At 41.2% G+C, this 288,358-nt stretch overlaps 3 protein-coding genes and 1 long non-coding RNA gene across 9 annotated transcripts; 3 read left to right on the top strand and 1 right to left on the bottom strand.

Moving 5' to 3' along the window:
• Nucleotides 1-526: 526 nt before the first annotated feature.
• Nucleotides 527-45,209, top strand: LOC128141170 (uncharacterized). Its single transcript, XR_008234931.1, has 4 exons — nucleotides 527-607; nucleotides 19,552-19,671; nucleotides 43,162-43,287; nucleotides 44,543-45,209. It is a non-coding gene; the product is annotated as an uncharacterized LOC128141170 (long non-coding RNA).
• An 11,817-nt stretch (nucleotides 45,210-57,026) lies between these two features.
• Nucleotides 57,027-121,450, top strand: CNKSR3 (CNKSR family member 3). 2 transcript variants are annotated; one of them, XM_052784676.1, is made up of 13 exons: nucleotides 57,027-57,227; nucleotides 88,013-88,176; nucleotides 95,744-95,946; nucleotides 97,288-97,375; nucleotides 100,233-100,274; nucleotides 102,117-102,236; nucleotides 109,404-109,463; nucleotides 112,243-112,311; nucleotides 113,060-113,206; nucleotides 115,038-115,162; nucleotides 117,630-117,838; nucleotides 118,318-118,413; nucleotides 119,930-121,450. In XM_052784676.1, the coding sequence occupies exons 1-13, from the start codon at nucleotides 57,176-57,178 to the stop codon at nucleotides 120,220-120,222; spliced, it is 1,668 nt and encodes a 555-aa protein (XP_052640636.1). In that variant the 5' UTR covers nucleotides 57,027-57,175; the 3' UTR covers nucleotides 120,223-121,450. The 2 variants fall into 2 exon arrangements, with proteins under 2 accessions (XP_052640636.1, XP_052640638.1); XM_052784678.1 differs by lacking the exon at nucleotides 57,027-57,227 and adding an exon at nucleotides 87,680-87,714.
• Nucleotides 121,451-134,224: 12,774 nt separating this feature from the next.
• IPCEF1 (interaction protein for cytohesin exchange factors 1) lies at nucleotides 134,225-222,272 on the top strand. 5 transcript variants are annotated; one of them, XM_052784679.1, is made up of 12 exons: nucleotides 157,110-157,184; nucleotides 167,917-168,158; nucleotides 172,726-172,776; nucleotides 178,817-178,853; nucleotides 179,522-179,691; nucleotides 188,380-188,453; nucleotides 190,107-190,178; nucleotides 193,740-193,801; nucleotides 198,115-198,203; nucleotides 203,613-203,982; nucleotides 213,095-213,285; nucleotides 216,774-222,272. In XM_052784679.1, the coding sequence occupies exons 3-12, from the start codon at nucleotides 172,753-172,755 to the stop codon at nucleotides 216,972-216,974; spliced, it is 1,290 nt and encodes a 429-aa protein (XP_052640639.1). In that variant the 5' UTR covers nucleotides 157,110-157,184; nucleotides 167,917-168,158; nucleotides 172,726-172,752; the 3' UTR covers nucleotides 216,975-222,272. The 5 variants fall into 5 exon arrangements, with proteins under 5 accessions (XP_052640641.1, XP_052640639.1, XP_052640642.1 ...); XM_052784682.1 differs by having other exon boundaries at nucleotides 203,616-203,982; XM_052784681.1 differs by lacking the exons at nucleotides 157,110-157,184; nucleotides 167,917-168,158 and adding an exon at nucleotides 134,225-134,444.
• Nucleotides 222,273-238,125: 15,853 nt separating this feature from the next.
• OPRM1 (opioid receptor mu 1) lies at nucleotides 238,126-263,906 on the bottom strand. Its single transcript, XM_052784684.1, has 4 exons — nucleotides 263,491-263,906; nucleotides 248,218-248,570; nucleotides 246,764-247,284; nucleotides 238,126-240,563 (listed from the first exon to the last, which is right to left on the bottom strand). Exons 1-4 carry the CDS (start codon nucleotides 263,817-263,819, stop codon nucleotides 240,525-240,527), a joined length of 1,242 nt encoding a protein of 413 aa, XP_052640644.1. The 5' UTR covers nucleotides 263,820-263,906; the 3' UTR covers nucleotides 238,126-240,524.
• Nucleotides 263,907-288,358: the final 24,452 nt, after the last annotated feature.

Below are 288,358 nucleotides of genomic sequence, written 5' to 3' on the forward strand. Positions count from 1 at the left end.
AGGCCTTGGCTCTGTGTAAGCACTGCTCAGCAGTAATGAAAACATCCCTGTGTTATCAACACTGTTTTCAGCACAGATCCAAAACATAGCCCCATACCAGCTACTATGAAGAAAATTAACTCTATCCCAGCCAAAACCAGCACAATTATTAAGTTGCCTCCTGAGATTTGTTCCTGACTACTGTGTCCCACCCCAGAGTTGATATAATTCAACTCTCAGACACTTTTGCATGCTTTCTTGGTGGACGTTTTGGTTTGTGTGTTTGTTTGTTTGTTTTTAAATAAAACCACTTTGGTACACATTATGATGCTGCCCCCAAAGCTGAGTAATCTGCCCCATTTGATGCATTCCCATCAGTACCAAAGGTCGAGTCCCACTTTTAAGACCATTCCCTCTAAGGGTTGCAGGAGATGCAGAAGCAGCTTCCAATTGCTTTGCACTACCTTGTGCATGTGCAGGGATGTGTCTACAGCCCATGTCCTTGCATGCGTGCAGCAGCAGTATTAGTCCTTCTGCTTCTGAGCAAGCTGTTTGCAAGCACAAGAGGAGACATGTTCTGCCTGGAGAGCTGCTCACCTTCTGCTCAGGGGAAAACGTGATGGCTGAGGTAGGAACAATCCATATTCTGGATGTAAGACAGAGGCTATTATTCCTGAATAAAAGTAAATTTAATTTTAAAAGTACATTTCATTCTTTGTAAAGGTTAAATGCCTTTTACATGTTATTGATATCACATAGGATTTCAAGATTCAAATGCTTTTAAACAGTTGTGAGTGAATTATGTGCTATGCTTTATGCCATGTATTATATAACAGCTAATTCAAGGTGTCCCACAATTTCTCAGGACCAGACAAATGGATGTGAGGCCTTGTATATAAATCTCCTTACACCAGGTGCAGAGTGTTGTTTGGGTTTTTGTTTTGCCTTTTTTTTTTTTTTAAACAAGTAGGGGATCTGCCCTTTTTATATTATACTGTTGCATGCAGCTTGTGTTAAGTGTACCTTCTTTGGTTTCATTAAGGTGTCCTTCCTTGCATAATTTATATCAGTATTCAGCCCTCTACATTACCAAAATGCTGCAAAACAGCCTTAAAGTGAATGAAGACCAAAGAAAGACTATTTTTGCTGGACTGTACAGCTTTTCCTGCTTTGCATGTTACCACTGATTATAACAAATTTAAGTGCACTCAAATCCATATGGAGTCTAAGTGCCAAAGCTGTGGATTTAATTGTAGGATATATCCCTACAATTTATAGTAGAAGTTTAGTTAATTGTAGAATTAAATGACTTTGTTTTCCACTGCTGTGGATCTCTTGAATTTGGCACAAGTTCAAACGGCCTTGTAGCATGCAGCCTTTGCTGGATCATAAAGCAAAGACCCTCCCTAGGAACACAAATGGAATTTCTTTCCTCCACTACAGTGAGATTAATGACAGTGTTAGTAGGGTTTTTTCTCCCCCTTTTTCCTGTAAATCTGAGCTCTATTTGACTACACTGCCTTTTAAAGAAAACAAATTAAAACTCAGGCTGCCTAAATTCTCCTGAGGCACCATTCAAGGGGCAGTATTTTGTTCATACCACAAAGCTTTCATGGCACTGGATTTTGGGCAGGAGATGTATACAGGATCAGGCATGCTGGCAGAGACTACTGGGGTTTGCAGTTGTAGGAGAAAGGGGCCACACATCAGCTGATGCTGCTGATGTGGTGATGGATTAGTGAACAGAGAAAGGTTTGCATTGTGCTAAAAATGGAAGGATTAGCAGCTGCCCTTGTTGAGTCAGGCTAGAGGGAGGAGGATGAAGAGGACAGCAACATGCTGTGGCACTGGTCTGTACTAAATTTGCTGTCAGCATCCTTTTTTACTGCTAATCTCCCTCCCCTTTCTTCAGCGAGAAAAATACTCCTGGATACCTTCCTTCATACCAGAGAAGGAGAACTTTATTTTTATTCCTTTCCTTTTGCTTATGCTTTTTTATTATTACTCTGCTGATTGCATTTCTGACTTTTCAAATATTTCTAATCCAAAGTAATTTCCAGATAGAAAAGAGCTAGAGGTGCTATCCTAACTGCAAAGGCAGATCCCAGCCTGAAGTAACAACCAGAGATGGTTGTGCATATGGATTTATTAAACACTATGGCTGTGTGGCTGGACAGCATGTCCTCATCGAGGTCTGCTCTTGTGATGTGAGGTTTGAATTCAGATCCACCTCTAAAATTAATAAGCCATGGTGTTTTCTTTTCATCTCCTCAAAAAAGAGTAAATTGATTACTTATGTTGATTTTTAGCACTTAGTTCCTTAGGGCCCCTATTTCACTATTTTGATATAGTTCAGGAATCAAGACTCTTATGTTGGGCACAAGACCTGTTTTAGTAATGCCAACAGTTAGCATCATTGCTGATGGACTCTGGTAAAAGTTGAGAAGCTTGCTCAGATGCTTGCTGCCTCTTGCTGTCTGCTCTCCCTTCTGCTGGGGGCTGCCACCCACAGAGACTCATCGGGAGGGAAGGTGTTTCCATACCTGCTGATGGCTGTGTCGGAAAGGGCTGGAGTCAAAGTTTCAGCACTTCTGAGTATGACTCTGAGCTCACTTATTGGCATGTGAATGGGAGCAGCTGTGTTACCATGTAAATCCCACCTGCCAGCTCTGCCACTGGCCCGCAGCCACTGAGCGGGTGGTGGGGTATGCATTGTGGTATGTGCTCCCCAAACCTGAAGCAGCTCCTGGAGCTGTGCTTAGGTGTTTTGCTGAATTAGGCTGCTGCCTCTTCAAGGTTCCCCAATGCTTTTAAATGCCATTTGGCCAAATGAAATTGTGTTCCTCAAGGAAACAGATTTGCATCAGCCAGATACCTTTGATTTTAGCAGAGAACTCAGTCTAATAGTTGGAGGTGAGTGAAACCCCCCTTTTCAGAGTTGCATTGCAATCAGTGAAGCTTCTCCCTGCATGATGAATCTAGAGGTAAGAATTCCTCTGTAAAAAAAGAGGAATAAAACAGGGGGCTTAAATTACCTGACAGTCAGGTGGTGAGACAATGCAGTGGTCGGAGCACGTGCAGGGCTCACCATTTCTAACCACTGCAACTTCCCACTAGGTCAGCTGCACGTGTAGCGTTCATGGGGGCAGCAGCTTTTTACGCAACCCAGAACTTGTACTATGGGCAGCAAAACTGGGCTCATACTAATACAGGATAATGATTTGTGGTATTTTTTAAATACCTGCAAAGATCTTTGTGGATTAATATTGGTATTTTAGATCTAATTATAGGTAGCTTTTAACAAAGAAAAACCACAGGACTGCTAAAAAGTGTCATAGTATGGTAGAAAAGGACAAGTTGTTCTGGACCACTTTCCATCAGCCAGTGTGCAACATCTCTTGGCATTTCAGATTTCTTTTAATTTAAGGAAAAATACAACCCCAAACTTCAGAGCCCAAATTCTGAAAATGGAGCACTTAAATAAAAAGCTCTGTTCCATGGATTTCTTTTGTCCTATATGGTTTAAGCTCCTGCCTGCTCTTCAGAAAACAGGGTGATTTGCTTCAATGTCTCACTGCAAATTAAATGCTTAATTTGGGTTTACCATTTGAAAAACATTGTCTCTGTAAGACAGTTTGCTCATGTGAAGAACTTTGTTTAACATGATGGTCAAAGAAAGTAAAAGAAGCCTTTTGAAAATAGCTTGATTAAAAAAACTGCAGAGGAGAATTAACAAACATAAGTGCTGTTTAAAACAGATGATCCTTCTTGTTTGAGAGCAGACAAGTCTCCTCACAGTGCCTGGGAGTGCTTGCCATGTGGGGTCTGCTCAGCCATATCACTTGTGAACAAGGACAGAAAAACATTTGAAGACGAATACTCCTGCTCACTTGTCAGAATTGTGATTTGCTGCCTTATCTTCTGTCACATAATAACCTAGAATATTTGAGATCTCCACCTGAAAGGAGAGGAAGAGGCATTGTGGGTACATGCAGGAGCACTGCTTAGGGAAAATGATGAGAAGAACTTGCCAAGTGAGAAAGCATTTCACTGTTTGTCCTCTCAAAGTTCCTTGGGAAGTTAGGACAGAAGGAGGCTAGGAAGAATTTGGCTATGTCTCGCTTCCAGATTTTTCTTCTCCTTCAGGGAAACAAATCCATTTTAAAAGCAGAAGTTGGAAAGAAGGGAGGAGTTCATTCAATGTCATGTCTTATCTTGCTGTCTTTAGACTGCAAGAATGAGTTTTTCCCCATCTCTAAGCATTATTGTTGCATGAGGCTTTCATTGTGATGGGCACCTGTCATAGCTGTAATGGGCACACCTCAGGGACAGCTGAAATTAATACTGCGAAAACAGTAAATCTTAAAGACTTGGAAGGGGTCTCTGATACTCCCTAGTTCAACCTTTCGTGCAAAGACTAGGTCATAACATTACACCACAACAGCTGAGGCTACTTCTGGCAGAGTCTTGGACACCTCCTGCATGGAGATTGCCCAGCTGCTCTGGGTGCCTGTGCCAGACCTCCAACCCCTTTCTTGAGAGGAAAGTAAGGAACTTCTACAACACTTCTTCTCATAGCAAACATGCACCTGATGCACAAGTATGTGCCAGCAGTCTTTATCTGCAGAGAGACAAGATGATGGAGGAGATGACAACCTTTTTTATTTTAAATCTGTAAAAACACAGGAAGGTTTTGTAGCCTCAACAAAAGGGGGAAGTTTATTTGGAAAACTTATTAACCTGTTCTCATCGGAATATTTATACCATGTACTTGAAAATGTAACTTATTTACATGGATAATATTACTGTGTTAGTTAAATGTGTGAGGTCAAAGAATATGACTAGAGTGTGAGTTTTTTGACATATTGTTGAAGAATCGGATGGCTCTTACTGGAGACAAGCAATAAAACTCACTCTCACCTATATTAGATAAATATACCATCAAGACCAAAGTCCATGGAGCTTGTTGAGGTACTTGGATGGATATGAAATTAGGGCTACAAGACTCTGTGTTCAGTGATACATTTAAATTCATCCTCTTAGAAACCAAAAACAAAATCAGAGGTTGTGATTTCCTCAGAGAGAGGGGACAATGACTGAGATCCTGAAGAGGTATCCAGAAACCTTATTACATCCTGTTATATGTGATTTTCAGGATGGTGACTTAAAGAATAAATTTGACAGACAACAACAAAAAAAGTCCTTCAGCTTGTGGTCAGTAATCTGAGTTGTTTGGGAGATGGATGTGGGCCAACATAAGTCTTTTCAGGAGTTGCCCATGGGATCTCAAATTCATTCCTTCCTGTTACAACTGGAGCTGTTCTATATAGTACCCCTGCTTTTTCTTTTTTTTTCTTTTTTTTTTTTTTAAAAAAAAAAAGGCTCATGGAGGCCGAGAGGCTGAGAGTGTGAGGTATTTAGCAACCCTCTTTCCCTTCCAAGGTCCTGTGGAGAAATAGCAAAGGAAAGCAGCACTTCAGCGTATGCTCCTGATTTGCGCAAGGTCCTCTGCATGCTCTGACAGACCAGGCTGTGGGAGCAGCTGTTGCCAGCCTGCATGCAGATGGCTGCATCCAGCCAGTGTCTGAGTATGCTTATGCTAAGATTAATCCCATTCTAACGTTAATCACTTTCTACCCCTTTCAGACCCTATGGTGAATTGTGGTGAATCCTGCTTCCCCAACAACCAGTGGAAGCTCTTTCATGCGTGGGCCCAAGGTGGCCTTGAGATGGGCTGGTAGAACACTGGTTTCTCTAGGGCAGGCAGGGCCCTGGACACCTGAGTACTTGTGGTGCTTTGCCAACTGTGTCTCCTGCTTGTTTTGGCTACCAGTGCCTTTCATGCTGCTCAGGTGCCTATGCTGCACTGCTGAATATGCTCATCACATCTTGCATTTCTGCTGACTTCAATGCAAATCTGGCCTTTTAGCAAGTGCAGTTAAAGACTATGTTAAAGTTGAAATAAAATTTAGATGTTCTGTCCTGTATTATTTTAAGAAGAGTTTGAATTATTTTGACATGGCCCGAGACGTACCTGCTGCAAGGAATGCTGAAGATTTGCTGATGACATTTTTTAAGTCCTCACAGTCACCTGAGAAAATGTGTAACATTTCTGTGTGCTACAAGGTTTGGATATGATTTTTTTTGAAGAATTGTACTTATGCACAGCCCAGGCACCAAAACTGCTGGGATTTTATGACATTTTCTTTCACCTTCAGAACTATAATTTTGAACAACCTTCTTCAGTAGATTGATAGCAACAGATGAAATTTTCAGCTATGGATCTCAATTCCTTCTTTTGCATACAGGTGGTATCTGTTAGGATTGGTAGGACATTATGAACACAAAAGGCCAATTTCTTTGTCAGGAAACAACTTTTCCTGAATAATTTATAACTAAACACTTCTCATAGCTGAACAAAGTATTAACACATGTATGAATCTTCTGTTTAGTTTCAGTGATAGTGAGTCACTTCCCTTGTTTTTGTCGGTCATTCAACAGCAAAAGAGAAGAAGATATCTCAAACTCTGTGATGTTTCCATTTTTCATTAAATGGCCTTCTGGTTGCCAGTCCTCCTTCAGCATTAACACTGGAAGTGACTCCCCTCTCATGCCACTCTTGAATAGTTTCTCATTTTAAATAAATTATCTCCTATACATAATAAACAATGTCATTTGAGAATAAATACATTACTTTTAAAAAAAATTTAAATCTCATGCTGTCCAAAAGACTTGCTTTGGCTCCAGGAGCTGATAAACCTACAGCGGTGATGCAGGTGCATAAGTTTTCCCTATGAGATAGATACACAAGTGTAAGTGCAGTTTGTGCACCTGTAGGGAGGATCACCATAGTATGTTTGAAAACCTGTCTCCCCCTTCAGGTAAATGTATTCTGAAGTTACTAACTTTCAAGTATGTTACTCACAGGCAAATGGAAACAAGGGGAAAAGAAGCACAAACTATTTTGGAAAAACCTCACAATCTGTTGAGAGTTGAGCAGACTCATAGACACCATTCTCATACCCCGCTCTGTCAACTGCCACAGTACAGTGCCACAAAGGTGGTGAATTTTTAAAGTGAGGTTACAAAATCTTCAGGAGAATGGCAGAAGATCCTGCAAGTCTGATGATAACACTGAGTCTTCATTTTACTGACTTTTGACAGCCAGGCCTGATGGCCTTTGAAACTCCCAGCTCTGAACAGCCTGTTTTGAAACATAAACCAAAATCCTTAACTGTCTAATGCAAACACCATCTACGAAGCTCCTGTCGGCATACTTGTCCTTGCCTTGCATTGCCTTTCACTTGTAAGTCTTTCAGAAAGCTTTGGACAAACCCAGATCTAGCTGAATGCCTGCTTCCAGCCTCCTGCATTTGCCACGCCACTTTCCCAGGCTCTGCAGGGTTTTCTCGTGTTGTGCTTGTACAACAAAGATCACACCAAGCATGGTGGGTTCTCTGCCCTGTAAAAGAGTTTCCTCTTGAAAAAATGTCCTACTCATACCTATGGCATAGGCACACCTTGAAAAGTTTTTTCTAGCTTGGGACTGTAGAAGGAGTGCAAACAAATTTCCCCCTGGCTATCTGAGGTATGCAATAAGTGTACTTCAAATAGAGTCTTTGAGGAAAAAGGGGAAAAGAACAGTGGAGGAAGGAAATGCAGCAAATACGCTAGGGACCTGATAGAGCTTGTGATCCCTTCCAAGTGTAACAAAAGCAATCATCCTCTATTTCTGTGCTTCTGTGGTTAGAATTAAAGGAGTCTTTGATATACAGGCTAAACTGAAACTAGACAGATGATTTAGTAGAAAAGCCAGGTACTTCATCAAAAGGCAGCATGTTAATGCTTTTCATTTATCAAAATATGTGCCATTGATACATGGAGTAGGACAAAGTATATTAAAAACAAGTGTGGCTGTGCTACAGACAAGAAGTGTGCAGCCTTATTATCTGTTAACAAAGATTCAAAAGTTGGAGATTGTTCACCACTATTTGGACTAATGATGTATCTCAACACTGACATTCTTTCAAGAGAGCTTAGTTCAAATGCTCTTTGGGATCTAGAGATGGTAGCTAGCTCTAGCGAGCAATGCTACTGCAGGAATCTGGCTCGGATTCAGGTATGCAGGAACTTAAGACTGTTTATCCAAAAGCTTGAATCACCCTTGCTTGCATCTGAGCAGTCTTGGCTGGCAATCAATCAGGAAAGCAGAATTCTTCCCCAGCAGAATGCTAGGGGCAGGGATGTGTTTTACAGACAGGGAGGATGCGAGATGCCATTGCCAGGCTGCAAGGAAAGCAAGCTGTTGCTACGATGAAGGAATACAAACAATCAAGTTACTTCGTCTTTGAAGATAACAGCACGACTGTGAACCTAGACATATCTCCAACCTAGGAAATGCTGTAGTTGTCCCTCTGGCAGTTTTAATAGTTTTACTGCTTACTTGTGCTCTTGAGAGTCTGTTCTTCCTACCATTGCTTGTCTCCCAGCAAGTCTACAGACAAAATAAAATTGTTGCTAAGGGGATAGAATTTGTATGAATCTAAATACCAGTATGGGATATGGCAATAGAAACTAACATCTGATGTCTGCTGGGATTAAAGTTACTTTGAACTATAGTGACTGCAAAACTCTAAAGCTCTGGGTTCTGCAAAGCTCCTTGGCAGCCCAGGACTGGACTTGCAAGGCAGAGGTGTCAAAGGGCTTCGGTAACATTTTTTTTCATGTTCTTCAGTAAAAGGAGGGATTTGAGTAGTAGTCACAGTGTGGAAAGAGAGGTGAGGTATAAAAAAGGAGAGAAACATTTGGGCTTCAGGACTGGAATTCAAGCATTGAAAGTCTATCTTGGCTCAGCTATTGACTTGTTGTGTGGCCTTGGACAGGCTGGTTTATAAAACGGGGAGGGGAAACTGGCACAGGAATATCTGAGGATTAAAAGATGTTTACAGAGTGCTTTGTACTTGCATAATTTTATCTTTTCAAAGTGTTTATTAATTTTAAGCTAGTCTCTTACACCACTGTAACAGCACTGAACTTTCCTCAACTGTATCTGTTTCTTCACAAAAAATTCACATGTATATAAATAACACACAATGCTCCACACAAGTGCCAACCAGTTATAAAAGTCTTAATATCATCTCATAGGTATTCAGTGTTGAAAAAGATTGGAATCCCAAGGAAGAGGGGAAGTCTTTATGGGATAGCTGTCTCATGAAGGCTTTCTTATGACTGCATTTGTTAACTGCTCAGTTAAGGAAATATTTATTTGACTGAGAAATATACTTTATGTTTTCTAAGTCTCTGTCATTTTAGTACATATTAACTTAGTGACATCTTCTGTGGCATGAAGTCCCAAGAATATTTTGCAACAGATGTTTCTGAGCATCCAAGCCCTGCTTCTCTGTATGAGAATAGAGTGAAAGTAGGTGCTAGTAGATTGTACTGCCTGCAGGCGTTGCTGTGCCTGTTTCGAGACAAGAAGCCAGGTGTTAATCATCATTACAATATGAAACTACTAGCTGCAGTCAATTTCAGAGTTTGTGCAGGGTGATTCCCCCAAACCCACTTGTCTGCATGGCCTGGCTGTGTTCCCTGGGAGACACTGGCTCCCTTGAGCCACTCTGGTAAGATAGGCTGTGAAGAACACATGAAAGGGAGGAAGAAAACAACCTGAAGTAATGCTGATTATTGATATTATGGTGAACAAAATGCAATAGTTCAAGGGGCTGAAAAGATGCAGAAAGAGATGTATGTTATCATAAATATGTGCTACAAAAATCCTGAAAAACAGGATTCAGTCATAAAGGAAAACCTTTGAACAGAATGAAGACTTTGTGAGCAGTTGCACAAACATAGTCTGTGACAGAGACGATACTATGGATGCAGGAGATCACAGTTGTTGCATGCATACACTGAAAGCCTGGAGTTCTTCTATATACAGTAGCTGTAAAGGAAATGTTTCTGTGCTTATTTAAATGGCTGATGAAGTTCAGGAGCTCTGGGGGCCATCTACTCTCAAAGTCTGAGAGTGGTAGCTAATACCTTCCATTGTTAATTACAATGTATTACTGTTTGCTTTTGCAAAGCAGCTCTGAATATTCAAGCACTCATGTGGCATGTGTTTTGGATGGCTGGAGCCCTTGGTAGGTTTGTGGCACCTTCTTTACATTTCACTAACTATGGAACTGCAGGTCCATTTTTAATAAGCTTGGGGAGCAAACTAGCAAGGTCAGGGAATGAACATACCTGTGGAGGAGAAAGGTACACCTGGTTCCCATCCTTGGATTTTTCAGGTATGAAGTCATGAGAAAAACCCCTTCAGACTCACGTGCCTTGGGTGAGAGACCCACATTCAACGCTGATGTATACAGATAAGCAGTCTGATTTCCAGGAATGGCAGGAGGCATAGCAGACTACAGACACAGGTGAGGTTTGTATGACAATCAGCAGCTCTGAAAACCAGGCCCCTGGTATTAAGGTTTTACCATCAGGCACCTAATCTTGAAAATGTTGGCCAAATGCCACAAAACTGTGCTTCTTTTAGAAAATGGAACCTGTTTTTTTTAAAACTCTAATCTGTAGTGCTGGAGCTTTGTAAACAATCTCAGATATTTCCACTATAACATTAATGAGTAAGTCATTTACCAATGGAGAAATAGATTGGCTTGATTTTTCACTCATTGCCCTTTCTTCTGTGGTCAAGGTTGAAAGATTAGAGCTGAAATGATTACTAGAGGAAGAACGCTCTCTGCTTCTGCCTTTCCAGCCAAAACCCTTGTAAGAAAAAGTGCTTCTCGTTCCTGGCTCTCATTCCTGGGGGTTAGGCTGTTCTCACCCCAAGCTATTTGTCAATTTGCTTTAAGTGCTCCCCTTATGCATTTTTATTTAGTGTCTGTGTACAACTGGGATGAAATGTGTTCTTAAGTTGTTAATGCAGATTGCTGTGGGCATGAGGGGTATGAAATCATCATGGTCTAATGGTGCTCAAACACAGACTGAGTGAGATTATTATGAAGGAAACATGGCACTTGTATTCCAGAGCGCTGTTCAGTCCCTGTGTCTGTTAGTGTTGTGGTATCTCAAACCACCCCTAAACTTCTAATGCCTTTTCCCCACTCTCAAAACATTTATTCAGGAGTAAGATGAAATGAGACTGGGATGGAGCATAACATTCCCAATGGATATACATGTTGTGTTTCTCTAAATTGCTTTGTCTTTGGACTGTTTCTTCCTGTTCAACAGGCTCTAGTAAAGTTTAAAATTCTGCATCAAAACATTCTGCCAGTTCCAGGTGCCTTGGTATTTTTCAGTAGCACAATTACTTCATTATTCATTGAAATGATTAGTTACAGAAGATTAATTTTAAAGATTCATTAACTAAAGATTGACAGCAATGACGGTGGATCTGTGGGAGAACTACGGGATCTCATGTGACAGAATTTAGACATGGAAATTGAGGATTTTCATTTATTCACTTTCTCGATGTGTCCCATGAAGACCTTCTGAACCTTGATCTTGCCTGCAAACTGCTGAAATGCTTGCCTATTGCTTTCTGCCACTGCTGCAGGCCTGATCAGCATTCACACTGCTGCAGAAGAAGAGATCCAGCCGGTGTCTTTGCAGGAGAAATATTCTAACAACAATAACAATTATTTTCTGTTGCATAACCAGTGGTATTAGATGCTCTAATAGCTGGGCTTAATGATCCAGTAAGACTTAAAACCTAACTGGGTGTGCATATGTTTGGCTTAGCACATGGCACTAAAAGCACTCTGCAAAGCTAATTGCCACTCTTTCTTTGTAGTTATGAGCGTAAAAGCTCTAGCTTGATGAGAAATTTGCAGTATGCATAGGTGATATTTACCACCAGCTCAGTAATATCAGCAAAACCTTTGTCTTAGCAAAGCTCTCGGGAAGACATTCTGGGTGTGCTGTTGTTAGGGACCTCAGCTTTCTTTGCCCACAAATGTCTGTCCAGCACTTGGCAGGGCAGGTCAGTTATTGAAGAAAAAGGAATGAGGAAAACTGTCCTGGCCAAGAAAAGAGGGAAACCTGCAAACGGAAGCCTCAAGGTCAGCCACAAAAGGGTAACATGAGCATTACTTCTTTGGGCTCTCCTGTGAAAGTAAAAGGGCTCAAGGAAGGCACTGCCCTAATGACTGGAATGGCAGAGGGAAGAAAGTCCCCAGAGCGTTTCCCTTTCTTGCCTTACATTTATCTCATGTTGACCATCACAGGAGAAGGCTTTCGAGGGCAAGGGTGTCTTAGTGTAACAAAAAAGAAATGCATAAGCAAACCCTTGCCTGGACACTGCTCCTTTCAGAGCTGGTATTGCCCAAACAAGGCTGAGTGTAGCTTCTGACTTGCCAGCATACTAGAAGTTAGTACATACTAGTATATAACCAGAAGCTATTTTTCTCAACTGTCTCCTTTCCCTGAAGCATATACCTCAGGGGGCCCTACTTCGCTTCAACATGCAGACTATATGTGATGAAGTGAGCCATTATCCCCACATTCCTGTGGCTACCATTAACTGTTTTTTTTCTCAGACAGATCCTCCTTTTCTATCCTTTATGTCCCATTGGGGTAAATAATTAATGTTTGAGTCCCTGCCTGCTATTTATTTATTATATCTTGCCAGCCTGACCCAGGCAAAGCAAGTTTGGGAGTACCAGTCTGTTCTCAGATAGATAGGAGGTAGGAGGCAGGTGCTGATGGCTAGGGGTAATATAACAGGTTGAAGATGAACACCTCATCCATGTACAGCAGATGTAGATGCTCCAACTGGGAGCCTTACAACAGGACAGAAAGACCTAGGGATTGAGAGAAATAGGAATGCCTCAGGTTGTGGGGGGAGAAGGTGTTGCAGATGAGAGGTGCTTTGAGGCAGGATCGAGGATAGCAGGTCAGAGAAAAAGCAGAACAGAAGCAGGAGTTGGGGAGCTGAAAAGTGGGAGGGCATTAGAGCAGCAAGGAGAATAGGGGCCTGAAATAAAATGTATGGGGTCCATAGTGAGCTTAGAGTGGGGTGGGTTCAAGAAGGGAGTTAAGAAGAGCAAAGAGTTTTGATAATGGCAAGGTTGTGTATGGGAGGAACATTGAGAAAAAGGTGTGGGAGGCTGGATATTCAGCTTGGGAAATACTGGGAGGTTCTGAAGAAAGAGCAATGGGGATATTTGATCTCTTGGGCACTCTGGGACACAAGAAGCTGGAGGCAGAGTCTGTGAGACAGGAGAATTGGGACTGGGCTCTCTGGAATGTGAGGGGCTTGCAGTCAGGAGAGGACTAAGGTTACTCTGCCAAATTTTCCCTCAGCCTCTGCTGTGGCCTGATGGTAGGGATATCCACTGAACTGCTCTCCACATGCTTTCTCAGCTGCAGGACACTGTCCCCCTGAGCATTTCCTACCTTCATTAGTGTGGCAGCCCAACTCATTTTCAATCATGTAACATCCCTATGGCTAAATGAGTGGTGGCTTCCCTGTAAAGAGTTAGAGATACATTTTAGTTCTTAATATATGAAAGTAATATAATATAATATGATGTAATATAGTATGTGCTATAACATAAATGTAGTTTAGCTATATGATTTAGCAACTAGAAATAAAAAGAGCCAGCAAAATATCCCTCACGTAGTGGAACAGGAGCCCTTCTTCTCCTTCCCCAGTCTGTCTACAGGCAATGTAAGAAAATTACAGAAGTTAATCTCTGTTTCACTGGAAATAAAATTGCAGGCAAATGCCCTTCAGTAATGCATTAGACAGATTCCTACAGATAAAACTCAGCCCCTGGAAGCAGCAAGTCCATTTTACAGGCATTTGCAACACTGTATTGAGGTCACCTCCTCCCCTGTGGAGAGACCAGCTACTACCCAGTGGCGCTACCTGAGAACATAATGTCAGTTAATAGAAAACCTGGTTAGTTTGCAGCAAATTTTACTGGTTTTGATGAAGCCAGTGTTGCTTAGAGAAGAAAGTTTTGTAGCACTGTCAATTGCCATTTTTCTTGAGAACATTTCCTTTCCCAAAGACTGAGAGCCCATCTCCGTACAAAAGTGGCAATGCTGTCTCTCTGTACTGGGAAGAATGAAGCTCACCCTGAAGGTGCAGTCTGCAACCCGGTTTCTGAACTCTGCTGGTGGTGGAAGAGAACTGCTGAGACAAATGCTCTGGCGAACACATAGGCGAGCACATCATCTTACGGCTGGTACTCAGCCTGTAACCAGTGTGTGCTTCTCTTTTTTGCCTAATTTGTAGTCTGTTCACCTCAAGTTTGTTTATACCTAGCAAGTAGGTTTCTTACTTGTTTGTACTTCGCTTACAGTCTGTTTGCATCCAGATTACAGTAGGTTCACTGGCAAATTATACCCAATTTGCAATCTTCATATAATTAACTGATTTGTTAATACCTCGTTTGCTATCTGTTTACAAAATTTGACAAGAGAGGCATTTTTTTGATATTATGCAGGTCTTGATGAAGAGGAGGGGAGCATTATACAGGTTCAAAATGTACATGAAATAGGGCTTATTTGGTTAAGCTCTTGAATAGACTGCCATGTTAGTGGAATAAAGAAGTGGGCCATATATTTTAAGTGGGGAGACAATGAATAATTCAACAGTAAGGGTCAAATCGTCCTGCCAAGAAAAACCTACTGAAGAGGAAGTACACTGAGTTATAATTATTTGCATTGTAGATAATAATATCAATTATAGTTCCCAGCTGGAATCAAGCCTCCATATTTTGGCTTCTGTACAACTACAGAGTAACAGTTCCAGTCACAACAAGTTTCAGCCAAGTAAAGACAAAGCTCAATTAACAAAACAATGCAAATTTGCAGAAGCATAGGTTTGGACAATTAGAGACTGATGTTTGGATATAGTTACATATGGCAGTTCAGTGACAATTAGCAGCACTAATCGACATTTATAATTAATGTCATTTTGCAAACAAAAAGTTTTAACCCTTCCCAAAAGCTGGATCAAAGAAAATCTCTTGTTGGGCCCACTAGGAACCATCTGCATAGGATTAAGTCTATGGTCTAAGTGAAATTGCCAACATACTAGGCTTTGTTGTAAATGTCATGCTATCATCTTCTAAAAGCTCCAGCTTCTGAAATCTAGTTATTATGGGAGAATCACATTTTCCTTAAAAAAAAAGGAAAATCAGCAGCAAGGAACATGCTGGCAGGTGCTGCGGTAAAAGGGGGTCGGACTGGTTTGAGGCAAAGGCAAATGAGGCAGCTGCATTTGTGCACTGCTGGGGTACTGTGCCTGGCACAGAGTCCTGAAAGCCAGGCTGGCACTGCCACTGTCCAGGCAAAATATCAGGGGGTCTAGTAAAGCAATAATGCCAAAAGGGCTAACCCCAATCCAGCCCCTCCAAAACTTCTGTGACAGCAGGGGCAGCAATCCTGGCTTTCTGAGGTTCTCCCCTAGTTTCCTTTCCCTAGTTTCCCTCTAGTTCCCCTGTGTTTTCTGTGTCTTTCCCCACCCCTCTTCTCTTCCCACAAAAGTAGCTTTGGTCCCTCCCACTTGGGGTTGCCAAATTGAATTTTGCCTACACAACTGAAAAGCTTCATGCGGTTTCTGTCCCAGATGAGGGGACTAAATTTTCCATGGGATTGAGCAGTGAGGCCCTCACAGAATTTAGGAGGCACAGAGCTGGCTGAAAACCACCAGCATCCTTTCTGTAAATGAAGATGTTGAAGCGGGGGCATCAGCCTCCTTGGGAGAGATGTCAAGCATTCATGCATGTCACTGATCTCCATGGAGATGGCAAAGGTCTTGGCACTCCTTGTACCACTACTTGGAAGAATTAATCTGCATATACTTTGAAGGGCTCCAATGGTCCAACCATCCTGTACAGAGTTCTCAGGTCCTGGGAAAACCCAAGTATGTCTCATGAATGGGACAGAAAAAGGTACCAGGATAAGATGAAGAGAGAAATAATGTGACTTGTCCCTGTGGACCACATACAACAAAATGTGCTCTCTGGAGTAGTCAGTCTTGACTTCATCTTTGCAAGACTTTTTTTTTTTATTTCAAGGCAAACCCAGCAAATTCTAAGAGGTGGTAGCAGTGGAGCCAGCCAGAGGCTTTCCGCCTTCTTGTGCCACCTGGCCCTGCCCATTGTGTAGTGTGTTGGTTCGCACCATGCTGATTCCTCCTCATGCTCCCTGTGTCACTGACAACTGCAAAAGCTTCTTTTCTAGGACAATAATCCATGATGTAATCACAATGGATTGTCATTTTAATAACCAAGTGCCAGATGAACACCTCTTCATGACTTCCTTTTCTAGCTGATAGGAAAAGACATAGCCTTCTCTTCAACTTCCCACCTTTTAGGAAGAGGAAACATTTTTTTTCTTCTCCTGCCTAAAGATATAGCAAGAGGTGTCTCCTCTTTTCCCTAGTGCAGTTGTGGTCATCCAGAAAGGTGACTGTTTTTGTCTCCCATTACCGCACCCTTTGGGAGACAGATGAGTCTGGCTACCTCGTCCCTCTCGGGGTTATCATGCATGCTCCCACTTTCAGATTACATCTCAAGGCTTCAGCTTGCTTGTTTACCAGTAGGGTTAACTCGACAGGCCTAACTGGATTTGGCACATACACACCCTTTATCTCTGTTGTGACAGCAGTTAATTAAAGTGACTCAGAAAACAGCTTCTCCAAAACAAAGTCATCTTTACTTGCCAAAGGACCATCCGAAGAAGTGGCCTAAACGGCAAAGAGCCATAGATTAGCTTGACCTGCTTGTAGGTCTGGCTCTGCCCCAGCTTGGTGGGGAAGCCTGCTACCTGCTACGCTGCCTGATTGCCCAGAGCTCCTCTCTGCTCACTATTAGTGGCAGCTCATCCCTCCTCCTTGCCAAGCCAGCATCTTTAATGTGTAAAATCCACCTTGACCTCAGGTCTTGGCCTGAAGAAGCAGCAGCGCTGTCTGCCTGAGAGTAGCAAGCCTGGAGGAGACTCTTTTCTTCAGAGGCACTCACATTGCCCCTTCTTTCTTACTTACATTCTATTAACAGTTTCACTGCATTTTAGCTTCTGGTGCTTATCAAGAATAAGATATCTCAGACAAAATGAGACCTACATGATACACGCAAAACAGTACACATTTTTCTTATTCAACCCAGCTATGTAAGAAAAAAGAGGAAGCTTCTCTTACTTTTAAGAGTAGGTGGAAAAGCTTATCTTAGTGTAAAAACCACCATGTAAACACCAAAACTTCCTGAAACTGAGTCTCTTTCCACTTACATCCACTTAAATGAAACAGAGCCAGCTGAACTCTGTCTTTGTACAGTCCTTTAGGTCTGTGAAAGGTCTGTGCAAGTTTGCTACCGCAGCTGTGCCTGGGAAATCCTTAGTGAGTAGTATTTCTACTCATGCAGCACTGACACCAGTAGGACCACAGTAAGAACAGCAGTACTGAATCACAGTCACCAAGGAGCATGGAATTACTCACAGGTGTTTACAAGATAAAAATCAGCCTTCTGTATTTAAGGTTTCTCTAAAAGACATTCACATTAGTGATAGGCATAGCCTCTAATTCTGGGTATTTGACTGCCACACTTTTGCCCATCACTGGTAAGTACAGGAACTGAAAAGAAAAATCCCCTCTTTGATTAGGAAGATAGCGTGCCATCCCTAATCACTGCATAAATTGTAGTACAAAAAATGCACTTGCTAGAAGAAAACATACCATTTCTTCCATGTGAAGAAATTAGGTCTGGAAACTCATGCAGGTATTGCTGAAACTGCTTTGATGATTGTAACTTCCACACATTGCGAAGCAAACAGGTCAGAGGCTGTGGCTTAAAATAAACAGGCCTGAACTGAAGAAAAGGAAGGTTCATTAAATTTTTCTTACAACGCCTACCTAGTCCTGTGAAGCTTTGGGACAGAAATCTGGAGGAACAAAGTTTAGAAATGTTTCTGAATTTATAAAAGGAAACAGTAAGACATGTATTTTCTGCCCTGTTTATTCGGTATGATAACCAAACATGATGTGTGAAGGAAGTAGAAACAGAGAGTCCACAGCTAAACCAAGATACTTTACGTCACTGAGAAACACTATGGGCATATAGCATATTACTCGTGAGATACTACATTTGAGGTCCCACGACTAGTTTTATGTTTAACAGATGATTAAGGATCTGTTTACTTTGTCCTTCTCTTACATAGTTTCCTTGGATATTTGGCTCATAAATTTGTGGAGGGAATGCTTCACCCATACTAAAAACCTTACTTCAGTTATTAAAAGGAAAAGCAGGATTCATTTTTTTCAACATTTGCCTTTTCATTCTTTTTATTTTTTTTATTGTTCTTGGTGTATTTTCATTGCTTACACTTTTGGTTTTCAAGTGTTAATGCCAGGTTATGAAAACAAATATTCTTTTTATATTCCAGTAGTAAATGAATGCAGTATATTTACTTCCTTTTCATTATTATTTTTTTCATTGTTCAGTTTTGGGCACAGAGTATATGAAAACTGTTATTTGAGAATCTCAGGCATTTTAGTGTTCCTTATATAGTTGTTAATTCTCTATGCATACTATTAAAAAACAGTTGGGTTTTGTGACATTCACAGTCACTACTCTCCTCAAGTTGTGACACCGGGAATGCTTGAAACATGATTTTTATTGTCATACTTCCATCCTTGGACCTTTGAAAGTCTGAAAACGCCTACTTTATTGAGGTGTTAGGGGATGCTCAGAATCTCCTTGAGCCCCAGTGGCAATTAAGGCCCATTGGGTACATAGTAACACTCTAAGAACAAGTAAGTTTAAGAAGAAAAAACCATCAGAATAACAATTTTTGGCTGAGAGAAACGATTGCATACATTGACTTGCAGACAACAATTGCTCTATGCCAAAGTTAATGTGCCTGATTGATTGGAACCTCAGAGCAGTGTTTGGGCATGGGGGAATGGAGGGCATTGCAGGACCATGGGCTTATTTCAGGTTCAGTTTCTGAAGGAAGGCTTTAAGTAATCAGCTTCTTCGAGCTGAAATTTGTAGGTGTTGGAATATGATGTTTTAATCTATTTTTTACAGCTTGCTTTCCTACTAAAATGTAACTAAAATTTGTACCCTAAGGTAACACTGTTGAATATTAGCTCTTGGTTGCCCTCTGGTTCTAAAGAAATACCTTCTAATACTACTTTTTTTTGCTGTTGCTCAGGAATCTGCTTGCATTTAAAATCTTTTATAAGGTGATGTAATTTGTCTGAGGAGAAAATAATTCTTACCAGAAAAGTGACAGGGAAAGTGCTGGTCCTAGAAAACCATAATTTTTATGTATGGACATTATTTTCATGTTGATTTAAAAAAAAGAAGAAAATAATGACAGAAATAACAAATAACAACATTATTTATATTATCATTTCTAAGAAATAGCTTTTCTAGAAACTGAACATGGAATTGAAAGCTACTCTATATGGTGATCAGGAAAGGCTGATTCTTAAAGGATCCCCCCTCAGGAAAAAAAAAAAAGGACAGAGCAGGGATTTTTTTAAATGCTATCATCTAACAATGTATCTTCAAATGATCAAAATTCAGTTTATCTTTCCAACAGAGAAAGAAGACGCCCTTCCTCAGTATCTTGTGATGCACACACGTTTCATGTCAGGACAGCTTCCCTGTGCAGGTCAGCATACAGCTTACGTATTATGCTGAGCATGTATTTAAGATTCAGGTAAGTTAACAGACTTGCTATTTTTTAAAAGCACCTAAAAGTAAAATAAGGAATACATTTCTTGAAGAGCTGAGATATCCTGATCTCCATTTTTTGCTTCCCTGCTTCTGAGCAACTGCACAATCATTTTGGCTTCCTGATTGCCCAAACATTATCTACCACCCTGTAGCAAAGCTGTAGTGATTTAAGCACTTTGGACGAGTCACTTCTATGCAATTCCACTCTCATACAGGGGTCTCATGCTTATATAAGAGAATCTCATGTGGCATAAGACTGGAGACATGCAGTGGTGAATCAAGCTCTTTTCAAATATTCTTCCCAGTTATTAGTGATGAGAGGTACTCGGTATGTGTGCATGTGAATGTGCATGTATGTTCACGTGTTTGTATATATTTATGCATTAGATATTATTTATATATTAAATGTTTCTCACTTTACAATTTATAATGTATAGTCCCAAATCAGTGCAGTACAGAATTTTTCTTTCAGAATTTATTGATGCTCTGAAACCATTATTGGTAATTGGAGGAAGATACCATTCTCCCATTCTTTGTAGATGTCCTTTACAGACTGCAGTGGATTGAATTTGTTGTGGTTATGGCCTGATAGCTAAATGATAGACTTAATTATTTAATATTAATTTTATGGCAGACGGTAACAGTTTTTAAAAGGCTTCCTTCCCTCCTTGTGTCAGAAAACTTCTCTGTCAATCATTTTAAAAACCATTTCTGAAATAAAATGTAAACAAAACATTATGTATGCAATAGTAGACCTAACAGTTAATCTGAGCAGATGCTTCTAATGAAAGTTTTCTGTTTGCCAATTTCAAATTCTCTTTCTATCAGATACCACTGGGAGAACCATCTCAGTGACATTTCATTTTTTGGTATTTATTTATTTATTTCATTTCTCTGTACAGAAAAAAATACAGCAAAATCTGGGTTGCAGGAATATAATTTAAAGCAAATACTTATATATATATTTAATTTTTTTCCTTGTCACTTTGGAGGTAAACCAATTTTAATTTTTTATTATTATTTATAAGGTACACTAGTAATCAGAAGATAAATCTTCAGGAATTAGTTATTCTATGTGAGAAAGTTCCCAGAAAACTGATTAGGTTTACTGGTCTTACCACAACGGTATGTCAGAACTGGCATATAAGAGCTGCTGTTCATTGTCTTACAAGGGTTATGAGAAATAGTATTTTTCTAGCAAATTAAATTCACTCCTAGACTAAGGATTATGCCAGCAATAGCTTTTTTCCCCCCTGGAAGCTCCCCACCATAATGCCAGCTAATATTCCAGTTGTGTTAGCACTGGAATCAGTAACATAGACCAAGTTCAGATGGTTTCCAGCGCTTGGCTTAAAATACTGCCAATACTTTGTCTAGATGGGCAGGTCACCACTTGAACACAGTTCTTCTTTCATGCCTGCTAAGTAACAGAATTGTATGTTGTAAGTATATCCACGTTGTAATGATCTAAGTCTGGTTATGCTTCACTATGACATTTTCAGTGACAGAATCTACAGCATTTTAGATATTAATCCAACCTCGTTAGAAAACAGTCTCCTGCAGTGAGATTTTGCATCTTCAGTTTGTGCCTGGCCTGTGCATCTGTCATAAGGATGATCTCCAAAGCCCCATTTATGTCACTCGCTGATGTAGGGGTTTTGACTAGTATGGGAAAAATTCAGGACATACTACAAATATTGCAATATATTAAACCTATTGCTGATCCTGTAGTGTTTTTAAATATAGATTAATGAGATTACTGCATATTAACTGCAATAATCCTTTACCATAAGATTAGGTAACTAACAAAGGTGTAAGAAAGCATCTGCAAGGCAGGGAGAGTGGTTGGGCTGTCTCTGGGAGGCTCTAATGAAAGTGCCTTCCTACAACTCCAGCTCTAAGGCACAGAGGTTCTCCTGGTCTTCAAGCATCTATCACATCACAGAGGAAAGAATTCCATTTCCAGGGAACTGACATGCCCCATTCTTTCTGTCAGCAGATGTGACATTGGTGGGATTTAGCCATGTGCTACAGGATGGTTTGCTCTATAAATGTTTTGTTTCTAGGGTTCAATGTTAATGGCGAAGCATGTTTATGCCCTGCTGTCTTTATGGAAGCTTGAAAATATATTACAAAAGACATGTCACAACCTTTACGAAATACTCAAGTGTATTATTATTGCACTAGCACTGTCCCTGTCCCTGCCTGAACTTGAACTGCACCAACATTAGTGACGGTGGGAAGCGCCAAGAGCCTGAGAAGACTCAGAAAGCTTTCACCTATAGGGTGGCTCCAAGCTGTCCCCCAGAAGGAGGGACCCTGCCTTTGCACTGATGGTAGGACTTAACTGTGCTGCCAGGAGAAACTTGGTTGCTGAAAGCATTTTTTAATAAAATCTATTGTAATTTGTGACTCCCTGGTTTACCATGGAGATTCAGGGATGGTAGAATGGGCCAACAGCCTCACCCCACAATTTGTACTGCACCTTCATCTACAAGGACGTATTGGGGAGCACGTACAGACACCTGCAAATCCTAGAGGGACAATGCAAACTGCAGTGAGTCAAACGTACTTGTGCTATAGTGAAATGTGGAGACTCCAGGCAATGGGAATTGCCAATTTTATGATATTCACTGCTGTCCTCCATGTACCAGTGCACAAAGAAATATTTCCCACGGTTGAGTGAGATATTAAGTTCACTGAGGAAGAGCAAGACATTGTGGGAAATATGTGTCATGTCACATACCTAATACTTGGCAAGTCTGAGGTAAGAGTTACGCCTAAGATAACAGCAGCTAGCACAGTGGAAGTAGGTTGGGCATGCAAAATATTCACTATACCCTGAGGTCCTCATACACGCCTGTGATTAGATATGCCCACCCTCAGATCAAGTAAGGATTATACGAAAGGTGTAGCTGGCACATGTATCAAAAAGGAAAAAAAAAAAAAAGAGTCCTTAACCTACTGAGTTCACAAGCATAGGGAAATAAAAACAGCAAACTGAAACTCTTCCAAAAAAGACAGGTGTGCGAATAGTTCCTGCTGAAGGGAGGTATAATGCTGTTTACATTGCTGCTCTTAAGCAAGACTTCACTTCGCCACCTCCCAGAGCATAAATATTGAGATTTTTAATGAAAGCAGCTGCAGGAGATCTAAGAGCAAGGAGCTTTGGATCAGAATATATTGACACGGGCTATGTTAACCCTGCAAGTTAGGAACAAGTAATTTACTTTTTCTGGTTCTATACTCAGTAACAGACATTAACAAGGCAGAAACATTTTAGACTTTTTTTTCTATGTGTAATTCCCTCTACATTTTGATAGCTTAAGATAGACACAAATTACATAGTAACTGTTGTGGGTCAAAATGCCCAGCTGAATAATTTGGCAAAGCTTGTTTTTAATTAGATCCTCTATTCCTCCAAAAGGAGCAAATTTGGGAGAATCTTCTGGAGAGAATAATGGCAACAAACTGGGTGTTGTAAGCTCAGTAAGGACTCCAGCTAATCAAGCATGGAGAACTTCTTGAAAAGAAACCTGTTATGAAAACTGACTCTGTGGTAAGAAGCTGGAGGTTTTATGCAGTGAATGCTACAGGAGACTGCATTTGTAAATGGACAAATATGGTGAACTTGTAAAAGCAGAAAAATGTATTTCTGTGCATCTTCATCCACTATTTGCAAGGTGTAAGATAATAATAATAAATAATATTAATAATTATTATAATTAATAATAATAATAATATAGAAAACAGTTCATACATTAAGCCATTTGGCAGAGTTACCAATATTGCAGTTGAATTCTACCAAATTGCTCACAGAACCTGCTGTCCCGTCTGGTCTCAGCCCAACCCCATTCCCGTGGAGGTGCCTGATGCCCAGAGCTGGGGCTGCCCTGGTGCCCCTGGGTGCTTGCTCCTGGCTGGGGCAATGGGATGGGTCCTGGCTGTCAGGCCCTGCCTGGCTGCCCCCATGGGGAACCCCTACAGTCCTGGACACCCAGCTCCTGGGAAACCCACTGGTGCTGGAGTAGTACTACATTCACTCTGTAAGAAAAGAACAAATACAATAACGTAGCACAAGGTACCAGAAGTGTTCAGGAGAGACAAAAATCTGGTGCGTTCCCAGACCCATGCCAGCTAGACAGCCGCCTCCATTATTTGTAGCCTAACAGCCATTCCCTGCTCCAGTGGCAATAACGACGACGCTGTATCAGATGCTTCCAGTTATCCTCTAGTGCTAAATGTGGAAATCTTTTAAATAAAATATAGTCCTTGAGAAGGTATGAAAATAAACCTGAGAATTTTATTCAATTATCTTTATCAAGTCTTGAGAGAATGAAATGCTCGAGCTGACCCTTTTGGATGTCAAATCAGTCATCAGTGATGGACAGGGAATGAGTGCTCCCTTGCTTACACACATCACTGCACTTCTGGCATTAGCAGGGCAGAAGAGGACTTGACTTCATCTAAAGCAGATCACGCTAGAGATTGACAAATGCAAATTATTAGGCAAGAAGGGTGAGTGACTTCACCCACAACAGCATGGCCCATTTTTTTTATTTAATGTGCATACCTACCTCACAGAAAAAAATAGACTATATCAGTTAAACTAACATTGAAATCAAACAGCACTACTGCTTGGTTATGTGTCCTGAAGGCATGGCATAGGCATTGTGTTATGGTGTAGCTGCCTGGGACTCGTGAAGAGCATGGACTACATTTCAGTAAAAAAGTGATGTAACTGAATTTTGTTTTTCTTAAGAACTACATGTTAATATATTTTTTAAACTAAGGTCATGGACTGGGTGGGAAATTTAAACTCAAGGCTTCCAAATTCAATACAATTATTTCCTTTTTTTTTTTTTTTTCCTGTATTTGTCAGTGGCCTTCTAAAACTTTTGAACCATTTCAGTTTCTTTGGAAAAAGACATAAAGATCTTAGAGATATGAAGCTCCTGCATATTTCAGGAAAATCAGTGCTTGGAGAGTGGAATAAGACCCAGAGGGGTGTCCCCACTGAGGAAAAGGCTGCAGCATAAGGGTGTCCATTGACTAATGGCAATGTGAGTAGTGGCTGGCTGGCCAGCACAGAGCCAGCTCAGAGCCAGCTCAGAGCCAGCCACGGTACCTCCTGCCCCTCCACATTTATTAGAGAGAGCACAGCGTGGAACCAGGGGTCTTTTCAAGGTGGGGGAAGTTAAGTGTTGATGGAAATGGTAAGGTGTAAAAAGATTCCTGGGAAAAAATGCAAATTCAAAAGGAAAAAAATTATTTGGCAGTTTTCTCTTCATGCAATAACTCACCTTTTTTTGGTATTTTAAAACATCACAGTACAGGAATTATTAAAAAATTCTCTCTCTGATAGTATAGCACATTATCATGCTAAGTCACCATGCTGCCTTAGTGACCAAAAAAGTATTTTTCGAATTACTGGAGGTTTCAGATAACCATAATTCACACTGCCTGAAATACAGCTCAATTTCTTTTTGAAAGGAGCCTTTCTCACAAGATTCCTGGCACCTCTTGGGTCCAGCTGGATCAGAAATAAAATACAAATAGCCTCTCTTTGAATTCACTGTTTCTTCTCTGGCCACAACGTCAATTAGGAAGTCAGCAAGGGTGTGTATGTGTGTGGGTAGATAAATGAATACGGGAGATTACTTCAGTTATTCCCATAGATTTAGCTGCCACCTTTGTGACGATGACTCTAAAAATCTACTTCCAACCTCTCCCACTTTCATATATAATACTAGACGTGTCATTGATGTCTTCCTCAATCAAATCTTCTCTATCTCAGTTCCTCCCTCACCCCACCTGGGCCCCTGCCAGGTCACATAGCTTCATAAAAGCCCTGAAATCCATTCCCACAGCCACCAATCTGGTTCATCCTATGACTCGTTTTTATCGTGGGTATTGCAGGTTCTTTGTTTCTATTTGCACAGTCCATAAAGCCTGCGCTTGCACAAGTAGTTGTGTTAGTTATAGGAACTAGTGACGTCCTGTCCTTTCACTGACAGATGAGAAGGGGATTGAGTGCAGTGAAATTACCAGTTCATTATTTGTTCACCTTTGAGAATCTAGTCAGTTTTATTGACTCTGATTTTCTTAATGCAGCTTAGAGGGGCAGAACATGAACAAGCTGAGGTAGCCTCTTCATATTTTCATAATATTGAGTTAGTTGTGGGAGGCTCCATTTTACTTCCCGTCTAGTGGCAGTGGCCTGTGCCACTCTAGATACCTCTTTGAGTGACAGAAGGTGGAAGACAGGATTCAAGGTTGCTATTCTTGATATTATGTTTCTATTAGGAAGAAAAGGATTTTCTTTTATTCCCACCCTCCAGCTACCTAATAATTCTCTTTTTTTCCTTGCTGGACCCCCAGAAAAGGAATGCAAAAAGCATATTCACTCAGATCATCCTAACTGAAGCGATATACTCTTATATCCAATAGAGGGTCTTCTGTCTGTTTCTTTAGGTGGGATTTGGGAACTGCTATCAAAAGAATTACTATGTATTTTACAGTATTTCCTGAAGATGCTAGTGAAGACCGTATTATGTTCAATGGTGTTCATACTTACAATATCTCCAACAAACTTGCCATCTGAATAACCAAATCAAACAGAAACGCGAGGAGCTGAAGGGCACTGCTGAGTCAGACACACCCCATGGTTGGCAGTTCTGATGAGGAAAACTATGATCATCCAAATCTCAGTTCCTGGCTTCTTCCATTGGCCCATTATCATTGACAGATGACATGGTTTACAAATCCCTTTAAAAAAAAGAGAAACACAGATGGAAATTCATTTAAGAACAAGACTATAATAGCATTTTCTGAGCTTATCCTTCTAATTGTGCTGTGACACTTGCAGGGTTAAAAGACAAGAAAAATTAATTAATATAGAAAGAGACAAATCCTAGTATTTACATTCAGCTGAGGATTTTGGCTAGGGCTGAGGAAATAGGCCTCGACTGCCAGGTTGTGAATGGACCCATTTTTTCTCACCTGTTCCCTGCAGCAGAACACAGGGAATGGGACAGCAAACTCTGCAGGGTGTGCAGAGACCTTGGGCTCAAGCATGGCACTCCCAAGTTAAGGTGCTCTCCTTTTTTACCTGGAAGTGCCTCATTGCTTTGAAACGGTTGTAGTCCTCTGCGGTCACTGAACCCGAAGACTTGGCTTGGCCATGGATCAAGTGTGTGAAGAACCTGTGACCTTCTCAACACGGAAAACCTTTGTTGTGCAACAAACTCGAGTAGCAACACGAGAAAGTTGTACTGGGAATAACTAGAGCTTCTCTGCTCCTCCCATGAAGGGATATATAATTCAGCCAGTGTTTGGAAGTGGGAAAAGAAGCTCATATCACAGACAACTGTTACTTTTTTAACCTAAATTTTCCGGGCTCTTCCTGAGTCCTTGGGCTGAACAGTTTCACTGTATAATGAGAGGACACTCAATTGTTCTCACACATAGAGCCAAGGGAGGAATTTACTGTTTCTTATTGCTTCCTTTGCTTCCACAGGCAGGCTTTCCCCTCAGTGAGCGAGACAAGGAACAATGCTGTAGCATCATAATTTGAAAGGGCAAGGGCAAAAACCTTCCTGTTTGTATCATCCTCTCGCGCCTCCAACGTGACTGTAAACATCTGGATGTCATTTTTTGCCTGTCTACTGATTAGACAGGTTCTGCAAAGGAGAATTACTCTGATGCTGTAATAATATTGACCTGCAAAATTGGTCTATAGAATTTCTGTATGAAATTCTAAAACCTTCTTACAAACATTAATGAAAAGCATTTCACAACTTTCTTGTCAGACAGGTACTTCTTATTGTCATGATTTGATGCCTGCAAGAACTGGGACAGTGACTTTGTGAGTTGCTCAAAATCAAGTGACAGAGCTGAGAACAGCATCCAGCTCCCTGTGCCACAAATATATAAAATGTGGCAGCTTCCCAATCCATTTAATTTCACTAACAAAACAGATTAATGTAATGATGAGGAATATAAAAATCAATTTTAATCTGTGTGGTGACACAGATAACATTTTTTTTCAGTGGGAATTGTATAAGAATGCTTCAGAGAAGCCACAGCAGATACAATGGGTGATGTGTCAGTGCAGTACCCCTTTGTAAGGGGGGACGTAGAGACACTGGGCTTCTGTTTCTGCATCCTGTGTTGATCTGGTGAAAGCCAGTGCTTATCTGTGCAGGGTGCAGTAGCCTAACTATTGCTTGATCCTTACAATTGCTAGAAAAGTCTTAAAAAGAAGTCTGTGTTCAGGGTTTGGCTACTGACAAACCTGCTTGCACTGGCACTGTCCTTTTTGCTGTATGTAGGAAAAGATAGCAAGAGGTGGTTGGTTCATCCATGCCTGAATTTTCTTGCAGCAGAAGTAAGCAGTGATTCCATTCCCATGTGACAGTCACTAGATTTTGTTTCACCTAGAAAGAAATGGTGAAATTTATTCAGATACTAGGCAGGTTGCATCACAGTGGATTAAAATGACATTAATCCTTAAGGATTAAGGACATTTATTTCTAAACATTAAATTCCAGCAAAAGGACAGGAAGAGTTTGGTTTTGGCTTGGAGGAATATCACAGCTCATAGCAGAGACACTGAATAAGAATATAGTCATTAAGGTTAGGAAAAGGTATAAAAGCAGAATTAGATTCCATTATTTTTACTTTCTTTTGTTCACTAGGTTATTGCATTGCCATATGTTTAAAGTAAAGAGTACAAACTAAGGTTATACTTTTATTTTTATTTCAAATATAGTTTATATTCTCTTTTGAGTTAATGAATTAGAAGTATATAAGTGTATAAGTGGAAATAATTACCCTCACTCATTGGCCATTCTACTCATAGGCATTCTACCTACAACAACTAAATTCCTGCTGAATTTTGGATGCTTACCAGTTTGAGCTATTCCATGTAAAAACAATGAAAATGCATTTTTCCTGAGTTGCAGTGCTGTAAACTTAAAACCAGATGGTGGATTATCTTTAAAATAACCTTTTTAGAAAGTTCCCTTTATGATCTTGTCTTATTCTAATTCATTGTATACCTAAGAGTCTTCTTTTCCCATGAACTCTTAACAAATACCAGGGAAGTAAGATGTGTGTATTTGAGGGGGGCAGGATATTGTATTGTCCTCATTGAACTGGACTCACTCAGGACCAAACAGGTGTCAAAGTTTTACAGGGCTTACGAAGAGGTCAACTGTCAATTGCACTGAGCAAACACCAGTATGTGCTACTGTATGTCTACATCAGATGTCTACGTTGATGAAGGTCCCTAGATGTAAGAACAATTTTTTAATCTAGCTAAACTTTTGGGGCTTGAATTTTAGGCTATAATGTATTTGCTCTGTATTTCCTCCAGTATGGTTGACCTGGCCTTTTAGTTTTTTTGAGAAAGGTGTGATGGCTCGGAATCTTCCAGGTAAGGTTCAGGTTTAAAATCCAGTTTGGTTTATATGTAAGGATTCAAATAAATAGTTTTAGGGAGAAAAAAACTATAATAATGTCTTATGTTCCTTCCCACCTTTTCTCTTGTTTTGTTTGGTATGTGCTGATGCTGCCTTACAATCTCAGGGCAACTACATTTCAATGGTGTTTTGTTTGTTTTGGAACCCTTTGGGGATGAAAAGATATATTCCCCTCAAATGGTAATATGTGTCCTAGTAAATGAGAAAGAATGCCAGTACTTGCTATGGTCTTCCAATGCACAATAAGAAGTTTTAGCATCTGTCTAAATATTGCATCTACCTGATCTGTATTTTATTGTCATCCAGTACTCGTATTTCAAGAAAATCTGATATGTTAAGAAATTACTCACCAGCCAGGAGAGAAAGAACAATGAAATCTAGTTGTGGAAACTTCTGGCTCTGCACAGACTGTCAGTGTGTCTGTAGCAGAGGTCCTCCTCCGTGGCAGTGTTACATGGCTTAGAAGCTGCAGCCCCCTCTAGATGTGCAACACTTATCCACAGCATTTCATCTGGGAGATTGCCTGCAAGCACTCTGACATGATAGGGAAGGAATTCAAACTGAAATATCTCAAGCTGATGAGCTTCTCGGGTAAGTATGTTGCTGTTTCAGCTTATTTGATTTCTGAAGATTTTAATGCAACTCTACAGCCTCTTTGGGGACAAAATCTTTGACAACACTAGTGTAAAGAATAGGACTGAATCTTCTGTATGTCCTTACGTGGTTGTGACAGCATCAGTAAAACATGGAAGCAGATATTCCACAGTTAGCAGCTACTGTAAGAACCATGTGTTGGCAGAGCAGACATTACAACATTCATGGATATTTTTGAAAACCGTATGTATCCCCAAACCTGCCCTGTCACTGTCCTGGGGTTCTCATGGTTCTCCTGCTACATTTTACTTGGGAAAGGGGTAGCAGGAGGTAAAAGCTTGGCAGTGATTGGTTTGCCAGTGTGGTGGTTTTGGGTATTGAAGAACTGTTGCTCTCTCCCTTTGACTGTCAACACTGAACTACTTTAACAAGATTCTTGCACTTTGACAATTCGCTTCTGAGATTCAAAGCTTTTCCAAATGATCAAGATCATGCCTAGACTGTGAGAGAGATGCATTCATGGCACCCCAACATCCTGGGTTTTTGACTGTCCCAATTGTCCATCACTCTGTTTTGGCATTAATACCATGGAGATTATTACTACAGACAAAGTTCAGTTGTAAGTATGAAATAGGCCATTGTAGTAAATTTTATATTCTCACTCTACACAGTCAGACCTCTCTGTATCAGGTGGCTCCAGGGGGGTATAGTCCCTCCTCCGACTCTGCTTGTGCCTGTCCTGTGCAGTTGCTGCTGTGCAGCTGTATCACTCCTACTGTAAACAGATTAGCTGGTCCTCCTTGCAGAAATAATACTGCATCATCAAATTATCTTTGCTAAATGATCTCTGCTTTGATATTTCTTATGGAGACGATTGAAAATCTCCAAGAACATATAAAGGAATAATAGGGATGAAGGCAGTAGAATGCTGTAACTCAGTTTGATTCTCTGACAGAAATGTAACCTTTGAGAATGAAGAAAGAATTAATGTTTTCTTTGCCATATTTGATTAGCACGTATGTCTATTGTATATATCTAACATAAGTCACACAGATGGGTTGCACTGGATTTTCTTGGTGCATAAAATAAATATTTTTTTTAATAAGAGATATTATTCCTATTAAATATTACACAGCTCTTCTATGATGACTTCTTCCAGGTGGAAGTATCATTCATGATAGTAATATCAGATGCATAACTTCTACTTGTTAGGCTGGGGGAAGCTTTTATTTAAAGATTCAGGCCCATGAAGTGCTGTGTGCCTTGGACCACCACTGACTCCAGAAAAAATCTGAGCATCTGAAATAAATATTTAGCACTTTTTAGAACTGAACTCTGTTTCCATTAATGGGATTGTGGGCTGAGGAGTAGGTGATAGTGTTACAAGTCTCACACACCCCGTACGCAGTTAAAAACTGGGGACTCTGCTGATTGGTTGTCTAATTTCAATGTCTGACTACCAGATGAAGCTGAATTTTTGCTCTGCTGTGTGTGTCACACACTGAAACAGAAGAATTCCTTTTCCATTCACTTTTTGGGTTTAGCATCCCTGTGCCTAGAGCCCAAGAAACATTTGTTCCAAAACCTAGTTTCTTTGTATTAGACTCTGGAGTAAGTGTTCTCCCTTCAAATACAGTCTTGGGAACTCAGATGTTTAATACAACCGAAACGCTGTTACCCCAAAGTGAGTTTTCACTGACTCAAATTTACAGAGGATGTGTAAATGCTGTACAACTGATGCAAAAAGAATTGGACTGTATAATTACCATTCTTTCTATATCCTTTCTGGATCAAAACTGTCTAGGCCAATGATAGAAAAAACATCTTGCTGCAAATTATTTGCCTTTTCTAAGAGCTTATTATTTCTTTTTTTTTTTTTTCTGTAAAATAGAGGTGGAACTTTGCTGCACAGAATTACCTTTCTGGCCTTCAAAGTCAAAGAAACATTGCATAGTAATTACTGGACTAGATGTTCCTCTCTGTCTTCCTGTACATCAGCATGTTGACCTTTCATCAGTGACATGAATTTTCCATGTGACTTTTATTTAGTTTTTAAAACCTGCCTGCATATAACTGTTTCAAAGTTATCTACTGTCAGAATCATTATTATGCTTTAAAATGCTTGCAACTGTGAAAACCCATAGACAGATGTTTCCTAATGAACAGTGTGTGCCATGGCTGGTTGCATGTGAGCAGCAGAAATATGAACTTTTCAAAACAATACACATTTTGTGGTCAAGTTTCTCCAAACTAGTGAGTGTCCCCACCAAAAGCAGTTTCCTGGCAGAACATAAGGTTTCAGCAGCTGTTTGTACAACCACCCTGTTGCTGGGGTGGTTTTGTATATCCTTAATAGATTTTTTTTTTAAACCCACCCAAATTTGCACTGGGAATTCACAAAGTGACGTGCAGAAAAGGATCCTTCGTATGCACTAGGTAGGGGACATCACTGTATTTGTGGTGTCATTAATTCTGTATGACAGGCTTCTTGTTTGGGAAGCTGAGTGAAAAGTTACTTGTCTAGGAGTCAGGCACATTTATCAGGAGGGAAAGATGCTCTTCTGAGTCCATACTTCCTTAGCAGAGTAAGCCTGACTTTCAGAGGACTGCACATATTCGGATCCCATTATAATCAACTAGAAATATTCTTGTTCAGCATCTCAGTTAATTCTTTCTAAAAAAGCAAAACAATCAGAAGTGATAATTTCAGTTTAGGGGGTATATTTTGTTAAGAAACAATTTGTGTTTGGGTGTTTTTAGGTACATAAATGTATTATTATTATTACAGAAAAGATCTTTAAAATCCATTTCACCCATCATTAATTACAGCCTTTGTTTATGTGTTTGTCTTAGTTTCTGTATTTATCACAAAAGATTAACAAAGTCAGTATATTACATGGGGTGCTTCACTGACCATCAGTATTTTTCTGTTATTCATTATTTATTATTATGGGAAAGAGGAGAAGGCATACACCATGTTGGTACTATGATGTTCTAAAATGCTCTAAAATGCTAGCTGAAGGCATTCGCTTACATATATCAGAACTTTACATATTTCTTTGGGATCTGCCTAGAACAGAGAAGCTTTGGAAATGTTGGGGGTTTTTTTTCAGAAGTGAAAGACGTATTTTTTTGTTGTCTTATTCCAGGCAGCATGTAATAAGGAAAACAGATTTAAAGAATAATCATTATGCTTCCAAACATATTTAATATGTATTTATTTGGATACATATTATTCACTTTTGTATTTTATTACTTGCTTCCTAGAACAAAGAAGGCAAAGAAGCTCTTGAAAATACAAGCCAAAGAAATAGCGTGTGAGAGCATCTGTGTCTGCATGCAATAATTTATATACTAACTTCATTACATAGTAATACGAACCATCTAGCCAGCAATGTTCCCCTGCTTCATTACACTGTGCACAGAAAATTTGGGCTTTATGTTAGAGATCTTGTTGTATTCATTGCCATCTGAATCTTTTGCCTCTTTCATTGTTCTGCTCATCTCAATTTAAAACGCAGTTCCGATTTTGATCTCAAAGTACTATAAAACCAAAATAAGTCTAACAACTTCAAAGAAATTTATTTCTGCTTTACATAGTTATAACTAAGATACAAATCTGGCCCATAGGCACATTCATTTTATAGCGAGTTAAAACATGCACCCTTACTATTGGCAAATCCTTAAGGTTAACAGACATACATGTGCTGTTAGAATAGCAGCTATTCTGCTGCTTTTCTTTTTCTTTTTCTTTTTTTTTTTTTTTTTCATCCAGAGCTATTTTTGGTTCCTTCCCCTTTGACATACATTCCTGGTAACATTTAAAAGTGGCTCTTAGCACAAAATTAAAGCTGATAGCTGAGCACTTTATGTATCAAATACATTTTCTGTTTAGATTATGATTATTGTACATGAAATAGAAATGTGAGGTCTGACTGTCCTTTTACTTACAGTGGTGTAAACCAGCAGAGATGGGGTGAAAGATGGATAGGAAAATGATTCTGAGGATCCATTCATATTTGATGCTTAGCTATCAAAAGAAGAAAGTGTTGCAGAAACAGGGACTGCTTGTGCCTTTTTGGGCTCTGAATGATCCCTGTCGCTGCTCGTGGAAAGTCTGTTTGGAAAGAACAGCAATGCAAAAGGTCATTCACAGCTTTCCCCTCCTGAAGGAGCCAGAGCTGGCCCTGCAGCACATTGCACTAATGGGGTTTGCCTTGACCTAGAGGGGGATGTAAGACTTGCTGGAAGGGGCTGCTATCATTGCCCCTGCAGACTGTCACAGTGGAGTTACAGGTCCCATGTCGCCTTTGACACAGCTGTTGCCCCTGCAGTTTGAGATGGACTTGGCATCAGTGCTCTGTCTGTGGACAGACTCTACCCCAAAGGTGAAAGAAGTGGATGACCTTGTCCATCACAAATTCCTGCAGTGGGCCTTTAATCTGCATTAATCCTCAGGTGCTCTTACTGATGTAAACTACTGAGTGCCCCTGTGTCTAACTGATTTCCTCCAGGAAAGGTGTTTCAACCTTTTTTTGGGGTCAGTCTCAGGGACTCAGGGCTCTCCTTTTCATATGACCTGGGCTAGCCAGTAATATTTCCTGGGATGATTTTAGGCTTACTCCCCAGATTTGAATTTCCAGGTGCCAGCAACAGAAGGTTCTTAGTGGAAAGTCCCTGGGATGTTGACTCATTTCCTCTTTTTTTCCCATTAGGGTCCAGATTTTCTGATTTTCAGTGTGCACAACCAGGAATACTTATTTAATTTGGCATTCCTGAGTCTAGGCAGAATGCCAAGAATTTATTTTATCAGTGGGTGGGGTAGGCAGATGGTGGCATGGCTTTGGGCATTTGCCAGCGGTTGGCAATTTCATTTGTTTATTTTTCTTTAACTTTGCACTCTGCCTACACATGGTATTATGATAATGGGGGCAAATACCCATGAATAGTGATGAAGGAGATCACCTTCTAAGATCTTCTTTATGGTGAAAGGGTGTTAAACTCACAGCCTACAGTCATCTGCATGGACTCCATGCAGCCTATTAACCCAGTTCAACAATGTAAGTTGGTTAAAGTATCAAACCCCTGCTCAGGAAAAGTTTCCCTTCAAGGGTAATATGAAGGCTTTAAGTTTAAGTCAGTGGAATTTAAGCACATACTTGTTTCCTGAAGCAGGACTTCACTAAGTTTCACTCTTTCTAGCTAAGCTGCAGCAATGCTGACTGTTCTTCAGAAAGAAAATGCAACTGGAAAATGTATTTTCACTGAGATTACCTCTTGCAGCCAGAGCCACTGGGTTTCCAAGCAGACTGCAACTGCATTTGGAAATGGCCAAAAATAGGAGGGTGTTGCCAGCAACTAATCACCATGCAGCCGCTCACTTACTCCCCCCCATCCAGTGGGATGGGGGAGAGAATTGGGAAAAAAAAAAGGTAAAACTCATGGGTTGAGATAAGAACAGTTTAGTAGAACAGAAAGGAAGAAACTAATAATTATAACAACAATAATAAAATGACAGTAATAATAAAAGGATTGGAATATACAAAACAAGTGATGCACACTGCAATTTCTTGCCACCCGCCGACCGGTTCCCACTTAGTTCCTGAGCTCCCCCGGCCAGGCCAGCTCCCCCCAGTTTATATACTGGGCATGACATCACATGGTATGGAATAACCCTTTGGCCAGTCTGGGTCAGCTGCCCTGGCTGTGTCCCCTCCCAACTTCTTGTGCCCCTCCAGCCTTCTTGCTGGCTGGGCATGAGAAGCTGAAAAATCCTTGACTAAGTCTAAACGCGACTCAGCAACAACTGAAAAGATCAGTGTGTTATCAACATTCTTCTCATACTGAATCCAAAACACAGCACTATACCAGCTACTAGAAAGGAAATTAACTCTATCCCAGCTGAAATCAGGACATGGGGAAAGGATCCTGTTTCCAGGGTGGTTGCCGGAAAAAGTGCTGACAGTGTGGTCACCAATGGATGAAGAAGACTTGCTGTCATCTTGTGATGTTTTGCCAAACACACACTTCAATGTAAGAGCAGAGGAACAGTATGGTAAAGAATGTAAGAATAATGAATATGTTCCTACAATAAAGACTAGACTGGTTGTAGGCAGGGCATGATATGCAAAGGAAAGTCTCTTTCCGTGTCAGTAAATATCACACAGCTGGGCCTTAAAAGCAGTATCTGGAAGAGAGGAAATGCCATCTGTATCACACACTCCGTGTGTGTTACTTATCCTGTTGTGACATTGCCTGAAATTGCTCCAGTGTTTGTAAGCTTATGACACTCCAGGAGACTAGGGTGCATACAGCAGCACTTCTGGGATCCAGCATTGCCCAGAACGTGGTGTGGCAGTTGCCTGGGATGCAAAAGGCTGCAACTGATGTTCATTAAAATGCCATCAATGCTTTTATCAGGGCCACAGATAAGTAGTTAGCTGCTTCTATGTATCTTTTTAGGATTACACTTTCTCGTGTAAAGTTGATTACTAGAAAAACTTGCAAGAGAGAAGCTTCAACCCAGCCTTGAAAGGGCAGACTTATGTGAGCGTTACCATCATATGTGACAGCCTGCGTTTGAATCTCAGAAACTTTATGCGGCTTTTTTTCTGAGTGTTGCAGGTGCTCTGATCATAGTTCCTGTAATACTCCAGCCCACAAACACTCAGTACAGTACGTAACCAACACTGTCTGGTGCAGCTGAACCTAGTGTTTGCCTCATGGTAGTCAACATTCATTCTATTTTAAAGGCCAAGCTTTCTGGTTAAGTTATACCTCTCATTACAAATTCTGTTCAAGTGAATCCTATGATGCACCATGTCACAGAATCAGGTGATGGCTGTTTTGCATCACTGGGTATGTTGTAAAACCACAATGCCCAGCCCATCCCTAAGACAGCAAGGTGCTTTGTCTAGAGCTCATATGAGGCAATTGGCCATAGAAAGGAAAAACAATTTAGCTGACTTAATATGAAACATCTCGAGTCAATTCAACAACTCAAAATACTGTTTTTCCCAGAAAATGATATTTAAATATAAATTTCCTCTGGAAACCAACAGCTTTATGGGAACTGCATTTTCTGTAGGAAAGGCATAACAGTGAGAGAACCTTAATCAGCTCTAATAATTTCAGCACTGTAGCTCTATGGGGTACTATTATTGACTGGCAAATAAACAAATGTGTCCTTTGCTCCTTTTTTTTTTACCTACAGTGCCCTTCTTTCCCTTTCTCTGCTTCCATTGCATTGGCCCTAAAACACTGAGTAGACAAACGGATCATCTAACCTCACCCATCTAGTAATTTTTCAGCTAATTACTTTGTGCTCCCAACCGCCAAGCAATTTTCATGTAAACATGTTTCAGGAAATATGTTTCATTGTGGATAATTCCCTTGCCACCCTCAAGTTCAGGCAGGTGTTTTGTTTGTTTTTGTACAGGTTCTTATTCTCTATCATTAGTCTTTGTAAGTCATTATTTTTGTTTTAACTGCTTTGATCTATTCACTAACTTCAAACTAGCCTAAGTAAAAGTTGACTCCTGTATGTTTTCATTGATTGATTTTCATGTTACATTAATGTTCCTAAACACAGCTTAGCTTCATTCAGCTTTTCATCTGGGCTCAAATAAATGAGAATTCTGCCACAAATAGGACGCACAGACCTTTCTTTCCCACAAGAAGAAATACAGATCATCACATGGCAACAGCTGTCAGGTAAAACCCCAGCCTGCATCTCACTGGGGATGCGTGTGCTGCATAGTGATCCATGGGAAAGCTCCTGTGGCTCCATAGGATGCTCGGCTGCGGCAGGTCATGCTGCGGAGGTCCAGGTTTTTCAGAAGAACACCAAAGATGTCCAGAGCAGCAGCCCCACTCCATATGCCAACCTTCAGCTTGTTCAAGGGGAGAAATGAGCTCAGGTGAAGCAAATTTATGCCCTGAAATCTTCTTTCTTACCTCCAACTTTTACCTTTCCCATCTCTCATCTCCAGCTGTGACTAAGCTTGGCTTACCCTTAAAATAGGTGATGTTGCTTGATGATTATACTGATGTATGTAATTATCGTTCAGTATTCTCCAGCAGATGCAGTAGGTCATGCTCCTGTTTTCTTGTAAGTAGTTCAGAAAATTACACAATCCTAGAGGAGAAGCAGGGCCTCTTGGTATACACATCTTATGAAGAAGAGCAGGTAAATATGCTGCCTAAAAATGTGAGTTTTCAGAGATCAAATCATGTGACAAAACAGACTACAGGGCAGTAGTTTGTTGAGGTGGCCAGTGAACATCGAGTCTTCTCTCTCAACATGCTGAAAGCTGAGATGACATGTCAGACCACTTCTAAATTAATTGGAATTTTGTGTTTGATTTAGCCAAAGTCCCTTTAAAAACAGAAACCCCCCCCCCCCCAACTTTGTTTCTTTAAAACTGCTGAAGGGAAGGTGTTAAGCTAAAATATTGCCAAGTTTTATTGTATTTAGTGAAGAACATAAAGAAAGGATGCAAAATCACTGAGGGAAATAATAGTATCTATCTAAAGCCTTTCATCTCTACACCTGGTCTGGTCAGGTATACATGAACCTGTATCAATGCCATTATGCTCTTTCTTCTTGAAATAAGCTAGGTGGTTTTTCTTCTGTTTGTAAAAGAGAAACAAAGGAGAATGCTTTGGATAAGAATTCTCCATCATAACTGGTATTAGTAACATCTTCATTGGCCGCAGTTAGAAATCCATTGAATCCTTTGTAGAAATCCTGTCGGCTTCAGCTGGGAGAGCAGCAGAGACACTGCAAGTTTCCAAGACCCAGCTGTCAAATACAGCGTGTAGAAAGCTATGATTTAGAATTTCCTCTCTAGGGTTTCCTGGTAGAGAGTCTAAATGCAGAGTGTGGCTTAGGGAACCCACATTCTCCCCAGGGAGATAAAACAAACACACTCAACAGTCAGAAAAGAATCTGTTCTCATAATATTTCCAGCTTGCTTTCAAACCAGCTGGGATTTCCATGCTGTGAAACTTGGATCGATATGGGAATGACTGTATACTACTCTGACCCTAATTTTACTTTCAAGCTTTAGAGTTTTGTCCACCTAAGGGAATAATGCAAAATGGAATCAAGATGGACCTGGAAGAATAAACATATTTGTGGAACACATTTGGCTTCACAGTTAGGCTTTCTTGCTGCTAAAGTCAGTCAGCTAGTCATTCATGGCTTTCATGGGAATTTTTGCCTCTTAGTGCAAAGATAAATAAATGCAAATATTTCTTCCTTCCCAGAAACAGAAGTTATATGGGCATGATTTGACTTGACAGTAAAAACAGTGCTGACCTGGCTGTACCATCAGGGTCTAATGGGCTAAAGCTTTTAATTCACTAAGCTACTATGTCAGTGTGGCTTTCCCTTTCCAGCTGTTGTGAAGAGAGAACTACTCTTCTCCTAATTTCTTATGCCAGCCTGGTCGATGTGCCCTTCGTATGAACATAGCAGACCCGAAGGTAGATCAGTATATATTTTGTTATCGCTGTCTTCAGGTTAGTTCAAAGATGGATGCATTTACCTTGTCTTCTATTCCTGTGTCTTGATGCTTTATAGGGTATGTCGGGGTATGTTCTGACTTCCTTGCTATAGGGTGCAGGCAGGTCTTTTCCAGGTAAGCATAATAACTGCCTTTTCAAGGCATAATAGAATGTATTGCCAACACTGTTAGTACAGGAGTAGTACCAATAACATTACTATAGCTATGATGATTGCAGATATGAGTGGGTACTTTCTTGAGCACTTGGAATCTTTCCTGTGTCTTCTACCTACATCACACAAATGAAACATTTTCTGCAATGCTTACTCCTGTTTGTTAGTAACCTTAGAGAAAATGTCCACAATTCATCCATAGCTAGGATTTTAGTTTACTCCCTTGCCTAGGCTTCTGAAACTAATTAGGACTTAACTAATTATTAAATAAAGGATCCTTTTACTTTCCCCTCAACTTGCAGATCTAGAAGCAGAGTGGAAACAGACTTGGCTCAGTGTAATCTGTAATATTATTTACTTTCATTATCTCTTTTTTCCCCTTGAAATCTAGTTCCCTAAGGCTTACAAATCCAGAACAAATTGGCTGATGAAATTTTTCAATTATTTGTTGATGGAAAAGGGTGCAAACTGATCCATGTAATCAAATAAGTTTTAAAGTAAGTCTTCTATGACATGCAAAGCCCTGCTTTGTCTTCACAAAATTAGCTTGTTCTTGTAAATAGGCAGTGCTTAACAGAACACAGAGAATTTTTTTTTAAATGTGTTTTATTAGAATTATAGTGCAGTGTTTTAAGGTCATAGGAGCAGAGAGTTGCTTGAATTTACTCCAGATGTTGCTTAGAAAAAACCAAAGCTATTTTTGGCAGATCTTTGAAAATAAAATAGAGACCAAGACAACTAAGAACTTTTGAAAATGCAACTCTATGTTGTAAACTTCTCATCAAGGTGCAACAGCTTATTGAAGTTATTTGGTGCAGTAGAGGAAAATTTGTGCCCCTATTGAGGTCAGTTTCTATAAATGAGCTCGATTGTAATACCAGTCACTAGAAAATGCCACATGGGAGACAGACGATGGCAATTCCGAAACACTCTGATCAGACACTGCACTTTTTGGTACAGAAGGAAATAAATCACATGTCATACAGAGACATAAGAAACTGATCTCCACAGGTTCCACTGCCAACTAGTCTCTTTGATTTGAATGAACCATGTGGCATATATCACTGTTGAAGTATTATTTTGATAAAAACAAAACAAAAGTAGAAGGTTTAGACTGAAGTTTAAAACAAGACAGTTTTATAGGATGCTAGAAATCTGTAACACTATTTATTCCATCTAATATTGATTTTTTTAATTGTATGAGACCTATAGAGCACCTTGGGCTGGGCACTTCTGGTATTGACACTATCACTAGTTTCCAAGCTTCCAGTCATCACTTGAGGCTCTGACATGTGCCTTGCACCGAATCAGTCTGTTTCCCCACCTTGTCCCCTCACCTGCTGTGCACTGCACCTTTCTATTGGAGCTTATCTTCTCTGCTGCCAAGTTGCCATGCAGCCTGAGTGCTTGTGCCTGGGCTGCTCCAGTGCACACAAACAAATAAGGCTTGAGCTAGGGCTAAGATGCATTTCAACATCCTAATTTAGACCATCTTTACCTATATTCATCTGCAGATGGTGGCCACTCTCATGAAATAAAGATTATTTCTCTTCTTCGATCTCTTGCAGTGATTGCTGTGTTTGGATGTGGCAAGCCAGAGCCTGAAGCTTTTTTGTTTGCTGAGTGAATGGGTACAGAAGTCAGATGTAGGGCAAGCTTCACCAAGCTGCCTAGCAAACAAAGTTAGATCATGATTCAGAAATGTGCCTAGGTGTGTTCTCTGCTTTGAGCACCTGAGTAGTGCTCAGATGCTCAAAATGAACCTGCATGCTTAAGCCAGGCATGATCTTAAGTGTGCTACTGAATCAGCAGCATGGCTGTTGCTGCAGCCAGAAGATGTGAGCTCTGGGCCTTTCTCTGCTATGGATTTTTGAATGACTGTGTGCAAATCAGCCAATGTTTATCACTTTTTCTACTCTCTGAGACTCGCTTAGTTATTTGTGAACTTCCTTGAGCTCCTCAGATGAAAGTCTATGCAAAGACAATTCAAAATACAGTATCACGATGTAATCCAGTGAAAGGAAAATATTCCTCCTGCTTAGCTTTTCCTGATAAGGTCAACATTATATTTTTAACTTTCCTTGTGAAACCAGACTTCCATTAATGTCAGTGAGACCTCAAAGTGTCTTTTGCAATAATGCATTTGAAAAATATTTTAGTAACAAAAATAAAGTTGCTGTTCGGCTAAAAGGATTGGTTTCCGCAGATGGTCTTCATGTTTGTAACGTCATGATAAAACAGATGAACAAGAGTCCTCTTTCTTCTCCGCTAAAACACACGTGACACTGTGATATACATGAGTCTTCTTTCTTCTCTGCTAATATACATGTGATACAGATGTCCATCTCAACTTGTTGCATGAGAATTTGGCTGCTCAGTTTCCACTAGCATGAGGAATTCCATGTATTTATTTGGCAGCACAGATTTTGATCTATGACAACACTGCTGAAGCATTTTGGGAGAAAAAAATGGATAAAAGCCATTATCTTTCCGTTTAAACTTGGACCACATTCTGTCTTACATCAAATGACAGAGTTAATTATATTTCACAGGATTGCTGAGCCCAGTATGACAAAATGACCTTTGAGAAAGAACTGAATATAGACAAATAGCCAAAGATCATGACAAATATCTAATTTGTATTATCTGCTTTATCAAAAAGCAAACTCTCCTTTTGCTTCTTCTCCTTTCTTTCTCTGTAGAATTTTTTCCACACATTTCCAGAAATATGGGATGTAATCCAAATGGCTATCTTGCTCACTCCTTATATACATGAGTCTTATGTACATGAGTTGAGTCTTTCTGGGGACTAACTTTTACATTATCTCATTCCTTGGGATTTGAGGGACAAAGGGTGGCTATTGGGAGACATGGAAGTTTAAGTTGCCAAAAAGTAGGCATTGCAGGCTAACTGCCCGGGTACCCTGTTGCGTATTATTACTTTCCTATGCAGTATCATCTGTGGTTTTAATTATGCTATTTGCTTTTCTACTCTTTGACATGTTGGGCCTGCCAGCTCCTTTGCCTCGAGTTTCTCCATTCCTCTACCACGCTGTCCCTGGCAGTCAGAATACCCTCCTACAGCGAGGGCCGCTCCCTTGAGCCTTCAGTTCCTTCTCTAAAACACAAGTGTTGCAAGGCCAGTACCAGCTCCAGTGTACTGCTAACTGAAACTAAACAATCCTGCCTTCTTCTCTGGACACCTCCACTCGCAGGAAAACGTGATTTCTCCGCCGCAGTGCTAGGCAGGTGCTTGCAGTTTGGTGGTTACCTCAGTCTGGCTAGAAGATGAGCTCCTTGAGGTGCAGGTTAACCTTAGGCTATTGTCTGTATCAGCTCGAGTACACCGCTGGCACATAGCTCAGAGTAATAAATGTAACACCAGCCCACAAAAATCAGGAACGGTTATGCTGTTAAAATCTTTCCAAGCTGCAGGTTTCGAAAGTAAAACGCTTAAGGAATTGTGAGTCATATTGAAGGAAGAGGAATAAGTCAAGTTTAATGGGTTATTAACGTGTATGGAGAAAATATTTTAAAAATTAAAGTAAGTTCATCTGGCTCCTCAAAGCTGAGTACAGATCGAATATGTATTGCTTGCCCTGACTGACTCATTGGAACATTTTGGCTGCCTCAAGTTCTTTCTTTTTCCTTCCCACAAGTGTGTAAAAAGGCAGATATTCGGACAAATAAAAACAGATCAATCCTTTTGCAGACTTCTGGACAAGCTGAATGTATCAGGACTGAAAGAGAACTGCCTGGTTAGAGATGCCAGTCACTTACATAAACCTCCTAAAAAAGATCTGCCAAGTCACTGCTGAAGCCACCAATAAGACTTCAGGTAATTATTGCCACCTCCTGTTTTAAGCAAACTCTGTAGCACAGTTAAACCACAAAAGCAATACATCACTTGCAAAATGAAACCAAAATCTCAATAGATTTGGAAGCCTTTAATGTCAGCTATTAGCCAGTTATCAGAAGACTAAGAAGTTAAATGGGGAACATAAATAAGTGGGAAATCCGTAAAGATAATTAACCAATAACAGCTGAAGAGGGATGTTTCCCGAAAGATTCAGAGACTCCATTTAGTTCAAATGATAAACTCTTAATAACTTGGTTATTTATCTATAACTACCTTTTGAAGTGCAAAATGCTGAATCTAATTTTATTTGTACTGAAGTCAGTGAGAGATCTTTCACTGATTTCCTATACAAAACATTCTTCTGTGTCAACAGAGACTACTATGAAACATCCTTACTTCAGCATTTGAAGAACGGAGATGTACACAATGTCACAAATTGTGACAGCAAATGTCACAGTCAGTACTTACAACTTTGACTAAGTTTCAACAGACTTTGGAAAAGAATAAGATCAAAATGGGATATCTGAGATTAGCACTAAATGTGGCTTAGTTAATTTTAAAAGATCCAAATAAGACCATTGATCTTTAGAAATAGTAATTGCTTAGTATTTTAACAAGGGTCTGTATACCCAGCAGAGTCTTAACAGGGGTCTGTATACCCCAAAGAGTCTACACAGAAGTTGCCATAAACCACGCATGTGATATCTCAAAACTGTCTGTATAAGCCCAAGAGCACTGCATGTTTTAAGAGACTATGGGAAAATTGAATGTAGTAGTATGTATCCAGGGGAAGACTCATCTGAGGCCTAATCTTATTTCTGTTGGATTGAACAGTTAAATATGGCAACAAGAAGTTATTGAAAGGTTCCAAATATCCTAAAGACCTCATTCCTTCATTTATAAGCAAATCTTCTGAAGCATGATTTTAAAAGGTAAAAAAAGTATAAAGAACTCATGATGGGAAAAAAGAAATAAAGTCTTATTGTTCTGCTGCCATAAGAAAAATTGATAAATGAAATGCAAAATCCCACTAGCTCCATGAATGCATTTCTGTACTTTTTTTTACAGAGATCTGTGAAAAATAGCTCCAAATTGCAGCCATTAGAGACTTTGGTTTACTTGGCAGAGGAAGACAGTATTACTTAAACACGGAATTTTTTTTGTTGTTGTTTTTGGTTTTGTTTTTTTTGTTGGTGTTGTTGCTGTTGTTCATCTGCACTTTTTGTTCCTGCAGCTACAAAGTTTGGAAGAGCTACGTGTTGTAAATGGCATTCATGAAAAAACCATATGGAATCAGAAGGAGCTGAGGATGCACTACTTGGTTTTGTTTCTGACATATTTTGTGTAGAAAAACAAATATGAAAAGTAAAATGCCCACTTGAGCCTTACCAATTTTGTAAACATTCTCAAATACAGTTCTAAGAATTGTTTACACAAGTTGTGCCAGCTGCTTAACGGTTAAAGACTTTACTTTTCTTCACATTGAAGCAGCAGGGAAGGAGAGGCATAGAGGAGGAACTTGCAATTAGGAGCAACATAACCGATGATCCAAAGACCATCTGGAAAATTTGCCTGCCGATGGACAAACTGCTGATGAAGGTTTCAGGATGCTTAACACTTAACACCCAACACTGCACTATGCTCACAAAATTTATGGACGTAGGGGCAAACTATCTGGCACCAGTACTCTCTGCTTGGCCTTCTGCATTACTTAAAACCATGAACCTACATTTTCAGAATTGTTTCTTTACTTGAAGTTCGCTAAATGCATTGATCAGCTCTGTTTTGCATTAGAGGGATTTTCCTTAAGAAGCTAACAAAGTATCTCCTATTTACACGACTATTTTTTATTGCCGCTTATGGGGTTGAATCCTCTTAAATCACATGTTAATGATATTACTGAGGTTTGTGCTTCCTGACTTACAATGGTATAGTCAACTAAGAGAAGCTCATCTTTGGAATTTTAATAAAAGCAGCTATTTGATGACTTATCAGGAAGTGGGAATATTTTTTCACATACATGATTTTTTTCCCTTAAATGAGTCATCTCAGCTTAGCCCACAGCATTAAGGTTTGATTCCACAAAGTACTTAAACACAAGTGTAACTTTAAACATATGACTAGTGGTACTGTTTCAAAAATAGCCCCATTGGTCACACCCCTAAATTTACAAATGTTGAAAGACCTTATTGAATCAGCAGCTTCAGCAAAATTGGCAAACTTGCATTGCTCTGGATCACACTTAGTTGCCTTTTTCTTTTTTTTAAAGCATAGGTCTTCCAAACAAGAAAACCAGTGGGAAAAATCTGTGATTCAACTGACAGTAAACAGAGGACATAGTGATAACAGCCAAATATACAGCACTGTAAAACTGTGCCTATTAGTAGATAATTACACACAAAGATAGAAAAAAGACTCAGGCCTCACCAGGCAAGTAGTCCATTTCTAAACCCATTTTGTTCTAATGTATACCAGCAGCCTCAACTACAGCTTGAGTTACCAAACATATAGTACTGCAATAAAACCCCTGCAACTGATCATAATAAAGCTAGAATTTTGTCAAAAGATAGTAAAATACTGCTATATAAAAGAATTTTCCAGTACAGTAACACTGAATGAAAAGGGAGTCATGAAGCCTTTGGGATATATATTTTATTTTTCCATTGAATTTTGCTCCTTTCAGAACATAAACAAAGCGTGCACAGTGCTGCCTGGCGCTCCCCTACTTTTTCAGGAAAAAAGGTTTCTGTTGATCGCTTTCACGTGCAGTATATGTGTTCACCTTTTTCATTAAGAAAGGGTTTGTGTTTTGACACAAACACTGCAGAAGAAATTGCCAGGGATCCAAAGGAGGCAGGCTTGATACAAACCTTCTGTAGGCAGTAAATGAAGAATCTCATTCATTTTTGTGTTGATTAGGCCTTTACAGGGCAAATGCTGATCATGCTAAGGGTCATTGAGTGGAGAAGCTGCTCCTGGCATCCAGGGCCAGAATTCACCCCAGAAATCCACTGGGAGTCCTGCATGAAGGTCTGCCCTTTCCACTTCTGGTGTTAAAATCTTGTAGCATCTTTTTCCGGTCATTGTTCAAATTACGCCCGCTTTGGTCCCAGGGGACCTGAAGGTGTCCATCTTTGAGACATCTGCCCACTCTTTCCATCTGCAGCCATAGGGGGCAAAATAAACAACACAGAGCTTAGAGGAACCCCGGTTTCTCTTTCTTCTTGAACAAATTTGAGCAAAGCCTCCTTAGTCCTCCCTTGAAACCATCAGAAAATGTCCCAAATCAAGCTGTGCATTAAAGGGAAGTATTTCAAGATCGCTGGAAGGACTTAAGTGATCAAATCTTGCTAATGGTTGACAGGCACTTTGCATACAAATTGGTGGAGGAGGAATTCATCCCACCCCCTTCCCAGCCAAACATATTTGCCCTCTGGTGTTCTTCCCCTGTGACTACAGAAAGGGAGGGGAGCCACTAAGCAAGGCTGACCATAGGTGAGAGCAGTCATTCTCTTGGACTTGTTTTGAATACTGACGCTCAGATGCTCACACAGGACTTGGTATTAAAACAAGCATCTCCTGGTGGCCGGGCCAATTCCCCTCTGCTTTCTTGAAAAGGTAAGTCGTCCTGGGAAAACACAAGCAGAGGTCCTTACAAGTAATTGTCCTTATATAGCAGGGCTGCAGCGCTTCGGCAAGGCTGCGTAGGGAAAACAGGTTTGCCGTGAGCCTGATCCGAAGGCCACTACTGCCGATGTGCTCAGCACACTATAACTTTCTGTGCCTTGCTCTGTTAGAGCTTTTGGTCTCTACATCCTCCCATGACCATGAAAATCACTTTAAAATTGAAGAACAAATGCCAAAAATATATAGTGCCATAAAATAAACCAAAACCACAATAAAAAAAGTAGGCCCCAAACTAATAAGTTGCAAATACAGCTCTGTCTGTGCGGGAGGGATGGATAATTGATGGCCGAATGAGGGTTTTGAACTCGCGCCGGATCTTTGTGGTGCTGTTTCTCTTTCAAGGAGCATGTGAGAGATGCCAGCCTTCCAACAAAACACTAAATATTTAAAAACAACAACCCCACTCATCTGGTGGCTGGGTTTGAAAGAATAAACATCAGTCCATTGTCTGGCTTCTGCCGTCATCTTGTACACGCAGAAAGCCAAAGACTCCAAATAATTTTGTGGCCTCAGGCATCAACAATAAACAATGTATATTTGATGTGTTGGCCTAATTTCTGTCCACCGAATCTGCCATTTTAAAGCTGTTTCCATGCTTTTTTTTTTGTTATGTTCAAGTCTTTATATGCCCTGCAATCTTTTTTTGTAGTTTCTCAAGTCTTCCAGTTTCACGTTTAGGATGCTGTTACTGAGGAAGAGGTGACCAACGTGCTCTTTTACACTGAAAGACCACCGTAGACATGATTCTTGCAGAAACTTGCAGTTCCAGTCTGGTGAACTCTTGCCTGTTGCTACACTTTCTAATTCAATTTTCAAATTTTGGGGAAAAAGTCCTGAAAGCTCCTTGCCTGTTGCTACACTTTCTAATTAAATTATCAAATTTTGGGGAAAAAGTCCTGAAAGCAGAGGAAAGGAAACATAACTATCCTTGCAGTGGAGACAAAGAATACTTATTGAATGTGGTTTCCAAAGTTTTTTTGCCAGACTTCTGCTATGAAAATTATTGTTCAGAAGGGAGGCTGTAAACCTATTTTTGAAGATCAGTATGTTTCAGGAAGGACTATGGTACTTCAGATAATTGCTTTAACCTTTCTCACATGATTTATAAGGTCTTCCAACACTTGTGGCACCAACATTTGTTTGTGACTTTTATTGCTCCCAGAGCAGTCACTGATTCAAATGACAGACCTACTCTTTGGTCTTTGCAAAGCTGTATTTTCAGAGGATTAAATGACCCCTTTTTCCTCTCCATTCCTCCGAGCTCCTTTCCCCCGGGGCTTCACTTTGCATCCTGGGCTCAACACAACCAATGAGTCAACTCTCTGCAGAAGCAAAAGTAATATACAGTCTAAGGAAGCGTTATACTTAATATAGTAATTTATTAAAGGAAAAAGCTTGTGATGAATGTACAAGAAATATTTCAATGCTGCTCCTTGATGAAGGAATGACAGGTATAAACTTCTCAGCAATGATGATAAAAAAGCTGTAATATACAAAACATTCTGTTAAGCGTGATTTACCATTTCATTTTCAAGCAGTGTTTTATAATAGTGGTACTTTGCCAGTACCAACAGCACTTGCCGCAAGGGCAAGTGCCACAGAGCCAAGGCATTTGCTTTCTCCTCAGATTACACAGGCAACACGTGAGAAGAGCTGGCTACGTAAACAGTATAAGCTGCAAAATCTAAAAAGCTTTGAAAGAACTAGCTGAGCCAGTCCACTAAGAAACATTGCTAGGGCTAGACTGGGGATGTGAAACCTACAGCTAGAAATGGCCCTGGGAAGGAAACTGAAATCCTGTGGGGCAGAGGGGGGAGCTGAACTGAGATGCCCCACAGCCTGGGTGCGGCTGTGGCTCACCCACCTGGTAGATGGAGCCCCAGCGTTTTCACCCAACTGGTTTGATCAGACCTACTCTGAATATGCCTCTTAATTCAGGATCTCCACGTGCCACAGGGAAGGGAACAAAGTTAGCACCTGAACCCAGAAAAGGCCTCGGTCAAAAGATAGATAGTCGTTGCTCTCTAGAGCTCGGCCAAGCCTGGACCAAGGGCCTGGGCGGACATGTGCCAAGGCAGCTGCAGCAGTAGTTAAACAGTCGTGTTTTAAGATATTATTGCTGTCCCTCCTACCCCTGCTCTGCTTCTTCCAGCAGACCCTCTGCCACAGATCCTCCCTCTGCAGGGGAGTACATGGAATTATTTTTTGGAAGCTCCTCAGGTGCTCCAGTGGACAGTCGGAGGTGAGGCTGTTAGCAGCTGCAGGAGGGTTGTTCGGACTTTGACCCAAAGGTACCCTTAAGTCCCCTTAATCTGAAAACATTTAAGCACGTTCTTCCCACTGAATGTAACCGAATTACGCTCATGCTTAAATTTAAAGCACTTCAGGATCAGAGTCTTTCTTAGTCTTGCATGAGCTGGCTGTGACAGAGCAAGGCTTTGAACCTCTTTCTTTTGAAATTGAGTTGGGCTGTCTTAACCACAAGACCACAGGTATTTTGTAAGACTGCTTATTAATGTTTGCAGCATGTTTTAAGATCTGAAGATTTGAGAATGCTATAGAAGATACTACAACAGTAGCTTGCTTTCCAGCTTTCTAGAGAAACTGTTGCTAAAGGTAATGGGGTCTTTTAATTCCTGATTGGGTTGATTTTCTTGGCTGCAGTGACCAGTTGTGACACTGCAGCCAATTCTACTTAAAACATTTAAATACATGACAACTAGTACAAAACAAAAAAACCCAACCAAGCCTTCTGCTTAGATTTTAGGTATTATTTTTAAAGCTAAGCAAATATTCAAATAATTTGTTTATTTCCTGTTACTCTTTTCCCCTTCCAAAAAATAAATTCTATTTGCACGTAAAGCTCTAACAGGTAGACTTAATGCACCTTTCTTACGCTTCATAGTCTGCTATTAAAAAAAATGGCTGAATTAAAATACTTGCATACCTAACTTCCTTTAAAAGGATGAAGCAAGAGGAAGACTGCAAAAGAGAGCAAGAAATTCTGTCTTCTGTTTAAGGCCGTACAGCTTTTCAAAAACCTGTTTCTAGGTTCCACTGCTGCTTGTGCACATTCAGCCAGCCTGGCTTTAAATCCCTTTGGCTGTTGTTTCCTGATGTCTGAAGACTTAAGTAAGAGGGGGAGGAGGAGTTAGAGGGATTTAGGCAGAACATAGGCTTCTTGAATGAGGGTCTTTAAATACAATGTACAAAGGACTATCAGCATGCTCCGTGCAGGAATAGCTCTGGTTTTCCATCAGTAAATTTGTATCTCTTACACCTTATTTTGAGCAAGTTTCCAGACAAACGTGGGACTGGTTGTGCTGGCGCCATCTCTGATACACAAGAGACAGTCTTCCCTGCTTTGGCCCACATGTCCCCCTCCAGCAGGAGGAGGAGGTTTCAGGGGTGGTGGGGACATCCTATCTGTTCTGGTGACCCTTCTCCTCCGCAACGCCTGCCATCGCAGCCTCGCTCCCTACGCTTCCTCAGCCCGGAGCAGCGTGGTGCTTGAAGGGAGCCGAAGGGTACCTCTGCCTCCTCCTCTGCTCTTGCACCGGGGGCTTGGCTGTGCCGTGTCTGCTTCACCTGCCGGGGGTACAGCACCACGCCACTTCTCACCCTCTCTGCCCCTCCAGGCGTCAGGCAGGATTGGGTCCGAGTCCACCTCCGCATGTCTTTGGTAAATGCCTGCCGGACAAACATCCACAGCAGATGGGGCAGATGCTGCTCTTGCTAATTTTGCAAAGTGCTTTCCCCGCTCTACCAGCATCACCTTCTCTTTGCTAGTGTTAAACTCCCAGCAGTTGTTTTCCATTTGGGAAGGTAATTCTCCTGTATCTGATCAAACTGACTGACGGGGTGAGTTCAGGACAAATCTTTCTTCTTGTGTGCCATTTGGGCAGGGAAACAAGGACCAGGTAAAATCGTCTCCCTGTTTCTATATACAAAAAGGCTGCCATTTGACTTTAGGTTTCTCTTTAAGCAATGATATTGGTGAGTTTTGTAATTTTACACAAATCACTTTTCCGCTCCGTTTACCTGAGAGTCAGATAGTTTCATAGCCAGGTAAAGGCACCTGAGGTAGGCCAAAATAAATTTATAATCCAATTTCTGTTAACTATATATTTACAACAAATTTATAATTTGCAAAACAGGTTTGTGATCCTCTTCTAAAACATGCTACCTCAGCACAAGGTGCAGTGGAGGAAGAGATTTCTGTGCAGTGATCTGAGACTCACTTAATAAAATCGCCTAGTGGATTAAAAATGTAAATATATGGCAATTCAGGTCCTATTTCTGCACTCTTGAAGGAAAAATAATACTCAATAGAGTTTAGAGGATTTTGCTTTGAGTAAAAACTTCATGAGAAGACCTTCTTATGCTTAGCTCAGTTTACCACAGTGTCATCAGTGTACATATGTACACACATATATTTATATGTAGACATATATATACACCTATAGCAGCAGGCAGTGGCAACTTTCACCTAACTAGGAACTTTGTGTAGGTTGTTTTAAAGCTGAATGGAAGAAAATAGGGACAATCCAAGTACAGGATCCAATACATCTCTATCCTTAGGAAATAAGTAGTGCAGGAACCTTATAATGGGAAAAAAATAAATCTACAAGAAGTTTGATAGAGCCATTGATTTATGTAGGTCTGCCTAACTTAACTTTGGTTACTGATAAACCAGCCATAACCATAGCCCTTGTTATTCAATATGTGTTGTACTATGGCCAACTATAGATACACATAAAATTAAATGAATTAAGTAAAATCATTAGAAGCACTTTGCATCCGTCTCTTTATCAACTATTTATTTCAGTTATTTAGAAAGGAAAGAATATACTGGATAAAGAAAAACAGGGTATTCTCATCAATGTGAGATTATTAATCTTTGAGTGGTGAGAAGCTGGAAATACAGAGATTAAATGATTTGATCCAGGTCACCAAGAGAACTGGCACGAACACTGGGGCCAGAATTCACACCTTGCTGATGTTTCCTTTTCTTGGCAACCAGTATTTCATTTAAGGGAAGACTTTTTATATCGTTGGTCTGATCCGAAATTACTATTTTTGTTTTACTGAAAATTTAATTGCTTTATCAAAATTGTTCTGAATTCATGAGAATATTACATGAAATGACAGTACACCTTGGTCAGTTGGTTCTCTCTAGGGCACAGGGAAAGCATGGTCAGGATGTTGTTTTTCCAAAGTAAGTGCTCAAGCCAGGAAGACCCTCAGGCTATCCTCTTACCCCATCCAGCTCAAAAAGGCTGTCTTTGAATAGACTGTATTCAAAGAAGGACTAGGCAGACCTATTTCTCTCAACAGGCTACACCAAGATCTCCCACACTGTCATGTAGAGAAGAGATCCATCACTAACCATTCCAGTATCAAGGGGAGAAGTAGGGTGCTGATTCTTGTGCAACAAGTTTCCCATTAGTGTGAATTTTTTTAATTACATGCTTATAGAACCAAACCCAGTTCTGAACCTGACTCACTCTGACTCAGTTAATCTACTTGTTGCAATTTCCAAATGAACTTTAAATGATCACTGACCTTACCGGGAAGCTCTAAATTCTAGCTAGGTAGGGTAAAATTCTCTTGCTGTTGTGCAAAAAGTCCTACTGACTTCTGTGGACCGTGTGTGTGAATAAGGTAATGTTTGGAAAATCATAGGTAAATCGTAATTTTTTTGTAGTGACAGTAGTAGTGATGGACTCTGAAACATTATGAGTGACAAAAGGTCAGGGAATGACTATTTCCTAATGATCGTCTGTGGATTGTCAATAGAAGCAAACTGGATTTTCTACCCATATACTGGCTTTTGTTCATGATACTTCAAATTTGTCAATTTTCACAGCTTTCAATTGTGAGTATTAAATAAATAAATCTGTAAGCCTTTCACTAATCATGTGCTGAAATACGTGGAAACCTTCTTAGATAACACTTTGCCAAACAGGATAAACAACCTTCCACTCAAAGATACAAATTGCAATATGCTCACCCCTCTAAAAAATTCAAATCAGTAAGAAGAATAACTTTCTGTGGCCACTTTTTGTGGCCCTGAACAGAAAACACACTTTTTAAACTTGGTGTATGACCTTTGGCTGAACACTTGTTTATTCATCCCTCTAGAGATGAGTAACAGCAGTTACCCAAAGAGAGGCTTAAGACTCAAACCTGCATCCCCACAGGCAGAGAGCTCCACAGCTGTGCAGAGCTGCTGCTGCCTATGCAAATCTGCACTACGTGAAGGCACCTACTACATAGCTCTGGTAGCTGGTAGTAAGTCTGGTAATGGGTAGACTGTGATGCAGCGGTCAAGGCACACAAGCAGCCACATGATGTAAAGTGATAACCTGGTCCAAACCCACTAAACTCTAAACTGTTCAATGAATTTGTTGTGTTCTTTCTGTACCAGCAGGTCTTTGGGCTAGATCAACCATTGCCTGCCCCCCTGATGCCAGCTTAAAATTTGAACACAACCCTTGTTGTACACTTCAGCTTCTTTGTCAGAAATGTGATCATCTACCTACCACTTGTGACTCAGATCCAAGCCGGTGAGCTGGTAGCACACAGATTTGGTATTGAAAACTATGGCCTAAGAGGTAGGGTCAATCAGACTGTGTTTAGATAACATGGTAAATCCAGTGTTAAGCCAGACTACAGCCAACATAGCTGCTAAAATGATGCTAAGCCTTCCCAATGATTCAAATACTCTTTTTTTTGAAAGGATAATTTATTCCAGCAGACTTTCTGTTACAAAGAATTACCTGCCCTCCTGCTGACCAGCTGCCAGGGTAGAAACCTGAAGGTGAGAAACACTGTGTAGCTTCCTCTGCCAGCATGACAGGGGTGTGGCTGTGGGTTTATGACTATATTTTAAGTCTTTGCTGTGGGGTGATAGGGAAGTGCATGGTTTTGCGTCCATGACTGTGGAACCATGATCCTGGTCCACACTGAGCTGGGTGTTCCAGACTGCCCATGCAAACTAACCTGATGTCCCTTTGAAAACCTGGTCTGCAAGGGGAAATAAAAAGAAAGAAAACAAAGAAAGTGGGGAATTAGCAAACAATTGCTCTCTATCTCCTTCTCGAATCAAATCACTTTTAATGCTGGAAAATTATAACAAATGAAAAAATGTGCAGTTCTGGAGAGGTGATAGTCTGGTCCTTGCCACAGCAATGAATTCCACACAAGGCTGCAAGCTGGGAAAGGGAACTGACATCTTTCCTAATACTCCATCCTGGCACAAAGCTCATAAACTAACCCACAGAGCATCTGAAGACATGCAAAGGGGCAGTGTTATTTTTTAATTTGGCATTACTGGAAATCAGACAGAGTTGTTGTGTTTTGTTTTGTTTTGTTTTTAAATTTCTTTCGGCAGTGAGTATTTTTTGAACAAAAATACCTTATTCTACAAACAGAACTTCTAACTGCATCATGCCAATTGACTGCTAGCTAATCTCATCTCACAAAAAGACGAGATTGAGATGATGCAATCATGAGAAAAATCAACTCAAAAGAACAGTTGCAATATGGGCTTGAAAAGAGTAGCACAGGTAAGCAACGTAGTTATGAAACCCTTTGAGAAACTGGAGACATGCCACCTTCCCCTGTCAGCCCCATTTCATTTGTCCAGAGCCCGCTGTAAAGCAGCTGATGTTGGGGGACATCATGTAATAAAAGAACAGAGTGTCACTGCGATGTCATCCTGCTTAAAAAATAAAAAAATAAATAGATTTGTCATTTTGAAAATTACAAAAAATACCAAGAATGAATAATGGATTTATCAGGTTGGCAATCTGCTAGGAAGTGACCAGCTCTGCATGCCTTAGTCACAAAATCTGGTGCTCATCTTATCCAAATCAGACCGAGGGACCGGCCCAAGATGTGTGACAGAGAAGGATGACAGCAGATGAATGCTCCAAACACCAACAGGGAAGAGACATTTGCTTTCCTGCCTGCAACCTTGGGAAGCATCTGTGTAGTTAAGACAGAAGTGCTGTTACATTAACCCTTGTGAAACCATTAGCAGGGCACATAGCGAGGCCCATCTGTTTACTCAGGCCTCTGTGAGGAGGGAGAGCTGCTGTTTTGTTGTTCTTTAAGTGTGAATGGCACACGATTCAATGGGGAATCAGGAAACTTTTGCACCAATATTAAAGCTGTGGTGAACTGAATTTTAATCTTTCAGATAGGCAGAGAGGTTAATCGATAGGCTTAATACTTCACAAACTAAAAAGCAAATAAATAAATAGCTAGAATGAGTTGACCTCATAATCAAGAAGCCTTCAACCACCATGTAACAAAAAGAAGGAACAAATTACTAGTTTTTAGGTATACATGCAAAAAGGCCATTTTTTTAAACTACTAATTCCCCAAACTAGAACTTGTGAAGTATCACTTCTTGACTCTGCGGCAGGGGTCTGCTGCAGTGTGTGCAAGAAGGCAGCTGTTTGTGCTGTAGTGGGAAAGCTGGGCACTGCACAGCTGGGCACAGCACAGTCATGCACAGAACTGAGAGCCCCTGTCCCAAAGAGCCTCCATTTCAAATACATGACTAGGGATAACAGATGGATGGAGATGGGAGCCGATGAGAACAGTGGGATACCGGACAGTCTGAAATCCCAGCTGCTTACCCACTCTCTAATGTTGCCAAGTTAAAATTTCCCAGTCTTCGTGTCACAGCAGAGTTCACTCTGCTCTTCCTCAGTGAGGAAGAGGAGCAGCGAGACCTTCATGCATGTTACAAAAGGGCTTTGGGCTGGAATTTGCTGCTGAACCAGATTGCCTAAGTGATGCACACGGTAAAAACGCCTGGTTTCTCCATGTCTCCTTGCTGCTTTGTTATTGGAAATGTGGTTGTAGGCTGTTACGTGTTCAGTAGCAATGAATGGTGGAAGTTGGTATGCTGGGCACACAGTTTTGGAGGTCAGCACTTAAACCTCTGAGTAGGTGCTCACTAGGGGCTTACATGGGCTTCAGGAGGTGGCCAGGACACAAGTGACACATTGCCTCCAAGGAATGCGAGCCTGAGGTATAGCTGATGGCTTAATGTAGCTCCCAATTGAGAACAGCAAAACAGAAGTAATCTATTATGGTGAAACAGCCTCCACACCCAAGGACTCTTTTAAGTGCAGGATTCAGAAACAAAAAACCCAAATGCCAATACTGGGACAAGTGCGGTTGAAGGCAGTCTGCAGTTGCTGCTAAAATTGCCACAGGGCCGTGACTCACACAGAGCCGCCACCGAAGCGGGGTAAAGAACCCAGCTGCCGCTCCACCCCACGGGCAGGTCGCCACTTCCCAGGGCAGGATGCCGGGTGGCTCCTGAATTGCGGCCCATCTGCCTGCCGGGCCACCCCCGTGCAAAGGGAAACATCCCGTACATCCATCGCTCCTTCCCTTTCCTCGTCCATCGGTCCTTCCCTTTCCTCACCGTGGTGTCACCGGACACAGAGCCACCTCAGCGGTGCGCCCTCCGTCCCTGGTGTACATGGAAACCCTGGGCCTCCAAAATATGTTGGTTTAAAAAAAAAAAAAAATCGCATTAATCACTGAGTGCAAATTAAGCAACGTTAACACGACAGTAGGGACGATGTGACTAGTAGCAATTCCTGCTTCTAGTAATAACTTCTGCTCGCTTGCTCTCTGCCTGGATTCTCTAAATTTCCCACGCTGGTCTTCACACCTAGGAGAGTTAAAACTGCACCTCGCTTTAAAGAAAAGTGCGGTTTGCGTCACCAGTCACCACGGGGTCCCAAGAGCGGTGGCTCTCAGACATCACGCGCCTGAGGGGTCTCGTAGGGTGGGCTCGGCTACCTCCCAGGGCAGACTTATACCCAAGGAAGTCGAAGCTGGATGTGGCTCACAGTAATGAAATGAAAGCGTTAAGCGAAGCAGGGGCCGGGCCCGGGCCGGGCGCAGCCGTTAACGGCCGGTTCCGCCCCGCAGCGGCCGCTGCGCCCGGCCCGGCCCCCGCCCGGGGTACGGCACCTGGGGGCGGAGCGACAGCGGGGCGGGGCCGGTCCGCGCCGGGTGGGAGGAGCCAGGCTGTGAAGAGGGGGGCGGCCCCGGAGCGGTGCTGCCGGGATGGGAACTTGAGAGGAGAGCGAGTTCGTGTCCGGAGGAGCCCGGTTGCGGTCTCCCGCGGGGGGTTGTGCCCGCCATGGAGCCGGTAACCAGGTGGAGCCCGAAGCAAGTGGTGGACTGGACGAAGGGTGAGAGAGGGAGCCGGTCCGACCGGGTTTGCGCCGCGGGAACTTTCCGGCGTCGGGCTCGGGGGTGACCCGCCGCCCGCCGCGGCTTCTCTTCCCGTAGCCGGGCTCCCCGGTGGGGCGAGCGGGGCCTTTGCCAGCGCCTCAGCCCCGGCTACGTGGCTGCCCCGCCGGCTGAGCCCCGAGACACCCCCGGCGTGTGCTGCTTGGGGGTTGCTTGTTACCTTCCCTCCCGACTTACCTCCACACCTGGTAGCGCGCTTGGGCGTACGTCGCGTTGTGGGTTTTGGTTTTTTGGTTTTTTTTTTTGTTTGGTTTGGGTTTTTTTGTTTGGTTTTTTTGGACGTGGGGAAGGGGGAAGGTGAGTTTTGCACCGGGCTGGCTCGGGGTGCAGGTATGTGCAGTGGGGTCTCCTCAGGGCTCGGTCCCCTTCTTCTGGGGTCGCGCTGGCCGGTGTGCTTGCGCAGAGGTAGTAGTGACTGTTCTCCTTCAGGCAGGTAGTTGATCGGTGGAAGTTAACTTCCAGCTTTCCAAGCAAAAGCCACTCGCTGGTCGAAAAAAAGTTAAGCAAAAACTTTATAAACTAGCTCAAGTAAGCAAGAACTCTTAATCCTGCTTGACGGTGATGGGATTAAAACGCCGGGCTCCCGCTCGGAGAGCTGAATAGCAGCCCCTTCGCCCGTCTGTCCGTCCGTCGATCCCTGCCAGCCCTCGTCTCCCGTGTGTGCGCGCTTGTTTCTCGCCCTCTCCCGCCTATCAAAACTTCGTACTCTGCTTCGAGGTTTGTTCACGATGTCGGCAGAGCTGCGGAAAGCCTCAGCGGGACTGGCGGGTGAAGGGAAGCTCCGTCCGGCTCCGGGAAGCTCTGTGGTGGGAGACGGAGAAGGTGGGGACGGAGCGGGTGGTGGGTGGTGCCCGTGAGGTGCCCCGTTCCTGCCCCGGGGGACCTCTGCAGTGTTGGGTGTCTTCGGGTTTTTCCTTGAAGGCAGATTAAAGCTCAGTTTTGTCAACTCTGGTCGGACCCTGTGCGTGGTTTCTGAATGCCGATTGGGATATTGCTCTCGCAGTTGCCGCTCTGCAGGGAATAAATCAAAAGGGAGTTAGCTAGGAGTTAGGTGAGGGACTTAAGAAATGTACTTCTGTCTTCTCGTACGACTACGTTTTAGCGTGATTGTCTTTCGTTACATAAAGTATTTTCACAGGCTTTGTTGGAGTTGAAGTTGATGCGAAGTTAGGAATGTTTTCAGAGGAGAAAATTTCCCTGGATTAGGAGTAGCGTTTACTTGCAGCAGCCATTACCCCTCTGTCTCAGGACCATAATGCCGATTAGACTGCGTGCCTGCGGTCAGCGCTTGGCAGTAGTTCGGCCCAAGACTGAGGCAAATTTGGAAAGCAGGCTCATGTTTTCATACAGTGCGAGATGGATACTCCCAGCCCTCCTGAGCGTGAACATGTGCATGGAGGGGCCGGTGCCAGTGAGGGACCGTCCAAGCAGCCTTTGTGAGAAGAGGATTCCAGGCAAACGTGCTGTGAAGTTATGCGTTAACATACAAATAACTTCCAGAGAAAGAGCACTTTTTTTTCAAATTGGTATTGGTTTAAACAGGAGTGCATTGTTCCAATGAAATAAGCTTTTTGCTTTGGCATGTGGAATATTTATATAATGCTTTTCCCTCATTGTGTTTTTTCTCTTGGGCACTGAAAGTTTGTTACCTTGCCAGATTAAAGAGTAAACCTGCTAATCATTTTAAAAGGCTTTATTATACTTAGGCATGCTTGGCTTGCTTTCTTGCATAATTTATTTTACTTGCAGGTTCCTTGAACAGGGATCTCTTTAGCTGGACCCTCAATTAGTGTTATGCAGAATAATTTGAGGGCTGGCTGTAGTTGGGAGGTGGATCTTCTGACTAATGCAAACACGTGTCCTTTGAAATGCAAAGGAATAAATTAAAGACTGCTGGTGACTTTTGTTTCTGCTGTTGTTTTTCAGTTTCTAGGTAAGCTTTTGACCTCTTTGGTGCACAGCGTCATTTTATGTCACTCCTTGCATGACAAGACTGTAATAAAGAAATAAGATGCGGAAAATTTTTCTTTATGGTTACGATTTCATCTCTGCACATTAAAAGTGACACTGTAATAGCTAGCTAACAGCCTTATTAGCACAATATTTCATAGTTTGGTTTTTTTTTAAATCTGAAATGGTTATTTACTGTGTAGTTCACAACCACTGGATTTTATGTTTGATCAAAGACCAATATCTGTATTTTACCTTATGAATATTATATTTAATTCTCAAGGTTAGTTTTATAAAACAAGTGATTGGAGGGGAGCTTATGCCATTTGTTTTCTTACACGTGCTATCTAGGGAGGGTGAGAGCATGATCTTCACTGAACTGGTCAAGCTGGTGATATCTGCTGCCTCTAGTTAGTGCTGTGGTGCCATGGAGATGTATTCTAGAATGACATAAATAACTGTGATGGGAGATGCCAGCTCTCAGTGGGGAGATTGTTTTGCAGATAATGATGCGTGCTTATTGTACAACGATAAAAATATCGTGAAAAAATGTAGAGAGTAGCAGAGAAGTGGTCTGATTTAATCCATTTTAATATTCAATGTAAAAATGAGAATATTTTTCCAGGAACCTTTTTTTTCCTTCCAAATCTTTTTACAGTCAAACACCTATAAATTGATTTTTTTAAATTTTTAAATAACTTTTCCAAACCAAAAGAAGCATGGAAACTTCCCCGTGTTCCATGAAACAAACCCCAAAAAACAAAGTCCAGAAGTAAGCTGTGTGACCACTGCTAGACAGTTAGCTTATTTGCTCTTGGTGAACATGCCTTTTTTTTTTTTGTGAAGTGGCTTTTGAACTAACTTTTTTTTAACAGTTGTTATCCTGAAGGGTTTTGTTCTGTCATTTTGAGCTGTTCGCTCCTAGGTAAATACTGTAAATAGCATTTATCTAGAATTTAAAATAGAACCTATCAAGAATTAGTAAGCTGAACATAAGTATTTTTAGATTTTTGTAGTCGGGTTTTAAATAAAAAGTGGTCTGTTCATTGTTACCAACAACAGCTGATACAAAACGCAGTTGCTTGTGTTCTGCTAATTTAGACTAGAATGCTGCTATTTTTTGCGAACAAGGGTGTTTTTTCTGGCAGAGGGTGCTGTACTGACAGTAGCAGGCTATGTAGCTCATAAGAGTTGGTCTAGTTAAACTAAAGCTGCTGAGGAAGTTGCGCTTTTACTTGCTAGCAATTTTCTGTGTAGGCGAGATGTTTTTCAAGCTTTGACCAAGGATGTGATGACTTCTTAGCTACAGCATCAGTGTTTGAAAACTATATTTGATATTTTTATAAGCACCTCCTCAATTTCTGTCTAGAAGAAGTGATGGTGTAGTTATATGTTTCTCTTGCAGCACGATACAAATTCAGATAATATTTAGGGGCCACATTCATCCTTGAAAAGGTACTTCTTTGGCTAGGATGCTGTGTTGATTTGACTTGTGGCAGGGTTGACATGGAGTTTATGCTCTTTGAAATATATAGCCTGTAGTGTTTTCCTGACTATACTGAGAAGACATGCTTGGGTTTTTTTCTTTTCGTTTGTTTGGAGGTTTTTTTTTTTTTTTTTTTAGCGAGTTGATCCTTGGGGTATAAACTAACATCTGGACGGTGTTGCGGTTGACCTGCAGGCTTGCTTCTGTGCAGGCTAAGATGCTTATGGGCTCAAAGTCCTCACCTGTATCTCTTGGCACTGCTTTGTGCGCATGCAAGACTGAATTCCCCCAGAGCCCCTCAATAGGGATCCCTGCAGTTATTCAGGTTATTGTGGGACAGGTGTATGGCCATGGAAGTTGTAGCACATCTGCAGTATGCTGCTGGTATTTGTTTGATTGTGGGGTTTGATTGTGGGCTTGCAGTCTTCTGGGCTATCCTGGGTGCAGAAACCAGCAATAACCTGTTTAGTTCCATAGAGCTGTTCATATGGAGAAATATCTAGCCCAAAAGTGTCTTAATTTTACTGATGTAGCAACAATTTGAAGGAAATTGAGTGATCCAATGATGTGGAGAAATTTTCTATGGTCTCAGAAGCCCCTGGCTACTGAAAACCCCACAGCTAAGGTCATTCCTCAAAAGATGTGAGGGGGAAGAAAGCTTGCATATGGGATAGAGCCTCCTGTGTGAGAAATGTCACTGTCTTATTAGAGAACATTGATGTGCCTTCTCTTTGTTTGCTGTAGCCTGATCTGTCTTTTCCCCCTGCCCCCAGGCCTCACATACTTATGTGAGTTGTGACTTCAAGCCAAATTTTACACGGTAAAGACAGTTTGACGCGCTTGTGGTTAGAAGCCTCCGTTGTTGTGAGGCTCCATTACAATTTGGCCTTTGTCCCTGTAGCTGTAGACTTGGCTAGCTGGGGATCATGCGTTTGCTTTGGTCTCTTTATTGCACTCCAGGTTCTGTTATTCCCTTCCTCAGTAGTTCATGGATATCACTTATTCCTGTGCCTGTTATATCATGAAATACTCTGATTTCCATTCCTGGTAAAGCTTTTGGGCAACTATGTCTATTTATAGGTATGCCTGGGACAAGAGGGAGAAATATCCTAATTTATTAATAGTTAGCAATTAATTGTGAGGGCCTGATGTTCTTTTTTTAGAGCTATCTTGCTTACCCAGGGAGATTTCAACAAGGTCAGTCAAGTTAACTGTGTGCTCTGGGAGCTGCAAACTATAGCTGGCTTTTAGAAACAGTTATGGGTAATACATGGCACTGGAGTTATTTTTTTAGCCTTCCTTTCCTTTTAGCTACTCTCAGGTGAATGCTGTTGTGTTCAAATTATTTGCAAAAATCTAACACTAAGACAACCCTGGTTATTTTTTGAGACAGAGTATTTTGCCTTCAGTGAAGAAGAATAGAGAGTTGCCCATAACTGGGGCTGCAGAAGAATCTCTTTCCTCTGTTTACCTGGTCACTTAAAAAATAGTTCTATAGAGTATTTGTTAAATAGGTCAGAAAATGACATTGAATAACCACTCTTTGCAGATCTCAGCTGAAATTCTGAATATAGCTGGCCTATAATGTTTTACTAGCAAAAGGTGAATATACTAAATACCTCTGTTTATTTGTGGGTTGAAACAGAATAAAATGTTGCACAATGAGTTTGTACTACTGCAGTCTTAAAATTATTAATTCATTGTTGCTAAGATCAGTGAATGTGTATGAAAAAAATAAACCAAAGTTAGCCTCTGTGTTCATGTGACTAGATCGTGTTTTCGTGTTTTTTTGCCATTGCACTTTCTTGAGCTGCTTGTGGGTTCTGTGATTTTTTTTTAATTTGCCCTGCCCCGAGCTTTTCATGTTCACAGCCAGCTCTGTTTATTTGCCAGTAAGTTGCTGTTCAAACTATTTTAACCAAACATCAGAAAGTCTGAAAGTTGAATGCTGTCAGCATAATGTCTGGAGAAGTGACATTTAAAGTGCTAAAATCACAATAGGCATTAGTGGAAAGTTGATTGTAACCTTTGTAGAGGAATGTGGTGAAACTCTGACAATGAACTTTAGGTATACAAGGTATATTTAGGTAGTACCTGAACATAGGTAGTCGTGTTAAGAGCAAAGATGCTTGCTCAGTATTAACCAACTAGAGATGTAAGGTGGTATACTTATTAAGAGAAATTTCTTCTAACTGCTCAGTAGAAGATGCAGAGATTGGCCAGTAGGTTGGTTGCTTTTTTCTTTGTTCCTTTAAAGATTTTCCTTGAGTGACAGGAAGTCATTTGTATCTGTTGTTGGAGACTTCTGTAGGAAAAGCCTCATTTTTGATGAAAAGTTGTGTGTGTGTCAGATTTTCATAACTCTTGTTATGTGTTCATTCCTTGCACTTCCATCTGGGACCCCATGTTTTCAGCACGTAAATCCTCTTGGCCAAGGATCATGCCCCTCTCTGTCTGTACACTGTCTAGCATGCTGCAAGAGCTAAGGGAAGACAAAGTACAGGGCACTGGATAAAATGCATGTTGAAATTTGTCATGATGTTTTATTTTCTTAAGTGAAAGACCCTGACAAAGGTGCTTATCCAACACATGCAACTAGGTGAATTGCAGTTACAAGTGATGTGTGCATACAGCCTGTCAGCAAGTATTCAAAAGTATGTGGGGGTTTTTGGGTGCTGTTTGTTCTGTCCTTTTGATTTCTTAAATCTAAACTTCTGGATTGCCTGGTTTAAGTCATGGTCTAACAGATGAGCTTCTTCCAGGTACATCAAACAGATGATGACTAGTGACAGTTAGGGATTGCAGAACAAGTGGCAAGACTGCTCAGTTTTTGGTTTGCTACATCATCTTAGGAAAAGATTTTCACTTACAGGGAAGCTTCACACAGAAGGTATGTTAATGGAGGGAAGCTTCACACAGAAGGTATGTTAATGAATAAGTCCAAACAGTGGCTCTGTGAATTAAGTGGGAAAAGCTGATTACCACGGTGTTTTTTTCCATAAAAGCGATGATATTGGCCTCAATTTGTACCTTGCATTTTCCCAACAAGGTCGCGCAGTCAGGCCTCGCCTACCTGGAGGGATGGTGTTTCTGCAGTGTCTCCTTGTTCGGTCTTCCACATATCCCAAATATATTGGTCCTGTCAAAAGAAGGAGGTGGTGGGGTACTGACGTTTTCAAGGCTAACCTGGGGGGAGGAAAGGAAGGGTGGATAGGAGTTAATGGAGCTGGAGCCTCTATAGCAACCTCTCACATATTTACAGTAGTTCTTCAGGACCCAGGTTCTTGTGGTTGTGGGACTGCTCGCAGATCATAGTGTGTTTGTCCACAGGGCTGCAGTAAGAGATAGGAAATTCAAATAAAAATGCTGTTTGACTGTGGATCTCTGCCTGATGTTAGGCAGGGTATACAGTCCTTTTGTCATTTGGGCTCTCATTACCAGAGTGAGATGACTTTGGAGTCTAAGGCTATCATTCAGATCCCTGGGCCACACTTCCTTTGCATGAGGAAATTGCCTGCAGGTTTGCATATGCCTGCCCCTATCTTTTCAGAGCACAAGCAATAACATTTCACAGCTTGGAGAATCTGCGGGAGGTACACTGATTCAGCCTCATCTGTTTCACTGGCTTTAAACATTCATTACCTATTAAAATAGATATTTATGATATTACAAAATGTAGCTAATTTTCATCAAACATCACACATGCTGGACGAAACCAAGCATCTGTGTTTCATTTGTTGAGATCAAATCACTGACCTCCGTAACATTGGTCTACAGGCATGCATTCGGTATCTGGCCAAAATATGTTATAATATTGCATCAGTGCTGAGTTCATGTAGTTTCTTGTACGTGCTTCTCTGATACCCTTTTACATGAGGACAGTTCTTTGTCACTGTAGTGACAAAACCTCTTTATTTTTTTGGACTGTTTCTTATACTAGTAGTTAGGTGTAGGTAAGCAAAGTGTCTGGTGTGCTGTTGCAATCAAAGCTCTGTGGCATAAATGTGATCTTATCTTGCTCCTTGATCAAAGGAAAGAACTCCATTTGAAACTTAATTGGTGCTCATCAAGGGCTAAGGCTTCTGCTAAAGCAAGTGTTGGTACATGCTTCTAGGCTAACGATCCTTATGTCTCTTGTGTGCAAAATGTATGTTGCTTAGGTTGCCATCCTTTTATCATTAATATCTTTCGTTATCCCACAGAGTCTTATATTACTGGAATGAAGTTTGCTGGGTGAATGTATTATGAAAAGCTTTGCAATATGCCCATTTTGTCATTAATAAAAGATATCTTGTCTGGTACAGATGCTTTCCTAGCCAGAACAGAAGGGAAGGGCTCAAGGTATTCCCTCCTTTGGGTATATTACGAGTGTAGCGGGACAGTGAGGCAGGCTGGTTAAGGGCTTCTGTTGGGCTTTCTAGCTTTCGTAGCTTGTAAAAGACCCTTATCTAATAAGAGAGTATTTCTGCCTTCTGTTGTGATATTACTGCTATTGCCTGTTCCAAAGATGCTTTGTTCTGAGCTTCAGGTCTTGGCAGTACTTTTTTCTTCCTCCTGAACTAGCATTGTGAAAGAGCTGTGTCCTTGCATTGTGGGCCAAAAGACAACCCTTTGGTGACAGGTGGACATGTAAATAGAAGAATGAAAATCTACCAGTCTCATTGGGACAGCAATATCATAACTTCAGTGCCTTGAAAATTTAATTTTGAGTTGGCTGCTATCCCACTGCTGCAGCAGGCAGAAAGCTGTACCTGAGCAGGTATGTTAACACTGCATTGCTGAGAAGATGTGTGCTTGGCTGTGGGGGTGGGGAGGGAGAAGGGAACAGTAAGGGATGAAGACTTTTTTTTTTTTTTTCTCCTCCTATGTAGGACTTCCCCTGAGGAAGGAGGGCTATAAGAACAAGTTCAGACATGCCTGAAGAATGTGGACCGAAAAACGTGTGCAGGGACCAGAGGATGGAGCTGTGCTGGGGAGAGTATTGTAGAGGAAAAGTGGGAACCTAGTGAAATGCAGATGCCTTCTCTGACATGAGTGTTTTTGTTTTTTGTTTTTCTTTTCTGAGTAGTTCTAATGGTGATGCATATTCATTGCTTCACTCGCCCATCCTTTGCAAGGTGTAGGATTCTTGCCCTTTGTATTGTGTTAGCTTCAGCAAACAGAATTTTAAAAGGACTATGGCAAAACAGAAAACCTAGTAATTGTTGGCATTTCTAACGCAAGCTGTAATGGAAACTTCAGAAGAAAGAGGAGACGAAAGATAAATATGCTATAAATTCTGGGTGCTTAAGTTTTTTTTTTTCTTTAAAATTTGTAGTCTCTGTGTAAATGTAAAAGCATCATAGTTATTTCCTTGTATTTAAAAACAATCTTTCATCTTTTTTCTAACTATACATCATTCACACTATTTCAGACAATAACACTAAATAAATAAATCCATATGTGATCAAAACAAGAACTTGGAAATCAAACCTGCCAATAACACTTTTATTTCTTGCTGGTTTTGGTTGTATCTCACAATAACATGTGTTAGACATCACTGCATTAAAAAAAAATTAGGAACACAGTTTGCCCTCAGTTATGATTAGGATTTAATGGTAATCTCAGAGGAACATGTAATATTGGCATTTGACCAAGAATGAGATTAATTGCTTATTTGGGAGGGTAGGTGTGGGTTTGCAGCAGTGCTGAAGCTGGAGCATTAAAATGGACTGAGGTGGATGCTGTGGTTCCATAGCAGGTACTCGCTGGCAGTGGGGGCTCTCAGGATTAAGACATGATTAATTTAGATGTCTATATGCTTGTTATAGTCACCAGAGCCTAGAGAGTGGCTCAGCAGATCTTGCGCTCGGTGTCTGTTTTGGGGCGAGTTGAATCATGCTCTGGGCTCCATCGATTACTGAGTAGGTCTCCATTGAGTATCTTGGGAGTTCAAGCATGCCAGTCTCCAACCACGTTAATCCCATGATGCCTGCAGCAGGGGAAGAAAACTTGCAGGCCCTGGTTCAATGTTGTATCTAGCGGATCCTCCTTTATCCATTGGTCACCTGAGAACTGCTCATGACAAGAAATGAGGGGGCATCCTCATTTAAAAACTATGTGTATGCTTGCTTAAGAAAATAGACCATGGCTGCATTTAGAGTTGTTGTATATCAGATGCCTATTGACTAGCAGTCTTCCAAAAGAGTTGTTGAATGTAATCAGTGTGATCTGTATGTGGGAGAGCTGTAATTATATCTTGTGCTATTCAGCATCTGATGAAAAATTTGGTATATTTTAACACAGAGTTCTTAAAATACTGCATGTTAGAGTCATAGCAGATGCAAGTGTGATAATAACTGACCTCTTCTGTCCTTTCTGCTTTGTCTGTCTCCAGGGCAGTGCCTTTGATTGGTGGATTACCTTGTAAAGCTATGTAGAAAGATGAGCAGCACCAAGTGCTATTGCACAAAAAGGCAGCATCTAACAATTGTAATTGTATTGCGGTAGCTGATACTTTTTAGATTGTTGTGGTGTAATTAGAAACACTTGGAGCAACCTTCTGGGGCTACTTTAGTTTCTTTTTACAGCAGAAACCGTCCTATCTTATGGTGCTATCCCTGATGGGAAACCAGTTGGAAAATGATTTTTTTCCATTGATGTTGCTGGAACCAAACCTTTGAAGTAGCTAGTCTTGAATATTTTGAGAAGCTGTTTAATATTTTGTCTCCTTAGACCACATCACAGTGCCTAGGTTCCCAACTAGTGAGCATCTCTGGTGTATAAAATTGTCTCTTGAAACAGGGCAATTGACAGCTGGACACTGGAATGTGGCCATAGTACCACTAGCAACACTGTATGTCAGCTTTTAGTGTAGTAAGATTAGTACTGGCTTTCTCAGGGCAGTGTATTTGGAGAGGAGTTTGAGCTCCCAGTAGAGTCTGTCTCATGCTAGGCATGCCTGGAGACTTTTGTTGAGCTGTCATTCACAGAAGCACTCATTTCCCAGATTGTCAGCTTGTATGTACGCTTACAAGTTTTGCTCAAATTAACATGGCTTGGTTGCTGCAGAATACTGAATGGACTGTGTGGTTTCTAACCCATGTATAACTGAGCATAATGCATGTAATTTTATTGTCCAGTGTCATCCTCAGTTTTCCAAGGATTAAGAGTGTTTTGAAATGATAGTTGGAAACTTAGTTAATTATCTCGTGGCTTTACTGAAATATATTTTGCTCTTTAATATTCCTCTCTGTCACTGGGTGTTCTCAAAAATCTGTTAACTTTTGAAAACTAGTTTTCTATTAATATCTAAAGTATTTTCATTCTGTCTGCAGCATTCCCCTAGCAGTTTTGTTAGCCATATATGTGAGGGCCCTGCCTAGAGATGCTTCTGGCACCTAGGAATTATGCACTCCCTGGAAGCTGCACCAATAAAGTTGTATTCTGTAACATCTTTCCAGAAAAACCTAAACCAAACAAAACCCAATTTAGCTTGAGATGCTGTGAGAAAGAAGCAAGTAGCCATCAATTGAATTGACTGACTTCCCTACAAATATCTGATGGTGCTTTGCTGTGCCTTAAAAGTATCAGACTTGTTTGGAGCTTCCGCAGAGGGTCAGAAATATCTTGTTGCTACCCTACTAAGAGAGTGGAATATCTGCTCATGCTCTTGCCTCTTCATAATCACAAAAAAGACTTTATGGGGATGTCAGATGGAGTGGCTGAGACAGATATCGGGCTCTTTCCTGCCCTCCTCTGTTCCACTTTACATCTGGGAAGGAGGTAGGGCTCCTGGTCAGGTTGACGGTATTTTAGACTTGTGTATGATTCAGACAGAGCCCTCAGTCAGCTTTGCCACTGTTGATCTTGGATGGCTTTGTCTTTCTTACAGCTAGGGTGTTGCACTTGAACTCGGGTGAGGTCTCTGCTATTTTAGGAAGTAGCATCATCACTTCACACATAACTGGGGCTGTAAGATGACATGGAATAATGAAAATGTGTCAGGCAGCTAATTGTTTGAAGCAATTGCTTTAGGTGTTTAAAGCAATTATAAAAATATGGGGAAGCTGAGAGATTTGGTGATTGACTGCGCAGTTGATAAACCTTGTTTCTTGACACAGTCTGTTCAAAGGAAGCTGAGATGCTTCAGTGATATGCTTTAAAACACCTATTGTATTGGGTGCCTCAAGGCAGGTCTCCCCTGTCGCTGGGACAATGCTTATTGGCATGTTTTGCTGCTGCAAAATTTTGGTCTTTTTTTTTTTTTTTGTCTAGCTAGGAGTGCTAACTGTTTTGGTCTTTTCTTCTCCCCTCTCTGCTGTTGCCTTTATTGCTTCAAATGTATGCTGGCTGCTTTCACTCTGAGAACTTTGTGGACAGGCCTTCCAGCCTTGCTCTGCACATCTTAGAATCATAGAATCATTTAGGTTGGAAAAGATCTTCCCTCGTCTGTTCTTGGGAACTGAGTGGTTACTTTACCTGAACACCTTTAAGATTTCTGATCCTTTTCACATTGCTGCAAAGCCCTACTCAAAGCTGTCAGCTGTGATGGCATCAACCTTCCCAGCCCTTTGCAAGTGAAGGACAATGGCTAGTGCAGTGAAATGATCGCCTGTCCAGCGGGGCGGAGTGTCATTCCTCATCTTCTCTTCCTCTCTCTGTTTCAAGCTCCCTTTGGACAGGAGTTGGGATTTCTGTTCTTTGGTCTTGAGGCTCCTTGTGTGTCCTGGCTCATGGAAGGGGCTCTGATGTGCTATATAAAATAATGCAAACAATAACTTTTAAGAAGCTAGAATTCCTGATGTAAATGTTGTGGGAATTTTTAACATGAAGTAATGTATGCATCCAAGTAATGACAGTGTCTCTTAGGATAATCCAGTAGCGACTCCTGGGGATCTGTCCTTGATGGGAAGAGGTATGTACCATCAGCATTTTTCTGTTAATGTCATTCAGCTCGCTATGACATATTAATGTGATTAGCAGGTGCTGATGGCTGGTGATTCTCATGTGCCCATACTTGTGCCTCCCTGGTGACTGTGAGACTGTAAGGTGCTAGTCATAAATGTTTTGTAACAGTGTAGGAAGTTGTCATCTAAAAGGCTGGCTATCTGGCAACTACATCAGCTGTTGCCTTACAGCAAACTGCTCCCTGACTAGCTCATGGGTGTAACAGTAATCAGAGTGTTTGCAAGGGTACATACACAAAGGAGAGGCAGATGTGAGTAATGGACCTTGCTGCAATAAGCCAAAACAGTTCCACATGGTGGTGTGAGAAGGCAGCCAAACCAAATTAAAGGGATCACACCATTTCTTCTTGGGAGCCAAGAGGCAGGCAGTTTTGCAATGTTCCCTCTTGTTTCCACTGTGGGAACAGGCATCAGAGTGTTAATTACCAGAGTTCAAGAAAAGGAGCTCTTGTGACTAATGAACTACTCCTTCAACCACAAATACCTTGAAACTCTTAAAAGGCAAGCTCTTAATTGCATGTTTGAGATGAAGGCCCTAGGGCAGGGGGTTGTTGGGCCATATTAACCACATAAAGTTGTCAAGCACAGAGGCTTCATGTGCTAGAGACACAAACAAGTAATGTAGAGTGTACTGTTACTGCTTTTAGAAAATGAAATTACTTTGTGCTTGATCTGTTGAAGGACAGTATTTATTTTTAGGGTCAGCAAAGGCTTTTTTTTTTTTTTTAACTTGATAAGGAGTATAAAAATTACTCTTAGTGCAAAGATGTTGACCTATTTTCCCCACGGAAGAGGCCTAACCTATTAAAGTTGACAAGTCGTGGAGTCACCTTAGGAAGTATGCTTCAAAGGGGACAGTGCTTTTGTGTTGCCTGTAGTCACTGTGATTAATATTAATATAGCATGTGATTGAATTTTGTGCTCATACTTGCTTCCATTTTATTTCTTTGGAAGAGTATTTATCTATGCTGTTGTGAAGAAGTTGTTAGCAACAGTAAAGGAGATGGGCAGAGTCTTGGTGATGGGATGTATGGGCTGATGGAAGTCCAACTCTGGATAAAGTGGGCTGAAGTTTTGATTTTTGTCTCTGAGTGGAATTGGTTAGTTGTTTAAGTTGGGTTGTTGCTTTGCCAGGGAGCTTTGCTGCGCAGTTTTCTCTAAAGGCTTCCTTTGCTGGAGGTTTCGGCATGGAGATGGAGAGTGTGGCTGAGTGGGGGTCTGTCCTGTCCCCTCTGTCTCAAAACTCCCTAGGCTTGGCCAGCTCCCCCTCTAGGAAGAGGGTGTGAGCTGCTGCTCTCAGCTGTGGTCTGCAAGTAAATGCATGTTTTTGGTTTCTGTGGCTCTCATTCCAGCATCTTTCAGCAGGATTAGTGCATGTGTGCGTGAGAGGGGGAAACAGTAGTTGAAGTTTAGTGTCTGCAGACCAAGAGGTTGATGACAGTTTTATATCTATTGGAATTGAAAAACTTGGGAGTAAAAGAAACGTCTGTCTTATTTCACGGGAGCGGGGTGGGGTGTCTAGAGTGAGTAACTTGGGGATAAGAAGACTTCTATGTTGCCCTGTTATTATATGCCCATAATGCTCTCCTGTGGATTGCTTGCTTTTGAGATACTGCCACTTCTGTCAATTTGAAATAAACCCTAAGATAGGAAAATAATGCAAAAAATTTGTGTGCTTACTGTAGTTGAAGCAGTGTGACTGTTTAAAGGTCAGTTAAATGGTCTCTGTTTGGTGAATTTCTCATGGAAATTTTCAGTAGTAATTTCTCCCTATCTTTTCTTTTGTGGCTGTATTCCCCTTTATTCCCAGTATTTTCCTGTTATGTGATCTTCTTTACCAGGTGGTATTTTGTCACATCCTCACTGTCTCCTGGCTGTTTTATAACAGTTTTCAGAGGGTTTGGGACTTTCTTCCTCAGTAATGAAGATGCTTATAGAAGTGACAAAGAGCAGCAAATGTTTTGATGAATTGCTTTACCCCTTGGGTGGGGAGCCCTCATTCTTTTCCAGCTAATGGTAAGCAGAAGACAGGAGTACGTGGTAGCCTCTGTGGTGAGAGTTTGGAAATAAGTTGGTACTTCACAGTTTTCTGCTTATGGGTCTGCATTACTTGTGCAGAGGGCACTGCTGAAGCTGGTGGGTTTTCTGGAAGTTTTGGTAGAGAGCGCACGCAGGGATGGTACTATCCTCTCAGTAGCAGTCTCGGTTTGGGGATGTGAAGCCAAGTCTGCATAAAGAGAGAGTATCTGTATGAGACACAGTTTCTTTGCTGCCATTTCGAAACGTTCTAAAAATCACTAATGCCTTTAATTCAGAAAAGAAACCTTCCTTTGCCTCACCCCTCCCCACCCCTTACCTTCCCCCACTGTTCCGCACACTCTGTAAGACCTAATGATTAACTTGGGTGTAAATAAGGTCACTACAGTGCCTCTAAGCGAAGAACAAAGATGAACAGTGATCAAACAGGCTTCCATAAATCACCGTCTTAAAAGTTCATTGCCACATAGTTAACAAATAGGAGTACTCTCAGGGGTCGAAAAGAATCAAACTGGTTGTATGTTCTCTCTCTCCTTACGAAGTAGCACACTGAAGTATTAATTCTGAATTTACATTTCCAAATACATCCTTGGGCACAGTGAGGAATTACTTATGATCTGGAAGTTTGAAAATTTGATCACTAGCTGGAGATTGCTACACAGTACTAACCATGAGGCAGATCAACTTGCAGAAGTCCAAGCTGTGGAAATAAGGTCTAGCTTGAAGAGGGTATTTGATCTCTTTAGGTAGCTTGGAAATAAGGCTCCGTAATACTTGAGATAAGGTATGCACCCAGGAGAGAGGCTGCTCAGGCAGCTTTAAGTTGGTTAAAACAAATAACTGTATTTGAATAAAACTTATGATATTTCTGGATCAAATGTATCTTTTTATCTATTTATTATCTATTATCCATTTACTATTATTTATTATCTATTTAATGTATCTTTTCTGTATCAAGTGTATCTTTTATTAGTGGGCAAACTGCTTCTAAGTTTCCATGCTTCCAAGTTTCCATGCCTTTCAGTTTCACACAGTCTTTATTACCTATCAGATGGCACTTTAAAAAAAATGACGCAACTTTTAAATTAAAGATGGGAAAGGGAGAGGGGGAGAAAAAATAAATTGTAAACTTTTAAAGGAATTTTGTAACCTCTTACGTGTTTTGAATTCATGGCTCTAGTAAGTCTGTTCTGTGATTAAGGTAATTATCAGTCCTTTGACAGATCAGCAGAATGGGAGAGCATACCATATTTCAGTTTTGCTCTGGGAAGTTACATTGAAGACAAGATAAGTATTTGTTAGAATAAAGTGGCTACGCTTCTTCCAAAGCTGTATTTCAAGGACCAGCAAAGCTTTGAGAATTTTACAGTGCTCATAAAATATAGCTTAGTTCTTCTTTCTACTCCATTCTTCTCTTCAAGTATGTTAGTCATGGAGCTACATAAAGCACTCAGTTTCATGTGAAACTTTGCATTTATTACTTCTTGTTATTTCTACTCTTTCTACAGATTTGCAAAAACCACTGAAGTTTGTAATAGCTGGTAGTAGACAGCATAAAACCTCTGAGTACTCACTGGATGCTTGATTTTTTTTGAAAACTTAATGCTACTTGAAAGGTAAATAGAGGAGCAGAAGAAAAATAAGAAATGAATGTCTAGGTGACCCTAGAAATAGAAATTGGGGAGGGGAGCATATTGGATTTAAAAAACAGGTGCAATAATTTTTGCACCTGCTGTTTTTAGGACAGTATTTGCAACTGTTTGTTTCTAGCCTGTTTTTCACCTGTTTCAGAGACTTGGGGATTGATTTCATTCTTTGTGATTAACTACTGTGTTAAGAATAAGTGCAGTCATCCCTCCCCTGCTCTTGCAGTTTCTCTCATGTGTCTTTGTAACCCAGGCTAGGTACATTACATTGAAGAGTTTTTTGTCTGTGTGATTTTATTGTTAACAGGTATCTCCTGTTGTTAGTGTCAAACTAAATAGCTGTATCCTTGTGACTGTGTACTTGGGGTAGCTAAAGCAAGATCTACATTCAGGAAACTGCATTATGCTCTGAATCATCAACATCAGTGTACAAGAAGTACCTGTGGGGTTGGTTTGTTTGTTTATAAAAAGAGCAATGAAGAAAAGTGGGGAAGAGCAACTGGATTTGCTGGGAAGCAGGATCACAAACCTATCACAGTGATGCAAAGTTTAGTAGGTGACATTTTGATCACTGCTCTTAACCTACAGTTCCGCTGCTGTGTTATTTTTGGTGCTTAAAGTAATGTTACAGGTTCAGGATCAGGGCCTCATTGTAAAAGATTGCATGCAATCTCCCACATACACACATGTACACACATAGTGTGCTCCCCAAGGGCTGAATTGTGTCAGACATTAAGAATGCAAACCATTTATGGGATTTTCATCCCTTCGTGCATCTGTTTTGCAAACACAGAACTCAAAGCCTTAAGGGGAGATTGTCCACTTAATACTCTCTTAGAAGTAGGGCTGTTAAGCGATTAGTTTATCACTTTCACAAATGTTAACTATTTAGTCTTATTTAAAATCTGATTTAGAAAATTTTCCCCCTTGGTTACTGTACAGCTGTAGATGTGGCTGATGTGAAGTTTGATATAACTGAAATTGAAAGTAGTAGTATTTGGGATGAGGGAGAACTATGGTCCTTACAAGGTGGATCAGCCACTGGGTTAACAGATATTTTCTTCATGAGTGGCTTGTCAGTCTTTAGCAGGTATCTGCCTGGTTTTGCTGCGTATAAGGGTTACCTTTCTCTACAAGTTTCTGTTCTTTCAGCTGTTGAATTTGTGCTTAACTGAGATGAACATGGGAATGGTGATTTTTTTTTTTTTAAAATTGATTATTGATTAATTTGTTTTGTATGAAAGCCAACCCTAATGAAAAAAGTTAACATACAAAGAAAAAGATATTTAGCTAAAACAGGCTTCGAAAGTAACATTTTTTTTTTAAAAAAAAAAAAGAATGGATAGTGGCCTAGCAAAAACTCAGTATGAGGAAAAATTGACTATACAAAAGAAATCAGCGATGCCAGGTAGACAAAGAGTTGTTAAATGCATGAGAATAATGAACTGAAGAAGCATTGTTTTGAAGTGTCAGTAGGCAAAAAATAATTCAGGTGGAAATACATGTGGCTGTATTTTACTGCAGTTAACTCTCTGTGAAGCAGAAACATTTCCTCATTCAGACAGCTTTGAATTTTTGACACCTTGAAGTTTCATCTTGATGGCACTGATGTAAACTGTGTGTTACTGTGAATGTATTAACATTGCAATTAAAATTACAAGGTGTTATAAGGGGAATAGCTCATTAAATTGTCCAGGAGTGCTCCCGTGTCTGGTGCTGTTGTGAAAATTGTTTTTAAATTTGGTTGTGAATTACTTTAAAGTATAGTAATAACAAAGTTAGGTGAATTAGAAAAGTACAGTGATAGGGAGCTGTCTCTTGGTAAGTTTAACTTCATATGTCTGCTTCTTGGAAAACTGGAGCAAGGAGATGTGAGGGATGGGGTGAAACCTGCCAAACAACATACCCCTCGGTAAGAAGTGAAATGTTGCTTTGCTTTAAGCAATACTACACAAAATGACTGATGGTAATAACATCTGGATCCCAGAAGGCCAGTCGGACCAGCACCCTGGGACACTGATGTGACACAGCATAGCCAGTTTTGAACACTTAGGCAGTAAATGCACTTGGTGTGTCTTGAATATTTTGTATCTGGGGATATCGTGAGAGCAGCATCATGCAGGAGGGACTTTATTGTTATGTCAAGTACTGACAGTACAGAGACCACCTCCATCTATGTACCATATTCTTCTCCCTGCCCACCTCCCCCGCCCCAGCAAATACTTAGAGGGGCAAATAGGATTGTCAGCTATACCTTGTATGACCATGTATTAATGTGCTAGCTGTGCAATCCTCAACCCCACACTGCACTGTATTCCTCACTGTCTTCTACGTTTTGTGGCATTCACTGCCTCTTGTCCAACATCCGTCCCATTCATTAAGCCAAGTACCGTCCTGCGCCATCTCTCTGGTTCCTCCTATATGGCACCTACACAGTATATTTCCCAAACCTATGCCTCACATGGTGTCATTTGCTGCCAGGCGGTACAATAGTGTCTCAGGGATGGTGTATGTTTGTCCACAACACAGAGCTTGTCCAGCCTGCTATGTGCAGCATTTCTCTGGTGCACTTGTGTGCCTCCCAGAGGATGCTCAGACACAGGCAGAGCACCTGATGGGGCCCCTCATCACCTCTACTTTGGCGCTCTGTCACTTTTGCTATGGATAGGACCTTTAATGTATTCTGGCAAGGGGGTGGTAGTATGGTGCAGGTGGGAAAGAAGGGGATCAGGGATGTTGGAGAGAGGAGTGGGATGGACAATGGGAAGAATGAGATTAGAGAGGCGGTCTTCAGCCATACAACATGATTTACAGACTGTATCCTACTTCTGTAATTTCCACAGCTTCCAGAGTCTTTGCCTCTGGGGACTTAAGTGATTCCATATTCCTGCTATGGATTAAGCTGCAATATGTATTTCCCTAGAACAATAAAACAAAATTAATTTTTTTTCCATTAAAAAAAAAAAAATCTGGTTCCTGTAATCTTGTGGATGACTCCACAGCTAGCATGGAGACTATTTTATGTTCAGTGCTATTGTACTTCCGTAAGTGAAATGGTAAAGTGTTTTAAAGGCTTGTTGTGAGTAAAAGTTCTCCTGTAAAAAGTGTGTGTTAGAATAGTGGTATAAAAAAAGAAACCACCCAACAAATTCAGCATGGTTGTGTGAGTTGGAAAACTCTGGGAAATGTATTTCTCTGTGGCTGCATTGATTTAGTGAAAACATCTGTATCTGTTAGTAGCAGAAATAAGATTTCTTTTGGGCTTCTCTTTGGAGCTGTTAATGGGTGTGAGGAAATACACCTCTTTAAGTGGGGTCCGCAGCCGGTCCAGTGAGGAGTAGTGTGGGGGGCCTGAGGATGTACAAGTCAGGTCTCTGACAGATGAGCTCTGCTGGGCATAGTTGTGCCACATTCTGCTGTTGATCTCCCACCCCCCCTGCAACTTTCTGCCCTTGTTCTCTGCAGTAATTCTGCAGCGAAGATGGCAGACGAGGATGTGTCCTCCTACATATTTTCCCAATTTACAGCCCATTGTACTAGCTGAAGCTGCTACTGATGTTGAGCTTATAAAGGTGCTATTGCAGTGGTTGAGGCACAGGTCTCCGTGCAGCTTGCCTTTTCCTGTCAAGATGTTGACGTTAAATGGCTGGGACAAACCTGTCTCTGGTGGTACGGGGGAGCTTTTCCTCACTTTTATCCAAAGTGAGTTGGCAGTAACCAGCTATGTGTCTCTGTGTGCTGCCTGGGATGCAATGAAGTGAATTCTGAGGTCATGTTGTCCTCCTGCGTGTGGCCTCCTTACTGAGTGAGTCAGGGTGTTGGACCAGCCTGAAGATGAAATGGCAGTTGGTCTCCTACCTCAGTTCTTGTTGCCACCTAGCTGCAGAAGAGACAAATGCTGTGGTATGCCCACGGGTGGTTTGTTTCTGAGGCAGTCATCCCATATGCTCTGTACAGGAGAGGGCATGTGGTGAAGTGGATTGCTTCCCTACAAATCCTAGCACTGTATGGAGGGAGGGACAAAGATCTTGTCTGTAGATGCTTCTCAGCTGCAGTTTTTAGTGGCCAGATACCACTCTGCTTTCATCCCTGCCAAAACCTGGCTGTGCCTAGGCAAAGGTGTTATTTGCATCAATGGAACAAACAGTTAACTTTTTCAGTGAGAGGGAAAAACAGACCTACCTTGACTACAGAAGCTGCAAATTTCTGTTTGAGTATAATTAAAACATATTGGCCAGCATATCTTAAAGTGTACTTAGTATGAAGAAAAAAGCTTAGTGGGGTGAGAAAAAGGAATACTGGAATCATCTGGTTTTCTCCGCTTTTTACTTTTGATTTAACTACTTGCTTTTATTTCCTGCTGGAGAGACTTGGTGGTTCTTTGAGCCCATGTGCATTGGGAAACAACTTCTGAGCATCCAAGAGGAGTGAGATTTTCAAGTCCAGGGTAGAACAGAGTCCCTATATTTAAACTTTGGTGAAAGTTTCCTTGTCAGAATTTTGACACAGTATGTGAGGAAGATGCTTTATGTCCTTAATAGCCTGTAGGACACATAAATTTGTCCTGATGTATGTGGAACAGTTCTACACTCATTGCTCGACTGGAATTATTGAAGCCACTCTACACTAGTGTAACAAAGTAGTTACCATCTCCTGATGCCCTGTTTAAGCAACACCTTTTAATAGTTATGGATATCAGTTGCAAGCGACAAAAAAAGAAGAGAATTTTCCAGGGTGTAGGAAAGAGCTGGCAGTGGTTTTAGACCTTTTAAATCCTGTTCCATCTTTTTCACCACAGCCATTTAGTCATTTTTCTTGCCTCCCCTAATGCATGCATGGGACTTTAAAGTCATATTGAGTGATTATTCTTTTACCATGCTAAAAGCTCCATATTTGCTGACACTGTCAGTTATGTCTTTGCCAGCAAAATGTTTTTATTAGGTTGTAGCAAACATTAGGGTATGTTCACTGGACATGATGGCTGTCAAAAGAGTTTGAATGAATTAGTTCAAGAACAATCTTTTTTAGTAACAATTAGATGTGAATTTTTCTGCCATTGCAGTAGTCTAGTACAGTATGCAGAGCCGAGCTCTGTCGGTTTAAAATAATTTTTCTGGGGGGGATAAGTTGATTGCTAGATACAATGGTAAAAGCTTAGGGTGAAAAGAATAACAAAAACTGGGTCATACTTGCTGGAAGTGCTTCTGTGTCAGTGGAGAGCCATTCTAAACCCATTGAATTACACCTATTTTAAATGCAACCAACAGAAAAATAGGCACAGCTTTTGCATGTGTTAATATATTGGGCAAAGAGATGTTTTCTTGTTTCAGTTTGGAGTTTATAGTAGTTCTTAGGTGCTACTTGAGCAATAAATGTTGATTAAATAAAAGTGCCTTGTTACAGGTTTATTTGGTTCATGTTGCCTTGCTCATGCTGCAGTATTCCCAGGGGATGAATGTGACTTGCATCTTGCCACAAGTAGGATATTGTTTTTACTGTGAAGTTGGGGAGGATGTTGTCAGCAGTGTCCCTGAAGACATCTTGTGGTATTGGCTAGGAAGCTATTTGGGCTTGTCTGCCTAGGGCAGGTGTGTTCTCTATTTTAATGAGTTTTGCATGCATTTGCTGAATGTTGGCTTTCATCGCATGTTCTGTTGAAACTTAGAGTGCCAGGTCTATCTGCAAAGAACATATGGATATGCTCTGCTTCCATCTCATTTATTTAGTTTGCCAAACAAAATCTGTTAAAGCATGGAAAGATTGCTTTTGCCAAGCGTAGCTGGTCAGTGAGTGATGTAGATGATTCTTAAAAGAGAAAACCGAAGCATGACTGTTGTATTGTGTGAAGCTACTTTATCACATGGAAGTTAATCCCTGATGCAGACAGAGAATGCACACCAAAGTCAGCAGGAAAAAAATGTTGTGCGTTAGTTTTCTCCTTTTTTTTATCTTTCTCTGGTCGGCAGTCCTGTTCTGGTAGTGGCTGGGATTAGTGAAGAGTTACAGCTGAAATGCTGCCAGCAAGACACCATGCTGCCAGGTGTTTGAGGTCTTGAATATAAGCCCTTGTTTGTGGTTCCTATTATTCCTTCTTGGAAACCCATTTTCCCAAGATGGGTGTATGGGGTGACATGGCAGAGTCTGGCTGCCTGGGGCTGTATGGTAAGCCCTGAACAAGGATGTCTCTTATCTCTTCCCTCTTCCTTCCAGGTGAGTCAAAATATCATCCCTAGAAGCCAAATGATACTTAATGGCCCAATGTTCAGAGGTGGAGTCCATGTTCTCTCAGGGAAGTGGACGGCATTAGAGAGTGTGATGTCAGCAAAGCCCCACTAGGTTATGGCTGAGTATGTGCAGTAGGGGCCCACAGCTGTGCACAGCTGTCCAGTCCAGCTCTGCAGGTGAAAAACATCACTACATGTGTATTCTGACCCACCTGCCTTCAAATCGGTGGGAATGTAATACAATAGATTTTGGGGGGGTTTTTTTGTTTGTTTTTTGTTTCCTGGTATACTCTACATTTTCATGTCTAGAGGGAATGCCCTGTCAAATTGAAAAAGGCTTTAATTTCTGTCTCTGTCATTGTGGCAGTGATCTATTTTTCAGTGTAGTAAAGCGTGATTGGCCTATGTCTTCATGCTTGTATCTCTTTATAAAAGAGATATCTTTCTGGTTAAACCTGTATGTCACCATCCTGTGTCCTGTTTTGTTTTTTTTGTTTTTTGTTTTTTTTTCTTAGAAATGTGGCATGCCAGCACAATTCACTTTTCAATTTCTATAGCATTACATTTTAATTTTGCCTTTAATTTGAAGCCTTAAAGCTATGTCATCATCATACTAGGAAACCCCTTATGGAAAATAGTAGAAATAGGTTTCTCTTCCCCCACCCCAATTTTTTCTATGAGTTTCCTGAAAAAGAGCTATAAAAAAGAAAGAAAACTCAACTTCCGAGTTTTAGCTGAAATATTTTTGGAGTTAAATACCAGTAACTTTTCTTTTATTATAGAATTGCTTTTATCTCAGTTTTCTGTATGCCACCACTCACTCATGTCAAATATATTTTTGCAGTCCTGATGTAAGTTTGCTCATTGTCAACTGAAGGTACAATTTCTAAATTAATTCACTCTTGCAATTTCCCACTCACTGTTAGTATCTCAAACTGGATTACAACCCGCAAGAGCAGCTGTGTGATTCGCTGTGGTCTATTTCCTAGTATTACTAGGGTCTATTTTTGCTGTGGTTTTTTTACCAGTCTGTAAAAGCGTTGATTTATATCTTTGGTACAAATTGATATCGCAATTCAGTATTGCTGTTTAGCCTTTTCCTTCATTACCCTCCCTCCCTTCCTTCTATATCTCTACATAGAGTTTTTGTATTTTTGGGAAAATCTCTTGTCACTATTACAGTAAATACTAACACCAATAGTAGCTTTCGCTAGTGAAGATAGAACAACTTTCTTAAGTCTTAGGATAAAAGTAATTAGAAGGAAGCTGCCATCTACATTTTAGTGCTGTGTGTGGCACAACTGTGGAAGTCCTGTGTCCTGTGCCGTCTAGCTCAGTGTCTCATCCTGAATGTTTGCCAAAAAGGGATACATTAACGAGGACTGTAGGAAAGATGGCATATCGTGTGTTTCCTTCTGTAGGCTTCCTAAAGCCTTTAACCATTTCTGTTTGAGTCTTTCAGAGTCAGACATGACTTCTGTGGCATTTTTTTCATGAACCTCTTCACCTTCCCCTGAACCCGTATGGATGTTGAACATTCATTGCATACTGCTGTGTGAAGAATCACTCTTTTATTGCTTGTTTGGACCTGTTACATGCTGGCTTCATTGGCTCTCCCTAATTCCTCTATTGGAAGAAATGATGCATAATCAGTGTTCTTTCTGTTTTTCTGTGCCACTACTGGCTTTATAGGCCTTTATTGTGTCCTCTTCCCTACAATCTTTTCTTCTCTGAAGACTCCACTCTTACTTACTCCATGTCTGCTTAGTTTCCTGAAAATATTTTGTAAGGGAGATCTGAGTGGGTTTTTCTGGCCTTTGTAGAGAGACGTCTTGCTTTGCAAACCTGCTGGAGCTCTAGGAAGGGTTCAGCAAGCGTGTGGACAAAAGCTATTTTGACTCTTCCTTAACATACTTCATGATTTACCCTGTGAAGTGTTGAAGCTTATAGTTGTCCTCAAATTTACAGTCTGGAATATGATAAAGGGTACTGCTGGAATGGTCTCAATCAGTGGCCTTGTGGGGAGGACTGGTAAAAAGTATAGCACAGTGGAAGGCCTGTCAATCTGAGATTGCATCTATATGGAGCAGCTAAAGGTTAAACACAGTCTTCATAGCCCTTGTGGTCAGCATGGTTTACAACCCAAATTTACCCAGCAGTTCTTTTATTACAAGGCAAAGCTTTCAGTTTTGCATTCAAAAGAAGCTAAGGGATTTATGGATGGATTTGGATGGAATGAATGGATTTATTTTGAGGTAGTGTGAACGCATGTGTATGTAGTCTGTTTTTCCAGGCTAAATATGTTAGTTGGAAATACTGAAAATAGGAACATGTTGCAAAAGGCTCTCTGTGCAACTGTCGGTCAGAGGGGATTACAGAGGGGACAGTAAAGCACTCATTATCAAAGTTGAAGGCTTCACCCTTTCCCTCTGTCCTGCTGTGACCTTCATGAGAGAGCTGCCCTTTGCATCCCTGCTAGCAGGCAGAGGCCAGCAATTTGTCTGGTTCCATCCCTATATGAAGTGGGGGACAGACAAGAAACTTCTGTATGGTTCGGGCTGTCCTAGGCAATGCCTGTCCTCAGCAAAGCTAGACCTAGTGCCTGGTGAGGCACCAGGCCATCCCTGCTTGGTTAGGATGCAGGTGATTAAACGGAAATGTGGAGGAGTTGCTTACAATTGACTACCTGAGGAGAACTTATTTTATAAATAAGCTGGTTTATGCAGGAAACATTTTGTGATGCTGATAATAAGCAGCTCTTGCTCTTCAATTCTGTGTTTGGGTTTTTTTGTTTGTTTGTTTGTTTTTAAAGTGAATGATACTTCAGATGGTGGCAGTGTTATAAGTGATTGTGAAACTACTCGGATTAAAAAAATTGAATGAGGAAGTTTTTTAACTTTTGTACACTAGATAGTAATTCAAAGATCTCTTGAAGGCTTTTATTTTTTCGTGGCAAACTAAGGCCTTTGAGCTCTTTTCTGGCCCCTATAAGTGGCTTTCACCAACTGACAACTAAACTTTTGTTTGAAAACTTATGGAAAGATAAATGCTAAAATGATCATGATAGCTAAGAAACAATTGGGCATGTGGGTCCTAGAAAGTCAGTTCTTACCTAAGCTCAAATTATTACTGAATTAAGTTTCCACTGACTGCTCTAGATTTATTTTTTTATCATCCTTTTAAAGGACCTTGAATTGCTTTGTTAAAGTCATCCCTGGCTCTGTTTGTCTGTAACACTGCAGGAGGAGAATGGAATCCCTGGTGTTACAGTGGAACAACCTTCGCACTGTGTTCTATATTAAAAAAACCTGTGTGTTTGTTTTCTTTCTCCTTGAACTTTTCAATTTGTTATTTTTCACCCTGTATCTGTCCTACTGAGCTGCTTTAACTTCTCACAGCTGTCTTGCAGACCCTTTGTCCTTATTTTCGCTTGCCTTCTCAGGTGCTCATTCACCCACTTATGAAGTAGCTCTTTTCTCTTTCTAGAGTTCGTTTGCTGCCTTGATTCCCTCCTGCTTTTTCTTTTATTAATTTCTTTCAGTCCTGGAAACAGATGGAGGAAATGAAGGGAGGAAGCTATCACAATAACAGTTGTAAAATGATATGAAATATAAATGATCGTCTAATGGCACATACCATGGGGTATGTCAAAGATTCTCCTAGAATTGTTGATCTTTTAAAGCTTGGGAGGATGGATTGAAGTTGGTGTGTGCAAGGAGTCTTTACAGACTAAAAGTGGCAACTGAATAGACCCTAAAGGGGAGACTAGAATAAGAGTGACTTTCTTAGGTGGGAAGGTCAGATTCTTACAACATTTAAATGGGTGTTTCTTAAGGTGATGAAGCAAAAAAGACTTCGGCAGTCCCACCTACCCAGCTGTCCAAGCGAGCCCCTCAACAGGTTGGGGGTTGTAGTTGAGCCTTGGTGCTACCCTGAGACACCAGGTGCTGCCAGTCTGTTAGAGTTGCCCAACAGAGAAAAGGTGAGTACATGTTCATAATAAGGCTGTACTTCCTTGAGACAGTGAGCAAAGACCCCCATGGTGGTGCTATGTGAAGGAGAAGGTCTGGTACTTATGAGTTCTTCCTCTGTTCAAGTGGCTTGTGCTCCTCCTGCTTCCTTGTGTCAGCTTCAGCATTTTATGAGTTATCCTGAGAATCTTTTCAAGTTCCTGAACTAATGGTAAATGATCCCTGTCACCTTCCAGTTCCCCCTCCCTGTTCCTTCCTCAGTTCCATGCTCTATCTCCCCTTCCCCTTCCTCGGTCCCCTCCCACCCCCCTCCCCATGGGAGTATATAGACTCTGTGGTCTCTCACAAGAAGAGAGTGAGGAAGAGTGGGATGGTGGGAGGAAAGAAAAGGCGGCAAGTCAGCTGGTTTTTGGACCTGTTAACTGTTTTTTATTGCTTTATGGTAGGTAAATTGTTTGGTAATGTGCAGCACAAAAGTTGAGCAAAAAGCGTGAAACTATTTAACAACTCTACTTATAAAGCACACTGTTTCTAGTACTTTGAGAGTCAGATATGCCATTGCTGAATGGCTGACATCCATCAACTGTAGAAATGCTAATTCTCTCTGAATAGTAAACTGATAGTTATGGCTTAGACCCAAGCCTCCCCCTTAACCTCCTCAGAGTTGGTTTTTTTCCCTCAATTCTTATTCAAAATAACTTTCTTAATCTTGGAAACAGACTGAGATTGGTATCAGTGCAAATCTGTAAGTCCTGTCCTAATGTTTTTGCATGAATGCAAGGTATTGAATGTCTTCTGGGGTGCTTTGCATGGTAATGAAAGGTTATTTTAGACAGAAAAGTCTAGACAGTTCTTAGGATCTGTTGCACATCTCTACACCTGCCAAAATTTGGGAGGGAGTTTTGTTCAAGTTACGCTGCAGTTCCTCAGAAGGGATTTCATGATATGAGTAATGCTAATTAGACTAGTCGTGTGTGTCCCCCTATCCTGTTCTGCAACCCCCCCCTCCCATCACTACTACTTTTGTTGTAAAATTTGGGTAGCATTCTGTAATTGTTATTTCTATTTCCATCTTCCCTCATGATGTATGTAGGAAGGATGTTCTCTTTTTGTGCATGGTTTTCATATATGTGCAAGGAATAATATAAAGATTTCTCACAGGCATTTGAGACAAATGCTTTTTAAATACACTTTGAGCATAAAAATAAATAGATTAGACTTCAGAGGGGCTTTTCAGTGGGTAAAGGAAATAAATACATATCTCTTCCAATGTCAGAATCTTAATAGTATTTTTTTTGAAAATAGAGAAAACAATTTTCTTGCTTGAACCTGCTAATATTGCACTGTTGAAAATGACCTGGCATGTAAGAAAGCATCTTTCTGAGTAATGTAGACTGCTTTTTATAGTTTTTAAGTTGTGTAAGTTTCTCGAAAATATCCAGACTTTGCTAATGGTCAATACAAAGTCTACGTGAGGCTCTGAAATTCACAGAGAAAATACATAGAAGGAACTGAGATGTTCGAAAGAAGGAAAACATGAGAAATTCATTTAGATTACCAGTGGCATTTGAATGCTGACTTTTTAAACTTTACTTAAATATTATTTTGTTTATTTTATTGAACAGCTCTGAGTCCTGTTTTCCTCCCTTTTCCTTTCCCTTTTGGAGAAATAGGAATTTTTTGGTTTGCATATGATGTTTAAACATTTCATTCATATGATGGAAAATTAAACAATAGGCTGTAAATGTGGTTGCAATCTCAATTAAAATGTTTAAGATTTTTCCATATGTTTCTTAGTAAAAATAACAACACTAATGTTAGTAAGCTCATCTTAAACCATTAGTGAATGCTTGCCATGAGTGTGTGGGTCTGTCTTCACTTCCTGCTTTGCATAGTTTTGGTCACTTAATCTTAAATACCTTTTTAGCTGAGCGGCTGTGCCTCTGTGTTGACTGTTTTGAATTATCATTTGTGTGATTTTGTAATATTTTGTTTTATAAAATATAGTCTTATGGTGTGATTGTAGAAGTATTTTTTTTAAGGACTCTTATTAAAAAAATATTTTGGAGGTATCTGCTCAAGTTGTGATAGACCTTCAAGAACAGACAAGCATGAATTAAAAAAAGCAAGCACAGACAAGCTGAAAGCCATAGTTGTATTTCTTGGGGGAGATACATACATTTGTGAGTCTCATGTTTTAGCATAGAATGAGGATCTAGAAACTTAAGTCACCACACCGAAAGGATAGTAGGCAAAAGCAACACTGCATCCAAAACCCTTAAATAAAAACTTCATTGCATGCTGAATAGTGTTTTATTTTAGGTGTTTGTGTAATTTGTAATGGAAACTATGGGCTTACAATGGCAAATGGTGGGAAACAGTGGTCTGCAAGACAGCATTAAAAATTGGGAATGCCAAATATGTGTGCTGTATGTCAGCCTTGGTTGAGAATTTGTTTTGAAAAAATAAATTGTTAAACAATGAAGGCCAGATCTTTTTATTATTTTTCCTGGGAAAAGAGTTTGTATAGCCTAAGGGAGAATTTGGTGCCTGTGGGAAAGAGAACACTGGGCTCAATTTTCAAAATTTATGCGGCCTTGCCAAGACAGATGGGAAGAAACAAGAGTGCCCCCCAAACAACTGTAGCCCTAGGAGACTCTGCTCATCTTGCATGCAGGTTTTCCCATTCATAATTATGCTTAAAAATCAAGCTGTGCACACTGGTAGCTCTGTACATGGAGGAGTCAAGCTTGTTCAGTCAGATTTTGATGTACTACAATAATTAAGCTTCCCGAGTCATGGAAAGGGGTCACTGTTAAGTGCCAGGGTGCTTGTCCTTCCTAATTCCTGAATGAGCATTATAAAGGCAAGTGATGTGTGTTAAGTAAGGTTGTACTTTTGAGAGTCCATCATCTACAGATCTGCTGTGACCAGACACTGCAAGGCAGCAGTGACTGCTCATGCTGCTGTTATGAAAAGAGTATGTTTCACGTGACTCCTAGAACTCCCCCTTGTGATTTGTCTCAGATGTTTTCTTGGCAGTACGATATGCCAGGAGTGCTTGTTTTCCAGGCTGCTACTGTGGTTCCATGAGTGGAACTGAGTGCTGGTCTTCTGGCTCTTGTTTCCTTGTAGTTCAGGATGCTGTTCGTGTTTCTCATCTGCAGCATTCGACATCCTGTCCATCTCAATGGCTTCCTTTTGAGCCAGCATAGTGGATAAACATCCTTTATACAGCTAAAGGTTCAATGTTTTTAAAACGGAAGGGTCAAACAATGTAGCTGTTGTGGATGCTACAAAGTAGATGTCAAACGTGTAATCTGAATTTTTGCTTGTCGACTATTTTCAGTGAAGGTAGTGTATTTCTACAAAATGTATCTAATTGGATCTGTTTCTTTTGCTCTAGTTAATGTGTTGAAGTGGAACAGGGCATCAAGAGCACTGCATCATCTTTAAAATAACACATCCATCTAAATTTTTTCTCCAGATTATTGCTGCTCACAGGATCTTTAAGAACAGAGGAAATGAGCAGAATACACAAAACAGGATTAACACATGAAGTTTAGTTAAATAAAATGAAAACCAGAAATCCTTTCTGTAACCACTGGGGAAAAGATACTGTAGAGAACAGCATCATAGAATCACCATTTAAAGTGAGGATTTTGAGGATGTTGCTGGGGCAAAATACTCTATTTTAAAAATACCTCATAGATACAAAAGCGAATTAGATTTCTTATTTGTGTGTGCCATTAATCCTTAGCAAGGGGAAGGAATGTGACTGATTCAGGAAGCTGCAGGGTCTCATAAATCAAGGGAATAATGAGACTTGAGCCAAACTTAATTTTGATTGCTTTGCCTTTGATTGTTCCATTTTCCTCTCAGCATTCATTCAGTCCTTTTATATAAAAGTGGATGGGGAACTGTGGGGTTTTGTGCTTTTGTTTGTTTGTTTAACTAGGCCTTGGGGAAGACCTTTGTTCTTGTCTTGTCTTGTTGTATTTCTTTTTTTGGTCAGTTGTTATTTTTTTATTGTTGTTGCTTTGGTTGCCCTTCAGGGTTTTGGGTTACCCTGATAGCTGAGTCTACGCATGCTCCCTGATATCTTTGCCTATGCAGACACCAAAGGGACATTCTTAACTGCTGAGCTTGATCCACAAGGAGCAGGTGGGTTGTGCATTCTCTTAGGTGACCCAAAGACCCATATAGCCTGTGTGCTCTGTTTCTGTGCCCCTGTGGTACAACTTCAGTTGCGCTGCAAGTTTTTCATAATTTGGCATCATATATTGTATGAACTTCCAATTTGTCTTTTGCAGGGTTTGCTTTTTGTTGTGTGGGGTTTTTTTTGGTGTGTGGTTTGGTTTGTGTGGGGTTGTTTGTTTGTTTGTTTTTAATCAGGGGGAAGGGGAAGAAAAGATAGGAATTTATAATCACATCCCTTTCTCTCTCTTTTGTGTTTTGGTAGGCCTGGATGATTGCCTGCAGCAGTATGTCCATAAATTTGAACGGGAGAAAATAAATGGTGAACAGCTATTACAGATTTCTCACCAGGACCTTGAAGACTTGGGTGTCTCACGGATTGGACACCAGGAGCTGGTTCTAGAGGCTGTGGATCTCCTGTGTGCACTGGTTAGTTAAGTGGTGAACAGACGCGCAAAGAATTTCTTAAAATGCTCTTTTGGGTGAATAACTAAGGCGAGTCTGATAAAACAGAATACCCACATCTCTTGCTTTCTGTTACACATTTACACATCGCTGTAAAAGAAAACAGTAAGAATTTGTTTAATTCTTGCAAGTTTTGTGTTACTAGCACTTTAACTTTTTCCTGATAAGAGGCAAGGCTAAATCGTTTGGTTGCACTTCTAAAGAAAGAAGTTGTCTGAGTAGCATTGTTAGATCTTGTGGCTTTTGTTAGTGAACAGGGTGATTAAAATGGCTATTGAGTAGAGTGAATTTGTCTTAGAAGATAGAAGACATACTGTTGAAATGACAGCTGCTGCTAATGGTTCCTCACATCAGTTGAAATGGGTTTAGGATAATTCTGTAGTCTATGTACAAAGTAAAGAAAATGTTCTTGAAATGAGGAATGTTTTGCTAACTCAGTTACAGTCGAGTTCAACTCTCGTTGGATTCAGAACTTAAGCTGTTCCTCTGTCTTAGTCCTGATATATAACTGTACAGATACTTTTAAAACAAACACACTCTGAAAAGAATAAATATATTTTGGATTGTTTTGCTAGTGCAGGCTTTATTTAAAAGCTGTAGTTTGGACACAGTCTTGAAGACATGTTTGATGTAATGCAGCATATGGGTGCCAGAGGTATATATGATTACATCAGGGAGAAGGGTGGGAAAGGCTGCCCAATGATCCCTCGGCCAGCACTGTCCCGCTTTCCCTTCATTAGGCAAGACTTGCAGCACTGAGCATACTCTTCTTAAAATGGAGAGTCTTTATTGCCTGTGTGATGTGTGTGCTTTATTTGCTGCAGAGAGGTGCTACAGGGATCATTTGTTCTCCTTAACCAGGAGCAAATTGGATAGCCTGTACTGAAAGAAGTGTATTTAATGAAATGACTTCATACAATCTGAAATCTTTCCCAAAGAGTTGCTCTTATGTTTGAAAAAATGTTTTATTTCCTCTTCAGTATTTGACCTATCAAAAATTTTTAACATTTAACTTGAAAATCTATTAGAAGAACATAATTAGCCCGAAATGCAGTTCATGTTGTGGGAAGGGATAATCTGTCAGGCAAGTGAAGGTGTCTGGTGAGTTAGTAAATGTACATGTGCTGTATCCAGTCTGGACTGAAGTAATGGATGTGGCAGCCCCCAAAGGCACTTTTTTTCTTCTTACTTTTTAAAATATTAGAATAAAATGAACAAAGCTGGATGACCGCCAGAACCTAAAGCTGTGTTCTATCTCCTACAATTTCCTTCTAATTTCCTTTGTAGACAAAAGTTTTGACCTCACACTCATTTCTGGAAATCTGTTGTGAAATGCAGGTCAAGTTAGAGCATTATGCATTAGAGTTCACATATTGCAGCTGAAATATGCCTGTTCCCTTTTAAGAGGTGGAGGAAGAATTCCTGTGTTTTAGGTATACCCTTTGTCACCTTGATGCCTCTTGCCTTGAGTTTTTAGGTTTGTTGTATAAAACCACTGTTGATTCCCTGCCCCCCCCCCCCCCCCCCCGGGAATGGTGTGTTTTAAGTTCTAGTGACAGCCAATTTTTTATTTTGCTGTGTCTTCTCTTTGTGTGGAAGGATAAAGGTTTCCCTATTCCACTTGTATGAGTTCTTTGAAAGTGGGTCTGTGTATTGATATCATTTAGTGGATGTTTTTTTTTTTTGTGTGTGTGTATATATAGTGACATTTCCCTAACTTTTGGGGCCTTGAATTAAAAAGTAATGGAACTGTTTTGGGATTTTTTTTTTTCTCCCCCCCCCCCCCCCCCCCCCATGTTTTTAGCTTACACTGTGGAAATGTGGCATTGGCTGGGCCAGACTGAGGTCAGGCTTTGAAAGTTGTTGTTCTTGGCGGGGGTGGGGTGGAGGGAAGGGCTGAGAGGGGGGTTTAGTGGTTCCCCAGTCCTGGAGTTCTCAAGAAGAATTTCCTTTTTTTATCTAGTTTTGCCTTAGCAGTTTTCCAGCTGAGCTTCTCTCAGATCAGTGCTTTGGTTCCCTCACACTGCAAGAACACTTGCGGCTCTACAGGCAGTGAAACAGTTGTCTTTGGAACATCTTTTTCTTGCAGTAACTCTTTTCAAGTATTGACCATACAAACCTTTTTTCCAGCTTCAGCAGATCAGTTGTAAAAATACAGTGTGAAGGTAGACCTTTCCTTGAGAAAGGACACCAAATACACCTTTTTTTCTTTTCTTTTTTTTTTTTTAAGATTTTTATAGGGGTAGAGCCCTCTTTGGCAGCTACATTGCCAAGCTGAAAATATGTCTGCAAGTTATGGTGTCTGTTGCAGCAGTAAGTGAACTCTAGAACCAGTATAGCTGAAAGAGAAATGAATGCATCTTTCTCTGCTGCTGTGGTGATGAGGCAGTGTTCCCTGATCTCCTTCTAGCAGTGGCTGCAGGGACAACAAAGCTGCAGCTGAAGAGGCAGTGGGAAAGAGTGTGGTCGGGGATAAAAAGTGAAGGTTTCCTGTGGGCACACGTTTCTGTTGCTCTTGAGCTGGTCTAATAGAGTTTTTGAACAGGTGTTGAAGACTTATTTAAGAAATTTCGAGGACATAGCAAAGAAACTGAATTCCCCAGAGGGCAAAAAACCCATCAACTTGAGTGCGTCTATCTTTTTGTCGATGACAATATTTACTTGGGGGAGAAAAGGGAAGGGAGGAAGACATTTCTTAGTTGACTGAAGTATTTGGGAGGGGGGAACAAACATACATAAATATGCTTTTTAAACTTGTGCAAGATGACAAAAGCAGGGGCAGGGATCCAGAAAATAAGCTTTTTCAGCCAAGTAATTGGGACAAAAAGCATCTAGAGTGGTGGTGAAAACTGAATACTTACTCACCATTCCCTGATGAGTAGACTAGCCTGTTTGGACATAATAAATATAAAACAATGCAAGTATTAACAGGAAACTATATGCAAATATTTTGACTTTTAATGTGTTCTTTGGATTAGATTTCTGAATCTTTACCTATGTTGTATGATGGGAGAGTTTGAAAGCAAAAAAGCAGCTGATTTTTCTTGAGGTTAGAATAAAGAGATACTAGTTTTAAGCAATCGGAAAAAAACCCAAACCACAAAACAAGAAGAACATAGTTTTTAGCATTGTGCCTTTGATAATTTCACTGGTAGTAATGTTCTGCCAGCATATTTGCAGCGCAACAAAATGTAACATCATAACATAAAATAGGACATGCATACATGAAGACTTATCCTTTGTGGTTAATCTTTGTCAAAAGCGCCGTGTTTATGCACCACTTCATAAGATTTCAGTTATCTAGAGGTCTCAACTTAGATTTAGTGCTGTTTATTAGGAAATTTGGGACTCCAATTTGGATTCTTCAGGATGCATTTCTGGTAAAAGGGAGAGAGCAAGAACGGGTGACTGACAGTACCTTGTGTTAACTCTAGTGTTTATATAGGCATGCAGTGAGTTGGATCAGCTTTTGAGAAGGCATTTGGTCTGTTTTTCTTCATTTTTTTTTTTTTTTTTTTTCCCCAGAGCTGGTTTTCAGTTGGATCAGCCAGCAGATCCAGCTCATTACACTGTGGCATGTGAACATGGCTGTGAAGGGGAAGGTAATGCTGCCGCTGGGCAGTAGCAGAGCTCTGAATCAACCCAAGTCAGCTCTGACACAACTGCTGTGCTCTTTTGACTTCAGTTAGCCACACTTTTTTTTTTTAATTTTATGTTGGCTGCCTGACCGTGAGCAATTATCTGGTCAGTGTAATTTTTCTCATTAAATGTAATGGAGTTTGGAAAGAGTGCGTTCTTGTGTGCGTGCGCACTCTTGTGCACGTGTGTGTGCTGTCTCTTGCTCCAGCCCTGTGTGTGGCTCCCCAGGTTAATGAGTAACAACCTGGGAATGTTTGACATGGGGTGCTCTTGACTGCTGGCTTCAGCCTGTGTTTTGATGAAAGCAACTTTGATGTTTTAAATCAGGAGCGATAGGAAAATGTAACATTTTTTGGTTCATGAGCAACATCTAAAACCTTTTGGTTGCATAAATACTACTGTTAAATATTGTAGCCTCAGTCCTGTAGAAATATTTAAAAAAAAGCCTGCTAAGCTTTGCACTTCAACTGTGTGTTGCTGTGAAGGCTCTTTGGTGTGCTGCCATGTTATCAACATTCTTATCTGTCCTGAACTGGGGCTATAGCTCCATGACAAGTTAAATTAATCCAAGTCAGCTGCTGCCTTCCTTCTCTCTTGTCCTCTGATTAGTGATCTTTTGTGCTTGCATTCACCTGGCCCTGAGGTGATGTGTTGTGATGACCCTGTGTTCTGGGGAAGTTCATCCCTCCGGGCTGATCGGTAGTTGGAGAATTAGTTGGAGAATTCGGTCGCCTGTACTGAAGAGTTGCGTGCTCCCTGTTGTGCTGGATAGGCACAGTGCTTAGCCAGGACTTTTCCTAGAGCACAAACTGCTGGTTTAGATACCTCAGGTGCACTCTGTAGAGTGTCTGGGGGAAGCTGTAGGAAAGCTTAATGCAGTGACTGGAGAGCTTGGCTGTGATGTGCTCTTCATAGGCTGTTGGGGAAACCAGTTGCAGTCATAAGCTGGAGCCCCTATATCTCCAGAGGCAACACCTGTGTTGCTGAAGTCCACCTCAAAACTGAGAACTACTTAACAAAATTATTTAAAAACTAGCTGAACTGGAAAAGTCAGTCTGGACTGACCTGCTGTATAAATAAGGTGAAAGAGGTGTGATAAGGAATGTGTGAATGTTAGGGCCAAAGCCAAAATCTGACCTGGTATATTAACACGTGTCCTCTTAAATGCTGGGGCCATCTCTAATCACAGACACCCACAGGTGGTGGGCACAATTTTTGCAACTGAATGACAGAAAGAAGAAACCTGGAGATACTTAAATATATGAAGATTCCCTGAAGCTCTGACCAGAGTGATTAGGTGGTTATACCACTGTACAGAAAAAAATCTTTTGTATTTTCTGCCCCTTTATGGAAAAAGGGGTGTCAGTGTCCTCAAATTCCACTTTTAAAGGAGGAGATTTCTGGCACATGGCTACTTTCAAATTCTTGTGGTCACAGGAACTTACCCCACATCCAGACCTGTTGGTGAAAAGGTATTCCTCCAAAAATAGACTAATATGCAATGTCCTGTGAGGAGGAGAAAACTACTGCAAGAAATACATCTGAATGATGCTCTTGGTTTGTGGTGGGTTTTTTGTTGGTTTTTTTTTTTTCTAAAATTAAAAGGTGATAAGTTCACACATGACGGTGTGCGAGTACTTTAACATTGTTTAGTAATCCAAATCTTTCCCTCTCTGTCATCCTGGAAAATTTAAGGATAACCTTTGCTGTTGCAACAGTGGCATTTTTTTAATTGGATATATCCTCTCAACCCCTACTCCTGGCTGGACTTTAAGGGTACTTCCTTGCCAAGAGCCCTCAGGGGGAGGAGGGAGGCCCTTGTGTAACTTACGCCCACTGGGATCTTATCCATAGGAGGTGGTAGGTATTTTAAAGGTAGCTGAGTAGCTGAAACCTCTCCTTACACTGCTGTGTTTCTTTGGGGTGAAGGTTCTGTTTCATCTTTTGTAAATGACTTAATCTAAGATATTCCAGCCTGTTTTCTGGATGCTTGACTGTGGAGGGAATAGATCCACAAGCCAGCAGTGTGCCCTGGTAGCAAATAAGTCTGCAGCATCCTGGGCTGCATTAATGGGAGCATGGCCAGGAGAGGGAGGCAAGTGATTATTGCCCTTTATTTGGCACTCATTAGTCTGTGTGCCCCTGTGCCCAAGTACAGGAAAGACAAACCAGAGCACGCTCAGTGGAGGACTACCAGGTTGGTCAGGGCTGGAGAACTCACCCGTGAGGAGAGGCTGAGGAACTAGGACTTCTTCAGCCTGGGAAAGAGATGGCTTCAGGGAGGCCTAACAGCAGGTCCCTAGCACCTACAGTGGGGGGGCAACACGGTTGGCAGGATGACAGAGCTGGGCTGTTCATGGTGGTGCATGGCAGACGGATGAGGGACTTTGGGCAGAAGTTGAAATGAGAAGTTCAGGCTTGGTATAAGGAGACACTTTCTTACTTTGAGGACAGTCAGACGGTGGATCAGGTTGCCCACAAGGGTTGTGCAGTCTGTCCTTAGAGGTTTTCAAGACCTGCCTGGATAAAGCCCTGAACAAGCTGGTCTGGGCTCATAGCTGAGTCTGCTGTGAACAGGAGTTTGGACTGAGACCTCCTGAGCTCCCCTGCAGCCTGGGTGAGCTGGCTGTGATCCTGAGTTGAGGTACTGGGAACCCCTGGAAATGTGGAATTGAAGGGAATTAAGATTTGCTCTAGTTGCTTTAGTTCTTTGAGGGGGAAAGGAGAAAGAGTAGATAGTATAGCTGACTAAACTATGGAACTTGGAGGTTGGTAGCAGAATCTGCAGCAGCAAAAGAATAGAGAAAGACAGGGTTTTTTGTATCTGTGGGTGGTGGTTTTTTGTTTTGTTTTTTTGTTTTGGTGGTGGGGGTTTTTTTGTTTTGCTTTGGTGTAGTTGTGGTTTTTTGTTTGTTTTTAAAAGTAGGAATTTTCACCCTAAAAGCATTGCCTGGGACTTAAATTTCAGAAGATACCCACAGGTTTTGCAAGGTGGGATAACTCAAAAGCAAAGATACTCAGCAACATATTGCTACATAATTCACACATTTGCAAAATGACAGCAAAAAGAAGAAAATCTTGATTACAAGATTGAGTTGCCTTCAGAACAGTATAGCATTTCTGATGTGTTTGGAATGAGATGATCAATGTGTTGCTTAAAAGAACAGGATTTTAATCTTACGGAATGTGGGTTGTATTTGAATGTATGAAGTTGAAGTTAGAGGCAGGACTTAGATTTTTAAGGTTTAAAAAATTTTTATAAAGATGCTGTTGAATAAAAAATACAATGTCTAAGAATTATTTTAATTATCTATGTATAGTGTTAATGCAATCCTCAAACTTGTAAATAATTGCCCTGCTGTAATCAAGGAGCACAGTTACTGAAAACTTGTGATCCAAATATTTATTCCAGCTTTTGACTGTGAAATTACATTTGCTTCCTGTTGATGTTTTTATCTCTTGCCAGATTAAACTTATCTTTAGTTGTGAATGAAATGTTACTTCAGTGTTTATGTACCACAGTATAGAAAACATTTTAAGAAAAAACATTTGCTTTCCTTTAACAAAAAGAAAAACAACAAAATCCTGTTACTCCAACTACATTTTAAAGGTAAATGACATCCGATAGGACACTGGGACTTCATTCAGATTGAAAAGTGTCCTCAGATCTCATTGATGTCAGAAACTAGGGGGGTTTGGCACCCACAAAAGTATTCTTTAGTGGCTGTAGTGTAGACCAAATCTTAGAAGGCATTTTTGCAAAAAACAGGAAAAAAAAAAAAAATTGGGCAAATCCTCAGACCTTTCATCCCCATATGAGTTTGTAACTTGTGGTATAATAAATAGATGACTCAATAGGGAGATTTATGAAGCTTAATAACATTCTTTGCAGAACTATGGCCTTGAAACAGACAATATGAAGAACCTGGTTCTCAAGCTGCGAGCATCATCCAACAATCTGCAAAATTACATCAGCAGCCGTAGGAAAAGTTCAAATTATGATGGAAATACCTCTCGCAAGCCCCCCAATGAATTCCTTACTTCTGTGGTAGAGCTTATTGGTGCTGCTAAAGCCTTGCTTGCATGGTTGGACAGGTAAGAATAAAATCTTTGTATTCTAATTTACTGCTGTAATGAATTGCTTCTCCTTGTAGGGCAATTTCTAGATGCTTGGGTGTAAAGATCTTCTTGACCTTGCTCACCTCTTTTTTGGTGGTGCCAGAAGGCCTCTAGTGAAAAAACTTGGTCTAGGGTATCTACTCTTGTGCTTCTGCTCTTGCTAAAACCAGTGAAACTGTTAACATTGTATCCAAACTGGTATTTATAGAAGTAGGAGTCTTCCTGTTCAGGTCAGTTTCTCATACATGTGACTTCCTCCTCTCCCTTTCCTACCTTCTAAATTGCTTGTCATTGGCAGGTCCTTTTCTAAAACAATTCTTAATGTTCTGCTGAAATTGTGGCCTTAGCTCTGTGATTTGGAAACTGAGCAGTGGGAGAGACTCTGCGTGCGCCCCCCCCCCCCCCCCATGGCAAGACCCAGAGTTGTTTTGTGACAGCTGCAGCGGAAGCAAACACGCAACAGAGCTGGTCGGGTGCTGGCAGGGATGCTGTCCATGATAACAGATGAACATTAATTCTCAAGCCCCTTGCCAGCTTTCCTGAGAAGGAAGGTTAGGAAGAGAGCTGCATGGGGACGAGCAGCAAGGAGCACTTTTATCCTTTAATATCCCTGTTCTCCAGCAAGGAGTTGGTTCCGTGTCCAGGCAGTGCTGTTAACAGCTTGTGCCTCTCACCTGGTCCTCTCCTCTCACCCTGTTGCTGGCAGCTCACCCTAAATTTCTTCCGCAACTCACTGTCAGCAAGATGGGTTGTCCATTTCCAAACCTGCTGGGGTTATTTCCACCCCCCATCCCCCCACCTTCTAGCTCTTTCAGCTGCCTGGGGGTCCGAGGTGAGGCGCTATAGGCTCTAAAGCAGCACTACCTATAATGATCCTTCTCTAAGACTGAGACTCACTGCAGCTCTGTGTGTAAAATGTGAAAATCCATTTTTCTTCTTTTAGAGAATCTCTCTTAATCAAAGACTTGGAATTTAGAAATCCACTCACTGGCAAACCCAAGGGTGTGATTTTTACAACACAGTCGGTATGATCTGACTTGAGCGTGCAGCTGAGAGAACTGTAGTTTGGAAAATTGACCGTTTCTTCTGGTTTTGCCCTCCAAACTTGCTTACCACAGGGCTAGATGTTCACCAGTTTTGGTGCAAGGACAGAGCAGGACTATGCAGTCAGGAATATTTATATTGTAATACTGTATCCTCATGCTTGTGTGGATATCAGAGTTTCAGCTCTTGCTCTTGTGTGCTATTTGTCACTGATAAGGTAGGATGGGAGAAGAGTGGTCCCTTTGATCTAAGGGGAATTTTCTCTTGTTGCAGGACCCCGTTTACAGGTATTGCTGACTTTTCTTCAATGAAGAACAGAATAATTCAGCTCTGCTTGGATCTCACTACTACTGTTCAGAAGGTTAGCTGATTTCTTTTCCTCTTCACTTTCCAAAAGGGAAGGAAAGGGGGTGTTTGGGAAATTAATGTGCTCGCTGTGCACAGAGTGCTAATTGGAAGGACTTGAAACTTGGACTTGAAACTTTGAAGGTCCATGAAAGTCAGTTTCAGTTGTCCATTTTTCTGACTTGTTGTGTCTGTCCCTCTGTTTCCCGCCTCTTAATTTCCAATTTTGTGATTGCTAGCTGTATTTTAAGTGACTGTGGTTTAAAGGCAATTCATATTTTCTTGAGCTTTAATGGAAGGAGGGTTAGTTTTTGAAATAGTTGGTCTGCATCTGAAGATTTTCAAGTTCCAAACTACATGTTGAAAAACAGTTATCAGTGCTAACTCTAAACAAAAATATGACTCCATTGGTTATTATACCTATGCTTGCAGACTCCTTAGGTCTTGTCCCATAGAGAGTGTTTTAGCCATCAGATGGGAAATGCGGCATGTAATTGAAGGACCTGCCACCTTTACAACACAAATCCCGCTAGCCAGGCTTTTTCTGCCAGTAGTGTGAGACCACACTGTTTTGTTCAAAACTTACCATTTATCAGCTGTGTGATGAGTGCTTGTATCGGTAATAGCTAAATGGACATGTAGTAGCTGTGGCAATCTTGGCAAATGACGTCATTTCGCTCTCTGAATAATACTGCCTGTCTTTTGAAACTGTTCTGACAGCATGCCACTGCTTTGGCTGTGAAGCATCGTGTGCATGCTTCAGTTCCTGCTGAACTTGCTCATAGCCGTTAGTCCGTGGCCATATATTGTTTGAACTCTGAAGGACCATGTCCTGTGACGTGGGTGATTCTCTCCCTGTTTTGAGGGGATGATGTCAAAGGACAGCAACATCCTGCGAGTTGTCCTGCTATGATGATATACAATTATATCAGTTGGATCATTGTGAAAGGATAGTGTCTGGATATTATAAGTTCAAAGGTGCACCAGTTTGGCTTGCTGCTGAATGCCCTTCTTGTTTGGGCACTGTGTGTGCAATTGTAGAAAGTCAGTGGTTTACAGCTACAGATTTGCAGACTGCGAAGTAGAACAGTAAGCATTTCTAGTAGCAGATGGTGCTCACCCAAGAGTGCTACAGGAACTGAGTTATGAGATTGCTGAACTATATTAATAAAACTACTAAAAACGGTGTCTAATCTGTCAGTTAAATTGGCCTTTGATAGCAGGGGAATGGAAGTTGGCAAATACAACCCTAGCCTACTAAAAAGCATCAGAGTACTTCTCTGCTAATTTGATATGAGCTATAATAAAACATGGGATTAGTGCATAAGAGAGCGAGCATTAATGGGGGAAGAATCAGCACTATTTTGTACTGGGACACTGCAGATACATTAGAATGGTCCAAAGGAGTCCACTGGCGTGGAAAAGAGAAATACAATTGAAGAATCTTTAGGTGAGTTTTTAGACTTCAGAAGTATTTCTTATTCGGCAATAGAGTATGGGAATAAATGGTCAGTTGTCATAGTGGAGAAGAGACCAGAGTGGCTCTTGTGGAACCAATGCTGCTCTGCATAATCATAAACGATGTGTAAAAGTGGGTGAATAATAAAGCAAGGTAGGAATGCAGTAAGATTCCAGTTAACTTTAATGACAGCTATATAGATACAAAGAACAGAGTTTACTCCACTGTTTCTTAAAGTTTTATGGCAAACTTTAAGCTTAAAATAATAATTAGTGTAAGTAGAAATGAAGAGGAGCAGAATGACTTTGCAATACTGAGCAACTGGGCTGCATGATGATAGGTGACAGTCACTATTGATTCATGCAGATGTACTTAGCAGAGAGAAATTATGCTGATGCACTATGATGGAGTCTAAACTTTGTAGTAGTGTCTTGAAGCTTTTGACAGAATGTAAAAAAGGGTGACCTGAGTTCTTGGTGGTCATTACAACAGAGAACATAGCTGAGATGTTTTACATATCCCTGGTGTGGTCATATCTGGAGGACTGTATGGTTTTTTTGGACTTCTGTATTTAAAAGCACGGAATAGAGGTAGGAGGGAACAGAAGCACTGTTGAGGATGATCAGAAATACAGAACAGCTTCAATTCACAGCTCCTGGATGCATCTCTTGGGCATTGTATGGTAGTTATGCAGGTTGAGATGTCAAGGGCAAATATCTTGGATTTTGAGCTTGTTTAAATGCTTAGGGTTGGGGGTTTTCTCCCTATAGATATTGTAAATCTTGTTTCATTATTTACTTGCTGTTTTAACTTTTTAATTTGAGAATCTAATACCATTCTGTAGTTCAGCTCTTCTTGCAGAAAACAATGACGACTTCTGTAGTTTGTTACATGAACTTGTTTCAGTCCAAAGAATTTTGGTACCTGGGCTGTGTAAATAATGCTTTGTGTGTAGTCCTCTGGCCCTCAGGAATGTCAGGAATTGATAGAATATTTTTAAAAAAATCACTTTTCATTCTATTTTTAACAATATGCTTTAGATTCGTTTTGATGCCTGGGACAGAGGAGCACCTGAGTCAGGGTTTGTCGGTGTAAGGCAAGCTTGTGTGCCCGACCTTCTGAGAGTCTAGTTTTATTGTGCAGGGTTCTGCTTCTCTGGAGGAGTCTGCTGCTGTAATTGAATCCCATGTTCTCTTAGTTATCAAGGTTTATTATTGCTTTCTACCAGGGCCAGAAAATAGTTGTTTAACAGTACACTTGAGCCCTACTGGGTGAAACTAATCTGATTAATCCCTGCAGCATGAATAACTCTATTTCAGTTTGAGGTTAAAGTGGCAGTTTTGCAGTTTTCAGAGATGATGTGTTTACATGTTTATTGGTTAATGTAGGGCTTTTGTTCTTGTTTTGTTTTTAGGATTGCACTGTCGCTGACATGGAAGATAAAGTTCAGGCTGTAGTAAGTACACATTTCTGTTGAAACTCATCTGCCTGGATTCCCATTTATTTCGGTGGCTTCTATGCTGACTGTACTCACAACAGCTTTCTAATCCCACACATACAAGCATATCATGCAAGTAAACATTGTTATGGGCCATTTTGTGAATATTTTTTACCGTAGAGGAAATCAATGAAATTTGAACAGATGGGTAGTGTGTGTAATAGCATGGAGTCAAATATTCCTTAAAGTTTCATTGCACAGCTATTTTTTCAAGAGAACTTAGACCTCGAATTTTCAAGGCAGGGGAGTACTGTAAAATGATTGTATGTTAAATAAAACAATTATGCCTGTGATGTGCATTTAGTGCCTTAATAAGGCTAATTAAGCTTCTTCATATAAAAGAACTGCCCTGCCACAGAACTGAAGTTCTGTCTTTGTACTTGAGCTTGAGTTTTCAGGGTTGTTTGAAGCAGCCCTGTGACCAAATGAGGAGCATAATGGAATGCTTTTTATATTTTGTAACAGTTAATCATCGCTTCCTGCTTTTGACATGAACCAGGCTGTGCTCTTTGATAAGGCCTTCCGCTAGCTCATAGATGCTTAGGAATTTAGTAGCACAATAACTAAAAATAACTTTGTCCATAAATAATGAGACCACGTAAAAGGGAGTTTTTTGCATCTTTCTTCTTCCATTTGTGCATACCCACTCTGGAAGTAGGTATTGTTGTTTGGAGTTCCCTTGTTTGAGCAGTTCCTCACGTTCACACTTAGGCATTGTTTCGATTTATTTTATTGCTGCTCTATAAATCTGATGTAAAACAAAACAAAAATGTTGGAACTATTGTTTCCAGGGACCATTGTAATCCAAACAAATATATTCCTACGAGACAGCTTCCCCCATCCTGTAATTACCTATGTCTACTTTGACTGAAGGATTCAAACCCCTTGTGGAAAGGTGGCTTACCTTGCTCCTTCCCAAATTGTGTATAACTAACTACTGTGCTGTCTGTTAATCCTCCCTCACCTCTCCTTTAAGCTTTTGTAACCTACTTTGAGTTTCAGTATTGCTTCAGTTAATGTCAAGACCCAAAACACACTGTGGGGCATTAATGAAATTTGTGAGTGTAGGGAGGGCACAGATTTTTTTTTTTTTCTGATTAATTAGCCATTCTGCTAGTTAAAAGTTCTACAAGACAAAGCCATTCTGCCTCTGACTTCACTGACACGCACGCAGTCAGAATTCGTCTTTAGTTATAACATTGGCTTAGGATCAGTATGTTTTGGTCAAAAGGAAATATGAACCTTGCCTGTGTAAGCATTCCAGAAGAGGTCAGTTCAGAGGCACGGTGGAGAGAAGTAATGCTGAAACACTTAAGTGCTAGATGTCGTACCTTATACTGTAAAGCTTTGTGCAGATAAACAGCTAGCACCTCACTTTTTTTGACACTTGGCCAATTTTATTCTCATAGCAGAACTAAAGAACAGTATGAAAAACTGTCAATTGATTATCAAAATGTTTCAATACTTTAATGGGTTATATTTTTGTTAAAGTAAACAAACCCCGAACCCAATTTTTTTGCTATACTTTGTGTTTATTTTTTTAAACAGAGGATGTGTTGACATCTGTTAGCAATGATGAGGTGGTACTAATGGAAAGAGGTTTGTACTAGGTTACAGTAAGAAAATAAATGGGCTGTAGAATAAATCTGTACAAATGAATCTTCTATTTCGGTGATTCTTAACTATGCTTTATTAGTGGACCAAGTTATAGAACTCATTTCCTTTCCGTTTTTGAAAACTGAAAGAGGAAGAAGCCTGGAGAGAAGTTTTGTAGCTGTTTTTTGTATGTTCTCATTGTAGGCCAAGACTTTAAATGGCATTTGTGATAAAGCCATCCGATCAACTACAGATCCATTGATGAGCCAGTGTGCGTGTCTGGAGGAGGTTCATTTAACCAACATTAAACCTGGGGAAGGCCTGGTAAGAACTGATTCTGGAGTGTCCTGATGTCCCCAATGTTTAATAGGTAGTCTTGTGAGCCACTGCATGTGTGAGTATAGCAAGATATTTCAAAACCAGTAATATCCTATGGGGAGCAGAAAGAGGCATGGAGAGGAACTCTGAAAGTTAATTGTCAGGCAGTGTGCTGGAGCGGCTGCCAGAGATGGGTGTGCACGTTTAATAAGTTTGATCCCTGTCCTGGTTTTGACAAGCACTGTGGCTATTAAAACCCTGGTGATGGGTGATGCAGCTGAACCAGAGAATCAACCAGTGCCAGTATCAGTCGCCCCTATACACAAGAAGAAATGGACATGAAAGTCAGCTTGTTTAGTAAAGGAGGATGAAGCAGGGCCATCACAAGAACAGGAGGAAGAGGCAGAGCAAGAGGTAACCATTCGATCCCTATCCCTGAGTGAGCTATGGGATATGCAAAAAAATTTCAGCAGTTGTCCAGGTGAGCACGTTATCACCTGGCTGCTCCAATGCTGGGGTAATGTGGCTAGTAGCCTGGAATTAGAGGGTAGGGAAGCCAAGCAGCTGGGATCACTTTCTAGGGAAGGGGGCATTGACAAAGCAATTGGAAAAGGGACACAAATCCTCAGCCTCTGGAGGCGATTCCTGTCAAGTGTGAAGGAAAGGTATCCCTTCAAGGAAAATGTTACATGTCACCTAGGCAAGTGGACCACCGTGGAGAGAGGTATCCAGTACATGAAGGAATTAGCCATGCTACAGATGATTTATTATAACCCAGACAATGCGCAGTTACCCACAGATCAAGATGAAGTCCAATGCACAAGACCCGGGTAGTGGAAATTTGTATGGAGTGCACCATCATTGTATGCCAACTCATTGGCAGTACTGGCCTGAAAAGATGAAGAGGCACTGACAGTGGACGAAATGGCTCTCCAACTCTAGCAATATGAAGAAAATCTCTCTTCCTCACTATGGGCCTGCATCTCAGTTGTGGAAAAACTGCCCCAAAAGTCCAAAGACCTATTTGGAAAAACAGTTCCAGGAGCTCCAGCAACTCAAAGAGGGCAGGTCCTACTCCCCACTTCTACAGACCAGTATCTCAGCTATTACGAGTAAGCATTCTTCTGCTCAAGAGAGAAGATATAGAGGGTACACACCACAGAGTACCCTGTGGTTTTACCTGTGGGATCACAGAGAGGATATGAAGTGGGGTGGAAAATCTACCTTGACCCTAGAGGCACAGGTACATGAATTGCAAGGAAAAACAATCACAAATGGGGGTACGTCCAGGAAAATTGCTGCTCCAGTCTCCAGTTGGCAGTTCCCCAGGCAGAGTGGAAGGGCTGATCTTACTTGTTATCCTATGGAAAGGAATTCTAATCTGTTTTTACAAGGAGTGAGTAGAGAATCCTATGACCAGTACTAGAGGGGCCCTGCCTCCAGCCAGGTGGAGGAGAGGGACAACCAGGTTTACTGGACTGTGTGGATCTGATGGCCTGGCATGTCAGATGCACAGGAGTATAAGGCTCTAATGGACACCGGTGCACAGTGTACCCTAATGCCATCAAGCTATAAAGGGGCAGAAACCATTTGTATTTCTGGTGTGACAGGGGGATCCCAACAGCTAACTATATTGGAGGCTGAAGTAAGCCTAGCTGGGAAAGAGTGGCAAAAACACCCCATTGTGACTGGCCCAGAGGCTCTGTGCATCCTGGCATAGATTGTCTCAGGAGAGAGTATTTCAAGGACCCAAAGGGGTATGGTGGGCTTTTGGTATAGCTGCTGTGGAGACGGAGGAAACTAAGCAGCTGTCTACCTTGCTTGGTCTTTCGGAGGACCCTTCAATTGTGGCGTTGCTGAGGGTTGAAGAACAACAGGTGCCAATTGCTACCACAGCGGTGCACCGGCAGCGATATCACACCAACAGAGTCTCCCCGATTCCCACCCATAAGCTGATTCATCAACTGGAGAGCCAAGGAGTGATCAGCAAGACTCGCTCACCCTTCAACAGCCCCATATGGACAGTGCAAAAGTCTAATGGAGAATAGAGGCCAACAGTAGACTATCATGGCCTGAATAAAGTCATGCTGTGGCAGAGTGCTGCTGTGCCAGACATACTAGAACTTCAATATGAACTGGAGTCAAAGGCAGCCAAGTGGTACGCCACAATTGATATTGCTAATATGTTTTTCTCAATCCCTTTGGCAGCAGAGTGCCAGCCACTGTTTGCTTTCACTTGGAGGGGCGTCCAATGCACCTGGAATCAACTGCCCCAGGGGTAGAAACACAGTCCCAGTGATTGCTATGGACTGATCCAGACTGCAATGGAACAGGGTGAAGCTCCAGAACACCTGTAATACATTGATGACATCATCATATGGGGCAACACAGCAGGAGAAGTTTTTGAGAAAGGGAAGAAAATAGTTCAAATCCTTCTGAAGGCTGGTTTTGCCATTAAAAAAAAAGGAAGGTCAAGGGACCTGCATGGGATATCCAGTTTTTAGAAATAAAATGGCAAGATGGATGTTATCAGATCCCAGTAGATGTGATCAACAAAATAGCAGCTATGTCTCCACCAACTAATAAAAATGAAACACAGGCTTTCTTAGGCATTGTGGGTTTTTGGAGAATGCACGTTCCAAATTACAATCTGATTGTAAGCCTTCTCTATCAAGTTACCCAGAAGAAGAATGATTTCAAATGGGGCCCTGAGCAATGACAAGCCTTTGAACAAATTAAACAGGAGGCAGTTCATGCGGTAGCCCTTGGGCCAGTCTGGGCAGGGCAAGATGTTAAAAATGTGCTCTATACTGCGGCTGGGGAGAATGGCCCTACCTGGAGTCTCTGGCAGAAAGCAACTGGGGAGAACTGAGGTTCACCCCTGTGGTTCTGGAGTTAGGGATACAGAGGACCCAGGGCCAGCTATACTCCAACTGAAAAAGATACTGGCAGCATATGAAGGGGTTCGAGCTGCCTCAAAAGTGGTTGGTACTGAAGCACAGCTCCTATTAGCACCCCAGTTGCTGGTGCTGGGCTGGATGTTCAAATGAAGGGTCTCCTCTACACATTATACAGCTGATGCTGTGTGGAGTAAGTGGGTCACACTGATCACACAACGAGCTCAAATAGAAAACCCCAGTTGTCCAGGAATCTTGGAAGTGATCACGGACTGGCCAGAAGGCAAAGATTTTGGAGTGTCACCAGAGGAGGTGATGCATGCTGAAGAGGCCTTGCTGTATAATAAATCACCAGAAAATGACAAGTAATATGCCTGTTTACTGATGGGTCCTGCCATATTGTAGGAAAGCATCAGAGGTGGAAGGCGGCAGTACGGATTCCCTTACGACAAGTTGCAGAAACTGCTGAAGGAGAAGGTGAATCAAGTCAGTTTGCAGAGGTGAAGGACTTCCAGCTGGCTTTAGACATTGCTGAATGAGAAAAATGGCCAATACTTTATCCCTATACTGCCTCATGGATGGTGGCAAATGCCCTGTGGGGGTGGTTGCAGCAACAGAAGCAGAGCTTGGAAGCTGCACGGAGGCAATGCAGAGGTAAGCCCATCTGGGCCGCTGCACTGTGGCAAGATATTGCATCCCGGCCAGAGAAGCTGGTTGTGAAAGTATGTCATGTAGAGGCTCGTGTAGCCAAGAGTCAGGCCACTGAAGAACATCAAAACAACCAGCAGGTGCATCAGGCTGCTAAGATTGAAGTGGCTCAGGTGGATCTGGATTGGCAATGTGAGTGAATTATTTATAGCTCAGTGGGCCCATGATACCTCAGGCCATCAGGGAAGAGATGCAACATATAGATGGGCTTGTGATTGAGGGGTGGACTTGCAGGTTATCCATGAATGTGAAACATGCTGCAATTAAGCAAGCCAAGTGGTATAGAGGACAATGGCTGAAATATAAATATGGGAGGCCTGGCAGATTGACTATATCATGCTCCCACACACTCGCCAAGGCAAGCACCGTGTGCTTACAATGGTGGAAGCAACCACCGGATGACTGGAAACATCTTGTGCCCCATGCCACTGCCCAGAACTCTGTCCCGGGCTTTGAAAAGCAAGTCTTGTGGCGACACGGTGCCCCAGAAAGAATTGAGTCAGACAATGGGACTCATTTCTGAAACAACCTCATAGACACCTGGGCCAAAAAGCATGGCACTGAATGGGTATATCACATACCCTGTCATGCACCAGCCTCAGGAAAAATCAAACAATACAATGGACTGTTAAAGGCTACATTGAGAGCAATGGGTGGTGGGATCTTCAGATGCTGGGATACACATTTAGCAAAAGCCAGCTGGTTAGTCAGCACTAAAGGATCTGCCAATTGGGCTGGCCCTGCTCTATCAGAACTTTTACGTACTGTAGAAGGGGATAAAGCCCCTGTAGTGCACATAAAAATTACGCTAGGGAAGACAGTCTGGGTTATTCCTGCCTCAGGCAAAGGCAAACCCATTCGCAGGATTGCTTTTGCTCAAGGACCTGGGTACAATTGGTGGGTAATGAGGGAGGATGAGAAAGTCTGATGTATACCCCAAGGGGATTTGATTTTGTGTGAGAATAGCCAATGAATTAAATTGTATGATGTTAATTGGTATATAACAATGTATATCATCACTTCTGTGGTAATCGTATGGCATATCAAGGGTACTACAGTAAAAATCACCCAGGTTAATGAAGAATGAACTTTGATGAAACCGAGCAAAATGCAGCGATGATGGAACTGGACAAGCACAGTGGTGATGGAACGAGAACTGGCTTCAGCACACAGCAGTCTGACACCACACACCATCTTTCCTGCCCTGAAAGACTGTTATGACAGATGGAGCCCAAAGTCATGGACTAAATGAACTCAATGGACATTTTAGTGGGATGGCCCATAGACTAAGGGAATGATATCTGTGTGTATATATGAAGAGACAGGAAAGGTGACTAACTGGGATGTACTGGAAAGTGTGGGACCTGGGCATGACATAAATGGCATAGAATAAGGAGTGGATATTGTCCTGTTTTTGGCTGGGCTAGAGTTTATTTTCTTCATAGAAGCTGGTATGAGGCTACGTTTTGGATTTGTGCTGAAAACAGTGTTGATAACTCGGGGATGTTTTAGTTACTGTTGAACAGTGCTTACACAGAGCCAAGGCCTTTGCTGCTTCTCACCCCACCCCACCAGTGAGCAGGCTGGGGGTGGCACAAGAAGCTGGAAGGGGACACAACTGGGAGAGCTGACCTCAACTGACCCAAGGGATATTCCAGACCATATGATGTCATGCTCAGTATATAAAGCTGGGGGAAGAAGGAGGAGAGGGCAGGGGGATGTTCAGAGTTATGGCGTTTATCTTCCCAAGTACCCATTACATGTGATGGAGCCCTGCTTTCCTGGAGATGGCTGAAAACCTGCCTACCCATGGGAAGTGGTGAATGAATTCCTGGTTTTGCTTTGCTTGCGTGCGCAGCTTTTGCTTTACCTGTCTTTAAACTGTCTTTATCTCAACCCACAAGTTTTCTCACTTTTATTCTTCTGATTCTCTCCCTCATCCCACCGTGTGGGGAGTGAGTGAACAGCTGTGTGGTGCTTGGTTGCGGTTAAACCATGATAATCCTAAATATAATTTTTGATGATAAATTATTGCAGATTTGTGTCTTAACCAGGATATTGGAGAATTTACAGATGTTTGTGAAATCAGTTGTTTTATTTTTGCAGGTTACTTTAACCAGCTGTTTTTCTAGGGGGGCCTGGGGGACGGAGAAGGTGATGAGAAATGATGTTTGTGTTTTGAAAGACGCGTTTTTATGTGTGTTTATAGCAAGACTGAGAAGAATATGAGGATTTTTGAGGTTTGCTGTTAGCAGGAATATGAGAAATCCTTTTACATGTTTGGTGACTGTATAATGTTACTGGATCTAATTCATTCAGTTGATGCTGCTTAGCTGAGTGGTGGTTATGAGAAACTGAGTTTGAAATCTTGGTGGATTTTCTGGCTGGGGAATAGACATGTTAGAATGAATTGGAGGGAATTTAAACTCTTAAGTGCACATGTGTTCGCTCCCCCCTCCCGCCCTGGCTCTGAAAGCAGAAGAGGTGAACACTTTTAGAGGAAGAATTACAGTCTTACTGTGCTATATAGTTTTACTTAGGCCACTGGATTTGACTGAATCAGTCATGCATTCTTGAGATTATGGGAACCTCTTTGTTAATGCACAAGCTACAACAAAGCAGAGTTAGCCTAGCTTGGACTAAGTAAAAAATGAGGAGGTAGGTGCACACAATTGGATACGGGCAGGCAAATGGGGAAGGGATTTGGCTGGAGAGGAAGGGGCAAAAAAATCTGGTGTTTTTTCTTGTACTTCTAAGCAAGTGTTGTAACTTCAGGCAGATAAGGTGCCTATGACTCCTGAATAACATCCAGTTCTGTACAGCTCAGTGTGAGTGCTTCTAACAACAGACGTAGGCGGGAAAAGTTGAGATGTATTTATTCATAAATGATGAAACCAACGTACTGGTCACCTCTTGTGGGGAAATCATGCAATTATTAGTTAATAGCCGGTTGGTGATTTTTAATTTGGTGTTCATATGGTCAACACCCACTTCATCCGAGTTTGTCCTTGCATTTACACTCAGCATTAAAATACACAGCCACAAATACTTAGTTCTGCCAGAGCTTTTATTGCTTGTGTCAGCACCGTGGTTACAAGCCAGTCTGTATATTGGCTTGCCAAGAGAAATTGTAAAAGAACACGTAGGCAATATTTGTAGCCCACCTGTGTAAGTGTGCTTTGTATGGAGAGAGCTGGTGGCCATCTAGTAAAACCTGTAATTCTCTAGTGCAGACCAGCAGTAAGGAAATAAAGTTTTGTTCAAGACCAAAGACCAACAAGGCAGGGAAACCAGCAGTGTTTGGTGTTACCAGAGAGTGTTTCTAAATTGCATTCCATATATTAGGTGGTTTAAGTAATTATAAATATTATAATTAATTACAGTAAAAGTGATCTGTGAAGAGGTTTAGAATGTTGTAATATTAGACCACACACTTTTCTAGGGAAAATATGTGAATTGTTAAGTGTTCTTAATAATGTTTTGTGTCTGTTGCCAACAGTTGTTTAATCAGATAAGTTATGCGTTTTTTTGCCTTTAAACTTGTTTTTCATTTTGTACTTACATTTAGGGAATGTATATCAAATCAACTTATGATGGATTACATGTAATTACTGGAACTACAGAAAACGTAAGTGAAGTAAATGTAAATTATTTCAGGCTATCTGACAGTAGCTTTGATTGAGTTAGCTTGACTTTTTTACTACTTCTTCCTGTTTTACATATGACTTTCATGATATTACTGCTTTAAATACTGTGCGATGCCTCATTTGTTTATCCACAATTTGTAAATATTTTGTCTGCATGTTTCACTGTTAGTCTAATTAAACCAGTTTCTGCAAGTACATGAGTTAGTTGAAATGCTTGGCATTAAAATAGTTGCTTTAATAAGTTATTGTATCTGCTGTTCTGAGTGCTTATGGTATCTTGCTTAACAAAGTCTTGAACATACTTGCTCTCCACTGGCAAAGGCAATCTCCCCTAATGGGAACGTTTAGGTGGTAGTGTGCTAAAGTCAGTAATGAGTAATGAAATCAATGAGCTGTCCAGTGACAAAATTACCTCGCAGAGTAAAAAGACTGCAAAAAAGTAAGACTTTGAGTGGTCTGTTGGAAGGAAATGGTTGGCATGATAGGCAACTGTATTTTTCACTGCAGATGGTTGCTTGTTTTATTCTTACACTGAGTTTTTTGTAGCTGAGACTTTATTAAAGGCTTCTGGGCAGTCATTGCAGTGGACCTCTGGCCTGCAGCTGAGGCTGGTGGGTGAAGCTGTGGTGTTGTCAGACATGCTGCTCTACAGGAGCAGTGACTGAAAGAAAAAAGAGCGGAGGAGCTTGGATTTTTTTTTTTTTTTGTGTGTATGTGTGTGAATAGGGAAAGAATCAGTGGTTCTAGTTGTACCCCTGCCAAGTCCAGGGGCCATGGAAGAGTGGGTGGAAATCTGTGCTTGCAGTTCAGAGTGAAAACTGAAAGCTTTTATAGCTTTTATGCTATTGCCCTAGCAGAACTGTATAGGATCTGGAACAGAGACTAAGTTCACTTTGACAGCAATTTCAACATCCAATAAATGTGAAAGAATCTAATGTTGACTGCTGATAAGCTACCTGTGCATATAGATCTCATTTTGGAGGCCAGGAGTGGGGCTGTGCTGCTTCTATAGCTTTGAGTGTTGACCTGAATGTCTGCTTTTTTGTCAACACTGGTTCTTTCTTTGGGGAAGCTCTTTGCTTTGGAGCAACAAATCTTGAGAAGTGACTGAGAGATCTGCAAACAACTGCTGTTTTTCTGGTGGTGTGGGATCATTTAGATGACCCAGGCTGGGTCTTAGCTAAATCTTAGCTAAATTTTCTTGCTAGGTTGGGAATGGTATTGTAGCAGCTATCCCCAGAAGTCGGTGTGTTGGAATGCAGTGGAATTGCACCCCAAAATTAACAGTACTGTACATTGGAAGGACTGGGGAAGTCCATGCATTTGATACTAGTCAGCCAAGAGGATTCCTGAGTTGTGCTGTCCTACTTGTGACTTCCCATGTCACACTGGCCTAGATCTAAACTTTGCTCTTTCCTTTGTTCTCACAACGCAATTGCAGTGTCTGCTGTGCTAGCTGGCACTTACTGTAGGAGTCCTCTGTGCAAGGGTCCCCTACCCTCCCCCAGATGGGCTGTTGATCGCCCAAAGGACAGATTGAAATAAGCTTTGTTTTTCACAAACTTGACTTTGGCCCAGCATTTTTTCATGACCTTGGTTGACTCATATAGGCAGCCTTCCATGGAGGCATTTCCTCTCAGAGGAAGTGAGAAGACAATGAAGAAATGGGGTTACTCATGATAGCTGGAGCCTCCCACAAATTCCCCCATGTTTTCTTCCCTTGTTGCACTGTTTATTCCTACAGTTTCTTCGAATAAAAAAGTTACTTGAGCTCTGAAGGTGTGATGACAAGAAGGGAGTTCTTAATCCAAGTGCTTAGCTCTGGAGTCACTAGGAAGAGCTGGCCTGCTGCCACTCATGGGGTGGGGGGAATGGGAGGAGAAGTTGTCCTGTGACAGGGGTGCAATATACCAAGGCAGTATGCCTGTGTGCTTTGGATGTTGTCAAGGCTGGTGAGAGTTGGTGTGTTATAACAGCGAGAGCATTTTTAGTAACTGCAGCAATAGCTGGTGCATGGGACCAGCCGTAGAAAAATCTAAATAAATATTGACACATTTAGCTGTGCCTTACTAATGGTTCCCCAGAGCTTGGTTTTTGTTCTAAGAAAATTGTATTTTAAGGTGTATTATTATTAGATAGGTATTTGAAAAATACCTGTCTATGCACACAAGTAGCTGTGCAAGCATATATTTTTATCTGTTGACCGTGATGATGCAGGCAGGTAATTTCACATTGAAGTTGGTAGCTCTTATTTACATTAGGAAACAAAAAAGGAAAGTGCGATGGCCCTATTTTGCGAGTTGGAGGGTTTTTGGTCCTTTGTTCTGTACCTTCAAAATCTTAGTGTATTTTTTTTTTTTAAGTCAGTATACATTTATTTGGAAGCGAAGTTTAAGATAGTTGCTGTGTTAGGACAGAAGTCTTTTCTTCGTTCCTCTCCCACTGCTGTCTGAAACTACAGTACAAACTGGAGGTAAAAGGACAGTGGACACTATCCCATGACTTAAGTACAATTTGGCCTGTGACAGATGTAGGCTATGCCTTCTCCCTTTCCCTGTAGTTTCCCAGTATTAAAAATAATAAGTTGAATTCGTTTGCATTTCACAAGTCATCAACAGACGTAATGTGTGATCTAGCTGTGTGAAAATTTTCAGCAATGCTCTTCATTATAGATACAACATTTGACATAGGTTGGTGAGGCTTGTAATGGGAGGGAAGAAAACCTGCTGAAGCACATGCCTCCTGTTTTCCTCTTTGCAGTCCCCTGCTGATCGATCTCAGAAGATTCATGCTGGTGATGAAGTGATCCAGGTTAATCGGCAAACTGTGGTCAGTAACAAACAGCCTTACCAACCTTCCCTTATGCTTGCTCTGCAAAGCTGACTCCCCACAGGTTCTGAATGTCTGAATGGAAGGGGTCAGGAGGCAGTTCTGGTGTTTTCCTGTTGAAATCTTTGAGGCTTTTTAAGATTTTGTTTTCAAGACAAATATTATTCTTCACAATATTTTGATAAAATAAATATGCAATATTTAATGTTTAAATGCTGTATGCATCATATTAAAATACTTCATGTTGTATTTAAGGCCTGTTTTAAAATGCATTGTTACAATCTACTGAAATGCAGATAAAAATAGCTTAAACCCCCCCCCAGGTATTTGTCAAATCGTTTGCATATGGGAACTTAGATAAAATGATTACATTTTTGCTTAGCACAGGTAAGCAGTGCCTTTCAATGTGAGAAAGAAACATGACAAAAGTAGTTCACTGTGAATCCCTGTATTACTTGATTTGAACACATCCATGCATCCTTCTAGGACTGGAGCTGAGGTATAAAGAGCATTGCTTTATATCTCAGTGTTTTAATTTACAGCTTAAGTAGAGATCTTTCTTTGAAACAAAACAACCTTCCAAAAAAGGAGCTTTCCAATTTTTTTTCTTCATTCTGGCTTTTTTTGATCTCTTTTCTCTTTAGGTTCATGTTAAAACAGACAGTTTGACATGGGGGATTTGGGTTTTTCTTGTTTGTTTGCTTTCAGAAGAGGAATGCTAAATAAAGATGTCTTTATTCTCTTCTAGGTTGGATGGCAACTAAAAAATCTGGTGGCAAAGTTGCGAGAGAATCCTGCTGGAGTCAGGCTGCTGCTTAAGAAACGTCCTACTGGCTCTTTCCATTTCACTCCTGCTCCACTAAAGAACCTGCGCTGGAAACCACCCTTGGTGCAGGTGAGAGTCTGCTGGCTCAACTGTCATGTCAGGCTGGGAATGCCTTGGTTGCAACCTGAAAAAAAGAAATACCAGAAGTGCTCCCAGGTGCACTCATGTTTAAGTATAGGTCAAGGAAGTTTAGGTGAAATGGCTGTCTTCTTCTGGTTCCTAGATAAGAGAAAATGTTCTTGCCTTTTTCTTTTTTTTTTCCTTTTTTTTTCTTTTTTTCTCTTTTTTTTAAAAACCCAGATAATGCCCTCTTGATACACAAAGGGATTAGGTGTGTTGAACATTTTAATCAGTCTGTGTGCCACTGGGAGAACTTACCTGAGGCAAAACTGCTGAAACCGCTGATGTGCATGGAATTCATCCGCATGGAGTAATAAATGCTTCCTCTACTTAGCAGAGTAATAAGTTTTTGCTGAAATAAGTTAGATTATTCCATTTATTTCTCTTCTTTTTAGTCTGGTGAAGGGTGGGAAAGAGGGAGTGTTTTTCAAGAAGGTTTTTAAACTACTTGTTTAAGTAAGATTTTGTTGTTGGGCAATTCACAGATTGGGTAATGAGCAGACAGAGAAAGTGATGTTAATAACTCTTAAATAACCGTGTTGAGGAATGGCTTGTTGTATTAGGAAGCTTAGGGTTTAATGCTTACAGGAGGAAATAACCTAACAATCTAAACTGATTACCTGAAATAAAGAAGACCAAGGAGAGTTCCCATTCCCATTCCTGTTCTGACACAGGTCTCCCTATAGACGTGAGGATAACTTATCAACCTGTGAAATGCCAGTGGCTACTGCAAGTCTTGATGCAGGCAGATTTCTTTCAAACTGGGTAGAAGATGTACACTTGACTCCTTTTTCATCCTTCCTTTCACCAATGCCTGTGTCTTTTTCTTTTTTTTTTTTTTTTTTTTTTTGTGGCATTGTGCCTGTCATTTAATCAGAGCCTAAGGAAAAAAAAAGCTGCCACCTCGTGAATTTTCCAGGGTTACCCAAAGCAAGGACTGTGTTACCAGTATGAATAGCTGAGGTGGGCTGGGATATAGGCTGTGCCAAGCAGCGTTTCCTTGGGGGAAAGTGTGACTGGAGAAGCCTGTTGACAGTTCTGGGCGCCAACGTACTGACCAGTAAAAGGCAGATGCTTGTGCAGGGGTGCCATTAACTGAGTGGCCAGAGTGAAAGCCTGGGCAGGTCCTTGACAAAAAGGGGAGAGTGCAGTCCTCTTGCCTGACAAAGGTGAAAGGGTCCTTCAAGCCTTTTCTCTCCTAGAGGCAGACAGGAACCTGGCAAGATGCTGGGGACATAGAAGTGAGCCACAAAGAGCAAAATGGCAAACTTGCTCAGATGAGCAATACCAAATGTATTTTTCCTTTGCTTCTGTTACTCTAGTTATACCCCTGGATGCAATTTGTAGTGAACTTTACCATATTTCCTGCCCATGCCTCGGGCATTGGTCTGTATGGAATAAGGGTAGTGTGAGCTGGCTTTGTAAGTGTTGCAGATCGTATCGGTATTTAACAAATTGCATTCTTTTAATGGATCTAAAAATAGAAGAAGGGTGTTTGTTGCTTTTTCTGTCTATGGAATTTGCAGGAAAAATGGAACTGGAAAGAGCAAAATATTCTTGAACAATGCATTACCCATGATAGGATTTCTGTAGGAGGGACTGCAAAGCTAGCCAAAACTGGAGGTGGAGAAAAATACAAATGTTAAGAGTTTTTAATGTGTTTGTTAAGCATAGAAATAGTAGTTCACTAGGGGATGAAATGGTACTATTGATTATTGAATTATCTTTCTGTGAATGATAGATCAATGCTCAGATGTTTGATAGCTGTCTAACATTTCAGACCAGTCCTCCGCCAACTTCAACCCAGTCACCAGAAAGCATCATGGATACCTCACTGAAAAAAGAGAAGCCAGCCATTTTGGATCTGTACATACCACCTCCACCAGCTGTTCCATATTCTCCTCGGTATGCAAATAAACATGCACTATTGAACAAAAAACTCCTTTATTACACTTGTTTCTGAGCTGGCTTGCTATTAGAGCTCTGTGCAGATTAGCCTGAGGAAATTGCAGATCTCGCAGACTTTATTCTAGTTGCTTAAATGTATAGGATTGCTTAAGCTTATGCTAAAATGCATGAACTACCAGGATCATAATAGATTTTATTATTAGAAGATTATTATGCGGCACATTGATCAGAGCTGTTCCCGAAACATGTACAGATGTCATCCCTGGTTTTGTTGTGCGGTTATGTTTTTGATTTTGTTTAAATCCGACTGCACATAGAAAGAAGTCATTTTTGTCTAACTTTTTCCACTTTATTTTTTTAAGCAAGTTAAGTAACTGTTGTGGGAGTTGGGATAGAAAAGAACTTGTTTTAAATTGTTGAACTTTCAAGTTGTATAAACAGCAATGTTCCCACTGAAGGGAAGGGGGAGTCAACTCATTCCACTTCTTTTATCCTGTGGTGTAAGCTACAAAAATGCAGACCTATGTACACAAAAGGCAGGATGGGGGGGGGGGGTGAGGGTGGGTGTATGGTATAGCTAGCTTTTGTTTGTTCTCAAGTCCATGTTGACTCATGCCAGAACCCTGCCAGCTGACCTGGGAACATGATGGACAAAAGAGTTTTCAGGCAAGGCATGCTTCCTGGCCTGTCCTGACACTTTAGGTTACATGTAGATAGCCCAGCACAGAAACTCTGACCTTTTGCTGCAGGACTCGTATGGGAGGAGAGCTTGCCTACTGTCATGTAAGGCCTGATACAGAGACAGAGGTTGTATTAGTGCAGTCTTTAGGGCAGTACTGGGGTGGGGGGAGAGGGTTTCTCCAAGGTAGGGTCTCTTTACCAAAGTTGGATCCACCTTGATCTACTCTCTCCCTGTTTTTCATGTTTGTGTGCTTAGCTCTTTTAAAAAAAAAAAAAAAAAAAAAAAATTAAAAAAAATCAAATATCTTGGCATAAATACAAGCATATAGATTTAGCAGCTGAGTTTAGAATGCTTTGGTATTTTTTTTAAATCGTTACATTTCAAGCACAAGGTGAATTATGTGCATGTGCTCAGTTTGTTTATCTTTCCTAGAGTCATAAAATTATATCTAGCTTCAGATGCCTTTAGACCTGAATCCCTGTTGATAAGGAAGGAAGTAGCAACGCAAGCTGTAAAACTTGTCCTGGATGATATGTAGAAAGGGGAAAGCTTCTTGACTTTGACTTTTAAAGAAAGCAAATGTGGGAAGCTGTGGCAGCCAGGAAGAGAAGGGCAGTTCTTTTGCCTTCTCTTTGACTATTTAATTTCACCTCTGAATGTTTTGCTCTTCTCTTTAAACTGTGAGGCATTTGTGTGGTTGTTTCTTCCCCCTGCCCCCCAATCATCCTGTTTTCTTCCCTTCCTGGCATGGATCTTCCCGGGTCCACACTGGGGAGGCAGAGAGCAGTGGCTGGTTTCCCTCCCCACGGCACAGTCTCCACATGGTGGTGTTGTAGGAGAGTCCTCTGTATACATACGGTTGTGGTGTAACACTTCTGTGCAATTTTAGGTCCCTGAATCTCCATAAATAGCTCCTTCCCATTCACTGACCTCTAGCATTGCTCTTGATGGAGAGCTGGAAAACGAAAGTGGTATGTGCTGGCCAGGGGGCTGTTGTGAATACCGTGTATGTGCTTAGACAGTCAGTTGTGTACTTTTATGCCTGACTTGGCTGATGGTTGCCTCAAGCAGTAAGATTGTAGCATGTACAAGGAAGGGGAAAAAAAACCCCAGGCAAATCTTAACTTGGAGGGTAGTTTTTCTCCCAATAGTACTCACAAAGACTAGTTCTAAAAATGGCTGTTCCTGGCCTTTGGAATGAGGGATTGCTCTGGGAAGGGAGTTCTGCAGAAATTGCTCAATCATATGTATATACACTATGAATTTATTACTGAAACTCTCAAGGGGGTCTCACTTTTGGATGGAGAGAGAGAAGGTGATGAATATTCAGTGGCAGTTATTGGGGTCTTAAAATGACTGAGAAGCACAGTCCCTCGGATGGAGGCGATAGGTGTTGCCATTACACAAAGATGGATGAATCTATGTATGCACTCTTCTGTCACAACTGCACTGAACAGGCAGGGAATCAGGAGCTTTGATATCCTCGGGGCAGGAAGGTCGCATTTCTCAAAAGCTCTTTCAGGGGTGATACCTCTAAACTTCCCTGTGTGTTAAATTACTGGCTCATTAAAAGTGAATTAGCATGGGGGGGTACCTTTATTTTCTCCTTGGTAAATATATTTATAACTAAGCCTTCCATCACCTGACTTGTTTTTTATTCAGCTTGTTTGCAGCACAATGCCAGCTGTCAGGAGCATGACTGGGTGCTAGAAGTGTCTTTCAAACCTACTCATGTCTGTAGCGTGAAACTCTTAAGCTAACTGAAGCGAAATGTCCTTTCAGAGATGAAAAGGGGAGTTCTGTATATGGAGGAGGCAACAAACCCAGTCATCCACCACCTGGGTCCAAGGGCGCCGAGTCTCCCAATTCTTTTCTGGATCAGGAGAGTCGACGGCGAAGGTTTACTATTGCTGATTCAGATCAGTTGCCTGGGTATCCCATAGAAGCAAATGTCCTACCAGCCAAGATGAGGGAAAAAACACAGTCCTATGGTAAGTTCATTCCTCTTTTGTTATTGCTGTTAGGATAAATGTTTTGGTGAGTTTGGAATAATTAGTGTTAGAAAACTGCTCATTAGACTTGATGGATATTAAGGGCAGTTTGTGCAAATTGTGAATGTGAATAAAATTCCACATCTGAAATAATTTAACTTAAATGCTGTTATTTTTTTAATGAATATCATTCAGCTGGGCTCTGCTTCTATGGTTGGCCATTTCCATGTGTGTTTTGGTTATTACTTTTGGTCATTATGTCCACTGCTGCTGTAAATGAGCAAGAGTGTGGCTGTTCAATCTCAGCACGTTGCTTTCTTATAATTCAGCAGTGGAAGTATCTTGAAATATTTTTTTTTCTGCAATTTTAACTCTCTATTTCTGTATCTCTCCCTTTGTTTAATTGTAAAAAGTATCCATTTAAAAATTGTTTTCCTAAACTTAATGTAATTCCTCATAACCTTCTATGTTGCCTTTAGGAAAACCTCGTCCTTTGTCAATGCCTGCTGATGGAAGCTGGATAGGAGCTGCAGAACCCTTCTCTAGGCCACGAGCACCAGGGAGAAAAGGCAAGGGTTTAGGTCTTGTCCCTCTTTCTCTTCCTTTCCTTTCCAAAATTTCCTTTGGGCAAACTGAATGGAAGTGTTTAAATTAGGAATGGAGGGTTAGTGTTTGCATATTGCTGAACTGATCAAAGAGGACAATCGTTGGTTTTAGCAGGAATGCCAGACGGTAGTTGTGAAATTTGTGAGGCTATTCAGTGTTGGGGCTCAAACTTTTGTTGTCCTGTCTTAGAATTCTTGTGAGTGTTAAAAGTAGGCTAGAATGACTAGGGCACATCTGTACTTGTCTCTTTATAGCACAGGTTTACGATTTTGCTCTTACCCTCCTTCCCTTTCTTCTGCATATAATATTGATCATAAACCTACTTTTTTGATAAGTCTGTTTATTTAGCTCACTGTGGAGGCTGTTGTAGAAGAAAGCTTGTTCCCAAAAGTAAAACGTAGGGCCTTTTAGGAGTTGCTTTTTGCTGTGACTGCTGTTAGAAAACAACATATTCTGCAGATATCACAGAATGGGAGAGAGGCAGAAGCTTGTAACATTGGGTGTTAGGTTGGGTGGCTTTTTTTCCTTCCCCTACTGCCCTTCTCTCTCTCCTGCCCTTTTTGCTTCTGAAAGACTGAGTCCTGTTAGAGTGGGAAATAAGAAAGGTTGACTATTTAGTTTATTCTTGAAATCAGTTATGAAAGCTAATGTGGAATTCTAGGGAAAATAGAAGCTGGATTCTATTATTTTAATGTAAAAATAGAAGCTGATAACAAGAAGCATTAACCTGGAGGGATATTAGAAACAAGCTAAGTAACAAGTCTAACAGAACGATCACCAGGTGGCAGGGCTGGTTTTTGTGTGTATGGTTTTTTGTTTGGTTTTGCTTTTGGTTTTGCGTTGGCTCTTTTTAACACTTGAAATGTACTTAAGTGCAGCAGGCTTGTATGTAAGTTGTATTGGGTCAGAACAGAGGCCTGTCTAGCCCAGGGAGATGATTCTAGCAACAGCTGCCATGGTCAGGTGTCTAGGGAAGAGTAAAAACAGAGAAAGAATCACAAATCAATGGTCAAACCCAGGGAAGTGCTTATATCTTTATCTGCAAAATTAATTTCCGTTGTCCAGAGTAATATTTGTAGCTTTTAAGTTAGTCATGAGTTACATTCGGATAAACATGGATTCAACTCTGCTCTATCAGCATCTTGAATGACATGTTACAAGAAGGTTTGTTACGTCTTGCTCATTATAATGATTTGCCTGAAGGTAGTCTGTACTAGCAGTTTTGGTGTGTGTGAGTCTGGAATTTAACAGTCAAAAGGTATCCTCTCTGTGTGTGAATTTATTTCTTTGTGTTGCTTAAAAAAAATATTTAAGATGCAAAAAGCCATAAATCTATTGACAGCTGCTTATATCTAGGTGTGTTATGAAAGGTAACCAAAATCTAGGTAATTTGAAATATAATCAGAATCTTTTTATAAAACCAGAAAATATTCATGGAGGGTTCAGCAATAATTGGTTATCCTCCTCCTGTTCGTACAGGTGAAGATGCCCTCTGCAGGTACTTCAGTAATGAAAGGATACCCCCAATCATTGAAGAAAGCCCTGCCTCACAACACCCCCTCTCAAGGCCTGTGTCTGACAAGCATTTAGTGAGGGGAATGGATTATATTCGAGGCAGCAGGTGTTTTATGAATACAGACCTCCACAACAGTGCAACAATTCCTTTTCAAGAGGAAGGTGCTAAAAAATCCTCTGTTACATCATCCACAAAATCTTCCTCCGCAGAGCCCTCACTGCTGGTCAGTTGGATCACGAGACTGAAATTGTTGACTCATTGACTATTGTTCACAGGACTGTTACCAAGTGCCTTTGCTCATTGGTCGGACTTGTCTACTTTTCAGCTTAACTGATGCACAGTGACTAATGCGGTGTTCTTTTCCTGGAGAATCTTACATATTTGCCTTTTTGTTTGTGATTTTTGATGGATCAGAGGGTTTCATAGTGCAAGGAGGGAAGAAAGATAAAGATCAAGTTCCTCTTCCTGGCCAAAAGCTGAGGGCATTTATTCCCCTGGAAATGATTAAAATTTCAGTGATAGAGAGGCCACACATGACCTGAAATATGCGTAATGGCTCAGAGGAAATCATTGTGTTACCATAAAGTCCAGTGGCACTTCAGTTGTCTGAATGATCAGAGGCTGGTGTGACTGGCTGGGTGTCGGAGTATGTAGAGCTCAGCAAAAGTTGTGTTACTCTCCTGACCAGGAAAGATAAGCAGGGAAGCAGCAGTTTCATGCAACTTAGTGATGCTGTTCAAGTACTGCATGAGATCAACCTTGTGAGGAAGAAGTAGTAGTGTTGTTGTTCTTTCTCTGATATCCAGAGATCTTAGGAAGTCCTAGGAAGAAAGTTCTCTTATTCAGAGATCTTAGGAAGTTGGACTAATTTAATTATAAATCAATCCAAGCTGATATATAATCCATTTTATTGAAATCACAGTACAAATAACGCTGAACAACTGCAGTACTCATCTGTAAAGATATATGGATTGCTACAACATGCCAAGGAAATGCATCTGTAGAGGTGGTGAAAGAATATATATTTTTTTCCTTAATTGTTTAAGAATGACTTGCTGTTAACCAAAGTAAGCTTTTAAAGACAGTCCTCTTGGACTTACAAGAACATTTACAGTGGTTCAGTTTTTGAATAATTTGTTGTTTTTATGGAAAAATATGTGCTATGATACATTATAGTTGTAAGATACCTTGCTATTTTCTATATAGCTCAAATTTTCCCCCCTCCAGAATTCTAAAGTAGCCTTGGGTATTTTGGGAGGAAAATAAAACTTGTTTAACAAAAGAGGATATTAAAGAGGTATTGTTTAAAATTGAATGTATATAAGATTGTTAGTATGCAAACAGTTGTGTTTAAAGTAATTTAAATGTTAAATATAGTTGTATATATTTTTTACACTTAAACAGATACAATTTGTACCTTCCTGTCTGTGCTGCTGGGCACAGATTAGCCAAATGAAAAGAAAAAGAAAGTCTTCTGTATTCCCTGCTAATTATAAGACTAACTATTTTCGTAGATGATACATTGCTAACAGCCTTTACTCCTTTGGTCCTGCTGAAAAGAAGAAGAATTTATATTTAATAATTGGTGGGGAAAGAGGGAGGTTAAATGCTAGTTTGCACTTTGGACTGGGGCAGGACTCATATGTCATAACAGAAGCGTTAAAAACACACCATAATTCTGTCTGTGAAAATGTGACCATTCTGCTGCAACAAGCTGAAGTTGTGCTATAGCCCTGCAGAGACAGGGTGCTAAATTCAGTTCTCAATTAATTATGTTTGATTGTGACCCACTGATGATTTAGGAGCAGGCTAGTTTGGACCGTTCTGATCAGAAAGCAGATTATATTATGTGTGTCTTGTGCCACTCTTCTCCCCTCCCTGAGATGGCAGTCTGCACTAGAGATGGGGCCAAACACAGCTGCAGTGCAGTTGAACCCTAGACCAGTTTGGTCCTGCCTGTGAGAAGGCGGCTGAAACTGCCATGTTGTAGGCACTGTGGTGTAGTATAGCCCAGCCCCAAATTGACTGAACTGTTTTAAATTAAATCACAGTTACTGAACTAGATTGAATTCAGAGGATGTTGTCTAAACAAGACTTTAAAATGGAACTTTTGTTCATCTTTAATGACCTGTTTTCCATGGTTTAAAAATGAAAGGGGAAGTATCATGCATATTGGTGTGGAAAAAACTATGGATGTACTCAGTTTCTTTGGGGTGCACCTGGGCACATTTTTCAGACACTGAAAAGTTTGCTTCCTTTTTTCAGTTAGGTTCTCTTGAAGTTTCATCTAAGAGTAGTGAAATAAGCTTGCCCTAATTTAACAGGTAGCTTTAAATCACTGCAGCTACGAGGAAATTTGTAAGCATTTAGGCAGAAGGAAACTTTGAAAATCTGCCTTGTTGTGTAAATACAAGCTAATCCTCCTGCCCCCCAGCCCTGACAAAAAAAACCCCAAACAACCACCCAACCAACAAATGTCCTCTCCATGTTCATCCTCTCCATGCTGCAATTTCCTAACCATGCTGAGTTAAGGTACTGAATTTGGCCTTTTGTTAGTCAGTCATGAGGATATCCAGTAGTTGATTGTCAGGGGAAAGAGTTGCCTGACTCTTATGAACAGGGGAAACAGAGGTAGTTTTCTGGAAATTACTGGGAGTGGTATTGCAGTTTTTCAGAATCACAGAATGGTTGAGCTTGGAAGGGACCTCTGGAGGTCATCTGGTCCAACCCCACTGCTCAAGCAGGGTCAGTTGCCCAGGACCATGTCTAGACAGTTTTTTAGTACCTCCAAGGATGGAAACTGCACAGCCTCCCTGGACAACCTGTGCCAGTGCCCGGTCACCCTCACAATAAAAAAGTATTTCCTGTTGTTCAGAGTGTTCCTCCTGTGTTTCAGTTTGTGCCCATTGCCTCTGGTCCTGACACTGGGCACCACTGAAAAGACCTTGGCTCCATCTTCTTTGCACCCTCCCTCCAGGATGAACTGGCCCAGGTGTCTCAGCACCTCATCTTGGTGTCCCTTTGTTGGACTCTTTCCAGTATATCCATGTCTCTCTTGTACTGGGGGGCCCAGAACTGGACCCAGTACCCCAGGTGTGGCCCCACAAATGCTGAGTAGAGGGAAAGGATCACCTCTCTCAACCTACTGGCAATGCTTTGTCTAATGCAGCTGAGTTTCCACTGTAGTTTAGCCAAGATAATTGAAAACACATTCATGCATGGTTTCTCAATCAAAAAGGCAAACAATGTTGGGGGTTTTTTGCCCCTCTTGAGCTTTATCCATCATTTGTAGATGACACTGAGTTGGGCAGGAGTGTTGATGTGCTTGAGGGTAGGAAGGCTCTACAGAGGGATCTGGACAGGCTGCATCAATGGGCTGAGGGCAGTTGTATGAGGTTCAACAAGGCCAAGTGCCGGGTCCTGCACTTGGGTCACAACAACCCCATGCAGCGCTACAGGCTTGGGGAAGAATGGCTGGAAAGCTGCCTAGCAGAAAAGGACCTGGGGGTGTTCTTCGATAGCCAGCTGAATATGAGCCAGCAGTGTGCCCAGGTGGCCAAGAAGGCCAATGGCATCCTGGCTTGTGTCAGAAATAGTGTGGCCAGCAGGAGTGGGGAAGTGATTGTCCCCCTGTACTCAGCACTGGTGAGGCCACACCTTGAATACTGTGTTCAGTTTTGGGCCCCTCACTACAGGAAAGATACTGAGGTCCTTGAGCACATCCAAAGAAGAGCAATGAAGCTGGTGAAGAGTCCAGAGCACAAGTCTTATGAGGAGTGGCTGAGGGAACTGGGGTTGTTTAGCCTGGAGAAGAGGAGGCTGAGGGGAGACCTTATCGCTCTCTACAACTACCTGGAAGGAGGTTGTAGTGAGGTGGGTACTGGTCTCTTCTCCCAATTAAGAAGCGATAGGACAAGAGGAAACAGCCTCCAGTTGTGCCAGGGGAGGTTTAGATTGGGTAGTAGGAAAAACTTCTTCACTGAAAAGGTTGTCAAGCATTGGAACAGGCTGCCCAGGGAAGTGGTTGAGTCACCATCCCTGGAGGTATTTAAAAGACGTGTGTATTGGGTTTGTGTGGTGGGGTTTTGGCAGTGGGGGAGGGGCTGCAGGGGTGGCTCCTGTGAGAAGCAGCTAGAAGCTTCCCTGGCTCCAAGTCAGACCCACCTCTGGCCAAGGCTGAGCCCATCAGTGACAGTGGTAGTGCCTCTGGGAGAACATAGTTAAGAAAGGAAAAACCTGCAGTGAAGAAGGGAGTGGAATGTGAAAGTAACCCCTATGCAGATACAAAGGTCAGTGAAGAAGGAGGGGGAGGAGGTGTGCTGGAGGAAGGGATGCCCCTGCAGCCCGTGGTGAGATGGCAGGCTGTCCTCCTGCAGCCCATGGAGGGGAGCGGGGGAGCAGATGCCCACCTGCAGCCCGGGGAGGAGCCCACGCCAGAGCAGGGGCATGCCCCCCAAGATGGCCGTGACTCCATGGGAAAGCCCGCGCTGGAGCCGTCTGTGCCTGAAGGACTGTGGCCCGTGGAAAGGACCCACGCTGGAGCAGTTCATGAAGGACTGCAGCCTGTCAGAAGGACTTATGTTGGAGAAGTTTGTGGAGGACTGTCTTCTGTGGGAGGAACCACAAGCTGGAGCAGAGGAAGAGTGAGGAGTCCTGAGGAGTGAGCAAGTGGCCTCGTGGTGGTTTGATGCCAGCTGGGCTTAAACCATGACAATCTGTAGACATGGCACTTAAGGACATGGTTTAGTGGTGGACTTGGCAGTGTTAGGTTTACAGTTGGACTCTATCATAAAGGTCTTTTCCAACTTAAATGATTCTGTGATTATTGATGGACTTTTGGCCATTGGAGTGTATGCATGCAGTATAAATATAGCAGAACACAATACACCTGTTTTTGTTGCAAAAGCCACAGCCTTACTACTGTGAACTTACTGTGTGCTCAGGTAAGCTACCTTGACTTCTTGATACTCTTGTCTGCAAATACTGCTTACTGCTCACTATGCTGCAAATCTTTTTATGTAATATGTGGTATGTAGGAGTCTTTCTCTGGGAAGCTGGCATTTTATTGGCCTTGGCAGAGGGTTTTTTTCCGTTCTTGGAGCTTTTCCATCTGATAATCAAATAGCTGTTCTCAATTGTAATAGATAGGCTATTTTGGGGTGCAGTATGAATTGTAGATATTGGATGTATGTGCGCTTCCCCTGCCCCTCTACCTCTCACAACTCTTTAATTCAGTGACTTCACTTATGAGAACAAGCAGTTTAACAGTGACCTAAAATGTGGCCATATCTCTGTTTTTTTGAAACACGAGGAGATAAGTGCAGTTGAAAGACTTGGGAGCAGACTTAGGAGCAGACTACTCTTTTTAATATCTATAATCTAGAGCTTTTTGCTTCCTATGCTAGTGACATTGATTACTGAAAAGCAAATGCATTAAGAAAACTTAAAAGAACAAAAAATAGATAGCTGTAACTTCAAGCACTTGATAAGGTGAATTAAACACCAGACCCCTTTTTCCTTTGGCTGTATAGCTCTCTAACATATGTAACTTGACCTTCCTCCAAATGTCTGCATGTTTTTAAAGACCTGGTCTGATCTTGCTACACAGGGGTAGCTGTTAAGGTATTGGCTGCAAGATTCTCCTCTAATATAAATTTTTATCAACTGTTGTTGGGCTTTATGGTTATGCAGTCGTCATTCACTCTAGAAATCTTGATTCAAAGTGAAAATGAGTTTTAATTGACCCATTTTGTCCCTTTTCCTGAGAGAAAGGAAGAAGAAGGGAGTATCTATGGGAGACATATGCTCATAAATTATGTCAAGTTCAAGGGGACTGTTACTTCCCTTCTTTTCCTGCATGGAGCAGGAAGGAGGTCTGGAGAACTTGGGGAAGGCAGTAATTCCATAGCCACCTGCAGCCCAGGTATTTTGAGGGAGGACAGCTGCTCCATAGCCCTCCTCTGATCAAGATTAATCTTAAGCAGTATGGGTAACCCTAGCAGCAGGAGCCTCACTTATATTTTTCAAGGAGTTTCTGGCAGCTGCTTTGCCTATGTGTGTCACACCAAAGCTTCTCTCCTCCATCCTGTGGAGCCTCTTGCTATGTGAAGTGGTTGTATGTGGCTCTGAGAGGTGACCACTAAGCAAGGGTGTTTCTTGGCTCAGGTATGCAGAAATAATGTCTAAATGATACTTTTTTTTTTTTACTAAAGAAGGAAGTGTGTAGTTCTTCTTGCTTTTCCTTTATATTTGTTACAAAATGTTAATAATACTAGAAAGGTTTTTCCAAGAGAACTGATGGATTAAATGGGGGAGTCAGGCCCTGATCTGCAGAGGGGCTTGGTGGTGTTTAGAGACCAAGTTTACTATTGCCACTGGATGATAATGCAATCGGTTGAATAAGCTGCTGCAGTTGTGTAGCAGCAGCTAATAAAATCCTATATTTTCTTTCAAAGAAACACTGAAGTCTCTTACTGCATGAACAAATGAGAGGGAAAATGCAAGTACCAGTGTAGGAAGAGAAATAAAGTTGCAAGAAACTGGTAGAAAACAGATCTTTAAAAGCAGCTTTTACACTGTTCTATGAAAAGCACTTGGACTTTAGATGGTTTACTTCCCTGTATGATGTCTCTTCCCTAGCAAAGAATAGAGATTAAACCCCCCAGGTTTGTGCACAATGTGCAATATTAACCAGCTGATGTTTAGCAAATAGCAACATGGCACAGATCATTTACCACTATCATTACCATTTGGCAGAAATGCTGCTGTTGGTTTGCGAGAATGGTTTAAAATGCAGCAAAGACCGGTAGTGGTGCATGTCACAATGTTGCCAGCTGTGGTTATTTTTCTTCTTTACAGTAACAGCTCCTGTTAGAAGTTCTAGTGTATGGAGAAGAGTTAAAAATTCAACTTTTTCAGATCGTTCCTTTTGCATTTTAATCTCATTCGGAGAGGGTGAAATCTGTCCTGTGTTTGTGGAATAATTTCTCCTATCCATGTCTTCTGCTATTTCTCTTTGTACCATATTAATTGAAAAGAGAGGGGAAACATCTGAGAAGTCTGAACTCCCAAAAACTAGTGCACTTACTTTGTCCAAGAGGTTAAATTTGAAAGATGTTGATAGCTTAACTTCTTACTGTGTATAGTGAATATAGAGGGTGTTCTATAGCTTAGGGGTTAAAAAAGGCTCACAGATTTGGGAATAAATCATAGGCAATATCTTTCTGGCTTAATCTGAGAAAAATGTAGGTAACAAGTTAGAAACTGCTATTACGCAGAAACTTGGCTTGTCTCTTGGTATTGAAGGTACATGTATCTGTTAAAACAAAAACTATGCCTAGGTTGACTTCCCTAATGAGTACAACATGTGTATCCAGAGATCCTGCCATGGTACAGTACTCCACAATACTCTGAATACTCTGCCACAGTGGCAAAACAACACAGTTAATTGGAAAAGGCTGTAAACCCCACAAAAATAAAAAAGAATATTAGGTACTCTTGCATATATGTATAGTGAGGTTTCAGGAATGTGCACTTCAGAAATATTGAGCAGGCTTCTATTTTAGTGTGTAGAGTATTTGTAAGCCAATACCTTGGGTGTTCCCTTACATAACCATTGCGAGAAGATACTATTGTAGATGGTAATGTGCAAGAGGAAATAAGATATATAAATGAATACTAATGGCTTGTAGAGACAGAGTTCAGGGCAATTCTTCAAGCAATGTTTCCTCTAATATTATGGATAATTAAATTAATCAGTGTTTGAATTCTAGATGACCAACAGAGGTGGACAGAGTACTATGAGTATTATACTAATTTTATACTAATCAATGAACTGATAACCTTTTCTTTCTCTTAAATAGGACTTGTTTTAAAAACAACATATTCCATAAGCTGGGTGCTCATTAAACAGAAAGGGGGGGGGGGGGGGAATCTAAAATTTAGCCAAACCAGGAAACAGATGGTGAAGACTGGCTTTATAGTTGGAGAGGATGAAGAATTTTCTTTTTGTAAAAATAATTTTTTTGTCCAAATCTTATGTCCTGTTTTATTACATTGCCAACAGGCAGTCTTCATAAACTGCTGTATACCTGCAGCCACATCCTGCATAGACCAAGTTAAACCCCTCATCAGGCTTTAACTTGGACCTTGATGATAAATTCAGCTCAAACCTTTTTCAGAGATTTTACTTCCTCAGGATCTTTTCTGCATTCATCAGTCAATTTTTGGAGTCTCTTACGCATGATCTGGGCAGCAAGACTGTTGTGTGAGTGCATTCTCAGAAATGCCTTTGCCAGCAGGATTAGTATCTTGGAGGAGGGTGGGTGCTGGCTTGTGCTTGTGGTTTCTGCACTTATCTAAGTAGTCCTTCCCCCGACTTCCACTGTATGTCCTAGTGCACCATCTCAGAGCATGTGTTATAAATGCTTGTGTCCAATTGGAAAGAAATGTTGGGTCCTTTGGAGTAAACCGACTTTGTCCTGATGTACAACTGTGGCTTCTTTCCTCTCTTTAGTCTGAGTTTTCCTTTGCAAATGCTGTGGTTATGGAGCACGCACTCTTCATGGCTATCACACAGAAATGCTTTTGTCATTTTGCAGGCTGCCAGGTTTTATAGTGGACAAGAGCTCTCGAGAAAGACATCAACTTAAACTAAAATGTAGTAAGAGCACTCCAAAAAGATTCAGTTCGGAGAACGAAGAAAGAGGGGCTGGGCTAAGCTGAATGTATGGGTCTGTGTTGTGTTGAGCTGAACACCATTTCAGCTGTGTAGCAGTAACTCCGCAGAGAAAACAACCCATGCAAGTGCTACATGCCCATTTGTTTCTACTGCTACATTTGTGTGGTGCTGGAATATGAAACAAGGGCAGTCATTCAAAGTAGTTATATATAGTTCCACACATGGCACTTGAGCTGTAAGATGCATGACAAAAGCAGTTAGGAGCTGCTGTCAATATATAATTTCACCAAATTCTACTGCCTACGCTGCTGCTGCATCAGTTTAAAATAGTAACCCCTCTTTATCCTGTTGCCTGCACAATGCGAACCCAGCTTTCTGGCAAGTGCATAACCATCAGTTTTGCCTTCTTTTGTGATAGTCGGTAACTGCTGGTGAGATTGTGTCATTCCTACAGGGCCTCACGCAGTGGTCCAAAAGCTTAGTTAGTTTGGGTTGCTCTGGACTCAGTCCAGAAGTGGAAAGTCAAATTTAAAAACAATATTGCTGGGTCGATATCACTTGGAGTTGGGATTTTTTTATACATACTAACTATGAAACAGGCAGGAGTTGTCTGTTGCACATAGTTTGCCAGGAGGAAGAAAAATGAGGATTACATATTTGGTGGAAGAAAAAACCCCAGACCTTTGGGTGTCCTCCAGTTCCTGCCAGTGGGAGAAATGTGTTTGTTTTAGCATGACATAGAATAGATATAAACATTTCTTTTTAAACCTCTCTGTGTGGCCACCTCAGTTGCTCAGGATGATGTAAGCCACTGACTTTCCCCCTTAAGTGGTTATGGAGTTAACCTGCTATATTGTTTTGGGAGGGGCCAATGATATCTTTTCTTAGGAGATTATGTGATTTGTTAACTGGGTATGGAGACAGAGGAATTAACCATCAAACAAATGCTGGACAGTACTGATTTCCAGGGAGAATCCTTGGGGTCAGTTTGTGATTGTAGTTTCTGTTTGGTCTCTGGGCTCTGGTGAGGATGAATGGTCACCCTGCATTGTGGCAGTTTGGCAGCTAGGCAGCAGCCAAAGAATCAGAGGACAACCAAGTCCTATTCACAGTGCCACTTTCAGCAAAGTGGCTTAGCTGCTTCTTTGGTGTGGGTTTTGTGGTTTGGGTTTTTTTTTTTTGGTTGGTTGTGTGGGGTTGGTTTTTTTTCCCCCTGTAACTGTAGCCCTCCCTCAGTATGGATGGGCCAGAGTAGGAGCTGTTGAAATGTACCTGTGTAACAAACCTGATAAGATCCTCATGAAGCAGTGGGCTGTGCTTGCTGCTGGTGCTCAGCTGCCATGCATTTTGATGTACTCTGGGAGTGCCTTTGCAGGTAATGAGCCTCAGACCCTTGCGACCTTCGCTTAGAGGCTTTTTTTTGTTTGGAAAATATTTACTGAGAGCCATAGCAAATGCCAGAGTCTAAACCGATACATGTATTTAATGGTTTTTGCAAGTAATTGCATGCTTCTCAGTGCTACTTACTAACCTGTTTCCTTCTTCCATCCCCCATTAGCTATTTCTAGTGCAAATGCTTCTAATGAAATCCTCACATTTCCAGTGAAAATGTTAATAATGCCAAGTAGTCACAAATGGGCTGTGAATTTTTGTCTGTAAACTGTAAAGAAACAAGCAAAAACCCAAAACAAATAAAACACAAGAAACCCTCTTTCTACCTTACGAATGAGAACTTCATGAATGATGATAAATAATAATGAAACTAAGGACTTTCACCCAGCTGAAATGATCAGCCAAACTGTAGTGGCTGCATCTCGGGTGATTTATTTGATTTTATTACATGATAGTAGGAAGTGAGGGCTATAGTTCAGGTATTGTAGATTCTTGTAGAGCAACTGTGGTGTTTACATTTCTCTCCATAGAACCTGAACGAAGGCTTTCTTAAGCATAATGCAACTCTAGCTGAGACAGTCTTCCCCAAGCCCACCGAACGTCCCATTGAACATGCAGAAGTCTTAACATCTTCTGGTACAGCTCTTGACTGTTTATTTCTGGTGGGAAGTTGATGTAAGTTGCTATAAGCAAGTAGGATGAGAAAAAAATAAATGATCCCCAAAATGAATTATTTCCCTTTCCCTACTTCCTTCTTCCCCTCTGACCTTCTCCTCCCTACATTAAGGCCAAGGGACTTTCCAGGAATTTATTGCACAAACAAACAGCTATAGAGCTTTTCATATTTATAGCATAATCTAGTTTGTTTTGTTGTCCGAGATAGTTTTGGCCAGCGTTTTCCAGTAAAAATAGCACTGCAGGCAAGACACTATTTCCAAGCTCTGGATTCACATAAGAATTCCTCTCTGCTTAGTAAACTGTTGGCTTGGACTCTGTGTTGAAGCCGTTTAGACCACCTCAAGCAGTCCTTGGCCCTTTAGCTCCAACTGCATCAGCTTCTTATCACTGGAGAGGAAGAAAGGTCTGTTTTTTTTTCTCCTTGCTCTGAGTTTTCTAACTAGATTCACAGGTCCTGTGGAGAGATGGGTGTGGACCTACCACACAGGCCTCCTGCCCTTTCCTGCATGCCCCTCTCCTGCTGTCTGTGCATTTGCTCGGGAGGATGGAGGGACAAGAAGACAAGGGGGAGCCCAGCAGCTAAACCAGCAGTCCCTCTCTTCTCTTCCTCCTGCTCAGGAGCTGAATGACAGGCCTCTGGTTCAGCTCTCAAAATACAAATTTAGAAAGTTTTTGGTTGCAGAAGACATGAGTAATTGTTCAGGTGGTTTAGTTTGTTTGTGGGTTTTGTTTTTGGGGGGTTTTTTGTTTTTTGGGGTTTTTTTTTGGTGTTTTGGTTTTTTTTAGAAGTAATAAACTCAAAGGCAGGAAGTACAAGTGTTTAGGATCGAGTGCACCTAACTGTTTCCCAGTGGGAAGGCTTGCCTGGGATGGTGCCAATGTGGTTGGGCATTAACCCTTGAAGCAGCAGGCCACTGGTGAGCTCTGTGGCCCCCTCTCCTGCTGTCACTTGGGGGCTGCTCTGTGGCTTTTTTTCAGGGATGGGCTGGATTTTTACTAAAGGCATCCTCACTGACATCTTCCTGCTGCCCTGTAGTCAAGTAGGGGATTTCCTTCCTCCCCCACTGTGGCTTTTTTGTGAGCTGGGAGCCAGGTGAGACTCACTCCCTGTTATCAGGGAGAGAGGGAGAGGCTGGTGTGGTATGCTGGGTCATAAACCTGGTCCTCACTGGCTGTGTGGTGTCCTGTGGTGAATAACCTGCACTTGATTGCTGTGACTGTGGTCCCAATGAGCTGTAGGTCAGAACTAGCTTATGAGTATACTTGAACAGCAAATGAATGTGGGACTAGAAAACTAAAAACCAGGATAAAAGGCTAATGTGAGGAGATACATGAGTTATTCTTTGATTTGCAAAGCTTGTTTTCCTGTGGAAGTGTGGGAACAGGGGATGATGTGTCCTGCAGCATGGTGTTAACGCACAGATAATGTGAGGGAGCCATTATTTAAAAAAGAAAAAAGGTTTGGCAGTGTATGAGCTCCTTGTATGGCATGGGCATGATTCACCGAGTGCCGCACAGAAAGGCCTTTATTAAAGCAAAGTGGGCAAGTAAGCTGAGGTTGTCTGGGAGAGACTGTAAAGTGAGGCACTGAGGCAGACACCCAGGGGTGCGCATGCATGGGTGACCCTGGCCACAAGAAATCCATTTGACTTGCTACTGACTGGAGTTTGCTGTTGTGCTTGGAATGGATATGGTCTGTGTGGGGGGAATAAAGCCTCTAGGAGGAGGTGGAAGAGGCTTAGCTTTCAGTATCATGACTCGTTTTCCCAGTGTTTGATGAAAGAGGGGGGAGTGTGATGGGAAGCTGTGAGGAGAAGTACTCCCGTTGCTATCAAGAAATGACAAGGAATGAAAAAGCCATCATCAGAAATTTGAAGTTCAGAAAACCTGAACCACCCCTGGTAACTAAAAAACATGATATCTCCCATAGCTCACTCCTGCAAATGTAGATTTTTCATCTAGTTTCTAATGAAGTATTTGACATGTTTTCAAAATGCAGAAGATTTCAGGTACCCTCTGGTCTCTCACAGTGCTTGCTGCTCATGTAGCTGGGTGTGATCGGAGACATCTTGGCGAGGGTGGGTGAGTCTGGCAGTGTTGACTCAGGGCAGGAGCTGCAAGGTGAGATCTGCACCAGCCTGACTAGTTTGATACAAGCTCTTCTGGTGGGACATACATAACACGTCTACATCTTAAAATGAAGTGGAAGTCAACTATAAAAACACAGAAACAAACAAAAGCCATTAGTGGAAGAAGAGATGCTGCCAAAGCGTGGTTCTCTGGTTGCTTTCCAGTACTCTCACCTAACTTACACCTGTAAGACAAAATCCCAGGTGGTGCCCTAATGGAAAGGGGCACACTAGGTAACCCCAAATGCTTCCTTCTGTTGATCAAAGCACCAGGCCAAGCAACATTTCTGTTATTTTTCTCTAGGACTTGAGTGACTTCCAGTGATGACCAGTCCATTCAATCTGTTGCCACCTTTTCCCTTTGCTTAAGCAAGGTGGCCTGTGGTGGCATGGGTGCTGCACGTGCGTTTAGGCAACAGTTGTGTGTTCCTCTAGATGGCTCCAGTTTGGCTGCCCTTGCTGAGCACCTTGGGCAGTTTCTGCATTGCCACACTTGTGTGCCTGCAGAAGGCAGAGTTGTGTTTGACATGCCTGTGCTGCTACTCTAGGATAGATAAGCATTTCTCCCGCTAAGTAAATGGGGTTTGTCTGGCAAGAGGTTCTGGCCAAGGCAGCACTAGGTCTGATTCTTCTTTTTACTTTTTGTGTCAAATCTATTTGGTTTAATAGAGCTGTTCCTGATTTATGGCTGCAGGGGTGAAATGAAAATAGGATCCTGTTGATGAAGAGGATTCAAGACAACTTTTGAACAACTTTTGAGAAAAGGCCAAGGAAATTAGAGAAGTGAAAACAGGCACTATTCCTTCATCTTTGAGCAGTGTTAAGCCGAAAAGACACCAAGTAAACGTGTGTGAGTTTTGCATTTGCGTGGTTTTTTTTCTCTCAGCCTCCTATCTGGAAACTTTTAGTATTTTTCTTCTACAAGTTTCTAGACAATGAGAATATCTTTCAAAATGTAGCTGCAGGTAACTTTTTGGCACATTTAAGATCAAGCTGCTGCTTATTGTGCTGCTCTATCTGGGAGAGCAGACTGTTTGCAACATCTGGCTTTTCTGTTCCTTCCCATCCCTCCCACTCTAAACCCAATGCACATCACATCAGGTGGCTTTCAAAATGATGAGCTCGTCACTAGATCCTCTTTTCACTGGTGCAATTTTTGAGAACAATATGAAATGGATTTTTAAAGGCTGGAGATACTGCAGTATATAAGCACAGATAGATGTAATTATTATTAAGTTTGAGAACTGGAGCTCTTGTAAGGTAACAGATACACTGCTGCATTTTAGAGGAAAAGTTGTTCTTCAAATAGAAATTGTGTTGATATGCACTTGGACTATTAATTACGCGTTTGATTCAGAAATGCACAAAGCACCATTTGTGTGCAATTTCAATAAAGTTCATGTGGAAAAGCTGAATCATCCAAGCCATCTGAATGATGCACACTATTCAGTGGTTGTTTTCTTCAGCAGGCAGCTGGTGATCTCTCTTCCTGTATTCGGGGCGGGGGAAGAAAAGGAAGACAGGAAGGAGTCTCCGTGGGGGGGGAGCCCTCTTGGTTCATATGTGCAAACTTTATGATTTTCCTGAGAGATCTCTAGATTTGTGGTAAGTTAAAACTATATTCAGAAGATTGAAGAGGCAATATATATATTACAACTAGGTTATAAAGTGTTTTTATTTTAAAGTAATAATGCTTTATACACTTTTCAGGCATGATTTGCTTAGTATAAGTTATGTTTCAAGCAGTGCTTCATGGGGAGGACATGGGAGTTGTGCGAGGGCTGAGGATCCTTGACTGGGTGGCTTCTGTGTCTCCTGCTACCCTCTTGAAATCTGGAGGTGAACTGAGATTTGGTGCCTCTCAGCCACCAGCCAGAAAATGGTAACTCAACTTACCTCTTGTGCTGCCCATGTTGTAAACTTAAAACTTAATTTACATGTCTACCTACCTAAGCTCAACGGTAATGAAGGGCTGTTTAATGCTAGAAAATCTCCCAGCTAAGGAGTGGGACACACAGGTGATAGGGTTGGGGGGGAGCAGTAGCTTTGCAGACACCCCCCCATGCACTCCCTGCAGCTACATCTTTAGTTTTCCACATATAGGATGTATCTAGTTTTCTGTGGGGTATTTCGTTTACATTGACACTGGCAAACAAGTTAACTGTTTTTTATGCTCTATCCCTTTATTACAGTCTGTCTTATCTATTTAGATTGTAGGGTTTTTTTGTAGCAAGCCATTTCTTACAGTTGTAACTTCCTGAGTGTGCTGGGTCAGTGATTTAATTGGGCTCTAGGCACTTTTGTACTAAATAGTAATAATACAGTTCAAAAGGCCTGAAAAGCAGCAGCATGGAAAAAACAACACAAACAAGCTTTGCTCAGAGATCTTCTTGTTGGCTTGATTTTTCCTCCCCCCCCCCCCCCCCCCCAAAGCTGAAGAGGGACACAACCAGCAGGCATTCAAATCCTCTTCTGAGTCTATATCAAACTGTGACTGTGTCAGTATGAATAATAACCTGCCTGGGAAATGATGGTAAATTGCTTGTATTTCTAACCAACACAGAACAGAACAAAGCGTCGAGGCTCTTGTTCTCAGCAGGGTCTTTGAGAGAGTCTCTCATTGACTGTGCTGGGGGGGTACGTCCATTCCTTTTGGTGACTGTCATTTTAGGGCTGGCAGTGCCTGTCACACTGAAGTACTGTACCTGAAGTACTCAGCACAGCAGGTAGTTCTAATGGGGGGGCAACAGCCCCCTTATAGGGCTCTTTGTTTAGAAAACATTGGCCTTTGAGGAAATATTAAATAAAATGATGTTGCATAGTCTTAAGAAGAGGTGACTGAATTGGTGTCATAAGAACAAACGTGATAAAGATTTATGTAAGAAATTTATAGGACAGATTTTGATGGGACAAGAGACAATAGGCTTAAATTACAGCATGGAGCTTGAAGTTGGTAGAAAAACTTAATGTCAAGGAGAGTTAAGCACTGGTTTAGGCTGCTGAAGGAAGCTGTGGGACCTCCATTATTTGATGTCTTTAAGAACAGGTTAGGCAGCCTCTGTCAGGAATAGCCCAAGTACAATTGATCGTGCTGGGAGGGACAGACTTAATGATCTCCTGATGTCTCTTTCCAGCCTTATGAATCTGCAAAGATGTGAGTAGGCTGTATATAATTGCATCCTGGTAGAGTTCATCAAGCGCTTTCAGGTCATTCTGGCTAACAGCCACCATATGCATTTTAAATCACTATAACCATAGTGAAGTTTTGAGGTTTAAAGGAGCCTGAAGCAATTGAATGAATGCATGAGAAGATTCAGTTCAGTGGCACCATACTGGAAAAAAGGACAGGGAGCAGTAACATACAAAATCAGTACTTTTGCAGTTTTGTAGTTATCTAAAATAAAGTCATCATCTTCTGCAATTATCATAGTCATTCTTTCAGTCAAGGCACTTGCAGAACATTGGAAAAACATAGTTATTTATTTTGAAGAACTATGCATTTTTTTTCCCCCTTAACAAAAGGAAAGTGTTAGGGATGGCACTACACTTCTGAGTCTTCAAGGGAAAGCATATTGATAGCTCTAAAAGATATTTTAGTCTTTGAAAACCAAACCAACAGATCTACAAAATCTACTCTTTTATATTGCTTCCTTTGATATGATAGAGTTGAAAGACCTCCCCCGCTCCCTACCCCATTCCTATTGTAATCCTTAATTTTTAAAAAAGAAAACAAATTGCGGGCAGGCAGGGGAGCTCAGTGCTTATGGAAGTAGCTTGTTTCTGTATGCAAGTTCCTCGTTAAAAGAAGCTGTGAAGCAAAAAAGTACCTACCCTCATCTTCTTTCAACCAATGGTTGGGCCAGGGGTAAGAGCTTTGTGGGGAGACACAGTGATGACATTACACTGAGAAATTAATTTCCCACGCAGTGCAAGTCGTCAGTGGCCAGAGTCTCCAGAAAGCAGCACCAGATGCCCTGAATATTTTGGCATGCAAGTCTGTAGAAAGCTCCAAAGAGGACGAAGTGAAAGAATGGTGGCAATTCTCTTGCAAGAAATTTTAGAGATGTGGGACTTCATTTGCACACAAGTATGACAGCTCTCTTCAGCAAAAAGCATGGTGGGAAGTGGGATAGACTGTGTCTTTTGTACCACTTAAAGGACTGAGCCATCTGCTTTTCCATGTCATCACTGAACACTGTCTGGTCTGCTGTCTTACCTCTTCTATGGACTATTCATTCTCTCCATAAGTAACACATATGCTTCTTCAGGCCTGTCACTATTCCCCTCACTGTGATTCAATGCACATGTAAAGCCAGTAGTTATTTTAGGAAGCAATAGCTGAGTCTGTGCATCAGATTCCAAGATACATTCTTGGGCAAGTTTTCAGATAATCCATTTATATGCAATTAAAGTGCTTTGAAGATATAAAGTGTCATGTTACTGATAAATACTGATTAGTCATGCAAATAAATGGAAATATTTTAATTAGGGCAATTTCAACATGACTTGTACTATGGAAAAGAGCCTATATAAACATATCAAATAGGTAATTTATTAGTGGGAACAACCTGTAAGTGTTGTGGTTTTTTGGGAGGGGGGAATAATATACATAGCAAAGTAGCAATGTAAAAGAATAACAATCTGATAAGCTAAAAAACAATAACTAATAACCTCTGTTTTTTAAAGTATGCAGAAAGCTACAAATGAGATATTTGTGTCTCCATCTCTGCTTGAGCCACAGTGCAACTCCCAGTAGGTTGGGGATGCTTGGATAGGTACTGCCTAAAATGTGGCAGCTTTGCCAGCTGGTTGCTGTTTGAGTCTACCTACATGTCCTATGGTGCTTTAGCAGTTTTGTTCTAGGATTTACCATCACTTTTCTGCCAGGACCCTTCTTTCTTGCAAAGTATTTTTTTGGGGTCATCTGCTAGCATCCTGACTGGGAGTAACAGCAAGTGGCTGGAGCATCTGCCACGAGGCTTTCTGGTATTACATAGGAGATGTGCATCAAATGTTGCTAGGTCATTTTATATCTACTTCATAGCTGCTTTTGCATGTGTGTACAATTACATGTAAGGTGAATAGAAATGAAGGGCCAGGATCAAGGTATTGTGTTATGCTATGTTCAGGAAGGCTTTGGAGAGTTAGAGTCAGATCTTTCACGTTCTTGAATGTGGTTGCACCCTACGCTTTTGCTTCTCTTGGAAAGCAGGATCGGGTACCTCTGTGATGAGGAATGGTGCAGAATATCAGACTATTGTTATTGATATGTGTGTGTTTATCACCTTTGACAATATATCTGGGCAGTGCAAGTCATGAATGTTTGATGGACTATGGGAATACATTCATGAAACTATTCCTTGTCTTTTTGTTTTTAGTGTCAGGACTTTATAGTGGAGTGAGCCAGAGTTCAATTAACCTCCAATTAAAAATCAGGAGAAGCAACAGTTTACCTCATGGTAAACACCATGTAGTGCCTCAATTTACTGTCTGCCAGTTAGTCACAACACCCGCAGTCTATTTAATTTATGAATAAAAAGCAAAGGCTTAATGTAAAGTGAATCTTCCAGTCTGGCTTCCTAGTTTCAGTGTAATTTGCCTGAGCTTTATGAGTGCTTTTTCATGTGTCTGTGTCTGGGTACATGTATGTATACCCATGTAATTTTGAATCCTGCCTGAATTTAAACTACTCTAATCAGAGGTGGAATGGCAGGACTTGTCAGCTCTGTCTTTCAGAGTCACACTTTCACCTTTGCTGCAATCCTTTCCAAAGAGCCTAGACTTACAAACTACAAACTACAGTCAAGGCACAGGGGTCTGCCAGTTGCCACATTTCACTGTCCCTAGAGCAAGTCTCCTTACCTAGAAAAGGGGTAAAACCAGGCTCAAGTGAAAGCTTTAATGATGCAGTTCATGTGTAACTTGCAACTTTATGCCTGTACGAGAGGTATATTTCTCTTGCTTTTGTTTTTTTTTTCTTTAAACTGAGAATATACAATAAATTTGCACAATCATTGAGGTTGTGATGCCTACTGAGTAGGTATTTAATTTTTTTTATGGTTGTCTACACAAAGTTCAGTGCAAAACATCTTGCTAATCATTGCTCTTCTCTTTCTAGTATAAGGGTTATACTCTAAGTGCAGCTGTGTGTCTGCCTTTAAAAAGAGGTCAAACTGACATTTAGAGTTGTGCTTTGAAAAAACTGCTGTGACTTCATGACCTTTCTAAAACTGGTGTTTTCTGCCTTTTAAATAGGGACTTTCACTTGAAGGAATTTACAACAGATTTTCCTCTCAATCCTTCACACTTAGATCCTGGCTTCATTCCAGATTGTAGAAACTAGATTTGTAATTGCCTTATTTACAAGGTAAGGTTTCCCCCCCTCCTTGTTTGCTTAACTTGACAGGTTGTAGACTATCAGGCGCCACTTAACCTTTTAAAAAAAATGTTTTATTTCTATTCCTTTTGTTTTAAAGATGCATTTATTTTCTTGAGAAACCCCCATCAGAATGAAAAAGTGGATTATTCTGGATTAAATTTGTAATACCAGAGACTGTGTCAAATTGTGGGTTTGCCAGAATGGGAGAAACCAGATTAAAGTTGTGTTTGGTTTTATTAGCAGAGAATTTAACTTAAAATTCCTGTTTTATTTTTCCTGTGAATTTGCAGATTTGGATAAAATTTGGATAAAACAGTGGTCTAAATTTCCCTTCCCAGTTTAAAACAAGACTCAAACATGGTAAATGTTTCAGGGAACAAAACACTTACCCCAGATGGCTTCTGGCTTGAGACTGGGTTATTTATTTATTTTTACCTTCAGTCTCTGCCTCTTTGATATCTGACTGGTGCTAGGAGCCTGTAGCACAGCTGGGAGGGACACACAGCCAGCACAGGGACACTTGTCAAGAAGACTTGTGCATTCAGGACATGCTTAAGCCGTTCTCTCCCAAACATGCCATTGTGTGCCTTTCTGCCTCCTTGCTGCCCAAAACGGTTCCTCATCAGTACCTTCCTCTTCCCAATCACCCTACCAGCAGGTCCTGGGCCCAGCATTTTCTTTAGGAAGAGATACTTGATGGGTGAAAGAGAGTATAGTTCAGAGTTTGTTTTGGGACCAACGGGCTATAAGAAAGCTCCTGAGTGAGCTGGTTGTCCTCCCCATGTCTGTGGTTCTCTACTGGACTCCTCCTAGTGCAGGGAAGGGCTGCAGCAGTGCCGGGTCCTGCTCACGAGGGTGGAGGTGGAGGAGGAATGGTGCCTCCTTTTTACTGTGTTAGGGACTGGACCATGGCTGGAGGAGCTGGGGTGTCTGTCTGATTATCCTGCTGTGCCAGGAGCACTGGGTGTTGCTGAAGACCCCTGAGGAGGACTATAGATTACAGCAAGGAAGAAGATACCCTGCACCAAAGCACGTTTGATGTTTGCAGAGTCTATCCACACAGCACCATCATCGTGCAAGGTGAAAGCAGGCACAATGGTACCTCTGAGATTGGCACCAAGTGACTTCCCAGCATTGGTGCCCTGAGGCGTTTGTGCCTGTGGCCTTAGTCAGGAGGTCTGTTTGAGAAAGGTCTTTCTCCTGGATGCAATATTCTTTGGTGCTCACCTGCTGGAGCCTCCTCACCCTGCCCCCTTCCCAGAGCATATGAGGATATTAGAGGTACAGCTGGAGAGATCTGGTGGTTTTCTGCAAACTGCAGCATCTTGTGTTGGTAACCCTGGCAGACCGTACATCAGTCTCTGCTGGTTTTGGCCAAGATGGGAACTTCTGTGTGAATGTGCAGACACTGACTATTGAAATGTGTATTATTTATCCAGCATATTCTCATATCACTTTCTCCAGACTTATTTCAAATGGATCCATGCAAAAGGCTAGCCCTCATCTGGAATTTCTGAAAATGTTTTGTTGCTGTATTTAACATTTTTTTTCAAATATCACTGTAAGCAGATGGCGCTTGCAGTCTGACTGGTTGGGCAGTCAGGCTTTTTTCTGTATGACTCTGCTGTAGGAGAGCACAACAGTAAATATCCAGCTAGCTGGGCTACTGAGGAGTTGTCAGTGGTGACTAGCGCTGGTTGGATTTTCTGGTCTGCTCAGCCCTCTCTTTTGTTTTATCTCAAATAGCCTGTGAAAAGATGCTGAATCCTACAAATTGACTTGTTTGTAACAGTGTGACAAGCAGCTCATGTATAACAGCCTGGTGTACAAGTCCTTCAGAAACTGTTTGCTTCCATGGTTTCCTATTTGTTATTTGTGGCATTTGACTGCCTGGCTGAGCTGTGTGGGTCTCTCTCTGCTCCCTGACAAACTTTTGCAGTGGGAGAAAAATGATTTATTGTCCTCTGTGGATGAATACAGGTATTCATACAAAGCACTGACTGTCCAGTCATGCACATAAATAAAAATCCATTCAAGATAATGATGATGAAAAAAGAACATACATAAGTCGAATGGATCATCTTCTGTAAATCCAGATAATAGTGAAGTCTGTAGAATCTACTTAATTTAGGCTCTGGTCCTGCAAGCATTTATCAGCATGTGAATACATTTATGTAGCACTGTTGACTTAGAGGACTGCTTGAGTTTATAAGATTAGTCCAAAGGCTATGAAATACCCAGAGTCCTTTTGTTAAATCTCATCTATTTTAATGTGTTACCGTCTTCAGGCTGTGGTCATATGTTTTTTGTATTTCATAGGCAGGGGAAGGCTATCCCAGAGGTGAATAGCTGTTAACTGGGAGCTTGCAAGTTGTGAGCCCAGGTCCCAGGGCTGCTACAGCCTGCCTGCCATCTTGCATCTCGGCAGTAGGAAAAGGGAAGTCGTGGTAGAGAAAGTAATGCTTAACTCTCATATTACAAAGTCTTATAAGAGTGAATATTTTCAACACTGTGAGGCAATAAAGAACTAGCCATGGCTCTTTATATTTCCTATTTGGGGTCAACAGGGTGACTGACATTTGATAATGCATGTAGCTTATTGCAGGGTTCGTGTGTGAGACTTATAAATGCCTTCAGGCTTGCCATCGGGAATAAAACTGAGAATGACTTGTTTGGCCTCATCCACAAGCTAAAACAACCAAAGAAAAAGGGCTTTGAAGCTAAATGACTGTTTAAAACTGCTCTGGTAGACAAGATTGAATTTATTAGAATTTTTTTTTTGAAGAAAACAGATTTAAAGTATGTATATGTTAAATATCATGGCAATGAACATTGGTAATCATTTATAACTATACTCCTTTTTGATACATTGGAAGACTTGTAAGCTGTGGTCTCTCAGTAGACATTGAGCAGGAGAATGATGCTCATCATTGCATCATCATTGTTGTTGAACTGACTGAAATGTGAAAGCCCAGATGTCTTTTTAGGGGATAGTCTCATGCTTTATCACATACATGTGTATTGTCAGAATTCATGTTTGAATTGATTCCATGCCAGTGAAAAATAATGTGTAGCCAAGTTGTAATGGGAACCTGGATATAATGAATAACAAGAGAAGAACTTGAAGGGAAAGAATGAGAACAGGAAGTCTAATCTTCAGCTTTTCTGTATATAGAAAACACCTTAAGGGTAAGCACATACTGTTTTGTATAAATACATTGAAAATGTGTTTTGTAGGCACATATTTTCAATGTGTTGTCATGATCGGAAACACATGTAGACTCTGAAAAATTATGTGAAGCATGCAGAGCCCTTGCTCATGCACATAAGTAAAAGCTAGGCACAGTGTATACGTGTGTAAATATTTAGCTGGAGGAACAGCCACATGAGAACTACTTCAGAACCATCCCCAAGTCAGGAAGCCACAAATTATAGGTCTGAAATTTACCACACTGGCATGTCTACATAAATAAAACCAACTGGAAAGATAGGAGGGAGGAAAAATGCATTTACAAATAGTATTAGATTAGAGAAGAAGAAAAACACTAAACCCTTTTTTTTGGCTCTAATCAGAAGGCAGGAGGATTATTACAGGCAGGAGTTTGCAGGCTTCAGCTAAGCAACTTCCCGGCTCTGAGTTTGAGTCTTGATTTTTATTTACGTGTATGCATACATTTACACATAATCATTATTTTGATAGAGGCCAAGAGGGGGCATGGTTGGATTTGATTTTTCCCTTTCCAGGAATGTTGCCATCATCTTACTCCCTCTTTATCTTTGCCAAGTCTTTGAGACAGGGTGATGTCATCTTCTTTATCTACCTAATATCTACCATGATGAGGCCTTGATCCTGACCAAGGGTGTTGGCTGTTTCATGAATGTTGAATTGGGAAGCAGCCATAGGAAACCTGAATTTCTTTTGCAGACAGCAACGCTTCAGTTAGAGTAAATACAACTGATACTTGTAAAACCACCGAGATAACTGCTAGTTGTCACAAGGCCTTATACAGGCATTAGTATGTCAGTCCTCCCACCCTTGGCCTACGCCAGAGAAAGCTCTCAGAGCTTCTCTCCCTGCTCGGTTGTCACACTTGCAACTTAAACTCGGCTGCAGCTGGGCTGCTGGAGGCTTGGAAAAAGTAGCTGCCGGGAACAATCTGTCGCTTCTCGGACCCAGGTGTTCCTGGAGCTGGAGTAAGGACAGCAGGTAAAATACATTCCTTTGAAGTGAAGAGTAGAAAAAGGGGATGTCACTAGGTCTGAAGAAAGCAAGCAAAGCAACTGTGTATGTTTGTCTGGAGTTGTCTTTTCCTTCTGTCTCTCTGAAGAGAATCACTGAGCAGAGGTGTAATTGTCTCTGATGTGGAGCATCCCCGTGTGGTAGAGAAAGTCCGGTGCTCGCCTCATCTCCTGGTGAGGTCTGGGAGGTCTGTAGCATGACTGGCGAGAATGTAGCAAGGACCACTGCTCTTCCTCATGCAGACTTCTTGGGGCTTTGTCCATGTCCTCTTCTTCACTGGCTTGGAGGGTGCAAGGGAAGAGGAGGAGAACGGAAAGCATTATGTAAGTTGGGGAAAATCCCTTATTATCTAGCAATGTCTGAAACTTTTAAATAAGGGGGGTAAAAGCAAGCGTTTTCTTGAGACCACATCGTGAAACTAGAATTGAACATACAGGTTCAGATCCATCACCTGGCTTCTCTGGAAAGGAAATATGAGTTTATCCTGTAAGTGCCTGCAAGCTGGAGGCTTGGTGTAGGGAACTCTTGCTACAGGAGAAGAATTGGTATGTTTAGCAAGTTCAGTTCTAACCTTAGGCTCTTCTGTCGGAGATCATAAGCGGACGCTGTATATAACCCTAAGGAAAATGACTGTCAAGAATGCGTCAGCGTTAATGTTATGTGGCAGCTCCTGGGAACTGGAGTGCTGGTAGCACCTCGACCAGAGGTGTTTCTGTGAGAGGGTACCTCCTGTTCTCACACTGAGAACTGACTTCTATGTCATTGTAGCTATGGTATTGTCACCAGCTTTACTAATTTAAAATCATGACTGTTTGGTCAGCAATTAGTAGTCTTTGCATCTTTTTAGTTCCTCTGGTTGAAAGGCTAACTGCTGCTATTAATAAGGTAGATTGATCTTGACTGGCGTCTAATAACAAATACTTGTTTTGGGTGGTACGTGGGGACTGCAGTCCCTACAGCTGGGGAGCCAAAGTTCCCTATAGCGTTTAGTGGACTTTTGTCTGCTCTTCACAACGGTTCCATCTGCAGGAGAGAACTGCCGTCACTTTCCTTGGGTGATTTGGAGAACTGAGATGGAGGTAAGCCAAATTTGCTCAGCACTGCAAAGAAAATGGGGGAATGGAAAGCCCTTGAATTGTAAACTAGTGCTCTTCTACAGCTTGACTATCTTCCCTGCTGTCAATTTCTTAACTATTCAGTGGCTGTGGATCATTCAGTAGTGCATGGTGGTTGTCACTACCAGTTATTCAGTTCTTGAAATTACCTCTGCTTGATGGGGTTCCTGTGTCTGCAGAGAATTCGTCTGAACCGTATTTAATGAAGAACACGAAAAACTTAAGTGTGCAAATTAGCACTGAGAAAAACCTCTCGTTGGATATTTCTCTGTCCAGAATGAATTTTGATTTTCTGTTAAGACTTTCAGTCACCACTTTGATCTGTTTGGAGTGATTCCACTTTCTCTTTGTGGTAACACAAGTGGTCAGGGTCTAAATCTGATTTCTGTTTAATTTTCCTGGATTAGAATGCACACAGTTCTCCTTACTGGAGAAGGGGGAAGGAAATGGTTTGAGCTGTGGTATGGAAAAGTTGTGTAAAGAGAGGCTCAAGGTTTGTGGCTTGTGATGTTTCCACTGCCCGCTCTGTTGTGTGCATATAGAGCGTGGTCTCTTCGGGGATAAGATACGCACGTGTACTGCTGTCACCTTCTGCAGGAGAAGGCTGAGTAGACAGCTGCAGGAGGGAGAGTCTCTGCTGGGTTGTAATCATTGGAACAAAGCTTGTTAACTTCTCCAGATTTTGGTAGAGTTGGATTTATATGTGGCACTTCTTTCAAAATATCTTCCTATGTTTTCCCCAAAGCTTTTTAGCTGTATGTAATGCTCCTTTTGGATTTCCCTATATGTGATAGAGCAGGATTGGGAAAGGACACTTAAATATTTAATCTGACTACCGTTCATGGTATTAAAAATAGTTTATAACTAGTGCTTTCTTGAATACCTTGTATAACTGCAATGCTGTTGTGGCATAACCAGCTTCTGCTGTGCTTTGGTTAGCTAGAGCTGATTGAGTCATGCACAGAAACTAGATGTCTTATTAGACTCTCCTTCTCTCATCTCGGAGCATAAGAGGTCCGAGGGAGCCTCCCACTGCAACCTGAGCTCTCCACAGGGCAAGCCCTGCGTGCAAGCGTAGGTCCCTGCTTACCTCTCTGCTGGAGGAGGTCACTCCACCAGCTGTCACGTTCTGCTCTTTAAACCAGCACTTCATCCAGCTGTAACACAGTGGCTGGACCAGGAAGTGTGCTGCTGATGTAAATCTTCCATGGTTCAATGAGTAGTTAATAGTTAAACACTCTATGGCTGGTACAGGCTGGGTCATATGCTGGTTCAAATTTTTTATGTGGGGTTAGGTTATAGAGAAATCTTGAACTGCTGCAGTTGAGAGTTTCTGGCAGACAGCCTAGGTGATGGGATAGAAAGGCTTTTGTAAATACACTGCTGTACAAATGTATGCTTAATGTGTGCACGCATATGTAGTATTTATTAAACAAGTAGCTTTGCATAGCAGGAGAGGTGAGCAGCTGTTCTGCATATGACTGGGACATGGTGCTGCTTCCCAGCAGAGCCTGGCCCCTGTCCTCTCCTGCCAGGTGTCACCAGCCCCAGAGCACAGCAGCAGCACCCTGCTGCCTGCTGCAGCCAGCCTGGCTCCCTGCGGCTCTGCTGGTGCTGCAGGGGGAGCAGTGCCCCAAGCCCTGGCTTTGGGGCAAAATTGTTGTTTTTATTAATATTGTTAATCTTCCGACTCGGGATTTCTGAGACAGCGAACATCAGCACTTAATCTATAGGCATTTTCCTTCTGAGGGTGGACAAATGCTCTCAATTATAAAGATTGTTTAGTAGGAAGTGCTTATCAAGAGGAAGAAAACATCCTAGATAAAATTTTAATTCCAGATGTCAGTGGTTAGGGGGAATGCCAAAGAAAGCATTGCATGTCTTATCTTCCTTAGGTTAAACAAGTGTAGGAACCACAGCGACTTCAAATTCAGCATTAATCTGGTAGTTAAGAAACCAAATAAAGTAACTTTAAAAAGTGGACCTAAATGATATGAGAACATATCTTCAGCAAAAAAGAAGAGGGGCAGCTAAAAGGATAAGCTGTTTGAAATGGCATCTGTTTAAACTGACTAAAAAGACTGTTTAAACGTGCCATTATTAGAAACCAAGAGTAAATGTTTATCATCCGTCAAGGAAGATTAAAAAGTACCGATAACAAGATGGAAAAAGATAGTATGTGTAAACAGCAAATTACAAGAGTCTATTAGAAATAAAAAGATGATTTTTAAAAAATGGAAGTTGTATTCAATAAAGTAAAGTTTTTAGTCTTTTTGGTTTGATTGCTAAAGTCATAAAAAATTAATGGGGGAGGGACACACACCAAAATCCTTTCAGATCATTAGAAACAGAAACCAGAAAGATTTTGATGCTGTTTGAGTTGTAAAAGAGGTGGGAAAAGATGACAAGACCATAAGAAACAGTGTTAAATGAGCCCTTGTACTAAATATTTCTAGAGGAGAGCCTTTTTGTGTGGAAGGAATCTAAGGAACTGTCTCAAACTGAACTACTACAAGAATATCTTTTAAAACAAATAAGTAAAAAGCTGACAGATCATCAGGAATTGGCAGTGTTCATGGAGAATTCTACAGCAAATGGGAAAAGGAAATGCTAAATTATATACTATGGCATGTAATTTATTAGCTGAATTAGTTACAGGGTACCAAAGGAATAGAAAGTGGCAAATTAAACACCAGTTGGATTCACACATATCAAGGGAGACTACTGCTAACTGTGGTTTTGGGGGATAAAGACGACATTCTTCACAAACCCAGAGTTCTTTGGATTTGTGAGCCAACCTGAACTGAAGTTGTGTCCAGTTGATAAAGGATGTGGTGCCATAGGTGGGTTAATTCAGATCAGGAGTGCACTTCTGAAGCAAATCTGGTTATCCCCACTTACCTTGCTGTGGTTCACATGGTAGCCTGATCTTGCATTATACAAAATGAGTATCCTTTGAGTAAAATTAAACCAGATGTGCTCCAGGAGTGCACTGCTAATCAGTCCATGAGACTAGACTACAGATACTGATTTGCAATAGGTGCGTGCATGTCAGATCCTTGGCACCACCTATTTTGCTCTACAAATTTGCTGCTGTTGGCCTACAGCACTACGTACCCATGTATGTATCAGTGCAGTGGACTTGGATTTCCAGAAATCTTCTGGCAGGGCTATTGCCAAAAGCTTGTGACATCTAGGCAGCTACAGGTCTTTTGTGGGTTAACAGCTAATTAAAAGATGGAAAGTGAAGGTCAGAAACAAGGTACAGAAAAGGGGAACTAGAGTTTCAGTATATTGGGGCTCCTCAGCTTGAAAAAGAGGATTGAGAGGTCATGTGATAAAGATCTGCCAGTTATGACTGGCACAGAGATGGTTACAGGGTAGCACTGAATATCCACTTTTTCACAAGAAAACCAATATGCACCATTTATTTAAAAAACAAACAAACAACCCCCCCCCCCCCAAACCCAACCAACCAAAACCCCAACAAACCTGACAGTAAATTTAAGTAAAAAGGAAGTACTTTTTCACGCACCACACAATTAGATCATGGGAGTTAGTGTGGATTTTGTTTTGCTGAATGTATAAATGGGTTCAAAAAGCAAGGAGAAAAGTTTATGGAAGGAGAGGCTGTTGAGAGCTATTGCATACAATGAAGCCGTGTAAATCTTCCTTCAGGATGTGCCCAGACCGTGGAATGGCAGAAGTTCCCATGGAGGCCTCACTTGACATTGTCTCTGTTCATGTGCTCTCTATTTTGGTATCTGTTGTTGGCCACTGTCAGAGGTAGGGTTTGGGATTACCTTTACTTTGACCCAGTTCACGGCACTGAATAAATATTCCACTTTTATTTCCTCTCAAAATCTGGCATGTAAGGAATTCAGAAAAAATAATAATCCATGAGATCAGTTTTCTTCAGCTTTCACAGGTGCTTCATCTCTGCATCCCCTTGGGACACCCAGATTATCCATACTTCTTTTTATACAGCAGCCTTGGGTCAAGCTCTCTAGAAAGTGCTGGTGATGAAATCTGCACGTGTGTTCTTCTCGAACAACATTGCATTGCCTTGCAATGGCCAGGGAAGCTTGTTTTAATTCTGGAGATCCTGCCAGTGCTCTGAAGACTTACACAGGGCCTCTCAGCCTTGTGCATGACCTGTAACCTCACTTGCAGAGTCTCGTTGTAGTATCCAGCTGTGGGAAGCGCCTTGCTCATACTGTCTCTGTGTCAGCCTCTGGAGTGACATTGCCCTGGGCATTTGGGCAGCAGCTCAGTGGTAGTAGGGAGATGGCTGGTGGAGCACGGGGCAGGTGGAGAAGTGCTTTGCCAAGGTCTAAGACGAGCAAGAATGCCCAAAGGATACCTTGGTAGTTTCTAACTGTGGGGAGCACCAGGGATGTTACAGCTGTGGTTACAACTGTTGTAGCAGGCTATACCACGGGAAGGGAACTAGTTTAAAGTGATGACACTGGGGAAAACATGTAGAGCTCTTTAGAGAGCTGAAATTGGAAGACCAGGTGGGTGGGTGTCCTGGCAAGCAGAAATTGCCCAGGGGGCTATGGAGAGCTCCTCAGAAGTTATGGTGCTCTTCTAAGTTTCAAAGATCACTTGAACTATTCAGCAAAGAACTGGTGCAGACTCCTGGAGAAAAGGTGTGTGGCAAAGCAGGAATCTGTATCGCTGGCTTGTCTAATCACATCTTCTCTCTTGCCCTCCCACTTCCCTTTTTCAGTCTTTCTGTAACCATTCACCTTTGTTCCCCTCAATCTCTTTTTTGAATAGACAAGGATTCCTATATAACAGGAACTGCTGGAACTAAAAATACAATATGTGAGCTTGAAGTCTTTGTTGAAGTGCTGCTATGCCCAAAGCCTTGCATGACGAGTTGTTTGGGTCTCAGCAGCTGTTTATAGCAGTGGAACAGCTCTGTAGGAGTAGCAGTGGGGTGGAGGAGCTCTGAGCCCTACTTGAAGTGTTGGAGAATGGCATGTGGCACTGAGTCATGCGGGCTGTGGGGGTGGAGAGCAGCAGAAGGGCTCTTCGTTTGCTTTGTTTCCAACGGCTTGAACCTTGCTGTTTTCAGGGGAGCTTGCCCAAAGACTGGTCAGTTCTGGTATAAAAGGAGAATAAATTTCTGCTCATGGTGTGATGAGCTTGAAAACTAGAGTTGATGATACCATAGATAACATTGTCTTTTTAATCAAGGAATATTTGGAAGGCTTTTCTGAGAGCTGGTTAAGCAATTGCTCCCTTAATCCCACTGGCTTCTGCTTTGTCTTTCCTCAGTGTGTCTGCATGGGAAGTTTCAGTACCTTTGCACAAAATTGCTGCCATTAGCAATGTAAAAGTGTTGGTAGAGGTGTCACACAAGTTCTTAGGGTTTTGTTTGGTTTTGTTTAATCAGGGTACAATCTAGTCCTAACATTTTCACATTCCTCATCTATATAATGGGCTTAACACTGAGGTGTCCGTCTTAAGGTGTTTGGAGATCTCCAGACTTAAGTCTTTAATGAGGTGAAGTGCCCTGTTGAGGCACGTGTGAACCTAGAAGAAAAATTACTTGGTAAAAAAGGAACAGCAAGTCCTAATTACAATTCTTGAAGTCTAGTGCTTAGGTACTAGCATAGGAGCCTATTCAAAATAGAGAGATTTTAACCACTAGACCACAATGACTCAAACGTTTACTAAGATGTATCGCAAAATGCTTTTATTCCCTTCTCTCACTTTATTATGACTGACTGTTGATGATGAAAAATGCAAATAATCTGGGGGAGTGGAGGAAGGGTAAAAATCATAGCTGAGCAGAAAGAGTGACCGGAGAGCATCCTTCACCCTCCTCATCCTGGTAGGTTCATTGCTGTGCTGGGGACGAATGCTGTCGGGGAGGAACAGGGAGAAAGAGGAAGTAGCAATCGCAGACGCTTTGTGACCTCAGCAGAAAATACCGATGAGAAACAAGCATGTAGCTGAGATCAGTGCTTTTCTTGGTAAATGTGTCAACATTGCTGCATGACCCCCTTTGCTCCTTAGAGGTGTGAGAACTCAGCAGTCAGGTTCCCTCAGCCCAAGGATGTACGAAAGGAAATAAGCTGGGAGGGAATTTGATTTGGGGAAATTCAGTTAATTCAAATGAATGTGGATGATATGCATATACCTAATGATAGTACCATTTGAAAAGCCATTATTTGCTAAATAGATGTGCAAACAAAAAGACCATGATATGTCAGCTTTTTCTTACCAATATTTCAAAAATTGACCTTTTGCAAGTTAAAGGTTTCTGAAGGCTCTGCATTTCAGATGGCTGTATCATGACAGTATTTGAATTTAAATGCAGCTCATGTGACTCTCAAGTACGATTGAATTCAGTGTACTCTCAGTGACTTATATACAAAGTGATTAATGTTTATTGATGAATTGTTGACAAATTGTTGAATTTGATGACACAATTCAATGGCTGCATTACCTTTTTATCTATTTATCTTACAGATGGAATGGGATATCCCTCTTTTGGGTTCTTTACAAGTAATTAGATGGGCTTGCCTTAGGAAGCTTAGAGCACAACTCTAGAGTTACTTGAAAAAATAAATTTAAGATATGTGAAAATAATGTTTTTTGGTTTGTTTTTTTTTTCCAAAGACTTTCAAACACTAAAGTATTTCCATTTTCAGGAAATATGCTATTTTTTTCTCCTTTTTTAATTTTTGCTTTTGCAAAATGATTATGTGTTTGGAATAGAAACAGTTGAGCAAGAATGCAAAAAGTGTGTGTGTGTGTGTTATTGGTTTATTTTTCCTATTGAACTAATTTTTTTCTTCTCAAGTGCTATGTCCAGCAGCTCCCCTGTTTTTGTGAATAATTTTTTAAACATGAAATAGTTGTATAAATGTCTTATTCCTTTTTCTGCCTGTGGGGAAAAAAAATGCTTTAAAAACTTTAAGTTTGGATGACTTGGCAGAACAGCTGGAATGTATGAATGAAGGAGAAGGATGTGTTGGCTTAATGAGAAAAGAAAACTTCTAAAGGAGTGTATTTTTGAAGGTGTATAGTCTCAGTTCATTGCAGTGATATTTTGTGGCTGGATTTTAGCATAGATTTTTACAAATGTGCACAAGTACACAGGTTCTCCTAAACTTTTATTTGCGTTCATATATATCCTGCTTTTTGAAAATATATGCATCTTTCTACTTCTGGGAAGATTTTTAATACGTTTTGTGGATGATCTGCTAGTCAGAGGTAGGTTTGGATCTAACAGGGAATGACAGGCTCGTTGCACCACCCAGGCTGGAGGGGAGCTCAGGAGGTCTCAGTCCAACCTCCTGCTCACAGCAGGCTCAGCTGTGAGATCAGACTTAGCCCTGTCAGGGCTTTATCCTGTTGGGTCTTGAAAACCTCCAAGGACGGAGACTACACAACTTCTCTGGGTGACTGGTCCTACTGTCCTCATGGGGAAAGAGGTTTTCTTTACATCCAGTCTGAAGCAATCCTGTTTCAACTTCTTCCTGTTAGGTCTCATCCTTCTGCCATGCCCCACCAGGAAGAGCCCATCTCCATCATTTTGCTGACTCCCTCGTAGGTGGTGGAGGGCTGCTGTTAGATGGTTGCTGAAGCTGTCCTTTCTCCAAGCTGGAAATGTCCTAGTCCCTCAGCTTCTCCTCACAGGGCAAGTGCTCCAGTTCCAACCATCTTGGTGTCCCCTGCTGTTTGTCACCATCTTTCCTATATTGGAGGGGTCCCAAACCGGATACAGTATTTAGATGTGGTTCAAACCAAGCAAAGGGGGATAATTATGTCCCTCGATCTCCTGGCTATGCTCCCATTAATACAGCCCTTCTTGCCACCACGCTCCCAGTGTATCTGGAACACCCAGTTTATGTCGCATGGTTAGTGAGGAAATTGTCCATGTGCATATTTACAATGGAAAACTGTTGCAGGCTCTATGGCAGGTCAATGCATTTTGAACATATGCAGCCACAACAAGCAGCAGTAGTGTTAGTGTGACTGGAACTGCTGAAGGCTTTTTTCAGATGAAGGGAAAGCAGTAGCATAAGGTTGTGCAAGAAATTACTTTGAAGCAAAGAATGGGATTTAGGATTCTGTACATATGTTAAACTCCTTGATTAGTATAGTGCTGCAATAAAACCAGTGCCTAATGTTTAACTGTGGCAACCGTTTGTTTTCAAGACGTTTAAGCAATTTTCTGGTCATGTTAAAGATGTTCTGTTTTTCTTTTCTGATAATGCTGTCCTTATAAAGATAGCTAATATACTGCCCTCCTGTGCAACAGTTAATCTGGGGAACTTCAAACACTTTAGAAGTATTAATTAGCAAATTCTCATAACATTCCTCCAATGTAGGTAATTACTGTGTACCGCCTTTAAAAGTGTGATGCTAAAGCTGTGGAAGCGGTTGGTTCAAAGCCAAGTGGTAACTCAGTGCCAGAATTGGGGCTGGAGCCTCTGCTGCTCAAAGGCTGCCAGTCCCATGTCATCCATCAGCATTTTATTCTCAAAGTCTCACACTGGGATTCAGCCAAGTGGTAGAGGTAAATATACAGTTGATTTCCTCTCCTTTGATTTTGCAAATAATGCTCCCACAAGGTTGACTTGATCTGAGGGAGAGAGAAATACAAAACTGAAGTGATATGTATAAAACCCTACTGTTCTCTCAACACTGGAGTGTTCAAGGGCTGGTTAGCGCTCTCAGTTTCAAATTCACTTCATTAAGTGAAACAAGTTAAAATAGAAAAGAAACCTCACAGAGGAAGCTGGAACATCTTTACTGCTTAGAAGGCAAACTTTATGGTAGTGGGAGCTGCTAGCTTTCAATCATGAATGTTGAGTGCCAGCAGCAACTGGTTTTCATGTAACAGATGGGTATGGCAAATATGAATCATATTGGTTCATAGAGACTCATCCCATCCCACTTGTGGTCTTTGCAGCCTGTGGCAGAAGTCATGCAACCAATAGGGTTTGTTGGTAAGTGATATGTAATCTGCTTTTGGTGGCTTTCCCATGCCCTTTGGTACATTCATCGGTTACTTAGTTGGTAAAGGAAGGCTCAGATGATACCTTACCTCCCTGTCTGGTAAGAAACAAACACAGAGCATTTTTGAATAAAAAAGACACAGTGTCTAATGGGATTCCATTGCAAATAAGCTGCGAACTGGGTCACTTTTTTTCTGATTCCTGTGACAACTGCTGCTCAGTTCAAGGAGAAAATACAGGTGCTATGTCTTGAATTTTTAACCACAGATGTGTTTTCCCCTGTGCAATGCCCAGATCCAATGGATTTGAAATCTGCTGTAGGAACACAATGGAAAAGTAGTTTAACCTGCCTGCTTTCACCAAGCCTTACTTTTCTCATCTCTGTGAGCTGCCCTCATGTTGCTGGTACATATGATTTTGGTTATTCTGCTTCCACTATCCTCTGCTTACTCACAGGGAACTTGCCAGATAAACGGGAATTGAGAATGCCTAAATTTCTGTGGTCTGCTTCCCCTCCCCCAAGTTTTCTTGTGTCCTTGTAGCCATGTTAGCAAGCCGTCAAGGACTTGGAAGTCCCTTCAGAAATCTCTCTTCTGCTCCAGCCTCCTCCACTTCCCTGGATGGAAGCCTAGTGATTTCTACAGCCTGTATTTGCATGATTTTATGCCTTATTTTTTAACTCTCTGCATCACTCATCCTACTGAAATTTTTATTCCTGTGATGTGCAACATCTACCTCAAAAGTTAGTGAAGGTCTCTTATTCTTTGTCACTGCTGTGGTCATAAGAAGCTAGTTTAACTGAGAATAATTTTCTTATGCAGTGAAATTTGCCATGTATGTTTCAACCTAATGTTGAAATACATGGAAATTACCTCATTTACTGCTCTCTGCTCACAGTGAATCACTATGCCCTGCTTCACAGAGTAATATTTTAAATTCTGCACCAACTTCCACGCTTGGCTTACTGCATCAGTGAGTTCCAAATACTGTGCTCAAACCCACTTCCTTCTGTCCATTTTGTTTATCACCTTTAATTGTTTGTTCCTTCCCTTCTTTTTTATATGACTGAGAAAGATTTGTGTTTTCCCTATATAAATCATAATTTTAAATATTTTTGTTGAATCCCTTATCAGTTATGCCACACTACAAAGCATTGTTTGTATTAAAATCCATTTTTCTACAAGAGCTTTTTTCTCTGGCAGTTCTTGATCATTCTTTTCACTCTTTACTATTTAGTCTTAGAGAATTCTTTCTATTGTTTGTTGGTGATGGTTATTTTACATAATATTCCACACAAAACTGCCACTGATTTAAACAAAAGCATTCTTAAATCCATTATATTATTCATCATTCCCTTCCTCATTTGTCTGGATGTTTTGTTCTGTTTTTGACCACAGCTGAACATTAAGCAGAAGCTGCCTTTGAACATGTTGTACACCTTCTCTTTTAAGTATTTTTTTTTTTTTCAGCAACAGAGCTATTAAGTTAATCAGTTGAGTATTTTCCACTTCAAATGTTATTAATGGAAATTTAACAACAAAGGTGCATTTACTTACCTTTGTCTTACTGTGTATCTTCAAATGATACATTGGAGAGAAGCCTTTACAGACATCACCTTAGATATGGGTTGGAAAAATGGAAAGTTACTCTGGTAAAGGGGAAAGTAAGAAGAAAAAAAAAAAAAGAGAGAAAGCAACAGAAAATAAGTTTATTAGCATATTCTGAAGGATATATGAGTGCTTCCCAATGCTGATGCAAAGTACCATATGTATGCAATGTGAATACCAGTCACTGAAGTGTGATGCATTGAGTTACATAGTCAATAGCTAAAAAGTAAATTAAAAGTGGAAAAGTTTAAAAAAAAAACAACCAAAAAAACCCAAGCCACAATAACCCCCCCTCCCAAACAATGGTGTGCAGCCATAATGGAAACTTTCCTCAGATTCATCTCTTTGAGGGTGATGTCTGTCTTGGAAGCAGTTGAGGATGTGGCAGTTCTATTCAGCCTACAGTGGCACAAGCTCTAAGGTGGGTGGACTATGAGTGCATTGTACTGGCAAGTCCTACTCCCACAAAAGATTCATGTCTGTAGCAAAATATCCTCTTCTGTGTGCACTGAGGTACTTAATGTATGTTACTCAGTGTGAACAAGGCTTTCACATTACTCCCTGTAGACTGACATGAGTCGTCCATTGTTTATGTTCTTATGTTTCTGCCAAGACTACTAGAAAGCCCTATAATTATAACAACTGGCATTTGTGGCATCAGCAAGGCCCAAATTCTAGGTGTCCTACAGGTGGCACTGTAATTTCAGTGTCATGAATAGTTAAAGCATTCAGATCTCTGGATGTCTCCTTTACCTGCCTTTGGACCCTGGAATTTCCTTGCTGGAGCAGAGAGAGATCTGAGGAAACACAGGAGAATCCCTAGGCAGCAGCATCCCTCCATCCGGCTTTGAAGAAACCAGTCTGTAATATTCTAGTGAGTCAAAAAGGAAAAATTCACTTCAAAGCATGCAATGATCTCCCTTATTTTCAGCAATGCCTATCACTTTGAAGAAGGATGAGATTTAACAGAGTGCGTGCTCTGTCTTTTCTAGACTAATGTGATATGTGAAATAAGTAGAGAGTTGTGTAGAGAGAGCAATGAAAATTAAAAAAATTGTTTAGATGTTTGTGCTATAGTTAGATGTTTATTGATTCTTGAAGTCTACATACCTGTGGCTGAAACTGTTGAATACACGAGACAGAAAAGTACCCAAAACTATAAGGTCCTGATTTTTATTTTTTTGTTTCACAAGCCTAGTAAAAATGTAACTTACAGAAGCACCTGTCTCATATTTTTAATAGAGCTATTAATTTTGGCTTGCCATTGCATCAGCTAGTCAAAAAGGAAAAATGGGAAATGAAAATTGCTGATTTGAAACTATTAGAACCATGTGCTCTTCTGCAAACCTTGCTGTCGTCCCCATCCTTGCGTGGATGGCGTTTTCTGGGACATACCTTGCAGGTGACCCAGAAATACCAAACCGGTAGCGCTTCATGCCCCATCCTTCCTTTTGTCCCAAGGGCTCCCTGGCCTCAGGGTGGCTGGGCTTGGGCTGTCCTGAGCTCTCCTGTACTTGGGGTGCAGAGTTGGACCCTGGAGGGCCGCCGGGAGACTGAGGCTGAAGGGATGCTCTGGGGAATGGGTTAGCAACAGAGGTTGTGCTGAGGTTTGGATAGTGTGATTTGTTATGGGGCGCCTATAATATGTTTTCTTCTGTCTCCCACAATGCACGCTGAGTCTCTTTCCAGAATTATTTGATAGCATGTTTTTTAAACCAATTTCCATTTGTGAAACAAACAAACAAACTAGCTATCTGGGAATACTTCTAATCTTTTAGTCCTGTCCCCTACCCCACTTCCACCTAGCTTCGTTCTAGTATTAGTTCTGGCAGGCATGGCTTTTAGCACTTGCTTTGATGCGTGGCTTGTGGTTTGCATAGTCATGGCTTGTAAAAGAGATACCAGTTTCCTCTTGGGCAATTTCAGCATTGCAACCAATTTCTGTAAGAGTTTCCTCTCTGCTTTGCGAGGTGTGGGAGTTGACAGGACAAGTGTGGCTGTTTGTCAGAATTCCTTGCTGGTAAGGTTGTGACTTATTTCTTTCCTCTTAAGTGACAAACATTAGTTGTTTCTGTCTAATGACATCTACTTTCTTTTTTTTTTTAAATGGGGTTTTAGCTGTTGAGAAACAAGGCTTACATTGTACCATAAAGGAAGTTCACACTGGCAAGTAATTGCCCTTTTTTTTAAGGGCTGTGTAAAAGATCTTATGCTTCCTCCCCCCCCCCCCCCCCTTTGGTTAAAAAAATGCAAATGGATTCCTTAAAAATATTGAAATAATTAGAAATAATGGAATTTCTGGAGTGAGGACAAGTGACAGCATGTATGTGAATGATTCCTATTTTGGACAGCTTTAATTCAGTTATGTTTTAAGATCCATCAAGGGACAGGGTGACAGTCCAGTCATGACTGTTTCATTTAAATGGAATATTTGTGAAGGCAAGTGTGTAATATGGAAATGGAAGCAATTCCTTTATTGATTTTAGGTTCCTAGAGAAAAATGTGCAAATCTAGTACCATGTAAAGAGTATTTAAGTTGCAATATGGGGGTAGACTGTAATGTGCTGTGGTGACAGTACTGAGCAGATTGATTTCTGTTTTTAATGTGAAAAGAATTCTGGAATACATTAATTTTAATGTTTGTCTCACAGACATGAAATTGTGTGAGTAAAGACACAGCAAAAGTACTATGTGAAGGGGCTTATGCGTATGGTGAACAAAAGGACAGCTAGAATTAAAATCTCCTGTCCTTTGCACTGAAACAGAAAACCCAAAACCCTGACTGCATCTCTGGACTGGAGTTTTCCTCAACAAAACATGCCTCTGGTGAAAGCTGAGGCTAACAGCTAGTTTAATCATTCACCTACTTGCTTCCAACAAGTCCTTTTTGGGGTGTAGGGTAATATCTTTTTTTTTACTGGGCCCAATTGTATTAATTGGATTTCTTGGAAGGTTTATTATCCCTGCTCAGGAGCTGCAGTTCAGTTCAGCAGGATTTTCCTGTCTGCCAGTCCTGCCAACATTTAATGGTTTGTGACAATTCATAAAGGAGAGAGAAATTGTTTGCTAACTTCTCATGAAATGGCCTTTCTGTACCTTCCCCTGTGGTGAAATTTTTAACACTTTCTAGAGGCAAAAAGTGTCTCTCTGGGAAGGAGAGACTCCCACCATGCCCTTCTCTTCGCGTTGGATCTGGTGACACAGCTGCACACGATGTGATCAGGCAGAGGCGGAGGCTGTGTGTCTCTGGCCAGGGAGGTGAAGCTCTCTGCTTTCAAATGCTGCATCGCTGTGCCTTTGCCTGGTATGTGCCTCACCACTGCCCCGAGAGAGCGGTCTGCTCCTTGAAGCAGAGAGAGTGGGTCCTTGCACACTGCGTTCCAACACCTGCTTTCCATTGGAAAGTCTTACTGGTTTTGTAAGTGGGAAAGGTGAAAGGGCACATTAAAATGTATATTGTCTGCAAAAGCGTGCTTCATGACAGCATCTGTACCAGACCCAGGAAGAAACAGGGTGATGGAAAGCTCTGTTTCACTCTGTCAATGGCAAGGCCATTAATGCCAGGCTGCTAATGTTCACATTAACTTTTTGTGCAAGCCGCTTCCTACTTGTCCCCATGCGTACTGGGAGACCTGATTTCTTGTGGGACTGTCCAGTGGCCAGAAAGCAGCATTTGCATCTCACTTTGAGTGTGTTTCCCTGAGTGGGTGCAGCAGCCGGGTGCTGCGTGCTCAGCACAGCACGCTCTCCACCATTGTCTGTACAGTCCCTGCAAGGTGGCTGGGGAAGGTATGAAGCCAATGTGGGCTGAAGAGCTTCCACAGTTGTTAAGATGCTCCTGTTTTGTCCTTGTTAATTCCAGATGTTTTCCCTTGCCCCCCAAATCCATCACTTCCACACTCCCACATGATCTAGCTAAATTAATAGTGACTTGGTTGTGGGTGAATAGGATAACGACTGGTTTGGATAAAGATGCAGCAGTAGGACACTACAGACAACAGTATTGTGCACTCACTTGATTATATGGTACAGATGTGCAGCCTGCTGCTAATCAGCTTGTCATGTGGAGGTCCTAGCAGATTCTTAGTTGGTGTTGGATCCTGAGGTAGGAGCAGTAACCCAGAGAGAGGGCTGTGTAGCTAAATGAGATGTTGAATAGTTTCACTATTTTGTGCATGGAACTGCCTTCAAGGGATCCCTCAACCACCTGCTAACATACCTAGTACTATTTATGGGCGAATGTAGCTAGTACTGCTTATGGGCCTGGAGAAAGTGTCCTGCCTGATGCACCACTTATTGCTAATGAAATCATGCTGAGTGTGGTTACACAATCACTAAACAGGGAGGTGGGCACTGAGGTAATGTTGTATGTGAAACTATACCTATTACCCCTTTCTGCATCGCCATTTCCCTCTCAGCTGAAGCAGAGCCATGTTTCTGTGAGGATTTTTCTGAAAAATAATAACATGCAGTTAAAGGCATAGCTCATCAAAGTGCTTATGTGTGTGCACTGTATTTATGCCTTAGTGATATACATTTCTAAAAATATTTCCCTTCTGCAGCCTCCTCTACCCTTTAACTGCTCACTTCTCTTTCCTATCATCAAGTTACAGACTGGCTACCCTCCAGTGTCTGCTGCTTTTGCTTTTGCTGTGGGGCATCTCTGGCATAAGTCCTGTGAATAGACTGAATTCTTCTGCCACGACAAGCGTGTCTGTCCTTCTTTAGCTCTATCCCCTGCCTCTGACTTAGCTGAGTCACACTTTCTCTGTGCATACACCTCCAGTTGTCCCCATGTTCTTGTCTCTTTCCTCTCCAAACTGGTCTTGCTGATTGCTTCCAAGGCTGGGGGGCGGAATCAACATAATGGCATGGCCTTGCCTACCTACTACTTATTTAACTGCTGCTTCTCCTGCAGATATGGCTTCCTAATCTGGGTAAAGCTTATCTTCCTTTGACTTCCTTACTTTGCTTTTCCCCAGAACCTCCTCTGGTCTTTCTCCCTTTTCTCAACTAGTATGTTTTTATTTCTTCTATTAAACACAATCAACCAACAACAACGTCTGTTCTCTGCCATCATTTTATCCTCACACTTACCTTTGATTTTTATCTCAAAATCTCTTCTTAAAACTTCACTGTCCGTGATTCTGTCTGCCACTGGTTCTCCACCTGTTTTCTCAGACACATGTACAAACTGCCTTTGAGAAGGTTCTGGTATACCCCCAAATACTGTCTATGGTCTATTAAAAGATCCTATCCTCTTTTTATCCATTTTTCCTCTGTACCTTATGCCCGAGTAATTTTATTCACAAACATCAGCATGGCTTCTCCTCCTATGAAGGGCAGATCTGCTCTTATAAGACAGTTTTTTGTGGTTTTTTTTTTTTTTTTTTTGACCAAATGTAGAGTTTGGCCTGTGTCTCTGATATGTCATGGCTCAGCCCTTAGTTGGATCCAGCATGATCAACTTCTGCCTTTCCAAAATCATCCTTGCTCATTACTGACAATGACATTACTAAGTGCCTTTTTCACTTCTCTATATCCTCATTTCCAAGCTATGTTTAAATTTTGCACACACTTTCAAATGTCTTCACTCTCCATACACAGAAATAAGCTGTCATCCAAGTTGTCTTTCTCTCATGTCACATTTACTGAAATGTCCTATTCTCTGCCCTTGACAAAGGTAATTTCACCATCTCATACCAGTTCAGAAACCCACTACGAGGATAATTTTCTTACTCTGCTTCTTTGTTGAATCTCCCAGCCTATTTATTTACACTTCTGGGCAGCATCAAACATACTGAGCCTTAACTCTCATTTTGAACTCCCTGGGATCCCTCCCTTAGTTTTACAAACATTTGAAAGCACTAGATCTCATTATTTTTCAAAGCCACTTGCTACAGTACTAAGGCAAACCTTGACAATGTCAGTCCTCAGGCATACTGAGACCCAACATGTGATCCTGATGGCTGTTGTCTGTCTCACTGTGTCTTGGGCTCTGTCTGATTGCTGTCTACATCTTCCTGTTGTATCCTGTCTTAAACTGGAAGCTGCCAGGAGCAGTTACCTTCTCTTTTCTTCAATGTTCCTACCATACTTCGCACATGGTCCATTATCGTGGAAATAAACATACTGAAATCCCTCGTGCTAATACTTCAGAAAAGCTTCTTCAACAATATTTTGGGTGGTAATGCTGTAAATAATTTTACATAGTTTCCTGCTTTGTTACATTGTGAAGATGCGTCCTTATTCTTGTTCCTTCTTGCAAGGTCTTAGGAGAAATGCTCCTGTTCTTTGGTGCATCCAAGTCTATAAGGTTCTTCCCGGAAGACCTTCTGGGTACAAGCACCATCAAAATAGTGTACCAGCTGAGTCATATTAATTGTGCTTATTTTCTCTTAATCTAAACCAAATGCAACTGCTAGGTAATTCAGTTTAGCTTAAATCTCTTTTGTAGTTAATATGTCTCAGCTGACACATAGTAACTTGCTTACGTGTCTGAACTTTCTGTAGCTCCCTAATACAGCCTTTAAATGATTTGTGTGGATCTCACAAAGTGCAAGGAGAATGGAGATGATGTCAAATAATCAGATTTTCTCAGAAAGCAACAGTGTGAAGATGTTTGTAGTAAGTAGGAAGCAGCACTTCCCAAATTTGTTGTTGAACATCTCTTCAGTTAAGAGCAAAATAGGGAATTGGGAGGGAAGGGAGGTGGAATGAGGAAACAGAAATAACAATAATTATTATTTATTATTATTATGATTATGATGATATACTAGCAATTTAGCGCACTGGAAGGGTTCTTTTCAGGTGTGATTTTTGTCTTATGTCTCTATCTGGAGTCTTGTGGGTTGCACTTAAGTGCACTACCAGTACCTTTAAAGCACTTTTCCTCCTGCTGAGATGAAGATTGAAGCTGTACTCTGAAGTACCACATAGTACGTGCCATTGCAGGGGTAAGCAAGATCCTCCGGCAGTTTTCTGTCTTCTGGATGCGTTGTCTGTGCCTGGCATAAACTGCCTTTCCAGTAAAGATGTGTTGTGGAGGTACAATCCTAGAAACACAGTGAATCACAGCAACTTAACCCCGGTCTTGGGTTCCTGCAACCACAGAAGAGACGTCTTGGTCTCGTATTGGTTAATTGCTGAGTCTGTAGGGCTTTCTCCAGTTCTTCCACTTTGATGATTTCTGATGAGATATACTTTCATGTGGTGGTTGTGTTCTAGCCTGTTTATTTCCTGATGGATACCTCTGGACAGCTTTAGAGACAGCTACTCAGCATGCTTAACTATTTGCTCCTACTTTTGGGCCATAGTATTGCTTTATACTATATCACATGATATTATATTTTGGTCCTATATTGCTGCCTGCAGATGTGCAGGGACATTGGGTGCTCAGTTAAAGTTCATATCTTTTCTCCACTGCTGCTTTCCCTTCTTTCACTTTTAATGAAGTGACACAGTAGGAACATATTTGTTGCACATGCAACACATTATGAAATGTGCTGAAAACTTACTGATGTCCACTTTGAACAGCTGTTCAACCTTCTGACCTGACTTACAGAGTTCTGTGGAGTTTCAGCCTTGGCTACCTTGAATTCAACATTTCAGCATTCTTTTATCCTAATATTTGTGGTCAGCTCACTTTCTTCTGCAAAGAATTGGGGCTTAAACTCTGGAGTGGCAGACATTTAAAAAAGAAAACAAACAACCTACACAAACATTTTGAGAGAGAGTCCTCTGAAGTAGTTTGATTTTCTTGCCTGGAGTAGCTTGGATTTTTTTCTTCCTCATTGATCTCAACAAATCACAGACTGATGGTCAAAAGTCTATCCACTTCATGAGAAGTGGGTTTCTTGTGCCAACCTTCTTATGAATTTGAGTGCATTTTATATTATAGCTCAATTGTAAGTAAGTTATAAAATTGAAATTTAAGGACTGTAATAGAATTTGAAAAATAAATACTTTAAAATCAGGACATAATTAACTTTAGACATGCTGTTGTGGCTTGATTCCACTTTATTTTTGTCATCCTATATGTATCAACAAAAGGAAAGATTAATGAAAAAAAGGAATTAATATTGTGAAAAAATACAATTTAAAAAATTTTATTTTTGTCTAAATAGTCATTTAGTTGTTAGACTGTTTATCTAATTTGTGTTTTTAGATAAAAACAATTACTTTTTTTTTTTTACGGTAAAGAAAGCAAGACTTTTCCTTCAAAGTTGTATATTTTTTAAACACGATTGTTCTATTTTCTGTTTTAAAATTTCTGGGGAGGACAAGTTTTGGTTTTTTTTAAATGAAGACGTTGTTTTCTCTGAGATTCTCTGTGGAAGAGAAGTACAAAGTAGAGCTAATGCTAGCTTGAAGATGAGAAATCTGTGGTCATGATTATGGTGTTAACTTCTCAGCCTAATAAAACTCACATTAGTTGGTGGGATTTAAGAATGTCATATTGGCATGTTACAGTCATTTAAGCGTGACATTTATCTTGTTCACATTTAGACTTCCTTCAAGATATTTCTTTATCACTGAAAAAATAAGGGTGGAATGGACGGTAGCAGCTATTGCCCTGAAAGACAAAGTGCTTACTGGTATTGAGTAGGATTTTTGCATTCAGATGTTCACTTCAGAGCTCTGTGTGCTCACTGAGGTGTTTCTGGTCATGCCCGGATGTCTAAAAAGCACCATCACCTGTCATGAGGTAGTAATTTAGTTGTGTTCTGCCAGTGATGTGCCTAGAGGAGTTATATCCAAATTTTTTAATGATCTTTCAGTCTTTCTAATCTTTTCCATGACTTTAACAAGACGGGAGTATTACAACCTTGTTGTGCTTGACAGTGCTTGCAAAACAGGTGTGCTAATTTATAATATCTGGTCAGAAGGCACGAGAAGCTATCTAGCTGCCAAAAGAAACAGGATACGTTGTGGCACTTACTTGAGTAAAGCCCAAGAGACCAGCTGGGAAGACAAATACACCATTCCTTCCCATGTCAGAAAAAGTGCATGTTGAAAGTTGTGCCATCAAGTGAGCTGATTTAAAACTGAGACAATTTAAATTATGGGTGTTTCAAATCCTTATGTTAGCCTCAGACTCTTAACTGGTATAAATTATAACTCTGCTGCAACGGGAAATACCAAGAGTGGGGCTGCTTTTCTCCAAGCGTTTACTTCTCGTTAATTATTTGTACTACCATGGGGGTTTTGTTGCCAAATTTTTTTGTTGCCAAAATGGCACATGGCATGAGAGGGAAAACTGAAGCAGCAATTTAAAATAATTTATTTAAACAGGATCATAAAAGTAAGAGTAACTATTGAGGCTGCAATTACTGTGAGCTATACATTGCTGTTAAATATTTGATAATACTAATTTTATTTTGTCTTTATTAATATTTTTTATCGCTGTGAAGTCTAAAAGTTATTTTGTCTATTTGATTTTCTTATGTAAATCTTGAAAGATATTTGTATAAGAATTAGGTTAAAAAATGGAGGTACTCTATACTGGGATACACTCATCTAAATATAAAAGGATATAAACAGCTTGGGACTGGTTTAGAAGAAAAACAGAGGAGAGAGAATCTCTCCTTAGAAGAAAAAGGAGACAGGCAGACACAGACTTCACTTTTTACAAAGTGTTGGGAGAGCCATAACATGGCAGAATTTAAGGGAAAATCTTTGGTGAGATACAGCTTATGACATCAAAACCCCCCAGATCTTCTGAGAAAACCTGGAAATTGTTCCTGTGAAAGAACAAGTTCAGTTTTTAGTTTTATGTGAATAGTTTCACTATATTACCTTCTCCTTTAGAAAAGTGCTCACTGCTTTTCTTTCACATTTTACTACAGTGAGGGCAACCCCACAGAAAACGAGTAAGGAAAGGTGTTCATTTCTGTAAGATTCAAGATACAAGTGTCAGATGTCGTCAGATCTGCATTTGCAGGAGTAGCAAATAGTCATGCTTAATGATTTATTTCTGTGTACAGATGTTCTGGCAAAGGCTATAGTGTTTAAGAAGCAAGAATCTTAGTAAATCCTGAATGCCTGGAGGTGATGATGGCTGCAGAGATGTATTGCAGCAATCTTTTGCAACCAGTAATAGTTTTTTTTTCTGAGTTTTATTTCAGCTCTCAGGGCCAACCAGCTTGTTATGCTAACCACCTTGGACAAGACCTCCCTTTTCACACCGGTGGGAAGCTATCGTCTAGCAGTTATTTCTTATTACGCTCTTTTTGTGTTGTGAAGCAGGCTTTCTTCTTTTGCTCATTGCAAACATAAGTCAAAGTAAAGATGGCTGGTAGCAATTTGAACAGATAATGAGAATTAATGTGATTAAAAGAAAACCAAATCTACTGCTGAAATAGTCTAGAAGCAGGGAAGCCACTGATGATTAAACTGGATTCCCAGGGCAAAGTATTTCTAAGAGCACCTTCTCATCATATCTTTGAGCTTTTATCCTAGAGTTGATTTTTTTGCCTCTCAGCAGTCCATGTCTGGTCTAACTCAGATGTACTGAGAACAGCACTGGGCTCCCAGTTGCCTGCCCAGCTTGCCAGCCTGCCTGTCCTGGACCTTGGAGAAACTCCACGTTATACACTAGCATGTGGACCTGGGTGTTGAATTGAGGAATGGGTGCTGGTTAAATTTCTCTGGAGAAGCTCTGATGTGAGCAGTCCAGTTTTCTCCATTCTGTTGTTCCTGGGGAAATGCCTTTCACCCATGGGGAAAAGAAGACCACATGCAAATCTCTGTGGCTGACCAGACTACATTGTAGTGCGGGAGCAGTTCCACCCTTCTCTGGTGCAACCTGCCAGGGCAGTTTGCCATCACTATACCTCACCCCACTGAGATTGCTCTATTGCAGAGGTGACGTCTGAGTACAGTGCGTGTACTTTGTGTACTGTGAAGGGTGGAAGGAAGATAAACTCTTTGATGCTTCTGATCTTTTAATGAAGAACCAAACAAGACTCTCAAAACTTCTGTTTCTTGTAAATTTTGTGAACGTGGAGTGGCAGTCTTTGGTGGAAGAAGCAGCAAGTGTCCCAGCTACTTCTTTCTTCATCCTCACAATCATCAGCATAATGATCTTGCTTTACTTTTCAAAACGTGTTCTCTTGACATTTCTCTGGAAGTGTGAATGCTGGCCTTTTGTATAGTGCTGTTGATGTAATGAACATTGCCTGAGTGGAAGAAAGGAGGAGAGGATTCACATCTAACCTTCAGAGAGTGCAAATAGTAGCAATTTTTCATGGCCTTTTGTTCTCAAATGCAGGAGCCAAATGTGTGCTCCTGTTGTCCTGATGTATTACATTGCAGTTGTGGCAGTTGTAATGGGACTGAATTTCCTTGTTACATCTCTCATCAGGGGGGCAGCTCGGGAAATATTGCTCAGGTAACTTTGGTTTTTTGGACATAGGAGAAAACTCCTTCCACAGTGCTCTGGAGAGCAACTGTAAACATAGGAAGGACTTGTCAGTTCCTGCTCTAGCCTTGGCTTTGCCACCTTAAATCAAATTATCACTGTCCATGGGATGTCTCTGGCAATGTGTGGGTGGGGGCTGAGCCCCTCTGGGCAGTCTGGCAGCACTGTGGGGCTGCAGGGAGGCCATTGCCTGCTTGGGGGACTCCTGCCTCCAAGGTGGGTTTTCATCCCGATGGCCACTGGAGGGGAAATAGTAAAAATTCTCCAAAAGGAAAATGCCACTGTGTTGTGCTGGGCAAATGGCCCCCAAAGTCAGTTTGTTCTTGAAATGGTGTGGGGCAGAGCTGGAAGCTGGGGTGTGCCAGGCAGCCTCCCCATGTCAGCTCTATCTGGCAGAAATTTTTTTTTATTAGTCTTATTTTAGGAAACGTGGTTAATTTTGATGACAATACCTTTTCTTTTTCTTTTTTTTCCTCTGAACCTCATCCAGCAAATTCACAAAATGTTTTGCAGTGGCTTATTGCTGTGATTAATTTTTTCATTTTTTACTTTCCCTTGGATGCATAAAACCTTCTGCACTGCCTTGACAGCAAATGTTTGTCAGAACTGCCTTCCAGTGAGGATGTCTCAGGTTCCTGTCACTGCGATGATCCACGTTTATGGTTATTGCAGCAGTTTTGTGCCTTTGTGCTGAGAGGAAACATCCCCCTCATTCTCTCTTTAGGTGCTGGGTGTTGCAGTGTTCCCTCAACACTGTGTTTGCTGAAAGGTTGATCTGAAAAAATAGAGGAGGGAACGATGCTCCCTCCCCCCTCATCTGTATCTTTTTGCAAGGGACTTACTTCAGGAGAAACCCCTTAGATTGTTGTCTCAGGAAGGGCTACAGGCTTTCAGGCTTTTTTTCCTGCCTCCTCTCTGTGTTTCATCTTCTGGGCTAGCAAAGAACTGCGCATCTTTGGAAGAGAGCAGAACACCAGGGAGGTGCTTCTTTAGACCTGGAGTGTTTCCTTACCCTTATCAGCACTAACTCTTCATCCATTTCTGCAGCCAACTTAACTTTGCCTGCTTTTATTGCCTGCCACAACAAAAGAGCCAGCTAGGAGGCAGCAGTAATTGAAGTATTGCACTTAATGTTTCTGCACTCTTTCTTGGCCTTCAAACATAACAGCATTAGGAATCATCTCAACACTATAAGGAATCTGCATGCAAACTCACATTTGGGGCAGGCACACTTCACTAAGCATGCCATTTTGATTTCTCGTTTTTGTCTGTGAGGCCACAGATGCAGCTGGACCATCTCTCTTCTGTTGAACCTCTTCTTTCTTTCCAGCCCCTCTCCTCCCAAAGGCGGTGAGCGTGGGCTCCTGCAACTGCTTGCTCAGAGCTGTCAACGCCTGTAAACCTGCTGCTCTTGGGCTTCCTGGCTGGACTGACAGGACCTGGCTGTGAACCAAGCAGGGCGATGTCTCCAGTCCCTTTCTGTCTCCAGGACGGGAGCAATGAACCTTGTTCCAGTTTTTCCTGGCCCTCTCACAAATGGAGTCAGAAGTTGTCTTTTTGAATTGCTTGCAGGTGAGGGGATTGAATAATTTCAAATGCATTTGAAAATAAGTTTATAGCCAACGGTATTATAATGTGACAAATGCTGTTTCCTGCTGCTAGGCCTGTGATAAGAACACTTTTGGCTTTTCAAAGGGTAATTTTTATTTAACAAGCTTAAATTTATCCATTGTGGCCAAAGCTGAAGGTATACGCTGACAATTATGAGTTATGATTATACTTCAATGGACTGGTTGTTTCCGATGCTAATGGTGAATCTGTAGTTTCATCTGTAATTGGAAACACAGAGTCATGGGGACCAAGGTGGGTGGGACACAACTTAACCAGGGTGGGATGGTCCATGAACTTTCATGAAAAGTGCCTTAATGTCTGTTTGTCATTGCCCCGTGGCAAAGCACCAGCTTAATATCCAACTTTCCTGGTGACCCAGTAAATGAGAGAAAATCTGCAGATCAAGAAACTCCTTGTACAAGTAAGATAGTCAATTTAGATAGCTGATTAACCGGTTAAGTAACTGTCTAGATCTGATTAATTACTAGTTAATGGTAAGGTTCTGGCAGATTAAATGGATCTCTAGTAACCCAAAGGACAATTATGAGCTTACAGTCACTGTGATTATTTTTCCCCTGTATTGTTGCAAGAACCCCAGTTAGAGGTAATGTAATAATTTAGGACTATTATGTAAGGCTGTCCCCTTGCCACAGGACAGTGCTTCAAGCGCTGCTATAATTTGAGGCAATGCTATTCCTAATGCCTGGTAAGTGAGGTATGTGATTAAGTAATCATTGATTTTGGGGGGGGGGGGAATTTTTGTAGCACTGTCACTAGTTTCATATCGTCTGTCAATTCATTGCCCGTTGAAGTGCAGGTTGTTGCAGGCAGCCAAATAAACAGAAAGCAAGCAGAGAGGTTAAAGCTGGTGACCAGTGTGAGAAATGTAAACAGAAGGAAGGCAAAAAGCTTATTTTCCAGGTTGTCTTACAGCCCTGACTTTGTGCTTGGTAAAGTAGAATTTTTTTTTTTTTCAGTAGTCTGTGTCAGTGCCATCTGAACAGGAACTGAGCAACGCACATTTTGGGTGCTTCTGCAACACAAATAGTTTGAGTCATGTTACATATCTCAAATATTTTGCTCAGAAGCAGGAAGGCATATGCCCACTCTGGATGTCATCTGAGGGATGCCTGGAAGGCATGTCTGGCAGGCTTATACCAATATCACTGCAGACCGACATCCTCACTATAGCTTGTACCTGGTAGGAGCATCAGGCCTTGTGGATTTTGACTTCCACAAGAGCAGTATTACTAATGAATTAACATTGCTTTCTGCAATTAGAATCATTGGAACCTCAGAGTTTTTTTCCCCTTTTCCCCACGCTTAACATTGCCTTTGATCTTTAACAGAGACATTTCTATTTATTTCAGAAGACATGATGCAGTCAAATGGAAATGATTGCAAGATATTTCTGATAAGTCACTTGCTGTGTTTCCACATTTGTTGCATCAGCTATTGCTTATGTACCTACTTGTTTGTTACTCTTCTTGAAAGAGCCGGAGTGATGTGGGGCTAATAAAGCTATGCAAACTGATATTTATAGTTCAGTTGTTGAATCAAAATAAAAAAACCTCAAAAACTTGAATTAGAAATCTTTTACCTGAAACCACTTTTGACATATTTTATTCAATTCAGACTGAAATTAAATGAGTTGTTTCAGGCACCCCTAAGAAAAGCTGAAGAAATATAGGTATGGTTTACAAACTGATAATGTAAATCCATCCCCTTTGCTTTTAACCAGTATATCCATTATGTTTTATCCTCCAGGAAGTGAGAGTTTCAAGTTTGTTTTCTCCTCTAAAAAGCCATTTGAAGTGGGAGAGGTTTCACTGTGCCTTGTTTTATTTCTCTCTTTGGTTTGTTCCACTTTGCCATTTCAGTGGATTGAACATCCATCACAGCAGACTGCAATGGTGGTGCACATTTTCCATGTGGGTACCTTAATCTGTAGGCTGGAGGGTTTCCCTCTCCAATTCTTACCTCATTGCAAACGGAGAGGCTTAGGAAGAGGGCTGGAATCCTACATCCTCACCTTGGTGCTTAGGACACACCTTTGGGGGTGAGACCCCGCTTCAAATTCCATGTCCACCGAAATGAGGACAAGGATACACACATGACCATCTCTGGTCTGTAATACAGTGCCCTGAGTGGTATGAAATGAGGTGGTTTGGGCCAAGTCTTCTCCTGCTGCAGCTGTTCCAGTTAGGAATTGGGACACCCTCCTGGTGGTATAAACCCAAGTGTTGTTTCCTACTAACCTCTCACTGGCTTGCCAAGCTCCTGAGCTCAGGTGTAGTTTTCGTGAGCTGAGAAGCTCTTCTGCCAGCAAAACCGCTAGCCCTGGACATGCTTCTGGGCTGCCATGATGTGACCACCTACCATTACACAGAGGGCATGTGAGGGGCACAGCTCAGCCAGGGATGCTAACTGCAGCATCTGGGATGGGAATACTGGGGGGTGGAGGGGTTATAGTTTCCGGTGACAGCCCCTGCAGGTTCATGCTGGACCAGCCAGTAAGGTGGGTATAGACTAGCTCTACTTGAGTGGCCATATTTATCCAGCTCCTTCTCCTAATTTGCCTGTCTGTTTAGAAAGGATAGATGGTTTTCCCAAAATGCACCTTCAGAAAATTGAAAGGAAACACTTATTCTACTGTAGTACAGAGATAAACAGGTTATGCCCTTCTGAAACGTTGGTTTTGCAATGGTTGAGTACACTTGAGCGGACATAAAAATCCTAATGCTATTTCACAGTGTAACTAATCTTACTCAGGTTGGGTTTACTTAGGAGAAATAAACTCAGGTTATGTGGATGAGAGTTATTTTTGCAGTGAATATGTGATTTTTTTTTTTTATACCTTTCTTTACACAGGGAATAATAAATTATACTCTTAACTAGAATGAGTCAGTGCTGCTTTTGAACATTGGACGCTGGCTCAAAAATTGCTTATCCAGTGTCTGGAAACTAAACAAAAGTTTGAGTTCAAGTCACTGAGAAGGTTTTGCTGAAATCCATTTCAAATCCTTTGGCACAAAGCACACAGGCGGAAACGTTTCCTTGCCTGTTAACTAAGACTTCTCCTCTTGTTCCTGGTACCATGGCTGATTCAAATCTGTGCAGTTTGTATAATTACACCCCACTCTCCCCAAACCCAAAGCACACATGAAATGAAGAAATGACAGGCAAAAGGCCACATGTCACAATAATTACTATAATTTGGTCTGTTATTCCCTTGCTTTCTGGCTTGGTATTTGAGGCTTGATGTTAATTTGCTTGTATAACTAAAGGTGTTTCCTCTGTTTGTTTATACTAACTATGATTTCTAAACATCCTGAAAATTATTTGCCACAACATCTCTCCTCATCATGATATTACTTCAATTTGAGCCGCTTATAGAAAGTGTTTCTTTCTATTTTTGAAGAGAAACAGTTGGGAGCCAGAAAAATATGTATTTGTTTGCCTTTCTATTTTTGGTTTGAAATTGCTGGAAGCCAGTAGGTGGGTTTTTATTTTCTGTTTTAAGAATTTATTTTCAAACTAAAATAAATATTATGTATAAGGATTGGCACATATCTTAAATTACTGGTTTTAGTAACAGGAAAAAGTTCTTGTTAGAAATTCTTCTGAAGTGTGGCTCTATTTCTGGAAATCCTTTCTTGCTCACTTCAACAATCTTGTATCCTCTCCTATTCCACTGAATGATTCTTTCATATGCAGAGGGGTGAGTTTTATAGGAACTTTGCTGGCACTAAAAAGTTGGTATGTTTTCTTTTATCTTGTACACTGCACTGAATCCTTCATCATCCAGCCAAAGGAAAATCATGTAGGGAGTTGACTATTTGTTGTGTATACCAAATGAAATCACCTGAACTGTGACCTAAATGGATAACTGCTAACTTTGTGTATCTTTGGAAAATAAACCCTAGCATCTGCTGTTGGACTGCACAGATTTTGCTCTCTGAAAGGAAAAACTGCAGTTCATTATAGAATGGGTGGTCCAGTATGAAATCCCATCCTGCTTGGGAGAGTGGGCAGATTAACTAACTAGAATTCCCAGAAAACACTGGGAGTAGCTCAGCCGAACTTAAATCAAAATCTTATAGATTTCTTTCGAAGTAAAAACCAAAACAAACAAAAAACGTTGCCCCCCCCCCAGTTTTACTTATTTATTCTCTATTCATTTGCTAACACTGCCTCCCCCCTCTAAAACTCTAAAACAACCAAACAAAAAGCAACCCCCCCAACCACATCCGTGAGTTTTATTCTCTTTATTTCATAGAAAAGCTTGGATAGCTTTGAAATAGTGTTCCTTAGCACTGGTTGACTTATAAGTCAGTAAAATCAGGTTGCTTAACATAGTATTATCTTTGGAAAAGGTCTTTTTTTGAGGGGGTGGCTGGAGTGGGAAGGGTAAAGTTGGCAGGTCAAAGCGTATAAAACACATTTTTTTTTTTTACTCTACTATCAAGACCTGTTATATGAAAACATAATACAGAACTTAAGTAAACAAAACTTTCTCTTTTTACAGCCTTCCCACTAAGCTTTGAAACCATTCATGGAAGCTGACAGCAATGCTCTCGTAAGTATAACTGACGTTATGCCAGAGTTACTGATCAGCTGAAGAGGTCGTATGTTGGGGTTGTGCCCTTGTAATCATAGAAGACTGTGGACAACATCAATATCTAAACAAAATGCTGCTTATGGGCCAGGCTGAGTGGTGAGGCTGCCACAGGCTGCCCCAGTTCTGCTCCAAGGGTGAAATGAAGTCTATTGTATGGGCCTGATGCCACTTCCAAGTCCTGTGCCTCAACGGTTGAGAAAGCAGTAACTTAGGACACATGAGCTTAGCAAAGGATTTTCTTAGCCACACATCTGTCTAACTCTTGATAAGCTTAAGGAAAAATACCGCTCTGTAGGAGATGAACTATTGATCATAGCTGTCTTTGGTGCCTTCTCAGGCTCTTGCATTGTGAGTTGAACTTCATGAGGCATGAAGTCTGATCTTCAGTATTAGCCCAATGCCCCTGCTTTTGCTTGTAGAACAATCTTTTTCTTTCCCATGAAATAGGCTCACACACCTATTTTGCCGCATTTTTTTTTCTCCTGGGGAGTTTGCAGGCTGCATGCCCCTCGGTCTCAAGGCAGAAGGATCCCCTGGGGCAATCCCCGACTGCCCCTGACAGCTCCCCAAGGGGATGCTGCCCACCTGAGTCTGGTTCCCAGCGATGACTGCTCAAGACCATGCATTTGGAAGGGAGGCTGGAAACATGTAGCCTCCATAATATATATTTGCAAATCCTTGCTGTCAGGCAAAGACAAGGTAAGGGGAGACACAAGGGTGTAGGCCTGAGGAAGCTCTAGCCGCTTCTAATGAGCATGATCAGCTGCCCTCGACCCAGGGTGCCTGGAGCCTTTGATGCAGCTCCCTCTGGTTAGGGAAGGTCAAGCACCCTTTAACTGATGCTTCGAAGGGACCTAAGAGCCAGGCCCAGAGCGCAGCCCACAGACCCAGCAGTTTGTGCAGCAGGGTGTGAAGGAGGAGTGAAGTAAGGGGGCCTTGGCTGAAATAGTGCTGCTGTAACAGTCTTAGGCATGGTGGTAACAGAGCAGTTTCCCCAGTAGATGTGGGAGCAGCTGTCCCTGCCAGGGCAGAGCCTTCAGCACAGACTGAGCTTCAGATGGCGGATGCAGCCATCCAAGTCCCTGGCTGCAGGAAGTGCCTGGGACCTCTCCCTGGGGCCAGGAGAGATGGCCCTCTGCCCTGCAGGAGGTGTGCCCTCTTGGAGGAGCTGTGCTGCCAACTGGAGGAGATATGGGAGGAAGCAAGCAGGCTGCGCAGCATCAGAGAAGGTGAAAGGGAGATAGATAGGGTCTTCTCTGAGACACAACAGCTTGAAAAGCCTCAGTCCCCACCTGCAATGGAGAAGCAGGCACTGCCTACCCCCACTGTCAAAGCAAAACCTCTGGAGAAGAGGAAGGATGGAAGTTGATGACTTCTAGTACCAAGAGGAAGGCTCCTGCCCAACCTAAGAACTTACAGCTGCAAAATAGGTTGACTGTCCTCAAAACTGAAAAGGAACCAGATGTGCCTGCTAGCAAAGGACCCGGTTCACCTAGCTGTAAACCATGTAAGGCTATCAGGAAGAAACGGTGAATCATCGCAACGGGCGAGTTCCTGCTCTGGTGGGACAGAGGCACCCATCTGTAGACCTGACCAACCATCTGCAGAGGTTTGCTGCCTAGCAGGGGCCAGGATCCAGGATGTTGTGGAGAGACTGCCAAAGCTTGTCCAGCCTTCTGACTTCTACCCCCTACTGTTACTCCACATGAGCACAGATGATACTGCCAGGGGAAACCAGTATATGCTGGGGGCTGCCGAGCTGGAAAGCAGCTTTGAGGAAAAGGACCTGGGAGTCTTGGTGGACATCAAGTTGAACATGAGCCAGCAACGTGCCCTTGCTGCAAAGAAGGTAAATGGTATCCCTGGCTGCATTAGACAAAATATGGCCAGCAGGTCAAGGAAGGGGATCCTTCCCCTTTATTCAGTGCTGGTGAAGCCATGCCTGGAGCATTCTGTCCAGTTCTGGGCTGCTCAGTACAAGAGAGACATGAACATACTGGAGAGAGTCCAATGAAGGGCCACAAGGATGATTAAGGGACTGGAGTGTCTAATATATGAGGAATGGCTGAGTGAGCTGGGACTGTTTAGCTTGGAGAACAGGCTCACGGGGATCTTATTAATGCATGTAAATACCTGAAGGGAGGGTGCAAAGATGACAGAGCCAAGCTCTTTTCAGTGGTACCCAGTGACAGGACCAGAGGCAATGGGCACAAACTGAAACACAGGAGGAACGCTCTGAACACTCAGAAACACTCTGAACATCAGGAAACACTTTTTTATTGTGAGGGTGACCAAGCACTGGCACAGGCTGACCAGAGAGGCTGTGAAGTCTCCATTGTTGGAGATATTCAAGAGCTGTCTGGACACGGTGCTGGAAAACCAGCTGTAGGTGTTCTTCCTTGAGTGGGGGGGTTGGACTGGATGACTTCCAGAAGTCCCTTCCAAGCTCAACCATACTGTGATTCTCTGGAAAAATAGGATCTCTAAACTGACAGAAGTCTCTCGCTGAAGTTGTCGCTTCTCTTGTACGTTTTTGCTCATTGGTGGAGCGTGCCTGGCACAGAAGCGGCTGTGAACAATGCTCAGTTGTACGGCTCCCGTTGCAAGTGGCTCCTGGGTTTATTTGCCACATGGAGGAGTAATAGATAGCAAGCTTGAAGCCTGCATTGTCCTGCAGGATCCCTATCCCATCCTGTTCAGACCTCAGGTCTCAGTAAACCGATGAGTAAACCAAAACCTACCCTGTATTCTCAGCCTTGCACAAAAATGACAACCCTCCTAAAGTTGCAAATAACTGTAACATTTTGCATTTATTTCAGAGCTTACTGAGGATTATTGCTCTCAGATTTTCCCTGATAACAACAAGAGCTAGAAATAGATCTGATTTTTTTGTTTGTTTGTTTTTCAGTTGAACCTGTGGTAATGAAATAAATCATTCGCCATCAGGAAATAGAGCTTTATAGAGAAACATCCACCATTGTCAGAAACATAGTAAAATCATGACCATTTCAGACTGTTCCAGTGACCATATCTGATAGTTACAGTACATTCCCACCTGAAACTGCTGTTACGCCCCTGGTCAGTACCATTGGTTTTACTGGTAATAACTCTGCCTTCTGCAGTTTTCGCTTCGTTCTGCACTGGTGTTAATGTCTCCTATTAGGAGTGAAACTTAATCAATTTTCACCCAGGCTCACTGAAATGAGATTGTTGACTCTCGTAAGAGAGTTTTCAGAGGAGGAAACTTTAATTTATTTCTTGAGGAAAGGTTTGCCACTGGAGACTTGCGAATATGTTGTAATCTTGCAGCAAACTGAATCCAAATCCTGTTGGTGAGGCATTTTATGAATTTTTGTGGTAGATTCATTTAAATACAGGTTTTCTATTGGTTTTAGACTAAAACAGTTTTACTGCAAACTGTTTGTTTATTTCATAAAGTATCTGTCTGACTCCAAATACTGGTGCTTTGGAGAAAGAGGTTGCTTTTGTTTATTCATAAATCAACAAAACTTGGGAAGACAATTTTGTGAATAACACTAGATTTCATTGCTGCAGTCTGGGATTAGAGGTTTCTCTTGCACAGAGCAAACCAGGTATTTTTTATAAGATGATGCTGGGCTTCTAAACAGCACTAAAAACATTTAAAAGTTGCTGAATTCCAGGTTTAGGATTAATTTGTTGAAAATTTACTTCAGCTTTCAGGAATACTGGGAAAGAAAACTAGAAATGCATCTTAATTCATGAAATCTCACTCAGCAATGATTTTGTTACAGACTTATCACTGATTTTTTCCAGGCAAACTAAATGTAGTGCTGACTGGAGAAACCGTCCTTCCTTCCCCCATTAATTTCCAAACTCCTCCCACAAAATATGAAGAGATGGGTCTTCATCACCCCTGTCAACTTGCAGCAGGATACCATCATTGCTGCTGAATAATAAATGTACCTTTGTAAATTCTTTTTGCTACCCCGAGCTCTTACTAGGTAATCAGTTTTTTCCTCAGTCTGTATATAAACTGGGCCCTAATGGATGATTTACGTAATATGGATATTAACCCTTTCTTGACAGAAAAGCCATAGACCATGTTATTTTGCTTTAGATTTTCAGTAAGGTTAGTGGAAAGATCTACTTCTTCCTCTGTTGTTTACAGAGAGCCACATCCTGTCTCAGTATTGCTTGCCTTGTTGTAGAACTTTATGTTGGTTAAAGATGAAATGACCCCACTGTAGTATCATGGCAAAGATGTGATGTTGCCCCACAACATAGTTTTTTGTGCAAGGAGAGCTGATTCATACTTGTTTTTCTTAGTACCACTTTGGGTAGCTCTAAAGGAAAGTAATTAGTGTGACTGAGTGACCCATTGATATACTGAGGCCATATATTATTTCCACGTGTCCTAAATAGGGCATTACTTTCTTTGGAATGAAGACACGAAGGGTGGCCTGTATAGGATGGGGAAATAGCGGAGCCTCTAATAGAGCCAATGTGTTTTCTCATTGCTTTTCTTTGTCTGTTGTCATGGAGAATAGTCTGAGAGAGAGGCAGGCAGTGGTGGAATTTAAAAAAAAAAAAAAGGGAAAAAGAAAAAAGGAAAAAAAGAATACGTGATGATTAAGCAGGAGTCTGGGATTATTCATTCCTGGTAAAGCCTCCCACAAGCGTATTGTTCAGGTCATCTCAAATCGGCACCAGATAAGTACACGACTGTGATATGCAGTTCTGCACTCTGATACATGCTGCAAAGATCACTGGTTAGAGAAAGTTCTAGCTCTTGTAAATAGTGGTGGCAGTGGTCTCTCCTCTTGCTGTTTCCAGATGGTGTAGCTTTACTTACCTTTAATTAGCCTGTGAGAAGAGCCATCAAATCCTTCAAGAATAATATGAAATTGGGTTTTGTTTTCCTGAAAAGCCAGCTGGCTAGGCAGAGGGGCTGCATTAGGGATGTTCATAGCGTAGCTCTGCAGCGGATCAGGTAGCTACCAGCTTTGCATAGCAACGTTGTGGCTGAGCATATTAAATCATACGTCACCTTATCCAGCATTTGTCATCCTGAGGCTTCAAAACCTTCCTAAAAATAGAAAAAAGTGAATGCTTTTGTTCCCATGCTAGAGATGGAAAGGTTGAGGCAAAGAGAAGGCAAGTGCTTTGTCCACAATTGTACAACTAACCAGCCTGTGTGGGGAGAATTTATTTACTACAAAAGCCAGACCTTACATTTCTAATGACCTCTTTTTTGGTCCATGGTCTTCTATTTTAGTTTCATTTTCTATGTGTTTATGTGGGATAAAATATATAGACTGCAAGTGAGTAAGTATAATTCAATTGTGTTATTTTTGCAGTGACTAAAACTCTCATATATGGCATGGCAAACTTCTGGCATATTTATGCTTTACCATTTGGATAATCTGCCAGGTTTGTGTGATTTTTTTTTTTTTTTATTTAATGTTTTTTTAAAGAAATATTATGAAACTCTTACCTAGAGGGAAATACATTCTCTGCACTAAATAGAGAGGAGTGGAAAATCCAATTTTTTTTCTTTTTCAGGATTTCTTAGAATAAGCTAAAGGACTCTCAGACACCTGGCACGTATTTTTAATCTCCCCATGTTTGTAAATACCCCTCATGGAGGGTAAAGAAGCATTAAAATATTGGTGTTCTAACTTCTATTTTTTAACTTCTGAACACAGAATACAATTCAGGCAAACATGTAGCAAAGTAGAAGCTGCCTGTGGGTGTGAAACAGGAAGCACTCGTAGATAGACACATTAATAGAGTTAGGTTTGCTCTTGCTCAACTAGATATACATCAATTTTAATTAACACGTTCTATGCTTCAGTTACTAATGTCCCTTCAGCAGTGAGTGGGTTATGTTTCCATCCTGCATATACCACCAGCATCACCACCACGTCCTTCTCTAGCTTCCCCCTCCCCTTTCTACACAAATGTTGCAACACAATCTGAAATTTCCTCTTTTCTTTCCTTCCTGCATTTCTTACAGGTTCCTTTGCGTCAGAAGACAAAAAAGAAAAGTCAAGGTAATGAGATATTCTTTTTTCTTTTCTCTTCTGGGTTCCTCTTTTGTTATTTTCTCAGTATGTCTTATTCTTGGGAGGCTGAGGATTTTATACTGCTACTCAGCTGGAGGAAGGCTGCTTTTTAACTCCACTAATTCTTGCATCGATTCTGAGAAAAATGACAACGGGCTGCTCCTTTGGACTAAATCCTTGTGGTATGTTAATTGAATCAAATCTGGAAATCTGCGAGGTAGAATCAGCTGCCTGCACATACACAAACACTAGCGGTTTTCAAGTACTTGGCGTAATAGTTTTCTCTAGCTGACTTAAATAGATGTATTCTTTTCAGTGCAGCTGTGTGAAGGGAAATATATGCATGCCTCTCTTATAAGGATCAAAGGATATATTTTTAATTTACAAAAACACATGTATGGTTACCTTAGCATTAATTAGTGTCTGCATTATCTATAGCTTACTGTTTTGTTTCTGCATGTCAGAATGCCTTTCAAATGAATGTGTGTTACTGTCACAGCCGTTATAAAACTGACCGACTTCTAAGTATATTTTAAGATATGCTTGGGTGACTCTCTGAGATTGCTAAGTAAGGTTGATGTCTTTTAATTGGCAGCAACATCTTTTCTGGTAATGCACTTTTAAACCAGCAGAACACTGTATTTTTAATGGCACAGGGTTCTTTATAATGAGTCGAAGGAGGATATCGTGTAAAGAGCTGGGGCAAGCCGATTGCCAAGGATGGCTCTACAAAAAGAAGGAAAAAGGAGCTTTCATTGGCAACAAATGGAAAAAGTTCTGGTGTGTGCTGAAGGAGTCATCGCTGTATTGGTACAGCAGTCAGCTGGTGAGTACAGCATCCATGCAGCTCTGGGTGTCAGGCAAACAGTATCTGCTGGGACTGAGAGAAGGGGAGCTGGGGTCACAATTTAAATGTGCCCTGGAGACATATAAATGACTGGGTTTGTTTCCCAGCCCTAATGTTTCTTGTAATCTGGGAAGCATCTATGTGAATGGGAAACATGCAGAAAACTATGTGTTTTCTAGTTCAGTAACTACTTGTGAAATGTTAACTTGCTGTCTGTTCTGCCCTTTAAAGAGCTGCTCTTTGCAGGTGCTGGTGGCATTTGAATTTGGGAAAGGTTTTCCTGGGTCGGGCAGTTTGCAGACACTTGCTATCAAGACCCAAAACAGGAATGCTTCTTCACTTCTAATTAGTTTAATTTTCCGAAGTCTCTCTCCTGCTTCCCTCTCCATCCCCTTCCACACTGAGATTAATCTGTTAATTTGTTTGCTTTTTTGTTTGGGTTCCCCCCCCTGCCCAGTTTGCACTAGTAGGGTTGCAGGTGTGAGCACTGTGAGTTGGTGATGTTTTTACTCCTGGTCTTGCTGATGTCTCATCCAGAGCATTGTAATTAAAGGTTCTCACGTTCTGCTGATTTTTAACTTCCTGCTCTGACAAGTTGGTGCTAACAGACAAATCTGCAGAAGAACACAGTGTTTTGGATTCAAGGTCCAGCTTTCTGTTCTGAGCATGAGCTTTCCTCAGGACAACCAGTATAGATAGTGTTTCTCTTCCAGCCGATCCAGCCCAAACAGCGTGAGTGGGAAATAGTCTGAGACAAAGAACAGCAGGCCCTGAATTCCTGTCATCAACTGAAGAACTAGGCATTAAAAACTGAAAAAGTGGGGTGGGGGGAGAAGACATAGTGAGAAATCCAGAGTAACCCTTTTAATGAAAGGTTACGGCTGTGTGTAAAGAAGCAGTGAGTCCTAGGGAATAGCTAGCTTTACTCCGGGCTGTTTGCTACAGCTCAGCTTGATTGGGCAGAGAGGGTGTCTTGCCTGTCCTAGGAACATTCGGACATAATTATTCCCTTCACTTTGCTCTCGCACTGCTGCCTCTAAGAAAGCTCCTATCATGTTCAAGTGATGGACTGACAGAACCCAGAATTGAGGCGTGCAGAGGATTAGGGGATGCTAGCAACAACATAGGCTGAAACTCAGCAGCTTCAGTGTGGAATTGTGGACGGGCATCAGGTTTCCTAAATGCGCATGGACTGCTCTGGAAATCAGCAAGTCCCAGGCCCAGACAAGAATGAAAGAGTAAAGAAACCCTTATTAACTTTTGGTAATTCTTAGAACATTCTAAGAAATTAAATGCAATCTGGATTGTTTGCACTTGTTTATTTCTATTGCAGTAATCCCCATTAAAAGTCTTGCTAACTGTTTCAAGGTACAAATAAAATAGTTTAAACCATTAAAAAAAAATCCTCAAACCCTAAACTTTACTTATGGAAAGAGTATTTCACATTCTCCCTTCAGTTGTGGGTACAGTGTTCAGGTTTTTTTAACAGAATAAAAACTTTGACTGACCTTTAAAGATGGTATTAGCTATTCTTTTTGGGGGGAAAAGTGACAACAACTCTGCTGGTCTTGGGCTGTTTTTTGTGGTGTTGTAGTAGTCTGAGTTAGCTTCCTTTCAAGACAGTCAAATTACACGCATGAGAGAAAGAGAAAAGAGAAAGAAAAGAAATAGGAAAAGTAGAAGAAAAAAAAAAAGAAGCTTTGTTTTCCGAATGCTTACAATATCTCTGCTGGAAAGGTATGGCCTGGCAGATATACTCATCAGCATCATATACTCATACCCTGCAAACCCTTATTAGTATTGGCTGTTCTAAATCACTGCTTGCAGTTGTACTTCTGGCCAAAGTATTAAGAAAGGTGAGCTGGCTGGCTGATGTGCCTTTTAGACAGGGGAAGTGTCAGAAAGGAATTAGTCTGAGGAGTAATCAAGCTGGAAGGAAATAAAAGAAGGCAAGACTAGGCAAAGTTTGCCTTCCAGGTAGTGGGGAGATGTGCAAAGTCCTCTACTTCCTTTAGTTGTTGTGGCCTGGCTAAATTCCACTCTCGGGATCCAGAGAAGCCATGGTCATTCTGATCCCAGTGCTCCTAGACAGCATTCATCCTTTGGATGAACTCAAACTTTTAGTCCATGCCTGCTTTCTGGCTGTCACTGACTGCCCCAAAATGAACAAGGCTGAAGAACGGGTGGCAGTCTTATTCCAATTTATTTCATATACTCTAAAGAGCTCATAAGGCTTCAAAATACTGTTGGCTTATGTCAGCCCTGACTTCTCACCTATTGCAGTTCCTCCTGTAAACATGCTAGCTGGTAGCACCTCTTTGCTTTCAACTTGTGCTGACGCTTGCACACCGTTTACCTTAAAACCTGAGGTTTCTTTGGACAACTTAAAGTGCAGCCTCTGCGTAACTGTAGATTCAGGCAATGTTTGCAGAGTGGCAGTAACTATTGGGCGTGGGAAGGAGAGGAGGTGTCCTTTGCTAAGATCTGCTTACTTAAATTGATGAGACCAGAGCCATGCTCAGAGTCATATCTGAGATGAATAAGACCCTTTGTATTTTCACAGATATTTTCACCTCTAGATTGATGAAGCAGAAGTAGCAGTGACATTCACTTGCTTGCTTGATATTTCTTTTTACTAACTGGCCTGGCTTTAATACTGCCTGCTCTTCCACTGCCTTCAGTGGAGTTAATCCTCGGTCCCAACGGGGCATCCATGATGACAATCTTAAGTTCATAGTTGTGTTGAAACAGGAGGAGTCCTACTCCTCACGTGCCTGAGGCTTCCCATGAAGGGCCCTCTTATAGAGACTGAAGTGAAAGGTGGTGGTGGAGGAGCAGGGCTGGAGTCAAAGGAACCGGGATACACTGGCTGCCTGTAGCTCTGCCTGACCAGTTTTGTTCTTGTGAGAAACGAGCGTGTTTTTTTCGCGGCTGTGTGGAAACTGCAGTCAACCAGACACTGGCAACTGTAGCATAGCAACAGGGTGCTGGACCTTTTTTTCTAGTGGAGATGGAGAAAATAGGGAGTGGGTGGAATTTGTACAGGAATGTGCTTTGCCCCGGATTTGGGTAGGTAGCCTCAGCTCACATCATGTTCTTGGTGAAGTCTGTCTTCAGGCACCTCCGAAGCTCTGGATGTTTCCGTCGGTCTGATTTAATTTGCCTTCAAGCCACTCTGGTTCTGGGTCTTTCACATGAGGCAGATTGGGGGAGGCGATATAGGACACTTGTGGTGACATTTGCAGATGGTACTTCCTTCAATTTAACATAAATTCATTGTGAAAGCCACAGCTCAAAAGAGAAAAAAATAATAAAATGCTGCGGAGGGTCAGCAATAGCAGATCAGAGACCCCAAGAGTCAAGCTTTTCCTTCGCTGAAAGCCAACCAGAGCACACAGCCAAATCCAAATTAGCTTTCGACCAGCTAGCTGAGGTACTGCGAGTGGTGAAGTTAAGGCCCTGGTGGTCTCGGCAGGATTGAGTAGAGTGCCCTGAAACCTCTTCCTGCGTATGTTTGCTCTTTCTATAAAACATGGATACGACATGAGACAGGTAAACTTTTGTTTGCAGCATGGATGTGCCCTCAGTCTGGGGAGGGGAAGCTGTTTGGACTAGGAAGAAACACCCAAGGGTTGGTTTTGCAATGGAAACACAGAAAATGTCAGAAAATAGTTCTGAGCAGTCAGACTTTCTGGGTGCATTCAGGAACACAAGGCTCCCTGGAGAACTGCTCTTCATTAACATTTGGTTCCCTCTTTCAAGTACCGCTCTCTGTAGGCAGCTGCCTTGAAGACAAGTGTTTAAAGAGGACACCGTGCTATCCTGCCTGCCCCTTTAGCAGTTTTAGTTCTCATACCGAAACCCTGGAGGGAATTGGCACTCCTGCATAGGAAGAGGAGTGGCAGGGGAAGATCGTCACGTGTAATCCCAGGCTTCTGGCTCTTTGTGCTTGTTGTGACCGTGTTGGATAGTGTTGACTGGAAAAGGACAGAGGACTAAACACCTCTGTCTTGTGGGCCTTTAGGATAGCTCGGCTGGTTTTCCAAGCAGAGTTGAAATACAGTTTTGCAGGATGTGTCAACGATGGTTGTCATGGGGATTCAGCTGAAAAGAAATATAAATATAAAATCAAAGAGTTGCAGGCTGTGATCTACTGTCACTATTTATCTTTGGTTTTTTCCCCGTTCACTGCATTTAAATTGGTCCTCACTCCAACAGCTTTGCCAGGAGCTGTATAATTACAGTCTTTTATAACAGAAACCTTTCACCTTTGAGTTATAGGAGCTGCTTACGTGAATGATAAAAAGTCATTGATGTCGGCTGATTGCGCTGAGGGCTTTGGGGACCTCTGGTCCAATATCTTACACAAATTATTCACAGTTCTATAGGTTGCCTCACTGGTGTACTTGGCAGAGAGAAAAAAGACTAAAAAGGCTTGAGGACTGAACTGCCCCTCCAACATCCACAGGGTCTTCTGGGGGCAGCACTGAAACACTGTGATGAAGCCATGAGGAGTACCCTGAATTGCAGATTGGAGCTTTTCCACAATAACTAGATATTTTCACTTTACAGCACTAATTTTTAAAATCTTTCTGCACCATTACATTCACTTTAAATATTGAAAAAGGTCTGTTAAATGGTTTACTAAGTCTCCTAAAGCCACAATATTTAGACAATGTATTGAGGCAAGCTAAAAAGGACATTAGCCTCTTTCATTGGATTTGTGCATTACATTTCATAAATATGTTTGAAACTTTTTTTGAGTGAAAAGCTTTTTTTGTGAAAAAGTGGTTACTTTCTTTTTCCCTCAAGCATTTTCAGAGACTGTTGTTATTATTGAAATTATTTTCCTACAAGTGGGCATAGCAAAAAAGTGCAGATTTATACGTTAGGCTATCCTGCATAAAAACCACAAGAGATAACAGCTTATTCTTTTAAACATCCTGATTAATTAGGAAACAGGTCAAGGTTCTTTTAATCTGGGGTTTTTAGGTCTATTTTACAGCATTGCAATAAAATCTGAAGGAAGTTTGAGTGAAATGTGTGAGTTAAATAATAGCATGCTTAAAGTCATGTTAAAGATAACATTTCAGAGAAAAGAAAACATTTAGGACTTCTATATGCTTTTAATGTTTTAAAATATCATTTTTATTCCAAGAATGACCGAAAAGATGACTTCCACATGTTCTGTTTCTAGTGTTTATTTGGAATTCTATTTGCTGACTGTAATAATGCTCATAAGGTTTTACTGCTATGATTTGGTTTCCTTTTTTTCCTTCCTTTTTTCTGATAATTATGGAACTACAGACCCATTAACCCCGTTTTCCATTATATAGATGACACATCTGAAATGTGTACCAATAGCGTATTTACAAAAAAAAAAAATTTTTGCACCATTATCCTCCTTCCTCATACATAAAATGAAACATTAAACTTTTCTTATAAATGAACAAATGTGAAATCACTGACAGAATTAATATAAAACCTGAATGCACTGAACATAAACTTTTATCAACTGGAACATGTCAAATACTGCATAAGAAGTCTGGAGATTTCTCTGTTGTAAAACTGGTAAATGTAAATTGCTGAAATCAAAGCCTACAGACCTATTTTTGTTAGCAATTTAGAGAGTACTCCTCTAATATAGATACTCATCGGATGTGTCAGTGGTTCAAGTCCAAGTTCCGTCTCCACATGGGTGGGAGCACCCCAGGTGAGTGTCCCCACACTGACTTACAGGGTCCCGATAATTCACTAGTCCAGTACAAAATCCAGATGCTCAAATATTTGTATACATTGACAGTAGAGACAGTGATTTATCTAATGGCATTGCATGGACTTAGTCTCTTCATGAGTGCTTGTGCAGCACCCGAAGCAATTTATAGGATGCATCCTAGACCAATGGCTAATGCACCAGTAGATAAAACTGGCTGAGCTGTGATTGCATTTGTAACATGTACAGCTAACTGGCCCCAGACCCTAGTCACCCGCTCACCCACCTGATGGCTTACCTAGCTTAAGCCATGGATTAATTGGTGTGTGGGTGAGAAGGTACCTGGGTATACTCCTTCACATGCAGTCTTCTGGATCTCTTTTTTTATTTTAAACTGGGTTTATTGATTCATACTGCAGAGAAACAACTGGCTTTGTATACATGTCTCATCCAGTAATGTGGGTAGTAATGGCTTTGATACCTCATGAACAGCTTTTTTGAAGTTGGTCTCTGGTGCTCTTAGACTGGTCTTGGGAACCAAACAGGAATTTCAGTGTTCTCGCTGCACCTGGTCTAGTAAGTGACCACTCTTTTTGGTACAGAAATGCAGGATAGTACGTTATCTATCTTTAGTACAATGCAGCCCATGAATAGAGCTCCTCCTTTACTCACCCCTACTCATTCACTCATCCCTATATACTTGGTGTGCTATGGATCTGGGACAGAATTACTAGTTTAAGGTCTAATTAATTGAAATACACATTTAAAAAAAAATGACTTTTAAAAAAAATTGTCACTTTTTTTTTCTTTAGTTAATTTTATTTTATCTCAATGAGTTTAGTCTCACTAAATTCCAACCTGTGAAACGGAAACAAAAGCTCCACAAGCCAGGTTCTAAACAAGTTTGATAGATACAAATATAATCAGAGAAAGTTAAAACCCACATTAGCCAATAAGCACTTTTTGGTACAAATGAAGCCACATTGCAAAATCAAAGTTTTTTCAGCCCAGATGCTGATAAACATTATTGTTTCTTCTGTACTGAAAGAGAACAACAAAAACCCCCCTTCCACTGCTGCAATTTTTTTTTTTTTTTGTTCTGGAGCAGGTAAAACCATTTACTGGTGAAGATGCAAAATATAAAGTTGTCATATGAATATTTAATACATGTAAACTGCACGAATGATGGTTATGCCATGATTTATTGTATACCAAAGAACAGATATGCAGAGGTGCAGGGAAGCCACCCACTGAAATATCCATTCTGTATCCATATTTCAGTTCTTGGAGATTCGTTCTTCCAAGCATTAAAGCTCAAAGACTTGTCTCGATGAACATCTTTTTATAGTCTCTTCATATTCATGCATAATGTGACTTGAGATACTGTCAGTCATCTTCATTTATCCTCTGTCTTTGTAATTGTTGTGTATATTTTACCTGCTTTAACTCAGTGTACGTTTTCAGAATTTTAATGTGCCCAGGGATAAGGGCTGGGAGCAGCAAAAAAGCTATTCTGGAATGAACGCTTTCTGTATTTTGGAAAGTACGTTTTTTTCTGACATTATGTGCTGCAGACTTTTGTCTACATCTTTGCTCCTCTTAGGAGGAGTCCTAGTCTTACTGCGGCTGGTCGTGTGAGCATAGATAGATTTAGTAAAGGAAGATGTTCTTGCCATTTGCAGCTGAAACAGGGATTTGAGGCTACCTGGTAAGTTTAGTTTTGCTGGAGCCACTCTCTGACACAGAGTCCAGCTGACCTGGAACTGAGATGCCAATGCTCAGTAAAGCCTCTCCTGTCCAGAAAGGGGTGACTGCATATAAACAGTGTACTGTAAATGTCTGCCTAGCTTTTGCTACCTCCTGTACAATGCCTGTAAATTTCTGGGGAGAGTGATAGCTGGGTGGCCAAAGCCATCTGAGGCTGTTTTGCAGTGTTCAGCAATGGAGCTCAGCCACGTGGGACCATCTCCTTGCACCGTTTCACCTCCTGGCATAGGAGCAGCCTGTATTGCCTCTGCCTTGCACACATACAGGTGTATATAGATGACCCTACGAAACAGTCCATGTTACAGTTACCTGGGGGAGAAACTCCTCCATCTCTACCTAGGATCATTTTGGGTCACTTTTGAATTCCTATCACTATAGACATGTATTTTTCAAATATACATAGACCATTATATGTGGTGCTGTTACCCATCTGTGTAAATGCATGCATGCTGTATTACGGAACAAATGCTCCTTTGAGATTGTATGTAACATCCAGATATGAACAGATGATATAACCCTTATTCGTCCTCTCTTATGTCATCTGTCTCTTTTGAGAGGCTTCTGTTCTTAGAGCTGAGGTTCAGTAGTTTCATTTTCTGTGGTTTATGCACAAAGTATGGCTGGTGTCTTTGTCGAAAGAAGTTGCCTGATCACTGATAGCTGCAAAGGAATTGGGTTCCTCCACCTTCCCACTGCTTTTAGTCCTGGTTTGATCAAAACCCAAATTTTGCCCTTGACAATTTGAGACTCTGGAGTAGACTTATGACTTATTCATGAATCTTGGATAAGGGTGCTCTGATAGAACCACTTCTAGGTGAGGAGGAAAGAGAATCTACCTCAGCACTGTTGTAGGAGTTGAGGATCCTTTCTCTTTCAGGCACTTTGATATTTGGAAGCGTACAACAAACACTATGCTCACACTGCCACTTGCACAGGCAAGAGTGGCGGTTTTCTAGCATCCAGGACTTGCACAAATAGTAGCTGGTATAGGAATATTTCTTGTTCCCAAATATCAGCCAAAACATCAAGTGTTAATCTGTCCCCATGGTGATAAGCATATATTTTCACAGTATAAAAAGCTGTCAAAACCAAGCACTTGCATGTTAAATATTGTTCAGCATTGGAGTCTGCTAACTTACCAATTGGTTGATGTGGTGATTTTTAATTTTTTTTTTTTTTTATTGCAGGCTGAAAAGGCAGAAGGATTTATCAGACTTCCAGACTTCAGTGTGGACCGAGCAATTGAATGCAAAAAAAAGCAGTAAGTTTATCTCTTGGCCCGTTTTGCATGATTTTTACAACGTTGCAAGGAATTGAATCTCCGTAGTGTCTGACAACGAAGCTGTGGGGAGCTCTTCTGTGTTGTATAAATAATGAGATATTAATTGAGCTACTGAAAGAAAACCATATTGCAAAAATATTTTTGAAAATTCTCTGCCAGATGTGCTCTGCTAAAACTACAAATAAAAAAGTAGATCAGTATGCCAAATACTTTTTTTTTTTCTTCCTTTTTCTTTGTTCACTGATCATGAGTAAGTTGTAGTCTATCTCAGATACCTTCTCTTAGGTAGGGAGGTCAACAGTGGTTCAAGTAATGCTTCTTCCCTCAAAGTTGGGACTATTCTTTAGGCTGCTGTGGCGCACCTGAGCTTGGGCTGTACTTGAAGCATCTGGTTGTGCAGGGAATAAAAACTTTGTTTAGCAGGATACACCTTTCAAAATATTCTCTCCAAACTCGATATGTAGCACTGTCTTCCAGCTGCTTCTGAGCACACTTCAAAGGTTTGGATGGGTGTTGCTGCTATTCAAAGTTATAAAGCTCAGCATGGTTTTTATGCTGTCCCTCAAGAGAAAGCCTTCGTTCTTCTGTTTCGGTCTCACAGTGAGATTAGCTGTAGGTGTTCTTGTGATTAATTATGGGCTTGACTCCTCCAAAGAAAGGAGACAGCTATTTTGAATATGGGGAGCTCAATTTTGTTTTCTCAGAGGAAAGGTTGAGCCACATAGTACAGGACCATGAGAAAATGTTGCCTTTCGCTTCTTCAGCTGTTGGCTGTCAGTGATTGGGAGGGAAATGTGCTCATCACTTATTTAGGATCAGGTGAGTTAAGAGAATTGTGAGGAGTGACAGGCGCTGCTGGGGCCCAGTCAAACAGTGTGTGCTTCCATAGGACAGTCACCTAATGAGGAACAAGAGGGGAGCCACACAGTCTCAGGACCAGAGACTATGTTTTAGGAAAAAAAGACTCTGAAAAGTCTTACTGGTGGATATTCAGCTAAAGCATAGTCTGGGGCTGAGACCAACAGGTTAACTACTGGAGGTAGTTAGGGGACTACCTCCATTTTTTTTGTTTCAAACCTGCCACCTAGTTGCCTCTTTGGTGCTTCCTAAAACTTGTCTTGGAAAAGACAGTGAAAAGGCAGTTCCTATTCACCCGCTGCATGCCGTTGTTATTTTATTGTATCACACGTCCCTTCCCTCAACCATCAGTTTTCTATGCTGTGGGGTCTTAGCCTGATTAAGCACCCATGGAAGCTGTTTCACACCTTGTGTCACCCCTGGTGCTTTCTCCGAACCTTTTTCAGGTTTACTTTGCTTTTCAGAGCTGGGAGAAGCAAAACTGCACACAGTATTCAAGATGTGGGCATGCAACAGAATTATGTAATGGAATAGTGAAAGTCTCTCTTTTATTCTTTATTCCTTCCTTTTTAGTTCCTGTGGTTTATATCTTCTGAATAATGTGTGGCCTAGGAAATGAGCTAAAAATAGACTAGAGTTCGAAGGATGGATAAGCTGATCCAGATTAATATAGTGGAGCGAATAAATATTTAAAATAATTAATTCAGGTATTATTTTTTCTTTCTTATGTAAACTAGTTTTCTTCATATCTCTTCTATTTTTCTTTTCTTAAAGTGCTATTAAGATCAGCCACCCACAGATCAAGACATTTTATTTTGCGGCAGAAAATGTTCTGGAAATGAACACGTAAGTAGGAGCGACTGGCCATGTGTCGTGGTTTAACCCCAGCCAGCAACTAAGCACCACACAGCTGCTCAATCCCTTCCCCCCCCCCCCCCCCCACTGCAATGGGGGAGAAAATCAGGAAAAAGAAGTAAAACTCGTGGGCTGAGATAAGAATGGTTTAATAGAACAGAAAAGAAGAAACTAATAATGATAATGATAACACTAATAAAATGACAACAGCAATAATAAAAGGATTGGAATGTACAAATGATGCGTGGTGCAATTGCTCACCACCCCGCCGATCGACACCCAGCTAGTCCCCGAGCGGCAATCCCCCGCCCCCACTCCCCCCAGTTTATACACTAGATGTGGCGTCCCATGGTATGGAATACTTCATTGGCCAGTTTGGGTCAGCTGCCCTGGCTGTCCTGTGCCAACTTCTTGTGCCCCTCCAGCTTTCTCGCTGGCTGGGCATGAGAAGCTGAAAAATCCTTGACTTTAGACTAAACACTACTGAGCAACAACTGAAAACATCAGCGTTATCAACATTCTTCGCATACTGAATTCAAAACATAGCACCATACCAGCTACTAGGAAGAGAATTAACTCTATCCCAGCTGAAACCAGGACACCATGTTTCATCCTGTCTCATGCCTGAGAACATCCTTTGAAAGTTCATTCTCTCACTGTCAATTGATTGTTGACAAAGTTATTTGGGGTATTACCAAGTCTGTTTTGTTTCCTAGTCACTTTATAGAAAGAAACTACTGCTATTTGTTCACTAATGACAGTTGAAATCAGAATCGCATTATTAGCCTGATTTTGATACTAATCTTCCTGACATTTGCTGGTATAAATCCCTTTCCATTAGAGGTGCAAAGATTTGATAGCAAGTTCATCACCTTGGGAGAAGTGAGGGAAGAAAGGAAAGAGAGGGAAAAGCTTAATATAGTTTTGTCCCAGAAGTGATCTAGGACTAGAATTTAATAATGTCTGCTTTCAGAGTAGCATGTCAGTTAACAAGGAGGGTTAAAGGGATAGGAAAAGGCTGTTTCTTTAATGTAAATAAGCAATTACTTCAGCACCAAAATATGTTGCAGTTAAATGATCCTCATGACAGATCAGAAGTTTTCTTTCTACAAATGTCCATAAGAACAATTCATTCATGCAATTTTTAATGCAAGAAGTAAAAATGGATATGAATACTGGCAGTTTAGAAACCACTGAGCTATCAGAAATAGGTATTATTTGCTACTGGTGCAGTTTTGGCTGATTTAGATACATCTCATCTTCTTTGTCTGTTTAACTTCAGATTGCAGTCTGTTCACAATGCTATTGCATTACATGGCAAAATACTGGGTACAAAGCAGTACAATTTAAATGGCAAGAGAGCTCCTATGATAGTCAGGTCAGGATTTTAATCATGGCTCTGCTGGTGATCTTTGTGAGATTCTTCACAGGGCATTGACTGTTCTTTCCCCCTATAAATGGGAGACCTCATACATATTTACCACTATAGAAAAAGATAGAGGTTGAGAGAATGTGTGTGACCTTCTGAAAGGGCTATAGATACAGAAATGTATGATACTACAGTAGTGTATGTACATAAATATATATTCATAAATCTGTACTGTATAGACACAGGCAAGTAAGTATAGATGGAAAGAATGTGTTGCCCTTTGCAACTTGGAGCAGAGCAGAGCACACTGGTGGGGAGATAACCATCCATTCTTGTATCTCTGCGTTTCCTTCCAGAGCTCCTGAATGGAGTGAGAAGTTCTTGAGGCAGATGGGCTGAGGATGACTGAGAATGAGGGACTGCTGGACAGGAATATTTCTGTAGAGAGAGTAATCCTGGTTGAGAGAAGAGAGGGAAGAATGTGGGGAAAAGGAAAATTAGAGCTGATGGAGGATGTTAGTGAGTGTTAGCAGCCAGTTTGGAGCCCAGCTGGAAATTCTCAGTGTCCTAATGACACTTCTGAAATGTTTAGTCTCATGTGAGTGACTGAAATCTATGCAGGTGTCCCAGCTCTTATGCCCCCAGAATGATTTTCTTCAAACTCCACTTCTTGAGTAAATTTTATTTTGGCTTAAAGCTAGGTAGCCTAGCATTAGAGCAGTTTGCACTACACTGCACTAATACTAACTCCTCACTGTTGTAACTGATGATATTTTCCTTGGCAAAGTATAAAATACATGCATTTAATACATAAAGTACACGCATACTCACGCATATGTCAAAACAGACTGAAAGACATCTGCTGTCTTGGCTCTAGTCCTGCAAATACGTATGCATGTGAGTGGTTCCACTGAACTCACCAGGGCATTCGCATGTGTCAAGTTACTGGTGTGCATAAATGCTTGATGGATCATGACCTTTTGTAACAATTCATGCATATATATCTATTAAATCAACAGTGGATTTATTAATACAGTCATTTGCTTCATTAATTTAGCATGTATTTGCTATTGTCATGCACACATGAAAAGTAAACATGTGCTGGCTAGCTGTGTGCATTTACCTCGCCAGTTGCATGCAGTTACTAGCAGTCTGTCTGACCTTGTGGTTAATGAAGTCCTGGATTTTTTTAGCAAACCTTTTCTTTTGTTAAGATTCTTTTATTTAAAAAATCATTCTCTTATGATTAGCTGTTAGAAGACAGTCAATAATTTACTCTTACAGAAATGACACTTTGTTTTCTTGAATTATGTGGCTCTGTTGTTCAAACTGCAGTCTAAAAATCCAGTTACTTTGACACTGATCTTACTAGCAAATTTCCCATTGCTTCAGTAGAATCAAGATCAGACACAATGTTTTTTTTCAGAGTTATGAATCTTAATTCCTGCCCTTCATGCATTCCCTATTTAGGTGTTCACTTTTAATCTGAAAGGCTTGAGCTTTTTTTAGTTGTTAGTTTCTTAAAACCTGGATAGATCTGAATGACCTACAGGCAAACACAATATGCAAAAAGCATATCTAGGGATTGTTTCTAGCACTAGAACAATGCAGCCACCTAGGAAAAGAAAAGAAAAAAAACCCCAACTGTTAATAGCTTAAAGCAACACAGGAAGTGAGACTTGCTAAAAACAAAAGTACATAGAGAATTGAAGAAAGCAGTATATAATGGTCAGAAAGTCTGGTTTTAAATGGCTTAGATTCTTAGGCTGTGCTGTGATAGCTTTGGTCAGGGCAGCTGACATCATCTTCTATGGCTCCTATGCCTTTTGCTTCACCTCAGGGGAAAGATGACACCTCAACAGCAGGACTAAGCTACTGACATTGTGTTATAGCACACATACTTTTCCTTTAGCTTCCACAAATGCAACTCCTTGGTCATCAGTAGCGCTTTTTTCAGGATCAGGGAAAGATGATGTTCCAGGCAGCTAGTCCTGCTCACCACAGGGAGTATTGGTATTCAGGTAACTGGTGCCTTTCTAGAAGATGATCTAAGAAATAGAAAGAAACTTGGACATTTAGTCTTCAGGTTAATGAAAATGTAGAACACATCTGAAAGGGGCAAAACTCTGTTGGAACAGCATGCAAGTATTCCTAACTCTATATTCCTTCTGTTTCAAACACAGGTGGCTAAGTAAGCTGGGTATGGCTGTAGACCCTCAGGCACCCAATGGGAAGAATGAGGAAGGTACGCTCCTAACGATGGTTTCAGCATGTAACTACATCAGGTTCTTCACAGGTTTTGCTTGGCCAGATTTTTGTCAGCTCTTTTCTTTCTTTTAAACTGTCAACTTGGGTCTTTCTACTGACTGAGTTCAGAGAAACCACACTGACACAGCACAGAGTAATCGCAGAAAAAGAATGGTGAGAAACAGTGCCACTGAGAGACGCTCAGTGATCTTCTGAGAGCTGTGTAACTACTTTCTGGCAGTTTGCTGGCTTGCTAAGCCTACCAAGTGAAACAGCTGTGCTACTCTGGGTTTTGAGCTGGTAAGGTATATTACAGGAGTTGTGCTATGGCCCAGGAGCTTGCTAGCTTGGGAACATCTTGTGCAATATAGACCCGTCCCTATTGTCTCTTTTGTTCCTGTGGATTTCAACAGCAGCAATGTTGGGGGGCTTGGTAGTGGTGTACTGAAGAGTACAATTTTCTTCAGAGCCAAGCCCAAGAGTTTTAAAAGTTCCCTAGCAATTTATTTATTGTCTTAATTTGCACACTGACCTAATAGATCATTTTGGCGGCAGGATACCTGCACTCGAATCACAAATCTGGGCAGGGGACAAAGCAACTCACCTGTCAGAGTGCTTGGAAAAGCTGCTGGTGAGGACACATGTGCTGGGAGCTGTTTTAGAATGAGAAGTGCTGTGGGTAGTATTATGTTAGCAAACCAGGGGATGGAGTCTGACCTGGTGTGCTGGTTGACAGCTGGCTGAATATGAGCCAGCAGTGTGCCCAGGTGGCCAAGAAGGCCAATGGCATCCTGGCCTGTATCAGAAATAGTGTGGCCAGCAGGAGCAGGGAAGTGATTGTTCCCCTGTACTCGGCACTGGTGAGGCCGCACCTCGAGTACTGTGTTCAGTTTTGGGCCCCTCACTACAAGAAAGACATTGAGGTGCTGAAGCGTGTTCAGAGAAGGGCAACCAAGTTGGTGAGGGGTCTGGAGCACAAGTCTTATGAGGAGCGGCTGAGGGAACTGGGGCTGTTTAGTCTGGAGAAGAGGAGGCTGAGGGGAGACCTTATCGCTCTCTACAGCTACCTGAAGGGGGGTTGTAGTGAGGTGGGTGCTGGTCTCTTCTGTCAGGTGGCTGGAGATAGGACAAGAGGAAATGGCCTCAAGTTGAGGCAAGGGAGGTTTACGTTGGATATTAGGAAAAATTTCTTTACTGAGAGGGTTGTCAGATATTGGAACAGGCTGCCCAGGGAAGTGGTTGAGTCACCATCCCTGGAGGTATTCAAAAAGTGAGTGGACGGGGTACTTCAGGACATGGTTTAGTGGGCATGGATGATGGTTGGCCTCGATGATCTTGAAGGTCTTTTCCAACATAAATGATTCTATGATTCTATGATTCTGAGGAGTATGTATCTTCTGGGCTTTTGACCCTCCATTTTTAGAGTATTGGTACCCAGTACCTTTTTTAGAACTGCTCAGGTTGTGACGGAGCTGTCATTATGAAGAAGAAACTGGTATTTGTAGTAGTATGAACACTTAGGTGATGCAGCCTGGTTTGTCTAATCTAATTGAAATGCTTCTCTCTGCATCCCTTCTGCTGTTTCCCAGAATAAGGTTGTGGTTTATGTCCAGGCTTTGGACATGTAATTCCATTATTGATTAGTTGGATCTGGCTCTGTTTATACTCTGCCTCCATTTATACTCTGCCATTAAAAATAGCTTTGGGGCTGGTAAACATAGATACCACCGAATTCTGGAGATTCAGCAGGTCTCATAGATTTCTTTGTTTTCAGTTCATGGTTCCTCTTTATTTCTTGTCAGGAAACTTGTTAATTCCCATATCTCCAAATTCCTCCAAAATGCCTGTGTCCTTTTGGAACCCAATTTTGCATCAAAACAGTCTGAGATAATCAGGATAAAGTGTTATATTGAGTATTAGGCTGTGTAGCAAGAACTGCATGGTAGTTGTACTTGGGGAGGAAGTGTCTAAACGTTGTCCATGTTTTCACAAAGGAGGAGTTTGATGGAAGATAAGGATGGTCAAAATTCTATATATGAAAACATTTTTTTTTTAAAGCCTCAAAAAATGTAATATTGGTTGTGTTGGCTGAGTCAAGAATTAGAAAACAATTTGAAATGAGTTAGCCCACTAATCTTAATAAAAAAAAAAATGACAGAAAGATACAAAATAATCCACTCAATAACCTCTGCAGCAGATTATCTAATTACCCTGCAATAAACATAACATTGCCAAGATTTCTTCAGCTTTTAAAACTGGTGGCCCATTTTCCCTTCAGAAAAAGGCACTCTGATTCTGGTGTCAAACACCTCCTCATCTTTCCGTGTGTGTCTTGTCACAGGTGCCCCAGCATTTGCTGTGAGTGTGGGTTCAGCAGCCCACTGACATGCCTGAGTGGATGTGGCCTTGCAGAGGCATTGCTATGTTTCAGAAAAATGCTTTCATTACCCACAGTCACTTCTGTTCCTGCTGACCTCGTTCTCCACTCTGTATCACACACATAACTCTTCAGGAGGGTCTTGGTTCTTGTTATGGCTGTTCTTGTGTATTGATGTACTTTCTATGCATTTTAACCTCACCCCCCCAACCCCATTTGCCTATTTAGAGTATCAGAAATATCTGTCGATTGTTTTGCAGTTCTTCTGTGTGCCTAAAAGGGGACCTGTAGAAACAATAAGCTCTTTACTAAGAGTTATTCAAGAATGCATTAACAGACCCTTAGAATTTGATGTAGGACTTACTGCAGCCAGTCTCAGTCCTTTATACTAAGATGTGCCAGCACATATTTCCAGTAACAGAATAGCAGCTATGCTATTAAAAACCCTATAATTCTGCAAACAGTATGGGGAGAAAAAGTAATGTCTTTAAGTTTCACTCTGTTAACATCTTAGAAACCTCTTTATTGTGTATAAAATTTTTCTCTTAAAACTTTGTTGCCATCACACTGTGTTTATTATAAACCCCCAAATGACATGCACAAAAAGACAGTGTGTGGGTATTAATTTAGTTAAAAGATGAGATAATCACAGGTGATTTCCCAGAGACACACTGTTTTCTAGAGGTGTGAACTCTTGAAGTCCAGCTCTTACAAAATGCTCCCTGAATATAAACAGCCCTTGCCCACTTGGGGAGAGAGCTGGAGGGTTGCTTCCACTGGAGAGACCCAGCTGCTCTTGGACAGCACAAGCAGTGCAGAGTGCTGGCTCCCGTGGAGACCTCAGGGGCAGCTGCTGCTCTTGTGACACTTGGCACTCACTCATGTTGTCCTCATTAAGCTCCAACTATGTCTTTGCAACCTTTCTTGTGCCCAGCTCAGTTGGGTGGGGGTGAGCACTGTCACCCTTCACATGTGATGGGTGCAGGGCAGGACGCAAGCACTTGCTCCTATAAAGGTTGGATGTGAAAGGCTGATGCGTGCTGGGAGATTTAGCAGTGGGAAGTGACCTTGCCCAGTGGTTACAGCTAGGCCCTGGGAATAGGAACCAGCAACTTGCTGCCTCCTCTTTTCTGGGTTTTATTTTATCAATGATTATCACTTCATTTAATCCACTTTTAAAAAGCTTCTGAGAAAATGGTTTCACCAGCTACACATGTAGTTGAAAGAAATAAGAACAGGACTGCCTCTCTGCCACATGTCAAGAGATACCGAGGCTCTATGAGTTTGCTTTTTATTAAAAAAAAAAAAAAAAAAAAAGAGTGGGGTGTATAGTCCTAGAATACTGTGCTTACTTTTAGTACTAGCTTTGCGCATGTACTGCCATGCTGCGTGGCGTGCCTATGTGAGTTATCATGTGGTGACGGAAGACTCCCATGAGGCTGCTTTGTGGTTTCCAAAGCACCATGCAAGAAATCTGTTTTCTCCAAAATTGCAGCCAAAACACCAATGCCTGTTGCTAGCTCCAAGAAAACTTACCGATTACAGAGATTAAGGGACAGCATCTACTACTTGCAACAGGTCTCCCTAACTTGTGACAAATGATGCAGCCTTTCTTTTAAGGCTGCAAAGGGAGGAAAAAAAAACCCACGCCAAACCGATCTGTGAAGCTATCTGGAGCAGCGCCACCTGGTGTTTCCTGCCATAGTAAATTAGCAAATTTTTTTTACTTATATAAAAGAAAAAATGTTGCCATGAAATAGTGTAGCATTACCACATATCGGTTAATTTTCACTGTAGGAGACACTGACTTGTTACAGCATGGCCCTCAGCACAGAACAACCTGCTTGGTGATCTTTCGTTACCACAGTGTTGCGAGGAATAAATGAGTGTTGCTCTAACACTTTGTTTTTGCTCATTTTCCATGTGTGCCTCAGAATGCTACAGCGAAAGTGAACATGATGATCCAGAAATAACAGACACACCACCTCCCCCCTACACAGTCCAGCCACCATCTCCTCCTTCGGTAAGTGTTGCAGTAATTAGCTTGTTTCTTGTTGCTAGCCAGTTGGAACAAAATTTTCTTGAGGTGGTGGACCTTTGAGGAATAACCTGTAACAGTGGCTAGAAGTGTTTACCCTGTGTAAACATGGCCTGTAAAATGAGGATGCACTGACTGCCCCTGCCCTGTGGCAGAGCACACAGTTATTGCAGCCTGCCCTGCTGGGAGCCCCGCGCTGTAAAAGAACAGCTCCTTCAGATGGAGGCATATTTATCTTGCTGGAGAAAGGAAGGTGTCACTCTACCTCATACACACGCTGTGTCTTTTCTTTACAAGGTTTTTAACACACTGCCATAACCTAGTTTTTCATACTTTTTTTTTTTAATCAGTCCCAAATCTTCTTTCTTTTTGTGACCCCAGTAGCGTAGCATCATCCAACAGATTTGTATTTATTTATTTGAGTGAGCTGTTCTTAAGAATGCTGAATTTGAAGCGGCTTTTGTGGCAGTGAAGGGAAAGAGGCTTTTTCTTATAGTGATAAAATTGGTTCTTTTCCTCTACCTCTGAAAAATAGACTATAAAAAAAGAAAATAGGCATCCTCCCAAAATCTATGCTATTTTTCTCTCTTGCTGTAGCATATTTGCCCAGAATATTCCTTGCTGCCTCGCTTCATTTCATAAATTAGAATAAGCACTATGCACCTTCATGTGGCTAATCAAATTGACTCGCCTAATTATTAGCCATTTATCTCCCTATTAATCTTGTTTCTGTATTGTTGCTTTTCCCAGTGATCTCATCTCCCCTTACATGTGCTTTAAGATATGAAGTTTACTTAATTCTGTGGTTAGAAATGAGTAATCTGGTTTGGGATGGTAATGCAGCTGAAATAAGGAATCCTGAGTTCAAGCCTTTCCCATCTGAAAGTTAACATCGAGGGGTATGCAGTAATATACTTGGTACTAAATCATCTCATTGCACCTCATGGAAGGGAAATGTTTGCTGCCTCCTTGGTGTGGCACAGGTTCCTGTATGGCACGTCGAAATGACATCCAGTAGCTAGGGTAGGCACAGAGGCAGTGAAGCAGGGACAAATTTGAAATATACGGATGAGCTGGAGAAGCTTGTGTGGTCACAGGCAATAATAAAAGGAGATGTCATGCACAGGGTTGCCTGTGTGGCAATCCCTAATTAGCTCACATAAAGCTGGGAGCGTATGCCACACTCACCCACTTGCCCCTTTCTGTTTCTGTCAGGTAAGTCAGTCTTCATTTACTCTCCTGAAACAGTTGTGTAACGTTAATCACCGTAAAACAATCCACCTGGCATTTGAGGGGGGGTGTTCACTGCTGTGTAAAACGTGATTCCTTATTGCCTGTATTAACTGTAAGTTAAATGTGGCTGAGTGGCTATAAATATCAGAGAAAATAGGAACCTTGACAATACATCTCCAAGAGTTATTCTGGGCCGAGGGCTGATAATGAAGCATCTTGAATTTTATATCTCAGTGGCTTGCCTTTAAGAGGCTGTAGATGTCTTTTCTGTCTGCTCACCTCTGAGTGAATGTCTGCATTTTTCCAGATGATGAGTTTTAAACAGGTGCTGTTTTTTAGCTTTCTGTTTTCCTGGCTTCCTGCTGCTTGTCAATCTGTTGCTGCAGAGGCGATCTCTGGTTGTCTCCTTCCCATATGCTCTTGTTGAGTGCTGGCTTCCATGTTTTAGCAGGGGACACGTGGGAGGCAGGCAATGGTGCAGGTGCCGAGGCGTCCTGCTTCCTCAGCCTTTCCCTTAAAGGTTATCTTTCCTCTAGCCTTTACCTCTCTCAGCTGATTTCCCTTCTCCTCATCCCCAGCTTAAAATCCCTTCCCCCATGGACAAAGATTAGTGTGTCCTGAGCAAATTTGTCATCTTTTCACTCCAGAATTGGACACTGGAATAAGCTCCAGCTACCACGGGTCTGCCCTATGCTCAGCTTGCTTATGTGGTAGATAGGAACAGTTAGGTACCAATGCAGCTGTGATTGACTGCAAGTCAGAGCCTCCTTTTAAACACCTGACTTAATGCCCTTTTCCCTTCTGGACAAGTACTGGAGCAAGAAAACCACTGGAAGGATTGGGAAAGCCAGCTTCTACTGGAAAGTCAATTCTAGGAGTGGAGCTCTTGGTTGTCTCAGGGAAGGCTGGTTAAACATTGCTTGGTGCCTGTTTATTTGATGTGGAGTTTTTGAACCAAGCCATGAGGTCCCAAACGTGTGATGAATTTGGGTTGATACTCTGTGGGTACACCACTTTTGGAAGGCCTGCTTGAATCTTTTCAGATTGCTACTGGAAGAGACACTCACCCTGGAAACCCAGCCCAGCATTAAGAATGCCGCAGGCATTGACTAGGGTTCATTTCTTTTTATTATTTTTATCTTTTTTTAAAGTTGTACTTCTTCCTCCCGAGTGCCAAAGAGATTTTGCAAAATAGGAATTAGGAGCTATGGACATTTTGGAAAATCAAACCAATGTTGTCTTAAGCAGGAAGGTCTCCAAATTTCTTGAGATCAACTCCAGACTGAAAACTATTAGTCTGGAAACTAATAGCCAGCCAGGTGCAGGCTCTGTTACGTGTCGGAGCAGCAAACATTTTGCTGTACTTATAGCACAAAGTTTTCACTTGCTGTTCTGTTCTCTGCTGACCCAAACCATTTTGAAACTTGACAAGGAAAAAAGTAGTGATCATGAACTTTCTATGTTTATGCATGCTTTGGGTACTGTGGAAGAAAAAAAGCAAGTGAAGAACAAGTAAATTTTAACATCTGTAGGACAAAAGTTAAACTGACCATCTGCATTAATTTCTCCACATGTGAATGGATTTATAGTTCAAAAACCAGCAGCTATGTTGAGACAATACATTGCAGCAGTCCCAAAAGAGCAGTTGAGGTGTTTCATGGTGATAATTTTTCTCTAAAAAATGCCTAGAGACTCATTGATCTCCAGTGGAATCCTTATGATCTGCTGGCTCGAGCATCTGCTTTTTAAAATGTCCCCAAATGGAGACTTATAATTATACGGATGATTGCAAAACTTCCAAAGGAATGACTCAAGGAAGTTAGGTAAACATTTGTCATGCCAAAGAAAAAAACCACCATAACACATATGTAGAGAAAAAGAAACATATTCTGGCAGTCATCTTTGTTCTCACCCACAATTTTTTATTTAACACACAATTAAAATGAAAATAAAGATATATTCCACTCAGTGAGGCACAGTTTTTATTTCAGTGGCACTTTCTTTTGCATGGACGCATGCCAGAGAAATAGAGGTGAGATCTAACATCTTTCTTTCCTGTCTTAGAACAACTGAAATTAGACCATCCACACCATGTGAGTGAGAGCTTTTACTGTTCAGTTGTTCTGCTTGGCTGTACAAATGCTTCAACAATTTGTCTTTGCAACAGGAACTCTTAGATGAAATGCTTCAGGTCACCTGTATTCCCAAGGACATTTTTATCACTCGTACATGTAGTTTATGACAACATCTCGTCCTTTGCTTTGGGATGCATTTGTGAAGGTTTCCTTTTCAAAAACAAAAATCCACCTGAAACACAATGTTGTACTTCGCGTAATAGGAATATAAATTAAGTTTTGTCCCACAGTGTTTGGGACAGTCTTGGAGGAATGGCTTTGAAAATTTACAAAAGTGAAGAAAGTGCTACAAACAAATGGTGACCCACAATGTGATATTGGTCCTCCTCATCTTCTGAATTTATTTGTAGCTACATGATACAGCTAGATTAGAAGCACAGGAAGGCAAATTACTTTGCTTTTTTTAATGTAAAAAGGAAGTAGTATACATTACAGCAACACTGAATTGCAGAGGTTCATGTATCATAATCCAAAATATTGTCACTCTTGGTTTGGTTTATATAAATACATCTTATTTCTAGTTTACCAGGTTATAAATAAGTATTCCAGGCTAGTCTCTTTATTGTGTTTGCAGCTTGTCCGGGTTTCCCTAGCAACACTTTCTCAGCAATTTTCAATACTTCCAGTCTATTTATCATCTGTTTTAATCCTTACACAGATCTATTCTACATATGTATTGAGAACAAAAACTTGCCAGAATTGTGGTCCATCAAGTCTGGTATTCTGATTCTGGCATTGGCCAGTAGCAGATGATTTGTAGGAGGAGTAAATTTCTGCAGTAGCAGATATGAGAAATCTGGCTTTCGTATCATGATGATCTCGTCACAGTTTCTAATAGTTTCTAAGAACTTCACTATAAGGCTTTGTCTCCCCTTGTCTTCCATTACTTTATTACTGTCAATTAATCCTCCTCTGGGTATTTGTATGTATATTTGTGTATGTATTACTTGTGTATTTGACTCTCTTGGCTCATCTTTTCAGTGTTGTTTGGTGGCTAAGAATCAGACTAGTGCTAATTCTTCTTGTGCGAGTTGCTTTTGGTGACCAGATAATAGTACAACTCAATCAATGTAAACACCTACTGTAGACAAAGACCTGGGCACCTATTTGCTTGTCTGGGAAGCTAAATACTTTTCAAAACTGTTCTTTCTCTCAACCTTTCTTTCCAAGGAATTGTGCATCTATCATACCCTCTGTCATTCGACTCCTAGCTCCTAATGATGACTGTTAGATGTCCCCGAGACCTCTCTGGTTGTATGTGCTCTTGTCGAGGCAGGGTGACAAATACAGTATGGAGGGCCTCTAGGATGTCTTAATGATTTCTGATGTGTTTCTAGTGAAGTTTGGGTCCCTTTCTAGATTCATGGGCTGAAGGATGAATCTTAGCAGGTGAACGAGCAGCACAAATCTTATACCATTCCCCTTTTCCTGCCCTCTGCCCCATGACTGTTTTTTCATTCCACCATTAACTTGCCATCGTGTTACCTATCAGCCTTCTTGCTTGGTGAATGACTAGTCCCTTGAATGGACCAGGTAAAATGCTTTTGTGTGTTGAGAAGGTCAAGGTACTTCAGTGCTTGGGACCATTTCTGTCTATCCGTGGTTATGGCATTGGTGTATTTATTGAATGCTTCAAGACAACTTCATGTTCAATGGCTAATTCAGAGTTTCTCTTCTGCACTCTTGGTTAGACCAATAAAGTGAAGACAAAATAAAGAGTGAACATGAGTGTGAGACCTAGCATGGAAGGCTACATTCAACACAATATTTTTCCTTGGTCTTTCGTTTCTAGGCATTGTCAGTTTTTTATGTTTTACCTCTGGATTTCTTGTGGCTTAGTTTCTGAAGTTACTGCTCTGCAGGAGATTGGCTGCCATACCTCAGGCTTGTTTGGATGGATAAGTAATCAGATTACATCAAATTTTGGTCAGTTACCATTTCAGCTGCATATCTATAATATGTGGAACCTAGGAACAGGAATAAATTGGAAATATTTTTTCTCCCCCCCCATTTGTTTTCTGGAAAGCAGGATCAGCAGAAGTCTTCTTTCACCTCAACTCTGTCAAGTGAAGCATCTCGTTCTCTCTCCTCTCCTGAAAGCACTTTCAACTCCCAAGAGTCATCTTCTTCCTTGACATCCAAAGTGGTTTATTCCGAGAGGCAGTCCTGGCTTGACTTAGTTAACAGCTCTGCCACAGAAGAGGGTGATCAGCCTTTAACTTTCTGCGTACAGATTCACTCTGATGAGCCACCAGAAGTAGACTGTGGAGATGCGGCAGAAAGCCAGGAGGGCCAGCTTTCCAGACCCAGTGGTGGATCCCAAAACTCTTTTTTAGGTCCGGATACACATTGTCTAGCTGTGCCAGATGCAACAGGACAGAGATCACTAGCCAAAGGTGAGCTAATGAGAGGAGATTTTTGTCTGCAGAGCCATACAATGTGGGACTTCAGGGGTTTTCCTCAACTTCCTTTCCCCTTCCCTCCTTTATGTTCTCCACTAAAGAGTTTTCCAGTGGCACACCGTTTATAACAAACGTTTGGCTTATTGCACATTAAATATATAACCTAGTATCTAATTGGTAAGTATCTTTACAGCTTTTCTCAAATTTTACCTATATGTTAAGATCATAGCCTCTGTATAAACTCCTAATATAGACATATTTTTATTAGCTTTCTTTATTTCAATGCAGCTGTCTTTTATTAGTTAGGATTGAATGCAAATTGTAAAAAAGCACCCTAAGCAAAATGGCTTATGTAGGAAGTAGTTAACATGGGGTGGGGTTAGGTCAATCCAATTTTAAAAATAAAAGCAGTTGCATTTAGTTCCAGTACCTATTCCCTATTTGTTTCATTGAGCTTCATTGTAATCAAGGCAAAACTGCAATCCTGAATCAGAAAGTCCATTAAGACTGGATTTTGTTTAAGCAAATGTGAATCTGCATAGGTATCCTCCTACTGAAATGTACTGCTAAATTAAAAAGGTGGCATAGTTCCAGAATGTGGTCATTGTTACTGTTAATAACTCTCCTGCCATAGCGAGGCAATGTGTCTTGCCTTTTGAGCAAAGCTGCTTCCTCCTGCATCAAAAGCAGCTGAGAAGTGTAAGAGGCATTTCTGGCCTCTGAATATGCTGAAATGAGAAGATACTCAGCGTGCTGCCTAAAGAGCTAATACATAAGGAAGCAACAATGTTCTTGTGCATCAGCTCTACCTATGATTCCAAATCCTTATAAAGATTTGAAGTGAGTACTTTGTTGCTGAAAGATCAGTGTTGCCTCAGTACAATGCAAAACAAAGGTTCATCCAAAAGCTTAGGCTGAAGGTAATGCAAAGATGGAAAGAAACAGCACTGGACTCATTGGGAACTTAGGGTATTTCTCTGCAGGTGAACTTGGCACTGATGGAAAAATGATAGTATAAGGCACATTAGTTACATTGTCAGTCTCCCAATTGTTTTACAAATATCAACAGTTAGCACCTCTTTAGTTTGTCATGTTTTTCTGATTTTACAAAAAAAAAAAAAAAGGAAATTGAGTGAAGTCCAGATTTTAGCAAAAGTGAAAATTAATTCAGCGTCTTTTGTGCTCAGCTTCATTATCCATCTTCTAGGCTGCTCTGCTAGAGACTTCTGTAGCAGTGAAGATTAGTAAGAATTAAAAACAAGAGCAAGCATATGTACTAATTCTATGTGGTGGAAAAGAGTGGATGTTTTGAGAGTTACTGTGGAATCTAATTCCCATAAGCTCTGGCTCTGCAAGTAATGAAAAGGCTGAGACTGGCAGAAATGGCGTCCCTAATGAGAATGTCACAAAGATGTAGTAAATGCATTGTCTTCTGTAATTTCACCTTCTGGGTTAAATTTGACTAAGTAATGCCTTTGGGAAACATTATTAGGCACATTCACGTGAATTGTTGGAGTATAGGTCATATATGGCATGGTGTCTTGTAGATCCTGTTGAGCAAGATTCAGTGGTTGCTCTTCAGAAATCCAAACTTTTGCTTAGAATATGTTACTCTGGTATTGTCAGCAATCCTGCAATGATGCATAGGTTAATGCTTTCCATCATAACTGTAAGGGTGACAAGTACTTTTATGGATGGTCGTAGAATTAGCACGACACATTCATAATCCTTTAAAGCATAGTTCAATAGGCCTAATAATACTAGCCAATAAAAATGGGATTAAAATGTAAATTGAGGTACATTTTGGTATATTCCTGCTATTTGCAAGGCAGTTTAATTTTCCCAAAAATATTCTTGGGAAATGAATTCTTCTGTTGCTCACTGCTTAGCTGATGGCCAACCCTGACTGCAGAAAACTTCCATCCTAACCACACCGATGATCTCTGATGGAACTCCAGAAATAGATCATTTCAATGAAACAGTCACTATGGAAACTGTATAACCTCACTAGTTACTGTCTGCATCATAACCCATTGTTGAGCAAGTAAGATGTACACATTTTTCTTTCCTTTATCAGTCTGCATATTATGGGGAGGGGATGGAGAGTGTTGGCATGTGGGGCCCTCCCCCACAATGGCCACTGAAAAAATAAATGAAATAATTTGCAAGGAGATTAGTTAAGCTACTTCAATTTGAGAATGAGGTAGAAAAAAAGGATTAATGTAAATATAGCAATTCAGTTCCAAATGGAAGTTATCAAAAAGGATGCAATTCTGGTTCTGTGGCTTATCCCCCAAGAATTTCCCCCTCCAACTACTTGATAAGGATGTGCACAAATACTGTGAGATGAATTCAAATTGTGGGGTAAAAGCTGACTGCAAACCCTCATGATTTACAATAACGAGTGAGAACACCCTTGTTATCTGATGCGAAACGAGAATGCATACCTCAATACAATCCATATTATTTGCTTTACAATGCTTCTGAATAGTGCGTTTCTGACAGCTTGTCGTGTTTCAGAGTGATGATACTGCGTCCAGGAGGAAACAGGTCCATCTTGCATTGGCATCTGTCCTGGAAGTCCATGTCCCATGTGCGTAAAACCGGCCCTGCTGTTATCAGACCAACTGTGTGGTCTTCAAACCCACTCCCCCTAGAGCCTTCATGTGTGTCCATGCTCTCTTCTTCTCCTTGTGAGGATAGAAAAAAACCTGTTGCACACTCTGCTTTATGGCACATTCTGCTTTGTAAAACTCTGTGAGTAATTTTTGGTTGTAGCCGATAGCAGCCTTGAGCTGAGGTGAAAGTTTTGAAGAACTGAAGAGTACTTTTCTTGGCAAAAGTCAGAAATAGAGGCCAATGTGAGAAAAGTTGGTACCTAGAAGGAAGAAATAGTAGCTGTGACTTTGTGGGAGGAACTTATCCTGAAAATACAAAAATAGTGAAGAAACATCAGTGATGAGCTAAACAATGAAAGAAAAGTTTTTCAGAGATAAATGGATGAATCTCTGCAAGAGAAACTACAGATTCAACTAAATGATCATGGATTATTCTTTCAGTGAAAATTTATGTAATTAAACCTGCTAAGCAACTCTAAGTGTCTGGTGCAAGGAGCTCTACCATATGGTATTTTTAATGACCTTTCCAGCCACTCTTAGTGGTGTTATGACCATTCTCAGCCTTAATTCTCAGCGCTGATTACTGGGAAGAGGTTACATACCAGATTAATACAAAGGTACAAAAAGGGAGAGTTTAACAGTTTTCTCTTTGAAAGGAGATCAGCATTATGTTTCCATTTACTTTGTGGGAATATTCAATACTTCTGTGTTGCAGTTTGCTACATGCACAGTGACAAAGGATTCAAAGCTGCCTGTGACACAAAGAAACTGAAAGGTAAACAAGAAAGGGTTGAGAATACAAACGACAATCTGACTACGTGCTCTGTATCCAGAAGCTGGCCTTGCCCTGTCCGGGATGGCTAGACACGCTCTGCAACCACACTCCATCCTTTGTATTTCTTCTGGCAACCACTTGAACAAAAAGTATCTGACTATGACACACCACCATCATCACCAAAAACTATGATAATAAAAGGAAGCCACAGAAACTGAGAGGTTACTATGAGAGAACAGGAATGTGTTTTTGTATTTATTTCAGGATCTTCTACTATAGCAATAACATCCTTCTTCCTTACATTTTCTGAGGGTTTTATGATCATGTGAAGTTAATGTGTCTTGGCAAGGAATTCTCATGGTACCACTTCTGGTTTATTTACTTTACCTTAGCTCACAGTAGCCAGTAGAAGATCTGGTGTATGCTGATATTTTGAAAAACCTGGAAAGATTTTCAAATACCACTTGAATTTTATCAGGGTTGGTTTTGTGGGAAGGAGTTGGTTAAGTAGGAGCTGGATGCATTCGATTCCTTCTTTTCTCAGAACTGACATCCTCTTCCCCTCTGGAGTCTGCCGGTGCCAGTAATAGTCAGAACAGATCCTCTGGTGTGCTCTGGCCCCTTTGTTTCTTCTGCAAATTTACAGAAAATAGCTAGATAGTGGCTGAGACTAGCCAAGAAGTATGCCTATGGTGAGAACAACTGTGTAAAGAAACAACTGTTTGAATTATTATTTTGTTTCTCATCAAAAAGGCTTTAGAAATCACAGAAAACGAGGGTGTTAAGATTTTCCGCACTCTCTGAAAAAGAGATACTTATTTGTATTGTTTCCAGTTCAGTCACAGTTTGTTAAAATGCCATCTCTTACTGCTGAGTCCACTATAATGTTAGTCAAGAGCATCTAATTGCTGGTGACAATGTAGTTTTCCTGTTATTTTCTCCCACTCTCTCCTACCTTTAGTTCTGCATTTGCCAGTGAGGAGTTTGCCTAAGCTATGCCCTCCTAATTCAAATATTTCCTGTATTTTCTGTTCTGTAGTTATGTGGAAAATGGGATTTCCCCAAGGTGTCATCATATTCCCATTGAAAAGTCTACTACCTCTATGGAGAATGGATGGGGGGGGGTAGGTAGGTAAGGACAAAAGCGGTTTATGATTTTTTTTTTCCTGTGTTCTCCCCAGCCTGGCTGTATATGTTGTCCCATTGGCATCAATAGTTTTGGCAGAATCAGAGGTGCTGGCACAGCTACAAGAAGCTCGTAAGAGTAGGAAAGGCAGGAGGAAGATGCAGATTTTTTTTTTCCTGAGATTAATACACAGTTGGAGAGCTGTGAGATCTCAGAGAATAGGAGAACAAGTATTTATATTTCAGCTTAGATTTAGTGAGATATGTTCTGTTGGAGGTGGTTTTCAATGCAAAATGCTCTTTCTGCCAAACATTGCCAATTTCTATATCTTTACCTCAGGGAAACAATCAGCTTGATTTTTCACAGCTGCTTTTTGAAAAGTTCTGGATAATTTCACTTTTGCAGGCTTAACGAGCATTAAAGTTGAGATTTGAGGCAGGCTCCTGTATTGCTGCTCCAAGGTGGGGGGGTCTCAATACCTTAATGTCTCCCACCTGTGGCAAGTTGGCCAACAGGAAGGTGGAAGCTGAAAATTGAAGAGGTGAAGAGCTGGTGTGTTGAACCTCTGGCAGCTTGCTCTGGTCTGTGATATCTCTGGTTTAGAGGGAAATTCCAGATAAGTGGCATCAAGCCACAAAATTGTGTTTTACTTTTCGTGAAACAGAATTTATCAGAAGCTCTGACTTGCCTGAAATATTACTTTATTTTCCTCACCCCGACTTAGAAGGTCTCTTTCTCTTGAAAGTTAAAATATCTCAGGGCTGAAGTTCCCTTTTTCTCAGGTCACCACTGGCTCTCTTCCACTTTCCCCACTGCGGAGTCTGACAAAGTTAAAAGAGCTATGCAATACTACAGAATTTTTCCAGGAGCGCTACGAAGCTTTAGCAGGCTGTGAGGCTTGTGAGTGAAGGGCATGGTGCAGGATCCCAGGAAGACTGATCCTTCCAGTGGCATGACTCAACAGAAGGGCTTATCGTTTATACTGCCAAGGGAAGGGAAAAGTGCACAATGCACATGTTCTGCTGTGTGCATGTACGTGCTCATAAATGCACACAATATGTAATATCCTTCCACTGTTGCTGTTTGTTCCTTACTACTAATCCCTCAGTAGGTCCTGAGAGAAAAATGAGTGTATTTTATCTTTAAAATAGGATGAGATAAAGAAGTGCTGTAGTAGCATTTCAGTTTGCATGCCTGAGACAGAAAGTGCTTAGCTTCAAGAGTACTGGTGGAAGAGATAACTTGCAATATTATATTTTGAAGTGATTTGGAATGTGCCTGATGTTAGCTGTGTGACCCAGCTGGAAAGACTCACTCCAGAGCAGTGCTAGTGGGGCCCAACCTGTCCATGTTATTAAGAATTTTTGCCAGCGGAATATATCCATCATTATAAACCTTCAAAGGTTAATAAAGCTCAGAGTAGGGGTGGTATATTTATCTTTAGGAGGCTGACACAGACAATCTGTTCATTTTTACACCGGGGCCTCTGCTTGCGTACTATGTGGTTTTGCATAAACTTTTACTTTGTGATGGAAAGCAAATATTTTGTAACAATTCAGTAGTATAGTCTAGACAGCTGAGGTTTCATAGGAGGAATCCAAATTGCTGAAGCTTAAGAATACAGAACTGGTGAATGCCTGTGCTTCTGTTAGACTTGCTCATCTGCAGGTCAGTGCTCTGACTCCAGGTGCAAGGGAATTAAGCAATACCAAGTTCTGGGAAAATGCGCTGTGAATGTTTGAATCTGGAGAAAAAGTCCAGTCTGTGGTTAAGCCTTGAGTCACTTTGCTTTATCTCTATTATTCAACCTTAATTTTCTCTCAGGTGTTTTGTGGGGAAACGTAGTGCTTTCTTTGTTTACTTTTGTGGCATTAAGAGGTTTGTGAAATACTGTAATGCACCATTGTGTGAGTGAGGAGAAATATATTTTCTTATCACAAATCATTTTATTGGGCTTGTTAATTTATTGCTAGACATAATACCTCTCCTCTTCCTCCATTACTTCTACCCCTTTCAGATTTACAGCATCAATCTAGTGTGTTCAGTGGCAGCTTCAAGCCTGCACGCAAAATATGGGCTTTTGCTTTCTGAGCTTGGCTCAGGGGAACTCAGGACATCGAAGGTGAAAGTCCAGATAGGTATCAGACAGTCTGGCCTCAATTTAGAGAGGTTTATTGGCGGGCATACTCTTTGTCAATAGCAACAGTATCTGCTTCTATACAAAAGCACAATATTAAGATACTATTTTGTTATTTTTTAACTGTTGTGGGAGAAGTTCACTGCTCATCAGTGTAAACGAAGATGGAGGCAAAAGTACTGTATAACTCATACCTGGCTCTACACAGCCTGTGGTTTTCACTCACCCTTGTTTTCCAACTGTTTCCTGAAATCCCATTTAGCTGCTTTGCTGTCACTCCCTTTACTCACCCGACCTGAAGAATCTGGCACATTCCCTTCCCCCTGGAATTACCTGACCCTGATCAATCTTTTGGGCATGGGAGTGGTGGAAGAATAAGAAACGAGAGAGGAGTTTATGGTTGCAGTCTTGAAAGAATGCAGGAGCTGAGTGCACGCTGCTGGTCAAGTGCATCTTCTGGGAGCCTTTTGCTGGGCTTTTCTGACTTTGTTTCCATCGTTTTCTGTGCTGAGTATTACTGTCCTTACCTTCACCCACAAGTGCACAGAAGCATGGAAGAAGAGTGTTCAGTGAAGGTGTTTTCTCATGCTAGCTGCTTTTTAACCCTTTTAGGACACTGAGAAGCGTCATGAGTTAGCATCAAAAAATATCTGGAGCAGGGACCTTATGTTGCCCGTGGCTTGACTATATTTTAAAATTGCTGGACAGGATCAATGCAATTTTTTTTTTTGCTTCTTATATACTCTTTCCTGGATATCTGATAAAGGTCAATTTATCTCTCAAAGTGATACAGTGTACAGTCTTGATGGGTGATGACTACAGTAGAGCTGAGCCAGTTCTGTGCAGGAGCTGGCTAACGAAACAAACAGCTGCTTCATCCCAAGAAAGTAGGCAGGAAGCTAGTTATAATTACGAGCCTCATGGCATACTACTGCTGTGTATTTTGCCTTACACTTGCATTTTTTTCCTATTTCCTGCAGCTTGGTAAATATACAACAGTTCTGCTTTTCCTCCCCCAACACTGTACCAATGTTGGAAGCTATATTTAGTTCTTGTCAAGCTACAACAGGCTTTTTATAATCACAAAGTAGTGAAAAAAAGGCCAGCAACACAGTGAAGGCAAATATTTGTAGCAAATCACAAACCTTTGTTGTAACCTAAATATTTAGAAAGAACAAGGGTGTAGGAGGATGCTGTAGTTTTTTAAAACATGGAAAAGATAAGGAGCAGCCTCCTAAATGTGCTGACATGTTGGAGAAGTCTCTTTGCTGCGGCATGAGTGAGCAAAAGGACTTATTCCTTTTGTTCAGAAAATGTTTGCTGACTGAAGATGATTTAGAAAAGTCAATGTTTAACTTTTCATTCGAAGAAAAAAGTGTCCAGCCAGTTTGACCGGCACATGGAGGACTGCAGTTGAGAGAAACCACCACCACTGTCCCCAGTGAAATAAAACCAAATGTTATCCCAGTGGATCTTGAGGGACTTATTAGCACCCTGAAAACACCAATAACTTAAGATTTTCCTTTAGCAACCACTGAAGTAGAAAAGCTTGCCATGTGGACTGAGGGACAAGCAGCGAGTTGTGCAGTCTGTTGCTGAAAATGGCCTTCTGCCAAAACACCCCTATATATGCCTGGTACATTTTTAGTTTCGGACTGCTCATTTTTAAGTTGTTTTATTCTGAAAAATGCCTTTGCTTCAATTTTTGTCTTATTTTATGCTATTTCATTCTCAGCTGTTTACTAGCTTTTCCTTTCTATCATGGAAAATGGTGCTGCAGCTTGGGAGCCATCAGAATAATTAAGGTGGAGATAATCAAGGCTTTGTTGAGAGGCATCACAAGTAATTTCTGTGCTGCAATCTATGAAACTTAGGGGTTAGGCATCAGGTGCCCGAAGGGCTCCTGCTTTAATCTGTTTTCTAGGGATCTTCTCTTGGGGCCCCTGAAATGTTCCTATGTTTCATTTTATTGCTCAATTTTTTTAAACTCTGGTTTCAATAATTACCAAAACCTGGCAATGAATCAGTATGCCAAATAGAATTTGACCTGTGAGTTGCCAGGTAGAAATGTAATTCACTCTGTGCAGCGTGTAGGGAAGGGTGAATGGGTGTAGATGGTATCAAAGTTGTTTTCATTCAAATGTAGCATTACTGATACTTTCAAAGTCTGTGATATATTCAGAGCATTAAAGCAGCACTCAATCAGTGGAAATACATGCTCGTATCTGTTTGGATCACGACCTGATTCTTAAAAACATTTGAGTTTGGTAGTATGTCATTCTCATATGTGTTATTACCCTATAGATTACCCTAAAAATTGCCCTTGATTTTAACGCTAATACCATTACTTTTTAACTTGGCTAAGAGCCTTCCTGATAGGTGAACTTAACATTTCTGCTATCTGCTTCCACATTCACATTCTCATACCCAATTTATTCTTTTCTTTGCAGATCAGGAAAAATGTGATGATGATGAGATGGAGCGACTTTACAAGTCATTAGAACAAGCAAGCCTGTCTCCCATTGGTGATCGTCGGCTGTCAACAAAGAAGGAACTTAGGAAGTCATTTATCAAACGCAGCAAAAACCCCTCCATTAATGAGAAACTCCACAAAATTCGAATGCTGAACAGCACATTAAAGGTGAGGTCGCAGAGCTAGCCAAGAAAAAGCCCGAGAGAAAGAAACAGTTTGGCTGAAAAAAGAAGGAAGCCTAGACTTCAGCCAAACTCTAATTACATATTAACTTAAAGCCCCAGAGAATTTGGTTAAGTTTTTGAAATTGTTTTCTACTTCATTCTGAATACTGATCTGTGTTTTGTTGTTCAATTTGAACTGGAAGTAAAGGCAATAGTTCAGAAGGGACTCTTCTTGCAGAAGTTCCAGCCCATTTGGAAAACTTAATAAAGAAAGCTTCTCTTCGTTAGCTGGAAAACTTGCAAGCTCAGCTGAATGCACTAAACAGGGGAGCCTTAAAAAAGGAAGAGCAGACAAAGTACGTTGATGATAAAGGACATGAAAATGACCCTGAGCCAAAAAAAGTTTTCCTTATGTGATTATTGGAGAATGTACAGGATGTGCCAAAGCTATTGTAAAGACCTCCTGTAACTAAAATATTTTTAATAACAAAAGCATCCTGCTTTTATGTTGGAAATGTACCATGAACTGGAGGGGTGGAGGGGTTCAGGGGACGTTCTATGAAAGGGCCAGTAAATCTGTCTGGAATATGGGGATTTATGAGGTTGTTTACTCTCCAGCATCATGTGTCACAGGATTTCAAAGCCTGCTTCTGAATGGTACCAAGGGAAACAGAAAGCTTAACCATACAATTTAAATTGTAAGGAGAAGAAAGAATAAGTGCAAACCTGGGGCTTCACTTGTTTCTTTTTATAAGCATTAGAAGCAGGAATTGAGTATCTTGTTTCAAGTGTGTGTATTTGGCTTCAGGCACTGTAAGCTGGAGAAATGCCTGTAAAAAATCCTATCAGCACAATCATTGATTTGACTATTAGTTGCAATGGGAGGCTTGGCTTTGGCACCCTGGCCTGTGTTAAAATTCCTGAAGATACAGTTGAAAAGGCAAGTGGGAATATAGGCATTCTGACTGGCTCCATATGAGACCTGGTGAAGTATCTTCTCAGTATCAGAGTCTTCAGTGACATGGTACTGGCTATAGCAGTATTCACCTGCATCAGCAATAAAGTAAGCCCATCATATAACAGAAAGTTCGTTTAAAAAGTATGTCTATTTTATGGGACAGGAAGCTAAATATGGAAACATACTGCAAAGTTTTCCCCGATAGAAGCCTCCCTAGTAAATCTAAGAACCAGTTAGGACAAAATGGAGTTCTATCTTGTGGGACAATCAATTTCATTAGTATGGAGCTGAATGGGAGCCTTACTGCCAGACATGAGCAAGGAGGACAGCTTTGCATTGATTTAGCACGAGAGTATTGTATAAGTTGCAACGAGCAGTGTTTAAAACCTTAGGCTTGTCTAACACTTGTATTTAATATGGAAAAATCATTTTTGGAGTGTTCATAATGTATAAAATGTGTTGATCTTTTTTTGCTTTCTTCAAACTAAGAAATTGGACTATTGACAAGACAAATATAGCACAGACATTTTCTCACAGACACAAACAGAGTTCTATACACAGCAGTGTTTAAGTTAGCCTGTCTGAAAGGCAAATGCCTGCAGTGGGAAAGTGGCATATTCTTTGCATCAGTGGGATTATGTGCTTTTAAAGTCAATTTTCTTAATGTATAACATGAGATGTGAGGTAATTGGAAATGATCTATTGGAAATTTAAAAATCAGGAGAGTTTTGCATCTGATCCATATTTACTCTGCTTTAATTAAAACCCTATTAGTTTGAGAAGTGATTTATGCAAGACTCAGTGCAATTTTAATTTCGGACTTTTGACTCTATACCTTTAACAACAGATTAATGTTGCTGCCACAATGTATCATTAACAAAACATGCTTTGGATAGCTTGGAAGAGAGGGAAGCTGGGTGCAAATGCATCACAGGCTTAATAAATGCGGGAAATAGATTTAGTGGTACAGAAAAAATTCCATGGCATGGCTTTTTGCCACCAAGTTTGTCTGCTGGAAATACTCTTCTCTCCCTTCTACCTCCCTATCTCCTCTTCTTCTCTTAGGCTAACTGCACACACCTCTGCATCAATGCCAGAAGCCTTCTTACAGGGGCTGGCACTAGGTCTTGAGGGCAGGACTTGTGTAAACCAACACTTGAACAAGCTTTTGTGTTTAAAAAGCAGCTCAGGCATTACAGGAATTAGAGTAGGTGATAGTTCATTAGAGTAGTAGTGGGATATGGATATCCCAGCAGCTGATTGCTACTATCAGGAAGTGTCATGAGTGTGTGGGAGTATTTTCAAGGTGTTTTCAAGGCAGCCACTGGCACGGAGTGTCCTTGGGGGTTGATGAAACTGGTGGCAGCAGGAGAGGATAGTTAGAACTATTCCACTGCTTTCACACACAGACTGAGGGGGGATGGAGCCAGGTAAAAGCAGTAAAGGTTTGTTAGTGCCTCCATTAAGAAATTGTAGCTGGTAACTAGGGCTTCTCTATCTTGTGGTCCACTGCATGGATAGGCAATAAGGGCTGGAAAAGCAAAATGGTTTGTTGTGTCAGAAAATGTGAGGGCATCGATGAGTATAAATACCTGAAGGGAGGGTGTAAAGAAGACAGAGCCATGCTCTTTTCAGTGGTGCCTTGTGCCAGGACCAGAGGCAATGGGCACAAACTGAAACACAGGAGGTTCCCTCTGAACATCAAGAAACACTTTTTTACTGTTAGGGTGACCAAGCACTGGCACGAGTTGCCCAGAGAGGCTGTGGAGTCTCCATCCTTGGAGGTATTCAAAACCCATCTGGACATGGTCCTAGGCAGCCTGCTCTAGGTGGCTCTGCTTGTGAAAGGGGGTTGGACTGGATGACCTCCAGAGGTCCCTTCCAACCTCAACCATAATGTGATTCTGTGACATAAAGGTTCTCAGTGTCCCTATGTCAGTGACTGTTCACGTCTTACCATTGAACCAGGGTGCCTGCAATATACGGTCTGAGCTGCTCTTGTCTAAAAGTAGAGATCAGATTTACTAGTAGTAGCTAGTAGCTGGCGGTAGATGTATTAGCAGCCACGTGTGCTCTAGCAAGTCTACTGCTAGTGCACAGATTATATCCAAAATTATTTTCTGTCTAGCTCCCGGAGAAGAGACATTTATAATGTGACCACAGAATAAGTATTTTTTGATGAAAGTTGGAACTGGTGTGAATTACAGAAATAAATGCTGTTGTGTCTAGTTTAATGCAAGTACTAACTTGTTGTGAGACAGCGTAACAATGTCTAATTTTCGCATGAATCTTCTCTCATGAAGTTTTGCTATGAATCCTATAAAATAAAAAATCTACATGAAATCATAATTTTGCCTTCAACTGGGATGAATTTCTGCTGTGGACTTAACTTTGATGATCTACATTCTAAAAATGGGAACAAGTTGGCAGGAGGATAGATAATTCGCCATCTCCTTGTGACATAGAGAGTGTTTTTGTTACGGACAATGAGCTTGACAGTTTCTATTGGAAATAACCACTTGTTCTCTTCCTAGTGTAAGGAACATGACCTGGCCACGATTAACCAGTTGCTAGATGACCCAAAGTTGACGGCAATGAAGTACAGAGAATGGAGGAACACAAACATCATGCTGGTCCAAGATATTTATCAGCAGCAGGAGGTCCAGGACATGTCCACAGAGAATAGCGAGGAGCAAGAGATGACTCCACAGCCTATTGCTGAAAGTGCTATCTGAGGCCATGGTTCATAGCAAGATTTTTCTCCATGGGTCTTCACGTACAGGCACTTTAAACTGCTGCATTTTGAGGTTTGTTTTTTCCAAGTGTTCTGCGAAAGGAAAACAACCCCTTCTCCAAAGCTTTAATTCCTCTTGCAAAACTCATGTCAAAAAGGCAAACCCCTCAAATTAAAAAAGCATGCCTGAACCTGGGCTGCATACCTAAGAAGAGTATTTTATGAAGCAGAAAAGAAATGTTTTTCCATCTTTGGAGAAGTAAATTAAGTATGTCCAACTCCTGGAAGTCACAGAACTGTATATGTACTGTATAAATGTGGGATCCTTGGGGTTGTTTTAACCATGTAACTTACTGTTAAAGGAAGCTAAAACAATGCCAACAGGATGTAGTCTACTCTCTACCTTTTTACCCTGTAAGGTAACCTGATGTATGCATTTTCATCTCTACATTCATTCACTTTCATCACTCTACCAGTTTAAACTGAGTCAACTAGAATAGTAATTATGCATGAGTTTATACTACAGACAGCTGTCAGGCACCCTGTTTGTGCTCTGCCTGACGTTTTATGAGTTTCAAATTTATTTATGGGCCAGACCAAGGTACTGTCTTTCTACATGAAGAAGAGAAGGTCTCAGTGTTTGCTAACATGTAATTTACTCTTCTGTGAGGAAGCTAATGCTTCAACAAGTTTCAACTTTTCTTATGGACTTGGCAGAATTCCTTGGAAGATTATTTTCTTCTTTCTTATTTTTGACAATTGTAAGTATATAAGGTACAAGTTCATCCCAGATTCCTACGTAGGAAGATGATCAAGTTCACAAGGCAGAAGCTAAATAATTAAATTCCTGATGTGGACCTGAAAGTGTAAAACATAGCTGCAAATATTTTTGTAAATATATGTCATTTTATGGCTTATATGAATGTGACTATGTACTGTGTATATGTTTTATTTATATATTTATATATGCTGAATTTCCTAATGTAGACAGGCACACATGGACCAGACCCACCTAGATGAGAGTGCTTACAGGTTGACTTGAAATGGCTCCTTGTTATTTGTTCCATTATGAATCACAGTAATGGCTCTACAACAGAGACTACCCTGGGACATCTGCTATAACTTTTTATTCTGTCTTTCTAGTTTTGAGTTTTAGATGAAGAAAATCTGTACAACTTAGGGCAGGAAAATAAGTTTTCTGGGAAGTTTCAGGATTTCCCTTTGGGCAAACAAAAATAAGCATGTTAAGAGGTTTTGCTGCAGGATCATGACTTTTTGGCTTCATTGTGCTCAGTACAAGGTTTGGAGTTTTTGCCTTCCCATCTTCTGCATGTGTACAAATATGAGGAACTTTGCAGAGTGCTGAATTTTGAAAAGCAAGAACTAGCCCATTGTTCTCAAATTAATGCCACTACAGGAACTGTGGCAATCTGCACTTCTGTTGACTATTTTGTGAAGATATTCTTTGTCATTAGTTTTCAACACAGTTTTATCTTTTAAAGCAAAATACACTGTACAGATGCAGCCATATTGACCTGTCTTTATATGTTTTATCATAGCTTGACTGAGAAAACAAAAGTTAATAGTGTTAGTAGGAACATGTGAAATCTTTTCCACCTATGTAGTGATAAGTCTGGCTGTTGATTTTGCATTTTTAATACTCAGCAGCTTTCCTTTTAAAATAGAGACATGAAATTATGTCCCAATGTATCCAAAAATGGCAGTTAAGGCTGTGTTGAGTGTGAGAACTGAGGAGCAGACGGTAAGCTATAAAACAGGAAAATCATCATATGAGCAGTACTAATTCTAAGTAGAAGTTGCTAGAAATTAAGAAAGATCAATAGCTGGTGCAACTTGGTTTAGAGTAATTGTGTCTTAAAAATTGAGCCCATTTAAAGTTTGGGGGGTTTTTTTTGTTGTTTTTGTTTTTTTTTTACTTTTCACCATTCCCAGAAGACCCTCGAACAGTGGACATCTGTGAGTGTCCTGTTCCTAACTGAAATTCTTCAAAGCAGATGTGTACATGGGAGAAGGATAGGCCCTGAATTTGACATGATGTCAATTAACTGCTGAGAGCACACTGAAAATTAGGAGTGTAGGGATTAATTTGCTTGGTCCATCTCAATTTTAACTACCTGGCACTAAATAATTGATAAAAAATGGAGGTCAAATTGCATGCACATTTTCTCTTGCAAGTAAGAGTTTCTCATGAAACACAGCATGTAAACACCATTTTTCTTCAAAAGTATCTTCACTTAGATCTTAAAAACAAGCACGTGCTTAAGTGGCCTGTTGAACTGGGCCAGATGAGTCAGTGCCTTGCAGTTCTGAGCAAAGTCCTAGTCAACTCCGTTTGCTGAAGTAGATTTGCACTACACAAAGGAAAGCACTATGTGGCCTGCACATGCTGTGTTGGCTCTTTTCACACTGTGCTTGTATAAGCATATACAAAACAGGTTCCCCAATTATAGAGAAAGAGAACTGTCCTCGGACCGCCTAAACTCTACTATTGGTTTTGACAGATTATGTAGCCTAAAATAACTTTTAAACTACTCTTTCAGATGGTCAGTAGATACTTATTGTTGAACTATTGAGGTTTTGGAAACCTGCTGAGGATGGGCTGTATCACCCTCTTAGAAAAGAACAGAAAATTCTTGAATGGGGTTATTTTAATGCAATTATTATTTTAACAAATTTCTGTGTGTTCAAGAAAACAAATGTATGGGTTTTATGCAAGTGCAGTGCTGGGAGTCTATCTCCATTCTCTTCAGCTCCTATTTAGACCCGAAACAAATGGAAAGTGTGGGAAATGTGAAGTGAAAAATTGGAGTAAACCAGGTTTCATTTTCCAGCATTGCTAATTAATGTGACAGTTTTCATCTGGTGCTGGGTTCATCACAAGGGGCTGTGCAGCAATGTGGAAGCCACAGTCGGAGGAAGAAGTGTGCACAAGCTGACAGCTACAACTAGTGGATGCAGTGGGGACCCACCTCAGCAGGAGAAACCTGGACAACTCTCTGCTCAGTGATACTTGGGGTAAATGGTATCTGTTGGTCTGAATTTGGAAGGCCTGCACTATTGACTCATAGTGTAGGGAAACTGTGCATCCCTAGTGAATCTCCAAAAGTCTTTAACCATCTGCCTCATGGGACTTGTTTTATGTACTTTTTCAGGAGAAACTGTGTGTGCATGGACAATTATTCCTTCATCAGTAAGCCTTTTGGTATTGGTGCAGTAAGTCCAGTTATGCAGATTTTGGAGTAACTAATGACAATATCTAATTTCAGCTGTTTCTGTAGTCTGTCTCTGGTGGCTTTTCTGGAAACCAAATCTCTCTGCTTTGGTGGTGTAGATGTCATGAGCTACTAGAATGAGGTGGGATCACATTTCCTTTCATAAGATGAGAGAGGTTTCATGTGGAGACTGTGAATTGTTTCTGCATCTAGTTCTGATGATTTACTCAAAACTGGGTTTCACCTGCAACAGGAATAAACAGGAATAAATAATGTGCTACAACCTCCCCCCCCCCCCCCCGCCCCCCAAATACTTTTATTTTTGGAGGAAACCTTCATATTGAGAGAAAAGGCTGCTTTGGGACAGCCAAGGAGGAAGGGGAAGAAAAGAGGTGGTATTTGATTTAAAACTATGTAGAATTTCAGAATTTAAAATTACTTCTAACTAGGAAAAATTATGGCCATGCTGCATCTGTTGTGTGAGCCTGTAAGCTTACATGTCTATTACAGATTTAATATAAAAACTTGTATTTTTTAACTCTTAAAGTAGCAAGGGAGTCCATGTAAGCATACTTCTATATGAGGAACTTCATATACTGTGGTTGAAGTTTGGGGTTTGGACTTTTTTGTTGTTTTGCTTTTTTGGTGGTGCAGAAGTGACCAATTGCAATGTGGGCCTGGGCTTACTTCATTTATATGAGATGTGTCTTTCTGTTAACAGGAAGCCAAAGTGGTTTTCTTGTAGTAGTAGAGCCAGAGTCATATTTCCTGTTTTATGTGGGGCATTTTGAAGCAGCAGACATTTAAAACGTCAGTCAGCATTTCCTTGATGGCTTGAAGATTTATCCCATTTTGGTCTGCTGCCACATTCTTGCATTTTTGAGTACTGGCTTTATTATTAACTAAAACAAAAATCGAGGTGAAAAAAGGAAAAGGAGACACAGAACAGAAAAGCTCTGAGCTAAGATCAGGCTGAAATTCTTGTCCCTGTGCATAAGGGTAATGGGAGCTAAGCTTGCCAAAAGCTGGGCATTTCAACACTGAAAAAAGATTGTCAGGTGTTGAGGAGAGTACTACATTCCTTGAAGTTTGCTATGGGAGAAGTTCCAAGACCTGTCTGCTCTGGAATAATGAATATTTTTCTGATTTATTTCCTCCTGGTAAAAATCCAAAGGGAGTGGTTTATAAGCTGGCAGAAAGTTAAAAATGAAATATGCATGTAATTCATTGATAGCTCATCAGCCTTGATGTATTACCTTGAAATGATTGACTTTAGATGACTCAGCCTTTAACACAGAAAATCCATTTCTTTGGGAAACCATTGTAGCTACCACAGTGTCTGAGGCTTTTGTACCCCATCTGATCCACATGAGGTCCATTTTGAGGATGTAAGTGTATGGCATTTCTATAGGGCAAATAGTTTACATCATCATACCATAGCATAGGAACCATGTGAATTCTAACACTCCCCATGTCCTAGATGCCTTAGGACCTACCCAAATTATTCTGATTCTTGAAGATGCTTATGGCAGTTTTACCTTCTCCCACCTAAAAATGAAGAAAAGAGGATATGAAAACATGTCTCCCACTCTCATGAGAAGAGAAACTAGCACTAGTCTAGCAAAAATTCAGGTAAGTCTATGAACGTTTAGCAAAATAACTCACCTGGTGAAATGCCATATGTGCATACTAATAGCAGAGCTCTTGTGCAAAGCTTTCAGTGCTGAGGACTGGCCAAAAGGAGGAATGGGGGTATCTGTTCCGTTACCCTCTGTGTAGACAGGGAAAGCCATGCATAAAGAAATATTTGCAAGGATATCTGTTAGGCAGGGGCAGGGCCTGCAGCACCATGGAGGTATATGGAATCCCAGTTTGGTATTTTATCTGCTAAGTCTATTTTTTTTTTTCACTGGTTTCAAACTCAAAGCACAATGTTTGCACTCAGCACTGCCTTTTTACTGCTTGTTGCCCACACACGTGACTTGATTTTAATGGAATGATGCACACATCTTGCAGAATGAGACCATTATGTTTGCACTTGTCAATTAAACACTGAAATGAGAGAATATTTTGCTCAGCCTTTTTTTTACTTTTTACTGCGGATTTTTCAGTTTACTGCTATATAATAAAATAAGGGTTTGCTGGTTCTTTAAACAAGCAATTTCCCCTTGGGACTAATATTACTGTTAAGTTGAATAATCTGGAACCAGGAATAGTCAATGACTGGTTTGACTGAGGAATGCCTTCCACTAGTGGGGCAATGTAATTTTTGAAACTGCTGTTAAATTATCTAATTCTCTTTAATCGGTTGCTGTAGGCACCCTTAAGGAAGGATGGTCTCTTCTGACAGGCGTGGGACATTGCTGGATCTTTTTTTTAGCTCACAGAGCAGCCTGTTTCAATTAAAAGAGGATTGGGATCTTTGTCAAAAGAGTTTCAGTTTAGCTGGACAGGCCAGCCAGATAGCAGCACAGTGAAGGTGTGTTTCCTAAGAAATGAGCTTGTCTAAGGCTCGGCTGCCCTGATGGAAAAATGTCCCTGTTCCCCTCTGTTCCCCCAATCTCCTATATGCTCCCACTGTTTGCTTCAGGCTAATCTGCTCATCATTTGGCACCTCTGTCTGCTCAACCGAGTCAGGCAGCAAGGAACAGACACGGCAAGCTGGATAGTCATCTACTGTGATGGTGAATAAAATTGGCTTACGAAGAGGTTCAGTGCCTGCCAGAGCCCTCACAAGGGAGGCAGTGGGATTGTGTAGGCAGAAGCAGAAGGAAGAAGAGCTGTGTAAGCAGGAGGGAAGAGGGGGTTCTCTTCCTTTTAGGAGCAGAGCATTAACTTGACTCAGCTGCCCGCAAAGCTGCAGCTTCACTTTCACCAAGTGATGATTTCTGTTTTTTTCCCCCTGCAACACATGATTGTAAAGACAACCTGAGGAAACAGTTTTCATGTGGGGTTTACTGTGATCTCAGCCTGTGCTCTTGCTTTCCGTGCCTCATGCATGGCCAAATGTTTTGTTTCTGGGCCTGAAAGCTAAACTCTACAAAAAAACAATTATATGTTTCCTTAGGATCCTTCCTGACATGTTTGCTGCAGGGATGCTGGTGCAGGCATGAGAGAGGCAGTGGCTGGAGCTGGAGCACCATACATGCACCCGTTTATGCTAGCTATGAAACCATACCTTGCTGGCTTGGACCGCCTCTTGTTTTCCTCTGGCTTTTGATTTACAGTCTCCTGTGGTAGTACAAAATATAACCTGTTCTGAAGTTTTATAAGGATAGAAATGAGTTGAGCATTATGACTTGGACATTTGTCTTTTGTCTGCTTAAAAAAAACCACTGGGCTTCACCGGGCTTCCAGACAGCCCCTGTGAATTTGGGCTTGTCAGTATGTTCAACTGGCAACAGAGGGCAAAGGTGCCATTCCTGGCATCTAGCCCTATTTCATCACCTCACATTTTGGAAAGGCTCAGGCATCATTCTTCTGACATTATCATGGGCTGTTTCTTATTGCTGGGAGAAAGTACCTACTGTCAGGAGGAAAGCTCCTGTACTCTCTTCCTGTGCTCAAGAAATGACCTACTTGTCACTAGGGGATGTTTAAAATTGTCTGACAGAAGCTTTGGTACATGGGATACTGTGCGTGGTGACAAACTGCCCTGTTATTTTGATGGGGAAACGTGTATCCTTCCTCTTTCCACTTCTGGGCAGAGCGGTGTCCGTCTCAGGCAGACACAGAAGTTCTCGTTGTGTTGCCGGTGGGAAAACACAGCTTCTTGCAAACGGGTCTCAGCAAGTTTTCTGATGGAGAAAACTGATCCCTTAGCACAGCCTGCTGGCTGTTAGCAAGATAGCAAGCGAAGGAGAAAATTGGAGGTTTCTGTGTCAGAGGGGAAGTAATAGCGTTACTGCTGTAGGCGCGACGGTCTCAGTCTACATCTGAGCAAGTTTTACAGTGGGGTGACAGCATTTGCTGCAGGTGGAAAAATGGAGACGCTGTCTGGCACACTGGCCCTCTCCAGACCTGAAACAGAAGCAGCAAACTGAAACCATATACAGTCTGAGGATAAAGATTTCTGTGAGGAAAAGCAAGATGACGCCTGAGGGGCCAAGGCAGGCGCTAGGAAAGGAGAGGTAGTAAATGTGGGGAGGGGGGGGAAAGGGATGATTATTTCCTGCGGGCAAATGAGAGGCATGACATCAGTGGAAACCCACAACCTGCCATGCAACTGATGTCTCAGAGGTGATGATTTTTAGTATCCGGTTATTTAACATCCATGAATCTCAGCCAGTGACTTGTTAAAGCTGTTTTGCAGACCACCCTAAGAGGTGAGGGTTGAGAGGTGGGAGGTTGTTTTGTGAAAAATTCTCTCATGCTGGCGGTAAGGACCATGGCATATTTCTGTGCCTCATGAAATGTCTGTGCAAGTCTGGTAAAACCCAAAAGCCACTGTCATGGTGTGGCACAGGAAAACAGCTGAAAATTCGGAGGCATCTCCAGTGTTCTCGGCCCTTGCAATAGCAGCCATGTCCTGGTAATCTATGGGCCTATCTGTGCTCTCATGGTCCTGTTGTTGAAGTAGAAGGTGTGTTTCTAAAGTGTGTTTTCTTCAATCTTATTTTTATTACAGACAGTAAATTCAGTTCACCTTGGCCAGCACTTAAGTTCATAAATTACAGCAGCGATGAAGATGACTCAGGTGGTGGTGACCTCTCCTGTGTAATTTGAAAATTTCACTCTACAAATTCCAGGAGGAGCTCCAAATAAGATTTCACACTGCTGTAAAACACACACATCACCTTTGCAGCTTCATGTGATATTTCATCATGAGCATCATTTGTTTTCTATGAAATAATTTATTCTGCTCATCTTGCTGATGACAAGTTGAGGCAATTTGGGTGGCTGCATCTTATGTGCTGTTTCTGGACTGTGTTTTCTAACACACAAAAAGGGATGAATTATGGTGCCAATACTGGTTGGAAGATGCAACCTTCCAAGAAGGTGAGAGTCTCAGGACTGAGGCAGCAAACAAAGCTCAGCACTTTGGAGACAGTGGCACAAACGATGTATATGTCTTGAAAAGGGGATGTGGGAACTTCACTCATTAAACAAAGGAAGGAAACCAGTCCCATGAGGAATCAGAGGAATGATGAAGGCAGAGTTTGTGTGACAGCACCTTTCATACAAAAATCCGAGTGCCAAGTAATCCCTGGGAACAAAGCCCAGGTGCAGGAAGGTGTTGGCTGGTTTGGGAGCACGGCTGCTCCGAGTGATCGCAGGGCAACCTGGTCAGGCCGTACCCCAGGCAGGCCCGGGTGCTGGGCCAGAGGAATGAGAGACAATGTGGCCAGGCCTTTACTCCTGACGTTAGCACCCATGCTAGCTGTTCTGTGACATAATGCTGATTTGTGGATCTGGGCCCAGCTTAGATCACCTGGTCTAGTTCTGCATTTTTATTTCTGCCTGAGAACATCTGCAGTAGGGTGCAGAATGGCAGTGGCTGAAGTGCCTGGTTTGTTGGCCTCTTCCTGTGAAAGCCCTCAGACTGCAGTTGTGTCTAAGGCTGGCCAGGGTTTCTTGTTCATATTTCAGTGTTGGTCCAATTGCTCTTGCTGATAAAGATTAGACCAAAGTTAAGATTAGCATTTGTTTCAGAGAAAGTGTGAGTTAATATTGGGTGTAGGAGAGGTCACAGAGGTAAGTGAACACCGAGCACATCATGCACCTATCTTTGCTTTGCTTCTAGCTGTGGCCCTGGTGTGTGCTGAGGGGATGCTCATGATTGAATTTAGGCTTAGACTGTGTCAGGGTTCAGAAGTAATTTAGGTACAGGTAATACAAGGTACAGAAGTAATTTAGGATCTCTATTACTAGGTCCTTCATGAACAAATGGGATCGATTTAAGACAGGAGATCCAGGGGTAGACAGAAGCTTGTCTCTAGAGTTGCATTCAGTTTGGCATAGTGAGATCTGAAGGTACAGATTATTTTCCAGGTAAAAGAAAAAGCTCAGAGGATATTTTAGAGTTAGCAAAGGCTGTTGCCTTTCTTTTAATTTTGATTTGCGGTTGGGTGGCATTCTCAGGTTAGGGTGACAACTAACATTTGGGCTAGGGTTAGGCCATTAGTCTCTGCCCACCCTAGACCTCTTCTACCTGTGCCCTAATTGTCGGTTTTGTCTGTAATATCCTTAAAGTAACTTGGTGGCTCCTAGACCCAGCACTACTGCACACTCATCAGTCCTTGATTACATGAGTGTTATCCCTAAGTAGACAGAGACTGAATACTGCTTCAAAGACCATAAACATTCCCCTAAACTTTTATCTCGATTCTAGAGGGCAGTTTTGTGCCTTGGCAAAGATGGAGGCAGAGGGCAGAAATCCTGGATCAGCTCTGACAGAGGAAGTCACAGTTTGACTGTGTAAGAAAAAAGGTTGCCTAATTGTTCTTTGTAATGTACATGGGGACTGGCAAAAAGACCGCAGATACTGGCTCAAGTGAAACCAAACTTGTACAGCCTTGGAGAGTGGTGTCTGGCTTGTGTGTCTTCAGGTGACCTCAGCTACTTCCTGCTAAATAAAGGGACTTTGACTGCTTTCTGAGGACAAAGCTTCACCTGTAGATGTGGATGTACTGAGAACTGCTATATTTGATACATTCACATTGTCAGAATGAATTTTGGAGTTTCTGGTGGATCTTTTCCTAAATGCACTGAGCTAGAAGCTGGGACTGGGTTGGGTCTGGTGCAGGCAGAGAGACAAAGAAGCCCAGGAGATGCTCAAGCACATGGAGCCACTGGGAGGTAGTTCATAGGTGGGACTGCCATGAAAGGGCTACCCTTGGACTTCCACCTTCCTGTTAGGAACGCTCCTGTAGAAAAATTTGGCTGTGGAAAATAAGCAAAAAAAAAAAGTATATATTTGGATAATTTAGAACCACAAAAGGAAACAACAGTGCAGCCCTTTTGCTATTTATGTTCCATAGCCATTCCATGCTCTGAGTTTGGCCCTCCTGCCCTGCTCTCTAAGTGATGCTGGGTGTTTCTTTGGGCAGCAAAGGTAACACTGCATGAAAAGAAGTGATGTATGACATGGCAGCGGGTGGTCAGGCAAGTTAGAAGTAGCAGTGTAACATAATGTGTTGATTTCACCCCAGATGAATGAGTCTGGTAAACTCTGAATAATAATAAATTTTCTGTTTGTAATTTTGTTGTGCAGAGGAAATGCATATGGATGGAAAAGATAATTTAAGGTGTGCAATGTTGGATGTAGATTTGAAGGACCAAAGTTCAATCTCCAGTCACAAATAACACATGTGATTTTGATTAAATCACTCCTACCCAGTCACTCAGTCCCCTGGTTGTAACTTGGTGATGAGAAGTGTCTACTGCAGAGGGCTGTAAATCCAGCAGTGCTACTCCACTGATTAAATAGAGGATGACATGGACTTGCCAATACAGGCTGTGCCAATCAACAGTAACATGATAAATCTTTCAGATCTTGAGGACTGATGATTCATATGTGGGTTGCTGCTGGCAATATAGAATCATAGAATCGTAGAATAGTTTGGGTTGGAAGGGTTGTTTAAAGGTCATCTAGTCCAACCTCCCTGCAACGAGCAGGGACATCTTCAACTAGATCAGGTTGCTCAGAGCCCCGTCCAGCCTGACCTTGAACATTTCCAGGGATGGGACATCTACCACCTTTCTGGGCAATCTGTCCACTGTTTCACCACCCTCATTGTAAAAAAATTTCTTCCTTATATCTAGTCTAAATCTAGCCTCTTTTAGTTTAAAACCATTAGCCCTTGTCCTGTCGCAACAGGCCCTGCTAAAAAGTTTGTCTGCATCTTTCTTATAGGCCCCTTTTAAGTACTGAATGGCTGCAATAAGGTCTCCTTGGAGCCTTCTCTTCTCCAGACTGAACAACCTCAGCTCTCCCAGACTTTCTTCATAGGAGAGGTGTTCCATCCCTCTGATCATTTTTGTGGCCCTCCTCTGGACCTGCTTCAACCGGTCCATGTCCTTCTTAAGTTGGGGGCCCCAGAGCTGGATGCAGTACTCCAGGTGGGGTCTCACCAGAGTGGAGTAGAGGTGGAGAATCACCTCCCTCAACCTGCTGGCCACACTTCTTTTGATGCAGCCCAGGATATGGTTGGCTTTCTGGGCTGTGAGCGCACATTGCTGGCTCATGTCCAGCTTTTCATCCACCAGTACCCCAAGTCCTTCTTGGCAGGGCTGCTCTCAATCGCTTCACCCCTTGGCCTGTATTGATATCTGGGGTTGCCCCAACCCATGTGCAGAATCTTGCACTTGACCTTGTTGAACATCATGAGGTTTACATGGGCCCACTTCTTGAGCTTGTTCATGTCCCTCTGGATGGTATCCCATCTGTCAGGCATGTCAACTGCACCACGCAGCTTGGTGCCATCTGCAAACTTGCTGAGAGTGCACTCAATCCCACTACGTCATTGGTGAAGTTTTTAAACAGTACTGGTCCCAGTATGGACGCCTGAGGGACACCACTTGTCACTGATCTCCCTCTGGACATTGAGCCATCGACCACTACCCTCCAGATGCAACCATCTGACCAATTCCTCATCCACTGAACAGTCCACCCGTCAAATCCATATCTCTTCAATTTAGAGAGAAGGATATTGTGGGGGACTGTGTCAAAGGCCTTACAGAAGTTCAGATAGACAACATCCATAGCTCTTCCCATGTCCACTGATGTACTCACTCCATCATAGAAGGCCACTAGGTTGGTCAGGCAGGACTTGCACTTGGTGAAGCCATGCTGGCTGTCTTGAATAACCTCCCTGTCCTCCCTGTGCCTTAGCATAGCTTACAGGAGGATCTGTTCCACAGTCTTCCCAGCCACAGAGGTGAGGCTGACAGGTCAGTAGTTCCCAGGGTCCTGCTTTCTACCCTTTTTAAAAATGGGTGCAATGTTTCCCTTTTTTCCAGTCACCAGGGACTTCACCTGACTGCCATGACTTTTCAAATATCATGAAGAGTGGCTTGGCAACTGTGTCAGCCAATTCCCTATATACTTTCAGGAGGCTCTGCGTAAGGGAATAGGAAAGTTGAAGAGATTTCCTGCTTAAGTGTCCCCTCTGACAAGAGGTGATGCCTCCTGGAGTTGACATTGTCCACTGCAGAGTTAGACCCCATGAGCACAATTCTCCTTGTGTGACTGTCTCTCCTGAAGCCAGAATATGTCTGTGTACAATTGCAGATGCCTTTGCAGAAGAAATACACACCTGAGCTGGCTTGTGCCAGTTCACTCAGCTAATGAAGGGAGGGGTGGGCTGAGCTGGCACCCTGTGGAGTGGGGCTCAACAGCTCAGCTCCCTGTCTTTTTGGCTTTATCATTATTAAAGTCAAGGCAGCATAAGGAGGCTTACCTGTGCTACAGGCATCTGACTCTCATTTTGAATAATGCGAGATTACTTTAGAAATCCACATCAGGCCCTTCCCCTCTCCAAATTAACAGAAAGAAATAGGGCACTGATGGCAGATTGTGTCATGAGCAAAACAGTTTTGAATAATTCTTGCCAATTAACACAAACTTTTCATAAGGCTTCAGGTACTGAGGAAAAACTCTGGAAATCAACTAAAATGTGCCAGCTGCAGTGGTCAAAATACTACTTTGGTGGCCTCAGGTGGGCCCCTGCCCCAGTGTGGGTTGTCTGCAGCCACGGTCCTTTGGGGGTGTCCCTGTCCTTCTTGCTATGTAATATTCACTAGTTTTTTTTGACAAAAAAAGGTTTCAATATAGGGTCAGTGTTTTGGCAAATTAACACCAAAAAAGATTAGCTATGATTTTCCAAAGACCATTCAATAATTTTTGCAGTGACTTCTGAGTTATTTAATTTTCTCAGAACTATGTTTTTTAAGATTATGCTGAGTTCTCTTGGAAGCCTTTTCCTACAAACAAACTGAAAGGCCTCCTTTAAATTTTTGCTTTGTATCAGACTTTTATCTGCATCATACAGGATCAAATTCATTACTCTTGTGGCAGTTCTCATAACTGATTCGAAAATACATTATATAAGGATTGTTAATATTGAAGTCGCCAAACCAGGCGTTAAGATCAACACTTTCCACTGGTATCTAGTTTCTAATTTGACCATCTGATGTTTCTCTTGAACTTTTTAAAATTTTCACCTGATTAGTGCTTCCACGTATTACACTAGCAAATAAAATGAAGGCAAAATTACTTGTACTTTCATATATATTTTGTCTGAATTGTTACCAGGCACAGAATCGTATTTTTATCCTTCCCTGCCCCCCCCCCCCCCCCCGCCCCGAGATTTCTAACAACTAGTGTTTTCTTCTGAATTTCTGGTAACAGCAATATATTTGTGAATAAGGTGCACTTTAGTTCAGGATAATCCAAATTCTCTCTTATTGCTTAACAGGTCTGTGAATGTACATATTCAATCTCTTTTATTGAATGTTTGCTCAGTTTAATCAATAGTGCAGAGATGATACAGGCTGTTCAAATTTAATTACTTTTTTGTATTCATTGGAATATTTCCTTGTATCTGATGTTCCAGAGAATCAGAAGACGAACAGGGAATGGGAGGGCTCAAGGCATGCACCGTTCACATGTAAGTGATGCATCACTTGGGTGTTTCTGCACATCCGCTTACTGTCACAGCCTCTTTCTGTAAACATCTATTTTATTTTTCTCTTGTAATGCTGTTAGTATGCAGCATCAGAAGAAAGCATTCTTCCCAGTTCCCTGCATGTTAACTCGGAGGGGTAAATACACCCTGATGGATCCAAATGTGTTAGGGGTCTCATGACGATGGCAGTCAAACCCTCTTGCTCTGAAAGATTTACAAATCAAGATTGCTTCTGTGTATCAAAATGCAATTAGATAAGAGCAGAGAATGGTGGCATCATAACACTGACTAACACAAAGGATATTATAAAATGTTTAAGAGATTTTTTTTTTTTTTTTCAAGAGAGGATCAGACCAAATCTAAGCATCAGCTTACGATGGATCAGAATTTCATGCATTGACATTAATTCTTGGTAATGAAGAAGATGAGTATCATCACTAGATGACCTCAGAACAGGAGGCCTCCCATTGGTGTTGCTAATAACTATAACGTCCCTCTGTGCTCATGGTCTCTGGCTTAATGCAGTTCATAACAGAGCAACACAAGACTAATTTTTTAAAAGTATTTGATAAAGCATTTGTGTTGTCTTTTTATATTGCCATCATTATCTCTGTCATTTGGAATTCAAACATGGGATAATTGTAAGAAAGTTTTTCTTCTCTCCTAAGAAAGCCATGCATTAGAGGTGGCAGAGAAACTCCCTGTTAATTGTATAAAAATAGAAGTAGCAGCAGAATTACACATTCGCAGTCACACTACCTGTGTTTCTGTCTATTGCCTGCGCTGAAGTGGAATCATAGAATAATAGAATCATTTAAGTTGGAACAGACCTTTAAGATCATCAAGTCCAACCATAAACCTAACACTGCCAAGTCCACCACTAAACTATGTCCCTAAGTGCCACGTCTAGGTGACTCAACCACTTCCCTGGGCAGCCTGTTCTAATGCTTGACAACCCTTTCAGTGAAGAAATTTTTCCTAACATCCAATTTAAACCTCCCCTGGTGCAACTTGAGGCCATTTCCTCTTGTTCTTGCTTTCCTGGGAGAAGAGACCGACCCCCACCTCACTACAACCTCCTTTCAGGTAGTTGTAGAGAGCGATAAGGTCTCCCTTCAACCTCCTTTTCTCCAGGATAAACAACCCCAGTTCCCTCAGCCGCTCCTCATAAGACTTGTCCTCCAGACCCTTCAGCAGCTAGAAGTTTTAAATTTGTATGTGGATAGCTAATAGAATTTTTTAAAAAACCATTTATTTATTTTATCCTTATTTCATTTTCTCAAGTTAGTTTTTAGGAGATTGAAGAGTTTGCTTCAGTGTCCTGTTCAAACTTATGTTTGCTCCTTATTATTTTGGCTTTTGATGATTGAGCTTGATAAGGGAGACTCATTTGAACCTTGTATGCCTTAATACAGGCAGATTAATACAAAATCATGGATCTGGGAACTAAACTAACTAAACTAACTAACTAAACTAACTTAATACAAAATTATGGATCTGGGAACAAAAAAATTGCTGAAATAAAGTAACTGTGACACTTTTGTAGATAAAAGCAAATGATTAAATGAGTAGCAGCTACTGGTATGATGCTCATAAAGTGAATAAAGCCCTTGGAGAATATAACCTCTGGATCAATATGTTGTTCCCCCCCCCCCCAAATATGTGTTTTTCAGGAAGGACAGTGGCTAGTATATGAATGCATTTCTGAAATGTCATGCATGTGTCTGAAACTATGGGTACCATTCTCATTTCCACACCAACACAGACACCAGTATTAGCAGGCTAGTTGGCAGCAAGTGATACACAACGAATGGAAATTTGGAAACCGTGCCTTATGGGAAGAAAATTAAGAAGTGCAAAGTTTCATTTAATGTATTCAGAGAAGTAGAAAGAGTTTGCAATAGTCTGTTTTTTCCTGAAGAGGCTGACCCTCATCCCAGTTCAGATGAGTGTCCCAGTGATAAATGCTCTGAACTGCCCTGGAGGAGCATGCCTCTCTGCCTTGAATTTACTCAAGGGAAAGTTGGGAGAATAAATTCACTAGATCAGAGTTATCCTTCTAAGAAGCATCTCATACAAACCCAAAGTGGCTTCTAATAGCAGGGAGTCCTTAAACTTTCAAAAAAGGCATTGCAATAGGTAGGAAGTGAAGCGATGGCCAATTCAGGTAAAATATTTTTTATATTTTATACTCCCCTGTGTAAAATATATGTACCAGATACATATTTTGGACAGAAATATCATGAGGATATAATGGTGTTTCTGTCCTTTAAACTCATTGAATCAAGAATACCCTCCCTCCCCACTCTTCTTAAAAAAACATGTTACATCATGCTGTGGGATCATCTGGACTTGGTAAAGGGCTAGCAGAATGGTTTTGTAGAAAGTCTGAACAGTAGGTTATAGCATTTGGTTTTGGCCTTCAAATCTCTGGATTGGTGAATTTGCCTGTAAGGGATGTGCAAAACACCATCTGAAGAGATCCTCGGAGTCGTTGTGGTTTAAATGTAATAATAGAGGTCACTAGTAGCAGTAGATTTTAGGTCACCACATCAAAACTTTCAGCAAATCTCACAGGCCCTGAATAAACATACATCAACAATAAAATACAATTTAGAAGTGAGTGGGAAAAACAAAACAAACAGCAGTATAAGTAAATCTATTATGCAGAAAAATTCAGTGAAATCAGGATTATCTATACTGGAGTAAAACCCAGGGCAGGTTTTAAATGTCTGGTAGGTGGTTATCTCCACAGGCTGTTTTACTAAGGTTTCCCCTTCCCACTCCCCCACCGCTTTCCCTTTTAACATTTCTGCCTCTGCTTTATAGTTGCTGTATTACCTCCTGTCTGGTGTAAGCTCAGTGGACCTACTGCTGCTTCTTCCCCAAGACAGCAGTAATCTTCTGTTTGTTGCGTAATGCTTTTCTTTCCAGTCCTATTCCTTTCTAGAAATGATTGGTCCTTTTAGATGCATAGTTTCTATTAACGTATTTGATGCCTGTTGCTGGGCTTTTTGCAGAGATATCAATGAAAGTGGAAAGAGAAGCATCGCTTTTTCCCTCTAAGTTTATGATGAAAAGGACAGTGAAGTAAAATGTTATCTAAAAAGTGTTATGAAGAAAGGCCATCAATATAGAGCATTCAATAATTTTACAGGCTTTAACACACCTTTCTTTAAGCTCAAGGTGTTTTGTTGCAACTAATATCAACACATCAATCTGTGAATCTGTGGGTGTGTTCAAATTTTTGTGTACACCAGAAAAGGCTGTTGGATTAGAAGTGATTAATTGGAATAATGCACAATAAATGTCCATCTTTCATCTTTAGCCATACTACTTTTATATTCCTCACTAAGGTAGCACTTAGGAATTTAGCCTGATACTACAAATCACTCCAAAACTTTCACTGAATTGTCCAACAAAGAAAAAATATCTTTTGTTTATTCAGCTAATGCCAAAGGAGGTTTTGGTGCAGTGGAATTAATTTGATGCTACATTAAAAACTGAATACAGGTGTGTGTATAGTTATTGTGCTGATCCTGACTGTAAATTTTAACAGAGAGATTAGGAGTATGAAATGGCTGCAAAGATCCTCATCCAAAGAAAACACTATGTCCAACCCTTAACCTGATGAGTCATTTTACGGTGGGACTTTGGGAGGCTGCAATGGCTCTACATCCCAGAGGTCAGCTATGTCTTGCTGGGGAGGCGTGCCGTGTCTGTGCAGCTTCCCTTGGATCATAAATAGAATTTATCACTGCTTCCTATCCAGGTGGTAGATAGTGCATCAGGGAAGATACAAACTCACATAGTGGGCTTTCATCTCTTCCAGAGCAACAAAATCATTGAAAGACTGAAGGCTGGAGAAACTGAATTGTCAGTGCTACCTAAATGCATCACGGTTCAGGCCATTCTCCACAGTTCAGGCCCAGGGGGCTGACTTATCGTGGCTGCCTACTACATAAATATGTGTCTTTGAGAACTGAACCTACTGTGGTTTCTCTCATGTTACCTCCCCATTCTTTCTTGACGCCAGCGCATGGTTTACTATGTCTGGATGCTCACTTACTTTCTGGCCAGGTGGTGTCTAGGAAACAAATGGAACTTGGGGGCTGATGTGATTATGCATCGGCTTTTTCCTCTCTGTGGGATCTTCTTGGCTTTTGTCACTAGGCTAGTTCCTGATGCCAGCTAATGTGCTCCTTGAGGACAATTGCTCTTCTCCAGGGGCTTATGCAGGCTGGGAACAGCTGAGAGCAGTGTGTTCAGCAGCTGCTGGATTCCTTCATCTCAGTTCTATTCACAGAGAAACGTGGGTGCAGAATGGACATAAAGCAAGGCCATCAATATAGAGTATTTATTTGATTTCTTCTATATCCAGAAATTCACTGAGGCCCTGTGTGCAGTACTATGCAATCACAGAATCATAGAAATGGTGTTTTGAAGGAATCTCTGGATACAGTAAGTTACTTCTCTGGTATTGTCATATTTCTCCAAATGATGCAGTGTCTGACTTTGACAGCAATCATAGCTCAGTTAGCTGCTTTGTTGTGGACTTAGCTGCTTTGACTACTCCTGTTATATGTTGGTAGTATGAAAAGATATTCAGACCTAGAGTAAAAATAGCATGACAAACTGGAGGGCTGCCAAGGGTCCAATAAATAACTAGAAAATAAAAGATATAGTGGAAAATGAAAAGATGTGTCAATCCTTCATGTGAGAGTTCATTACAGGGGAACTTAGGAGAGCTTCTGTGTTGCAGTCTCCATAGAGGAGAAGCCTGAAGAGGCATCTCAGAATGAAGTGTCAACTAAAGTGGCTTAGAATAAATCAGGTTTTCCAATAGGATCAAACAGTGAGGGCCAGATGTTATTCACTCAAGGGTTCTAAAAGAACTCAGGTATGAAATTGCTGAGCTACTAACTGTGTTGTATTATGCACTTTAAAACTGACTTTTGAACTAAAATAAAATATGGCAGTTGGAACCTCATATTTTTTGAAAAAAGAAGGGCCTGAAGAAAGGGGAACGACTGACAGGTAATTCTGATTTTTCAGTAAGCCAGGTAGGTGGAGGAGCAGAATGGATAGACAGGTGGCAAGTATGGCAGAATGAAGAGCAACAGACCCAGCATGTCAGAGGTCATTGGAGGAGCTGATGAGCACGTGGAAAAAAGTGATCCAACTGAGACGCAGTGTGCATATGTTCTTAAAAACCTGTTGGACTCTGTACCTCACCAAAGGCTTTTAAAGAAACAAAAGTATAATGATATAAAGGAAAAAAAATATCCCTCATGAATTCAAAACTAAACGAAAGGCAAGAAACAGTGGGAATAAATATTAAGTGGAAAGGAGGTTTTCAGGGATGTTCCAGAAAGTTGCTGTCATATGTTTCATGTAAGAGGGGCATGCAGTGAAGTAACAGTGTTTATAAAAACACACAGTTATTTAAAATAGTCAAAGCTAGGCCAGATGTGACAAAGAGCTCATGGTATTGGGTGACGGGGGGATCAAATGATGGATGACACGCTGTCCTGGTTTTGGCTGGGATAGAGTTAATTTTCTTTCTAGTAGTTGGTATAGTACTATGTTTTGCATTCAGTATGAGAAGAATGTTGATAACACACTGATGTTTTCAGTTGTTGCTAAGTCATGTTTAGACTAAGTCAAGGATTTTCCAGCTTCTCATGCCCAGCCAGCAAGAAGGCTGGAGTGGCACAAGAAGTTGGGAGGGGACACAGCCAGGACAGCTGACCCAAACTGGCCAAAGGGGTATCCCATACCATGTGACGTCATGCCCAGTATATAAACTGGGGGAGTTGGCTGGGGGACATGGATCACTGCTTGGGAGCTAACTGGGCATCAGTCACGAGTAATAAGCAATTGCATTGTGCTTCACTTGTTTTGTGTATTCCAATCCTTTTATTATTATTAATGTAATTTTATTATCATTACTATTATTTTCTTCCTGTCTGCCCTGTCAAACTGTCTTTATCTCAACCCACAAGTTTTACTTTTTTTTTTCAGTTCTCTCCCCCATCCCACTGGGTGTGGGGGGAGTGAGTGAGTGGCTGCGTGGTGCTTAGTTGCCAGCTGGGTTTAAACCACGACACATCCAAAGTTGATATATACAAAATAATGTGTGCGTGTGAAGAAAAAAATCCCAACCACATATATACAACAGCGGGTAGCAAATTAGTTGTTACCGATCCGGCAAAAGATCTTAAGAGTCATTGCGGGTAATCCCCTGAAAACATCCATGCAGTGCTCAAGAGTGTTCGAAATGGCAATGAGTATGCTAGGAAAGAAACAGCTGAGGAGTTATACAATAAAATCTGTAAAATCATGACCGGCATAAAGAAGAGAATAAAAATAGTCATGATTATTTCTTACTGAATAGTCACATTCATATAATCTTGCTCAAATGTCATACTGAATGGCCATTATTCACTTTTTTTTCCCCCAGAGATAAGAAATAGTTATGCCCAAATAAAATATTTGGCAGAACTTTTAAAATCAACAAAACAAGAATATTTCAGCACAACTCAGCCATGGGACTCCTTGCTAGAGGATGTTTTAGGTAACAACCTCTATCAGTTTATAGATTGAGGAAAATTGTCCAGTCACTCCATAAAGAAAAATTCACCAAAGTCTTTTAAAAATCATGACTACTTCTACAATAATAGAGAAAATGTGCCGGGTAATATTGTCGGGACACTGAGACCCACTGGGACAAAACAGCTTGTATTTAAGCTAATAAATTCTTCTAGCCTCCAAAATGGTGTAGGAGCACGCAGGTCAACAGGCAGCCAGCCTCTGGGTTTAGCGGTACAGGCAAGCTTATTCCAGGGCCTGGGCATGTGCCCAGGCTGTTTAATTTAACAGGCAGGAGCCTGGAAAGCCTCTGTCTGCCAGAAGCTGGAAAGGGAAGGATTCCCTCTGCTCACTCTGCCTTTCCATTGCCGGAGACAGGCTCCCGCGCTGGCTGGCTCCTGGAGCGGAGCCCTTACAGTGAGTTCTCAGCACAGGAGGGACGTGGGTGGTTTGGATCAAAACCAAACTCTGCCCGTGTGCTTTTTAAAATTTTTTTTAAAAATAATGAACTATTGGGATTTCCCCCTTTTTAAATAAGAAATACAACATATTTTTTAAAGCAGTCAGGTAATTAATCTGAGAACCTTCAAGGCAGTTGTGTTGCTATTGGTTGATTGCATGGCATTTTTTAAAGCTAAGCTATTAATATATGGCATAACATGTTAATCAATGTATATTTGAATATAGTATGTTGCAAATACACAAGAAACACAAACATTTTTATTAAAGGTTTACAATGCAGATACAGAAGTTGTGTAATAGTATGCTACTTACTGCAAAGCACTACCAATGAACATTCAAGCCTTCTGGAAGAAAACAAGACTTTTTGCTTATTTTTGCTAATGCTTTGCTGATAAATTTTGCTTCTTTATATCCTTAGACTGTCAAGGCTACAACAACAATACTACTGCTAAAAATATTTACAGTTAGGTTCCTCAATTAATTGTTGGACTGTAGAAACTGAAATTATCTTAAAAAACATTAGGCTGCCTGTTGGCAAATCATAGTGTTTTGTCTGTGAGCTTAATTCCACTCTAAGTACAGGTGAAATAATGGTTTCAATTCATTATGTAAATTCTGTGAAAGCTGATGAATTTTTGACTAGTCATGAAACTGATTTTAAGTTTAATTAAACATATTTCTGATCTATCAGTTAGGACTTGTCAAATAGTCATTCAATGTGTTTCAATTTTGTGAGGTGGTTGTATGTGAGCATGGCAGACTACTCGGAACCCGTTAGATAGAAATGACGTTGTATGATGTAAATCCATTTGCGTTTCTGGTGTATTCTATGTTCTTCTTGTTATCTAAATAATACTGCTGTGTAGTGCAAAAGAATGTCAAATTCTTCTGAGAGTCTATCTTATGCTGTTTAAAAATTAGATGTAAAGCCTCTTAGAATGGTGACAGCTCTGGTTTAAACTTTAATGATGGCTATGAGGAGGTCCTGCTAAACTAATACAAAATTAAATATTAAATCCCTATGACAGCACAGTGGAATTTTCAACAGAAAAGGGAAAAAAAAATTAAGGCACTTCTGCTATATCTAGTTTCATATTCTGCTGATATATAGGGCTACATATTTAGCTGCAACACAGTGATGAAACTCAAATATTACTTTAATTTACAACTTGCAAGGATTTGGCCTTCAATCTTTATTATGCAGTCAATGGCAGAAACAAACAATTTCACATTAAAAGTGAATAGTTACATAGATTTAACAATGAAAATAAGAAATACATTTTGGCTACAGAAATAGAAAGAAAAAAAAAACAAACCCTGTTCCATAGAGTCGTATCTTAGAATACACTTGAATTCATGAAAGTACATTTTCCCCTGGTTAACTACTGATGATTTATTTACAAAGCAAGTAACAAACAATGGCTAGAAAATACCATTGCACCACAAATTATCTACATGGATATTTCTATTCTTCGTACTAGAAAACAGCTAACGTGGTATTTACTTCAGTACAATATTTCTTTCATAAATCTTAATGTGTTTTAGCAGCTAATACAAAATGGAGACGCAGACTATATTATGTTAGTTAGAAAAGCAAACATATTATGGGTTTGGTTGAGAAAAATAGATGTCTAGCAAAACATAACTTCTTTTTTTTAAAAAAAAAAAAAAAAAAAAGGTCTAATGCGTTAACTGCTCCAAGCACTTCATGTAGGGACTGCTCGATGACTTATAAATTCAAAATGTTGCTGACAGGGCAGCTGAAATTTGAGAAACTACTTGAAAGAGAAGTCATCATCAGTCTGTGCTAGCTCTGACAGACTTATAGCCAGATTTTTGTTCACATAGGAATTTATGTTAATAGAGTCTATGCTGCTTTGGGGATCATTTGACAATCAATAACAACATGGATTACTTTCATTTACTCATATCTTCTAGAAGAAGTCATAGCTCATTGTTTTGATTTTAAAGTATTTTTTATGTGAGAAACAGAAGCAGAAGGTGAAGCTTGGAGTTTTGTTTTTTGTTAAGTGAGCACTCAAAGAAATATTTTCCCTTTGAAATTGTGGAACATGCAATCCTTCTAAGAGAAGACCTCTTGAACTGCAAATGTGTTGTTCTAGATGATCTTGTCAGACTTCAGCACGTAAATAACCTGCACAGAACACACCTCTACAAATAAATTCTAAGAGTAAATTGAGTACCCAACAGTATTACAATTTCATTTCCCATTGTTCCCAATCATTAAAAGCTCACCTTCGTTTTTCAAACTATAGTTGTCTAGCCCTTGAACTTTTGTTTCCAACCTGTCAAGAGCATGTCAGATCACACTACAGGTACAGTAGCTTTGTTTTAGACTAATGTATGTATTCCTGGTAAACATGACTGTTTTGAACACTGGTGCCTGGCAAGCCCCCGTATCTCTTGGCTCTGCTTGCTGTTAAGTTTCATGCTTCTGTTATGTGCAATGTAGAAGTGCTGCAGAAGCAATTTTTGACAGAGTGGAAAAGCAGGCACTTCCCTCTGTAGTATTTTTTTGAGGGAAAGGGTATCCTACACATTCCCATAGCATACTGCTCAGAGACACTGTGGCACTGGTGTGCAATTGCTTTGAGAGCTATGCGGCAGGAGACCCTGTCACGGCAGTGGAGTAGTTTCAGCTTCTTGAAGTTCCAACTGAAAGGAAAGAGATTGCAAATACAATGAACAATTACTTGATTTCTTCCCACCCACAAGTTTGTGTGTGTGTTTGCATGTGTGGGGTTTTAAGACGAATTTACTTCTCATTTGCAGCTACTGTTCTGCTGTATAAAGCTAAACATGTAGCCCAGAGAGTAAGACAAGACTATGTCTTTGCCGTGAAGCAACAAAGGCAGAGAAAATGATCACAGAAAAGTTTCATTTCTGACCTTCAAAGACAAAGAAACATTAGCAGATCTGAAATTTGAATTAGAATATATTTCATACCAAGCCAGTTGTTCTTTTTCTAGAGGGGAACTCTCTATGAATTACACAAGTATGGAAGGATTTTGCTCCCTCCTTGTATTCTTTTTGTAGCCATTGAAGGGGAGTTAGTATTTAGATGATAGATTCTGTGCTCACATTGGTACATTGGCTAACTTTTGGATTTGCAGTTAAAGTCTAGTTTAAATTCTGTGTGAGATGGACTTATATCAGCAAACAAACCCAACAGCCTCTCAGCCCTGTGAGTCCACAGTATCCATGTTAAGTTCTATTTGCATACAGGTACAAAAGCACCACAGATGTTTTCATCAAGAAGATTTGCTTACTGCACAGCACATCCTGAAGGCCTGCAATGCTTTTTACTGCCCAGCAAATGCTGTCCTGCAGCACTAGAACCTGTTGAAAACAGGGTGAGAGACACTGCAGATAAAGGGTTTATCATCAGGAAAGCAGAGTCATGGATGAAGCCTGACTGAGACAAGAGAGGGAACGTGCTCCTGTAAAAGTAATGGGACATGGGTAAGGATTTGGGGGCAGGGAGAAGGAAAGTGCATTTTCTAACTGGATCACTTTCCAAGCACGTTTGGCAGAGTGGAGGCTGTTAGGACTTTTGATTTGGAGATAAATTTCTCGAAGTCATAACATAACTCAAATACTTGTTCAATTTAACAGGCTATATTTAGGGATTTTCTTTATTCTGTATTGGGAACATTTCTCCTCAGCTCCTTTTGGCCAGAAACTGACGCGATCCTAAAGGTGAATGTCCCTGTCTTTTGGGGAAGTCTAGATCCAGAAATGAATTTTGAAGTCCATATTGGCTTATCTTTATGCATCAGATAAAATAGAAGCATTTTTTTTGTATTTTTTTACCAATGAACTTTTTCTAATTTATTAAGGAAAAAATTGAAATGTTTTGTTCCTCGTTTATTCTAATTCACAGGTTAAGGAATGCCACAAATGCAGGCAACCATAGAAGCCATCTAATTAGTTCTTGTCCTCATAGCATAGTTTATTCTTGTTTCCATTAATGAAATAGTCTGACAAACACATTTTGTTTTCTCTGCTACCTAGAAGATTCACAAAGGGCCCATGTCAGTGCAAATCAGATACAAAAGAAAGCCCACTTTTAAGGATCTATTGAATTTAGACAAGCTTTTCATAGATGTCATTATCTTGCCAGAAATGGGCTTTATAAGAAACCAATACTTTATAATTATTATTGAAATACAGTATTATTTACAAGGGAGATATATCAACTTTCTAAAAATACACAGAAAGGCCATTCCCTATTACTACAGGTAGATGTGAATCTGCCAAGGTTTGGAGTTACAGAATCTGCCCAGCTTTTGTCATGTTTCTGCATAGGATGCACCAACATTCCCCATACTTGTTTGCAATCTGTCATACAGCACTGGGAAAATTAAAATGTAAGAAAGTACTTTTTTCATTTATTTAAAGTGAAACTAGCTTTCAATTTTTCCTTGTTTCAACTTAAAAATAATTTTTCTTTAAGCCAATATCCTTTTTATTTCTACACGTGGCTGCCAATCCAAGCAATAAGGGCAAAGCATTCAGGGCTGAGCACAAATACCAGACCTTCTGGTCTTTGATACTGAGCATATCTGAGGTCTCATTTTCAGCATATGAGGAGGATTTGCAGCTTCCATTATGGCATTTAGACACTTTCAGTGGTTAAGGAGAAAGCATCAGAAGCTAAAAACACAAAAAATAGTTACATAAGATGACTAAATAGTCCTGAAAATGTGCCTATACATAATTTGCTTAGTTGCTTGGGTACATTCAGGTGAGGCTGCTATAAAAACTTAAATGGGTCACAAAGAAACTAACTCACTGAAACAAATTTTTTAGTTTTCTATAATTATTAATAATCCATTTTCCGAAGTATTTATGATTTTTTGTTATTAACAGGTAGATATTTAAAAAAAAAGTATTTGGAAAACAGTTTTCAGGAAAAAAGATTTATCAATGAATTTTAAATTTTGAAAAATATTCAAACTTTTTTAATCTCAGTGATAAATTAATGCAGAGTCTCTGTGCACCTGAAGTAAAAGCTAATTCAAAATACTTGTCAAGGTCTTTGTTATGAATCAGGTTGGTGTCGATGACATTAAAAAACCTCAGCCATTTGCAAAAGCTAGTATTTGGTCCTTTATTACCATTCCCTACCAATGTTGGGTCATAAAGAGTAAAGTTCAAGGTAAGCAGTTTTGCTCTGCAAGCAATTTTTCCAGGATTTCATCACTCTTACTCTCATTTTAACTCTTCATGCAAATGCACTTACAAGATTGCATATGCCTTCCTGAAAATTAAAGTGAGCCAAGCCTTTAAACTCACTTTGGAAGAAATGTAACCTATGCATTTTACTGCAGGAGTTAGCTGAGTGTAACACAGGATACATCCCCCCCTAGACGTGAAACATCTCAGTCTTACAACTCTTCCAATTTTTGCATGCCTGATTAACCACTGTCTTTTCTCCCTCAGAACTATGCTCCTCCACTGAGCATGTACAATTTCTGTAGATGCTCACACCATCAGTGTTATGGATCAGATGTTACTCTGTGCATTTGAAAGAAGCTGCATTTCTGGAGGAGTTTTGAACTTGTTCTGCTCTTCCACTTTTTGTAAATGCTGATAAAACAATAATCAAACTTTTAATCTAGACCTTTTTGGTAATGCCAAAGAGCCACAGAGTAGGCCAAAGGCCAGTATCTTAACTCAGAATAATATGAGTATTTATGATGTTTCCTGTTACTGCTTCTGCACTGAGAGAAAATACAGTTGTTCCTTCTACCAGTAAATGCTTATTTTTAAGTGTTTAAAAGTGTGAGGACTTAAGTTGTTGAGCGATTGAGCGCTTGCAGTTTTCATTAACTTTAGCAGGAATAAAGAATTCTCACTTAGCAAAAAAAGCAACTTGTAGAACATCTGTTTCTTTGAAAATGACGTGAAGTGTGCCAAGTACTATGCAGCCTTGCAATTAGAATTCATACCAAATGCTCTCCGAGGCCTTGTCTATACAAGAAAGAGCTCGTCAGTATACTCATATCAATACAGATATACTAGTTAGACTTTCTTGTACAGAAAGCACTTACCTGTGAAAAGAATGCCCTGTCAATAGAATTTACAAAAGCTCACTGTTTGAGCAAACGGGTTTGTTTGGTTTTTTTTTTCTTTTTTTTTTTTCTTTCATTTTTCTTTCCTAAGAGCAAAAGCTGCATTCACCCTAGGGCTTTCTCCATTTAAAAAACAGCAATAATAAAAAAAACCTAGATGTTACACTTGTAAGTACTGTCCCATAGAATCTTTTTAGTGTAGATTAGTCCTACAACCTTGTCTGTCATTCTGATAGTAGCAGACAACAAAAACGTTGTCTCTTAAAGAAATGTTTGCTGGAGAGAAAAAGTAAATGAAGTTTAATATTCAGGTTTGAACATGGCTTGGTGTGAACGTATTCTATAGATATTGTGGAGAGTGAGAAAGACTGCACCTGACAGCTGGTGTGCTATACACCAGGGAGCACAGCAGTGAGAAGGCTCAGGTCAGCATCCAGAGAGCACATCTGGCAGAAATAAACCACTGGCAGCAGCAGCAGCTGCCAAAGCATGGACCGCAGTGATGGTGCTGAGGGAAGTGAAATTGGGTCCATTTATGGCCACTTCAAATTCTTTCAGTTACCAGACCATGCAAAGAGACCTTATCCACTCATCTATGAGGACATAAGCTTCCAAGTGTTGTCATTTTCTCCCTGGCCCTGGGGAAAACTGATGGCTAGTGTCTAGGAAGAGCTACCAAAGCAGTCAAAGCTGGGCAGTCAAACAATCCCTTACAGCTCTGCATATGCCTTCTTTGTTCCATGCATATTGGCTCTTTGCTTCAGTTTCCTTCCTTACTGCTTCACTCGGATTGCATTCCCGATGTTCCCCTTTCTCCTCTGCACTCTTCCTCTCACCTCCCTTGCCCTTCAGCATCTTCCCCTTCACTTCTCTTTACATGTGCTTTATCTCTTCTTAACTAATTTCATCACTATTCCCTGAATAGAAAAAAACCCCAACCAACAAAGAACCCAACTATGAGACTAGCTTCCTCGTTATTGCCACTATAAAGCTCATTTCACTTGCTTGGTCTATCCCTGCCTCAGCTGACTCTCTCCCTTCTTGGTGTAGGTTGAAAGATCATCTTCTATTCTGTGTTTGCTCAGTGCCCAGGGAAATAGACTTTACTTCAGTCAGCCTTTGGGCAGTACCATATTAATCTTTGCTAAGGGTAGAAGTTTAGAAGGCAACAGCTCTCCTAAAAATAATATAAAGTTACATAACTAAATGTAAAAAATGTGTGCATACACACTGCACTGTAAAAAGCTGGAATTGTACTAGATATAGATACAATCCTGTTGTCAGACACATGCACAAAATTGACTCCACTGAGGGTTACATACAAATGCATTATTAACAGCTGAATCTGTCTAATAAATTTTCGCTACACCTAGTAAATACTACACGTATATACATACATCTATGTATGTGCCTATGCCAAGTTTGGCAGTTCTGCTCCACCACCGAAATGTGCGTAAGATGAGCAGGTGCTAACTGATTTCACAGGCCACAGTTTGGCATGTATGAATCAGATGCTTAACAAAGCTTCTCCTTTGAGCCCTTCTCCCTTTAGCCTGCTCCCTCCTCTTTTCTGGCACAATTACTTTTTTGTCTGTTTGGAGATGGTAATGTTCTGATTTGGGCTTTCTGGAGCAGCTGAGTGGCAGGTATGCAACTGCTTTTGCAAAAAAGCACTGACTTCTGCACCTTGAGGAGGCAGGTAGCTTGTGGCTGAAGTGGCAGCAGTGAGAAACTGGTGCAGTAGCAACCGAAGTGTATTGCTGAAAGGTGATATGGCAAGGAATGAACTAGGCTTGTGCCTTTCATTCTTCCTTTTAATGAATTACAGAGATGACTCAAATTTTTCTAGTGCTTGTTATGCACTTGAGTTACTTTCATGCACATTAAGGTTTGCTTTCATGTTTTGCTTGATGTTCACTGAGGGATGGGGATTGGAAATTCTCAGGACTAATCACAGAATATGGATGTTGAACATGTAACAGAAGAGCTTCTTTGCAAAAGCTAAGCAAAAATAGCCTGAATAAAAAAAAAATAATTTCTCTTGCTAACTTCTGTGCCCTAAAATCCCTACTTCTCAAAGGCTTTTTCTACAGGGAAAAGGTATATTCTCAGTATACTTTAAATGATAAAATGGCACAATACTCCTTAACGTGTGTGTGTGTATATATATTTTTTTTATATATATCTCTCTCTCAAAACCCACCTTAGCCAACACAGATAATTATCTGATACAAGAACTGCATGTAGACAAGCCTTTGTCTACTTCTTGCATGTCTTCCAGGACAAACAAGGCCAGGTAGGCCTTCTTCGTACATCAATCAAAAGTGTACAAATACAGTTTCTTCTCTTTTTTATTCACTGTTGCAATGGGAGAAGGAGAGATCTATATTCTGTCCCACTCCTGTCTCTGTCAGCAGACAAGGAGTACGAATAGAGAAATCTGTGATTAATCTCCAACCAGTTCTAAAGCCGTCACCTGTTTAAATATCCTGCAAATGACACTGTTTTGTGTGCTTTGTATATGCATGCACACTGGACCCAGTCATGCAAGGTAACTTTGAAAGCCCTCAGCTTCTGAGCATCAACTAGAGGAGAGAACAGCTAGCACTATGCAGGACTGGGCTCTCTGTGTATGCATACACCAGTTTCAGATATAACCCTGAAGGTGTTTAGACCTTCAAATAGCTACAAATCGGTATAAACTGTAACTTCAGAATACATGTCATCTCCAAGCGGGAGGCCTGGATCCAGAGATGACATCTCCACTGCTAGTCATACCTGATGGTTAGTCCTGTCCACAGTGTTGGCAGTGGAAGCATGGTCACGAGTGTTTTGTCGGACTCGGGTGGAGTTTTGCTGCTCAATGGTTGAGGAAGTGGGGATGCAGAACTCTCTGAAACACCTTTTGAAATTCTCATCTAGAAATGCATAAAGGACTGGATTAAGGCAGCTATTTGTATACCCTAGAGCAATACAGAAGTGCCAGGAGACAGTCTGGAAAGTAGTTTCTGGGATGTTGACCAGGGCTTTAATGATGACGTAAATGTGGATGGGAGTCCAGCAGACAATAAACACTGCCACCACTACAAGAACCATCCTCGTGATTCTCCGCAGGTTCCTGTCCTTCTCTTTGGAGCCAGATAACATGCGAACGCTCTTCAGGCGTAGAATCATCAGCCCGTAGCACACGGTAATAATCAGGACTGGCATGATGAAGGCAAAGATGAACACACAGATTTTCAGGAGGTTCTCCCAGTACCATGCAGGGTGGGAGAACGTAAGTGTGCAGTCAATAGAGCCTGGAGAAAAAGGAAACCAGCAGAGAAGAACAAGCACATCAGTTTTTAATTTGCTTTTCTCTGAACCTTTTTTGTTAAATATTGTAGGCAAATATATGAAGATTTACTAAGTAAATAGGTAAAACGAAGCAACCTGTTACCTGTCATTGGCACAAACATTGACAGGACACAGTGCTGCAAAACATGTATGAAGTGTCAGTTATAAAAACTCTGAGGTAATGTGTTCTCTTTTGCATTTTATTTTATTGCTTGGAATTGCATGTATATTGGACAAGAAAAAGAGTTAAATTGTCATAAATGCTTAAACTTTGACTCAGTTTCAATTTCAGTATAAAACCTGGTGAAAAGAAAGATGGTTTAACCACCATATCCACTGAGAGTTTGGGTATTTCAGGGCAATGGAGAAAATGATATGACACTTGGTAACTGTGCACAATGGCGGGTTTGGATTTATGTTGAGATGTTGTCACTTCATGGAAGGTCTTTGAGCACCGGTGATCCAGAATGTGCTTTCTGCTCTGTATCACGTCCTGCCAGACTAGGTGCAACATATCTATGACTGCCAACTTCAGTGGGAATATCCTGGCTAAAGCACAGGCTTCTGTGCTGTAGGACAGTGCATAACCGCCCCACAGCAGAAGGCAGGCAGGCACAGATGCTTTTCCAAACACTACAGTAACTGTGTGGGGCAGCGAGACTCGCATGGACCCACAGAAGAAGCTGGAGCTGCCTGTTGTAAAAGACATCATGCACAGCACTGTCCCCCATTCAACTACAGCCAGATGCAAAATTGTTGATGGGGTCCATTTGCACCGACACCTGCTTTATACAGGTTGGAAGTCAGAAGTTAATTCAATGCCTCTACAATAAAGTGAAACAATGCAGAAAGGAGTTTAAACATTGAAATAATTTGGGAATGAAAGCCAGACTTACCATGCCTGTATTTAGTAGTTGCCATGAACATAACTGGCAGGCCAATGGCAGAAGAAAGAATCCAGTTGCAGACATTGACAATTTTGGCATTTCTGGGGGTACGGAAATCAAGGGCCTTAACTGGGTGGCAAACAGCTACGTAGCGATCCACACTCATGGTGCAGAGTGTAAAGATACTGGTGAACATATTGTAGTAGTCTATGGATATAACAATCTTACAAAGGATGGTACCAAATGGCCATGTTCCCATCAAGTAATTCACACTCTGGAATGGCAGAGTACTTGTTGCTAGGGCATCTGCCAATGCAAGATTGAAAATATAGATATTGGTAGCAGTCTTCATTTTCGTGTACCTAGAAAAAAAAATCAGCAAAGCATGTGAATGACCACAACTGAACAATGTTAAAAAAAATTTAATCCAGTGCACCATCTATAAGAAACTTCTGTGAAATAATGTGCTAGATACTGTCAAAGATAATTTCTTCTGCTTTTAACCAAATGACTTTGCTATGGTTTATCTACAATAATGTCTGCAGTTGAGTGAGGCATTAGCTAAAGGGTGTAGGAAAGAAAAGATTAATTTAACTTGTGCAGAGAGAAAGGATACACATAGAAGAAACAATATTATAGATGCTAAAAAATTGAGAAGCTGAAAAAAATTGTATTTGTACATATCGGACACTACTACATGGATAGATTTTCTGTATCTGCTGATGTCATGTTGAGTATCGCAACCATGGTCTGTAGAAATAGAGAACTCATTTGTAGGTTGTGGAGTAGTAATGATATAATTCCTTAGGGAATAAATACCTAAAAGATCAGTATAATTATCAAATCCACTGTGTCTAAAAATTCAGGCTTTTAGACTCTCTCGTTTGTTTATAATTACAGAATTCTAAAATCATTTGTAGTGATGGTTACTACATTGCTTTACTATTCTCCATGTACAATGTAAGTTGGACAGATGTTCTTTCAATCAACCAAGACGACAGATGCTATTAACCATATGCATTGAATGTATCAGTAGAACCACCACGCCAGGTGGATGCTGCAGCCCTGTTGCTTGAGGTAGGAACGCTTGCTCTGCTCCACAGTGCCTATTTCGGCAGGAGGGTATTCAACCTCTATTGCACCCCCTTCTTCCTAAGTCTGTGCTGCTAACAACCCCAAACCCACTTCCTGAATTTTGACTACGTCACACTTAAGTCACAGCTGAGCAGGAGGAACTTTTTATGTTTTAATTTGTATTTGCATTGCTAAAGGTAGAGTCCAAATTCCTCCTTAGTCTCATCAAATTTTTAAGGAGCCCTTCGCTATTTCAAGTCTGTTGTGTCAGCTGAGTAGCACTTGAGATCCACTTTTTACGGGGATGCTATACTTTTGCAGTGGTACAATAAATGTTTCACTCTAAGTAATGGTCCTGGCCATGCTGCTCTGCTGTCCTGATTGCTGCCGAGGTTGCAGGGCACTGTGACTGCCTGGCTTTTGAGGCCTCAGATGGCTTGCTCTTTTGATAGAACTTCCTTCTGTTCTGCAAAGTGACAAGTACAGTGTTTGATCAAACATTTTACAATTTACGGAGTGATTTGCAAGAGGAATAGCCCATTTGAAAAGATCTTTCAGGCAACCTGCTGGGGAAGACAAAGTGTAAAATACAGTATTTCATGTTTCTTTTCTCTCAGACTTTGATCTCTTCAGAACGTGAGTCAGCTGCAAAAAAACCCCAATAACAGGGCTGTGTAGGGAACACATATTTGGAACATTTTTGGTAGGGTCTGGAGAAATGAAGACTTCCTGCTGAATGCATCTAGATAGCTTTTATGATGAGCGTCTGAAGAAGTTTGTACTGGCTTTGTCCTCTCATTTTCTAGCACTGTGCATAAGGAGTCACTAACAACCCTAATTTCAATTTAGGGTGTTTTTTTAAAAAAGATTTTCAAGTAGATCCAAGCTCTTTCTTGACTGCTGTCTTGAGAAAGTATGTTCTGAGTATGATACTTCCAAGTTTTAAATAAAACCTATATTCTGAAAGTACCCTAAAAACTTTTCTTACAGGAAGACTCCCTTTATCCAACAAGATTGTAACACTAACTTAGGAAGAGGTAGATGCTGCAAGCATCCATTCCTCTCTCTGCTGGGAATTATTTAGAAAAAATGTACAGGATTGCAGTGTGGGAGAGGTACACAATAAGCTGCAGCTCTAAAAACAGTTTGGAGGGAGGAGAAAATATTTTCTGGGCAATTTGCTGGAGAATCTTGCAGAGGAGAATGAAAATAGTGACATTTTTTATTGACTTCACTATTACTCGGAATGAAAATGTTGTACTAAGCCCTCTTTTTGCCATGTCTCCTGTTCTTTATCAAAAATGAATATCTTCTCCATAGGTCTGACAACAGATCCAGGACTAGCTAAGGTTGTTTCCAGTGAGCTAACCTGGAGGTTTGATTGCGTTGTGAGCAGACATATCCAGTTTGCTCCAGTCTGATCCACTCAGGCAGCAACCGCAGCGGAGAAGCAGTGACAATTCTGCACAGACAAGGAAAGGCAATGAGGATCCTGCGCCCTCACCCAGGCTGCTGATCCCTTCTCAGACCTCAGGTGATTGCCCTATCTTTATGGCTGGACAAGAAAGCATGCTTAGGTATGCTGCTCAGTGCTGCTGCCATCACACATGGTTCTGGCACAGTTCTGTCTGGAGAGCACATCATCAGATGATAATGATAATGGTTTTTTTTATTAGTAATTAAAGCCATTCTTAGAATTTAAAGGGAATGCTTGATACAGTAAAAAAATAAATACCTCAGCCAATATGTAAGGTTAGCATGCCAGGGAAAAGCTCTGAATAAATGGAATAAAGTTTCTTCACTGGGACTGGCATGGGCCTTATTCCGCTTAAATGCTACACATTTTTCAGTTTTGCTAACTTGCTTTCATTGTCAGTTTAAGCTTAAAAGTTCTTGGACTTACTTTGTTTAATGGGCTCTATTGGCTATTAATGAAAGATTTTGCTTCATGTACTCTGTAATCTTTATACTTCTAATCATGCTGTTCTTACAAAGAAAGGAAGCAGAGCTTTTGTGGTGATGGAAAGTATTTACCTCCACAATTGCCTAATCACCAAAAGCCTATTGAAATTCACAATATTCTTTTCAGTGAATTCTATGGGATTTGGGTGTTTCTCTGTAGTAAGTATTTCAAGATTTTATAAAGGGCTTATTTCTGAAAGGTACATTTTGTTAAACATGTATTTTTCCAAATAAGTAGATTATCAGTGTCCCCAGGATTATTTTTTTGGTATGAAAAAGTAAATACTGAAGCAACTGATTAAAAGTAATTTTAACAGCATGAAAAATAACAGTCCCTCAAAATTGAGCTCTTCAAATCCTTGATCTTAACTGTTATTATAGCTTTTGCCAAGGCATCAGTCTACATATTTGAACAAGCAGCACGAACATCTCCATTGTACAGTCATAGATGTGTATGTGATGTCATTCCTGTACTTCAGAGGGACTGGATTTTATATGTAATTAAAGTCACAGGATATCTGTATGACTTATAATACCGAAGGTATTGTGTTTATAAATGTAATCTTTTAACAGATACTGTTTTCACAGTTTCATTCAAGGTCACTAGAGAATCTAAAAATGTCCAGATGTGTAAAGAAAGAGGCTTAAATGCAAACCCATGAAAATCTGAATGCTGTTATTTAGATTACATTGAAATTTCAGCATCTAAAGCACTAAGTATATTAAATTTTGCATGACAATGAGCAAGGTTGCAAGTGAAGACAGAAGTTAGCTTTGGGCAACATAACTTCTATTTTTATAACTCTGCAATGAAAGACTAATAGAGAAACATGATGATTCAATTTTTTGGTGCATATTTAGCTCCATACTGCTCTTGATACATATTCAAATTCATTATGCTCATTATAATACTGACATCCATTAGTATGCCCTTTCTATCTCCTCAGTGCAGGTTTTGTATCATAAAACAACTATGTTTATGAAGCATTTTTTTGTTGGTAGTAGTAGATGGTAGATCAGATGTACAACAGGAAGAATATACTTTAATTCTGTAGGGAAAACTCAGCCTTGCCTTTATCTTCGACCTAGCAAAGCTTTAAAATATACTTGAAGTTTGAAGATCTGAGCTGTAGAGGTCCACTCAACTGGGATTTGCTTTGAATAAGAAAAAACAATAGTGAAAAGCACGAGAATCCTACTCAGTCACTAAGTTCCTAGCATTCAAGGATAAATAGGAAGTCTTGAAATGACTTCTTCAACTGGCAGCCCATGGGCCACTTGTAGTTTGCAAACCAAATAAAAGGTTCACCAAACTAGAGAGACCCCCCAGCTGCATTGCACAAAGTGTAACAGCATATTGGGCAGGAACCATGAGCACCTTCCCTTCCACCTCACAGTCGTGCAACATGAGAGATGTGAGCACGCTTGTGCCTCTCCTTCTGCAAGACGTGCCACAGCTCTGTTTCTGGCCTGCCCACTCCAATGGTTTAGTCTCCACCTTAACACCCCCCAAAATTTTTGAAGAGTCTTTTCCTTTAATCCTCCATGGCTCAAAAGTAAAGAAAAATAACATGAAGACCATACCTTTTCTTAAAAAATAACGGAATTTTTAGTCTGCATCACACTTTATCTAAGCCTAATAGACACAGTTGGTATACTGCCACCTGAGTCTTGTCCCTACCGCTTCTTGGACAAGCTGTTTACATCCATGTGGATTGTTGAACTATACCCTCCTCCAGACCCTTCAGCCTTTCTGTACCAGATCAGTTTTATAGTATCCTTGTACCACGAGGCTGGTGCAAAGAAGCTAGAGAGGGGGTCCATGTTTAGCCCAATGAATATAGTAATACATACCATTACAAATTAATTTGAAAACTATTCCTATCTGAATAACAAGTGAGGAGAAAAGCAGAAACAGTCTTTTTGCACTCAGGAAATGGGCTGGTCGATGATAGATTGGTAATAACTACTTTCGGCAACACAAAGGCATGCAAGTTTTTGCCCACAGAATGTTAATTTGGAGACAAAGACTGGTTCAACTGATCTGTGTTTAAGTTCAGTGCAAAATATATGAAAAATTGGCTTAATTACAGGAGATTCATTGCAGAAAGCAGTCATTCATGAAAATAGTTTGGCTGCTGAAAGAAACAACAGCCAGCAATTAGGTCTTGCATATAGACAACCTGACATAACTCTTGTTGACGCTGGAGGAGATTAGGTTCGTGTTTCAAATTCATGTTCTTCTTGCATAAATGACTTGTTAAACAAATGAAGAATCATTATGTGCATAGGTTAGATTAGTTGCGGTCTCCTTGGGTGGGAAGATTAAAACATGTGAAGTATGCCTAGTTGAACCAATTTAAATGAACATTTATTTCCATGGCTGTTCTCGTGCATCTTGTATACACAACTCAAAAACAGTAGGAAAGAGGGATTTTTTTTTTTTTTAATGTGCTTTCCTGAGATATCAGGTACTTTCAATTTTCGTTGAGCTCTTAAAGCTTTGACAAAGTCATGTCATATTCAGAACGGTCTGAAAAAAAACCCCAAACCCTCAGAAATGTCTTCTCTCTGCCAATCCAATTAGTATGTTTGACACTGAAATTAAGTCTCTCAGCTAGGCCATATTCTGGAAAGTACCTTTGAGCTAAAGGGTCTCAAATGATGGACTTAAATGATGGCCATCCTATCTTATTGTCCTTTTTCTTTCTTTGCATGGTAGTGGGTCTCTATAGAGTGAAAGACTCGTACTGTATCTCAGCCACAGTTGTGACATGTGCTGTGGCAGACCGTTACCTATTAAAGTTTTGAAGTCATATATATTCTGGATGAGCCTAACCTACCTGTCTGGGAGCATATGATTTAATCAGATTGAAGATTTAGTCTTTGATTTTTCTGTTCATGGATACTTCAGAATGCTTATGCCTTAAGCCATTAAATTCAAGCTCTGGGTACAAGCACCATAAACTTGTGTACAACCCTGACATGTTATTAGGCGGTCAGGCCACCCAGACTGGAGGTGCCATACTGTGGTTAACAATCTACTCATCCTTCTGATTTATGTTCTTCTGAAGAGATCATATACAAGAGATCAAATAATGAGCCCTCAGGGAAAACAAACAAACAAACAAACAACAAATGGAAAAAAAGCCCTCCAGCAGGTACAACGTTATAGCAGAAAATGTCCACGCTTAGTTACGGTGCAACTGTGCAATTTGCAGCACATTCACTTACTTCCTGCACTGATCCTGGGTTTGGGGGTAAAAGCTGAACCGGGGAAGGGAGGAAGATTTCACTGCCTTTAAGAAAGACAGAGGCAGTGGTTGTTTCCCCTGTTAAAGCCTTGCAGACTGACTCCCAACACGCTGCTACCCGGTCACTGCTGTGACTGGTGATGGCGGTTTAATTAGAGAGATGAAAAAACATACGAATATCAAGCATCGATTCAGGTGTCAAGGCATGACATAGTAAGGGAATGTACTAGATCTAAAATCACAAGGTCTTGGTATTTGACATACTCGGTCGGGAACACAGCAAGGCCTTCCCATACATTATGCTGGAGCAGCCTTCCCCTCCCTTCCTCACACACTGGCAAGGGGATGTCCATCCTCTGAAGGAGGTTGAATGTATGTGCTGAATGTGGATTTGACCATGGGGCAGAAAACTGCTGACTGTATTTGCTTCAGCTGCTACCTGTTTTCTCCCTAATACTTTGTTTTCCCACTGCCATGTTCCTTTTTCACTTTATTCTCCTCCATAGCACAAATGAAATCAAGCCAAAATTTCACCAAAGTTTACTTCCCTCGGGTTATCTTGCTAGCATCTTTGCCTTCCCAGCTTGTCCTTTCCTTGCATTGGGGCAGCATCAAGGTATGTGCAGACCCACCAGTATTTGCTTACAGGACCCAGGCAGAAGTAAACAGAGCACACCACTTCTTGTGGAGGAGCACCGGCTCAGGGCTGTTTCTCCTGTACTCAGAACCAATTAGCAACTTCTCTCAGACCTCAGCTTTGGGAGAGGGAGAGCTAAACGAAAGCCTTTTAGGCAGAGTCAACTTTCTTCAGACTCTGGTGCTGGTCTTTTTGGGAATGATGTGGCACCAAGAATGTTGGGAGGGCATCTGACTCATCCTGTTTTCAGTTAATTACAGTACTGTGTTGGGTTTTGGGCTAATATTAACTTGCTTCCTTTATGGCTCTTCGTGCTTTTTTGCTACTGAAAGGCATCATGTAGAAGTCCTCTTTCTGCTATTTAGTTTGATTCAGTGAGTTTAGTCCTTCCCCAGAGAAAACAAAACAAGCCTCTTTGGGAAAACCAGCTGTTCTGGGGAGGAAGGCTCGTCCTTTCCCTTGATGTCTGACAGGGGATTAACGAGCAAGGAGATTACTTTGGACAGAACACACAAACTCCACAGCAGTCATAACAGGTAACTATTTTATTATTTCTCTTATTATTTTCATGCCTTTTTTTAATTACATGTATATGTAAAATATCCTGGCAGAAATCCATACAAAATAAAGCTGATGTGATGCATTCCTTCTTTTTTCCAAAAAGGGGAGGGGAACCAGCCAAGAACAGGGTTTTATAGATATATTCATATCAACTTGCCACAAAAACAATTAAGATGTTGCAATGTCTTATAACTCCTATTACCCTTGTTTCTTTTTCTTTTCCCAGACACCATAAAAAGCTACTTTATGATAAAAACCAAATGACAGTAATGTGTATGCTCCAATGCCCAAACAGTCATCGCTGGTACACTTCCTTCCCTTCCAGCCTAGTTAAATGGGGGAAAAATTATCTGCCAACTATTTCAGGACTTAATCTGGCCTGTTTGTTAAACCACCTTTAGCTGAGTCTCTCTTTGCTTGGTGCCGAGGCATGTATGGGTCTCCAGTAAAGGTTGCTGCTTTTGCAGTTACTGTGTAACACATCTCTCTCGAATAAATCAATGGTGCTAAAAAGGCTAACTCCAATATATTGCCATTATTCAGCAGCGGGTGCTTATTGCTGAAGTTTTTGCTTTGCTAGAAACACATGGAAAGGAAAACTGTTGCTGCCTTCAACTCAACTTTCTCCCCTCTGCCCCAATCTGCGATTGAGAGTAAAACTACTGACTACATCTGTGATAAATGCGGTGACGTTTTTCTTGGGGGGACAAGTTAACAGCTATTTTCTCTGGTTTCCAGGTGCTTGTTCCCTCCTTCTGATTTGTAGACTGATCACCTCAGGTGAGGACTGTACATGAAACATCCCCGGCTCAGCAGGGAAGCTGGCAGGGAAGCCTTTGAAGGCAGTTTTACCACTAGTAGATGTGAGATCCTCAAAGGTGTGATGGGGAACAGCAGTGGTAATCCCCCCTTGGTCAGAGGGTTTCAGGGAGGTAGCATGGGACTTGAGGAAAGGCTATAGACTGTACAGTATGTACAGTAATGCTAACTATAAAAGGTATGGTCTCTCACATACAAGAGATTGGGATTGACTAGCAAAGCTGTCGAGTGTGATCTGGAAAGGAGCGACAGAGGTGAGACAAAGGGACTGGAGGGAGAATAAATGCAGGGGAACACCTGCCTGTGACAGGGGGAAGGGAAAAGCAGGCATGACGGAAAGAAGGAGCACGATTATGTTTTGAGAAGACCAGATCAAAAATACCAGGAATTGTGGATTTAGTCTCCATGTGACAAGGATGAGATTGCGTCTGGCTCTGGGGCTCTGAGGGAGGTACTGAGACCATCACCTTATGAGAAGGATTTGGGTAACTGGCTTCTTGGGTCATTTTTGTACAGAGGCAGCACATCCCAGTGCTAGAGGTTAGCACTGTGCAAGGGGAAAACACGAGAAGATACCTGCTCTTTGTTCCCCCTTAAGAAAAAAACTTCTCTCAGCTGGGATTGCTCCATACAACACAATGAGAAGGAGATGCTTGTTTTACACAAACATTTTTGTTTTGAAGTTTTATTCCTGATCTAAGATACAAGATCTTATAGCTGATAATTGAACACTTCTCGGTAAGAAGGTGGAAAAAATATGCTATTTCATGTCTTTCACAGTTACTTGATTAGCTATGGTCTGTCATCCCTACCTTTTTTCATCACGTAAATTCAAATGAAATATAAATAAAATTTAAAAGTGTTTAACATTAAATGGATGAATGAGAATGCTTCTTAACACAGCTGGGCTAAGCTGTGGAACTCCTTGCTAGTGAACACCATTAAAAGCCAACTTCCAAAAGGGAGCAGGGGCTTTGAAAGATAATGATAGCATCCCCACTTATAATACCATAAACCCAAACTTCATGCTGTAAACCAAAGGTGGCACAGATGGTTATAAAAAAAACTTTGTTTGAGATCAGCCTAACCACAGCAATTCAGAAAATAGTTGCTTTCAGGTTTTTAAAAAATATAGTTATAATGAGTGAATTTGTATTTTGAAGAGAATCATCACGGGCTGAAAACTTGTTTTCACTTGGAATCATAATGAAAATAAATAATTTTTTTTAAACGTCCATTAATCAGGATCTCTACAACATCCATCTTAGAACACCTAAGCTTAAAAATAAGCACCTTAGAATCTTCAAAAATGTTCCAGAATTCTGAAATTTTACTTTAGAGAACATTTGTTTCAAAGCAGCTTAGTTTAGAAGTGGTAATATTTGTGACCTTTTATTCCAACCTTATTTTTGATTCTGATTTTTGGGGACTGCTGCGTGTTAGAAATGTCCACAAAACCCTACTGAATAAATGCAAACTGCAGCTCAGAAAGTCTCTCTGCAGTCTAACAGACTGTTAGAAGGATTCTCAGACAGTGATGCCCCTATTTCTTCTGCTCTTTGACTAAGCTGCTGGTTATGGCTGGAAAAGAGGTTAGTAAGCTAGACTATGATTCTGACACATTTGGGCTTACATCATGTTATGTTTCAGATTTTTGTAAATGTGTCACCTTTTGATCTAGAAAAATTATAAAAGCTTATCAACAGTGTTCAGCAAAAGCTATGCCTTGATGTTTGAAAAAATACTCTAAGTTAACATGAAATAAAGCAGTACTTCAGGATTATGTTAGCTGATTAGCTCACTAGTCATACATGACAATGCTAATAATTACATCATATAAACAATATGTGCTTACAATATTTTATTTACTGAAGCCATGAAAAGTTGGTACAACTTGACTTATTTTTATAAGGAAATTAAAAAAAATAATCAGGAAGTTTTTAACACTTTTTCATGGGAGCCATTACCAAAATGATACTCCGGGAAAAATACAGTGGAATCAAAACTGCTTTTTCAAGAGAAATTGAGTGAGAGGGGATGTCTTCTGCCCAGAAGTGCCCGGTGGTAGCCGCTAGCAGAGCAAGGGGGTCTGCCCTCTTGGGACAGGCGTGCTGTCCCGCAGGAAAGAACTCGCTGGGACCGGGGCCAGGCACGGGGTGGCACAGGGTCCTGGAGACGAGCGTGGGGCTGCAGAGCCCTCACTCATCCCACAGTCACCTCTGCTCCCTCAGGGAGATGGGGGTTATACCCAGGTTGCAGGCTCATGTATTTTTGGCCAAATTTTGACCATGTCTGTATCAATATAATTTAAAAAAACAGAAGAGAATACAGAGGTATACATGCTGTTTTATCTGTCTGCTTCCCTTGATGTTGGGGGAAGGAGGGGAGCTGCTTGCTAGTCAAACATTTACCCACTAGCAGAGGTCGGCAAACTCATCACAAACAGTGTGCAAACAGGGTCACCTGCCTTTCTGTAAGGCAAGATGCCGAGGGTCACCCCCTCGCCGTGCTGCTCATTTAATTCAGCTTCTGTGCTGTTCCTGCCTGACCTGACTCCCTCAGTTCTGTCCTAGATCAGCTCTGACTTGTGCGGGTGAGCACTATCAATTCATAATTGACATGACTGGTTAAGGCTGCTGTGGCTTAAGTTAAAAGCTCTTAGCAATGGGGTGGAGCCTTTTCTTTGCGGACAGTGGAACAGGCAGGACACCCATTTGCACATGCAATACCATCCAAATGCAGAGAAGTTCATGCAGCTGCGGACAGGAAAGAAAAGAATGAATTTTATGCATTTCTTGGTTTCTACCCTGATCTATGCTGCTACAAGAGATGCGGTAGGCCTTCTTTCACACTGCACCCAAAACTCCACATCACCTTGCAAAGAAGTTTTTTTAGAAAAACCTGCTTCGCTTCAGCCACTTTCAAGCTTGTGATGATTTTCACTTTATTTCTCTAAACAGACTCTCTCTGCTTCATATGCTATGACCTCTTTCCAAACCCCTCACTTTTCCCTTTCTGTGCACGTATGTGAGAGTATTTATTCCTCTGGTGATATCAATTCTTTCTACAATTGAAATTTCATCCCAAATTCTGTTCTACTTGGTAAAACAGTTTTCCTGAAGCGTGAGCGAGCCAAGCTGAAGTAACCAGAGCTTTCACTACTGCATAGTCTTTCCAGATTAGATGATGTTTCAGTCACAGCTCTTTTTTTCAAAACACTATTAAGAGACTGTTTTGAGAAATGTAGAAAGAAATCTCTTCGTTTCAGAGAGGACTTCTTTCCCTGTTTTAATTTTTTTTTTTTTTAAGCAGAGTAATCATTTAATCATTTACTCTAATGAAACAAGACATTTCCTTCCTCCTGCAAAGGATCATGGAGAACCCGAGGCCCCTTTGTTTATGATATGTGACAAAATTAATAGCAAAGCAATTAAGGAATCACTCTTAACCTGAATGACTTTAGCAGCTGTTGGTGGAATTACAGTCCTCTCAGGGCACTTGGCATCGTGGAGGACTGGGGCCTCCAAGAGCTATTCCTCTCTTCCAGACCAGCAACGCTAAAGATTTTCATCCGTTATCTATTACAGCTTTCTAGCATATTGCCTTAATCACAGGGCATATTCTTCTTCCCACTCTAACGTGTGACTAATATCCCACTGACTTGACAAGAAAGCTAGAAAAGCCTAAAGATTACTGGGTAAATTAATTCAATACCACATGGTACTAATTGTACACTGTCTTGTTTTACTCTGCAGCAGCTAGAAGTAGCATTTGCTGTTGACATAGCCATAACAAGTCTGTGTTCCTATTAGTAATTTACACTTATACAAAGCATATGAGGAAAATAGATAATAAAAATGATCCACAGATTTTTCAGATTACAGGAAATTCATGGCTGGCAGTAAAACCTGACTATTACTGCTGTCACTCAGAAGGCATTTATTTTGTACTTGACAAGGGAAACAGCTCAGTGTTAGTAACATGGGGTTCAGCCTCACACACCACGGATGTAACACTAAAATATTAATTCAGGGATGAAAGTACTCAGCTGAACAGGAACCATTTGGGAAAATGAAGAGCGTGGATAAGAATGCATTAATTATAAAGTAACATGTATATAAATTGGAAATCGATGGACCTGTTTTGCACTAAGAGCCTGATTTTCATATCGATAATGACATTACACTTCTAACTCCTTGTTGGACATGTCCACTTTCTGACCCCTGTTTGCCCCAGCTGGAGTAACAGGGTGACATTGTGGACTGATAGTGACAGTTCCACATCAGGCAAGCACTTGCATGGCTCTGGCTCCAAACCCATGGATCTGCTCCAGGCTGAAAAGTTGTTAAGAATAATAATGTTTATAAGAATAATATAATAATTATTAAAAAAATATTTCTAAAGAAGCTAAGCATGAGATATTAGCATGCAGCACACTGAATATGAAGTCGCTGTTGCTTTCACTGGGGCTGGACTCTGGAAGGTGAGTTGGGACAGAGTTTCAAATATCTAAGCACCTACCTCCCAACTCTTAGTATTTTCAAGGCAAACTGGGTACCAATATAACTTTAAAACCTTATTTCTAGTAGTCTCAATTCTTATAAAAATTAATATGAACTTCAACATTTTGTTCTTCCTGAGCAGGTGTGGTGTGAAAGGTAGATAAAGAAGGGGGGCTTTATATGATGCCAAATTCAATCCAGTGAAAGGTTTGCCTCCTATCTGTAGCTGGATCCAAGGATACATGAATGTGAGCACATATGCTCACCATTTCATAGATGCATATTATATGATTGGGAATACTGCCATGTTAGTATAGCTTGCAAGAGGAAGTAAATCAAAGAGTTCCCTATTGCTGTCCAGATATTCTAAACCTATGGAGAAGCACAGAAGGGAAATGCACTTTTATGTTGCTTAAACCACAGAGCCTATTCAACCATTAACACATAAATTCTTTTTCATCCTGAATTGGTAAACAGCTGCATGGTATTAATTGGGAAGGAACTCTGTCATACCAAAACCTGTTCTTGCACAGGAGACCTGGGTTTGATCCTGCCTTTGCCATAGAATTCCTGAATGGTTTTGGAGAAGCCATTTATTTTTTTTTTTCCCTCTGCAAAATGAAAATATATTTTTGCTTTCTCCTTTTGCTTCTGGCTTTTGTTTAAGCTGTAATCTCAGGGAAAGATACTCTGTTGAGATAGAAATCTAAATGCAAGCGCCTCATTCAATTTGGCTTTGTGGTGCAAGTGTAATTCAATTAATTAATGTAAGAAATATGAACCCAGTATGGGTTATGCTCGATATAAATATATAATTCCAGGGACAACCTGTGGCCTATTTCTCTGCTGACAGCTATCCTGGCTCTGTTACATTGCGCATCTGCTTTTTCTTCCAGAGGAATGCATTCAATGTTGCTCAGCCGATGGCAGTCATGCCCCTGCTCAGAAGCCTTTCTGCAGCTGTATCTTGACACAGATGATAGCTTCAGTCTCGGACTGACCAAAACCACAGGGCAGAAGAGAATCGCCCAAGCTCTGTGCATTTAAAATACAGCCTCTAAAGTACAGTTAAACCCACTAGGTTTCTGAACTACTGTCATTCGAACCACTGGTGCGACGACTTGCGTTCGCATTAGGTCTACGAGCTGCACAGGCTTTGCAGTGACATCCCCAACGCATGCTGAAGGAATCGTCCTCCCGCCGTGCCGCAGCACACTACCTTGACCGCTCTCCTCACCCCACGGCTTTTCATGGCCAGCGCTGCACCCACCACGAAGCCACCCCGGTGCCGCTGGCCTGCGAACGACGCTGGGCACCGACCTCTGCTCCTGCCTGCCAGCTTCCAGCGGCCAGGGCACCTATGCCCGACGGCTGCTACCCCGACTCCCATGGGAAACCTAGCGTTCGGAGGGAAAAAGGACGCTTTCTAGACCTGGGGAAACTGGAAGTGCCGGGACTGCCCCGGCAGGGAGGGAGCGCGCCCCCCGCCCCCGCAGCAGCGCCCGCCGGGGCGCTTGGTTTGATTTGGAAACGACGAGCACCCGGGAAGGAAGAGAAGGTGGGTCAACCCGGTCCTGCCGCGTCCCACCGCCCCGCTCCCGGGAGGTGGCGGTGTTCCCCCACGGAAGCCGTCCGCCCCGCTCCCAGGCGGGCGGAGGAGCCCTGTAATCTCGTTCTCGCCCGTTTTCCGCCGATTTAGGGGCACGGGGTTTCTCCGGCGTGAAAGACACACTCGTGAGTGACCTGTAAAAGCCCGGGTGGGCTTCCGGGCGAGAAAGTTGCGAAATGCTGCAGCACAGCCGGAAAGCCGGGATTACGGATAGCGGCCGCGGTCCTGGCGTATTTATTATACACGTGTATACGCATGTATGTATACATACGTTTATAGATGTATACGACTGTAAACGTATATATCAAGACTTGAGGCTGAAGATCTACAGACCCGGACAGAGAGAAGCGTTTAGCCGCGGTGCCGTTTACATTTCGCTCGTGCGTTTGAGAGAGGTGGGGGGGACAGACGCGTGGCTGTGTGCCGGGTGTCCGTGTGCGACCCCGCACCCGCTCACGGGCAGTGGCTCAAGTCCCTTTAAATCCTCCCTCCTCAGCGGGCAGGTGCGGGAGTCAGGCCTCGTTGACCTGAGCAGCTCGCAGAGGTGCTGCAGCGCGGAGCGTCCCCGGACCCGCAGCGGCTTCTGACGGACCGCCCAGCCCGGCCGCTCCTCACGGCCCCACCGCAAGTTTCTCTTCTCCGCTCGCCCGCTCCGGCGCTTTCTCAAAAGCCTCCTTCCTTTCCCCGCGGGGGCGGGAGTCCCCCCGCACCCCCCTGCGCGGCCCTTCGCCCGCCGGAGAGGGACCGCAGCATCCTCCGCCGGGACGCCGGCCCGCAGCCCGGTTCCCCGCGGCGGGACGTCCGCCCCGACGGCAGCGGCCGGGGGCTACGGGGCGGGGCGGGGCAGGGCGGGGCAGCACTCACCTGACGATGACATACATGACCAAGAAGTTGCCGAAGAGCCCCACGACGCAGACCACGGAGTAGAGGGCCATGATGGCGATGGCCGTGACCACGGAGGGGCCGCCGCCCCCGGGGGCGCAGGGGCCGCCGCCCCCCGCGCTGCCGTTGGCGCCGCCGCAGGGCTCGGAGCGGTTCCAGCCCGCCGCCGCCGAGGCGTTACCCCAGGCTCCCGGCGGCGCGGCCGCGCAGGGCGGCCCGGCGGGGCGGCAGGCGGCGGCGGAGGCGTTGGCGGCGAAGGGCACCTCGAGGAGCGGCGCGGAGCCGTTGCCCAGCAGGTAAGCGACGGCCATGGCGCGCAACGGCGTCCGCCCGGCCACCGGCTCTCCGCGCCCGAGGGATACCCGGCGCGGTGCGCTGCGGTGCCGGGGAGGCGGCGGCCGCCCCGTCGGCGCGCCCCGCCGCTGGGTGCGGGCACATGTGTGCGGCGGGCGGGGGAGGCGGGGCCTGCGGCAGGGGGAGGCGGGGCTTCCCCCCTCCGCTCCCTCCCGGCCAGCCCGCCCCCCTCCCGGCGCGGCCGCTCCCCGCGGCGAGCGGAGCCCCCGCCGGGGCGCAGCTGGTGCAGATCGGGGGCCCGCCCGCCCCGTCTCCGGGGAGGGGGGAGCGGGGGGCCGCGGCGGCAGGTTTCCCTTTCCCTGCGGGTGGCACTTGAAAGCAAGGCGCTTCAGCTGTTCCCGTCCCGAGCGGCGCGGGCGTCGGTGGCGAACACCTGTAGAGAAAGTACCGGGAGAGACCGACTTCGCGGGCTAAAGGAGCGGGGCAGGGAGGAGCCCAGCGCGCGACTCATTAACGTAATAAGCCAGGGATCTTGGCGAAAGGGTGTCCTCCGTGGTTACAGAGAGAGCTGAGCCTTGTCATAAAATGTGGTGGACCGTACGGCACCACGCTGCGGGGGGGGCGGGGGGGGGGTGACTGTGAACGGACCCGCGCTTTGGAAATTACTCGGATCTCACGGATCCCCAGGGTTTTCAGAGGACTTTCTGTTCCAGAGCTCCAAGGATGCTCTCCCCCGGGCACTGGTGTGATTGTTCTCGGGTGCGATAACACAGATACAGAAGACATCAAAACCGTTCTCTGAACCGTACAGGCATTGTACCGGGTGCTTGACTCGTGCACCACTTATTTGCATCAGCACATTTCTGTGATCAGCTTGTTCCAGATGAGCACAGAGATGCATCTCCGGGACTGCCTGCTGGATGGCTGATCGCTAATTAACTAGGACTTAGCTCTTTTTACTCTCTCATCAATGATATCAGAGGGGATCCTTGGTAAGGCAGAAGAAATACCTCCTAGAGAGCAGGAAGGAGATCGAGTGGCAGCGACTGTTCCTGCTGCCTCGCCATGGATGCACGCTTAGTGTATCTGCTCACCACGTGCAGAGCAGCTGGTGCTACTTCAAGAGTGGTAATGGCGGAAGTGGAGAAGCAGCAAGTTGCACCTTGACGGAAAGATGCAAATCCCCAGGCATTTTAGTTTGAGGAGCTCCCCCGTGTTTCTGTGCCACAAGTGATGGGAGCCAGTGCAGATCAGGACAGGTAACAGTAGCAGAGTCAGACCACACACTCTTCCAAAGTATCTCTGATCATTAGCAGTGGGGAGAAAGAAAAGGGAATGGGAAAGCGGTGTCGCTGGACTTTGAGAGGGACATAGATCTGGGTAATTAGTATTCCTTTTTTCAAGTTATGTACTGTCAAGCCTTATCAGGCATATAGCCGAATGGAGGAAGAAGATCCAGTAAGCTGTTAATGGGCACTTTTGATAGATAGCATGTATTGCTTCATGGCCAGAGAGAGTATTTTCAGCATCCTTTATTGATAGGAGAGAGCCATTTAGCATCATATTCAGAAAAAGAGCTTTAGAATAGGAGTTATATTGTAGCTGGAAAAAATTGTGGGCAAGGGGAAATGAAAGCAAGAACCCAGAGATTTCACATGGTCAAAGTCACTGCCTCTTTATCCCCTTCTGAAGTATAGCATGTTTAGTCATACACAGAGCAGGAGGAACAAGGCTTTCTCAGAGACTTTCATCTCTGGGTATGTGCATAGCGTGCAGGAACCTCTCTCTGTGCTTGCCCTTTGTTCCACCAAAGCCATCAGAAGAGTTTAATGTAAGCCTGGACACAATTAGTATTTAGTTAGCCCTTTGAATACACCTGTGCCTGGCTGTGGAAGGGATGGGGAAGATGGGGGACAAAAATCAAGGCTGCTAGGAGATCCACTCTGTATCTTGTGTCATAGCCAGATTTGTATTGTCCTCGCTGTCAGAAGGGCCTTTGGTGTATTAAAAATGACTGTCTTAAAAAAGCCTTAAAAACAGATGCCCAGGTAAATCTAGTGTTATATACAAGTCTTTATTATTAAAGACAGAATAATTATCATGCCCGATTAAATCAACCTTTCGGAAGGTGCAGATGAAAACTCGGGCTGCAGAGAGGACTGGCAAAAAGCCCTGGGAGCTAAGCCTGTTTAAGATAGGCCTCATTAAGCAAAATTTCAAGGTAGGGGAATGATAGTTAAATGCACCTCTTCGCAAAGTCATTACAAATGTTATTTCTTAAGGACATAGGCAATATGAAATAAATCTTTACAATAATGCTTTCAGATGGTGAAGGATATTTTAAGTACAATAATGCATGAGACCCTTTCTGCTGAAAAAGTATTTGTGAAGTTGCAGACCAGTAATTCCTTCTTGTGGGTAGCAGTGTAGTGCCTGTCAAAAAGGGAAATACATAGCTTTTGAGACATGTACATTTTAAACGGATGCCTCAACATCAGGTTGGGGTCAGAATTACAACCTCCATCTCAGATGAAATTTTTGCTTGTCTCTTTTCTGCCAAAGCACTAGCAATAGGAAAGTTTCTGGGACTGTAACTAGAAATGGATGGACTAAAGACTTGAGAAAGACTCAAGACTTGCAAAGAATTTTAGGATGAAAATAAGTCTGTCAAAGATTGTCTTAGGAGTACTGGTCAGTGAGATCACTCCGATGCAGTTATATATATGCAGTCAATAGCAAAACCAGAGTTTCATGTAGCGCATTCACTTCCACAGTCTCTCCATGAGTCCTAAACTAAATGGAAACCATGTGCCTTGCTTACAGTCTAGTTAAGAAACAGAGCCGAGAGATGGGTTGTTGTGGCTTGGCACTTTGTAAAGATGCCCTGTATACTAGTAGCATGGTGGTGTGACCTATTTCTTCTAGGAGCAGGGCAAGAAGGGGTCTGGAAGCAGGCTGTGCTCTTCTTCAGCCTTGCTGGTGGAAGTATTCCCTCTCCTCATAGTGTGTTACCTAAGAGCCTGTGCTGAGTCGACGTATCCCAAGCAGAGTGTGGAGCAGAAGTTACACAAGAGAGGGGAAGGCAGGCATTATCTCAGTAATCCCAGAGCCATTTGCATCATAGCCTTCCACCGGTTCCAAAGTCCTCCAAAGACACATCCTCCCTTCTCCCCTCAAGGACATCCTCAAGATGATACAGTGATTGGTAGCAGCATTGTGAAGGCTATTTTAAATCTTACATATAACACTAGCAGGCTGTATGACCTGGTCTCAGGTTTGGATGGGGTTTGGGCAGAGCCCAATTTACCATGCAATGTAAGAAATGTCTGGCATGGAAAATGCTGCTTAAGAATCTACAGGCAAGTCTGTTAATTAACATTAATATTTCAGTGGCCAGAAGGGCCGACTGTGGTCACATTGGCTGATATTTTATCTAGCATAGCTCAGATAGTTCCACTACGTCTTGTTTCTTCTTTAAGTCATTTACCCAAAATCACACGAATTGGGATAAGCATGTCTTCTTAGTTTCAGTGCAATGTTTTATCCAAAACTTGTCTTTCTTCCCTGAAGTAAATAAACTCTCCACTGTTCAATGTATAGGGATTTTAAGTATGATTTTTATATAAAGATGCTACATAATCCTGGAACTTAGACTTAGGCTACAGAATTCAGATGATGACAAATACACATAACACTTTTTTCATATAAATTCAGGATTTGTAAAAATGTTTAGCATTAGCCTATGTTCTTTTGAAAATTCTGCTCCTAATTTTCATAGACAATGAAAATAGTTGTGTGGATTTCGGCAGCAGGAGCCAAGAGCTAGCCAGCTGAAGAAGAGGTTAGGGTAAGTGGTGGTAGCTAATGAGAAGAAATGCAGAGGCCAGGGTACAGAGCAGTTGGTAGGACAGAGGTAGTAGCAAGGGAAATATCCAGAATGTGAGAGGCTTGGATAGGACTGTGGTGTGTCTTAGTAAAGGGGAGGTGGACACGTGCTAATGGAGTCAAAGACAAAACCAACTCAGTTTAGGTGTCTAGAACCAGCCAGTGTTAGAGAGGTTAGATGCAATGTAGAACACTGGTCTGACGCAGCAGGGCTTTTCCTTCGCTCTTACAGGTCTGTAGCTGTGAGGGAACCAGATGCTGACTTGAGGAAATGAGAGTTGTCCTGACTTCTGGCATAAAGTCTCTGTGCCTATCATTTAAGCGGTATCTTTAGAGTTGACTAGTTTGTGCTCTACAGTAGCCATGTGAGGACTCATTTTTGGAAGTGAGGGACACCAGTGCCAAGAGCCCGAATGGCCTGGAGGGCTGCTGTGAATTCTGGGGTGCTAGGAATATGTGACGTGCTTGCTACAGTTTGGGTTCCTAAAATTAATTGAATGCTTTAACAAATTTGATACTAAGATTTTTACCTCATTTTCTAGCATGTGGATAATAATAATGTATTAATGACTCATGTACGAGGCTGGCCTCCAGTCAATTATCTTTGTGGAAAGTAGAAGTTTCTGTGTTCAACTTTTTCCTTCTTCACATTGAAGAAGCATTCTCAGTCATTTGCATTACTTCTGTATTAGTGACCCAGGTCACCTGTGTGTCTCCTTGCTAAGTTGTGACAGTGACTCTGCACATAAGGGAAATCTGCAGGGTGGCAAATACTAAATCCATTAGTTGAAAATAAGTACTTTAGGTTCCAGGATCTCTGAGTTCTTCTGCACTTGTGAAAAATAAAAAGTATCTTCAAAGTTTAATAAATGTAGTTATGAGTGATAGCTTTTGTGTTTGTATAACAAGTCTGAAGGGCATCATGGTTTGGGGATACAAACTCGTACTTCCTAACCTGGCAAGGCTACTAGGCAGATTCACTAGTGTCTGTTAAGGACTGTATTAACAGAACTATCCTTGAAGAAAGTAATAATTTTGCATTTGCTGAGTTGGAGCATATTGAATGAGAAGAATGAAGATGTTCTGAAAAACTACCACTGTACTGAATGACATAAGGGTGTAGAGGAAGTTAGTATGTGATATAATTAAACACTACAGTAAGGGGAACAGTTAAGTTCATACAATCTTAGACTTTCTAACTCCTGAATATTTTGACTCTGCAATTTTAAGTTTAATTCATGGTCATTGGTTAGGCTTTCCAAATCTGGTAGCTCAACAGAGGGGAGGCTGCTGCAGCTCTGTGCCCTCAGGTCCAACCAGTAGCGAGGCTGGGCTTGTATTCCCAATAGTCATGCACGCAAAGACCTCTATAGAACCCATGGCTGGCCACGCAGGCCAGCACAGACACGTGCTCGGCACTCACAGAAGCACAAATGGCACCAACGGCCTCATCCTGTTCCCCTCTCTGGCTGTTCAGGGTGAAGGTCTGCTAGTGGGAATATATATACATACACACCATGTGGCTCTCTTCAGTGATCAGCTGGGATGAGACACTCAGTCTGCCCAGTAGCAGCTCCCTGCATCCCAGCTGTTGGCAGCTGGGCTTACGAGCCCTGAGGCCGCAGCACCACTCCAACTGCTGACATGTACCCACTTACAGACACCAATGCACACGTGGGGACACACAGTAAGGCTCCCTAGGAACTGTCCTTAGACTCTCAGTCTACCCAGTAGCTGGCCTGGATCCCTGCCTTTCACCACCCGTGGCTCCTCCCTTAAGCATCTCGTGACATGTTTTGTGCAATCCCCAAATGGTCCCCCCCTGCATCCCCAACTGTGTCCCGTATCCCTAGGCGGTGACACCCCTCAGTCTGTGAGGGGCTCCAGGGAGCTGCTCCCCTAGACCCATGGTGCTGGGTCTCGTGCCTGGCCTGTGGGGCTGAGGCTCCCCTGTGACAGCCCGAGGACAGTCTAGGGAGGGACCTCATTTCTCTGATGGCATTATTGGTGTTCCCCCAGCTACCCTTCTGCCCCGGTGCTCCTTCCTGTGTGGGGAGATGGGTCTTTTATGGGCTCATGGCTCCTGTGGTGGCCCCTGGAGTAGCCAGGGCAGAGCATTATTTAGGATCCCTCAGCTTCCACTGTCTCTCTGCGCTCCCTGCATGTATGCAGGCACATATCACGTAACTTAGGAGTCATACCTGGCAGTCTCACTACTCAATACTGGTTTCTCTCATATGCCAGAAAGACAGCATTAGACACGTGCAAAGGATGCACCTGTTGGAGAAATACTGTTCACAAAGAGACTGACTCCTCTGCCCAGCTGCAGATGGTAATGTAGGGAAAAATGTTTCTGCGGCAATACAGTTGGCTTTTGCTGAAGGGAGGGGATTCAAATAGGCAATTTAAAAAAAAAAAGATAAACTTTTAGGAAATCCTCAGAGTGCACTAGTAAAGTACTTGTTATGGGCCTCACAGGTTCCACAAGGCATTCTGAAATAAACAGAAGACTCTGAGGAGCCATCATAAATTGCCCTGCAACAAATATCTTTTCTAAATCACAGTTTAGTGCCGTTTTGGTAGCACTGAAAATAGAGCATTATGTGACACTAAGCAATTGCCACCCATTATTTGCTAAATGAAAGTAAATAATACAATGTTGCAGAATAAAGAGATGACTCTGATTCTTTGAGTGGAAGAACACTGGTGAAATCGCTACACAGTGGGCATGGCGATGCCTAGCTTTTTGATTTCTCCATGTGATTTTATTTTGAGAAATAAATTTGCTTCAGAATTAAAAGGAGAGGGAAAATGTTGACTATGTTTTTGAGAATTTTCTGATGTGTGTTTTGATTAATTTTAGAAATAGTTAAAAGCTACAGAATTTAAAATCTGACAAGCTCTACTTATTTTCAAATGAGGAAATAGTCTCAATTTGCTCCTGTGTGAAGTGTGAGCTTATGATTCTTGCCATAAACCCATTATCAAAAGGTGGGGGGAAAGTCCAAAAAGTACAAGCAGTAAGCAGCAGTGACTTCAGTCACAGTTATTCATAGATCTTTTCATAGAGAATTTTCAATGTCTCACTTCTCAGAATGGGCCTGACTTGGGAAATTACTCCTCCTTGTGCTAGCCAAGATTAGAGTATCTGTTATTCCAATCTTAAGTTTATGCAACTTAAGAAAAAATATATACTGACTTACTTTAAAAAGCCCCCTAGTGAAAACAGCTTAACCACATGAGCTGAAAGCATCATGTTAAAATTAAATCTGCAAGTTCCCTTTGGTTATCAAAGGTATTTTTTTTTGTTGGGGGAACTGTTGCCCTCTTAAGTTGTAAGAGCAATATTCTGCTACATTTCAGGAAGAGAACTTAAAATCTAATGACAGGCAAGGCTTTGGCAAATTTTCTTTCCTTTTTTGATGGTGACATCCTGGTGTTACATGTATTGCAGAAGTTATGCTGCACAAAAAAGGATTGCTGCGTCTTTGTGTTATGATGTTCCTACTTTATGGCCTTTTTGCTGCTGTTTGCTCACAAGGGGTGAATATACTGAGACAACATGAAAGTGCTGAAAAAACTGTGTGGCTTAAGCTGATGGATGACAGCGCAATGTCAGCAACCTGCTTGAATCAAGAGATGTACGCTTTTGCTTCTGGGGAATTCATTTGCAGCTGAGTTATACTTTAAAGGTTAGTTAGATTTAAATATCAGGTGTTCAGAATCCTAATGGATCATCCTGGTAATGTCTCCCAGAAAGGGATACGGGTTTTTTTATGAGCATTCAATGGGAGTTTAATTCTCTGTGTTCTTCTGGAAGGACCTGTGAATGTCTTCAGTGAGCTTCATTTAGTAGGTGAGTGAGTTCAGTCTTTCTTGTCTTCAGTGCCTTTAGATACTCCCTTAGTTTCAACACAGTGTACTTAGGAGTTGAGATTTGCCTTAAATGAACTCAAATATCATCCTGTCATGGACAAAAATATCCAATATCAAGAGGATCTTGGTTAGCAGGATGTCAGCACAGTTTAGGCTCTGAAGTTCAAAATTATGAACCTGTCAGTTGTTCCTTAATTCTGGAGAAATCTGAGATCCATAGACACCTAGGTTTTCACCTTCAAAGTTGCTGAGAAACTTCTTGCTTATGCTTAGATGAACGTCAGCCTCCACAAAAGAAGAGTGAGATTTTTTTTGGTAAGGGTATGTGCTTTTAGGAGATTTCTGGGCTTTGGGGAGATTTCTGGTCCTGCTGCAAATATTGTTTATATATTTTGTATCAAGTGATAAACAGAATATGTTTCTTTTTAGGGGGAAAAGAAGGTCTTTCTCTATGATCTAATTATGAGATTCTAGATTTATGTGCTCGCTTTCTTCTTCTTCATCCACTGAATCTTGAATTTTCTCCTATTGATTAGACAAGTTCAAGAGGAATAGCAGAGTGGATTCCAGAGGTTTTCACACTGTACAGGAAGGATTTGAACCCATGTCTGTCATCATCCAGAATTACTAACTGTTGTCTAAAATCAGTCTCCTTCAGCTTTATTTTTGAAGACAAACCCGTCCTTTTCTAGGCAGGTGTTGGGAGAAGGATCAAGTGGAGAACGATACCTTTTGTTATCTCTGAGTCACGGAGAAGGGCAGGTTGTCACACTCACCTTTGTCCTCGCCATTTCATGTCAGCTAACATAGGGGGTCACATCCTTGGCAGGCAGAGTTTGGTGGATCTCGTTCAGAAGTGCCTAAATCTGCTTGTTTGGTGCACAAGGAAACAAGAACCCTGGACTCCGTGTTCACGATTCGAAAGCTGGACCAGCTGGTCAGCTAAGGACACAGTGGTCAATGCTGTGATAGTTTAGTTGGTGTTTTAGTTTTATGTATGTGTGACTCTTGCCTCTAAAACAGTCTTTTTTAATTCAAGTAAGTCCTAAAGACAGTATTTTAAATTGAAACCTTAATCAAGGAGTTATGATCTCTTTTTCTTAGCATCACTGGAAAGGTTAAGAACATGTTTTCCAGAGTTTTGTGGGGAGATATTACTTGTGTTTTTCAGATAATTATTGATTTTTAAACTCTACGATGATACTTTGCACTCAGATAGCTTCTCATATAAGAAGCCCGTGGTAATACCAGATGATCTTTATATATTTGTTCGCACACACCAGCGTTTTATATTGATACCAACAGAAATATGCTTGCTGTTAATGTGAAACATTAAAAATAAACTTCCTAGAAGAAGCTTCTGCCCTTCAGAAAGTCTAAAGGAATAATAGTGTTTCAGGGTGTTCCACTGGGAACTGTGTATACTGTATGAAGTTGGTGGAAGATTTCAAATGGCTAATAAAAAATGATATTAGATAGACTGTAAATTACTATGAAGAGAAGCAGAGAAGAGTTGAATTTCTTGGCTCAGCTTATGGACCTTAAATCCTAGAAAAATATTTTCTAAGAAATGTCATGTTTCTTAACAAAGAGTGAATGTTATGTTTTAGGAATTTTTTTTTGGCTATTATTTTCATTTTTTTTCAGGCTAAGCTGAATGAAATATATTAAATGGGGATAAAGAGAGAAAACTGTTGATATGCTCTTCAGATACCCTGCTTGCTCCCTCATGAAAGCATAAGCCAGAGCTGAGACACCACTGGAATGAGCCAAATTAAAAATTCAGCACACCTCCTCACAGCCTTTATCTCTCTGTTCTTCCACATGCAGAGGAAGCACACTTCACTACCATATCTACATTAATTTGTGGGAGGTAATTTTAGAGGCTTATATAAATCATGAAAGCAGTGTCCTCACAACAGTTCTTGCAAAAGACACCAGTAACAAACCCGACTGGGAGCAATTACCTACAGGCATGCCATGGGCTTTTCTTTTCAAACCTTTCCACAGTAACTGATATTGTAAGGTGAATTAATCTCTCTTCTGTCTTCCCAGTAAGTATCAATTAGTGTAAAAGAAGGCCCTCTGTTTGCCAGCTCATGACAGTAATTGTTGTTTCCTGCTCAATTTGTCTGCTGTGGCAATTAATACTCAAAATACTCCTTGAAACATTTGTGTGCACTCTTGCTGCGGGCAGCGTGCCTTGCTTCTTTCAGAACTGGTCTGGAAGGCTGCCTGTTTGCTGTAACTGAGCACTACGCTTTAAAGCTTGCACTTAACAGATGTAGACCAGAAGGCAGAAGCAGAGCTAAAGGCTAAGCAAAGATGTAAACAACAGAAAAGAAGAGACACACTGGAAAAGCTTGAATTCCACAAAGAGTCTGATGTCATGCTCTGGCTTCTCATACACATCAGGTGCAGTCCTGAAACCCCCGCAAATAGTGAGGGAGGCTGAACCTCGTTTTGGGTCACTGGGTGGTGGGAACAATCGCCTCGAGATGCAGCATAGCTCAACTTGAGTTCATAAAGGTCAAGTCATCAGTTTAGCCACAAAGGGTCAGACCGAAAGGTTTAGATACGCGACCACCGAATCACAAACCCTTTCCAAAATGTAAAGTTCCACACTTCTATTTGGCTGACAGTTATGACTAGATGCTAAATATTTTATACTTACAGCGTTCGCTGGAATAGGAACTGGTACTAAGGTTCACTTCAGGAAGGAAAGCTCCTTAATTGCTGAATTGGGAATTATCATTGTCCCTTTGCTCTGGCTAAGTAAAAGGTTAATTATCCACAGCAAAGTGGAGCAGTTTCCAAAAAGAAAGAGCTTTCACTTCCTCTTTTCTCCCAGTCTCCCCTGAACTATCATCTGCTGTTTAAGCACTCTGCTAATAATTGTGCTTAAGTCCTTTTGATCTCATGAGAGATGTGAGCTCAGGCCTTCCAGCTCCTGTGTGGGTGTTCTTGTCCTTGAGGTGCGGGTTAGGATGTATGAGGGATAAAGCATCACAGCAGCAGCAGTGATTTATGAAGTGACATGGAGATGGGCACCCAGCAGTGGACGAAGAAGTTGTGGCTGTGATTTCAAACTGGAGGGAGGCATCTCCCTGAAATGTCGGGTAAAGGAACTTAAGTCCCAAGAAGAACTGCTGATTTTGGTGCTCAAATTCCCTTTAACATTTGCAAATGCCTGCTGTGAAGAAACCCTTGGGTTTGAACTCAAGCCACCCAATCCTCTATAGATGACTGTTGCCAGATAATAACATTGTCTAAATAGAGTACCTTAAGCAGAATGCTGATGTAGTCTCCAGAGCTTCAGTTTAGATTTATGACAGAAAACACAGCACTTCTCTTTCTGAACTTGCTTACTTGCATTCGTCCATGTCATACCTTTGACAAATGTTCAAGATTGCATCTTACAAGTATTGTGCCTACATAATGCACCAAAGAAAGGCACTTAGACTGCTCCACTTTTCTTGCCTCAGAAAGCAGAACTGTCTTGGGATGATCATTCTTTCACCTGTGGCTTGCCAGTTCATGGGCTGAGGAAAGAGTTGAACTGTTGTAGCCTTGCTCCCACACTAATCTGTTTTAAGTCATGAACCCGGTGAAAGGACACACTGCAGGAGGACAAAGAGTTTTCCTGGCTAATTTTTGTTGGAGAAGTATACCTGCTCAGCTTACCTCTTTGAAGCAAGTACAAGAGACAATTTACAAACAGGTAGTAATCTTTCTTGGTGCCACATGGCATAGGATTTCAGTGGAACATGAAGATGCATTCAGAGTGCCATAAGATAGTTGTGTTGTGAATGAGTGCAAGCATGCATAGACTCTGCTCAGTGAATTATTAACTCTCTTTATCAAATGCATAACAGAGTCAGCAAACTACACAACTTGCCTGAGTCATAGTTTTCACATTTGTATAGGAGGGATAATAGTACTACTTAGAACAAAGGTTGTAAGGATGTCCTGTATTTATTTATGTATTTTTAAGTGACATAAAAACTAAAATTTGAAGGAAAGATTTGTTTCTGATTTCTCTGTTTTATGTTTTGTCTTTCTTCCTTTTCTATTTTCTGTTTATTTTTAAGTAGCCTGCAGTTACTAAAAAGAGAGCATAGGAGATGACTCATTTCCAAATAACCACAATAGTAGAAAGAAATCAACTTCAAGTGAAGCTTTCACGCTTATCTGTATAATAAGCACTTGTAATTTCTCATCAGTTAGTGATTGCAAAAGCTACTTCGCAGTAGGAGATAACATATAGGAAGATGATATTTAATTTGTCACTAAGACTCTGGATGCTAGCAGCCACTGGCAATAGGAAGGTGTCCTGTTGGGGTACACTGACATTTGAAGTGAAAGAAAAAAATAGTCTTTTTTTCCCCCCCTTTGGATTGTAAAAATGATTGTTTATGGAAAGTTCCATAATTTCAACTGTTTTCAAATATCTTTTCTCTCTTTGATTTCTCCCTTCTATGAAATATCTGTAGTCTATTAAGTTGAGATCTCTTGTAACCTCTGAAGTGTGACTTTGATGTTGTCTTTGCCTGGAAGAATTAATAGAGCGAAGAAGCATGTGCATTTTTGCCTGAGGTAAATGGGAGTACATACGGGGAGTGCAATGGAAAGTTGTGTGATGGATGACTAAAAACATGGATGTCATAGTTGCATAATTTTTTTGTTTTTAAATGTTTTTATGTATCTGAGGTGCTTGAAATGATAGAATAGTAGTATCTGTGTTAGCCTTATTCTTGCCTGTTTTGGGTATGCTACCCTTAGCATCACATTCAAATAGCAGAACTTTTCCTTTTGTGGGTGCCAGTATGTTTATGTACCATAAATCATTTAACCAGAAAGAAAACTATGAGACTAATTTGGCTTTGATATTACTGGAGTAAGTAAGGTATAATTCTGCTGAAATCAGTGGAGCTGCACAGGGAAACAGGAACTTGAGGAAAGACTTGTTGTCAGTTATCGTTACCTGGGGGAACAGATTCTGTCTGGTATATTGATTTACTTAGACTGCAAGGTCTGGTGGGGGGGAAGATCTTCCTTTTGCTATAACTAACTGTGTAGAGCACCAGGGCAAAGACTTGTGGCAAAAGAGGTCACTAGAGCCTTGGTCCCATGGAGTGGGGCTGCCAAGGAGAAAGGAAACAGCAATAGGAGGCCCTTCACCTACCCAGTGGTGCTTGGGGCCACACCACTTCGTGCTGGAGCCATGTCAGGGCCCGCAGGTTTGGGAGGTCGTACGATAGCCATAGCTGATGGTATAGCTACCATGCAGTGATAGCAAATGCTGCAGGAGGTGGAGGAGAGAAGCAATGGATGGCATTTTTTGGCAGAATTGTTCCTGCAGCGGTACTTCAGAAGGAGTTTGGGGATGCTTGTATTACTAAAGGATCAGCTGTCCCAACAGGAGAGAAAAATGAATTCCTGACTTATGTGTTCATTAATGTTTCAGTGGATCCGATGCAAAAGGAGGCTTTAGCCTTCTTGAATAAACTGCTACTGAATTCCTTTTGTTTTATTTCAAAGTAATATGCTGTCATTTCTCACTTCCCTTTTGGAGTGTTTATGTACTGTCAGATAATTTCTTGGTTCTCTCTTGGAAGCTAGTACATTTTACTGAGGAGCTGAAGCATCCATTACACCTTTTATGTATCTCAGAAGGGTATTACAAAGTTCAATTAACATTTGAGAAGTGTTCTGCAATCCTCAGATGACATGTACAGTGGAAGCACACAAAATGGTTATTATCCATTGAATGCATAATTTTCATGCGTGTATATCTTTCATGCAGTTACTCTTGGGTAGAAGTGTTCTTTTCTTGGTTAGAAGGCCACTTGAACTTGTGCAGTGGTACTGGCCAAATATAGCATTAGGGGGTGTGAGATTTTTTTGCTTATTGAATTCACTCACAGTTGAAGGGAGAGTGACAAATAGTTGTTCTAGACTTTATTTATATAAAAATCTTAATTCTCAGTCCTGCAACTTGTAAGAACCTATGAAGTCAATGTGAAAATAAGCACAAAGGAAAGGAAGTCTAGAAGGCAGGAACCATGATCCTGCCACTGTGAAGATTTCACCTGCCATGCATGACTGTCTGTGCAGTCCCCACACCACTTCTAGGATCAAGTAGAGTTAGCATAGTAATTAGAACATGAATTTAGAGTTCATATCATCATTGTAAGTTTGCCCTTTGATATGGCAGATTGTGGGAGGGTGGAGTGCCAAAACCTTGAAGTTTCATTAGTCCTGGAATGAATCATTTGCAGAGAAGAAAGGCTGCAGTCAGTCTGCCCTTTTTGAATGAATAAAGGTTTTTTATATACAAGTATGGTGAAGCTGGTTTCAGAGCACCTCATGATTCATGCTTTCAAACAGCCACTTGATCAGTCAGGTGTCCCTTCTGATGGAGCTCTCGAAATGCAAGCACCCAGAGGAGCATTGTACCATCAAATGCTATTTGGGGTTAGAGCATAAGCGCAAAATAAAATGTAAGCAAATGCATACGGTCTTTCAGCTGTAATACAGAAGAGTTAATTGCAGCTGAGGATCTGACTCTAATAAATAACTCAGCAAGCCAGTGAGTTTATTTCTTCCTTCTCAGCTCCTGCTAGGAAAGTTTTCCTTTGTGCTTGAGTATTGTAAGTGTGCAGCAACTTCCAGTATCAGTTTTCTTATGGCACCTGCTATTATTCCAGCCCAGCCATAATGAGAATTCCTTCCTGCCAGGCACTGTAGAAAGAGCCCCAGCTCTGCAGGATGCACAAGAGGGGCAGAGCTAATTTATGTCCCAAACAACTCCACAAATGGAGAACACAAGCTGCCTTCTCAATCTGGCCATAATGCTACTTTCATTTAGAATACCTTCTCCTTATGTCCAAGCAAGGTTTGGATGTAATTTACAAGTCCAGCAGCTAAAGGGCAATTCAATTTTAAATTGCCTGATAATGCAAATTTCAGTAATTTACTTTTGCTTACGTCTTTTTGTCTCCTTCTAAAATTATTTGTTCCTGTGTAGATTTCTCAAGCCCATGCAGAATCTCTGAGACACACAGAGCAGAAATTCATTCTCTCAAAGAATTTTACAGTTTTTAAAATTGACTTTAATTTCAGCTATATATGAAATCTGACATTTTAAAATTTGCCAAGAAAGAATTTCCAGAAAAAATAATTTCACACAGAGCAAAGTTTTACTTTCCAAGCATTTTTGTTTGTTTGTTGTTGGTGTTTTTTTTTTGTCTATGATTTATTTTTATTACTCTCATCTGCTTTAATTGTAACTTTAAAATGAAAAGTTGCAATCAAAATCAGTTTTTACCACAGTCATGGCACTCTGTGGAATGTTTTAGCATTCCCAGAACCTCCCGTTCAGATACCAAGATCTCTTGTCTCTTTCTATCACTGCATCTCTATGAGGTTCACCGTGTTTCTTCTGTGCGTAGAACGGTTTTCTAACTCCGCACCATTGTGTTACTCAGGGTTGGACTTGCTGTTGTTTCTCCCATTATGTTCAAAGGATTGGAATTACATTCATTGACCAAATGAACAAAATCTTCAAGTTTCTGACCTTCTCCAGAGCAGGTCCCAGAGCATTCCTTCTCCTCTGGCTTTTAGACCATAAGGACCTTCTCTGTGTCCCAAGGCAGCAGAATATTTAAGTGTGCATTAACAGTTATCTGCCTAAAAGCTTTGTGAAATGTGGGCTGCTGAACTTGAATTAGAGGGCTCAGCCCTGACAGGGTCTTTCTCAGTGGCCAATCCAGACAGGGTATAGTTGAGTTGCTTGAACATAGACATCTATTCCCATTAAATGTATCCTATAGAGTGTTCCCCCAGCCTCCTGTTGTGTCTTCAGGAAGTCTTGTGTCTTTGCAGCCATGTGGTGTCCTTAAATAGTAGAAGAATCCAGTCCTTATGGTTTATTTAAAGTGAATCATATCAGCAGTTTCACTGAATACTGTGTAAAGCAGATGCTGAAGTTAACATACCACCTACTGTCATGTTTCTGCAGAACTCAGACCTTTGAAGGATCAAGGCTGTGTTTACTTGGGAAAGCCAGAATACCATTTATGGCTCACAAAACCACATAAAGGGTAAGAACACAAAGATGTTAGCCTGAATCCTGACTCTGATAGTGATCAATAGCAGGTGGTGTTGGGAACAGGATAGTAGCAGGACAAGCATGTAGCAGTGTTTCCTCAGATTTTCTTCTGGTTTCCCCAGGTTATCACTTGGTGGCTTCCCGAGACAGGGAGGATATCTTTGCATTTGCTAAGACATAACTTATTTTTTTCTTGGAATTCATCCAATCCCCTTTGAGCCTATGTAACCTCTTACCATTCACAGCATTCAGTAGTACATGATTTAACAATCCATTATGTGAGAAATATGTCCTTTTGTTCATTTTGAACCAGGTACCTGCTAGTTTCTATTGAGATGTTTCAGAAAGAAATTGTGGGGAATTGCTCTCCAGTCACTGTTGCAATGCCATTTATGAATGCTTAGTTTTCTTATTCCTCAATCATCTTTTTTTTTTTCCTTTTTTTTTCCCTTAGGTGGAAGAGTTTTTATTATAAATATGGTAATAATGAGCTATAATAATCCAGGAGGAACTGTCAGTGAGCCTTCTCTGGCTCCCATTTGCAATCTTGTATTTTTTTTTCATAGACAACTAAGTATGGTATGTGGTAATGCTATTTTCTACTGTCTGAGCGCAGCCTACACCTATCTTTATCCTTACATATTAATCAGAAATCCACTGTCAGCTGTAAATAGCAACAGAATTGAATTGTAGGCATTTTGTGTAGGCATTTTGTATTTAGCCCTTTCTTGTCTGAAAGACATTAACACCTATCTGTACTTAATGTAATATTTCCAAATGTCAGTGTCTTTTTTTCTACCACTGCATCATGACTGCCAGTAGGCAATACAATTAAGGATAGAGTTCAATGATTTCCAAAGATATAATACTATAATGTTAGGTATACAGACATTTTCTACAACAATTCGTATTTCTTCTTGTATGATATTCTGGTTTTTTTGGCCGCTGTTTGCCATCCACATGCATTCTTAACAGTGACTTGCTGACCTTTAATTGGTTTTCTGATTAATCTGATGTCATGCCACTGTCAAATCTGAACTTAAATAGTTGTCATTGGAATGATGCCAGCATTTGACTTTCCTGTTTTGGCTCTAGTTTGCACGACACTAACAGCATCTTTTGTCAAGTCTGTAGCAGCTGGAAAAAGCTTTTTCCAGTACTGCAGGGCAGCACTACAGGGCATTCTTCTTGTAATGAATGAAACAGGGAAGAATCCTTCCCTATTCACTGATTCGGTGCCAGTTATGAATTTATGAATCTCTGTGTATAACTGGGCAGCACTGCAGATGCAAAGATTATGTATTTGCTTGCATAGTTTTGGCCTTAAAAGTGCTCAGACTAGCCTGTAGAGGCTGGAAAAAGCTCACATTTTTCAGACTGACTCCCAGGTCTCAGACTGGACTGCTGCCGTGCGAGGTCAGCAGGATGGAGGAGTTTCCTGAGTGCTGGCATGCAAACAAGCACCCTGACCATCCAGTTTGCCTCAGCATACTTTACACATACACCTAGTGCTATCTTTGCGAAGAGTTCCTGGGGTGGAAATACGTTTCTCCTGTTCATAATTTATGCAGTCAGGGAAGTAGTTATGTTCGTTTGCTAAAGCTGCACCTACTCTTTGCTCAGCATTGTCCTTCACTATGTCAAAGCTGAATGAATTTGCTAGGTGTGTCCTCATCTGCTGTTCCATTAAGAAAACTACTGGGACAAGGCATGCCAAGCCAGAGAGCCTTGGGGGTCGTAAAAAATATTTTTGTCAAAGAAAAAGTGCAAAAATGGAAAAGCAAGCTCTTCTTTTTTTAGGAAAAAAAAAATGAATGCTTCCTTTTTTTCCTTTACCTTTTTCTTTGCCCCTACTTCACAGGTTGAGGAAAACAGGCTTAGACTGTTGGTCTTACCTCATCTGGTTTCTTCTCAGGAAGAGAGTGCTGTTTACTGCATAAGCAAAAACCCAGTGATGGATTAATTTTTGGTGTTATTTGAATTGTTCCCATGTTTGGAGGAAAAAATCGAATCTGTAGGCATGCTTTATGAATGTTAAGAAAGCTGTGACCTTAGCATGAATTCCTGATTTCAATTCAGCCAGAGAGGTATCTATGCATTTGCTTCCTATTTAAATTACATGCTTTACGTTAATTAAATCAGGACTGGATCTAAAAATAGACAAAATACCCAGTTTCTTCAGGTTGTTGTATTCTTTATGCATTTATACCAATTATTCTAGCAGGCCTGACTGTAGCAGTTACTGTCAGATAATATAGGAAATACTATGTGACAGTTACTGGGGACAGAATAAGATATAAGTAGCAGTGTAGCATTTATGAGTAACTGTTTCAAGCGGTTCATGTCAGCATAGCTTTGTGTAAGTTGAAAATGACTGGTAAACTTCACGTGAGAAAAAGCGGTGAATTAGGGATTTCCACCAGCAAGAAAGTCATTAGAACTAGTTTGACCACAAAGGATGCAGTGGATGTATATTTTATCTTAGATTGCTAAAATGGTATCCAGCCACTTTATATACATTAAGATGATTTTATATTAGTGATTAAGATAATAACAGAATAGTCCTTGGCCAAGGTGTTGCTCCTCTGGCACTGAATTCATACCCATGCTGAGTTTCCCACATGCTCCAGAAACCTCCTTGAAACTTTCTTCTGATCTTAGGCAAAATTTTTTACCTTAATGAGTTAGCTTTAAATATGACTCTGACTTCTGACTTGTAATAGTTTTTTTTTCTTCTTGCATTTATTTTTGCTTTCAATTGGTATCCACATAACCAAAAATGATATGCAATTTAAATGCTATTCAATGCATTGTCAAGTAGCTAGAAACAGCTGTAGCGAAGAGATTCCATTGAAGACTGCAATTACATTAGCCCTTCTTTCTCCCAAATCCGATAGCTATAGAATGTGTCTATGTATTACTCAGTGCCTGAAGTTTATTCAGGTAGGCTTCCAACTTTTAGAGGAAAGGAACATTTTTAGAATTCAATTCTATCACTCAGTCATTTTAGTAGCCTGAACAATCAGAATAATTGATATAAAATAATTTTTTGCATTTACTATGGTGAGATTCTTGTTTCAGCCTTCCCTGATCCGTGGGCTTGAGTCAAACACAGGGTGGAAAGGTTAAGGGAGGAGGTTTGGTTTCATTCCAAAGGTGCTATTCATATTTGATGGATTTGTTTTATGTTGTAATAGCTAAGCTCTTTTTTAAGTGCAAAACCTATGAGTAGCTTAGTAGTCAAAGTGTAAACCTGCTTTTTGAGGCACACCTTGGAGCTGAGGCAATATAATGGGCCATTGCTCTGCCTGATGCTTTGGGGACTGTTGTGTCACAGGCAAGACAGAACCGCTCACTGCCTGGGACAATTCTCTGGCCCTGGGGTGGAGTATCTTCCTTGGGGACAGCTAACCCTTGCCTAGGGAGATCATGGGATGTTCAGCACTGGAGAGTTTTAAAAAAGCTGGAGAGTGGCCCACCTGTCATTCATCAACAACTCCTCATTAGGGAGGCATAGAATAGATGATCTTCCATTTTTAGGGTAATTTTTAGTTTAATCATTTTTTGCTCTATTCAGTCATTCTGAGTTGTGTTCTCCATAATTTCTAGTTTAATTTTGTTCAAAAACAGAGGTAAAAGTAGGGTGTCTTGACAGCTTTTGGCTCAAGTTCTTAATTATCACATGGGATGCCTAAAGGTTTTGTTATGTGAAGCCAGAAGTACACAGTTAAGAGAAGAATGGAAAGGAAAAGAAAAAGGTGAAGACACAATAGGCAGACTTTTGCTGCTGACAGTTCAATCCTTCCAAAGATTTCAGTCCAAGGTTTGTCTGAGAACAGGACGGGACTGGTTGTGGTACCAGGGGAAGGAATTGCCGCATGGGCAAAAATTTGAGAAGAGTTAAACTGAACATTGTGACACCTGCAATCTGCTCACTGGTACATGAAAGACAAGCACTGATAGCATGCCCCATGCTTTATGAAATTTTAAATGATGAACTAACAATATATGTCATATGTCTGACTGTTTAAACAAACATAAGAAATGAATCAGTAAGTAGGCCCAATTTTGCATTTCTTCTGTGCAAGTTAATTCCCTCTGAGGTCAAATTGCTCTCTGCTGTCTAACTGAACTGTATGTAGGTATTGACCACTAATAGATTCTTTGAGGGCTAGTTAGGAATATAATCAGCTTTCTATGGACTTAATTTTTTGTAATGTTTTGGCAAAATTACTCTAAGGGGAGAAGGAGATGCTGAATTTTGGGTAGGTGCAGAGAAAGGTGATGTTTGTGACAAGCAGAAAGTCACAAGTTCAACATTTACTGTTTGTTTAATGTAGCATTCATTAAAGAACAAAAGAAGGTAATTTTATGATTAATTTCTGTAAAACCTCTGTACGTTCAATTTTCTTTGGTGGTTGTGATATACTGAAAATGGGAAAAGGGAGAGTTCCAAACCACTATAGTTAGCTGCTGTGCATGATTGAGAGATAATGTATGGAGGTATATGCATTATAGAAATGCTAGATTATGGCAAGATCTGTGAAGGGAATGTAGGCATCTGAACTAAGACTTAATGTTGGACTTTGGCACTGACTTAAATCTCATTTCAGCTATGCCCAGTGACAGCTACCTGAGAATATTAAATAGAACAACTAGCATCCAGTTGCCACCCCTGAGCTACTAGCAGCTTTTATCTCAGCTGTGGCACTGTATCAGATAGTGTGACATTTCCGTTTTACTGCAAAATAAAGGAAGTCCGTATGAGATGTCACTGAAGGTGCTCCTCTGCCTGTCTAGACTGAGGGGTTTGATATTGTGGGCAATTTCAGAGCACACTGCCCAGGTTGCAGGTGACATTGCAGTGACCATTGCTTGCTTTCCAAGCAGGTGTCCCCTTGCTAAGCAAGAGTTCCCTAGTTACAACAGGTATGCAGAGTTCTGCATCTCCTGCCATCACTTTCCATTTCCCCCTGAAAAAAGGAATCCATATTTTTCTTCTCCAAGGATTGTGCTTTTTTTTTCTGTTACAGTTGCTCATAAAAGCGTAGTTGTGAAAGAAGATAATAAAAAAAAAAGTCTGATCTTTAGCTACATGTTTAGGCTGTTCACCTGCGAGATAAATAACTTGGGGCTCCTGTTTCAACAATCACTTGGGTATTTATATCAAGCAGCCCTTGGCTAGAATACGCAAATGGTCTGTAAACCAGGGGTGGGAACCCGGGACTCCTCACTTTAATCTGAATGCTCAAACTACTAAGCTACCAAGCCACATTCTTGCTAATATTCTATCTTGGCTGCCAATTAATTGTTAATATTCTTTTCCTAGAAGTTACATTCACTAAGCAATTTACAAACAATAGCAAATCAGATAAAAAGGCAAGAGCTGCCTTCCACAATAATAACAGAACATACAATAAAAAAGACCCAGACTTGCCAATACTATCTAGATAGGATCACTTTCAGAGTGAGAACTTAGTCCACACACTGAGTTTTTTTATTGAGGTACTATGAGAGGAACATAATTACTACCCAAGTAACTGTAGATAAGCTGATACCTGTGATACATTAAAGTGAATCAGAACTTCAGCCTCTCTGAAATAATACGGTATTATATACAGTATTGTACTGTAGTCCATGAAAAAAATATTTGCTAACCTTATTCTGTATTAACTGTATGTTAACTGTAGAAAGTATGTTAATACTGTTGGAACTGATGAAATGCTTTCTTTTATCTTTTGGTCTAAAAGCCTCACAAAAGTCTATATTTAGGACACTGTACCAACACAAGGTGAGCAATAGTTGCTGACCATTAAAACCCATAGGTAAATAGACTGATTAAGATCTGTGAAGAGTGAGAAATGAGTACACAGGCAAGTAGATTTACTCCACAGAATCGTAAGGCTGGAAGGAACCTTGGGAACATACTTAGTTCATCCCCAGCCCTAAGACAACTAAATATGCAAATACACTTCTGACAAATGTTTGTCTATCCTTTTCTAAAATCTCCGCTGATGGGATGCCTTGCCTGAGGTCACATGGAAGGTCCGCAATTGAGCAGATGGTGGATGTAGGCATTTCTAATATTCCAGTCTTCAAACAGATCCACTGTCTTATTTCTCCAAAAGAAGGGTGTTGTATTTTAGATAGCTGTATAGAATAGCAGAACGGGTGAAATTCTCCATAATCATCCATTTTGTACTAGCAGCTATAAATATTTAAAAGCAAGGAGAAGACCTAGATAGAGAGTAAGATTAACTGCAACCTTCTCTAGCTTCAGAGAAGACAAAATGAATCACTCTCATTGATATATCTTCTGGAACTACATTTCAGGTATGGGGAAATGGTGAATGAGAAGTGGAAGGCTACTGAAATGTACTGAAGATACAGAGCTGGGCCCAGTACAAAAGAAAAAAAAAAAAGAAAAAAAAAGTAGTAGAATATCATACAGAGGATTTTTGGTTGACATTGAAGGTTCTAGTGCTAGAAGTAAGGTACAATTTAATTATACAAAATACAGTGTCATGAATTTAGGGACTAATAAAATGACTTTCTATGACAAGCTTGGAATTCATCAGTTGGAAATTACAGAGGAAGAGAAAGACCCAGCTATACTGCTTGGTCATGGGTTTACTATGAATTGAAAACATCCTGCATTAACAAAACCCAACTGCTGTTCTGTAAAGTCTCAGATTAAGTATTAGCGGGACACATGGGAAATGTTCAGTCCTTTTAAAAGGCACTGTGGAATTTCTGTGGAATACTGTATTCAAATCGGCTGCCCCCTGTTCAGGAAAGAAGACCTCACAAGTCCCTGCTGAGAGGGACAGCTAGGGTGAGGAGGAGGGGAAGAGAAGACACTTTATGAGACAACATTAAAAGAGGTTGGCTCATTTAAACTGGCAAAATGCAAGCTGTGAGAGGGTATGATTTCTGTCTGAAAATGCATGGCGGGGCAAACTGCTGAAGGGGAAATAACTAGGTTAAAGGGAATAGCTAGCAAAGCTAGTGGGCATGAATTAACCATTAATTGGCTCAATGCTGGGAGGAGGTTTCTGCTCCGAACAACAAAGCTCTGGAAACATTTTCTAAGAGCAGTAAAGGGATTGAAATGCTAACTAATGTCAGGATTGGAGCTCCACCAGTTTGTGAAAGGGATCTGTGGTATAACAGCTGGTGCTAATAGGAGACTGGAACTGATTGCTGGAAAAAGTCTGTATCTGCTCTATATTCTTAGGAGGACCTGAGTATTCTGCCAGGAATAATATTTTAGTTGATTCTGGAGAATCAAAACAGGTAGCCAAAACTCTAGCTAACTGTAAATTTGTTTGCAGAGTAGGTGTAAGCAAGATGTTGTAGTGCAAAGCAGCAGGCAGCACACCTGGGCTCAGCCTTAGATGCTCCTGTCCTTAGACAGGGATATAGGGAGGAAAACAGACACAGAAACACAGAGAAGAGAGACAGGGAGCGGAGGGAGGCAAAGTCTGGGACAGGCGAGCTTCTTGTAGCGGGAAGCATGAGTGTGAAAAAAAGCATAAGCATGATGCCAACTCCCTCCTCCCCCTTCATCTCTGTCCCTCTCCCTCACCAGCAGGCAGCCTGGCTTTCCAGGGCCCTAGCATGGCCAAAGGAGGTATTCAAGATACGACCACTGGTTACATCCCCACTCAGTGGGGTGGGGGAGAGAATTGGAAAAAAACACCCAAACTCGTGGGTTCAGATAAAGACAGTTTAATAGGACAGAAAGGAAGATAATAATAATAATAATAACAACAACAACAACATTAATAATAATAATAAAAGAATTGGAATATACAAAACAAGTGATGCACAATGCAATTGCTCACCACTCACTGAACGATACCCAGTTAGCTCCTGAGCCGTGATCGGTGCCCCCTGGCCAACTCCCCCCAATTTTTATACTTGGCATGATGTCACATGGTATGGAATACCCCACTGGCCACTTTGGGTCAGCTGTCCTGGCTGTGTCCCCTCCCAACTTCTTGTGCCCCTCCAGCCTTCTTGCTGGCTGGGCATAAGAAGCTGAAAAATCCTTGACTTAGTCTAAACATGACTTAGCAACAACTGAAAACATCAGTGTGTTATCAACATTCTTCTCATACTGAATCCAAAACATAACAGTATACCAGCTACTAGAAAGAAAATTAACTCCATTGCAGCCGAAACCAGGACACTCTGATAGGGCTGAAATCTGTTCCTTTTAGCAGTTGTCTACTCATGGTAGATGCTGGTTCTTGTTCAACTTAAACTGCAACCCAGATTTCCTGATATGCCACATCTCCAAATTGGATATTGTCTTACATTTCTCAGGGGTGAAATAAAGATGTTTTCAAAATAAAACTGTCAAAGTAAGCTTTATTAGCGGTAACAAAAATGAAAAGCAAACTGTCTTGAGTGTATGCAAGACATAAAACTCCATGAATGTAGATAAAAGGACAGTTTTTATGCAATGACAGCCCTAGATCAAGAAACTGAAACAGATAAGTGATAAACATACAGAAAACAAATAAATGCACAACAGGCTGCTTGGTAGTAAGACAACATTAATTTTATCTTTCATAAACCAGTATGACTAAAGAAAGTAAAATATTCAAGAAAGGCTGGTAAATGCTGAAAATAATGTAGGGTAGTAAAATATTTTGTGTAGATTTACTTTGTGTT

Source organism: Harpia harpyja, chromosome 4 (genome assembly GCF_026419915.1).
Source record: "Harpia harpyja isolate bHarHar1 chromosome 4, bHarHar1 primary haplotype, whole genome shotgun sequence".
Lineage (NCBI taxonomy): Eukaryota > Metazoa > Chordata > Aves > Accipitriformes > Accipitridae > Harpia > Harpia harpyja.

Bases quoted from the DNA above. Each gene is read 5' to 3' on its own strand.
- CNKSR3 (XM_052784676.1), top strand. From the start codon at position 57,176: ATGGAGCCGGTAACCAGGTGGAGCCCGAAGCAAGTGGTGGACTGGACG. The intron at 115,163-117,629 runs GTATGCAAATAA...ATGTCCTTTCAG, and splicing joins GCTGTTCCATATTCTCCTCG to AGATGAAAAGGGGAGTTCTG. The intron at 118,414-119,929 runs GTTTAGGTCTTG...GTACAGGTGAAG, and splicing joins ACCAGGGAGAAAAGGCAAGG to ATGCCCTCTGCAGGTACTTC.
- IPCEF1 (XM_052784681.1), top strand. From the start codon at position 172,753: ATGGAAGCTGACAGCAATGCTCTC. The intron at 188,454-190,106 runs GTAAGTTTATCT...CTTTTCTTAAAG, and splicing joins ATTGAATGCAAAAAAAAGCA to TGCTATTAAGATCAGCCACC. The intron at 198,204-203,612 runs GTAAGTGTTGCA...TTTTCTGGAAAG, and splicing joins AGCCACCATCTCCTCCTTCG to CAGGATCAGCAGAAGTCTTC.
- OPRM1 (XM_052784684.1), bottom strand. From the start codon at position 263,819: ATGGCCGTCGCTTACCTGCTGGGCAACGGCTCCGCGCCGCTCCTCGAG. The intron at 248,571-263,490 runs GTGAGTGCTGCC...TTTTTTTTCTAG, and splicing joins GTCATGTATGTCATCGTCAG to GTACACGAAAATGAAGACTG. The intron at 240,564-246,763 runs GTATGACTAGCA...CTTTCCTTTCAG, and splicing joins TGGACAGGACTAACCATCAG to TTGGAACTTCAAGAAGCTGA.